At 37.5% G+C, this 288358-nt stretch overlaps 7 protein-coding genes and 1 long non-coding RNA gene across 14 annotated transcripts; 4 read left to right on the top strand and 4 right to left on the bottom strand.

The window, feature by feature from the left end:
* Positions 1–33277: 33277 nt before the first annotated feature.
* On the bottom strand, positions 33278–40141 carry LOC124171221 (BAG domain-containing protein Samui). The gene is made up of 2 exons (XM_046550367.1): positions 39900–40141; positions 33278–35808 (listed from the first exon to the last, which is right to left on the bottom strand). Exons 1-2 carry the CDS (start codon positions 40065–40067, stop codon positions 33679–33681), a joined length of 2298 nt encoding a protein of 765 aa, XP_046406323.1. The 5' UTR covers positions 40068–40141; the 3' UTR covers positions 33278–33678.
* Positions 40142–60064: 19923 nt separating this feature from the next.
* On the top strand, positions 60065–63510 carry LOC124171215 (zinc finger protein 480-like). Its single transcript, XM_046550360.1, has 2 exons — positions 60065–60285; positions 60376–63510. Exon 2 carries the CDS (start codon positions 60388–60390, stop codon positions 62458–62460), a length of 2073 nt encoding a protein of 690 aa, XP_046406316.1. The 5' UTR covers positions 60065–60285; positions 60376–60387; the 3' UTR covers positions 62461–63510.
* A 9253-nt stretch (positions 63511–72763) lies between these two features.
* On the bottom strand, positions 72764–73512 carry LOC124171208. The gene is made up of 2 exons (XR_006867671.1): positions 73448–73512; positions 72764–73302 (listed from the first exon to the last, which is right to left on the bottom strand). It is a non-coding gene; the product is annotated as an uncharacterized LOC124171208 (long non-coding RNA).
* A 140-nt stretch (positions 73513–73652) lies between these two features.
* LOC124171190 (RNA demethylase ALKBH5-like) lies at positions 73653–81775 on the top strand. Of its 3 annotated transcripts, none has more exons than XM_046550337.1 (8): positions 73653–73819; positions 73893–74093; positions 74162–74404; positions 74782–74913; positions 74994–75074; positions 75814–75843; positions 80441–80533; positions 81008–81775. In XM_046550337.1, exons 1-8 carry the CDS (start codon positions 73737–73739, stop codon positions 81315–81317), a joined length of 1173 nt encoding a protein of 390 aa, XP_046406293.1. In that variant the 5' UTR covers positions 73653–73736; the 3' UTR covers positions 81318–81775. The 3 variants fall into 3 exon arrangements, with proteins under 3 accessions (XP_046406293.1, XP_046406287.1, XP_046406299.1); XM_046550331.1 differs by having other exon boundaries at positions 75814–75879; XM_046550343.1 differs by lacking the exon at positions 75814–75843.
* Positions 81776–84524: 2749 nt separating this feature from the next.
* LOC124171171 lies at positions 84525–111446 on the bottom strand. Its single transcript, XM_046550314.1, has 11 exons — positions 111085–111446; positions 110716–111009; positions 109982–110613; positions 99938–100144; positions 98802–99038; positions 98168–98372; positions 97903–98075; positions 97615–97712; positions 89290–89458; positions 87671–87970; positions 84525–87341 (listed from the first exon to the last, which is right to left on the bottom strand). Exons 1-11 carry the CDS (start codon positions 111197–111199, stop codon positions 87102–87104), a joined length of 2670 nt encoding a protein of 889 aa, XP_046406270.1. The 5' UTR covers positions 111200–111446; the 3' UTR covers positions 84525–87101.
* Positions 111447–111560: 114 nt separating this feature from the next.
* Positions 111561–188442, top strand: LOC124171144 (transmembrane protein 94). Of its 5 annotated transcripts, none has more exons than XM_046550290.1 (29): positions 111561–111748; positions 117117–117213; positions 117299–117414; positions 117531–117680; positions 123653–123789; positions 123884–124077; positions 130088–130345; positions 131102–131308; positions 137598–137765; positions 138357–138460; positions 138545–138678; positions 140660–140903; positions 147352–147399; positions 150168–150261; positions 153633–153847; positions 154207–154454; positions 154985–155109; positions 155245–155393; positions 165502–165678; positions 174495–174638; positions 177602–177770; positions 178368–178576; positions 182493–182667; positions 184163–184283; positions 185563–185687; positions 185932–186223; positions 186883–186976; positions 187639–187836; positions 188201–188442. In XM_046550290.1, exons 2-29 carry the CDS (start codon positions 117208–117210, stop codon positions 188271–188273), a joined length of 4374 nt encoding a protein of 1457 aa, XP_046406246.1. In that variant the 5' UTR covers positions 111561–111748; positions 117117–117207; the 3' UTR covers positions 188274–188442. The 5 variants fall into 5 exon arrangements, with proteins under 5 accessions (XP_046406246.1, XP_046406240.1, XP_046406252.1 ...); XM_046550284.1 differs by having other exon boundaries at positions 117052–117213; XM_046550296.1 differs by lacking the exon at positions 117117–117213.
* Positions 188443–188761: 319 nt separating this feature from the next.
* On the bottom strand, positions 188762–199012 carry LOC124171180 (dual specificity mitogen-activated protein kinase kinase 6). The gene is made up of 7 exons (XM_046550322.1): positions 198471–199012; positions 198338–198395; positions 197785–197950; positions 193096–193332; positions 190873–191052; positions 190048–190268; positions 188762–189105 (listed from the first exon to the last, which is right to left on the bottom strand). The coding sequence occupies exons 1-7, from the start codon at positions 198475–198477 to the stop codon at positions 188955–188957; spliced, it is 1020 nt and encodes a 339-aa protein (XP_046406278.1). The 5' UTR covers positions 198478–199012; the 3' UTR covers positions 188762–188954.
* A 391-nt stretch (positions 199013–199403) lies between these two features.
* On the top strand, positions 199404–226028 carry LOC124171135 (diacylglycerol kinase epsilon; the record flags this gene model as incomplete). The annotated part of the gene is made up of 11 exons (XM_046550276.1): positions 199404–199480; positions 199631–199724; positions 199839–200010; positions 202452–202582; positions 206836–206980; positions 210016–210233; positions 210535–210680; positions 212651–212819; positions 213573–213750; positions 215898–216034; positions 221126–226028. Coding segments are annotated over 11 exons (1590 nt in total), but the record flags the coding sequence as incomplete, so codon positions are not given.
* Positions 226029–288358: the final 62330 nt, after the last annotated feature.

Here is a 288358-nt window from a genome sequence, read left to right as displayed (position 1 = left end):
TTTTTAATAGTTGCACATAGGACAATATATATTTACTTAGGAGTCGCCACTGCCACGAAAAAAATGCAATGTTTACAAAATAGAATCGATGGGAATACGGGGTTAGTTCTCCGCCCACGTTCAGGTCCACCAACTGCTTGACCGCACCTCTGCATCAGCGTACCCGGAACTCGAGGCACATAAAAAAATTGCAAGCACGCTCTCGAGAAAGACAGAAGAAGAAATGATCGAGCTGATGGCAAGGAACTTTTTGTTCGGCTTGAAGTTTCCCTCTCAAAACACTTGCTGGTATTCAAGAGCCGATAGAAGCCAATGATACGCAGATTCGAAATGCTATGGTATTTACGTAGTCATTTACGACCCTTTACCAAGCAGATTATCTCTCTCCTGAGGGCAAAGCGCAAGCATTGGCTTTTAAGACTGAAGCACATCGCGACTCTAGTAAGACTGCGATTAAAAAAGGCTAACTTCCAAATTAAATTAACGTTTCATCCCATATGCATTTCATCTCTTATGATAACCCCTTCTTCGGGTCAGTCCGCTCCGACCTTGACCATCGCTTAAGATCGAAGTATTTCGATGCATCTGCCAATGACTACAATCTAAAATTACCGTCAGTTGATATGAAATAAACAAGATTTATCAGCTTAAATTTCTTATTGGTTCACCTGATAATTATTTTAACGAGCAGATAAAAATGGTCATTTCAATATGTACCTTTCGTTTAAAAATATGAATTCTATTAGTTGGATGCGGACTAAAACGCTTTAGGCTCAGTTATTCAGGATATAAGAGTAACTACGATTCAGTTAGAACACACTTTTTGTAATCTTCCAGGCTTTGTGGGAAAGTTTTATGTCCGAAGAGGTATTCGATCAAAGCTCTTGAAGAGATCATTTTCTTCGTAAATTGCGAATAACACGTACATTAGACCCAACTATAGTTAAGCAAGCATCCTTTAAAACGCTGAAATAGAGGGTTCGAAGTCTATCAATGACTCTGGGAGCAGCATGTGTGGCTCTAATCGAACCTTTGATATGCATTCGGAGACGGTGATTTCAGCATCAATATTTTTAGACATCATGAGGCGACGTCGAGACGGCGACGTCTCCGACGACGAAGATAAGATTTCGACGTGACCCCTTGGATTAAGGTCAATATCGAACAAGAAATTATTGTTTCAATATGAAAGACTGCCATATTCCAGGTAGAGAAAATGTAAAATTATTCTTGCATGACTGGTTTTCGGACCATATGCTGGACTATGTTTTCCCATAGGTCATGGATATTTTATTTACAAGGCTTTTAATGAATTCCTAACTTTTATCTTATTCCAAACGTGCTATTGAATGACTGCGCAAAGAAATAAGTTATGTAAAAGAGTATCTGCAGCAATATTTTCAACAGTCACGCTGTGCAACTCCATTTGAGACAGTTGCGAGAAGTATTTCACGAACCGCCAAATACTGATTTTAGTTGACCATTAATAAAACAAATGAATAGGAAATTTCAAGGACTCTTTAATTGCTCTTTTAATTCGAATTAGAGTATTTACTCTATTTCATCATATTAAAGAAGGAAAATGGGCGTTTTGCATGTTATACAATGCCTATTAATTAAATGCATCTTATTTAAGACAAGACAGGGTTGAAATAATATAATTGATGAAGGTTCAAGATTATTTTTTTCAAAAGTTAAGGGATTAAGTTTTCCGAAAATAATACATTTCCTCAGCTTGATTGCTCACATTTTTGCTTTGTAACTAACGAAGTGGACGAACTAAGCGATGGAAATCAACAGAATTACATTTTTGCGCAAAGAATCATTCGATGTTAACGCCATTCATGAAAAAAAACACAAAAAAATCACTGAGGATAGGGTATCAAGTTAGCTGAATAATGTCAGAAGATATTTGAAATACCAATAGGTACGCCGTAGCGATTCCAAGGATTTCCGCTGAAATTAATACAAAATCCACGCTGTTTTGATCCGTGGTCCACACGCAACGCAAGGTAACAGAGTCGAAGGTTTTGAGATCCTGTTCGATAGATTTCCCCCACGTCAAATCCCCTTGAGAAACAACCTTCGGGAGTTGTGCCCTTCTTGAGTCTCGGCCCTCGATGATTGCCTAATTCACGAGATTCCAGACGAGTTTTTTCCTAACTTCCTCGATGCTCAGAAAGACCGACAATGTCTCTTCTATCTCTTTCAGTCTTTTACATGATATTGTTGCATTGAAAGTACAACTATAAATTATAGAGAAAGAAGACAATTCGTTTAAGTATTACTAAGAAAAATATAAATAGAAAATGAGAGAAACTGGGAGAAGAATCTTTCGAAAATAAAATATACATGATTTAGTATTAATAATCTCGTCTAGACATCTGTTGGTGTTGTGAAGCATTTGAACAATGTGATAACTAGGATTGCCCTCCACAGGATTTCTTAAAATCACGAATCTCCAGTGTCAGCCACGAGAGTATGCCGTCATAATTTTATTTCAATTTCATGAACATTTTCAAGTGGTATTTGAGAAACTCTCTGGCGTAACTTTGCGGAAATCCTGAGCCGTACTTTTCATTAAGAAATTGAACCTTATTTTCCTCGCTGTAGCCAAAAACAACATCAAGTTTCAATCCCTAGTCGTCGAGGTTATTACAATTTATACTCATCGGATACAAAATATAAATATCATAATGCCATCGATAGTAAAATGCGGTACCCATATAATATCATAAAGTATTAATGACCGAATTGGTTTATTTTCTTTGGAATTAACTGTGGAATCAAACGGTCGTACACTTTCATTATCAAATAATTACATTTTCTTCCAGCGGAAAATTTCATGTTAGCTTGGAAACAAAAAATACGACATAAAAAAATGATACCAACGAATATTAGCCTTAGGGGCGCAACCTCCCCCCTCTTAAAATAGCCTCACCGGGCAAAATTTAGTCTTTGCGGTTTAACTTTGTGGTAACACGCGATCGAAAAATTTCGCTTTGAATGTGAATCCCACGCAGTGAAATCATTCGTTCGGACCAAGGCTTTGATGTGAAATGTCATTATCAAGGCCTCGGATGTAAAACAAAACATGGTCTGAACGAATATGAAACAGTTCAAAAATTATAATGCTTTCCCGTAGTCTTCCGTGGCGTTCTTGATTCGTTGATCTCCCCATCTTTCGGTTTTCCGCCGCGTTGTTTGTTATAGGTTGACAACAGTTTCGATTGAAGACGCTTGGTGGATTCCCGGCGAAACTGCTGTCAACCTATGGCAAACAACGCTGCGGAAACCCGAAAAATGGAGAGATCAACGAGTGTAAAAAGTGTAATCGAAATATACTTTCCAATTCTAAACGAGGATCAGTCATGTGGCGTCCGCCGACTGCGGGGCTTATCCCGCCAACCTGCCTTGGCAGTACTGCCAGCTCTTTTTTTCCCTCCGTCCTTTCCACGAACACTCGACATTTACGAGCGAAACAACCCGAGTTGTTGACACTATGAATAGGCAAGCAACGGCATTCTTTGATACGCTCATTGTAAAAGATAGCTTCGCTGACGACCATTGCTTCTTGTCACTGATTTCCTATTTCGCGCGATGCCATCATCCCATTGTTGACAGTGGAACCTATGGAAGCCGGGCGGAGAAAAGGCTCGTATATGCGTATGTGATAATCCAATTTGATACGTCGTGACGCGTGGTTCATCCGGTGCGTCGCCATCATATCCTCGACCGTGACGGCTGCCTCAGAAGTTCTGAGAAGAGAATCTCTCGGACCATTTAAGGTACCAGATCCCTTAAGGGCATTCAGATGTCTTTCGTAAAAATTTCTTAAGGGATAAAAGGGATTACTTTTTTATCTCATTACAAAAGGCGTGGTATCGTGACTATCCAGTTCCTCTGCACGAATAGTATTCGGAGCAGCTTTCTTACCTGTCTGGTCCACTGACCGAATTCCGACTCTCACGCGCTTCCGACATCCAAAATGTCTGAAAAACGATCGTGAAAAATCAACGATGTATTATAAGGGTGAAGTAGCTGTATATATCTACATAGAGTTATAAGACTAAATAAATATCTCTGTTTTGCACTGATTTAAAACTTTTAAAGGTTTGGAATATACTCAATGATATGGGGAACTGGGGGCAGAGAAAAGAGAAGGGACAACAGAAAATAAAATATTGAACAAAGATCGAAACAGCAGGTAGAAGAAGAAAAATATTTTTTAAGGTATGTTCTAAATCAAATACTCTTGTAAGAAAGAGCATTGAGGACAAAGTGCTAAGACAAGGGAAGAAAATCGACCTTTCTTTGTCCCAAGAACGAAGGGTCCGAAAAAGAAAAGTTAACTGCAAACTGAAAACTAAATGGAAAACATTTGAACCCATTTCAACCTTGACTTCTAAATTACATGTGTAGTGATGAATTTCATCTCTGTGAACACTTATTTAAATAAACAATAAATAATAATTTATAAACCCCACTGGGTTCTTCTCGAGGGTCTCTCTTTCCATCTCCTCCCAATGCCCAATTAACTAATAATTAGCAAATAAACAAAATAGCATCACTCCGTACCTCATGTCCAGCGACGAAATATACTCATAACCCTTCTATGACTCAGCTGCTGGAAGGGAAGGCTCGACAAGATTTTCATTTGTGTAAGGTCACCTTTTCATAGAGAACAAGGTTTCAGCAACATCATTGGAACTATCAACACCTTTGGTCTCCTTTGACCTGATTCATTAGCTAAGGTCGTCCCCTTCTGCAGAGAAACCTACTTATGAGTGTGTGAAGGATTTTTATTCCAAATCGAACCGAGACTAATGTCTTTTAAAAGGAATTGGAACCGATGCGGAAGTCGAAATTTTCGAATCATTCGCTCGGGTGCAAAAAATTGTCGAAAATTTTCTTCTGAAAATGAATCCTAATAAGCGACAAGAAACAGCTGGCATTCTTCTCCCAATTACCATTGCAAGAGAATAGGCATTTACTTCACATACCTATATGTTTATGCCGGTATTATAAGCCAACTACAGCCAGGTTATAAAAATAGCCAGCCAACTACAGCCAGGCTCCAAGACGCAAGTAGTAACATTTGAAAATCTATCTTCGATGACAAATAAGACGAATTGCATTGAGCATCATCATCTTTCTCGACCGGTATTCGAAGCGACCACTGAGGGAGAATGGGTCTGTCCTTAGTCACTTTACCCATTGATTGATTTGTTATTTGGCAAGGTGACCAGATGCTGATATCATTTTCGCGCTTGGAAATAGGTGGGCAGCTGGTAGGGGAAAGATTACGGAGAATTGAGGTTTGACAAAACGAATACACATAAATTAGTCCTGTGTTAGCATAATGTGCTACAGCTCAAATCAGCAAACTGAAAATAACAGCTGCATGTTTCTGGAAGGATATTTCCCCAAATCGCTTTTGTAGTCACTGACGGATACGGTCTGCTTGCTACCGATGTGCCCATTATGGCGGAGGGGGAGATATTAAATAATTAGCGATAACTTTAAAGAACTACTAAGTTAGGGGGTAGCGTCGCCTTTTTTATGAAGGCCAATAACTATATTTCACCCAAATGTTTGAAGAAAAAAAATTTTCTGTGGAATAAATTCGCATGTTCAAATGCCTTCAAAACAGCAATTTAAGTATGGATCGTGAGAACAGGCAGACAGTGATTTCTTGAAAAGGATCTCGCAACACAATAATTCCTTTTCCAAAGGAATTATTGTGTTGCGTTTGTGGCGTTTTCAGGAATTTCTTTCGGGGGTGGGGGGGGGGGGTCCAAAACCAGGGGGGAAATTTTTGAAAAGCAGGGTACTAAGTATGGGTTTTAGACTAATTTTAACACTCTTCATACTCGAAAAACCTTCATTTGGTGAAGAAATATTTTGTAAATTTGAGATTTTTCAATATTTTTATGTTGGAAAATAATTGTGTTTTTATATTTTTGGGGGATGGGGCATCCGGACCCTCCTCCTGGTTATGCCACTGCTGCAAGCCTGTAGGGTTGCCTCGATCTCCATCCAGTTCCTTTACTCACTCTTCTTCCCACTAAACCATTGCAAGGTCCTCGGTCAATTGCACAAAGTCGGCGGTATAACTGAATATGCAGTTACATTATTTACCCGGTTTGGGTAGCATTAATATTATACTTCCACGACCATCATACAATAGGGTAGTTTCCTTCATCAGAGAAAACGAAAGGCATTGATTGCGATTCGTTACCCACCATTAGTGTATTCATAATTCACAAATTATTTGGTTTTTGAAATACCGGTTTAGACGAATGGCAAGGGTCAAATTTTATCCTCATTTAAAAAAGGCCAGATTGGCGCCCATGCGATTCCACTCCACGTGACGTCACAGGGACCTAGTTTCTACACGAGAGGATAGGAGTTATACATCGTCTGAGGTTACCAATGCATGCATGAGGCACAGAGCTCAGGGAAACATGTCTCAATAATCACCTATTAAAACTGGCTAAGGTCGGAAAGTTTTCTTCGTTTGATAAGGTATTAATAAACTTTTTTTAAGCCAAGCGCTACCAGCCAGCAAGGTACTCAGCTACCCGCTAGCATCCTGCGTCCTATCAGCGCTCAGAGCCTCGATCAAGGTCACCTCACAAGGCGGGAGGGGGAACCAGAAACTCGTCGCATGGACTTTTTCCCATCATTCCTACTTACGCGTCGCGTTTTCGCGCGCTTGAAAATTTTCACTTTTCATTTAATCGCGAAAAATAGATATCGTCATTTAAAAATCTAAAAGCGTGAAATACGTACTCCAGGAGTAATAATCTTTCGATTTTGGCAATAAAAAAATAATAGGAAACCACCCTATTAAAGCGATGAGTTTGCAATATTCAATACATGCGCGCATTTTTTGACAGTTAAGCCGTTATAGGGAAGCTTTGAGCCCGAGATTGGCCTTGTCACTTTTCTGTTTCAGGTGTTTCGTGAAAGAGAAATAGAGATTAAAGGAAAAACAGAATGCTTTCGCCACAGAAGCCGTGTTGTATATCAATCAGTGAGGTCTCTGTCACAGTCGGACGCAAGATTCTCTTTTTTTCCATCAAGAAACTCCAAAGATTGTCTTCATATCCATCCTCATGTGTCACCTCAAGTCTTTCAACCAAACACAAGGCCTTTGGGGTGAATTTTGCCACGGCAACGAAGAAGAGTGTTGCGAAATCTTTATATCATGTTTCAATACCGACTGGGTTTAGGTAAATATAACTTCATATTACAATGACCAATATTCAACATTAGCGTCGTATTTTCGAAATGGATGTGGGAATTTTATTCATGCCGCAAGAAAATAATTTCCTTTACAGGGAAATTTTGAGGCACAGATTTAGCCATGTCGCTTTTCTGTTTTGCACTTTTTGTGGATGGGATAAGAGGGACAAGTCACTAGAGATGTCCAGGAGCGCCGACTTATTAAAAATATTGGGGAGCCCATATCGGGGGCCTTGCCCCGGGAAATTTTCTAAATTTTAGATGAAAAATAGTGAATTTATAGTTTTTTAAAGCATTTTAGAAGAGTCATATGATCAACATTTGAATCCCGAAAACTCGACAAGCCTGACACATTTTTTTGGCTTTAAAAAATAAACAAAACATAAACAAGCACGGCATGAATCCCGAACACTCGACAAGCCTGACACAATTTTTTGGATTTAAAAAATAAACAAAATATAAACAAGCTCGGCATTTTCGTAAAAAGCTAATTTAATGCATGGTAATAATTATGCTTTTGGACCACAGAGCCGTGAATTTGTAGCTATGGAAAGACCGAAATTATATTTAAATAAATCCTAAACTATAATTAAAAGAATAAATTTCTATAGTAGATTTATTACGAATTTTTGCGGGGTTTCGGGCCCCTTCAGGCCCCATGCAGTCGGCGCCACTGGAGATGTCACGGAGAAAAAAAAGGAAACGCTTCTGCAACCAAAACTAAGTTGTAAATCAATCTGTGAGGTCCTTCTCGCAATTGGATGCTCGATTCCTTTTTTTCCCACGAGAAACCTGAAAGATTGTCATCTCATCCCCATCATCTGCCGTCACCCCACGAAAGCAGTGCAAGGCCTCTCGGTTAATTGCGCCGCACCAAACGAAGTTTCTCAGTATTCCATACTGGCTCTGATTTCACTATATATGCACAGTATTTGGTCATTATACGTATGCTAAAAGTTCAGAAACATCAATTAAAAGGAATAATTGAGCCACGGACTAGCCATGTCGCATTTCTGTTGTAAATTTTTCGCCAATGGGATTAGAGGTAGTGGCGTAGCGAGGGGGGGGGGGTCCGGACCCCTCCCCCCCCCCAATGAAATATAAAAACAAAATTTCTTTCCTTCATAAAAGAAAAAAAAATCGAAAAATTATGAATTTACAAAAGATTTCTTTGGCAAATGAAGTTTTTTCGATTATGAAAAGCTTTTAGTTAGTTTAAAACCCTCTATTATTTAATACCTTGTTTTTCAAAATATTTCTCCCCAGGTTTTGGACCCCCTCCCCCGAATGAAATTCCTGGCTACACCACTGGTTACTCTAGCCATTTTAGGATACAAAAACTATTTAACTAATAAAAATTTAAAATGCTTGATAAAATTTGAGGGGGTCATTACCACTGTGATCCCCCTTCCTGCATCCACAACTGTCTATTAGTTCAGAAACATCAGTTACAGGGTATTATTGAGCCCGGGATTGGCCATGTCGCATTTCTGTAGTGGATGTTTCGTGAATGGAATGATAGAGTTGATTTTAAACAAAAAAAACAACTCACTATAATGTTTAACGAAAACACAAAACGCCTTAGAAACTGCAATACGGTTTAAAGCTATCTGTGAGGTCCTTCTCACATCCAGATGCTTGAATCTCTTTTTTATCCCATCGGGAAACCCGTAAGATTGGCTCCATTCTCTTCCGCCACCCCATCAAACCACTGCAAGGCCCTTTCGGTCAATTGCGTGCCGACGCGCCAAACGAAGATGAATTCCCTGCGTGGCGGCGTCGCCACATCAGATGCCAGCGTCCCCTCTCCCCAAAGGCGATCGGTCTGGCAGCAGCGACGGACGCCCAAGCAGCAGCGGCAGTCGTTCGAGAGGATGAGGGGAGGCGGAACCGAGCGGAGGCAGAGGAATGGCGGGGGTCGGGGCGTCGGAATGCGAGAAGGGGGGAGGAAGCGGCATCATCCTGTACGTTATGCGCGCGAGAGGTGGCTTCGAGACGAGTCGATCTCAAGATCCTCAAGTAAAAGTCTCCGGGGACAGGATCTTAATCCCGCGACATATATTGAAGCTGCTGAACGGGAAACGTAACCGGAAAGCCGTAAGGAGAAGAAAGATCCTCATCTTCCCTCGAAGAACAATACAGGGGTGTGAAAAAATTCCTGGGGGGTTCACTTGAAGAAGGGATACTTTTAGTGGGATATACTTGATGTCAGGGGCGCAGCTAAGAATTAAGGCAAGGGGGTTTTAGGCGCAACTAATACTTTGGGATGTGGGGGTATTGCATACCCGCAAGGGTAGGTGGGAGTTGCGGGGGCCCTCCTCCAGAAAAATTTTAAGATTAATGCTTCAAAATAGCGAGTTTCGGTTATAATGGCTTTTTCGGAAATAAAGGCTTTCTGAGGGATATTTGATTAATCCTAACACTATTCTATAAGTAATACTAATCCATTAAGTAAAATGGATTAAACTTAAAAAATTCTCTGCCCTCTGGGGGGGGGGGGGGTGAGGTTTATCCCCCAACCCCCCCACCCCCCTCACTGCGCCACTGCTTGATGGTTCATATTGGAGGAATATACATGGTAGTTCATATGGTAAGGTACCTATCTATCAAACTCTTTATGGTTCCTTTGGAGGAAAATACGTGGTGGTTCATTCGGTGGGATTTGCATCAAACTACACACTAGAATTTCGGGGAGGAAGATAACCCCTTGACTTCCCCCCGCTCTATACGACCTTGCCAAAGGCGGATTCAGTCATAAGTTTGAGGATTAACTGGGAGCTTGGGCAAAATGATGCGTACCATGGGCATACCCAGCGAGGGGAAGGTGGGGGCAGCTGCCCCCCCTAGAAGCAAAAATCAGTATTGAAATGAAACGAAAGTATTCAACAAATTTTATTTGAACCCACGAAAAATGATATATATTAGCATAAGATCATCATCATCACTGGTCAACGACCCTAGGATTGGTTTGACGCAGCTCTCCACTCTATTCTCCTATCAGCTAATCTTCTCACACCTACGTATTTCTTCTCTTTCACATCTCTCTTTACTTGTTCCATTTTTTTTGTTCGAGGTCTTCCTTTTCCATTCTTGCCTTCCACTTGTCCTTCGACGATTGTCTTCATCAGGCCATCATGTCTCAGGATGTGGCCTACAAGGTTGTTCCGTCTTATTAAGGTTTTCATGAGGCTTCTCTTCTCTCCTACTCTTCTTAGGACTTCCTCGTTTCTAACTCGGTCGATCCATTTGATTATCATCATTCTTCTGTAGCACTACATATCGAAGGCCTCTATCGTTGCTTTTTCCGCTGCGGTCATTATCCATGCCTCACTTCCGTATAGGAGCATACTCCAGATGTAGGTTCTTATAAATTGTTTCTTAACTTCCATATTTAAGTTTCCCGCTGTAAGCAAGTCTCTCTTTTGGTGGAATGCTCTCTTCGCCTGGGCTATTCTGCTGATAATTACTTTCTTACTTCTCCCGTCACTAGTTATCTTGCTTCCCAAATAACAGAATTCATCCACCTCTATCAGTTTTTGCTTCCCTATTTTAATGTTAGTCTTGACTTCTTCTCTTCTGCTGCATATTAAGATCTTGGTTTTCTTCGTGCTTATTTTCAGTTGATATCTACCCATTGCCCTACCCATATTAACCAGAATATTTTTCAAATCCGTCTATGTTTCTGCTAAAACGGCTGTCATCGGCAAATCTTAGCATGCTAATTTTTTCTCCATGGATATTCACTCCCAATGCCTTTTCTTTGATTTCATTAATGGCTTTCTCAATGTAAACGTTGAAAATAACGGGTGACAATGTACAGCCTTGTCGCACTCCTTTCCTAATTCTTGCTTCTTCACAGCTGGGCCCTGATTTTATCACCGCTACTTGGTTTTTGTATAAACTGTGGATGATTCTTCTGTCATTATAAAGAACCCCAATTTCCTTTAGGATTCCAAGCATTTTGCTCCAATCCACGTTGTCAAATGCTTTCTCTAAGTCCACAAACACAATGAACGTTGGCTTGTTCTTTTCCATTCTCTTCTCTATGAGCAGTCTTAGGGCCAATATTGCTTCCCTTGTGCTTTTGTTTTTTCTGAATCCAAATTGGTCCTCATTCAAGTATTCTTCTGCTTTTCGTTCTATTCTTCTAAAGATGATCCTTCTCAGTATCTTCGACGCATGTGTAGTAAGGCTTATGGTCCTAAAATCTTCGCAGTTCTCCGCTCTTTTCTTCTTAGGAATAGGGATTATAATCTTCCTCTCGAAGTCCTTTGGGATCTCACCTGTCGAATACATTTCACTAATGATTTTGTATAGCTGGTTCAACGTCTTCTCTCCTGAATTTTTAATTGGTTCTGCAGGAATGTCATCAATGCCAGACGCTTTATTTATCCTGAGGTCTTTTACAGCCGCATCAAATTCCGATCTTAAAATTGGGGCTCCCATGTCATCGGCATCCACTTCCCTCTCGTTTTCGATAGCATTCGTTCTGAGGCTGCTCCTTTGTACAAATCTTCCAGATATTCCTTCCATCGCTTCCCTTTTTCTTCGTTTTCAATCATTAGTTCTCCGTTTTTGTCCTTAAGGGTATTACATCTTACGCCCCTTTCCTGAAAGTGGTTTCTCACTATCCTATAGGCGGCCTCTACTTTTCCATGTTTAAGATTGTTTTGGACGTCTTCACAAATACTTTTCATCCACGTTTCTCTAGCCTTCCGCGCTTTACAACATATTTCGTTCCTTATTCTCTTGTAACGATTCTGTCCTTCCTCTGTTTTCGCAGCCTTGTATTTTCTTCTTTCTTCAATGAGATCTAATACTTCCTGCGTGATCCATGGTTTTTTCATTACGACTCTTCTTTTACCAAGAACTTCCTCAGCTGCTGCCTGCAGACCACTTCTAATGGTTTTCCAACTCTCTTCCATTGGTTTGTTGGTCGTATCCTCCCCTATTTTATTTTCTACAGCCTCATTAAAAGCCAGTTGATGCTGAACCTCCCTCAATTTTTCAACCTGCCGCATGTTTTTCACGGCTTTCTCCAACTTTTTAAATTTAAGGTGGCATTTCATCATAACTAAGTTATGGTCACTATCGATATCTGCCCCTCGATAACTTTTGCAGTCCTTCACCTGGTTCCTGAATCTTTGTTTCACTAGAATGTAGTCGATTTGGAATCTTCTACGGTCTCCTGGCATCTTCTACGTGTATCTTCTTCGCAGGGGATTTTTGAATAAAGTGTTGGCAACCACTAGCCTCTGCTCCGTGCAGAATTCAAGTAGCCTTTCTCCTCTTTCATTTCGGTTACCTAACCCATATTTCCCAGTTATTATTCCGTCTTGATCTTCGCCGACGACGGCGTTCCAGTCACCTAAAATTATAAGATTTTCTTCCCCTCTTACCTGCTTGATAACTTCCGCTATATCTTGGTAGACATCTTCTACTTCTTCATCTTCATAATCTGACGTAGGCATGTAAACCTGTACCACTAGAGTAGCTACGGGTTTAGTATCTATCTTCACCATCCTTTCATTAAACTGCAGGTAGCTTTTAACACGCATCCCAGCGCTCTTTCTAAGCATTATGCCTACTCCAGCATTACCATTTAGCGATCCCGTGTGTATCATTCTGTAGCTTCCACTCCAAAAGTCTCCTTCCTGGGGCCACTTCATTTCGCTGATGCCTAATACATCGAGGTTCATTCTTCGCATCTCCACCTTCAAGTTCTCTAGCTTACCGCAGGTACGAAGTGATCTGACGTTCCATGTTCCTATCCGTAACATTCTATCTCGTTTGACCGATGTACCCTCTCGAGTAGTCCCCGCCCGGAGATCCGAATGGGGGACTAGTTTACCTCCGGAATATTTTACCCGAGAGAATACCATCATGTCATTATATAAATTGAGTGGAGTAGCTGTGACTCCTCGGGATGATAATGTGGTGGTTTCCCCTTGCCTTCCACATCGCAGTACTACAGCCGTTAAAGTAAATGTTACCACGCCCGTAGTGGAATGTGTGTCGCTGTACCGACCAGTATGGTCTCCACCTTCGCACATGTGAAGAAGAGCTGCTGCCCTCTCCCTCGGGTGATGAGAGGCATAATTGTTGGCGGCCCCCAGTCGCCAAGTCACGGTATCTTCACAGGTTTTGATATCTTTTAAATGGTCTACCTTACCCAAGGGTAGCCCAATACCCCCTCAGAACACCGCCGCTTTTTGTCCACGACTGCTTATTCGACGAGAGAACTCGCTTATCTCGCAGCTAACCTCTATATCTAAAGGTCGACCCACCATCCGCAACCCGGTGGACGCACTCGGTGACTTTAAGCTCAGCCGCGAGTAGCATAAGATATGTAACAAAAATAAAACTATTTTTTTCAAGGAAATAATCTCATAAATCCCATGGCTTGCCCACTCCTAGACCATGGCTTGCTCCCCTAGTTACGATCCTGGGTACGCCCTTGATGCGTACCTAGAATAAGGAATTCTAAATGAGGTTATATAATATAATCAGCGTCCAATATTCCGGGTATACGTCGCGTCAGTTGACTTTTCGTGACAACAGTTTCGTCCACTACAATTGATTTCGTCGTATCTACAATTGATCTAGAATAAGATAGTAAAATGTTCCCAATAGAGGTATCTGCCAGGGAGTGAATTTTGCGCGTAATCATTTCATGACGTCTCAGTCTCTAAGTACCTATTAAACAGAGATAATGTAATCGTTGAACTGGATGGAATTCCGAGTGATTATGTAAGTTCTCTTTCTTTTGGTTTTACTTCGCGCGTATCAAGTTTTCTATAGAAAATGAATACACGCAAGTGAGATACAAAATAAATAGTAACTACTTCAAATAGGTATACGATTACATAGTAGGCATACTATCCTGAAGGTGACGCTCACGCTATGAAAGGCGTCGTGATAAAGTTGAAAAAAGTGAAAATTACAACATATGGATATATTATAACATTTATTACAATATATTACAACATTTATTTACCATGCTCCACATATTCCGCCGTTTTCACTACAATTCATCAAGAATAAGGTAAGAGGCACTTAAAGGCAAGTAAATGAGAGGCATTTGTGCCCGGGTAAAAAATTGCTCGTAATAAATGATCTCCTTATGAGTGATTTGGAGCGTAATCTTTACAAGACGCTCGGTTTCAAAGTACCTATTAAATTAATGAATTGCATCAGCAAACAAACACTCCTCCCGAATTTTGGGTGGGGAGAAAATATACTCTTCTCCCTGCAGGGGCGTGAATGAAGGCCCTCGAAGCCTGCCACCCTGGACAGAAGGGAACTTAAATGCGTTTTGGCTGTTTACCACTCGTCGCTTACAATCACAAATATCCCGGTCTTTCCCATCCATTTAATAAATTAACTATCGTAATTCATAATTTTTTTTATTTTAAATATGTACTAAATATATAGCATTACGATATTTATTTAAAATTACTTATCCTAGCCCTACGTTGAACTTGGCCCCCGCCTCCAAGCTATTATTAATACATGCTAATGCCCCCTGTAATCGCTAATGATTCCTCCTCGCACAATTGCGAACCACACTTCGATCTTTTCTGCTGAACAATTAAATTAAATTGGATTGCAGTGACATTTTTAGAATAAGGACATTCCTTACAGTTCGTTACTAGTAAGAAAGTACCTTATACCAATCACTGTAGTTATTTTCCTGAGAACAGTAATTCTCGACTCTCTGTCCCGTATATGATCACAATAGTTGAATAATATACCGATAACGAAGATTTTGTTCTCTATTTAATTAGCTGTAAGGACTCCCAACCCATGAAACTTCCTCAACCCCACTTCTCTATCGATACGAATGAATAATGGTAGGCATTTTCGCGGCTGAAAGAGTGGAAGGTCTTCATCGGGTTACCTGGGGCCAATATGACAACTCTAGATGGCATCCTGATCTGTTTTGACGTTCAAACAGGTAGTTTTACGTCAGAACCTCTAAAAATGTTAACCTGTTAAAAAATTAATGCAATAAATGCGTATTACGCTGAGAATCACAGACAAAAATTCGAAGACCTTACCACGCCGAGTCCTAACTTAATAAAGCCCCCATTCATGTTTTTTCCACCAACGTTAAACCATTGGAAGTTCCACGGTTGTAGCATCGACATGAAGATTGATTAGTAGGCACAAAACGCACGCTAAGATAAACTTATGAGTCTTTCCGTAATAAAGCACAATAAATCTAGTCTTCGTGCAAATATAGTTCAACTGATAGAAAATTGCATCATACTTGAGATTGATATTCATTTCGGGGAATGGTTTGCTATGTAATCACCAAGATAAAAATCGCATTTCAAAATTATTTCTAGATACCGGATTAAATCCACGATTAAATATACATGTCGGGTGCCATGTGTTTTCTTTCCTTTGAGAATTTTATCTTCAATACTAATCCTTACCAAGATTTATCTTATGAATCTCATGATCTAAATCAAACAAGATAAATCTCCAATACGAATATGAAGTTCATTTGAAGCAGTGGCGGATACATATGGAGGCGCAGGGGGCGCCCCTCCCCCTTGCGGGCTTGCCCGCATTGCAGAACCACTATTGTAACTTTTTTTATCATAAGATAGTATTGCCTAGTATATGCGTATAATCAGTTTGAATAAAAATATCTTAAATGTTGCATTAAACTTTATTTTCCATTACGATAAAAATATAGGTAGCTCAACATATCTTTTGCTCCCCCCTTGTGTTTTTTCTGTATACGTTACTGATTTGAAGCAATAAATCAAGAATATGATCTCAATTGAAAGGAGAGATAGTTGGAAATTTTACTCAAACTAATAGATATTAGAAGATGGATCATGACGTGAAAAAAGTTATTTCCATTTCGCAAACCAAAGTAACAAGTTATATTTTGATTCACTGTATGCATAGATCGAAAATATTCCTTTCCAGTATACAAGCCAGTATGAACGGACCGGAAACATAAAAATATGGGCTTAGTGCGTTCACCTATCCAATTACATACCTCCTAATCTGGCGTTTTCCTCGAGACTTACACCAATACCCATTTTCAGCGGTAACATATTCTATTTTCAACGAACCCACCAATAAATGAACCTTAAGGCACTTTATTTCCATCAAATTGTAGTCGGTAATATTTGCATAATCAGGCTGTATTTTTTCAAGAATATTTTAAATAGAGTTATTCTTTCATTTGAAATCAACATATAAAGGTACGTCAGCTACCAAAACTAGAAGTAAGACTGGTAAAGTGAAACTAAAGACTAGGTCACAAAGAGTGAAACCAGGCAGAAAATTAGCAGCGACTCCTGTTGCTATCGCTGAATGTGCCTTCTCCGTGGTTATATTCTAAGACGCTCGACGGCATGCTAAGCCGAGGCTCTTAACCGAGTTATCTTCCCAACTGAATGCCTCATCCTGTTCACACGAATTATAGTGGACGTAGCCGTTCTTCCACATTGACCCGTAGTTAATGGCGTACCGACAGCAACGCTCGATCAACGCCACCTAAAATGAACCATTACAATTATAACACTACAACGCGAACATTGGTAATATCAGACATAATTACAGAATATCAGACGTAATTACAGAATAGACATAGGAAGGCGCATATGATTCTTAGTCAAACAGGAGGCTTTTCAGGGAAATTGAACAATACTTACTCCCGATAAATTGGCGTCCCGCGGAGGACTTGCATTACACGAATTACATTAAATCTACATACTACCCCGCCAGCCGCCTAAAAGTAGTGTGGCAGGGGGTGTTAGGACACCAGCCGTTTAAAAGTGAAAAGTAAATGCGAAATTACGATTACCATTTATCAAAGTTCTTTATGGTTCAGGGTACAAACGAATTCCCATATCTATCCGTTCGGCTAAACATCTCTCTTAATTCATCGCTTCTGTCGTACCTGGAAATATAGTTGGGCTCTAATATTATGTTCTCCGTGTCGCTCTTAAAGATATCTATTCTCAGTTGTTCAAGTAATTTAAGCCTAGCGCGCAGCCTCTGTGTCTCCAGCGGCTCCCACCTAATTTGCTTAGCATCTGGGTAACGCGGTCTGTACGCCCGTAGCAATTTTTGACGAACCGCGCAGCCTTCCCTTGTATTTTATGCAGTTCACGGATAAAGTCTGTCTGCACTGGATCCGAAGCCAGCTACCCAGCCAATTACCCAGTGCGCCAGTGCCCAGCGGTGTTCAAAGTGCTTGACATATTAGGATATCGGTTAAATTAAACAATAATCCGAAAAAAATAATAAAAGAAGGAAATGAAGTCGTAGTATTTATTGAGTCTATCCGCCATGATATTTTTATTATTTCCTGAGGTCCGTTAAGAAAAAAAGTTTAGGAAGCTACACCGATTGAAACAAAAAAGCCAAAATATAATTTCATTTTTCAAACTATTTCAACGCAGTCAATGTCAAAACGGAACATAAAATGGTTCATTTGTTGCTATCAGTAATTCGAATCCATTGAAACTCAAACCCAAGCCTCTTAACTACGTCATATTCCCAATAGAACGCCTCATCCCGTTCACGTGACTTTTAATGGTAGTAGCCGTCCTTGCATATAGTCTCACCATTAACGTGTTGAAGAAGTTAAGGTATTTTAATACTTAGGCATTCAATTAACAAATGGTCAACAAAACAAGCACCTAATAATTAGCCACTCAAGTAATTACGGTGTAATAAATGAAAGTGTGCATAAAAGTTGCATGAATTTTCATGAACGGAACCACAGTTTTCACATCCGGCATATGTCCTATCTCTTACTCGCACGATCTAGAGACTTTCTCGGCGCCGAGAATTGCACTTTGGAGAGATTTCCTGGGGCGGGGGGTGGCGAGGCGGGAACCCTCTGCAAACACCGCGTGGAGAGGGTCCATCGCTGAGATGGAGGATTGATGGAGGCTGCGTTTGGGCGACCATCGGAGAGAAGAACGGAAAGGGGGACGAGTTAAGGCGATGACTAATACGTTGGAAGTTGCGCCAAGGACGGGAATGAGGTTGGGGGCGACTATCGGGAGATGCAAGACGATGGGGGAAGAAAATGTAGCGAATCGATAAAGACTCTTTTTCTCGGAGATGAAAATGCGCGGTAGAACCCGATTCTTTTCCAGGAAAATTCTATCGGGATGAAAACAACTGATATTCCATAAGTATGAGTCACATATGGACAATCGGATTCGTGCGAGGAATGTGTCTTATAAAGAATGAAATGCCTTTCGAAACACCTAAAAAGACATTAAATCAGTAAGTTGATGAAATTTTATATTCTAATAATTAGCAAGGAAAAAATTCTACACGCACCAGAAGATGCGAAAATAAAGCGAAACGTACTGAAAATTAAATATTCTTGCTCGAAAGCGAAGCCTGAAGTTTCGCGCAGTAGATTATAATCTTATATTTTCAATACAAATTTTACGAGACCAACAACCTATAACTAGGGTATGCTAAGTTTCGGAATTTATTTGCAATATCAATGGCAACAATTATAATTCACTTTGGAATTAAAGTTCTTATGCCGTTCCCAAATTTAATAGAAATAGATATGTCTACCACATCATTCCAACACTACAATCTTCAAATAAATCTCGGAATGGATGCATACTTTGTACAAAAGATGATGAATGCCTCTTTTTCATGGCGTTGCAATATTGTTTCCAAAGAGGCACCAGTTTTAGTTTTGTTAGATTGGAATTACTCCCCATTGTCTCAATTGCTTTAAGTTCCCAAAATTATCTAATCCCTTCGATGAGCAAGTTATTTGGCCTATATCATATTAAATGACCACAAAAAAATAGAAGTTGGTGTACACAGCGTAACCTGGTAAAAGATCGGCTAGTTCAACATAAAGAGGATAAGCATGAGTAAAAATTTGAAGAAATGGGAGCGCCAAAGTGAACCGAGCCGAAGGAAGAAGAGCGTCTTCAAACCTTTGTCATCGACCGGCAGGATGACGAACGGATTTTTTTTGGCTTCCCAAGTAACTAAGGTAAGATATCTACAAATCTATGAATAAATCAATGGCTTGGAGACACGATGGAAGGTAAGGCTGTCAAAAAACAGCAAAATATAGTATGCGTACCTCTATCAAGGAGGTGCTTCACATTCAATCACTCGGAATAATCCCCGTTGCACTATGCGGGGATATCCATTCCTCCGGCTCCCATATCGATCCAATAGATGAGTCAGCCACTGCTTTCTTCCTTGCAGACGACGCATTTGAGCGTCAGAGCGAGGGATTCCGCTCCCGTTGGTGGACTGTGACAACCCATAACAGCTTTCGTATTCATGGATAGTCATAGAACGGCGCGCAGCGATATATGACCCGTCAACCCGTAACACTCATTGGCAGCCCAAAAAAAAATACGACGACTAGGCAAAATTACCGTTAGCATTGGAGAAATAAAAACAATGAATTCTCTGCCAAGAACAGAATTCTATAAAATATACCACCATAGATCTTTCTCAGAGGAGGCCAACTGGAACTTAGGAAAGTGTATGTTAGGTTGAAGTAGCCACCACAGAGAAGTGAGCATGGCTTTCCATCCAAAAGACATGGGTTTGAATTCCAAAACAAGGCAGAGATTTCACTGATGAATTCAGATTTCAACCTGAGACCAAATTAGCGAACGCAGAAACTTTGGCAAGGGGATCAAGTTGGCGTTATCACTAACGGCTAGAGAGCATCGCTTCCCATCCACAGTTCCTGGGTTCCAATTCCGAAAGTGGCGGAGTTTTTTTTAATGAGAAATCCAAATTTCAACGTGGGGACTCACAGTAGGCTACTTCGAGTGCAACACTCCATCCGACGATCTCCAAGGCAACGCCAACTTTCCCTCCTCTCATATTTCCTTCTATGGAGTGGATGACCTGACCATTTTTCTTTCCGATAAAAACAATAACTACCTAAAATTTACAGAATAGAAGACAAAACTGCGAGAAGCTTCGAAATGAAAACCTGAATATTTACAATTACGCACTATGTATGCCATCTTACCGATCCATGACGGTGGCAGCACTGGCGAATCCAGAATTTTTTATGGGGAGGGGGGGGGGGGGGGGGGCACAAGGATCTGACAGATCTACTCACATTTGAGATTAAAAACAAAATACAACAGTTACTGCAGTAATTTTCTCTTTATTTTGATGTGGAATTCATTAAATGAAATTAAATGATTGAGGCTCCGTATTGCAAAAGTAAAACGAAAGTAATGATAACCGTGTAAAAAATCTTGTCTAATTTTTAAGCGTGTGGGGGGGCACCCCCTTAATCCGCCTATGGGTGTCAGTGAGAACCTATACAAAGATTTTTAAATAAATTTCAGCAGTAAGATAAGCTATTATTACAGGGAAAAATGGGACACAGTAGCCACAATACCAGTCCAAACCAGCATCTCAGAAATCGATGCATTAACAAATATGGCAGGAGAACGTAGAGTAATTGCAATAATAAAAGATTTTCTGGCAAAGTCTACCTATATTCTTCAATGGTTTCAACTAATTGCAAGCCTCACCATTTTCCACGCATAGGAATAAGCACTCCGGAAAATTTTGCCCCAACGCTAGAGCTATAATAAACTTTTATAAAACTAATTCCCGAAAAATCTATGCTTTTTGCAGTACTTCCAGAAATAAAGGATCTATCCAAGCGGTAAATGAGATTTTTCGACACATCCCGACTTCCACTGCCATTGGAAGTGCACATCAAGTCTAGAGCTCTCATACCATCGAATGGGATTTATACCCTTAAATCAAAATCCTCTTGAAGGACTTCGTCGAGAACAGGCAAGATCCAAGTCCTTCCCTTCTTATATCTTTAACTTTGATGTATGTACTGTCCACATATTTTCCTACTTCGTTAAAGATAGAAAGTCGATAAAGAGAAGTCGAGAGAGTGCGTTGCAGGTTAGTTGACAGTACATAATAACGATTGCACAACGCAATTTTAATCACTGCTTTGTTTCATTTTTATCGCTCCCAAACTTTCAATAACGTCGGATCTTTTAAATGGCGCACTTACCTCGAATTTTCACGCTGATATTTTCAGAATAGATTAATTGAAAAGGTAATTAAAATGATGAACATAAGAACGGAAAGCTAAATTCCGCATTCTCACTGAAAAATAGCTCATTTCACGTAAAGCTATCATTAAATGAGAGACAGTAGATGTGGTTATAAACTTTTCTGGTAACATATTAAATTTTGAAATTTATACAATTTGCAATGATGTTATTGGAAAAAACGACGTCGCATACCCTTTCCCTGCTGGTTGACAGTTAGGTAATGAGGAACTTTAAATGAGAATACAATTATCAACAGTGCACGAAGAAAGACTTTCCAAAAATCCTAGGACTGAAAATGTTAACATCCTTGTGGCCTTATCTCATTCAATACATAATTATATCAGTAAAAAAAATCGTCCATCATTAATATAGAATCCGGCAGGAAATCAGGAAAGACTACGAAAGCCCAAAATCCTCTCTCCATACATAAACTTCCTTCCGGTTCCTCTCTTACTGCATGCTAACTTTCAAAATGGAAGAGATTTGAGACTCTTCGCAATGTAGGTGCTTTGGAATGATAAAACCATAGGCGCATGAAATTGAAATTTAACTAGCCGCAATACAAGAAGGCAAGAATTAAAACCATGTAGTACTGTGAGGTGCGGGAAAAGTTTGGGTCTCAGTTAATCAATCAAGTTGCATAATTTTACCCATAGAAATATTCGCCTTAGAAATACGTTCAATTGACATTATATAGTTTGGTGGCTTAGTAATTGGAATCACATTTTTAAAAACTCACCACGTAAGAAATTGATTTCTTTAATTAAGAGAGGTGCTATAAATGACAAATTCTACGGAAAGAAAGGTCTTAAGAATTTGAATGCGACTAGAATGATTCATAGGTCTCAGATAATGGCAGCCTCTGAATCGCAAATATTATCTGGGAGAAAAAAATGAGGCGAAGGAAATTAAAAGCAAAATATCTCGTGAAATCTTTTCAGGCTCACCATCCAGCAATTATTGCAATTTTCGTCGACATTTTGGGCATGCTAATGCTTTAAAAGAGGAAAAAGTCGCTTTTTGAGCCCAAGAAGACATCAAAAATAATTCTTATATAAACAATCAAACCGTATAAAAACAACTCACTTATACAAATGCAGCGGGTAAAGCAATAAAGTTTTCACCGGTGGATGACGCTTCAAATTAATAAGTTCATTTCCAATAAATGTAATTACATGCCTATCCCAATGGTTTAAAGTTGTCCATCATATAAATCCTTATTCCTGGATGCGTCACCGATTGCAATCAACCAACGAATTCTCGCCTCCAGCACTCCATGTCATACATCCGTGGCACAAATATAACCCTGAACTTGCGAAAGTGAGCAATTTTAGGCCGTCGCAATAACGGCATGCTAATGGAGAGTTGGCAAGCGCACTGAAAGGGACGATGCGGTGAGCATAAATTGCAATAAACCCCACGTTCGAAGTTATTCCCACGTCGAGTAAGATGTCACTTGGTATTTAGGGAAAGGAAAGCATGCAAGGCTAGGACACAGGACGACGTAGAAGAAGAGTCCATCGCCTTTACTGATATGATTTCATAATTATGCTGGAGGAGAAGTAAGTGAACGTGATTCACGCACACGATGAAGCAGCGACCTCTTCCCATAAAAGGTTAAATGCTTAATCCCACCAGAAATATAATCAGGGGCAGATTAGGAGGGAGGGGCAGCCGACCATCCCGAAATTTCGGGAAAAATTGAAAAGACGGCAATAATTAAGAGGGCTCTCCAATGAAAATTTTTGCGCCGCAAGTGTAAAAAAACAATATTTGAAAATAATCGATGAATATCTAAAAGCCTGCACTTTTCCAACGAATATCAGAACTCAGACGCTTTATTGATGTACATAGGTATTGCACAAAACCAAGGCGCTGCAGGAAAGTGACGAACATAACAACGACCTTAATCCGCCTTTGAATGAAATGATACTACAGCTTAGAGCATTTGGGCACCAAATTCTAACGTAGGTAAAGGTCTCAAAATTGGCCCAGTGTACATAAATGTTATGATACACAGGCTGAGTAAAGTATAAGGATGAAAAACGGGGCTAAGGGCTAGAGAAGTTGTAACTTATTCCTTTGTGAAATACGGGTGTGCCTTTAGGAGGGGCGTGGATGTCAGGAGAAGAACAAAGGGCGGAAGTTGGATAAAGGAAAAGAGATGACCGAGGAGGAGCTAGATGTAGCAGAGATAGGATGGAATGGGTGACCCGGAGATCAGGTGGAGAAATCGAATACCTGACGAAGGAAGGCTTAATTCAATGAATAAAAATGAAGGAGAAATTGGGTAGCATGATCTTGGCTGAAACTTAAAATACGAGAGGTATGTCAGGACTTCAAAAAATATAGGTAATTCTAGCATGAATAATTAATGAACATCCCGCTTTGAGCTAATATAAGTTATGGACAGCCAAACAACTCATCAAATAGATTATAGAATACGAAACCCACTAATAATTCATTTATTAATATAAGAAACTAAAAATCTCTAGAGCGACCTTTACCATTCAATGTGAAGTGTGCAAGCGAACCGACCTAAGACACGCACTCCTTTAAATGACCTCTGGAGGCAAATTACATGCAGTAGGGTAGCCAGGAATTTTGTTCCGGAGGGAGGGGGGGTCCAAAACCCAGGGGTACATTTTTGAAAAACAGGGCACTTAGTAAGTAGAGGATTTAAACTAATTTTAACCCTTTTCATAACCGAAAAAAACTACATCTCTCAAAGAAATAATTTGTGAATTCATCATTTTTCAAAATTTTGTTTTCTTTTATGAAGCAAAGTAATTGTGTTTCTATTTTTCGCTGCGCCACTGCCTCCATGGAGCCTTAAAGAAGAAGACTACACCGACGCACTGAAAATAGTGGCTGGCAAATCAGCTCATAGTGAGTTTAAACCTCCAGCTACTTCTTTATGAAGAATTACACAGACTCAAACGCCCTCGGATGCCGCAGACCTTGGAACTCATTTTTTTTTTCAATTATCCAGCAGTATGCAGAGAACGAGGAAAAACGATCTTTGACTACCGTTTACGACGTGTCAACGATGGCTGTAACACTCACTGCCATAAATAATCATTAAAGATGAAGATCAAAGAATGACTGAAACGCAGGTAAGTAAGAAAGGAAATTATCGAGTCAACGACCGCTACCGTAATAATAAGTCCATCGTGTTTTCCCGGTGACGAAAGAGTGTGTATTAATTATGAGTTTGGATATACCACTAAATAGCAACCGATTGTCACATAGAAAAGAAGAAAATCAAATGAGAGCATAATTTGAGATAAAATTAAAAAAATGAAATATGTTGAAACCCGAATGGTTGTAAATCAAACAAAAACAGTTTCTCCTCTAAACTAGATTTGGGAAGAGTTTATTTATGAGTATCACGATGGAAAGTCCAATTTTGCCCCGGTCTCAACTTTTTCACTTCTACCATTCCTAAGAGTAGACTACGAGATGTCGTTGAGGTCTTAAATTCTCTATTGCAGAGATGGGATACCTTTAAGTATCTTTACTTTGCACGTACAAATTGACAGGACTGCCGAGGCATTGTATTGATTTTATATGAATTGTTTCTTGAAATTATAGGTATTGATATGCTGAATATCTGTAATATAATAAGCCAAATAAATATAACTCACTGTCATACGCATGAACATAACAAATATGTAAACAGAACGTACGGAATCAAATTGTTTTGCAGGCAGATCGTGGTCCTAGGTTTGCTCCTCAAAAATACTTAGACAAGATGGAATCTGAGAAATCATGAGGAAAAATTCCGTGGATAGAGTAGCTAGAAAGTTTTTTTTTCCCAAAGCCCATCCACTCATTGCAATAATAATCAAGATAATATTAGTATGTAGATCGTATTAATGACCGTACTAAAGTTCGAGTTAAAAGCTAATGAATCCTATGAACAAAGTCAACTCAGTTTTGTAGTATAAAAATGGCGCTACGATCGGCCCAATGACAAGAAAAATTGTTAACTTAAAAATATAAGAATTGAATTATCCACATCCTTTGCGCCATAGTAGTGCATTTATTCTCATTGGATGTTGTCCGTGATAGCAATACATTTTAATAAGATAAGCGAAAACTATATTTTTTTTACCACGAAGTCGCGAACCTAGATATAATCAAAGGACTTTTCTTAATGATCATATTAGCTTTCCTTGGCGAAGGTATTCTCCGGCGAAGGGCACTAACATAAGTTACGTTCTCGCACGCGAAGTCATCATCAACACGCCTTTCTCTCTGAGTCCCAGCTGTCGTTTACGGGCATAAAAAGACGCCTCAACGTAGAAAGCGAGAAGAAGTCTGACCGCTTATTTGATTTTGCATCGGTTACAGAGTCGCCGTCTGGCCCTCAACAAGACGGCCCATGAGGTATAGGCGCCTGTGGCATTTATTCTCCTTCGTTAATTGGGACGCCGGCGTCGGATATAAGGTCATAGAATGTGGAACGAGGTCGCTCGATTCTTGGGCGTCCGTTTTTTGTGGTTTCCAGCCAAAAATCGTTAGACATAGCATGAATCTATTTAGTATTTACTCCCAGAATACCTACCGAAGAAACTTACCATTAGCAAGGACTTAAACTAGCGGCGGAGTGACCTTGGATGGGGTTAACGGAGAATAGATGATATGTGAAAGGCCTGCAGCCGAGTCGTCTGCACTTTCACCGGTTAATCTCACGGTCGCCATGAAGTAATATCATGCCCTCGCCTATCTCTGCTAAGATGATATAAATTTACATGTAAAGTGATTAGTTGGAACAGCTTTCTACCCGGAGTCTCACATTAAATTTACATGTAGAAATGTTCATAGGCATGGGCGGAGTTTCCGTGAGGCCAGAGGGAGCCTGGTCCCCACAACTTAAAAGGTAATTTATCCGAAAAAAAAAGTATGGGATCTGTACATTCAAGAACAATGATAACAAAAACATCAAAAGTTTGAATAGGTTAAAACATCTTTTTAAGCTAATTTATACAAATTTTCCAGGTAAGGACACACGGGACCACCCCATTTCCGTGGGAGGTATTTCGTAGCCCCTAAACCCCAAGCAACATTGATGACGCCCCATCATAAAACGCGGAATTCCGCCCATGGTCAATTGACCAGAAAAAACGACAAGTAACGATGATAGTAAATGATTTTCAATAGCTAAGAGCACACCCTGGGTATGCTAAAGAGATATCCATCCAAATCCTAAACAAAAAAGTCTCGTAACATAACTTTGAAACCGGAGAAAAACTAACCGCAATCGCTGGAATGGAAAGACTGCACTTTCGGTGAATTTTATCCACAGTCAAATATTTTCCGCACGGGGTCTTCTCGATTTTATGTAATCACGGACATAAAAACCAGATTAAGGGTCTGTAGGCCCCTGTATTGCGAGACCTCCAGCTGTGGGAGTATGAAATACCGTCCGAAGCAACGGGGGTGAGGGGAGGAGACCCGCGGATATTTTTAAGCCATCCTTGAGGATAAAATGAGGATAACAAAACTTTAGCAAATTCTAAACCATCTAAAATCATTTCTATAGGTACGCTCCACAGCAATGTCTCAAGTGATGGACTCATCCACTCGAGCAGTCTTTTTTCGCGACGTAGTAATATTCTAAAACTTATCCTATCATCTTGACATCGCGGGATTGGGTACATTAAATAAATCTATTTTAGAAATTTTCCCGTATATATAAAAGCTGAAATTTTTACCTAATTATTCTCCCATTACACATATTTCATATTGGGGACAAAGGCAAATGTTTACCATAGTTCACTATGCATGCCAGGAAAATTTCAAAATGACAGAAGTTCTAAAGGAGTGAATCTCTGCTCCAATGGGAGTGATGCGTCCTTTTCAAACAGAATTCCCTTTTTCTTTTCTACCCTCTCATTCAGAACTGGTGGTCGCATTCACTGCACCGCTACCGTAAAAATTGCGAGTATTGCGGAAAAATGCTTCCGTATTTCTTTCTTACTTACTTGCGTTATTTATTTAGAGTACTTATTTCCGTTACAGCTGTCGATATAACTTCCACAAAGAAGAAGCTGATCAGGAACCAAGAAGCATCATGGTCGATTGACCTCATGACACCAGACGACAAGAGATGGAATCATGATAAATTTATTTGATAAGCGCGACATTGTGGAAACTATAGCAGGTCTCAATCAAGAGTGTATCTCCTTAGTCTGGGGATATCAGAAATTTGGAATGCTTCGGCCGCAGCAGCTTGAAACACTTCCTATATCGATCAACGCGATGGATTCGTTCAAATTTTAAATATTCACACAAGACCGCAGCCAACTGGGAGATCGAGGAGTTTAAAAACCCACCGAATGACGAGTTTAACCCTCTCTAACCCAGAGTTTTACCTGGGAGAGGTTAAATTTCAAGACTTCTCATTCGAAAAAAATGAAAAATTTCCACTCGTTCATAATTATTGTGACAGCTACACATTTCGCTATTTAAATTTACTAAATTTAGAACACGAAGTTTAAATAGTTCCTGGATAGAGCTTAAAATGTATACATTTTTGATGTTGCTTAGAAGCAACATTAGGTTACCTATATTTAGTTAAAACTTAAATGAGGTACAGCTATAAGTGAACCCATAACAAAACTATCCAGAAGTTCACTTCGACTAAAAAATAAACCCTTCCCACAAAAATTTTTTACTGACCACTGTCATAAATTAACGGGATAACCGGCACGAAATTTCAGTGACGCTACTACTCCAACAAGAGACAAATGAGGGAAGGCTAACCATGCGCAGCCAAGCAACGGCCTCAGCAATAGTTACCTCCATACGCACTTTAATGATGATTCTCCGTTCGCGTCTCTCTCACTGACACCCAACCTTAAGAGAGAACGTGTCTTTCGAGGTGAGGAAAATTAGAATGCCCATATTCTGCGAGGTCGGTGCTACCATTGCTGATTATTCTAGGGCACCGGTCTCCTCCGACAGTTCTCAAAACACTTCCAAAGATGGAAAAATGCATTAAAGCATTCAGACTGGAACAATCTCGTCGAGAGCAAAGATGTTAATTCGTCACGCATGTTTTTACTACCCTCGGCAACATAAGTAACAAGGAAATGGCAAGAAACTAAGAATAACGCAAGCGGTATTCACACGATAACCACGAACAAGATTCAAATTCTCATGGAATGACACCCGTCACCCTACGCGAATGAAATTTCTTCTCAGGAAAGCTGTTATGACGACACTTCATACCAGCAGTTCCAAAGGCGTGGCGAGCCGGATTCAAACCCTCAGAGCGGTTTCGGTGATAGTCAGAAGTACCTCATGCAAATGAAACCACTCCAAAATGCATTCCCCCAAACAAGAAATTCCCTTAAATTATTTTTTTGGCGAAAGCGACGAGCAGATTCGGACACGGCTCACAGTTCAACAGTATACCCCGTCACATCTTTTGCTTCCACCAAAACACAATCTACTAAAGCACGGCATAAATTCGATTTTATCATAGGAATGTAGGAGACACTCACCTTAATTAGACACAAAGCCAAATAATTACACGAATCCTATAACAAAGAATAACCTATTATGCGAGCATGAGATGAATGTATTCCGAGTAATGTTTTGTCACTAAATCGCCGAATAACCGTTCATCAATCCAGAAGCGTATATAGATTATATCTTTGGAGGCCTAAGATCCATGCAAGATACGGTAAATTAATTATGAAAAAGGACAACTCAGTGTTTTGTATGAAAAATAAATAGAAGCGGGAGGTGGACGGCTTGCAACTAGAAATCTCTTTCCTCAAATTGATTGGGGAAGGAGTGAGGGGTAAGTGCTAGTTGTCCTTTACATACGCACCTGGATAAATCATTTCCAAGGAGGCAAGTGAAAAAAAGTCCCGCGACGTGAGCTCGCGAAAATAATTGGATCAAGATAGAAAGCAAAGGAAAGTGCAAAAATGAAACCAAAGCGACGCCAGCAGGAGCGCAAAAATCTTCATCTGGACAGAGCGAAACCAAGAGTTGTAGCCGAGAAGCTTGAAAGTGGGGGACATTCATTATCGCCGCAGACTCAGCCATGAAGATCCACGCCGCTTTAATGAACTGTCGAAACAGATGCTTATTTGTGGAAGTGGGTCACACGGCTGAACCATGTGGGAGTCATCAAGGAGTGATTACAGAAATACCTCGTCTCATTGACTTCAAGAAGCACCCACACATAAGGAGGTGGGGTTAAGAAATAATTCGAAACGTGGATTAAAAATGGATCCCGTGCCAGAGATAATAAATTTGACACTCCAAATAAAGCTTGGCATATTATTACGCACTCACCAATTTTCCTATTGCGATTTGAAAATTATAAATAGCTTTTTAAAAGAAGGTGAATAGAACTAGCATACCTAATTCATCGCACCAGCAATATCTTTCATTCAAAACAAATTATAAAAATAACTCACGCTCAACCAATTATTCAGAACAGGTTATGAAAACGCATTTCGACTAAATTGACGCTGAGTCACCGATGGCACTAGAGATACCTCATTAGGCAAAAAGGCTTTCATGAGCGACGTAGATGTAGTCTCGCAGTCGAATTCCGCGTCACCTCCGTACGAGGAAATCGTCGGCGCCTGAGTCATTCCCGCTCTCAGGTTCGGTGGGCGTTCAAATCTGTCGTTATATCTCGCCCATTCGATCGGTAAGATTGCGCCAAGGAAATGGAACGAGAGAGTGATGCAAATCATATTTTCGTATTACGGCCAATTCTGTGTTACCGAATAAATTAGGAGAGAGAAAATATTCTACTTGAGAATAGTACCAATTACATATATAAGCTCTACAGCGATATTTATCTCGCGCAGCATAACGTGGAAAAATTAGCATTTTAACATTAATCCTTTCATGTAACTCTGAGTAGAACATGAAATAACAACTTCTAACCATCAGAAACAAGACCGTGATGATAACTTTAGTAGAAACACAACATTAATTTTAAAGTCCCTATTATCGGTAGAACGAAGAACAGAGAATCAAATAACTCGCACCATATTTTAAGTACAAAGCAAATGGAGTATGTAAATTGGCAGCGGCAGTGGCGCAGCGAGGGGGGATAACCCCCCCCCCCCCAGAGCGCAGAGAATTTTTTCAGTTTAATACATTTTACTTAATTGGATTGATATCACTAATACAATAATGTAAGGATTAATAAAACATCCCTAATAAAGCCGTAAAACTCACCATTTTGAACCATTTATCTAAAATTCCGCAATTTATTTATCTCTCACCTGCCGCTTATCCTGGTGGGTATTCCATACCCTCACATGTATACGTATAGGTGTATACGCTGCCCAGGGGCGCAGCTAGGAATTAAGGTTGGGGGGTTTAGGTGCAACTAATACTGGGGTGTCTGGGGGTATGGCATAACCGCCAGGGTAATCGGGAGGTGCGGGGGCCCACCCCAGAAAAATTTTAGGATAAATAGTGAGTTTCACGGCTTTCTGAGGGATATTTTACAAATCCTTTCACTATTCTATAGCTAACATTAATGCAATTAGGTAAAATGGATTTAACTTAAAAATTTCTCTGAGCTCTGGGAGGGGGGGGGGGGGTTATCCCCCAAAACCCCCCTCGCTGCGCCACTGCTGCCGCTCACTATGATTTAACTACCATCATTAATAAATTGAAACAAAAGCTCTGAATAGATCATCGAAAATGATAAGCAGCATCGAAGGCCTCGTTTTTCGGTGTGTGCAAAAATTTTGAAGTGCGAACTTGCATGCATTGAAATTCAGGCTGCCAAGTTTTCTTCGAAAGAGGAACTTGCTGCACTTGCATGATGGGAAGGTTTCACCAAATCTCCTTCCAGGCTACCTTGATCATCATCCTCTTCGAAACAGGTAAAATTATGACCCATGGTGAATTTCAGCGCAATGCGAATGCTAGCCTAACTTGGAATGCTCCTTTAAATTTACATCCTCCTGGGCGGCGAGGACGACGTCAGCGACGGATTTGACAATGCTATCTTGAACATTTGCGACGTCAACATTCTTTCGAATATCAGAATGGGGCTGCGTTACTCGTAATAGATACAAGATACTGCACTTCTTCCTCCTATGGCAGGCGGAGGGTGAGGACGTAAGTCAAATCCATGGGCGTAGCTGATAGGGGTAAGTGGAGATACGATCCCTTGAGAAGAACCCCAAGAGCGTGATTGACAGGACAGAATCCTCTCTTGGGTTCGCTGAAGGCAAAACTGATTCTGCATACGCCATTTTATCGAGATTGAAATCGTAATTACATTAAACTTCGTCATAAAATTGCTAAAAAAAGCGTACATAGATTGTCTTGGGAGGGGGGAGGAGGAAGCAAGAACGATAAGGTAACATAATTTTAAATTAGAATACCCCATAACATTTAAAATAAAAAAAATGAAGTCAGTACAAGGAGACGGGTTAGTAATATGATAGCTTTAAGCGGCGGGCTGTAGAGTACTCAAACTTGGGAGGAAAAGACGCTAAAACTTCTCAATGTGCAATCGAGAGACCTGCAAGTGTTTTTGACCCGGCTCTGGTATAGGGGAATTTATAAAATTACTCCACGGTAGAATCAGCGTAATTCTCTACACCTATAATTATACTCTACCAAATTGTGACCAAGGTCATATCGAGGTAAAAGAAATAAATAGACGCTCTCAACATCCCAAGAGATCTTAATTGTACTCCTACCATCGTCACCTTTACCATCGACACAACTTACACATCAGCCGTAGAGCGCCGTCACTCCGAAGTCAAGCCTTCACGTCCAGAACAGGCGAATATTTGCTCGAAACCGGCAGTACTCCCCCATGATGTGGAATCCGCCCAGAGGAAGCGTTTGGTGAACGCATGAGGTTCGAAATAGAATAACGGGTGGGAAGACGGAGCATTAGTGGACGATGCTGCCTGAGCTACGTGAACCACGGATTATTTTTACGTATTCTCGCGTAAACGAAACAGGAGAATATCCGAAAGTTTGAAAGTTTTCTCACGGACATTCTTCGCATCCAGCAACACAAATCCACGAATTCTAACGCATACGACGCCGAAATAATCAAATGATGATCAAAATTACGAGATGTGGCCACGATCGTCTTAAAATTATAGATTCATCAGATTGTTACCTGGTATATTACGCATTTAATTAGTTGCAAACCAAACCGAAATTGCCGTCCGCACCCTTTACCACAACCACTAACTACAAAGTCCTCTTCTGACAATTAGATTTTAACCTAATTCTTGAGAAAGGCTCAATTCCTCCACTCAATCACATGAAGGAAACGGCGAAGGCCAGATAAACGATCCTACCATGTCTTACGACATACTGCATAACTAAGCGCTATAAAGCTTATCGAACCATATCAATTACACCTAAGTGTCCACACCGCGACGAAAAATTGATGGCATTGACTTTTATTTACACGGTCGGCAGCAGAATTGGAAAGAGCAACTTCGGAGAGCGGCCTTTTTAAAATAACTCCACAAGGGTGTTGGGAAAGATGTTTTCGACCCCAACCAGCTGGATTAGTGCCAAGATTCCCTCCGTCATTCTCCGACTACAGCACGTCTTTCATAAGAGCATTCAGGGTTCGTCGCGCACATGACTCTGACCGCGACCATCGCTCAAAGAGCAGAGATTTAAAGACAAAATTAAGTCACTGAGAAAATTGATGGGCACGAATGGAATGCAAAACCGTCGATGAATCCTTTGGAGTCAATACATCAACAAGGAAACCTCAATCAACTGTCATATTAAAGTCCAGTATACAAAGCCAAACCGTACTTCCTAAATAATACTAGCAAGAGGATTACACAATGGGAAAAAAACAGTCTCTCTTCAACCCTTGATAAAAGCAACAAGTATTTTTACGAGGTCTTAGTTGAAAGGATGGAATAATAACAATAATACACTCCAAAATATACAAGCCAGATTATATTTATTTAGCTTGAAAGGAACATTTGCTGTTTGATCACATCATATGTACATTTTGCATTTTTAATATGTACACAAGTCAGTATAAAAAAGTGAATCAAACTTGACCATTTATAAATTAACAAAGATAATAAAAAATGACTTAGATAAACACTTTTGCATCACAAAGCAAATTGAACAATTAAACACACATAAAACGACATAAATATAGTTGACCTGGACAAGTGATAAGGCAATCTTTAAATATACAGTCATCACCTCATAAATAAACATTCTCAACCTCATCTACTTTAGACAAATATGATTTAAATAGGAATCCTCTCTAAGAGGAAAAGTACACAGAATTTGTAATAACATGACTTCGTCAAATTAATACTGAATCAGTCTCCTATGATGAACCCTCTTTGCAAGCAGTATCAACAGGAGGAGCATCAATCACACTAGCCTCTCCTACCACTTTCATTTCCTCACTAGCCACAGTTGTACTATCTTTGGATTCCTCAACACTTTCACTTTTAATGCTAGGTGCCTCTTTGGAATCACCATCTTTAACTGCACTTTCGGCCACTGCCTCCATCTCATTGCTCGCTGCCTTTCCCTGCTCAGTCATTTTGTTAGCTCCCACATCAATGTTTACCCCAGTCTCGGCAGTAGCAGCATCACTGCTCACATTTACATCATTGTTTGCATTGTTAGAACTTGCATCACAGCTATTATTCACACCCTCAGAGCTAACAGTCTCACCAGGTACCGTATCACTGCCTTCTCCACCACTAACCTGCACTTCTGTTTTGGAAAGTTCATGCTCCTGGGAGGTAGCATCTTGTGAGCCATTTACATTTGCACTCTCAGCTACAACTTCCATCAATTCGGCATTTTGTGCCGAGTCTACAGGTTTGCTCGCAGGTTCTGAGGTAGTATGTATAACCTTTTCATTATTGGCATCTGGTATGACTTCCATAGGTGTTTCAGCTTGGGATGACTCATCGATTTTCATCTCTGGGACATTGGCCATTGCATTATTCGATTGCTGATCTCCTAACTTCTGCTGAATTTCCATAGGTTCTAAAGAGGAATCATTAGCCTCACCATTTGGAACAAAACCATTATCAGGAGGCTCCACTGGAGCTTCTGCACCACTCGAGTCTTCCATCATCACATCAGTCACCTGAGTTGTTCCCGTTTCCCCTCCCTTTGTTTCCTGAGGCAAAGGGGCTTTTGACTCCAAAACACTAATACATTTCTCAATCGACCGTATTGCTTCTTTACGAGCCTGTCTTATGCTGTCCTTCCCTTCTGTTTCAATATCATCCAGTTTAAGGAGATTCCTGGTCAGCATTTCATCCAAGTAGATGTACTCTTTGTCACTCCTAGACCCAGAGAAACGCTCTACTTTCTTCTTTAATTCATTTACCTCTTCCTGAATGGCCTTAACTCTGGCAATTGGGTCTTTGGGAAGGGTTGGTTTAGGAGGCTGTGGTGGAGGCTGGGGTGGGAGGTTTTCATTCTTTGGCTTTTGAGGAGCACTCTGCTGAGGGTGAGGGGTTCTTGCCTGAGGGTGAGGTGCACTGGGATGCGAGAATGGTGCATTGGGATGCGAGAACGGTGCACTGGGATGCGAAAATGGGCCAGTTGGTCGTGGGAAGGGCCCACTGGCTTGAGGATGAGGAGCACTGCTTTGACTACGAGTTGATGCTGCAGGGGATTGGCTGGATGCAAAGGCAGAAGCATGGCTGCCAGGTGTTGCTGATGCATAGCTGAAGGAAGAATTTGGCTGCCCAAATCCCGAGGCTGTGTGAGACGATGAAAAAGACTGTCTCTCCTGAGTCTTGGGAAGAATAGGTTCATCTCTGCCCTCAACAAATATTGGAATATGTCTCACATTTCCAGATTTAGAAGTGGACTGAGGGGCTTGAGGGGCTCCAGGTGGTTTTGGAAATGGTGGTGGTTTACCCCCGGGACTGCTGGTATTAGATGCAGGCCCGACAGGTGCATCACTTTCACTTCCACTGGTAGGATTTGCAGGACTGTTGTTCACATCAACTTTAGTCACAAAGCGCTTTGGCTGTGGAGCTTCAGCCTGGGTTCGGTTGTCAGGTGGTGCTGACCATGACCTCTGGCTGCGAGAATCCCCTTCACTGTCATTTGCTGCTGCAGATTTTTGAGATTCTCCAAGATCTACAGTGTTCCTCAAGCCGTATTGAGGGATCTTACGAGTTCTGCTGCGAGAAGAATTTGGTTCACCACCACCACTATCTTCATGGATGACTGGTATGGGAATGGCTTCACCTTCACCATAGGACCCTGAGCCACTACCTCCTGATGAATGCCGCTGCCTGTATGAGCTTGGACCAGAGGCAGTGGAATGAAAGAAATGAGGGTCTGTTTCTGGAGCAGTATTCCATGTTGAAGGGCGCAGGTGTTCAGCAAACTCAGGATGCCTATTGGCCAAGTCTGCAAAGTGTGCTCTCATGTCAGGACCTGACATCATATCTTGGTCCATGAAGGGAAAACCAGCCTGCAGAAACAAGTTAAGGACATATTCAAAATCACACAACTTAGAGCTAATTGCATGACTAAAAAAAATCAACTCAGAAATAAAGAATTATATTCTGTATAATTACATCTTGTGAGACATCTTCACCCATGTCACAAAGAAATGGTCACTACATGTATTACCAACAAAAAAAATATCCTCACATGAAAGTCAACAGCTTATTAAATACCAGCACTACTCATGAATTTACAATTACACTGGGTGAGAAGATGTATTTTGTAAGAGTTTCTCAATCATTAATTTCATCTTAAAATAACTCCTTAGGGACAAAAATGTAGAGCAAATGAATGAGAATGGCAGGGATTTACAGTATTTCAAAGAGTGCTATGTAAATAACTATGCGAAGATTCTCTTTGAGAAAAGATGAACTGATCTTGGATTAAAACTAATTTATCTATTTTCCTTCCACCGAGCAATAATAATACCCAAGCGATGATGAAATTAAAGTATGACGCCACGATGCTAAGGGCCAATGGCCGGGTGTTCAAGCATCCTGGTTATCAATGAGAAAACGAAGCAAATTACGAGTTGAAAAAAAATTAACAAGCAAAAAAATTGCATATTTTCATAGATATCTTTCGAAATCATATTTCACCCACTGCAATAAACTATATGGAAAACCTCTCATATGCAAATAATCTTTTCAAGCAACAACATGTTGAATGATTCCAATCACTATGCAGCAACGATTTTGTGAACTGTCCACTCACGTCAAGAACTACCAATCCAGTTACATCGCAATTAACTAAGGCAGCTGCAACCAAATCTCAAGAAGGGTGCCATAAAAAAACTCCACCTCTACCTGATAAAAAAACAAAGTAATGATAGGATACAATTGCTGCAACCTTAATGCTGTACTGTCCAACTGATTCCGTCCATCAGTACACAGAAATACCTATATGACAAAGGAGAGGTATCACTACTGAGGGTTGTTTTTCTCCAAATATCCTCCTATCTTAAACCAGTTTTTGCATAGAATCAACTTTACAACAACAGAATTCTCTTTTTCTTAAGGTCAGGGTGACCGAGTAATTAGAAAAAGTACCACCAATCTTGATGTAGAGGGGTGACAAAGCATCAAAATGCCAGCTAACTTCCAGTTCTTTAATAAGATCATTTTAAGGGGAGTACTCTGACACTATCTTTGTAGGAAGCAGGACAACCTCAATGCATGTGTCAATTGCCATAATTTTGCACTAAAAAAATATTAGGATAATTTTATTCTCATACATTACAGACAAAAGCGTAGATGATAAGAGGATTTCTTTACTGTACTATTTCTGGCTAGTCAATTTAGAAATTACTCTATATTTCGGGAAAGCATTTTGAATCAAGTACTTTTCTCCTATCTTTGGAATTTTAAGCACATTTCCTGCAGTATAAATAGGATAAAAGATCTTCAAGGAGTCCATCACAGCATGGAAAGCATGCATCACAAGATATCACCTCAGAGAGCATCCTAGAAGGCAATCTTACAGATGAAATGTGCATAACTACCACTATAAGATTTAAATGCCAACATACATCATGGTTGTTAAGTGGATATATACTAATACATATGGTCATTATGGTCACTGATATGTGATTGTATTTCGTCAAATTATCAGGCAAAAGAAAATTAATACAGGAAATAAAAAATAGTTCACCTGTAACACTTGCACATATCAGTGTCACGAATACTACCTACTATAACACACTGAGAAAGAAAATGACATAATTAGCTAAAACTCTAATTTAAACCACAACCCAATAACAACCTGTGTATAGGATTGACAAATGAATTACACACCCATATTGTTTTGTTTAAATACACCAAAACTGCACCATGCCATCAATCCAGTGGGATACAAAATTGTGAAACAGTAGTTTCTGTCATTGAATCTAGGCTGTAGCCATCATCGTCCTTTACTACATATATCTCTTCGAATGTGTACTCCCTTCCACACAATCTGTGCCTCATAGCACTTAATTGCAATGTTAACCTGTTTTTTAAGCTTAGGAATCAGTTAATGTCTTTTGCCAAAAAATTTTCCTCAACAGATAAGACAAAAAAATGACATTTTTTGACTTAGAGAGATCATATTTTAACGTAGATATCTACAAGTCAACCATGGTTATTGCCAGAATTCAACTCTTAGGATAGTACGTTAACCCCTTCTTTCTTCTATTAGACATGTTTTTCGACTTTAGTGTACTGCCCCACCCCCCACGGCGGTGGTTTTTCCAAGTTGCTAGCATCCAAAGACACATAGCACCAGTTCACTGTTTCTGCAGAGAATAATCCAATGAAGGCCTTTTATCCCATTGATACTGTATAAAGCATGACAGAAACTGAATGATGATCTTTAAAAATTCTAAAAGAAAGACTGCAAGAACAATATGAAAAAGGAAAATTATCACTACTGGAAGGAACAGGATTCCCTCACCAAACTTAACAGTTCACCTAGCTCACCATTGGGACATTTAAACAGTTATTGCCAATGTAATGGGAGAACTATATAGTTCACAAAAGTATAAATAGACTATCACAGGTTTTAAATACGAATGACTCAAAAATCTACAGGATGCATACTATTTCCCTGTAGTATATTGACTTAATCTTGACAACCGAAGTTGCATCATGACAGCTGGGAGGCTTGATTGAGAAGAAGTAACACGGTTACCAGGCCAGAAATGATAATACACATCTTCAGATAATTAACAGAACGCTACCACAGAGAAAAGGATCAAGACAACAGTAGGTGAAGCCCGTAGACTCCGACTGGCCGAGAAACATAAACAACCCCCACGGTTCTACAGAAATCTCCCTCCCCTTTTTCTGTCAGAGAGATAACTATGGTCAACTCTACTATAATCATTCCTCTGAACTGGTGCAGTAAGAATTCACACACATTTGTGATACATCAAATATCAATCTATCAAATACGAAACTCAGTGAATTAGACACCATCCGGATTTCTTAAACACATACCGTACGAGCCCTGACATGATGATGTATAATGCTCCCACTTACAGAACTCAATTGAAAATAATAAAAAATAGCGACAGAGTCACTGCCGAAAACACCTAATTTTACGCCTATGATTAAAATTTCTCGTCAATTCCTAGCAACCAAAGGATAATTTCAAGGGGCATTACGTTAACAATTCATGAGGTAGAAAATATAGTATTTCAACAATTAGCAAAATGAACACTACTTATTCGGTGCGTAGTACTGCACTGATGAGCACCTACAATATCGCGGTTACACGACAACCTATGCTTTATGCTGCGGAGAGTATTAAGTTCACTACAAAGTACGAAATTGGGCATGGAGTCCACACGTTATTTTAGAACGAATGACAAACAGGCCCACATGTCGTTTGCCATACGAAAAAAGGTCATAGATCAAGAACCGCCCCTGTTACTCCTACCCCATGATGCATCATTTCCATTCATTCAATCATTTCAACGACCATGAATGCATTTCTCGCGCTCTACACACTGAATAATCCAATTACTTAACTTTGGATTACCTTTCACTTCTGTTGAACGATTGACATTCAGGACAAGCATTGACCCAAAGACGAAAACCTATCAGGCAAGAGATTACGATAATTTCATCGCTAATCATCCGACACTACACTCGCAGTACTTGCATTTATAACTTACAAAACTTTTAAGCAATCTTAAGTTGTACGAAAATGTATTGCACCACTTCAAGTAGCGGTTACCTAGAGCTAGATAGCATTTCCTCACACGAACACAACTTTAACGTTATTCTGCAAAAAAAAGATATAAACCATTCATTCATCAACAACCAGGATGCGCTATTATAGTATACTAAGAATTAATACCAAATACCATAAAGGGTTCGAAGTATTCCTTGCACAAAGAGGAGGACTGGACTTACGATAAATTGCACAATGAGTGCAACGCATTTTGACACAAGGAAGTGTTGAAACACACGATGACATTAGACATACAGAAATACTAACACCAAAGGTATACAATAGACCTTCCGTGAAAACTGAAAACTTATGTTTTGTAAAAAAAATAAACAAGTAACTTACCCGAGCGAATGCCGGGCTTGAGGAAAACCCTCCCCAGGACGGCGATGAATCAAAAGACATTCCTCTATCTTGATGAAGATGATCCCGTAATTCCTTGATTATTTCGTCGCAGGTTTTACCGCGCAATCGATCACTCAACCTTCCTTTATCACGAAACGAGAATGACATGTCTTCAAGGATGATGCACTTGCTTTTATAGATTCTCGTCCGAGCACCTGCACCAGCCAGAACATTCTACAATTTTCCGAGTCGCTCGCCAATCAGCTACGTCGAAACATATTCGTATACTGATGGCCAATCAGAAACCCAGTACTGAAAATCTCTTCCCGAAGTTTCCGGAAAGAAGCAGACAGACCTTTCCCCGAAAGGTAGCGCCAGCAACCCTTACGCGATTTCAAGTAGTTTGTTTCGCGCTCACAGGTAGCAGCACCCGTCAAATGCTTATTTCCACAGCACTACCGCACTACTTCAAACCCACACTAAGCAGGACGAAGTGAAAATAGGGAAAATATAATGTAAAAGGGCAGAAGAACCGATGGAAAATAATTCATCGGAGTTGGTTGCCAAAAGGAACATAATTTCTAGTCTATTACGATAAGAACATATTAATAAACGGCACTTTCGAATGTTATTCTACATCATCGGAACATCCGAGATTTTCCTAAATTATATTCCTCTAAAGGTATTAGCATTGCTCGAAACTTGAATAATTTGGTACCTCTGACAAGTTTCTGTGTGGTTAATTTTCCACAAGAGAGGAATAGTTATCTCCAATATGTCAATAATACGGGTATTGATAGTAGTCAAAGCATACCCTAGTAGAAAAAAGTGTGTTCATTCAGTGTTCTTTTTATGTTCATTTAATGTTCAAATTGTGTTCCTTCTATGTTCACCGAATGTTCACTTTATGTTCTTTTTATGTGTTTTGTGACAGAAAGAACATAAAAAGAACACAAAATGAACACTCGTCTGTGAACATAAAAAGAACATAATTTGAACACAAAATGAACACTTTTTTGAACATCAAAAGAACACAAAATGAACATAAAAAGAACATTTTGTTGAGCAACAAAGAAAAAGCTTTCACGGAAGTCCCATCATTACCATGAACACTTTCACATCTTTGCGAATCAGATGTCAGTGTTTGGATAAGTTTCAAATCATTTTATTTCCAGCTTTTTTTATTAGAAACGAACTTAATAGTAGAAGCCAAATGCTCAGGCCTTATCCCTGTTTAGTATGCAATAAAGTACATATTGAGAGTGTTTTCAGGTGTTCCTTGATTGCATTCTCGGATCGTTCAATGTCCATTTTTTGATGATATGCCTTCATTTTGGGATAATTTTCCCGGAAATTCATTATTTTAAATTTCTAGAAATATTATGGAAAACTGCTAAAAAATACAGTTTTGTGGATTTCAAGATGGCGAAATTCAAACTCATTTTTGGTAGACAAAGTCTCCAAAATCATCTGTATTACTTGTTTTATGTAAAACTACTTGTCATGACACATGAACTGCAGTTATCCACAATCACCTCCAAGGAATGAGAATTTTTATACTGGTTTATTTTAAAGAACAACAAAGAAAAATGTTCATTTTGTGTTCAACATAGTGAACATAAAATGAACATATAAAAAAATGTTCAATTTGTGTTCACCATGGTGAACATAAAATGAACACAAAGTGAACATAAAATGAACACATAAAAAAATGTTCATATTGTGTTCACCATGGTGAACATAAAATGAACACAAAATGAACATAAAGAAAAATTTTCATTTTGTGTTCAACATTGTGAACATAAAATGAACATATAAAAAAATGTTCAATTTGTGTTCACCATGGTGAACATAAAATGAACACAAAGTGAACATAAAATGAACGCATAAAAAAATGTTCATATTGTGTTCACCATGGTGAACATAAAATGAACTCAAAGGGAACACAAAATGAACATAAAGAAAAATGTTCATTTTGTGTTCACTGAGATGAACATAAAAAGAACATAAATTGAACATCAAAAGAACACACCAAGAAATTGGTGAACATAAAAGAACACCAAAAGAACATCAAAAGAACACTTGAACACTGAATGAACATATAAAGAACACCAAAAGAACACAATTTTTTCTACTAGGGTAATAGACGAAGTCAAAAAAATTAACTCACAGGCAGGGAATGATACTGTGATTCACTCCAACTACTTTAATTTATGGTCAAAATTGACTAAAAACGACTTCACGTTTTTATTTAAATAAGGTACGCAAATTAGGCAAACAGGCCTGCCATCTCCCATTTCTTATGTTCCTGTCACCTAATGGCTTGAAGTGAAACTAAATTGATATTTTTGAAGGCGCTAACGCGCTAATTTCGGAATCGTCGAATGCACTTTCATTCTGGGTAGGGTAGTTACGTAATGAGCCCTTACTTTCAAACCAAGCATTCGATAAAGGGTTTCTGTGTAATTTCATGCAAAGGGGACGCTTATCAAGCTTGAAAAATTATCATCGACTCTGTTCAAGAAATTTATCATATAAATTAAAATTGAATCTTTTTCTACACATGACACATCATCAACGAGATCTGAAAGAAATTTTATGATGATGTTCAGCCAAATTCATTTAGTGTACTATAAATTTTTTTTAATCAAACAGGTCAGGGGTTGTTTCCTGCTTAAAGAGATAATACTTTAGGAAGATAATGTAACCTGATAGATATGGCATGGGTATTCTACTTTCTCAAACAGCAAAATTTCAAGACAACATGTATTCAATGAAGTCACTCTTCTGTTATAAGTGACTTCTTAATTTATTACTCCAAAATTTAAATTCACAGAGAGTGGAGAAGGTGATGGAAGCTTTTGAAAGCTTGGACAAAATACAATCAGGACAAGGAGATAGGGAAATGCAAACATGGCAGGATATGTTGATTTAAGGATTATATCATATTTATCTCCCAATTGCTTTGCTTTTCAAAAGCCCATGCAATAAAGCCCGACCCTCGCACACATTTATGATCATCCTCACTGCAGAAATCCGTTGCGAAGTGTTTATACTGTCAATAGTTTTTTCAATGATATATTTTGTTGCATACTACAATTTTTTATACTTTGAAACGAATTCTTTGTTTTGTTCTGCATTTAAGCAATTTGTGAACGAAATTTTAGCGTTAAAAAAAACAGACTTCCGGACTTATAGCCTTATTACCTTTTATTTACTAGCTTTTTTGTAATTAACGCTAGAAATATCTTTAATATTTCACAGTGCTTAAAAAAATATTAGCAATTATTTTAGGAGAGTAGGTATACCTTATTTATAAATTATTGAAAATCAAATACAATTTTTGGTTGAAGAAAGCACATGGTACACAACCAATTGACCTTGGATTCGTGCTAAGAAAGGGTTAGAGGGTGTAGTCCAGTGGCCGGGGTAAGGGACGGGTGCCACAATGAGCTGGGTCTCAAATATGAGGGACGAAAATACCCAGGTAACTCACCCCCAAAAAAGAGCTCCATAAAAGAGCATCAGAGCATTTTAAACCTCTCTGCAGAGAGGTTTAAAATATTCTGATGCTACTCGTAGCACAGAAAATGTTTTCCAATTGAAGGCGCTGTCAGGTAATAATAACCACAAGTGATGAAATATGACGTTTTTTTTTTAACCACCATAGCTCATAGCAAAAACACTACACAAGCGATATGCAGGTACTACGGGCATAGAGCGACTGCGCATCCTCCGCACTGCATGCTCAAGTCATTTCTGACCATAAGTTGTTAGTTTAAGGTTAGTGACAATCTCATCAACGACACTGCCTCAATTAATTATCCCGCCAAGAGTGCACTGTGGAGCAACAGACAGAAAAATTACCAAACATCTTCAGCATTGACATGTCTTGACCTTTATACCGATAAAAGAGAATTTTTTTAATGCACTGTGGGTAGAGTGTGAAACACTATGCCCATTTCCATTCAAAATAAAAGAAGAGACATGCTGACTTCTGGAAGTGTTCTAATCCATGACAATGCCCTTCATCGTAGTGCTGACGCAGCCTAACTGATCTTTGAGCAATTTCAATGAGACATTTTCTATCACCCGCCATGCAATGCCGACCTAGTGCCATGTGACTTCCATCTTTATGCTGAAATAAAAATGTGGCTTGGATAGAAGCGTTTTCAAACGGAAGATGAACTTCAGGGTGAAGGTAAAATTTGTATAAAGTCATTGGCAGCAACATCCAACGAAGAAGGTACAGTAAAGCTTGTTCACAGTTACCACCAAATCCTCAAATGCTGAGGTGATTATGTCGAAAGGACACCACAAGTGTACTCAATATTTACCTATGAAATAACTTTTAATCAATCATTACGTCTTCTGTTCATGGCCCATCGGAGGTTGAAATAAAGTCCCTCATATTACGGAATTCATGTGCAACATCATATATAATTAATTACTTTTATTGAAGTCTTCTGCTGGTCAAGGTAGGAGAATTGAGCGAGTTAGAAGGGCCTGTCTCCGTTCCCAACTTGGACTTCTCTATTAAATTCACCATTGTGCCTACTCCTGTTATCCATGGCGCGTTCCCTGAACAATGGAAGAGCACAACTGTCACACCAATTTTAAAATCTGGCCCCAAAGGAATCGTTGAAAATTATCGTCCAATTTCCATTCTACCGGTACTGTCCATTATTTTTGAGAGAATCATACATAGTCGGCTTCTTCACTTCTCCCTTCCCTACATATCCCCCCATCAGCATGGTTTTTTTCCCGGCGGGTCGTGTCTCTCTAACCTTGCGGTACTGCACCACCATATTACCAACTCTTTCGAGTCTAACTCACAGCTTGATGTTTGCTACGTAGATTCTCCAAAGCCTTCGACACCATTAACCATACATTACTAATTCATAAACTTAAACACCGTTACAATATACATTCAAAGTTTCTATCTCTGATGAACAGCTTCCTCAGTTCATGTTACCAATGGGTATTTATTGACGGCATCTCATCCTCATACTTACGAGTTATATCTGGTGTACCGCAGGGACGCGTCCTCGGTCCCCTTCCATTCATACTCTTCATAGACGATATTACTGATGGTATAAGCCCTTTTGGCTGCAATGTTCTGCGGTACGCAGACGATTCAAAAAGGTGGATCGCCCCACCGACTCACATTCCCTACAATCTGCACTCAATTTTATCTCCGAATGGTGCTCTACTTGGCTAATGCGGTTCAACCCCTCTAAATCGGCGATGATGACATTCAGTTTAAAAAGCAATCCCCTGAAACACTCTTACAGTCTTTTAAATAAGCCTCCCTCTTGTAACCTCCCACTGGGACCTAGGTGTGATCTTAAATGATAAATTAAAATTTCTGGATCATATTTCGATGATCGTGAAGAGAGCAATGGCCATTGCTGGTATGCTACATCGACTAACAGACCTTCAAGACCCTACCGCTTTAAGAACAGTTTTTTTCGGATGTATTCTCCCCATACTAGAATACTGCTCACCAGTTTGGTCTACCACCTGCCCCACTACTCTAAACTTGCTCAACCATCCTGTACACTTCTTTCTTGCTGTGGTTCGCCATCGAATCCCCACACTCAGATATTACGCCCGTAACGCTAATCCTTTCCTCCCTCAGGATACCTAGCATAACAAGCCACCATGTTTTATCTGATCTCATGTTTCTGCATAGAATCTTTAGCGGTTCTCTACGGACAAACGAAATTCTTCCTCTTTTCCGTTTTCATATTCCTTCTCGCCCCTTATGAAATAACTCTCTGCTTCACATTCCACGATTCCGTCTCTCCATCTCTCAACACTCTCTATTCTACCGAATCCCTTCCTTGCTTAACTCCATAGCTTCAAAAATCCTTCCCTGGACCTATTTTCCTCTGTCACTATAGTTACAAAGCCACCTTAAAATGTCATCTGAATAATTCACCATTGTCTAATCAATAGTGCCCTTTATTATGTTTAAAAATTTTGTTCTCTGTTAGTTTTTATTTATTGTGCTATTGTTTGTTATCTTTTAGGTATTATTTATTCAAGGAACAGCCAAGGTAAAAGCCTTTGAGCCGTTTTTGGTGATGAAATAATTATTAAATAAATAATCCCTCCTTTCCATATCGTCTTCCTTCACCTCACTTGCTAGCCTCACAACGAACAGCATTGCTAATGTTGCATAAAAACTTTGTAAATCATATGTGACATTTACAAAGTTTTTTATTTAACATGGAGCAATTTCACCAATTCATGCCTCAAGCTATTAATTTTAAGCATTAATAATGCTAATAAAAAAACTTTTTGGGCTATGTCACCACATCAATTTTTGGGTGGCTCCAACATTTCCTGATCGAAGCTGATTGATTTTTTAAGGGAATCTATGAAAGTTTTCAGTATACCAGGACTAGCCACGGTGATAACTTTTACGGGAGTCACCTGCAATGCACAAGTTGTGCAAAAATTTAACAACTTGTCCAGCTGTGTCCACAAATATCCGCAGGGAGGTAACTTAATGGTGGTATCTTAACTGGCTAAAGCACTCGACTGGAAATCGGGGAATCCAGGTTGGAATCCTGGTCAAGGCGAATGATTTTTTCTCTGTGGATTTTTTGCACGAATCTACGAAAGACAAGAATGAGGATTTGTATATTTTCTTTCAAATAGAAAACACAATTAGCACATTGAGGGTATTCCTCTTCCCTGTAGTTAGCCAATGCTAATCTATTAAGGAGAATTTTGAGAAATAGGCTGAAGACATGGACCATCTTCTGCTAAAATCTTCATGCAATACATGGATGGCATATTCAATATGTGGTATCTTAGAATAGGAACTTGAAATTTTATGACCACATGAACCTCTAACCCAACACTTCAATTTTGAGATTAAAGAGGAGAAAGAAAACCAAATTTTGACATCCTGATTGAAAGGAATGATGAGTGGGTACAAAGGGCACAAAAACCCAGCATTGCATCTCCAGTCATGAACTTGGGGTGGTGAAGATAGCACAGAGGCCTGGAAGTCCATCAGAGTAAGCAATGTTCCAGGAGTGCTATATTATTCAATAGTAGACAATCAATCACAAAATTACCTGGCAAAACTTAAATGGGGCCTTAAAAGATAATCACGAAAAAGAGTCCCACACAAATTTTTGGAGTCAGCTGACATCAGTTAGTCAACAATTAAAGCCAAATATCTAATATCAGTCCCAATCAACAGAGATCAGTCTGTATAGTCAGGGGGGGACAGTTTATGTACATAGCTGTGGTGGATACAGAAAAAACTCAAGGGAGATGCAAAAGATAAAAGATATCTCCAGGAAGCAATAAAAATTATGGGTAAATGCCGCAGCCAGCGTGCAAAACGTATTAACACGTTACGTACGGATGGCAAGAATTCTCGTAATTTTTTTTCCTGAACGTTCCGGACGGATGACGAAGATTCTCGTCATTTAGGCGCGTCAACCTAAACAATTTTAAAGCGTACTATACGCATTCGTTAGTACGTTTTCAGTCGTTGTTCATTATTCATAATGAATTGATGCATCATAATGTTTGATTGGGTAAAGTTATATCCTAAACATTAGTTTTTTAACCATGTTTAAACCAAAGGCATTACGCCCTAATAGGCACATATTTCCAAATCGGCGTTTCTAGGAATTTAAATACCCCGGTATGCAATGTGTTAAAAAAACATCCCTGCACACTAAGGTTTAAGAAAGTTTTAATTAAACTGATTATACAGTTAGTGTTACAATTGTGTTTATGCAATATGTTGGGGAATACGGGCGGCCCCACAAGGCGGGGTGCGCACCCCCAATATGTTTTCGCTACCGATACATAGGCAGCATAGGTAGATCTGAATTCATATCAAATCAAAATCTGATCGACATCAATTGATGAAAATGGTGCCAAATCTTGAACATCAACTACACCTGACCCAACTTGAAAAATTTTCACACATTGGTAGAATGACAGGAATACATAATGCCTTTAACCCATCCATTCCAAAAGTTTCTCCCAAAACCAACTCTAACAGTGGCAAAGCTGTTAGAAAATATCGGATCCTGAGAATACCCAAGATAATTTCAGAAAAACATTTTCTTGACATAGGTATGCATAAGATTAAACTTTCATTTTATATGTATTACCAAAAAGGAGGGAAAAAACATGGAGTCTATAGTCCCATTCACCATATCATGTTATGTGCGGCTGCAGGTAGGCATATAATCAGTGGCGGTTTGCCCATAAGGACTCTCGGACGCCGCCCCTCCCAAATATTTGAAAAAGTAAAAAAAAATAAATATCCATTAATTTATAATTATACATCTGATTAATCAAAGCGTTTTTTCAGTCCCATACATCGAAAGTGTTGGAAAAACACGAAAAGAAATAGCGCGAGAAGTTCGTATTTGTAGCCGTGGGGCGCTGGTCAGAACGTCCCAATCCATCCCCATGCAGTTATATGGAGAGTGGTAGTGGTGGGGGCCGCTGGTGCTATGACGCGTCTAACGTTGTGTCTTATGGAAGTCTTGGGACGTCGTCCGAAAATGCGCAGAGCGACGAGTGAGTTGACATCGCTGCGCAGGCCGGCGGGCGTATAATCTGGCGTCTACTTGGTGCTGCCACAGAAAAGGGACCTACGGAATCAGAATGGTCACTGTACTGGGTGTAGTTATACGATTTTAATTTTTAATTGCTGGTAGGTATTGCTACAGTAAATAAATTATCCCATTATGCTTGCGTTATTTGGTGTTTGAATTCCGGAACACATAAAATCCAACCAGTTAAAGGCTGTATTGACGAAGGAAAACTATTCTCGAGTATTTGACACAGTTCTGTTGTGATTACGAATTTCAAGAACCTTGGGGAAACTAATATAATAATATTTAGGCCTTAACAATGTATTCATGTCTTCCCGATGATTAGAAATGCGGTACCTATTTTTCAGATAAATTTATCAAAAGACCTGCAGTATTAGGAAAAATCAGTTAACATTCCCCACTGATTTATAATTTAAGAAATAGTTGCGTGCGTGATAGGGTGAAGGATTAAATATGATTTAAATCGTTAAGCGCGACTTTAAATAGAGTCATTCAATTAATGTCATGATGTGCCGCGTACAATGCACCTTTTGTGTGTAGGTTCATCATTTTTCTAGCCGTCTTTGTTGTATTAGTTCATGTTCACCTAATTCCTCAGCGGCAGAGCGGTAGCTGTCTGACGGAAAATGCCCACTTGTGTCTGATTTAAGTGGCCTCGAAGAGTTCATATCAGTGCGGAAATCCTTACAGCTCCCATCTGTGGCTCAGTCGAGTCGTCTTCTTCTACGATCTAGAACTTATTTTCTATTATATCATGGCAATGATTTCAAAGAGACGGTTATTCCAAATGCGACCCGTTGGCGTCTCATGTGTTTACCACATATGAATCTTAGACTCAAGGAGATGGTCCGTGACGTCCTTTGTTTACTTGAATGCCTTTGCTGGCCTTAAATTCGTCCCTCAGCTGAATCAGCATTAGTGGACCACGACTTCTATCTCCCTTGAGTCGTCCTTATAGTAACGGCAAGACTCTCGGAAAGAACGGAGTGAAATGAGTTCAGACATCATTTTCGAGGAGTTAATTGTGCGTAATTGCCGATTAAGAAGTTTCTTAGTGCTGTGTGTACATTCAAGAAGACAATTTTGAATTAATCAACAGTGCTCGTTTTTTTTAAGGGAAATATAGGGAAAAATTGTCCCAATTCTGTGTCCAGGCACCTTGTTCTTTTTGGTCGTATTTTTCTTCGGCCTATTTTGTGTCGTCCCTTGTTTATTTATAGACTAGTGCCCTTGCCATGATATGTTGTGAAAGAAATGTTGTCCAGCGCTGATTTCAACGAACGTGTAATTGATCACTTTGCTGGACAAAATGAAAGAAGGATGAACTTTTGCAATATAACTAAAGGCCTATGAGTATTTCATATTTTGTTGAAAATGTGTGAGAAATGTTTAATTGTTGATTTTAAATCATACTGTATTCAAGCAGCAACGCGAACACCGCCATCAAAGTTTACATCTGCAATAGCAAAGCGCGCGCATTCTAGTAGTGTTTGTTGCCTAGCGGAAGTCAGTGACACTCTCCTCCCTCCTCAGGTGTTACAAGTGTCATTGCTACCTAAATCATTGCAAATGTTGTATAGATTTGACAAATAACGCATTATGATTGCAAAACGAACAACAGAAGTGTATTGCGGGCATATCCGCACGAAGAATGTAGACGCTAAAACCTAAAGTTACGTGTTTTCGTTTGTATTTGCAAAATATCGCAGCAAATATATTTTTATTCTTCAAGATCATTGATCAGTATCATCGAGAGTCCGGACTAAGCTGATCCGTACGACCGAGAGTCTACTGCATTTAGTATTTATTAATCAAGCTTTATTAGGAAAACTAGGTATTTTTGTTGAAAAAAACGGAACATATGGCATCACAGAATTTAATTCCTAGATTACCGTAAAAACTTAATAAAATACACGAAACATTAAAAAATTATGACCCCCCGGTGGAGTGCGCCCCCCCTAGCATTTGACTCACGAGCCGCCACTGCATATAATCAGAAATTAAATTGGGGTGGGGTATAAGTGTAATGCACAAGCCATGTAAAATGCTGTAACTGAAATAATTCCTTTGGCACCACTTTATTGAAATATTTACACAAAGTTGTAGAAATATGCAGTGTCCACAAAAATATTTTCCTACAAATGGTCATATACGAGATTAACATTGTCATTATTTGATTGCACACAATATTTTTTTGGGAAAGCTGAAATATTTTTGGGTATGATAGCAACCCTCTAGCACCCTCCCTGGCTACAGATAGACTTCATATGACACATATGATAAGTCACATGAGACATCTGACTGAAAACAATTATTGAGCACAACAATCCCAGTCTAGCGGCTGAGCTTAAAGCCACTGAGTTCGTCCACCGGGTTGCGGATGGTGGGTCGACCTTTAGATCTAGAGGTTAGCTGCGAGATAAGCGAGTTCTCTCGTCGAATAAGCAGTCGTGGACAAAAAGCGGCGGTGTTCTGAGGGGGTATTGGGCTACCCTTGGGTAAGGTACACCATTTAAATGATACCAAAACCTGTGAAGATACCGTGACTTGGCGACTGGGGGCCGCCAACAATTATGCCTCTCATCACCCGGGGGAGAGGGCAGCAGCTCTTCTTCACATGTGCGAAGGTGGAGACCATACTGGTCGGTACAGCGACACACATTCCACTACGGGCGTGGTAACATTTACTTTAACAGCTGTAGTACTGCGATGTGGAAGGCAGCTGCCCCCCCACCTTCCCCTCGCTGGGTATGCCCATGGTACGCATCATTTTGCCCAAGCTCCAAGTTAATCCTCAAACTTATGCCTGAATCCGCCTTTGGCAAGGTCGTATAGAGCGGGGGGAAGTCAAGGGGTTATCTTCCTCCCCGAAATTCTAGTGTGTAGTTTGATGCAAATCCCACCGAATGAACCACCACGTATTTTCCTCCAAAGGAACCATCAAGAGTTTGACAGATACCTTACCATATGAACTACAATGTATACTCCTCCAATATGAACCATCAAGCAGTGGCGCAGTGAGGGGGGGGGGTTTGGGGGATAAACCTCCCCCCCCCAGAGGGCAGAGAATTTTTTAAGCTTAATCCATTTTACTTAATGGATTAGTATTACTTATAGAATAGTGTTAGGATTAATCAAATATCCCTCAGAAAGCCTTTATTTCAAAACAAGCCGTTATAGCCGAAACTCGCTATTTTGAACCATTATCTTTAACCCTTTATAGGTCATTGGGATAATAATTTCCCACCCCCTGCTATAGTATATGATTTCTTTGCTTCCTCATGTAAACCCTGATTTTTATCCTTTGTTTGTCTCCCTGTCTTTGTAAAATTAATTTAAATGTATTTTAAAAGTCATTAATTAGACAGGAGCATTTTTCAAGTGTTGAATATTCCTTATTTTCATCTTTTTTCCTCACAATCCTATTTCTGAGTTTTTTGCGCGATGAAATTGGTGTTTATATTTTCCACTCTTTTAGTAATTGTCACTTATGAATTGAATCCTATTCGATTACGTTTTCTTTTATTCACTTTATATTTTTTATTTATAATAATAATTAATTTATTTTATAAATATTTTCACGAATATTTACAAGTTGTTGTTACTGTCATTATATCACAACTCAAGTTATTTCATCCTTTTCAATTATTCTAATATAATGTGCAATAACTCAAATAACAATTGTTGCAACTATTACGTAACTACTGCGATTAGCAATTAGAGACTCTTGGGTAGTCTCTCCTCCCCGGACTCCGTCAAGTTGTGACGTCATTTTTTTTTCACGCGATAGACTAGACCAGCAGGCGAGACGGACGGCTCTTTTTTCGGCCAGGTGAACCGCTTACTCGTTATCAGCTGTTGACAAATGTAGAGCTGGAGAGGAAATCTTCGCGATATACGAGGGGGTAAAATGAAACTCAAATTATATACATTGTATCGCTTGTACTCAACAGTGGGCGACTTGAAGAATATTCAGGCTCTGCTAATTATCATTCAAACACTAAATGTCTCTAGTTTGTGTTCTTCTGAGATCGTAGCTACGAAAAGGACATTTCCCAGTAGGCTCATTTTGCTGCAGTCTTTCTCAGAAACTCACAAAGAGCAAAACCTCTGCTGCACAGTTGGAATAGAGATATTAGAAAATAGAGGATTATTTTCAAAGAGGTACGTTCATATTTTTACATGTCGATAGCCAAAGTCTTTCCATAATTTTGTTGTTGACACGCAGTTATACATTACTTCGTTTCGTTTTATGAATAAATGATTCCTCAAATTTTAGCAATGGAAAATTTATCGGCAAGAGAAATGGAGCTTGTACTACTGGAAATCAAAGATGATTAGGCATATAATATAGTACATAGTACGATGCACAATCCAGCAAATCCTACTAAAGTTCTGAGGAGACATAGAATTGACAACCGCGAAGAAGTGCCATGTACAGAGGCTATTGTGGATTACAATAAATATATGGGTGGAGTAGATAGGTTTGATCAATACCTACCTATCTACATATAGTATCGAGAAATAATCACGTCAATGGTTGGTAAAAGTTTTTCACTATTTTTTTGACTGCCATAGTGAATAGCTATATTGTATATAACAATTCAGAAATACTGAAGAATAAGGGGCAAAAACACTTGAGTCATCAAAATTATAAGTCAAAATTGGTAAATGAACTAATTGGCAACTATTGTTCTAAGAAAAAATCAGGTTATATGCCAATGAAAGGCTACGCGAAAAAGCAAAGAAGCTCAACCGGTGCTGCAACAGTAAAAAATACAATTCAACTTATGAATGTAGGTGTTCATATGCCTGAAAAATTGAAACATATTGGAGATGTGCAAGTTGTAGTACCAAAAAGAAAGAGAAAAGGAGCAACGTAATATGTAAATAATACAATCTGGCACTGTGTAAGGACTGTTTCAGTCAATTTCACAAGTCGTGATGTGCAAAATTATATAATTTTTAGGAGTGAAAATTTATTTTTTTTATTGTAAAGAATTTTGTAAATGCAGGATATAATAGTTCATTCACTCCCCCAATAAAACATTACATCTAAAATAATTTGTTTATATTTTTATCGGAAAGAATCAGCACAGAAAGGTTTATCGTTGCACCAAAATGTATAAGGTGGAGTAATAATTGCCCCTTGAACGAAACGCAACCCTCAACGCGTGATACTGCAAGAAGTTCAATGTTAAATTTGCAACAAAAAACTAAGGAGGAAAAAATTGTGTAGGCAGTTATTTATTTATAAAATAATAATAAATCATTCAGCAAAAGATGAAGGCTGTAGATAAAAATATAGAGGACATACTACGCTTACAAAATATTGCAATTTGTAAAAGTTTATTGTAAAAAAAAACATTTTGGGATAAAAATATAGAAAAAAAATTTTTGATTCAATCATATAAAATATGTATACATTATGCACCCCGCCAAATTTTGTAACTTTTTCCAAATCGCAAGTCTTTTGACCGTTTAAGGGTTAAAATTGTTCTGGAGGAGGGCCCCCGCAACTCCCGCCTATCCTTGCGGGTAAGCAATACCCCCACATCCCAAAGTATTAGTTGCGCCTAAAACCCCCCCTAGCCTTAATTCTAAGCTGCGCCCCTGACATCAAGTATATCCCACTAAAAGTATCCCTTCTTCAAGTGAACCCCCCAGGAAATTTTTTCACACCCCTGTAATGTCCTTCGAGGGAAGGTGAGGATGTTTCTTCTCCTTACGGCTTTCCGGTTACGTTTCCCGTGCAGCAGCTTCAATACATGTCGCGGGATTAAGATCCTGTACCCGGAGACTTTTACTTGAGTGGAGAGCTGCGTCAAACCAATCCTAGGATTGTTGACCAGTGATGATGATGATGAACAATCCCATGGGATCCCAATCCCATGACCTCTTAAAAACACTAAGGTCCATCTGGCCTGATATAACACCCTGTATGAGGGCTTCTGCCTAAGGCTACATGTGAAAAACAATCAATGGCTGCAGTTGGGTATACAAACAGGAAAGTAGAAGAACCAAAGAAATGAAAGGCTGATCTGAATAGCTGTGGCAAGAAATCAGCCTAAGGGTCAAACATTCCAAAATTGGACTACCCGGTCCTCCAGATTGGAGGTTAGTCACTCTGGTTAGGACTCAAATACACATGAATTGCTATGAGAAAAAATTCCCAAAGTTTTTGGTTTTTCTGAACATTTGATTCGTATGTGTAATATTTCAAATCCTGCCATGTGAACGGCAGTGAAATACACATGAATTGTCATGAGAAAAAATTCCCCTGGTTCGGGAATCAAACCACGGGCTTTGGCATTCTGGGCCACTGCGCAGAGCCATGAACCTCGGTCCAAAACTATGGGAATTAGGGAGTCTGAATAGCTTAGTGGTCTGTGCAATGGCCCGGAAAGCTAAAGGTCCATGGTTTGATTCCTGGTCCAGGGGAATATTGTCCCATGGCAATTCATGTGTATTTCACTGCCATTCATGTGGCAGGATTTTGAAATATTAAACATATTGCTTTATGTGACTTTAGCACAGGTTTGAGTCTTTCAACTAGTTATAGCTTCCTGGAAGTCCTTTGGAAGTCTTAACTATTGGGGGATCTATCCCCCCTCATAGTTATACCACAGCCTGAGTCAACATCATTATCAAATAACCAATGTCCTACCGCCAATGTAAAAGGTAGGTAATATTGAATCTCATAATGGAGAATCCATCATATCATTCCTATCTAACATTTTACGAGGGTTTGAACCTCCTGTATCTACTTTGATCACTATGGCTCAAGCATATATGGTCAACTAATGGTTACTAATGGGTTATTGATGGTCAACAAGCATAGCTGCTTGTTGACCATCAATAACCCTTAAGTGCAGAGGCTCACATCACATTTTTTCTTTCACCAGACAATGGACCATATTATTTATCATTTAAAAAAGGTTCATTTTTGAGCTGTCTTTTTAGCTTTATTCTAAGATAAATAATTAACTGAAGGCCAAATAAGAAAAAAAGGATCTCATTACATGGCTTCTACACTAAACATGGAAAATCATACCCAGGAGTCTTAAGAATTTGCTACGCATGGATGACTCTCTAATCAGTGGCATACCATATCATATGGGAAACAGATACCCCTCAGATACCTTTAAAAAAAAAAAAAATTGCCACGATGCACTCGGGAATATATGGAGCTGAGCAATGGGCTCTAAACAATACTGGTACGCCGCTGAATTAAAACGTAGCCACAATATTAAAAATTTCTATGAATAAATGATGTAGCTATAGCATACATTCATTATAATGTAATATATTAAAGGAAAAAAATCCAATTTGTACAATGGCCAATTATTAAATTTGGACCATGTTTAAATTTAATAATTGCCATTTTAATTCAAATTACGAACGAGTGATTTTAGCAGAAGAGTTAATAAATCTTAATGGCTATAAAAGTTGAGTTCACTGGAATGTAAAGTGGGTGAAAGTAAATTTTTTGCTTAACTTAAAAGAGTAACAACTTGTATTATCTAGTATCGGAAGTTATTGCCTTAAACAATTCATGGTTTTCAATGGCAATTATTAACCAATCCATATCATCTCAAAGACCAAGGAAAACAGTTCAATAATTATATTACTTTATATGTTCGAACGATACTTACATATAGCCAGCCATAAATTCGTCCAATTCTTGGAAATTTGCAGTTTCCCATTTGGTCCCTAACCGCGCAGTCATGATAAGCTTGAATACATTTACGAAGAATGTTCACCACAGCAGAATGCTATCACACTTCTCAATACAAACAGATTTTCATAATTTGAGTGATTACATCTAACATTCTCTATACAGATTCGAAGATTCTAAGACCACCCGCCTCTTTGAAGTGTTTTGCAGCACTAGAGACATCTTCAGTGATTTCTTTGAACTTGTTGTATAATCGCAATTCAGTTGTCGAAAATCCCCGCCTTAGACCATATAAGAACTAGACCCGCCATTCCCCACCCCTACCCATGTCTCGCCGTGTGGCCAACATCTCCCCTCCGCTCCCTTCCTTCCCCACCCACTTTTAAAGCGGCGTGACGTCACGGTTGGGACGCTCATCGTCGTAGCGCATGGCTACGAATGGGGATTCACTGTATCACTGCGGTATTTTGACCATTTTCTTCGCGATTTTTCAATTAAAAGTACTAATATTTATTTCGTTATGTACGAGAAGTATTCTCTCAGCCATGGTTGGATTGGTGAACTTACAATTAACGAACAGTGGCATTTTTCCTCATTGGCAGCGACGAAAAAATATTGTGGCAGTAAAATCAAGACAAAGCCCTTAGTAAACTTCCGCAGATTTTTTTCTTATCTCGTTAGCGATCTAGCATCATTCGGGACATCGTCATAAAAACATGAAATCCTGCGCAAAAGTTGTAAACGGGGGGAATTTTGGAGAGGAAAAGGGTCATGGTGTAAAGACTTCGCCGGTCGTCCACGAAGTAATGCGGCAAGGCCTTCGCATATAGTAATTTTTAAACGGTCCATTATGCGATGCAAATACAACTGCGCGCTAGCGCTACTAAAAAGGGATGTCAACAAATCAGCATTCATATTATTTAGGTAAGTAATTTAGTTATTTCATAAATGCATAATTTTTTACTTAGCAGACAGCTCTCGTGTTATTTATATTTTGCGATGGTGGAAAAAGGTTTAGCGCCGGCTTTGCAAGTGACACCTACGATTTACGTACGCTACGGAAAATTCTGGGAATAAATAATACCTATTAACATATTTATAATTAGAAAGAAAGAGAGGATTGGATTAAAATAATTTTAAAGATAAATTTGCTTTAAAACAATCAATTATATTTAATTCATTGAATAACTTAATAAATATATTCTTGTAATTTTGTAGGTATGTACTTACCGTGTTTGTAATGAAATTTTTTAAAACTATTTATGACATGATTTTATTTTTTAGATTTTTGTCATAATGCCTAACAAAAGAGGATGCAAATTCAAAGATCATATAAGAAGTGAATCTCATTTTATTAAAAAAATTCAGGTGCGATTACTTTGTCTAATGTGTGAAATGTAACGGGTAATTTTCTATTTTTCACGGCAGTAGGAATGATATTTCGAAGCACTTGGAGACGCAAGAGCATAAAAGATATTTAAATACTTCTGCATCTTCCTCCAAAATACAGACATTTATAATAAAAACGAAGAAAAGAAACTAGCATCAGCAGAAGGATGTCTTTCCATGCCATTTTTCATAGTCATTCCTTCAGATCTAAGGCCTGTACATCACAAGTTATCAAATCGGTTTTGCAGCGCACATGATACATAACGCCGTTCAAACAGCTGCTCTTTTGTTGCCCGCAGATGTGGAAAATATTGTTATTAAAATATATTTCTATTTCTACATTACACTGTGCGTCTTCAAATGCTGAAAGAATTTTGTGAAACTGCGGAAGTCGCATGTATAAGAAAATACTTGGTTACTGTAAAACGCGCTAGTTACCTCTTTCGTCAGCTGTATATTGAATTTTTAAATTATACCACACCATGAATTCCTACTTTCTATATCAGGCTTAATGTCCTAGAATTGTAGAAGAGAGTTTTGAAAAAGAATCCTCAAATTTAGCTAGAGTTTAAAAACAATCAATCACCTTTTTTTAAAATGCTATTGAAGTTATTGAGGGTGATAAAATTTTGGTAATCGAAGTAGCGAATAAAGTTTAAAATATCTGAATCAAAAGCGGTCAGAAAGTCAAAGCGGTCGACTAAAATCTCTATGACCTTTGACCCCCATTATGACTTTCGGAGGTCAAAATAAATTGTTGTACGGATGAATGAACTGCGTAACCGACTTTGGCACCCTTCAAAACCTATGGTTTGACACGTTGGTTGTCATGATGTCCAGACATTTAACTCTATGACCTTTGACCCCTATTGAGACCTCGGTGGTCAAAAAATCAACAATACGGATCTATAAACTGAAAAATCGACTTTGGCACCCTTCAAAATATATGATTCGAAACCTGGGTGTCACGATGTCCGGACGTTTACCTCTATGGCCTTCGACCTCCGTATTAACCTTGGAGGTCAATTAGTGAATAATACGGGTATTTGGACAATTCCAATGACTTGGGTGCCCTATAAAATCCATGGATCGACACCTTTGTTGGTATGCTATTCTTTTTGCCACCCTTATGACCTTGACGGTGACCTTACTGGGTCAGCGGTTGAATTTTCGTAAATGAAAGTTTTTTTCGAGTTTCTTGAGTCCGAAAACCCAAGAATTGACATTTTGGACAATGAAATTCAGACATTTTTCAATCTCGATTTTTTACATTAAAACCACATAAGGCAAATTAAAATTTTTGGTTTGGACCCACATTGTGAGGTCAAAAGGTCAAAATTGTAAAATTTTGCTTAAACTCAACAAAACTTAGGACCTTTCCCCATAAGTGTGCCAATTTTCATGAATATTGCTCGATGCAAAGTTACTATAATTACGGGTTAAAAATGACACACGACCGTTGGGACAGTTTTAATATTCATTTTCTAAGAATGTCACCGTTAGGTTAATCTACTTGTAATAAGTAATATTTCTAAAATAATTTTGCCTTTTTATGGACCCCTCCCTTCATCCTTTGTGAGATATCGTGGGATTTTGCTCCACGCCTTCTTTCTAATCTCACGTAGGATTTTTCAAAATGCGTATTTTCAGTGTAAATACGTTAATCTAGGCTTCATTGTGTTGGGTTTATAAATAAAACGATTTGTGTAATTATTTTTATTGAAGATTACCGAGACCGCAATAAACTGGTTTTTGCGGAAAAAATTACGTGATACTTGCCAGAACCCCTTCTTTTTACCTAGAGGGGGTCTAGGGGGAGGAAAGGCATGGTCTAGGGGGGGAAGCCATGATCTAGGGTTGGGGGGGGGCAAGCCAAGTTGTGACATTTTAGCATGGAAAAGATGAATGAAACCAACATTATAAGAAGATAATGACAGCGCTTTATTAGTTTATGAGATTATTTCATTGAAAAAATAGTTTTATTTCAGTTACTTAACTTATACTAATACATATCATTTTTCGTTGGTTTGAAGAAAATTTGTTGAATACTTTCGTTTCAATTCAGTACTGATTTTGCTTTAAGGCTTTTGCGATTTTTGCTTCTAGGGGGACAGCTGCTCCCCCTGTCCTTCGCTGGGTACGCCCATGTTTACATATGACATTCTTAATCAATTTATTTAATACGATCGCTTCTCGCTTTATCTTGATTTATTTAGCTTTTTGCGCACAGTCAAGGCTATAAAATGCCTTAGTTCATCGTAAAAATATATTTATTAAGTGTATAATCATTTTGCGTGCCCAATATCGTCACTTTTCAGCGACTTTGCAGCGGATGAGCGTTAAAATATCTCAAGCCCGCATACGGAATATCGTCTGCAGTCCCAACCGTGACGTCACGCTCCCTCATCCCACTCACTTCCCCGCCGTGCGATGTTGGCCACAGCGTTCCGCCCGAATGGCAGGTCTACTTACTTAAATGGTCTAAGATCCCCGCAAACGATGGTCTTGCAGTAAAATTGGCCCGTTGTTTTCACGTGAACGATTGACTACATAATTGTGAATCGTATAATGGAGTTTGTTTTCTTAAAGTACACCATTTAAATAATTCGTGCTGTACAAACGATAATGCCGAATGGACAACACCATTTTCATCGAAGTTCGAGTTGATGTTCGTCGGAAGCATTCTTCGGGGATTTTTGATTAAAAGAAACCGGTCAGTAGTAACGCATTTTTGCTATGGTTGATAATTATATCCATGCGTTCTGTAAGCTTATTAAAGTCATTATTTATTTTCCCTTGGTAGCTGAAGTCACCCATGGCGCCCGTGTCAGCATTCCCATGCTCTGTTTGCGATGACGAATTTTCGTCCGTAAGCACTCTTCACTATCACCAGATGTGCCTTCATACCACTGAGGAATTGTCTCTCGCGATATTGTCCATTCGTGAGCTTACGGTCACTTCGTCACCGGCTACGGGTGACGGTGTTCCTGGTTACGCTGCATCACCCTCTACGGATGTCGAAGAGAAGCTTCTTCGTAACGGATTGGCTAAGTATCCTAAGTTTTTAAATTCTAGTGGCGGTAGGAAATCGAAAGTGCAAGCTTGCGAAGCCAAAAGCGGCGATGGAGGCAACGGGGCAGATACACCGAAGAACCTCGTGAAAGATAAAGAGAACATTGTGCAAAACAATGCTTTAGGTAAGGATTCCGACAATGGGTCTGAAGTAAAGGAATCAGGTGAGAATAAGGATGAGAAGCTTAGTGAATCTAAGGACAGTGGTGAGCCGGTTAGGTCCAGTTTATGGGGTGCCATTAAAACTCTTGATGGCAAAGCGGTAGATGCTCCGGTTATCAAAATAGACAAAAGGCGTGGTAATAATAGAGTTATTAAGTCATCTATAGAGAATTCGGATAAAAATGATAACGATGAGAATGGCGATCAACTGTCTAGGAAAGTTCCCCTTTCCCCTGCTTGCCAAGATTCTGACAGTCCCGCTGGAAAGGAGGTCTTGGAAAAGCATTTGAAGCTCATGAACATGTCATCATTTGATGATTGCATTGAATTAGAATGTTCTGATGACAGCGATGAAGATGCGGAAACGTTGATAACAGATGGATCGGACGATGATGCCAAAGTAACCGAGGTGAAAGAAGAGGAAATTGATCCTATGGAAGATGTGATCTCTGATAATGCCGAAGATGCGAGGAATGTTGGTTTAAAGAAAGTTCCTGATCTCTTCAAAAACATAAGAAGCAAAAGGATTCGTGAGAAAATTCAAAAACATAGTACCTGGTATAAGGGCGGTAATTTCCAAACTTCTGCTAATTTTAAGGCTCCAAAGGATAGTATAAGTATATCAAAGAGCGAGGAGAAATCCATTAAGGGAAAAGAATATACCTTTGATGGCTCTGAATTCGAAGGAAAAGACAGCAGTCCTCCCAACAAAGATGTGAAAGTATTTTCCGATTCTTGTGTTCAAACTGACAACTTCTTCTTTGAGGAAGTTAGTAATGGAGTGATGAAAATGTTAGAAGCTAGTAACGATAGAGTAATTAATTTTAAACCTAGGAGTACTCCGAGAAAGGGTACTCCAAGAAGGAAAAGCCATAGTCAGAAATCTTCCAAGGTAAAAGCTATTAAACAAGAAATATGCGACATTAAGGAAGAAGACATGCTTGATCGAGTTCCTAGAATAAAATCTGAAGTGGTTATATTGGATGGTGAGAAACGTTTCTATTGTAATGATTGTGCAAAGACGTACAAGAAGCGCTCCCATCTAGAGAGGCACAAAAGGGTTCATACTGGTGAAAGGCCATTTGGATGTCCCTATTGTGACAAGGGGTTTTCAGTACGTTCCATTCTTAATCAACACATTCGCATACACACTGGCGAAAAACCATATGCCTGTACCATTTGTGCTGCACGTTTCCCTCAGAAAAGTGGCCTCATGACACACATGATGCTGCACACTGGCAAACCTTTCAAATGCGATCAGTGTGATAAAGCTTTTGTGTCCAATCATAAGCTGGTCCATCATCTTAAGAGTCATGATGGAGATCGCCCTCATGTTTGTGATCTCTGCTCTTCAGCATTCTTCACTGCAGCTGCATTGAGTGATCACAAGACTTTGCATTCCCGCAATCGGAAGCATGTGTGCAACAAGTGCAATGCCTCCTTTGTCCATGAAGTGTACCTTAAGATACACCTTGCCACTCATCTGCTGGAAGCAGATTGTGAAAATGAAACGGGTGAAATTGATGTAGGGTCAAGGTGTGGATCTGTCTCTCCCCACTCTAATTCAGGGCAGCGGAACGAGCTCACGTTGACTCTTGATGCTATAGATCAGTTTTGTAATGGGGAAACCATAATGATGGATTTGTCTGTTTGAAGTGAATCTTTATTTATTCAATCCTGCTCAAATTACCTCCAAAAGTTAAAAGTTTGATTGGTGTACTAATTAACTTATGAGTGACTTGGAACTGTCAGTAAATTGCAAAGTAAGATGGACAATTTTTTCTCATTATTTAGTGGAAAATTTGTAATTATGAGATGAAGATATATTTTTGTTAAATGAATTTTGTGACTTGACTGGTAGGAGATGATTTAATTTCATTATACTTTTTATTTGATGTTTTCATCAATTATGTACCTATTATTATAATTTCCATTATATAACATTAAACTCTCTGTGAAAAATATTTGCTGTCTATCTTGTTAAGTCCAAGGGAATTGCAGACTTGTGTATATTTAATTTAATTATATTTAAGCAATTGGGATTAAAATTCATAAAATTAGTCCATGACGTATTCATTGCCTGTTTTTTCATGTCATCTAAAGTTATTAGTTTACAGTTATAATGTAAATATTATCAAAAATTTATCATTTGTGTGATTATGTCCACAGTGTATATCCTTTCAGGCCCTTGAATCATATTTTCTTTAGTGGATAAAAGGAGCAAATGAGGGTATCATTCGCTTTCAGGATTTGCTCACATCTTGTGTCCAACCAAGGAAACAAAGAATCTGCTGTCAAGCCATCTCAAAATGTTATTATGATGTACAGTTTATTATCTCTTTAGGGTATGGTTGTGGGTTAGTTTTCACCTTCAGTTTACTCACAAGCATTCATAATTGGATGCATTTAGAGCACTTGTAAGTGATTTTAATGTTAATTTGTTTTGATATTTTAGTTTTATTGTTTAGTTGTTATCGTTTTGGTCCTTAATGCTTTGTTTCATTCATCATCTGCTGTTATTTAGCTAGATATTGCATTCTCCTGTATGTTATTGTTATGTGTCCACATTCCTCATTTTATCATCATGCCTTTAAGTCACCTTTCATCCAATTCATTGCTCTTGTACTTATTTGTTCCTTATAGACCTAAGATCTTGTGTGCCATTATTTTCTAATTAAGAAATATTAAATTGATTGTTATTCTACTTAATGCTGTCATTTTACAGAATTTTAAGGTATCCCAAAAAATACCGTGGTTTATATAATCATGGGTTGTATTGAATAATTACGGAATTGCTTTCACTAATTAAGATGGAAAATTGTCGCTATTTGAAAATAATTTTTTCTGCTTCCTTTATCAGCAATAGTCAATTTCAATGTTTTGATTTCTTCTATTGTATATAATGTCAAGCTTTATTTGAAGTATTCCTATTTTTCGTGGTACTTCTGAGGGTTATGATGCAAACCTTGGTATGCTGGTACATTATTTAATGCGGAATTGCTGTCATAGTATATCAACAATGAATTGCTGGCTGTTCATTGTTGTTGATGCTAGAGCATAAGCAACGCCAATGCTATTAAATAACTGCCCTTTTAATGGAATGAATATTAAACCTTGTTTAGAAAAGGTAACCTTTTTGTAACAGAAGAACCATAAGATTTTTTGTGGTTAGACTAAAAGTCAAAAGGTCAGGATAATTTCTAATGATTACTTGTTATAGAAAGTGATCATGAAGATGACTTATAATGATTGATAAGGTTTTTTTCATTCTTCGCTGAGAAAAAGATTCTTTTTATCATTAACACGTTGCGTACCGGGGTATTTAAATTCCTTTTAATCCTCTGTTCCGGCGGTTTTTTAAACATCACTCACTGAGCAAACCTTCCGTTTGAAAAATGCCATAACTTATTTAAAAATTAAAATTTTTTCATGCAATTTTGAATGTAATACTCACAAATAATTTCAGAATCTCTTTCTGGTGTGATACTCCATGAAACATTTTCCCTTGTGGAGTGGAATGCCGCAAGTTGAGCACACATACCTTGTTTCTTTTCTAATTTTTCTCGTAGCGCACATTTTGCATCTTCTTATGTGATATTTTTTCGTCCCCTTCCCCACAATAGGAACGAGATGGTGTTTGCTAAGGTCTCTCGATAAGTGCTGTGGGTGATCTCTTGAAGGGGCCAGTGCTGTTGGCTTATCATCGCAGTCATCGTCCGAGGATGATTCACTCGACTCCTGCCTACTCGCTGCCCACTCTTTGGCGGTCCAGAGCAAAAAGCCTTTGAATCGAATGCCATTACTTTTTTTTGAGTGTTATAAACTCTGAAAGCATTAAAAAGAGCGCAATTTATTAGCCACAGCACGACTTTCTTCGACCATTTCATTGTTTTTCTCATGATGGAGTAATAGGATAAGTACATATCCGCCCTGTCAACACCTTTCATGCACTCATTGTATTTTAGGATAAAAGTGGGTTTTTTGATTGCTTGTCCTGTAACCCAATCTTTTACCTTTGAGTTAACCATGCTGGCGTTATGAACAGTGCTGATCATTCTTACTTCCCTCTTGTCTTTCCAAACCACTAGTAACACCTCACATTTACGAGAGAACGTGCTCTGTCCCTTTTTCAAAGCTTTTGCCTCGCTCTTCAACGCGGGAGGGAGTCCCCGATTTGGTCTTATGGTTCCACACACTCTTACTTTGTTATCTAAGAGCAGTTCTGCAATTTTCACACTATTATAATAGTTGTCTTGATAGACATGATGCCAAAGATTGAGATGTGGCTTCAAAAGAGACAAGATGGTTTGTTCTAATTTTTTCCCCTCGGCTGAATAAATTTCTAAATTACTAATGTAGCCAGAATCACTTTCACAAACCATTCGAACTAGTAACCCATATTTTACAATTTTTGCAGGATTATAGGTCTTGATTTTCAACCTTCCTCTCCATGGAATCATGGCTTCATCAAGTGACAATTCCTGCTTTGGTTTATACACATTTTGAAAATTTTCAACTAAGTATTCCACGGTGGGTCTTATTTTATATAGTCTTTCCGAAGTATCTAAGAATGCTTCGTTATCACTAAAATGCCACGCTTTCCATATCTGCTCAAATCTGTTTCGCGTCAGTAGCTCTCTAAATATTTTTGTTTCGATGAAAGGATCTGTACTCCAATACTCCTTCAGTGTATCTTTCCTCATTTGACCTATCATAATCAAAATAGAAAAGAATTTTTTCATTTCAGCCATGGTTATGTTTGACCATTTCCCTGTTTTTGGAGTTTCTTTGTATTTATGCTTATTTTGACAGTAATACAAATTGGATTGATGGCACATCATTTCAAAAAAATCATTACCAAGAAATAGTGAGACTACGTCAAGGATATTAGTGGAATTTTCTGGTAATCGCTTCACTCCAGGTTGGCCCAAAAATTGCTCTAAATGTCTCTCAAATTCTATTTTTTCCCATGAAGTATAACTTCCTGCCAAAGCATTGTCTTCATTTTCACTCGCATCGGAGTCACTTTCACTGATAACTAGAGGAATAGGTTTTCTAGTTTTCATATTCAACACAACATCAGAATCGCTTTCACTTTCGTCGTTATCTTCGTCATACCCTAATGGTACATTTGACAAATCATCAGCACACAAGTCTAACAAAATTTCTTCTTCATCTATGGTGTTGTCCTTCCGATGTGATGCCATAATATGGAATAATCTTATGAGTGGTTTTTAGAGCACAAATGCGAGCAAACCTTCAAGCGAGAAAAACTTGACACCAAATGCACTATTCACTGGGACTCGGGGAAACACCAACTGCTCTAGACACATTGGGAGAGGAAACTCACCCAGAGGCAAGAAACAAGTAAGAGAGCATCATCTTCCTCCATAGCATAGACGAAAAGAACTGGGGGGCCTCATTGTGAGTCCCCGAGTTCCTTTTGTCGAGAATGTTTATGTTGACGGAGCAGAGCAGTCCACTTGCTGTGAGTGCATCTCGAAGAAGCAGCGATGGAGATAAGGGTCAAACTCGCTAGATAAAACAAGGCCATGTGGATAAACTCTTTGGAAATAATGAGCCAAGTGTGGGGGGTAACTCAAGGAAAAAGATAAATAAGATTCCAACGCTGGTAAGAAGAGGAGCGCCGATTCTGGGTGGAGGTGTTGAGAATGGACATATTTGCCTATTCGGGCGTAATGCCTTTGGTTTAAACATGGTTGAAAAGCTAATGTTTAGAATATAACTTTACCCAATCAAACGTTATGATGCATCAATTCATTATGAATAACGAACAACAACTGAAAACGTGCTAACGAATACGTATTGTATGCGTTAAAATTGTTTTGGTTGACGCGCCTAAATGACGAGAATCTTCGTCATCCGTCCGGAACGTTCGGGAAAAAAATGAGAATTCTCGCCATCCGTATGCAACGTGTTAATGTGAATGAAAAACCATTTTTGGTTATCTAATGTGCAATGTAGTATCTTGAGACAGTTCCGAATGTTGTTATTTAGATTTTTTTATAGACTCCGAACAGTTAAACAGTCTTAGAAAAACACTCTTGAGACACAACTCCTTTTTGCCCAGTGGGCAACAATGCAATAGCAGTTGCCAGAAAACATGCTGTTGCTATTTATTTCATAGCTTAGCAACTAAGTTACAAGTACAACACCCTCACTTAAACTAGTTGCTTTCCATTAGCTAAAAGATTTAATAGATTAATCCAGTTCCAAATCTTAACAGTGTTTAGTCCCTTTGTAAGCACATCTACTACAATTTATTTGTTGACATACAATCTACAATTATTTTATCTTCAGCAACTGCCCTTTGTACAAAGTGATATCTAACCTCTATGCGCTTTAACCTTTCCTTGATGTCTCCACAATTTGCTTTTCTTGCTGCAGACTGGTTATCATTGTATGTATGCACCATATCACTACTGAGAATTCTAATACAGTTCTTTCCAAGGATATCTTTTATGATTGTAGAGAGTACAATACCCTTTTTTGCCCCAGCTGCCAAACTTACATACTCAGCTTCCGTTTAGAAAAGGCTGCAAATCCCTGCTTTTTGATTTACCAGGCTACTTCTCCATTCGCTAACTTAAAATTATATCCTGTACAGGATTGATGGATCGACTATACAGGATCTGTTTTGTTGCTGGAAAAGTCAAAATCTGCATATCTCTCAAGAAATTTTCCTGAATTAGAATAAGCTATGGGATAATTTATAGTTCCTTTCAAATAATCTTGTGGATATTAATAACACTTCTGCAAAAAAATAGTTCAAAAAATGCTCGGCTACAATTTACGGTGTTTTTGGTTAATTTTGGGTCACTGAATCCAAAAATGACCTGTTTTTTTCTATCACTCTCCATTTGTATAAGCATCCCCTAAATTGGGAAAACCAACTCTGTATCTAAACTTATCGCTTTTCAAGGGAGTTTTACTAATGTTATGTGCTTCTGATTAGAAAAACTGACGTTTTGAGCCTATCAGGGTTCATACCCCTCGACACAAACTTGACTGGGGTTGAAAATAAAAAAACCTTAAAAACCATTGAAAAAGCCATTTTCTTTGCTTTTTACAGCATATGATATGTTAGCTAATAGAAAATTTTTCAAGGGATGAATACACTGTTAACCCCCCCCCCCATTTTGGAAAGGATTAATATTACATAAAATACAAGAGGGGAAGGGGGGTATAGGAGGTGGTATAAAGAGCTGCCTCAAAAATCTGGAGTGTAGGTTTCCTTTAAAAATTGTAGCCATTGCTCAGCAAAACAACCTTTCAACTTGTCTGCGACGAGTCGATGAATAGCCTCCATTGGTCTGGATTATACGTAATCGCTAATTGTCTCATCAGTCCTTCAATATGAGTGCAGTAAATCAGATCATTATTTTCACCATCCGTTGAAAAAAATGCAGTGAGGGTTGACTCTCTGCATCTGTAATAAGAAACATTCACACCATCAGCCAAAAGATTCCACTGATGTAAATGCGAGCCAGAAAGTTGTGCTTTACACTAGTTGGTATTTATCTAAATCTTGTATTAGATCACTTAGCTCTTGTGTTATTGGATGTGGTGCCCTTTTTGACACTAGTCTGGGGTTCTTCCATATCAGGGCTGTAATCTTCATCTCGGTGATTAGGACCTACTTCCACTTCCGGTGTAGCTTCATTAATTGAAACATCTGAATTGTTGAGGGTGTAGGTAGCTGGAGCATTAGGGATAGGAATAGCATCACTATGCTTCACCGGGTGAATTGCTTACATTACATTTGGATAAATCATTTGAGCTTTGTATTTTTTTAAACCATAGTGTCGGTTTGGCAAAAATAGCAATCTGTTAAATGGAAATGGCAAAAGTGGGTTCACGCCAAACCATTTGCACTCCGAAATTTAGGGAATGACTTCCCCATTTAACCATTCACAAAGACTTTTAAGACAACCACTGCAACAGAATTTGGGGGCCCACGGTTTGTCTTGGTCATAAATTTTTCACCTGAAATAAAGTTCATAAGATTTCCTCACAATTGCAGTCATCACTTACCTTTGATCTTTAAATGTTAAATACCCATAGATGAAACAAAATGAATTAGGATGATTTTTGTATGATTGCAAGAAAACACTATTGCAAAATAACATGCTAAATCAATCACACCACTAGAAAAATAAAGAAAGAACTTGGAAGATTATTACCGGACAAGCACGAAAGAGAATGACGTAATGAAAAGACCACTGGTTTATTCCATAGATGAATATCAGCAAGTGCAACTGCCAAGACACATGAAGCGTGTAAAAACATGTGAAGAGTAACTTTTACATTTTATTTCCCAATGTATTTACGATGAATTATTAGTATTTCCCAATGTATTTAATGGAAAGGTCTCAGCTCTTACTTTAAAAGTGAGGCGGACAAGGCAGTCGAATCATGAGCCCCCAAACACTGTTGCAAAAATATTTTGACATCTGAATTGTGTCCAGATTTTTGTGGCAATTCTTTATACCACCTCCTGTACCCCCCTTCCCCTCATATTTTATGTAATCTTAATCCTTTACAAAAAAGGGGGGGGGGTGAAAAGTGTATTCATCCCTTAAAAACTTTTCTATTCGCAATAAAAAGCTAAGAAAAAAATAATTTTTTTTAATTTTCAACCCCAGTCAAGCTTGTGCCTTTCATGACCCTGATAGACTCAGAACGTCAGTTTTTTAAATCATAAGCTGATAACATTAGTAAAAGTCCCTTTAAAAGCAATAAGTTTAGATACAGGGTTGGTTTCCCCAATTTAGGGGTTGCTTGTACAAATGGTGGGTGATGGAAAAAACCGGTGGTCATTTTTGGATTCAGAAAGCCAAAATTAGCCAGAAACATCCATAATTGTAGCCGAGCATTTTTTGCTGAACAGCGCGATGGTTTGGTACAAAAAATTTTGAAATTTAAGAAATTCTGTGGAGAAAAGTGTTTTCTTTTTGCAGAAATATTATCGGTAAATATGTATTTGACTTTTAAAATTTTGATATCACTTAACAAAAACTAGCATTATATGTATTGTGAAAATAAAATACAATAAAAAGACTTCGAAACATTTTTTCGTATTTAGAAAACATGAAAACTTTTATACCCTTCTGTGAAATTCCTGGAAGCATGGGTGAAAGCAAATTCGAGATTTGAAATTCGATTCACCCTCACAGTCAGGGCAGATGTAAATAATTTTTTTTCGCACACCCTTTGAGTAACATGCACTGCATCTTCTTTTGAGGTTTTTACCCTTCGCCCTGGAACCAGCTATCGCTGGAAAGTGGTATAGATCCTTTTTTTGGTTGGTGTATGGGGCAATGCACTTATTTTGGAGAACAGTAAGCTCTCAATTACCACCATTCTGTGTTCATATAAGTTCTTTTAACTACCACTGAACTTGTTGTACAGAATATATCTGTTTACCAACATTTTTTTAAATAAATGAGTAGCAAGTTTTTTATACCACTTGAGGGACTTGTTCTGGCAGGTGTAGTAGGACAGCAACTGGTTGCAGTGATTGACACTGTCCAATAATTTTATATAAAAAGAAAATGCATGAATATTCTGTTTGACTCTACCTATGCATGGGAGGCTAAATCCACCAAAGAAAATTCTTCCTGCCAGCATTGTACAACTCAGCAGGATTGATTTTTGTATTGATGGAAGGATTTGGCTGTACATGCAATGACTGACTGTACATTCAATGCAGGTCCTCAAGAGCTGGAGTGGAAAGGGAATCATAAGAGAAGGTAATGGGAAACATTCTTTGGACCCTTCTTGAGCCTTGGAGTGCTTAGAAACTAATTCCTTCCATCAGAAGGACTATTGGCTATTATAGCTGTTAAATCTTATATTTTTATTATCGTGGAATGCAGAATGTGCTATTATAAAAAGCAACAGTAGCCCTATATCTTTTATGCTTGCTATGCTGAAAGAAAAAATAATTTTAATTCCCATTAAGACTGTATGGTTAATACAATTGAATGGATTATCCCTGATTAAATTGGCATAATTATTTTAATTTCCTCACCACATGCGTATGTTGGTCCCAAAACAGAATACAGCACAAAAAAAACATCATTGTCAGTTATAGCTAGTTGAGTTGAATAATAAGCTCTTATAAAAATTTTTTTTTTTTAAACCAGCCTTTATATTTAGATTACAGGGGATGAGTAACGTTTATATATGACACAAAGCAAAAAAACTCAGTGACCCCGAAAAACCAAAAGTGACGTATTAAAAAAGTCACTATATTTATTAAATTTTCAGTGAATGGTAAGCCCCCTATGTTTCAAAATGCCACCCCTATGCTTTTAAATGCCTACTCTGTGGATATGCCTAAAGTGGATAACTTTTACTGTGGTCGCAAAACACGAAAATCGACCATTTGGAACTTCTTAGATCAAAAACATGTTTTGGGGGGCTATAGGTTGACTGGGGGGTGGTTAAAGGGGGGTTGGAGAGAAAAAGTTATATTTTCATGTCTTGTCATCGGAAATGAAGAAGTGTGCAAAATTTCAGCGTTTTTGCTTCACAGGAAGTGAGTCAAATTTGAGTTACAAGATTTGTACCAGACAAACAAACAGACAGGTTGGTGAGTTGATATAAAGGCTGGAAAAATATAAAAAATTGTGTGAAATGTAAACCAAAGAATCGAAGATGACACACTTCATTTTTTTATAACAAAATATCTATGCCCTCAAGAGGATATAAATCCACTTTCTGAGGATACCTAATCAGGCATGTTATTGACATGACTTGTTTTGACATGTTTTGTAGTCATTGCGTGGTACTTAATGCCAAAAATAATTTTTATTTTGCATTTTTATCATGTTATAAGGTAAGCATTGAAATATATGTTGATATTCATGTTTCACTTCAGCTATATTTAGCTACAAAATAGTCTGGTTGCCTCCCTGACCTTAGCCTCATATCTTTAACTTATCTTTTTCTAGCACTTAAAACTATTTACAGCTCTGTTGGTAGGCAAGCATTTGAAATAAGGTGGACTTCATGTTGAACTAGAAACCCAGAAAAAAGTAAAAAAATTCTATCCAATGGGATCAGTTGCTTCATCATAGAGGACGATGTAATAAATGAATGTTAACATAACTTAATACATAAATATAAACAAGATATATTTTATTAACTGTCCAAAAACTCTTCATTGACAAAATTCCTCACTGTGGGTATGGACTGATTTTTATTCCAAGGAAGATTGTGGAGGCACTGAAGTTTCAATTCAGCTATAAGTTTTATTTTTTTAAAGTTAATCTATTCATAGTGTTTTATCCATGTGGGTCCTGGGCTTATTCTGACCTCATTATAAGGCTAAGTTTATATAGATAGTGAAAAGGCACCTTCAAATTGATAAAAAATATTATTTCGGTAACCCGTGGACGAAGTCTTCGTGCAACTATAAAAGCTTCGGCAGTTAGTCCGGAAAAAATCAGGATCCACTATCTACTTCGAGTTTTTATTCTCAAACATTTTTAAAAGACACACAACAAAGTAAAACAACAAACCCTTGACTACAAAAAAGTACATAGATACTTTTTTCTGTTGATAAAAAAACGGCATTGTCCTCGAATATACGAAATTATACATTTCATAGAAATCTTAACACAAATGGCCCCTGGAGTTACTCTGGTGGGAGTAATCTTCAATTAGCTGCTGTGATTAGGGCCAACCATACCAGAGAGCCAGTGGAGATGAATGAAGTCTGGTATTAAAAGGGTGAGGAGTGCCGCCTCCGGACAGACTCTTATACTTTCATTTGAGCTTTTTGGCTTTGTGCCCCTCCTGCCCCTAATTTCTGATGCTGCTGATACCCTGATTATGCCCTAAGAAACATACTTGCCCTTCCATTTTGTAATCTTCAAACATGAGTGGCTTATTATATAAAGTGAGTGGAAAATTTTTTCAAGGACTTGAAGTAGCAGAATATTTTGCCGTTGGTAGAAGTATTTTTTAAGACCTACCCTGCCAGGAAGTACTGTATTGGCATCTGCATCAATGCCCTAATAAATAATTACGTTGTCAATGATAGAATATTAAAGCATTTTATTTTTCTTTCAACAACTCGAAAGCCTTACTAATTATATGGTTTGAAAAAACTATCACTTGCCTCGTGTAGCATTTCAATTGTCTTCTTTTTAATATGTTCCTATGTACATATTAAAAAGAAGACATAGACCATTTTCTTTTATGGGTTTGGTTTATTATTTGCGGTTATGTATCGAACCAGAATTATAATTCTAGTTCGAACTGCAAGCACCATCAAGACATAAAATTTTCAACCGAATTCCTTTTAGCGTGCAAAATTGTAAAAAATCAAAATTTTGAGATCACATTACGTACCTACCAGTAATTTTATTACTTAATCAAGATATGCTAGCATAAATTGGATTGTAGACATAATCTCATGCGAACTCAGCATTCTTTTGGCCTATTAATGAACGATAGCCTTAAACTGGAGCAACAAAGAGAAAAAATACATTGTTAATACCATATTAAGAGGAAATTCGTAGTATCTAGCGAGGGAGAAGTTCCTTCATTACATCGACAGGGAATCAGTATGTAAACATTATTAGAGTATAATATATGCCATTACATACGAATAATTTCACCATCTCAACCACGATTTCTTCCTTCATCAGGCACTAATCTGTTTCGTAGTACATTCTGAAAAGATTTTAATGGAAATATTGGTTTCAATATCCCTTTGACTGATAAAAAAATTTTGGCCGGTCCAAAAGCAAAATCAAATCGTGAACGTAGTAAATAATGCGCTCTGCTACTTTCAACTGTTTTAAAATGCGAGAGCATCGATTTGAATCACTCCCGCTTTGTCCTTCGGTCAATTTGTCTGCTAGGTACTGATTATTCCTCTCACAAGCTGGGAGGATGGCATCAGGGGATAGCAACCGCGATGAAATTCGAAAGAACACTCCTAAGACGGGCTCAGTCATTTTGAAAAGAAGATCAAAGTGTGTTTCAGTGATAATTGTTTGTTTCGTCATATAGTTTGAAAATCTGTTAAAGAATTGTTTTTTTTTGCAGATCCACCCTTCCTTACTCTCGGAAACTCTTGGAAGACAAATCGTTGATAGTAAAAAGAATCCGCGCAGGTATAGAACAAACTGTTATCTTTAACAATGAGCAATGCTCCTTAATTGAGAGTAAGATTGACGAAGTTATTTCGATGGCAGATGAAGGAGTTTACAAACCATGCTCAGTTGACAGAGCTCCTCTTAGAACGAAGTAAGTAATCTAATTCGAGTTTTATGTGAAATAAACCCTATGCATTTTAACAATTTATTGTATTATAGGTATTTCTTTGGTGAAGGATATACTTATGGTTCTCAGCTTTCGAAAAGAGGACCTGGAATGGAACGTTTGTACCCTAGTGGAGAGGTGGATTCTATTCCATTTTGGATCCACTCATTGGTTATTCAGCCCATAGTGGATGCGAGATTAATCCCACCAGGCTTTGTGAACTCTGCTGCCATCAACGTTTATCAGCCAGGGGGTTGTATAGTGTCACATATCGATCCAGTGCACATTTTTGACAGGTATTGTTTGGGTGTACAGTTCAATCCACTGGAATGAATTTCCGTATTTTTCAAATGATTTTCATTTTCAATTGTGGACTGTGGGTGCATGTAAACCCTGTTGCAGGCATACAGCACATGCTTCACTTGCTGCTGGATATCTAAGGAGAGAGTTTTAACTAATATTTTGAAAAATGTTTATCTATAGAATTATATTTTTTCCTTTTGAGCTATTGTTCTATTAATTCAACCTGGCTCAGGCATTTTATTGTTGCAACTAGTGGTGAAGAGTCATCAAAATCCTTTTGAATGAATTTTCATGGCAATGAGTAACCCTTGGGTAGCAGTGGAATGAATACTTGATTGAATAATTTGATTGATTTCTGTCTTTCTTTCAGGCCAATTGTTTCTGTTTCATTCATGAGTGACAGTATTTTGAGCTTTGGTTGCAAGTTCAACTTCAAACCCATCAGAGTTTCTAAACCAATATTCCGTTTGCCACTGACACGAGGATGTGTCACCATACTCAGGTGAGTGATTTTTAAATTACTCCTAAAACCAGAGCTTAAAAATTTCAAAGTTACTGATGCATTTCAATTTTTCATTGCAGAGATTTTGCTGCTGATGAAATCACCCATTGTGTTCGTCCTCAGGATACTGTGGCCAAAAGAGCAGTAATCATTCTCCGCAGGTTAGATTTCCTATTCTACAATCTTAGCACGCCCCTTATGTATCCGCCACTGGGTGGAGAGTACGTTTAGCCATTATCGGCAAATGACATAGGGCCTTCATCATTAAATGACACTGAGCCAATGTTAGCATAAAATGATTTACTAAAATGTTAATGAAGGAAAATTTTCTGATTTAATCACATTTAGTGATATCTGGTGCAGATATACCATCTTGGGAGAAAATTTTCTAATGCGTTTTGACTTTAAAATATTCAGCTGGTTATATTTGCCATTGAAATTCTGTCTGCTGCTTAAACTAACTGGTAACATTATTTTGGACATTATAGGTGATTTTACTCATTAGTTAAGCTCTTCATGGGGCTTCTTTTTGTTGTCTTAGTGCAGCATTGGAATTATTTTTCAGACCACCACTAACTATTTAATATTCTTTATTTATTTTCCTCTTAAGATTTGACTTGCAAAATTATGAACTACCATGATCTTTTTCTTACATCATCAAGATTAACAACTTTGATTATTGTATCCTCCCATGGCAACTTTCAAACTAAAAGTTATTGTAGGTTTCTATATCATTTACACCATGTCAATCATCTCTTTCTCTTTGTGACATTACATTTCTGGGTAGGCTAAAATGGGTGAAATTGAGCAATCATATTGTTGATACTTTCTCAAAGCTCTCGTTTAACCCTTTCATTGCTGTGCACTCTCTGGAAACCTACTCATCACATGTGGTGGAAGAGGTGAGCGCACATCAGGCAGGAAGAAAAGGTACGTTTGCAGAAGCCTGCCTTGCGGACATACCAGGTACATTCATAGCAGCAAAAGTTATGATTTGGTCAAAGATTAATTATATCAGATAATTAAAATGGCACATTTTCATCAAACCTTAATAATTTAATGTTGTTAAAAATCCAGAGTATTATAAAAATGTCGAAAAGTCTGGATGACCAAGAAAAAGCTTTTTCGTGTTAACTGCAAAGTGCATTCAAAAAATGTTAGCGATGCCATTCATCAATAACTAAGGCATAGCGACCCCATGCTTATGGACAAAAAAATGGTCTTAAGTCCTATTTAGGGCCGGAGAGATATATCGCTCAATAGATTGCTCATGCTATAAATTTCCTGGAGTGTTTTTTCATTGAGGTGCTTCAGTTCATTGGAGATGGCTATTGGTTGGTGAAGCAATGATGATAAACTCACTTTTGTGGTGTGTGATGGTAACTCCCGCCATTCAAATTAAGGTCTGAATGTTGGACTTGGCTTGGAATCGGGTATTAAAACGTGAATGGAGAAAAGGTTGAGGACTGAAGTGGTTGTAGACTGCAGTGGTTATTAGGCCGGCCCTTATTTTTCAGAATTGCGAAAAGTTATGTTTTCCTATTCTCAAAATGATTCAAATGAGGTTTATATTCACATGTTAAAATTTGGACTACTTAAAAAATAACAGCAACCCGTGACCCAAGGGCCCTAAGTGCTGAGGACCCTCAATTGAGTTTTTTGGGGCCGAAAAAGTGCTATCCTTATGTAAAACGTAAAAGTAAAGCCCTTTAGGGCCGATTTTCTGTTTGTTTTGACTTATCTCTAAGCGTTTATGAGATATAGTCAGTTGTAATGCAATCCATCCCCCAGGGCGCCACCTCGCTCTGCGGCACCGCTGAAGTACGGCCCGCACCAGTCACTACAGACTTCCCCTCCACCCTATCCCCTCCCTCGGCAAAGACTTTGCTCCCACTGGCAAGATCTAGCCTCTGAAGAAATGTGCTTACGTTAGAAAGAATTTAATTGCCATGACAATATTTCTAATCTAAGTGATCCATTTATTTTCACTCTGTCCATGAATTTCAGTACATATCAACCAAAATAAAATACATTTTCAGTGTATTTATAATATTTCACTGACGCACCATATTTGGCAATTAAAGTGTCCTTGCGAACGTTAGGGGTTGTGCTACCATGGAAAATCACACTCAGTAATAAATTTTGAAAGCTCTCTTTCTTCTATGTGACTGATTTAAAATCTTGAATTAGTTTCACCCCTCTCTTGGCACAATCATTTACCACTTGAGGACCCCGAATAATTTGCAAATCTCTCTCGGATGTTCATCCCATTCTCGCATGGGCACATCAAAGAATGCAGTGCATATTTACAATGAATTAAATAGTTTTCTTGAATTAGTAGTAACAAAATTTGATATAGATACCTTAGTCATGTCTTTATGTTTACAGAATGCCTTCTTCGGTGAATCATATTTTCCCTCACATGTCCTCATACGGCGTATCACGTTTTCCTTTTCACATCCAGAAAAGGATCTGTCAAAGAATGACAAGCCTACCAATTCCTCACTCAGGAACCACAAGTGGTCTGAAAACCTCTTTTGTACTCCTTTCGCTATGTCCAGGTTAACACTTACGTAATTAACAAGTCTTTTTAGGAACTGCGGGTCACTGTTGAGAGCAGATGCAGCAAATCACATCGGAGAACCACATCTTTTTCTTTCTTCTTGAATATATTGATATCTATTCCACCAATAACTGCATTTCGTGCTCCTCTTTGATTGCGTAAGAACTTTATTTCTTCAGCCCTAGCACATTTATCCGTGAAATTAACTGCACTTTCCTCCTCGCGCCAGTAATTCAATGGTACCTCTCCTTGCTATGTCAAACAAATCATCAAGTTTTGTTACGAAATATTCTCTTCATCTCCACGGTAGTTCCTGCTCTCTCTTTATGTCGTTGCTCGTTCATCCATTCTTTGCGTAATTTTTCTAACTTTTCAATCGCCTTATTTTCCGTAATATCAGGAATTCTCGTTGTGTACCATGGATGAAACGCGTTTCTTACGGTTTTTCTCGCCCTAAGTCTCATACACTTCGAACACATTAGGTGATAGAAAAAAACACACAGTACTACTCTAACTGTAGATAACTTTAAGTATTTCTTCACTTCCTTTTCCAACCAGTTCAATGCCTGGATTTAGTCTTGATTTCATGCCTTTCCTTATTGGCCTACTCTTAAAGTGAACGTCACGTGTATTCATGATAAACTAGTTATTTCACCACTTTTCTCCTTCAATCCTAAAAATACTTGACACTTTCTATCCTTTGCACACTAAACACACGAATTAACTATTTATCCACATTGATCTACATCCGTGAACTGACTGCCTCATATCTTCTTTCTTGAATATTTCCATCTACTATTGGAGCCATGAAAGCCCTGCTCATTTCCTTCATTCCTTTATAATTCACAGACACAATTGTATCACACATTCTTATAATATTTTGTACATAAAGAGCACTTTGGAACAAAGCATGGTGGAATGGCTCGCGGCCGTATGATGGCAACAAATTAAGGTTTAAGGGCTTGGTACCCAGTACCCAGTACATAGGACGGCGTTGAAGGGTTAAAATTGACATTGTAGGCTTTAACAACATTAATCATGACAGAAGAGGAACAACCTGTTCAATTCTGTACCACTAGCATGCAAATCTTGCCATCAGGAGCTAAGTCTTTGCCGAGGGAGGGGATGGGGTGGAGGGGAAGTCTGTAGTAACTGGTGCGGGCCGTATTTCAGCGGCGCCGCGGTGCGAGGTGGTGCCCTGGGGGATGGATTGCATTACGACGGACGATATCTCATAAACGCTTAGAGATAGGTCAAAACAAACAGAAAATCGGTCCTAAAGGAGGGGTTTACTTTTACGTTTTACATAAGGGTAGCACTTTTTCGGCCCCAAAAAACTCAATTGAGGGTCCTCGGTACTTAGGGCCCTTGGGGCACGGGTTGCTGTTATTTTTTAAGTAGTCCAAATTTTAACACGTGAATATAAACCTCATTTGAATCATTTTGAGACTAGGAAAATATAACTTTTCGCAATTCTGAAAAATAAGGGCCGGCCTAGTGGTTATGGAACCTGCCAGCAGACAGTGCAGACGGGTACTGTCCTCAAAGAAATGATTGCTGAAGGTGAATTTCTTGCCAATATTAATATCTCGGGTCCTCGCTGTGTTTTGAGTGATTGGCTGCGGTGTCATTCAGCATTCTTTAATTTTGATGGTCATGAATGTTGGGTGGAGTCATCTCTAAAATTATGAAGCTGGGTTTCCAAATGCCCCTTAGTGTGAGGCCTGGGTCTCTGTTGATGTTATTTTTCTCCTGGCAGATTTCTATGCGCTCTTTCACTCATTGGTCCTGAAAGCCAGAGTTGTGGGCTAGAATTTATATTTCATTGATAATCATTTAGTGGTCAAATTCAAGCAGTGTTTTGCAATGGCTTATATCCCATTATGTTGTAATTGTAGATGCCACTTGTTCTATGAGGGGTGTCTCAATTGTGCATCCAGTTTCACTGATATAGGCTGCTCTAAATTTGCATGTCACACTGTGCACACAATATCTTGAGTCTGATGGGTTCCGTTGCCCTCACGAGGATGTCCCTGATTTTGGGTGGCAGTTTTTGAATTATTTCGATTTTATGACTCCTCAATATTCATAATATTTATCCCGACATTTATGGCAAGCATGCCCTGGCCCTGGGTTTTCCTTAATCTGCGTGTGCTATTGGTGGGAAGGTCCTTCTGAGGGCCACTGTGATCTGGTTTGAGAAGTATCCATTCCACGGAACGTCCTGAGGTGCTTCAGTTCTTTTGGAAGGTTGTTCTCATTGGAGATGGATGATGCTCAATGGAAGCAATGACAGTATTGCCCACATTTTCAAGTAAAGGTCTGTATGTGTTCGTTTTTTGTAGAACTTATTCTCTTGTCTGATGTTACTCATTTGTGAGATGAGGATATGTAGGAAAGGTAACTGGCCGAGCTGTTCTATTTCCATGGTGAATATAGTATGTATTTGAATGTAGGTTGCTCACATGTCCCAGGAACTGGTCCAAGGAATCTCTTACTTTTGGCCAGATGACAAATGGGTCATCGACGTATTGGAAATAATGCTTCAGCTACAAGGGGGTTAAATAGAGAACTTTTTCTTCAAAGCCGTCCATGGATATCTTAGTAAAAGTAGGCGACGGAGGAGATCCCATGGCTAGATCATCTACCATTTTGAAGCATGTACTTTTCTTCAAACTAGAAGTAGTCTTTTGTTGAGTTTCACCAGAGGCACTAAGAGGTCTGTGAGGTGCTTTGCTAGGTTGTATTTAGGAGAAGCTGTAGCACCCAATGGACCTCAGCGGTATGCTATCCGTGTGAATCTCGGTAAGCCTTTATAGCCTGGGAGGTTGTTCAAGTTCAGCTGTTATCTGACTTAGGCCACAGTGGAAATAGAAGAATTTAGTTCAGTATTATATGTTGTCTTATTTAGCATTTCTTCTGTGTAATATAGCATTTTCAAAAAATTTCTCTTGATTGTTTCAGGGTCTTTCCCAATGCTCCTCGCCTGTCCTATGGGAACTTAATTCCTATGACCGGAATCCTCCCTCGACCGACTTTCTTGGATTTACCTTCAAGGTAAAATATGTATATATTCAATGTCCTAACTAAAAATCATCTAATGCCTTAAGTGAAATCATACATCCAAGAGTGCCAACTGCAACTAGTTGTTCTTAAGGTGTATAACATTGCAAAGAATTATGGAAAAGCGTAGCATTCTTCAATTCTGTTTGAATAATTGAACAAATTTTCATCCCAGCATATTACTAATGCTTTTTTTTTTAACAGGACATACATTGTAATTTGCGAAAGACAATGTTACAAGCTAAAAATAATTTGGATAAAAACAACAGTAGAATGTATCTTACTTGTTAAATTTCAAAAACTTTTATTGGCACACAAAAAAATAGTTTTTGAAAGTGCATTTGATTGTAATGCCACCATATATGTATGGACACAACAGGCATTTTGGTGAAAGACAACAGCTACACAGCTATGAATGTTGGTTGAATTTTTGGATTTTTGCTTAACCTAATTTTGATATAATTTCAGGCATGAAGATTACAGTGGGGGGCTGGCAATGAAGAAAAAGCGAAGAGTTAGTGTTCCCAAAATGGCTTCACCGGGAGAGACATATTTAGAAACTGAGCATTTAGGAAATGTAGCAACAAAGAAAATGAACCAATTTTTCGATTTCAAAGCAAACAGCAACTTTGACTGTGATGCAATGCAGAAATATTTTGTTTGTACTCAAGGAAATGACTTAACTTTTAATTATGATCAATGCACTATTGGCAGACATTATTATGATGATGGAAATAATACAGGCCATGGACAAATGAAAAGAAAAAGAGATTCATGATTAGCCACAGAAATTTCAACTGATATAGTCCAAGTACTGCTTTCATGTATTAATGCAGTCAATAAAAACGACATTCAACTTACAATTATCTCTGAATAAGTATAGTTACTATTGAAATGACAATTATTATGAAACAATTTCTAATTTTGCTGTTAAATTTTTTCAGATTGTTACTGTAGTTCAAAAAATTATAACCATTACTCCAATTAAAATACACACCTCTATTGTACATTTTTTGAGACCAATTGTTTGAGGAAGTACCTTTAACATAGTATAGGTAAGAGATGGTGGGCTAAAAGCCAAGACAGTGAAAACTTCTCTCTCGTGTCATGTACATAAATGATGAAAAATATATTTTTACACATATGATGTATATATAACATAGCGTTTAATGCTTTATTTGTTATTGTTACTACTGTTTGGCCTTGATTTGCTTATAATAAAAATTGTTTTGTGTATTTCTAAGTTTCATTCATCAGCTCTCGTTAGCAGGGGCTTCATTATGTTCACCAAGTTTGCCCCACTGGTTGATCACACCATTTATTCATCCTGCGTGATGGAAAATTGACCATTTTTCTTCATTTTGTGGTTTTTGATGCAAAACAAAATGGGAAGTTATATACTTATAGCTTGTTTCTTTCCATAATATGGATAGTAACCAATGTAATGCCACTGCAAGTTAAGTGTGACCCATTAATGGGTTACATAGTATGTGCCATGCAAAAATCTGCAACTCATCCCTCTAATAATGATCAAATTTGTCTGCTTGATATTTTGTACTCAATGCACAAATTCAAGGTGCTGTATAGCCCCTTTTGCTGAGATCATATCAGCATGGAGTATGACAACTTATGTCAAAAAATATACCGAAGGTGCCACATGGGTGACATTCCAGGAGGCTCCGTTTGACACAGACCCTAGTCTGATGCCCACATGGAGGTAAATTTATCGAAAATTAGAAGTGCTGAAACCAGGCATTCGGTGATTAGCTTTAATTCTGGGCCACCATTGTATTCCCCTACTGCAGTGGGACCAATAAGTGGCTGGCCCTTGTTCCTCATCTTCCCCTCTACCCACATTCATTGGTGTGAGGCTATAGAGTGCAGCACCACCTAAAGTTAGTGGCCAATGGCCTACCACGAAGATTAAAGACCACCTATGACCCACTGGTAGGTCAATGCCAGTCTAAAGAGGGAGGCAAGATTCAGCTCCGAAGCAAACATGTCAATTATAAAACCAACCCAGGTAATATGTCACTACATAGTCCACACTGGTAATTAGGGAGTCATTTTCCAAAATGGAATATGTTATTCTTTGGGGCGTAGGAGGAATGCCTTTTTTCTCCCCTTGCATTTTCCTCTGGGTTTTGTATATTTTTGAAATTAAATCAGTGCATAAAACAAAACAATTATATTTTATTATGGGACACACATTTTGATACTTTTTGTGAAATAAGGTAAAATAATACAGAGAGAAGCAGTGAAATTCACGTAGCCAAATGTACATAGCTGCCCTAGTTTGTCGCTGAAAACATGTGAATCATGGGTAGCTACAGGTATTTTAGGCCCAGTGCCGGTACTGTTGGTTTAAGGCATACTTAAAGACATACAAGGAGAATGTGTGAGGTTTGGCAACACTGTTCCATGAGAAGATTCACTATGTTAACACAACAGAAGTCGGAGAGTGACTGAATTGCCGAAGTGCTAGGCCACACCTGCTGTTTTCTGATTGGCAAAGGGAAAGTTACATGTCAAAAAACTTTCCCTCTACTCAAACCCACTTGCTTTAGCCACACCAGCTTACCCAGATACATTAAGTGAATGGAGTATAATGGTAGAACGCCTAGAGTGCCTCTTCAATTTTTCTCTAGGACAGAGATCACAGTAAAATATGACACAATGATCTTTATTTTGAAAGTGAAAAAAAGCCATTATGAAGGAAAAACGTGGATTTTCTCCACAAATAATACTCTTACAGTGAGTCCTCGTTCTACGTCACCCCATTGAACGTCATTTCGCGATAACGTCACGAAAATTTTGAGACCGTCATTCGTTTATCGCACCTTCGCTTCGCGATAACGTCAAGGCTTTTAAATTTCGCGCGAGGAAAAACACGCAAAGCAGCGGGCGTTGCAGGTTGTTCGTTTTGTGGGCGGTAATCCAGTCAGTCTAAGCAAAGTGTAAAACGGTGTGTTTATTCTTAATTGCGATTACGGTTTTAGCAAAAATTTCTGCAAAATGAATTCTTGCGTAGGTGCGCAAGGTTTTACTTGACATAATGGTTTTCAGGAACCTAAAAAATTATTTCAAGGCATTTTTCCCTGTAGAACTCGGAGTTTTTGTCGTGACTTATTTCGCCGAGTTCACAATAATTTTGGTTCCTGTAACTGCGACGATGTTTCAGCGATGATGATGCCCAGGCGACGCTCGCCCGGGCGACCACCATAGCGAAGCCGAAAAGCAATTGCTGGAAGATACAAAAATGGAGAAGGATTTACGTCACTACTGCTATTGTCGATGAAGACAGGAACTCGTATTTATGCGATAGTTTGGCATTCCCACCGTAAAAAATGCCCCAGATATGATACGCTAACATTTTTTTTGCGTAGGAATTGTGAGGTCTAGGAGCCGATATTCACTTTTCACATTGTTTCTTATGGGATATTATGCTTCGATTAACGTCATTTCGTTTATCGTCACATTTTTCAGGAACGGTAAGTGACGTTAAACGAGTACTTACTGTATATGCATTAGCGTGAAGACCTGATACTTTTTGAACAGCTGTCAAGAGCTTTGTATCACTGTAATAATTTGTGTATAAGCAGATGAGGAAAATTTGGAAAAGACTGACAATGCTAAAGCACCAATGAATCAAAATCAGAATAAAGTTATAATATGTATATGTACCTCCATCATCCACCAGCAACCCCCCTTTACGTGAGTCACAGGTTTCCCTCATGTCCGTCTTGCAGTTGTGGTTTCATGATTTGCTACAATTTTTCTATGCAGGAGAGGCTCTAGGCAGTCACTTTACAAAATAGATAAAATTTGTCCTCGTTTGCAATCATGTTTGTAAGTTTGGTTCTCCAATAATACCCCAAATATTAAAAAAAATGTGGAGCCACTAAAATTCTGTACTAAAATATCATGATGGTCAATGTGTTAAAGGCTGACTGTAATTTCATACACAAAAAAGAAAATGCTTAAGTAAAAAAGTGATTCATTCTAAATTTTATTGTAAAAATTAGTAAAATATATTCAGAGTTTCACAAAGAATATTTCCAAACTTGACAAATACAACCTATAAGAATAATTTTGAATACTAACCAAAAAAGGAACTTTCTTAATTTAGCCTTCAAAAACAATTCATAAGTATGCATATGTGTGTAAAATACATACCTATAAAATATGGTTATGGCAAATTGACTTTTACAGAAACCATGCTAAGCATTGTCTTCACATAATAAGTTGACATTTATGAAAGCAATTCAAAGATTGAATCTGCACTAAATGTAAAGAGTGCACCAAAACAATAACTTGGCCATAAGAGGCAGCTGTAATAATGAGAAAGTATTCAATGACTGACATAAGTTACCACAGCAATCAATGGAGGCCAGTAGAAGTTATTTGCAGGATGGAGGTGGGTTCTGTCTTCCTGCAGGTGCCCTCTTTGCTAGGGCTTTAAATGTGCTAAGTTAGGATTATAGCAAAACTTGAACTGCGATGCCACAATTAATGAATTTGCTGAAGCTAAGGTCATTAGTGCAGGAGGGCAGGGTGACCAGAAATCCAGTTTTGACAGTAACCTGGTTTAAATAAAAGGCACTGAGGGAACTAGAGGTTAATATCCCATCCATTGGACAGAGTGGTATGCTTGAAGTGCCAACTATGCAGGACTCAAGCAGGGATTCAGGCAACCACCACTGATTGAGTGGAATCCTCTCATTAGTACATTAAGGACATGCTTGGTCAGTGTTTTGGAGCATTTCAATAGAATCTTTATGAAACATATTATCAAACACAGCATTTTGCATGCAAGTGACCTAAACCACAGCTCCTCAGACTGTTTATTTGTAGTTACAAAATTTTTTATTTGAATTCTTGCACTCAAAGTCAAAGGGCATTTCTTTAGAGAGTGTTGCATGGGTTAATTTCAATTTTTTCTTCAGGTTATAATTAACAAAAAAGTAAAACACAACCTCAAAATTACACCCTAACTTTGTTGGTCGTACTTATATTGGTTTACAAAAATATACCATTCAAATCATAACCAGGAACAATTAATTATCTGTTTCACCTTAAAAATAATTGCACATTTCCAAGACTGAAAAGTCATAGGCTTATATGTACAGCAAAATAAGAGTATGGAGGATGAGACAAAAGAGCAAGAAAGAGGTATTTACAGGTACAATGTCTGCACCCTCCATAACAAATCATGATCTATATCTGCTACAGAAATAATGAGACATCTAGAGGTAATATTTTACCCATGATTTTGAGTTCCAAAACAAGGGCGTACCCAGGATCCGAACTGGGGGGGAGGAGGGGGGCCAAGCAATGGCTGTTCAAGTTATGGGTAAGATTTAAGCATGGAAAAGGTGAATGAAATCAACATTTTAAGAAAACTGTAACAGCTCTTTATTAGTTTTAAAAATTATTTGCTTAAAAAAATATTATTTTCCCTACAGAGATTGGCGATATTTGCTTCAGGTAGGGTGGGGGGGTGGGGGAGGGGCAGCCCCTTGCTGGGTATGCCCATGTTCCAAAACATTGCTAAATATTTAATGATATTTAAAAACAATACATGAACCAAGATGACTTCAGCTGTGCATCATGAAGCAGAGTAATTGGCGGCAGAAAAATGTATCCAGGTATTATTAATCAGCTGAAATACCGTACATGTCAGAATATAGTCCCCCCCTTTTTTCCAAAAATGCCCAAGGTAAAAGTAAAGGGGGAGACAATAATCAAATGCATTTTTTTAACTTTTCCCAAAACTGAAGCCTCAAAATTAGGAGGGGGGGAATATATTCAGAGGGGGACTATATTAGGAGAAATACAGTACCTACATTGAGTTTTAGTAAGATTTCAGGACTGGTGTGTGATTTTCTGAACAGGATTATTACTAACCTCAAATCCCTCTGATACATATGTACCATAGTTTTAAGTCGGTTATTCAAACAACATGATGGAGAAATTTTAACTTATCAACATAAAGTAAATACTCTAGTAATGCAAGATAATTCATAAGTATAGCAATGGTTCATAACACTATCAACAAAATACACCATCAAAACACACTAAATCAGTGGCAACTTCATAACATAACCTCCATCACACTTCATCACTGACAAAAACCTGAGACATCTTTACCCTGTGCCAAAAAGCAGTTAACATAAAATATCAAATAATGAACAAAACGATGGGTTTGTGAGAAACAGCATGGGGAAGGAGAATGAGGAAGATATAATGCACCTTAAAAGCTTTGAATGTACCATGAATGATTCATGGTTAGTATTTAAGGCGAATTACATTCCTGCAGCTCATATATAGGCTTAATATTTAGTCACAGACAAAAGGTTGATTCAACAATTTCTTGTAAGCAAAAAATTAAGCTAATATGTATGAACCTATTATAATAACTTCTTTGCAAGCTAAGTCAACAGAGGTAGACAAAAATACCTACATAACCATGTGAATGTGAACTACTGCTTCAAATTGAATGTTGAAAATATAGGCCCATGAGAAAGGAGGGAGCGATTGGCAAATCATTAGATCATTTCTCTTAGTAACAATCCATATCATTTACACCATGGTTCAAACCACTCTCTGAGCCTCCATGAGATGCCAAAATATCTTCTAAAAGGGAGAGCAAGTCATTGCTCCCACAATGGTTAAGCCAATGACACCTCTGTTCCATGGCTACATTTAAGTCAACAGAATTTAGGAAACGAAGAAATTTTTGGGGGCTTATGTACAACTTTCCTTTCATTGAGGCAGCACCACTTTCAGATTCTACGCCACTCTGAAATATGTAGAAAAATAAAATGGTAAGAAAAGTGAATTAAAATTTAGCAATAAACAGAGGTGAACATGCATTAAAAATATGAAAATCTAGAGCATACACTATGAATAGGTTTTCAATGACTAAAAGTTTGAGGGTAGGCGTCCTCAGCCACATCTATGATGTGCAATGGGGAAATAATTAAATGCAAAATAATGACCACACTGATTAGAATTCCTTGCAGGTAAAGGGGAAACCCATGCAATTTCACTTCTCATTCCCTACTCTCTCACAGCAAATTGCCGAACTCTTTGAATAGATGCATAAACATGATAGCAAAATTTACATACCTCATTTTCGGAAAGTAGACAGTCCAAGAGCAGCAAATAATTCCCCACGCTATCAGCTGTACTTAAGGTTAGGGAGCCTGAGTTACTTTCAATAGAATCCTCCGATATTAGCTTATTCTCAAGGCTAATTTTCCTTAGGAATGATAAGTGAGAAACAGCAGTTCTCGAAACATTCAAATCACAGTCTTTCACAGCCATCAACAGAGCTCTTAAGCAACCAAGCCTACTTAATTCTTCTAAAACATGTTGCACTAACTCCTTTACTTTTGGAGGGTCCAGGGTGACAATTTTACGATCCACCTGAAAATAATTAGTAAGACTTTCAGATAAGTAAGGAAAAAGCCATTTTTCTCCTCTACAAGTAAAATGCGCTAAAACTGCAACGTTTTACTAAATAACAATGCTAAAATTAAGTTCACCATATATAAACAAACATTTATTATTTCCTTCAGGTTTGAGGTTCAAGCCAATATCTAATCAATGGGAAAAACACAGAACTGAATAAAGAACAAGGAATAGTAAAGGTTGCACTATAATGAATGTGATCTGGTCAATACTTGGTTAAAGCATTTAATGACCACTGATGAAGCTAAAAACACAACATATTAAAAGAAAACAAATCTAAAATATGCAGTTAGTGTACTCAACTAAGAAGTGGAATGTAAAGCAAGGAATAAAGCAAGCGATTTAGGCAATTAAAAAAAAAGTTTCCTTTTTTTTTTAATTGCCTAAATCGAAAGATTATTACTCCTGGGTACTTATTTCATGCTTTAAGATTTTTAAATGACGATATCTATTTTTCGTGATTAAATGAAAAGTGAAACTTTTTCAAGCGCACAAAAACACGACGGCTAAGTATGAATGGTGGGAAAGGCCCATGTGATGTCGTTCTGGTTCCAGCTGCCTCAGTGTGAGGCCACCTTGGTGCGGGGCTATGAGCGTTGCTACGATGTAGGCTGCTAGCAGGTAGCAGAGTACCCTGCTAGCAGGTAGTGCCTAGCTTAAATAAGGATTATTAATACCCTATGAAACGAAGGGAACTTTACGACCAAAGGCAATTTTAATAAGTGATTATTATTAGATGCTTCCCTGAGCTCTGTGCCACATGCATGCATGCATGTAATCTCAGACGATGTAAAACTCTCGACTACTCGTATAGCATCTAGGTCCCTGTGATGTCACATGGAGTGGCATAGCATGGGCGTCAATCTGGCCTTTTCCAAATGAGCTTAAAATTGACCATTAGCATTAGTCTAAACTGGGATTTCTAAAACCAAATAATTTGTATATTATGAATACACTAGTGGTGGGTAACGAATCTCAATCAATACCTTTTGTTTTCTTTGATGACGGAACCTACCCTATTGTAATTCATCGATAGAGCCCCAGAGCTAACTCTATGTGAAATTCAGATTGTGTGCAAGGTTAAAATGATATCAACTACAAATTATAAACAATTACAATTTTAATTCGTAGCCTTAGCTCAGTCATTTCCTCCATTTTCGAGAGTCCTGTCCTCCTTTATAAGAATCTGATAAACATGCAGACAAGTAATAATGAGAAGTTATTATTCACAAAATCTATTTTTGCAGTCTGAAGGAAAAAAAATGAAATAATACCTTAGAAAAAGTAATTGCAGGGAATGTCCCATCTATCATTCCTTGGTCAGCAAGCTTTTCCTCAGCCACTGATTTGCAGAAATCCAGAGCTTTAATTTTAACCTCCCAGTGTAGATCTTTGGTTGCTGCTGCATACATTACTTCATACAGCTCAGGTTTCAATGAATTTCTAAAGAAGCAAATTACATGCAGTAGTTTATTTTCATGATTTATTATCTAGATGGTATAACCAAGAAAGCAGGATACAGTGCTTGGATAAGATCACAGGGTCCTGGGTTCCAACCCAGAAGAAGCTTTTGAACCTCTTCAAACTACTTCCTGAAAGTGCAACATGGCTCAAGAGAAAGAAAAGTACCCCTAACCTAAGCTGTTGCATCAATTTTTTAAACTCTACGTAGTTGATGCAACAACTCCAATGAGAATTTTTGATAATGAACTCTACATTACGAAATAACAATTGTGACTCAATCTCGCACACATAGATAAAAGAACAAGCTGATTAGTGGAAAATTTGAGCTGGCCAGTGCCACCCAAGAACTTCACAACTTTTATGGAGAAAGGAGATTTTATAGAACAAACAAGACTTGCATACCTATGGGATGTATGGCAGAATGGACCCTCACACATTATTAGTCAGAAGGTCAAAATGAGCCAAAATACTAATGATTGGTTTCCATGAATGGCTGACTATCCAAGTTAATAATATTATTCAACAATAGATTTTTCAATTCCCATATTTAGCTCTCAATTTTAATTGCAAAATGGCAAAATTTAACTTTCTGATGTTAAACTGCTGAACATTTTATCAGAGTAAATGTATAGAGAACACTTATTTCAATAATATATTTTTACATTTTTAACTGCTAATGATAAACCAAATACAAGCCTTTTCTACAAGATACTTAAAATATTTATTTGAGAGAGGCATACCCATATTTTGGGTAGTACAGAAGACTCTCATTATTACAAAGCAAATCGTTGGTTCCGACGAAACGACCTATCCAATCTATGGTAAAAGAAACATTATTACGAAATTTTCGTTATTACAAAATTACAAACCTCAGTCCTGGTCCCACCGGCTACAAAAAAAACTTTATTTCGAGGTTCCACGAGTAAGCAGTGGCATTATGGCGGATATACACTACCCTGCGTTATAACCATTGCACTACGTTTAAGTTCTACTCGTGCACTGTGCACAAGAGCATCAATTATGGTTCTTTCTTTAGTAGCAGATACCGTATAAGCGTGTGTAAGAGGCGCACACGTGTAAGAGGCGCACCCCTATTTTGAGCATCGGAGCTATGGAGAAAAAATTTTTGCGGCATTTTTTAAAAATACTATCGCGCGGTGTTGCAGACGTACGCCTGGAATTTCGACAGTTATCGAACTTTCCTCTTTCATTATTAATTGAAAGAGGAAATTTTGATAACTGCGGCGGTAATAGCGGCATAAGAGGGAGTAGAAAGAGTTCCGATCCTCTCTTCGCACACGCCGTTGCTCTACGATGCTTGTCCTATTCACGAAGAATTTTGTTTAAATGCTCTCGCAGGAGTATTGTAATAGAATTGCAGCCGTGGAAATTTTTAAGGCAAAACACAACAGGCACATAGCATGAACCTTCCCAAGAGCTTGGACAACAATCTCAGCGCCGGGGCAATCTCAGCGCCGTGGGATAATAACCACGTCGTAGATTTAACGGAACCACACTCGGCCCTCCATCAGCCAATGCCTCTGCCGTTTATTTTTCCTTTCCGAGACCCCACAGGAAAATAGGAAAACATCAAGTTACAGGGGAACAATGGAAACGTGTTTCATCCCTACCCCGTCTCACCAACTGACCTTGATCGATCTCCCAGTTTATGGAGGCCAAATGCTAGGTGAGTCATCTACTGAGCCCGTAGATATCTCGATAGCTTTCAATAATTGTATGACACGCACGAAGCTAAAAAAAAAAGATATCTAACGCGACGCATATTTGACAGAATTTAAGTTTTTTAAGCTCTAATTGTTTGGCACAAAGATTTGTAGTTACAACAAGGCTACTAATATTCAAAATAGTCCAAACAGGACAATTTCGGAAGAAACAAGCGTAGCATAAGCGCATTCAAACCAGACGAGACGGACTGGAAACTTTAGGCAACGCAAACTGCGTATATCACATTGCTGCGCCTTCGCCCCTTCGCTTTGAAGGCAACGACGTCACATGCAAGATCGGACGTGTTCTTCCCGTGCTCCTTCGCTCATAGCCTCGTAGCTTGAAATACGGAGGGGAGGGAGCGCGCTCCTTCCCCTCCGTATTTCGTTGCTTGCTTCGAAGACGGAGATCGCGCTCCTTCCCCTGGACCTCTCCTTCCGCGCTCTTCACTTATAAGCATTTCTGATTTCTTCCATCCACAATTTAGTCCAACAATGAACACACTCGTTCGAATTTTTTAAACCGCAGGTTTTGACACCAATATAATTTTCAGTTGCAATAATCCTCATATTAGCGTCTGAAGATGATTTTTGGAAAATCAGGTCCTCAGCGTAATGGAAATTACTCGGCAAGACAAATATTGACTATTGACCAGGTATGTCATCCAAAAATACGCGTTTCTCTACGTTTGATAACCGATTACTATATGCAGTATAAATGCCGCGGGATGCCCACTCGTGGCAGTAAATTTAGCGCGCCCTCCGGAGCGAAAAACCCCCGCGCGATCTTTTCCATGTTCACCTCCGGGGTACCGACATGACGGCGCGATGCTTACAAGAAAAGCAAACAGGAGCATTTTAAAAATACGTCACTAAGGGAGAAACTCCCCTGCCTGCCGCTTGTTTTTTACCTAGGATTACAGATGACTGACTCACACTGAAAACCAAGGCCACTCAGTTCCCCTTAGACTTGCGACCGGTGAAGGGGAGGGGGGAAGATAAGAAGTTTGTGTAAGAGGCGCACCCTCATTTTCGGCTGTAGTTTGTGGGGAAAAAGGTGCGCCTCTTACACGCGCTTATACGGTACTTCAGTAAGCACGCAACGTCATATGATAAGCTTCATTCTAGTGGAATCATGGTGACCCACTCATTACCGCTCTAAAATTGGACGTAAAGTAAAACCTCTTCTAACGACTATATACGATTTACGAACTTTCAGAGAAATGAAAATTGGAAAAGTTCAAGCATGCCCGAAATTTCAAATTTGCCGCCTTTCGAGTTGGCCGATGCGACGTTTGACGTATAGGTACTCGCACTTTGGGCATAATCTGAACGAAGTATGTATCACTTACTTTGAGATGAAGTCGGGAACTGTTCAGCGTTTCACCCATTCTTCTTTCCCGCGACAGTGATTTTTTTTCGGCTCCGGCTGCGTAGCATGCCCAGCTAGATCAGTTCGTCACAATAGTGAGTTCACACACAATTGTAATGCAGTGTTACATTCTGCAGGATAACCGCACTTCTCAATGCCTTGTATAGCTTTATGAACTAAAGATTCCTAAGACAAACGTTCATACGAACTTCGTTATTACAAACCTCTGGTTTTTTGGTCCCGTTGACTTCGTAATAACGAGAGTCTACTGTAGTGCTAAGGTTACTGAATTCACAGACTAAGCCCTCAGAAGTGATGGCATGCAGGTGAGAACCAATGGTGGTGTCATCCACACCAAGTAAAAATTAATATGTTACATGCATACATTGCAACACTTTCGCTAACAGCCCAAAAGCAACAAATGAGTGATCAGAATCTCTCACCAAAGGAAGAGACCCAGACCAACAAAAAGACAGTACCACTATTATGAAAAATGTTTAATTTCCTACTGCGATGAGAATGTCTTATCCATTATATATAACATCCAAATGCAAGGACACTACAGCAGCAACATTTGAGACTCAGCCCTTAAGCTAAATGACCTACATATTTTAATCATCTTGTGGGAACGCAACGCACAAAGCACTTCAGTGTTATATGTTCAGTGGTTTCTAAAAGTTTCTTCAAACATTGAGCGGTGCCACTTCTGCTCCTCAGAGAAATTGAGCTTCACTTACTGCTGCTATTGTCCTTGCTTATGTGCCAAAAACATTTCGTTAGTTTGTAATGTCTAAAGTACTAGAAGGAGAGTAATTTGAACAGCATTCACATCTCCCGCAATATTGCTATTACTACTTCATTCATGTAATGTATGCAGGATATGTGCAATGTTTAATGCCACATGAATTGTGCAGCTCATGCCAGAAAATAAATACACCTCTAGAACTTCAATTCATTTTCTCTCGTTAATGACCGATCCATCGAAGTATATTTCCATACAATTAATGCAGAAGCCTAATTATGAGATGCTGATGCCAGATTTTTCTCCACCAACCCTTCCATGCCCTTGCCTCATGGTGCAAATGACCTCAGCTGTCGGTCGCATACTCCAAATACTAGACCATATCGTGGCAAACCTCAATATTTATAGAATTTTGGTGTCTATACGGACAGTTTCCATTCAATACCCTGCAAAATCAGGTTAGATGAGTTTTTTGCACACTTTCTGCATATTAGGATTATAGAAAAAGTCAATTTACCAACAAAAAATAAATGAACTGATGTTAAGCGGCACAATAATGAGGTAAAGAAGTGTCAGAAACGAGCAATTTCTGTCACTTACAGTGACAAGCAGCGTGGAATTAAGTCCCAATCGTAGCAGAGGTTTTGGGTAATACAAAAGAATACTTGATGCAGAAGAATACCTGTCTGAAATGTATTCCCTATGCTTTGTGAAATGACGTTTCGAGACAAATAAACAACGATTTCTGCAGAAAACAAAATGAATTTTTGCTATACAAATTTTATAATGACAGGTGTGGAGTTTATGCATTTAAGTGGATAAGAAAATATCTTACAGCCATTTTGTGTCATTGAAAAAATATTCCCCCGTACAGGTTCGAACCACCACATTCATGTAACTTGTTGTGCACCTACGTCATGGCCAAAAGCTCACTCCGTAGAGCTGGGCGAGATTCGAATTTTCCGGCGAGAGAAGAGCCCCCATCCCCCCCAGCACCCGCACAGAAGAACCACGGGCGTAATGACAGCCACACGTGGATACGGCATCTCTTCCCCCACCCCCGCCTCCGACCGTTGGAAAATTACCTCTCACTTTTTCGGACGGTGCGCTCCCATTGGCTGGACGGCCAGGCAGGGGCCGCATAAAGGGGGCCCTCGGACCTGGAAGATACAGAGTGAAGGAGGGAGCCAAAGCTAGCGCATCGCAGTCGTGAGATACCTCGTTGCCCCCTTTGGTCTCCTCAACTTCATGAGCCCACCGCAGCAGTGGGATACCTCGGCGGGTCATCGGGTTTTGCACGTTGCAGCAGTGCGATACCTCGGCGCGCTCTTTCCGATCTTTTTTTGCTGCGCAGTCGCAGCTGTGACTAACCTTGACGTGTCTCACGAAGGTGGGAGGCAGAGTACTTCAGGACCTGGGAGCCGCTGCCATTCTTACGGATGCTGCGCCTCCCTCGAAGCTACCAGTGGCATCGGCGAGGCCGGGAGCCAACCGCCGCTGGGGAATACGCCGCCGCTTTGAAAAAGGGGACTCATCAACCACCACCTGCTGCCCCGGAAGGAACGCCACCGCAATTCCATGCTGTCCGCGCATGGCAGCTGGGACTAAGTGACTTGCCGGCACCGATGCTGAGCCCACTCACCCCTACTCCTCCGGCCTACCGCCTGAGCCTTGTGGACACTCCGCTGTTGCCCTACCTGGACCTGCCGCCGCGACCCTGGAGGCTCGCCAACCCAAGAGTGACGCGAATCCTGTTCGGCTCACCGGCCAAGAAACACCGGGGCCCTGACGCCGAGATGGCGCACGCGGGCTAAGGGGAGCTGCTGAGCCTTGACCGCTGGAGCTACCTTTGAGCTCCAGAAATTTTTCATGAGTCGCTGGTCCTACCGACGACTCAAATAATCAACTCCACTGTCAACCAAACTTGATTAATAAACACAGGGTCAACCTACGCCTGGTCGTTTCTTTTCTTGTCTGCTCCCAACCTAGCTGCATGTAGACCCGGTCGTAGCGCGGCCGCTCTCTCAAGGCTGACGAGGAGGTTACGACAAACTGCAGTAGAAAATCTGCTGCTTTTCCACTAAGCAAACACCCTCAATGTCTTTACAGGGGTCGCATTACGTGTTTTCTTAAGTCATGCACGGGAACAAATCAGTCTTCTGGCGTCACCAAATGAAACTGAATTTTCATTTAGTGACACTAGATTTGTATGGCATTATTTGCAGTGGCATTGTGGCAGATATTTTCTATATTTTATGTTCGTTAACTCTCATAATCAGGCTACTGAGTTAATTGTATGAAAATATACTTTGATGGATCAGTCAATTAACGAGAGAAAATAAATTGAAGTTCTGGAGGTGTATTTATTTTCTTGCATGAGCTGCACAATTCATGTAGCACTAAACATTGCACGTATCCTGCATACATAGCCATTTAATAATGTAGTAATAACAATATTGAGGGATGTGGGAATGTTGTTCAAATTTCCCTCCTACTGGTACTACAGAAAATACCGAAACTCAATTTCCAAACTGCTGCGAAAGTGGCGCCAGCCAGTTAATTTGAGAAGAAACTTTTAAAAACCACTGTACATTTGACAAGGAGTCCCATTTTCCCAGTAAAATAGAATTTGTTACACAGGGATTTAACATTATTTTCATTTCACTTTATATATTATTCTTGTTCCCTTAATAATATTTCAGAGCAAATATTTTAAATTTAAGGCTTGAAAACTTTTCTATTGTTTTCAGGCTAATGGATAGCTTGGAGACGTGAATAGAGCTGTGCGAGAGTCTCGTCTCGACGGTCGAGACGAGAAATTCATTTCTCGGCATTGTCGGGACGAGACTCTCGGCGCGGCGAGAGTCTCGCCTGGGTCGAGAGTCTTGACGAGAGTCGAGAAGTCTCGCCCCTTCGAGATTTCTCGACACCCGTCGAGACTCCCGGGAAGGGCGAGAAATTCTGATGAATACCGCAATCAGTCGTTAATAGAGATTACTGGGGTATCCCTTACTACTTGTATGGATTTATTCACACTATAAAAATATTTTATTTAATTGACAATTTAAGCATATTTTATTACTTAATCAACCAAAATTGACTGGTAACCATGAACCTTAGTTACCATAAATAAACATTTCAAAAAGATATAAAAAATTCTATTGAATTCTATAGAAAAAATAAAGTATGCTTAAATTGTCAATGTCGATCTTATGTTTCAACTATTTTAAGTTTTGGAAATATTTAATATAAAATTTGAATCATAAAGTGTAGGTCTTTAAATTGAAATGTAAATGTGCCGACGTTTCCGTTTATTTACAATCCATTATCAGGGCTTGTAATGAAATTGAGCAAATAATTTTGATACACAGGCATGTTAAAGGGTTACATCAATGTTAAATATTATAGTAATATAATAAAAAAGAAACTTTCACTTGATAATTAAAAAAAGAATAGATCATCGTTTAATTCTATAGAATTATATATATTTTTTGAAATGTTTATTTATGGTAACTAAGGTTCATGGTTACCAGTCAATTTTGCTTGATTAAATAATAAAATATGCTTAAATTGTCTATGTCGATCTTATATTACAACTATTTTTAGTTTTGGAAATGTATATGATGTCTTAAAATAATCTTTTTGCTAAATTATTTTCAATGTCTAAAATAGAAATAGTGTTATTTTTTCGGGGAGCCGGGAGTCTCGACGGGTGTCGAGAAATCTCGAAGGGGCGAGACTTCTCGACTCTCGTCAAGACTCTCGACCCAGGCGAGACTCTCGCCGCGCCGAGAGTCTCGTCCCGACAATGCCGAGCAATGAAATTCTCGTCTCGACCGTCGAGACTCTCGGGTGGTCGAGAGTCTCGCACAGCCCTAGACGTGAAGCCAGACTGCATCCTCCACAAAGCCAAAAATACTATCCATTCTAAGTGGCCCAGCTCCCATTTCTAAGCCATATGCATTAACCACGAGGCTCTCAGAAGCAAAAATATGCAATGAGGCATTTTTAGACAAAGGTATTCAGACTTCATTTGGAATTGCAACCTATGGCCCTCAATTCCATAGTCACCTCGATCCCTTAACTAAATGATACCATGCATTAAGACAAAAGCAGAAACATAGTAAGAGTCATCAGCAAATTTAGCTCTCAGACATTAAATTTTACTTGGGTAATAAATTCACTGTAATTAATTTCGTTTCACAGATCTCTTTTGTTTTCTCCTATCATTTACCAAGAAACCAGTTTCAATGACTTAAAATCAAACAAAAATGGATGAAAGACCTCAGTAACTTACACTATTCTATGATTTCTGTACAGTTCTACCAAGAGGTTAGCTGCTTCCTTTCTAACAAGCCCTTCACTTTCTTCTTGCAAAGAATTTATAGCAATCATCTGGAAAAAATATCTTGCAGTTAAACATGTGATAATATACTTGTATTATTACAGCATAGCATATGTTAAAGATATTCAACTTTTTTGTGAAAATACCTTTTGAGAAAAAGAGCACTTTGTGCCCCACTTCAGTCGATATTAGAATGAAATAAATAGGCAACAGACTTTTGATTTAGAAAAATCAACTTACTGGTAAGTCCAATGTTGATAAACATTCTGCCCAGAGAAGTGAAACTTGAACCATTGATGTTAAGCAAGCCAGGGCAGATGCTCGAACATATGGCTCACTATCAATAACCCCGGCTTTCACAGCTATCTCACACAGTTTATGTTTTAGCAACATTTCTTGAAATACAGGGAATTCTGTAATAAATACAAAAGAGATTACCTGATGAATTTATCACAACTACCAAATAATAAAGTGAAAATAGTTTTAATGGATACGTTTTACTCACTGTAATTTGATATACTGGATATACTCTCCAACACCTCATATACACTGTCTTTCACTTCCCAATTAAGGTCATGAGCTCGTTTTTCTAGCACAGAGCCTAACTGGGAAAGTGATGAATTCTGAAGACTGTTTGTAAGAAGGGCCAAATTGGGAGGAATGAAATCTTCAATGCACCTTTTCATCAGATGAAATGCTTGAACAACCACCTAGTATTCAATCAATTTTTATTATTTAATGATGAGAAACTTAAATCCATAATTGATTTATAAGCTTTTGAGTGTATTATTTTGATAATTTACAGACTAAGGGGTGAATAAACATGATGCATAACATTCACTTCAAGGATTCCAAGAGACACAAAATTATTAAGTGATCCAAGCAAATAGTGTTTTTTTTAACATTGTAAGTTATTAATGATGGTATATCCAAATGTTTTTCAAAACATTTCCATAATTTCGTGACAAATGGACACTTCAGTGCTCATCATCAAATTCAAATGAAAGAAAAAGATAAAATACAGGTAAATCCAACTTAAAGGAATGAATCTAAGAGAGCGGTATGCTCAATCACAAAATATGATGACAAAAATAATTTTTTTGCTACATTACAAATCAAAATATGCAAATCATACAAACCTGAGGAGGAGGGTTACCATTTTCTATGATCTCGATGGTGAATGACACAAGACATAGGGTTTCCAATGAATCTCTCCAGGTTAAATGGAAGAGCTCTATTAAAGAGCGTAGCCCATCCATAACCACACCAAGCAGCTTAGGAGATTTTGAAATTTGGAGTAAACTATCAGTGATATCACGTCGGGCAAATCCCCAGAGCATAAATGCTGATGAACGAAATGCAACCACAGCAGTCTCCTGTTCAAAAGATAGTAATGATTTCATTAGTACATTATACAAAAACATAAATGCAACACCCTTAATGACCAAACATCCCAATTTTCACAAAAGCATCCCAATCTCAATAAAAATTAGGGAATGATGAACTCTTCTACTTTTGCAAGATTTGAATTGTATTTATCTTGTGAAGATGTATGAACACCATGTAAAACTGTCTAGGAATCAACTATTTTTCCTTAACTAATAAAAGTAAGCGATTGGATCTTGATGTATGAAACTTTCAGTTTTTAATGATAAGTAAAATCATTAAATTTCAACTGAGTGATTGAACTCCTTAGCATGATATACCAAATCAGTACAGTTAGAGTTACAATCATGAAGTATGTAAATATTATCATTTCATCAAATTCATGGAAGTTGATCGGTTGTTTTCATATTAACATTATTATTATTCCCATTAGCAATACAATAAACAAATATCAGTGGCATTGGGAACTTTTACATAAGACAATGGCTTGCATTTATAAGCTACACATATATATACATGAGTACTTTTATGACTCCTAAAATGTATTCTTAATAGGGAAGCTGATATTCAGCATGGGAGTAAAAGATGATTTATATACATTTTCTCAAAACACTGACTGACTGCTACTTATTGACTGCCATTATATTTCTTGAATAGTTAGCTGAATACACAGGTCATGAAAAAAATTTGGCCGATTTTAGAGACATGGAGTACTCAATAGACATTATTTGAAAACTTCACGTCATTTAAATATAACTCATACAGTTAACGATGTTATTGAAAAATAGAAATTAATGTCTTTGAAAAAGACATAATTTTAATAGTTTAACAGACAGATGGGAAATTAGGGCATTAAATAGGTATATGCTAAATATGTTGAAATACTTACTCTGTCCAAGATATCCTTTATCTGCAAAATTGAGACCATTGCAAGGTAAGCCAAGTCAATAGCATTGTTGGCCTTTTTTATGGCTTCTTTCAGCTGAATCGCTAAATGCTGAGTAGCAGATGATGTTGTCTCACAAATGTGTGATAGAAAATTTGTATTTAATTCATTTTTAATACTTGAAACTGAAACCAAGAGCAAGGGACTGACCTGGAATATAAATAGAATAGTAATATGTAAATAAATAAAAATATAAAATAAAAGGCAATGTTTATTCAATTAGATGGGAATATGCAAGTCTTAAGGAATTCTCAAAGTACTATAAAGACTTTTGCAAAATCACCCTTGAATTTGGCAACGGACAAGGTCCTTCTGAAGGGTAACAACTGGTAGGGCATGTGGTGGGGGTGGTCCACACGATTTTATTCCAGGCAGTGTGTTCCTCAGACTTTTATGAGTTGGGAACCACTGGTTAAAAGAGATTTAACATTATACCATAAATAGAGTACTGGACAGCTGATTCAATCCTGATTCTCCCCCAATGCAAAACCAGACAAGCATTGCAAATTATAACGGCATATATTAGCATTATCTTTCTCTATCTATATTTTTTAAATTAGAGACATGAAAAAGTTAATTTGAATGCATTAATTTGAAAATGTTTAAAATATAAAAGCAGTCAAAAAGCAGAAATGATTTCAGCTAAATATTTTTGCAACAAAAAATTCAGTTAGTAAATAATGTCAATGAATTTTTCAAAACTGCATTTGTAATGCAACTACTCTTATTACAATGAATTAAATCACATTTAAAACCGAACTCATAAGACAAATTAAATAATGTCACCTGCAAGGAATGTATGACTTGAGTCTATTTGTACCATATTCATTATCCATTTTGCTAATGCAAAATAGGGTCAAATATCTTATTCCTTGTAAATATTAACTCAGGTTGAGAGGACTTAGTCTTCACAAGAGGAAAGCTATGTGAGAGGGTCTGGAAAATGTTTCATACTCCACAGTCTTCAAGCTCCTCATATGTTGATCACAAATCACTCCACATTTAGGATTATATACTTAAATAGAATTGAAATCCTAAGATTGGTATACTGCAGCCCTCCATTCCACCCTATCCCAAGCTAGTTCTTTTCTGAGGCTCTTCCCTGTATCCTTTTTGATCTGTCCTAGGCATTTGACCCTTGGTCTTTCTCAGGCGGCTTTTCCATCAATTTTTCCTTTCATCATGCTTCCCATGTAAATGCTGTATCTCGTGAAATGGCCAATCTGATGTGTTTCTCTTTGGCGTACAGTGAATAATTGAGTCCTATATTCTCCTATTTTTATTCTATAAACCTCATTTCTCACCATATGCATCCATTTTATCGCCGGCCTCGGTGGCGGTGGGGAAAAGTCCTCACCTGCCAATCCATAGGTCGCGGGTTCGAATCCCACCTGGGTAGGTGATCCCTAACCAGGGCATGGATGTTCGTGTTGTGCGTGGTTGATGTTGAAAAACCCATTGTAAAGGCCGCAATGTGCTCTTTACGGGGAAATGGGAAATAAATAAATTTTATCTGCAGCATCCTCCTCCGGCACCATGTCTCGAAGGCCACTATTCTTTTACGAAAGTCTAAACTTCCGAACCATAGATTGCCACAAATGTTTTCAAATACTATTCCTGGTCTCCAATCTTATGCTCTTCGAGTATAGTAGCGGCCTCTTTCCCATGAATGGCACCTTAGCTTGGGCTATTCTACACTTGATGCCCATTGTGCTTCTACTTCATTGGGTGATGGTGCTCCTAAGGTAGGGGAATGACTCCACTTGCCCCAATCACTCTCTTTTAAGACCACCATTTTCCCTCTTCCACATTTTTCTCAATACTTGATCCTCAACTCCACAATGCATCCTTTCTGCTGATGCCAATGCACATTCAGGAAAAAAATGTGTTGCTGTGTTGCCTACACCCAGGCAAATGATATCGGTATTCACAGGAAATATTGTTAGTCTGGTCCCAAGCATTCTGGATTATCAATCTTATACTCTATTTCAACATGGTGGCATAATTAATTAGGTAGTACTCATGCATTGTCAAAAGTCACCTAGGAATTTCAAAATTTGATACAAATTCACATGAGCGTGCCAATAAGTATAGAAATATTGATAGAAAAGTTTTCCCAACAAGCTACTAACGATTATCATGACACACACCTATGACATAGGCTAATGCACTTCAACAAAAGACTGTTTTTACCTTCTTCCACATTCATCTGAATCACTGACATCCTATCTTTATTTTTACTTGATATATCATTTGCTGACTATGACATTTTGATAATAAATCTTTTTTCTTATGCTTAGTCTAAATGACTGACAAGGAAAATTTTTTCAACAAGCAAGTCACGCATTCAATGGCTAGAGTCGAATTTTTTACAGAAAAAAATTCCCATTAGACAATATATGTAGTGACAAATAAGTATTAACTATGCTAGAACTAAATAACTTATTCTTCATATTACAAAGTATAATTACCTTCCACCTACAGGTTAGAAATTCTATACATAGGTGGAATCGTTATGCACCAAATTTTCTCAGCATACAAGGAATGAAAGCATACAGTGCCTAAAAATTTCTATTGATCCACATAATTATAATGAATTGGATAAATGAATTTCAGCCGGAAATTTTGATTAAATCTTTATGAAAGTAAATTGAATATCAGGATACAGAAAATTTTAGGAGACCTGAGAATAAAATATACAAACAAGAAGGGGGGCCAATTTTTCTAAATTTTTAAGATAATTCTCAACCAGTCACTGATATAATAGCTGACTATGAAGATATTAGACCATTACAAGGTACTATGGGGAAAAAAAGTATCCCAACAATGGTTGCACTGCCACTACCGCTCTGAGGGGAAATCACTTTTCTTTCCAGAGGGTTGTTATTCTTTGGTCGGTGAGGAAAATTCAAAGGCAAACCATCTCCTTTCTCTGTCGTCCAAATATGCAACCAATCCCCGAGTCTCCCTCAACCCAGAGCATGACTCGCGATGTCTCCTTTCTTCGTCGTTCAAATATGCAACCGATCACTGAATCTCCCTCAACCCAGAGCATGAATTGCAATGAACTCTGCGGAATAGAGGCGCATTCAACAACATCATGTGCACTTGGAAACATTCCTCTGAACTTTTCTTTGTATGTCTCAACGAAATGACATAAATCACTACAAGCCATAGTAAGCTTTCTCTTGAGGGAAACAAGACAGTCAATAAGCAGATTTGAAGGGCAACATATTAAAATGCAGTTGATTTTGATGAAGTTTTAGCTTTGCTAGAAGTACCGAGGAGCACAATGCCAGAACACGTTTTGCTTTGGATTGAGATGGATATCCTCCTATCTTGATTTGACATGCCGTCGTCACCAGGCAAGAAGGGAAAAGTAGTTGGCTTAATTAAGGCAGGCTTAAAAGCAGCGGAAATATTGAAAGATGAATATAAATAGAGGTCCTGTGTACTAATGGATGAAATGCTACAGGGAAGGTGATGAAGCATTGCAAAATTAGAAAAGAGGAAATTTAAAACTGGCGATGTTGATGCTGATATGCATCGAAGTGCTGTGCTTATAATATAATTCCTAATTTCATTTTTGAGTTTTATAACTCTAGACAACCAACACACACACTATTTTTATTGATTGTTGTTGAGCACTGACAAAAAATTAAAGCATGGTATCTAAAAAAGTATGAAATAAACTAGAAAGCATACAATTATAAACATTACTTCTTGTTTCTGAGAAAAAGTTTTCAACCGATAAAGAAAACTAAACAAAGTTGTTATAAAATACTCAAAAATGTATAGAAAGACTGAAGCAACTAGGAGGGGTAAATGATTTAAAACTACCTCCACCCAGTATGTTTGAGAGATAAGGTCCAAAGTATTTATACAAATCCTTAATTATGGCAGCGGCATCAATTACATGGAATGAATTAGTTCAATAATAATTCCATAGCCACCGTTGATTTAAGTCACTATATCACTAGAAACGCGAGAAAAGTTATATGCTAGGTGGGTTGCATAAATAAAAAAAACACTTTCGTCTTCAGGAGTTGCCTCTCAAGTGGCCATAAATTTTAATTTCAGGAAAACAAAACTAATTACATAACACGCGGAGAAAACCGATCCAGTCGCATACATTTTCTAATTGCAAAGGTCATACATAATTTCCTATCACCGGGAAACGTTAGCTTGGAAAATTATTGCATTGAATTAATTTAACAGTGAAATACGATTTATATTTAAAATGCATGATAAGTAATCGTCCTTTATTTCCTCCTATATGGAATAAAATAGCACTCGCTTCCCACCAAGTACCGCAGAGTCATTGAAAATGAGTTATAAAAATCTAGTCACTCTAGCTGTATTATGTAACGAAATTGAAACATCATCGCCTGTATCTGACAATTTCTAGCCACCGTCCCGATCAACTCGATGGCCACAGAGTTCTGACCCCGTTGTCCTCTCCGAAACTCGTCCAACTAGTCTCACTCTAAAAAAAAGCTGTCTCGTAATACGGCAGCGCTGACCACGAATGCGAGCAGGGGCATTGCCACCGAGGAAAGTGGAAGAACCGCCAAAAATGCGGCTGATGACGCAGGTACACTCTATTAGCCCTCGTGAGAAAATTACCGTCACAAGAGCAGGATGAGGGAGAGAGTAACGGGGTAACGGCGAGAAAGCAGGAGGGAAAGCCATCCGAAGTCATTCCCCTATTTCCGACTCGTCAGCGGCGCCGAAGTTTTCTCTTGCGACCGAATTTTTTCGGCCGTATTACCCATTTTTTCGTTAACTCTCGGTTCCGGAGTCCTCACTACTTCATGAGGACAGCCTCCCGGAGCATCGCGAAGTTAAAATTGAACGATGATGGTGAACGAAATTAAAAGTATGTATGAGTTAAGGCCGTTCTCTTCATTCGGGGTGAAGCGTTGGTAGAATAAAAAAAATCCTCGAAAAGCGAGGTGGACCAGGGAAGGGCTGGCCTTCCCACCCAGAATGTGTGAAATTTATACGTCTGAGGTTTGGTTAAAGGTGAGCTCTACCATCATCTATCCAACCCAACCTTTGCGTTAAATTACACGTTAAGGTAAAAACGTTTAAATAATAATCCGGAACATTATAGAAAGTTCATACGAAATGTTTGCCCACACTAATGTGTCCTACAAATATGAAATCGCTTTCGGTCTGCGATAGAAGAGGAAATACCATAACAGCCCTCCCACTGTTGCCTCGTTCGCCATTTTCATTTTGTAGCCTATTTTTTGAGCTCAACGAAAACAAATCCATTCCAGCATTTTAATCCCCCGTCAACTTTTCGAGTTAAAGGCCACCAAACATCAAAATTGTAAACCGTTACACGGTCTGAGTCGTGGAAAGTTACTGGGAACAATGGTCCAATCAAATGAGCGCTGAGCTTCCCCTTACTTTTAGGCAATATTTTATGGAATTCTGATGAGTCACGGGATTCTCGAGCGAGCGGAAAATTACGCGGAATTTCCAGCTTAAAGAGGTTGTGCTAGAATGGATGATATTTTTGATTGCAGATGATCTATTTTACCAGCTATTTATGAAGTGGGCGAATTTAATTTCGATTGGCTGCGTGAACAACGCTCTTCTATGCATTTTCAATTGGACCCCCTTTATACGCTCTTCAAACGCCGGTACGAAGACCAACGAAACGAAAAACTAACTGAAAAAAATGACGATTCATCAAGCACGCGAAAATCACGATTTGTAGAACTAATGCCGAGAATTACTCACAAACCCATGCGTAAATAACACGAGAGGAGAGGACGATATGCATAACACCAAATCAGTACGATTCATGCGGCTACCATGCGTGAACAAGTAATGCTGATTAAAGCTAATTTAATCCTTCGAGAAGATAAAATTATTTACACACGCCCAATCCTGGGGAAAGCTTCAATCATTACGTAAAATAAGATTGCTTTCGCAATGTTAGCCACCAAGTTATGGTTGCTATGAGTTTTTTTTCTCCTTCGTGCTATTTTTAATTGGGAAAAAAACTGGAGAATGGTCTATGACATAAATAATTTAAATGTGTTTTCCAATGAATGTATACAAATTTCTTTCCAGAAAAATTGGGCATAGTTAAAAGTATTGAGGAATTTCGAGCTCATTTCTGAATACATAGGAGGAAAAAAACTTACGTAACTATCACTGCATCATTCAATTCCCTAAATTCAATACTTCGATTTTAATTTTATTTCCATTTATCGTCAAGCCATGACCTCTAATCATTCGATCTTAAGTTATGTACTTAATAACCCTTTTGACAGGGCACACTCAAGGTGGCACTGTAATGTCTTCGTAATATTTATCTTTCCCTCACTCACACTTGAACCAGAAATCCTAAACTAATCTATATTCACTGTACAACTAACAAACAGGCAACAAAGAACAGACTTATCTCACTAGGAGAGTCCCACTGTAAGGGAGTAAGATTGAGCAAAAATTAAAAGGGGGTGAAATGACAAATTACATGGTACATTTTAATGCAACTGTTGAGCAAACATTCTGTGAGGAAATTGGCACATCATAAAACAGTACATTGCAGGAATGCTACGCTAAACTGTGGAATAAATACATGGGCAAAGAGCCTTTTTGACTTTAGTCAGACAGGTGATATCATTTTGCATTAATTTTTAAGCACAAAACTTTTACCAAGCGGAATGACTTACTTTCAAGTCTTAACAATCAAAGAAAACATAAAAACCATCACAAGTGGCTTGTACAGCAGTAAATATGAAATTTAATGCTCTCCAATACAACCCACCCTGTGGCCTAAAAATCAGCAGATGGACTAACGAGAATTCAAACGAATGATTAATGATGTCGCTTTCTACACATGACATAAAAATTAAATCAAAATAGAGAAGAAACCGCATTATGCTTAAAAAAAGGTTGCAATCTCATTTGAACATTCAAATGATGCCACATGAAAAAAAAGGCGGGTAATGTTCAAATAATACTATGCATAATAGGATGCTTTAAACAAGGAAATGCCAACAGTCTTACCTGGGTAGCCAGAACAAAACTAAGTAAGGCTACTTGTCCCAACATGGAATAGCAAAGATTATGTTTAACCCTTTAGATAAGATGGAATTCCTTCCCTATCACTGATTACATTATAGACACAAAAAAATGTAAAGACAAGTTAATAATGCACATACATAAAGGCAACCAAAAGTGAAATAAATCATTCCCAGTACAAAAGTTAAGGTTATATACTAAAGTTTGAAAGTTAAACACAAGGAAAATCATTCGCCTTGAACAGGATTCAAAACTGTCTCTCCTGAATGTTCAAGTGATCAGATATAGAATGATTTTCCCCTCTGCAGAATTTTCATTCTTTATGTGCACTGACTGGTTACTCTTCATAGGTGCATTATAAGCTTTTCCACAGCAATTTCCTTGTATAAAGGGAATATTATCTTGGTATAAGGCATCACAACATCCCCTTTCAAACTCTAACATATGAGCTGGGGCAGTTGAAGTTATAAGTATACACTTCGTGAAAGATTAATCGGTGCAACCAATTCAAGAAAGTGTTCATTTTAGATTCAATTTAGAGGAAAACAGACTTACAATCACGTTTATGCCTCATTTTCCACATGCCTTATATGCCTTAGATGAAGTTTCTGATTCTAAAAAGAAAGCTATCATTTATTAGCAGCAAAGATTCGTCCTATACATTTCCACAAAAAAGCGTGCAACACTGCATTAGGAATATAAAGCTGCATTGTGTACTGAAAAAACAAATGTTGCAAGCTGCTTGATGTGTTTACATGGCATAAGGGAAAAAAAAACCCACAAGCATTAGTATACTTAAAGGCCATAGTAGGTTGAGAAGGAAAAGGAGTTCAACTCATCCTGAAAAGTTTTAGTACATACTATGAGAAGTGTATCTCCTCCATATGAACCTATTCTGAAATGTAGCCACTATCCTAAAGAACCACTTCCTCCTTGCCCTCATTGAGGATAAGCACCTGATATTAGTTTTCAAGCCATTTGCTTACTACTGTGGTAGTGAGCCCACCAAAGAAGGATTGGCAGCCAATGGATGTTACAACCTCAGTATTTATCGAGCTGTACATAACATGCTATGAGACTAAATGAGAGATAAAATGGGGCATATGCATACCACACACCAGAGTTGGTTGGTATGGCATTCTCCCAGCTCACCTCAACCCAGTGGTGGCTGGTGGTAATTTATCTAGGGTGTGCATTAGAGCAGATATAGGATGATTTAATTATATTATGTTAATCCTAATCCATGAGAATCATATTTCGTCGTAATAGAATACATAGCAAGCAAAACATATCACTGGTACACTCTACCCTTAAAATTGCATGAACAGAAATAATATTAGCATGTGTGAAAATAATTATTCTCAACACACCTTTACAAGTGACGGTAGTTGAAATTCATTCTCTTTTCCTTACACCCTATGAGGAAGTAGTGTAGAAAACGGCTATACAGATGGCTCTGTAGACGGACTAAGATCCTGGGGCAGGTAGTGTAGGTGGCGGCTACACCACTACACTACCTGCTAGTCAGTCACCAAAATTATGCGCGTGCACATTCGCATGGTTTTGAGTCTGCTCCCATCGCCCCTTTGAACAGCTTACCTCGTCCCGCCAGAGCACCCTCAAGCGATCGCACAGACCGAAAATGCGCCCGGCATGATGCCACGGGATCGCACACTTGTAGAGCGGTGAATTCGAAAAGGAGATAGCAGCAGCGTTCGGAGGCTCATGTTTCTTGCACATGCAGACAGTACTTTTATCCTTCGCGTTGCAAAGGAATAGTTTTCTTTTATAATTTATTCATCTTTGGGGGTGCACTTGCTAACATGCGTATACGCATGCGCCGCCACTGCCTCAACCCCATAAAAAAATAATGGTATGGAATAATGGATTGTTTGGTACATTAACCCTAAGAGTCCAGGAATGATTTTATACGTTTTGCACGCTAACCACTGCATTTACCCAAAATTTTTATTGCTGCCCAGATATTTTGCACTTGGACACTTTCCCTCATAATAAGCATCGCTAAGCGGCTTAACTCTACCAGACCAGTCCTCATGGCAGGAGGTACCTCCTGCACACGGGGTCTTTTCTGCAATGGCTGGCAACTACAATCAAGGACTCCCGCAGCCTAAGGGTTAAAGGGTTAATACTTCACTGGTGATGGCCATTTGCTGGCCATCCCATTTAATAGGTTCATGCTCTAGCTATATATCCAAACTACAGCCAAGAAGTTGAAGAAATTTCCTGATAAGATACAATAAAACTAAGAACAGAGAGCTTAAAGTCACTTCCAGATAATTACCAGGTATTGCAGTTATTAAATATACATGAGTAGTGTCATGAATAAATTCGTCTACAAAAATGTTGATAAACGAGGGAGAATGGTCAGACATGCAAATGCACAAGACTTAACAGCCCATTCAAATTTTTCTATCTGTGTCAGTATAACGCTCAAATGGCTGGTACTATATCAGTGTATGAGTACATTACCTTGACAAAATGGACTTAAATAGTTCACAATGGGATCTATAATAACCTATTAAAGGTTTTAATGCATATGCAAATGAACTTAGCAAGTTAGTCATGGCTACCAGCTCGAATGTTCAACAGCAGGTGAAAACCTAAATAGTGGTGGTCCTAAATAACAAGCAATGCAACATGAATGACGACTGACAAAGTGTACACGATACATCGCTTTTAATTCCCATACCACCATCATTTCTAATCCATGAAAGGCTTGGTTGCTTTCAATGCCAAACATTCATAGTTCTTACCATAGTGTAAAAGCAACAAATTGACCAGTATGCAAACGTAATCCACGACTATTGCATGTGCACCGGTCAATTTGCTGCTATAAATACTGAAATTCAATCGCAACAAAGAATTTACAAGCCCTCTTTATGATCTGAACAAATTAGCTATATAAAACAGACTACATACCAGTAAGTATATCAGCTGGTCCTTCAGTAGAAGCCTTTTGCCAGCTTCATCTTCAAAAGAAATTTCCACTGTGTTTTTAATTTTGCAAGTACATGAAAGACTTTGCAATGCCACACCCAAAACTGACGAAATGCTATGTTTCTTCATTAATGATGACAGAATTGATATGATTTTATGAGATAGGGCAGTCAATTCTGGAGGCGATGAGTCCTTACTAACAGCATTGAAATGAAAGAGACAAAGGAGTTTGCCCAACTTAGTCAGGAAGGAATGGTTAGGGTTAGATTCGACAGCATGATCGAAAAGATGATAAACAAAGGCCTCCAAATCAAAGCCAGCTAAAAACGTCCAGAGATGTGGCAAGCGGTCGATTAGCGATGCTTCCAAAATGGAGCAAGCCAAATCAATTGTTAATGAAATGGGGTTTGTTTCTTCATCTTCATGGGTCAAGTGACTGCTACAGACATCCTTAGTAGCAGTTATGGGTGAAAATATATCAATGAGAATTGTGTCACTAAGATGTTCATCATCTTTTACGGCACCAAGTAAACTAATAACAAATTTTTGAGACTCACGACGAATATATATGCTTCTATCACTTTGATGGATGAGCAGGACATCTTTCCATAACTCTGCAAAAACAAGGGCATTCACTTACGGTTAAAATCTATGCTAAAGGCATCAAATAACATGAAGTACAATTAAGGAATTGGTAAATATGGAGATTTCATTACCATTTTCAGCTATGTACAATACTCCACTTCGGTGTTTTAACAATGATAACAACAGGGTAACATAACCAAGTTGCAAAGACGAGCTAGTAGACGCCTTGAAGTCTTCCTTCGAGATTTTAACAATGAGATTTTTTAATTCTGAGGATATGAATCTCTCTTCTTCGGCAATCAAGTACCCCAAAATTTGTAGAGAAAATACTTTGATGGAAACATCAGCAGCGATGTCATTATTCTCCAGAGTTTTTCTGATGAAGGTCTCAGAGTCAGGAAGGGATAACAATTCCTTGCCCTTCTCTACAGAGAAAATAGAAACTCCATTAATAATAATTCTTACGATTAACTACACGCAAAAGTAAACACAAACCCTACCTTCCTTCGTAAGCTTTGACAGCAGTAACTGCAAATACGTTTCATCCGGAATTTTACATCGTGTATCCCCAAGCAATTGCAAAGTACGAGTAAATGTCTCAATTAAGTGGTCCATTCTCAAACGACGATCATATTTGTGTTTACAGTGAAATCAAACAGTCTTATTTACGTCAAAACAGACAATCGAAACGGGAGGAATTGCTTTTCCTTGTTGTCTCATTCATGCCATTTGGAACCAAAATATCGCGTCTAATCACAATTACGAAGACACAACATCACCACCTCCACCAAAATATCGGACATTTATGAAGTTCGTTTTTATATTATCTTTTTTTTATCTGTTTCTATCCATCTGCCCACCGCGATATAAGGGGTATGAGAAATTATGAAAAATTAGTATGATGAGAACGTGATGAGAACAGTGAAATGATGAGAAACTTCGAAATCAAATGAACTTGGTGATGCGCTTCGGGTGAAGCAGACCAAACTAGCTAGATTTCAAATGCTTTCTTCAGATTTTGTGTTGTTGTGAGATCTTTTGCTTACCAAGTGATCTGGCGGAGGTCGGGAAAATATGAAGCCTCTTTTCTTTATGTTATTGGCATGAAGATTTCGCGAGTAGTTACCCTGGAACCCAATATCTGTCTCTCATATATCAATCAAGGTTTGTTTCTATTGTATTTTATATCTGAAGAGCTTTCCTTTCTGTGAATTTCCCGTCATTTGTATTCTATTACGAAAAAATAACCAAAAGTATCGATAAAGATATAAAAATATGAAGAATTATACTATGTTCGTGCACCTATAATTTAGTATCCTATATGTACACAAAAAATTTCGTTGTAAAGAGATCTCTCACTTCTTGTATGTTTGCTTTGAAGTTTTCCTAGACCTCTACCATTTTTAAATTTATTGTAGCCCAGTCTCAATATCTGTGGTGTTTATTGGTTTTTATTTTTCCCAACATACTGTTCATCATTAATTTTTCCTGCTAGGTATTGAACAAGTTTATGTTCGATATTGTCAGTGTTCCAGTTTTGCAATAAATTGAGACATCAGCGCATTGTCTACATTTGTCAAAGGAGTTCAAATTTTATTTTAATTTCGTGGCGTATTCATGTAAAAGCAATATTCACAGATTGGAAAGCGTCAATAGCTCCAATGAGAAGTAGTAAATGTTTCTTGACTTGTTGTTGGCTGCTATGGGAAAGAGTGATGATATTCTTTTGTATTGTTAGAAAATTTTCACATTAAATGTCTACGAATTATTTTATAATGTGACATATCTTGAATTCTCAGCTGTAGGGATACGTATATCAAATTTTGAAGCATCATGGGGTAGATATTCTTAAGCATGTAGTTAGAAAAGATGTCGGATTCGCACTCACTATGACGGATATGTATTTGTACTTAGAATCTCAATGATCTAAATAATTAAGCTAGCATTTATGCTATTATTTCAGGCCGAACTCCGTAGAATTTCATTTGAATGAATGATTTGAGCATAACAATGTTTGGATCCAGTTAATGTTATTGGCGCAGTGCATTTCGATACTTAGCATCATTATCTGGTTCACTGGTTGAAATAAAATTTTATATATTGTCAAATACAATTGGTTTTGGGGACTGCTTGTAAGCAAAGTTGGGGGAATAGATGATGGGTGGAGTGGAGAGGGAGGGGTTTGGTGCACTCAAGTGAGAGCAATGTTAGGATGGTGGGATAGTGGATGGAAAACTCTTTCCTCATGACTAGGGAAGCATTTGCAAGATTGAGTCTCCTAGTGAAAAGAATTTTCCCAACAGAGTTAATGATGAGGAAGTTTGCAGTGGTGGGGAGGGCTTGTTAAAAATCATTTAATTTAAAATCTCTCCTTTCTTTGGCATATCCTTATCTAGCCTTTTTATCTTGTACATTAGGAATCTTTTCTTGGCTATACATGCAATCTCTTGTATGAAGTAATTCTCTTGCCCCTCGACCAGCAGGTGTATTGATAAATAGATTTCATGAATGTCACACTTGTCAAAGAAGTCAGTCCATCCCATGATATTCTTCTATGAGATTATTTTGAATGGATCCCTAAGTATAGACAGTCAATTATTTGGGATGCAGCAACAAAAAGAGATAAGTTTTTTCCAACCTCTCTCCATGTCCATAGGCTCTTTTCTGCTTTATAGTAAACTTTTTCCATAACTGACACTTTCTTCATAAGTTTCTGGCGAAACTTTTTTGAACCGAAAGTTACAAATGTTCGCACTGTTGGGAAGAATAACTCTTTCCACCTGTTGCTGACCCAAAATGAGGGAAAATTCCACAAAGACAAACAAAACCAATTAGAAAAATCAACTAGTCAATATATATCCAAAGCTTAATAACAAGTAGTAAAAACCAACATTCAGGAATGATAAATGAGAAATATGGGTCAGAACATCACTCTGCTGGACTCCCAGAAACCCATGTATTCATCTGCAGGACTGCTATTTAAGAGTCGGGAGAGATAGAAGGCAGGTTCCGGATAGAGTTGCGGCATTAGTCTCTCCAGCTTTTTGAGTCAGCGGTATTTTTCCTGTCCTTTGTGCGAATGCTTTTCACTGAAGTCCAGCGGCTATGTCCGAAGGGTAAAATTTTCAAGGCAGGTAAATTTCTAAGGAAAAATTTCTGAAGGGGGATACTTAAAAAAATGTCAGTGTCTGGTTGATTATTTACAGGAAATCATGGAGTTTCTCTTCCTCATGGGGAAATCTTTCCTTTCTGTAGAAACAATAAATTATGGTTTCGCTAGTAGTGGCCCCCGCCATTCCAATGACGGCGTTGGGATTCCCTATCCTCTCCCCTCCATTCCTATCCTCTCCCTGGAGGCATTATCGAGCTCTCATTGCAGTGGCACCTCCTATCCTTTCCTATTCCTTCCACAGTCCTTTCTCTCCCGAGGTTTCCAGGTAAAAAGTGAAGACTTACAGACCTGGCCCTCGGGAGAGTAACCTCGTGAGCCCATCCTAGGTCGTCGTCACACTTGTCTGGTTGATTGCATTTTACTGCACTCATTTTTCAATTCATGTTGGGTGCTTGATTATTTTTTGTTTCATCATTATCATCAGTCTTCAATACCAGTATTGGTTTCGTGCTGCTCCCTACTGAATTCTTTTATCAGCTAATCTTTTAACAGTTACATAATTCTTCTGCTTTGCGTCCTTCATCGCCTGCTCTATATATCTCATCCAAGGCCATCCTCTGCTCTTCGTCCCTTCCACTTGTCTTTCAATTATGATTCTCATCAGACCGTTCGTGGTGTGGCCGATTAAGTTGTCCCATTCTTCCTAAGGTTATGAAAGGACTCCTCTACTACTCTTCTCAGATCTTCCTCATTACTCACACAATCTATCCATTTTATCTTCATCATTGTGGTTGAATTTCTTGTTGAGGCTAGCTGCTACCTATCTTATTCTATTTAAAATATTGCTAAACATTTATTGTTTAGGAGAGAACTAATTGCTATATTTAAGGAGGATAATCTGGTTTATGGTGTATGTTTCTAGTGGATTGAAATTTTGAAATACTTACACTTTGAAGTAATAGTATATATGAATGAAGTTTTCCTGTACATTTCTTTGCACCTATGGAGACAAACCTGACTGAAAAGGCATTTTATGCCAGCAAACAACGATTCGTAGAGGGACATTGCTTTATGACCCAATACACCCTTGAACTCAGCACCCCTGCCTGTGTTAATGCCATTGAAGAAATGACCTTATGAAAGAATGTGTGGCAAAGATTGACCTAAGATCTAATGTCATTGAGCAGTTTTTGTGTTTGTGGGCATGCGTGTTAATGGGGTGACTAAGTTGGTGCATGTAATAGGTAGAACATTTTGGGTTATTATGGTAGCTTATATGTATTTATGTTCTCCATTTTTTGTTAAGGGCAGGCATTTTTGTTTGGAATTGAAACTAAATATGTTAGGGGATTTTGTGTAATGGCAGTAGCGAATCTATGGGGGGGCTAAGTATTTAGTTATATTTTCTGATATATTTACCTGCATTAACGAATTGAAATACAAATTAGCTCTAAACTTTGGGCCTATTTTACATACTTTTGGTATGTTAAAATCCAGTGGCAGATCCAGAGAGGGACTTGGGTATCCAATTTACACTAGAGAAAATGGTAATTTTGTTCAAACCCCCACTACTTTTGAGAGGTAACTCCCCCACATACCATCTAACGATTTGATCGTTGAATCATTCCTCCCCATAGAATGATCCTCCGAGATCGTTAGAATATTAATGGCTTGCTGGGTTTTGCGTATAGTAGGGCCCTCCTCGCTTCTATAGAGTTGAGGTGTTCCGTTCCTTCCGCTCCTATCCTATCCCAGAGGCGTCGACGGGCTCCTATCGCGGCGGCGCCTCTTTCCTTTTCCCTTCCTCTCCAGCCCCTCCTCGGGTGATCGGGCGTATAAGCCACGGGCTTGGTTCCCGGCCCCAGTGTGTTGTATCCCTGAAGGGTTCCCCTTGAATCCTCATACTCTCCCCCCATGTACCCACTACCTGCCCCTATCCTGGTGCCGGCAATGTGTAATGGTAGGCTACTTTTTATGTTTGGGATTTACTCCAGTGATCTATTATTCAAGAGGCCAACAGAGGGGATTTTATGCAGGCCTCTGTGGAGGTCACTTGGAAGTCCAATGGCAAAGAATAGTATCTACATACGCTGTGAAATCTTTTGCTTTGTTCTGTAATATTTTGTTTATTTGAAAGTTGGTTTGTAGATATTATGGCGAGCTATGAGGTGGATAGTTTGCAGTTAGTTCAACTTGTTAAATTTGCTCAAAGGAATTGATAGTAGGTAGCGGATGATTGAGTAAAATGCTGAAAATTTTTGAGAATATCAATGGGATGAATTTCTCATAATTATGACTTCAGTAGAGGAGGACTTAAGAAAAAATTAAAAGAATGGCATTAGCTCTTAATCTATTGTAAAATCTAAAAGGTTTAAATATTATCCTCCTATCTCAATGGTGGAATATTGTAACTTACTCAAAATTAAATTTGAACATCTCAAGCTACCACTTGTTTCTGATCCCTAAACATGCAACATCATCTTCATTTCTATATAATCACAAATTTAGCCCGTTTTATCATTGCTGTTCTGTGGCGGAGCTTGTAAAATATGTTATTCAAGATAAATTTGGGCAATTCATGTATGGAGTAGTGAATATAAATCAGATATTAGGTGTTGGTCTCTTTTTACAAGACTCATTGTTTGACATTTCATGGTTTAACGTAGCCTCCTCCTCTGTCTATTTTTAGTATGCTTAGTTTGGAATTCATATCATAGCTGACAAGTCCCCAACAGTAGAAAGGCAGGGGTGGTATGAGTGTTGTATACTCTCCTCCATGACCTACCATGCTGGTAGTGGCGGATCCACAATTGGTACAAGGGGGGACTAAGTGGGGGTAATCTCCCAGCAGTAGTGGTGGTCTGAAAAAAATTACCATTCTATCTAGTTCAAATTGGATACCCAAAGGGGGGACCCCTTTGGCCCCCCCCTCCATAGATCCGTCACTGCATGCTGGTCGTGTAGAAAAATATTTTCATGTTTTTCCAATAGTAGCCGCTACATTTGATGTAAGACAAATATTTAATTGCAATAAGTCTTTTTATTATACATACCTTTAGGCTTATGATCATTCTCTTTTAAAGATATTGTGACTGATATTTTCTCATGAGTTTGACTCTAGGTAGATAAATGATTTCTTATACCATTAAATCGATAAATGTAAATTGATAAATGATAAATGTTAGAATAAAGTATCGTATATTCCATACTCAAGTATGTATGAGATTTAAGCCATTTACCTAATGTATGTTATCTTGGTAGTAAGGCTTCTATGGGGGTCTTTTGGTGCTTATTCTACTATTCTATGTGCCCACAGCATGCATACTAATCTTCTTATCTCTTCTTTCACTTAAAGATTCCTCCCGAACTTTCAACATTTCTTTGACACATTTTTTTCTTTCTGTAATGTCCATCAATTAGTGGGCTACCTGCATTTAACACACTTAAACTTTGTAATTGACCTTTGTCAAATGGATCAATTCCTATTGTGGCATGTTGCAAAAGATTTGCAATGAAGGTAGGTAATGTAGTCTTATTCATTAAATATTTTATATGATACCGCTTTTTAATGAACATAATTTTGCAACATTTGTTTATTGTAGGAGATTTTCATGGATAAAACAGTGAAAATTGGACTGACGACAAAGGAAGCTCTCAAAAGACTTCATAAAGATATTTCATCTATTCTACTTGAACATGAAGAATCTCAGCGCAAAAGGTTTTGATCTTTTTTGTTAAGAATTTTACTGATTATAAATGTGCATGAAAAAGCCTAATTTTTGTCAAGATTTTTATTGTCTCATTCAGATTATTCCTATCCCATTGATTTTTTAGGAGGAAGAGTGTATTCCAAGATGGTTCTTGGATCAATGAATCGCTGGATCCTAACAGCCAGTATACGACTCTCTGTTGGACGTCAGCTGTAATACTTTTAATCAATGGATTGGTTTTCATTCTGGCATATTTTTTGTGTGACTCTCCTAGGTAATTATCCCGTTTAGAGGCTGATAGCCCCATGGATGAAATGCCTATGGTACCTCCTCTGTTGTTATCGTAGCTAATCTATATATATAAAAGAAAGTCGAAAATCGTGTTAGTTAGAACACTTATAACTCGAGAACGGCTGCACCGATTTCAATGAGATTTGGTTCTTTGGATTCGTCTCAGGTGGGGTTAACATATAGGCCATTAAAAAAAGGATAATTTCACAAAAAAAATTCATCTCTTTCGTATGGGAATGCTTTTAGGAGTTATAGTAACACAACAATTGATAAGTCGGTCAAAACTACAAATTAAATAATTTGTTTTGTTTTTACCACTTTAATAACTGAATTTAGTAACAATATAACATTTTAATTACTAAATATATTCAAAATATTAATTAAATTGAAATTACATTTTAAAAATTTAATTCGAGCTGATTGTAAGCCCAGCCGTGGCCCAGCTCGAGTTGACACTTCACTACCGTGTTTGTAAACAAATCTCCAAGCAATTGTTGACAAACGGTAATGTCCGTGTTCCTGTCGAGGAATCGAGTAGTTTTAACTCATTTCGCAACGAGGTAAATTCAAATAGTTCCCACTCTGCATGGATTCGAATCTTTTAAATGTGTAACAAACGAAGACGAAATCACCAACTATCTATCTGAATATTTTAAGTCCTTGGACGTACCTGGCTTACCAAGGCACGATTTACAGAAAAATGTAGTTTCTGTGCTCATGATCTTTCGAAGCCTAAACCAACCATAACTATCCAACGGAACGTGTTTGATCATTAAAAAAATTGGTGATGAATGTGATTCACGCAACTTTATTCAAAGGAAAATTCAAAGGTTAGGAAGTCCTCATTCCGTAGATTCCATGATCTCAACTCATATGCCCTTTATGAGCTTAAACGTATTCAATTTACAATTCGTGTTGCATTCGTGATAACGATTAAAAAATTGCATGGTCATTCTTTCAGTTTTTGTGTTGTTTGTGCTCATGTGCTCATGAAAACCCATGATTTTCTCATGGTCAATTTAGCGTGGTATGTTCACGAGTCGATAAACCATCCTCTGTATTTCTTCCTTCGCTTCAAGTGCGTAGCTAGGATAGGGGGTTTTGGGCGCAGCTAATACCACGGGTCTGTAGGGTATAGAAAACTCGCTAAGGTAAGCGGGAAGTGTGGGGGCACTTCCCCCAGACATTTTTTAAGATAAATGGCTCAAAATAGTGGGTTTTGTGGCTGTGTGAATAGTTAAATATGTTTTGTTTGTTAGTCATCCGTCCCCCTAATATTAATAACAAAATCTTTCATAAAAAAATTCTCTAAGCTCTTGGGGGGGGGGGGGGGTCGCTGCATCACTGCTTTGCTTCGCTATATTTATTTAGCTTCATCCGCTTCATCTTGCGCCTGATAACAAAACAAAAACTGTTGTTTCTCAGAAGGTGCTTGACGCAAGACATTAAACCCGAATGTGTAGGGCTCACCGTGGTGCGTTTACGCATGCAGTACGTTTACGCAGTGCATTTTTTCCAAACAGAGATACTAAAACTGGCGCACCTTCAGTCATTTAATGCGAATGCTGCTTCATAGGGGCTTTTCTTGCATGATTTTGAGCATCAGTCAAGCGTCGGTCTGGGGTCGTGTCAACCTGCCCCCTGATTGGGCCAAGTGTATGCAACAGACTTGGACCTAAAAACATTTTTTTACAGCTAATAACGCAAATAGCCAACAACTGAATGCGTATAATTTTTATTTCATGAAATGCTTTAGTAAACCATAATGCCCAAAATTTCTTAAGCTAAAACGTAAGAAAATTTGTTGAAAAAAATCCGCGTAAACGTGCTCCGATTCACCCTCTGTAGATTCAATAAAGAAAATGTCTTTCTGGCAAGCAATTTTGGTACTCATTCACGTATTTTTATATAATTTGTATCCTTATTTTATTATAATAAATTAAACATGATTAAAAACGATACAGCCGCTCTTGATTTATAAATGGTGTAAGTAAACTGTAAGTTCATTGATTGTTAGGCGGTACGAAGTTCGCCGGGTCAGCTAGTCTAGTTATATAATTTGTTTATTATTTTATTCATCATGCTCTTAAAAGAAAATGATTATTCATCATTGTATATGCCCTTCACCAATTTTACTTTAATGATAATTGTCATAGAGTTTGAAAAATTAAAAACAAATACCTGTATTTTTTCGTATTATATTTTTTGCTTACCTCTCAAGCTATTCAAGGCAAAAAATCAGCAACCTTAAAAGTTCTGTAGAAAAGTTGATGATGTCACGTACTTCACCCAGCCACCACTGCTAATTAGCTACTCCTTGGTCTTGTACATTGTTCTCTTGTGGTTCATGTTTGTTTCCATTGTTGTAATCGATTCTTTCCCTCAATGACTAGTTCTCAATGAGCAAGTTAATGGACCAGAACTCAAACTCACCAACTCATGAAGAGTTGGAGGCAACTTTTTTGGTTTCTTATTTAAAAATTTAGTATAAAGGGCTGAATGAGGAAGATTTTTTTTGTCATAACCTATCTTTCCCTTCCATTTTTGTGATTCTTCCAAATGACTATGACTTTGGGTCTCAGTGAATGACCCCATTATATAAGTCTTAATCGAGCTGTCAAAATCTATTTATACCCAGACCGCAATCCATCCACCTTTCTCAACTTCCTCTCTACTTTCCACATTTATGCAACATTAGATTCATTACCCTACATTCTATCCATATCTATATGGTGTATTGTAATTCCTTATACCACCTGTTGAATTGTTTTGTGTCTACATTCCTCCATCTTCTTTATCCCCTCCATTTTCCTTATAATTTCTTTCATGATTCATGCATTCCTATAATAAGCTCCCCATATATCTAATTTACTTTACACTGCTTTTATGATTCCTCTCTTAATGCTACCTGGCCATTCCTATACAGTCTCATATCCATTTCAATTTTTTTTGCTGATAATCCTGTCACAATCTTCATATTAAAATTGGACCTGAAGATGCTGGAGAGATTGTTGGCAAATCTGCCATCTTCTGAAGACATTGCATTGTCAGCACTGCAAGAAAATGAAGGGATTCTGTATGTAAAAGGGGAATCTTTGTCAGTTCAGAACCAAGTGTTCATGGTGGGTAGTATTTTGTTTTTGCAAAACTTTATTGCCTCCTCTCTCTTTGCATTTTTGGCTCTCAATCCATAAACCCAAGCTTCATAACATTCCCTCCCTTTCTGTACTGCTCCCCTCCAGTCCTCCATTATTAATAGATTATACCCGACTAAGATTTCCTTCAAGTTCCCTTTGTCTTCCTTAAGATGTGTAGACAGCTGTAAAACTGGGCCGCAACAATTGTTAGAGGTCTTCCATTTCTCCTATCCAAATTCTATCACTATCACTTACTTATCAATGTTTATGACCTTTGTACTCAGTTTCCCCTCTGAAAACCAAAGTTACCTTTCATTTCCGTTGTATTCAATGGTGTTTGGCGAGATGTTGTGGAACATAATGATACAATGATAAATGAAGAGCAATGCACTAAGTTTGCTCTTCATTTATCATTGTTTCATTTCCGTCCTTTCATGTACATCACTTTGTATTACCCTAAACAGATCACTCCTGCATACTTGTTCTCTTCCATCTGACCTCATACTGCCCTGTTGTGCTTGGTTCAGGTCCTTTTCATGGTTCATACAGGTCAGGGAAGTCTTGGAAATGTCAGGGAGATCAGTTTATGGTCAGGGAAAAACACCAGAGGCATAGCCAATAGATGAAAATTGTGTTTGAATGCTCTGAGCATTGCTCCATTCGAGCAGTGAGGTGGCCATTTTGTTACTATCTGGATGGGTGGCACAGGGAGTGCCTGCTTGGCTATTTGACGTTGTATCTACTACAACTACTGCTTGACCATATTTCAGAGTACAGTAGACTCTCGTTATTATGAAGTACCGATCGAAAAACCGTAGGTTCGTAATAACGAAGTTCGTATGAATGTTTCTTTTAGGAACTGTTAGTTCATAAGGCTATGCAAGGCATCGAGAAGTGTGGTTATCCAGCAGAATGCAACACTGCATTACAATTGTGCGCGAACTCACTATTGTGACGAACTGATCTGGCTGGACACGCGACGCAGCCGGAGTGGAAAAAAATCGCTGTCCCCGGGAAGGAAAAACAGGCGAAATGCTGAACAGTTCCTCACTTTACATCACATTAACAGATTATGCCCAAAGTGGGAATTCCTTTACACCACACCGCGTCACATCGGCCAACTCGAAATGTGCCAAATTTTAAATTTCGGGCACGCTTGAATTTTTCTGCGTATTCATATCTCTGAAAGTTCGTTAATCGAATTTGTGTAGGAAGAGGACTAACTGTACATCCTATTTACAAGTGGTAATGAGTGGGTCACCATGATTCCTCAGAAATGAAGTTTATTATATGATTTAAGTAAATGAAAGATCGTAGCACTTTTCCACAAGAATTTTTAATATGTAGTACGCATTAAAAATTCTTGTGGAAAAGTGCTACGATCTTTCATTTACTTAAATATGTCTAACTTCCACCAATTGAAGCCTGAATCTGTTGAACTTATTATATGATGTTGTATGTATACTGAAGTGTCTCCTACTGAAGAAAGAATCATAATTCATGGTTTTGCACACAGTGCATGAGGAGAACTTAAACATAGCGAAATGGTAATAATGTAGCGTAGTGTATATCCACCTAAATGCCATTGCTTATTCCTGGAACTTCGTAATAAGGTTATTTTGTAGCCGGTGGGACCAGGACTGAGGTTCGTAATTTCATAATAACGTTTCCTTTACCATGAATTGGAAAGGCCATTTCGTCGGGAACAACAATTTGCTTCGTAATAACGAGGACTTTGTAATAAGGTTGTGCGTAATAACGAGAGTATACTAACTTGCTGAATTTTTCCATAAAATCCCTGTTTACTCTTTTTCCGTTGGTGTAAGGTCAGGGAAAATTGAAAATGGTAATTTGGTGTGAATCCTGTTATAGACAGAGGATGAGGTTTTGTGATTGAAAAAGACCACACGTAAGTTGTTCAGGAGTATTGTTGAGTGAGCTACTTATCAATGACCTGTAAACAAAACTTATTTTGTTTTTTTTTTACCTTTTTTCATAGCCTCCATGAGGATAATTTTTAAAATAAATAAATGCTTTCGTACTGGATGGCCGCCTGGAAAATCTAGAAATGTCAGTGTCTTTGCAAAGTTGAGGAATACCAGGGATAACAATAATAAAAAATGAGGGTGAATCTTCTTTGCTCTCAGAGTCAAAGTCTTAGGGTGATTTTTCATTACCATTCTACATCTTGGTGTCTCTTCAAGATTTGAACTTCCCATTCCTAACATGTCAACGTGGCTACTTGATGTAATATATGTAAATACTTTTCATTAAATAAATTTAAAAAGTAATTTTACTTTATATGAAGTAGTTTCACCAATAATGCATTAAATTATTGTTTATATTATTCTTCTACTTCCAGTACTAATGGTGCTTACCTTTATCATACAATATACCTTTCTGGATTTTTCCATAAAAACCCTATTGACAATTGGTTTGTCATTTATAAATAGTCTAGGAATTAAAAAGATGGACTGTAAATTAGGGAAAATTTAGGGAAATCGCAATACTATATTAGAACTTCAACATGATTTCATTAATTTTTCAGGGCATGTGGATTTGTGTTTGATTCCCTTTATTAGTTAGCATTTAATGCTAGTTTTTCATTTTTATTTGCCTCAAAAAAATGGTGATGGTTGCCTTTATTGCTGAGAATATGCATAGTTCATAATTTGATACAGTTACGTGGTTTTATTTATTTCCACACAATGAAATTATCAAGGCCATATTTTTAAAATAAATACATACATACTATGTATGTATGTATGTTCTTCATTTTAAGAACAGAACTGATTTTTTTCAATGTTCTTTATTTTAGGTACAGCTTTTTACCACTCCAGGGGCTGACTATAATTATTCTTCTTGCCATAAACTTTTTTTTGGTGGCATGGGACAACAAGCTTCGTCACATCGAAATTCCTCAGAGAATCCGTTACATTCTCTCTCAGTTGGAAGGTATGCGGCAAAGATAAACTAAAAAGTAAAGTTCATTTTTATTTCTTTTTATTTTGCCCAGAGTTTCATAACTGTTCTTTATTTTATCTACCAGTTGCCTCGGAAAAGGTGCAGTGGTCCTCTAACAACTATCCTCACCTTTGTTCACCATATTCTCCTTGTATCACTTTGCAATGGACCTACAGAGATGGTCATCTTGTCAATTTGCCGTGGGCTCTTCTAGTTGCTGGAGATGTTGTCTTGATGAGGCCTGGCCAACAAGCTCCTGGCACATGTGTCTCTTTAGAGGTTAGATATGTTTATGTGTACATTTTCAGTTCCTGTTATACTGAGCAATTTATAGGTGAGTGGTTATTTTGTTGTTTAAGTTTATTTGTATAGTAGTGTGAATAAAATAGAATTTTGTTGGTGCATACATATATTGAAAGTTTTGGCACATGCATGGAATTCATTAACTTCCACCAATGAGATTCATAAAAACATCATCTTCATGGAGCATGTACGCCATATGTACTTTAAAATTTGAAATATAACCTATGTAGTCATGTTTGGATATAAAAGATTAGTATCCCAAAAAAGAACTTCAAATAAACTATTAGTGAACAAAATATGAAATAAAGTTTTGTTCAGACTATTTTTTCTGAAATTACATATGTATTTATGTGCATAGATCTTAAGAAATTGTGGTGGTTGCATGGAAGACCCTTTTTTGTTAACGGTTTGTTTTGCAAGTATGTTCTTTATTAGCTACTCATACCAGCTACTGTGCTGCATAATTAGGTAATGACATATTTTTTAGGGTTTGAATTGTATCAAACTGTTACTTCCCTATAAATATCTTTCCATTTTGCATAAATTATACCGTAACCATTTCAGAAATTTGAGTACGGCTGTTGCTTTATGAGAATACTTACTTAATTCAAAGTGTTATATTCTGTTGAATTAACACATTCAGAGCTGAGGTTGGTGATAGTTATCTTTCTCATCTGACTAACGGAGTGTCATTGTACCTATTAAAAATATTATTTTCTCTTCGTTCAATACCATTCCATGTATCTGTGGATCCATAGATTACATGCCCCTCTAAGTATGCTGTTTCTTGGAAATTATATTGCTGTAAAACCTCTATGTAGTGAACCTCTTTACATCATAAACCTCCATACTTCATACCACCCCTACGGTCCCATCAGATTTACATGTAAATTTATAGGCCAGCCTCTTTTTAGTGAACCTCTTTATCTCATGAAAACTTCAACTTTTCATACCAAGGAGACACCCCCCAGACTGCCTAACTACCTCCGCAAATTGTACCGAGATGACTAGAGACCATTAATGCAGTCGCGATTATGTACGTGGAATGACATTTTCAGCAATAGATGTTTCACTTTTATTTTTTTATTACACCTTTAATATGCTGTAATTTTCACGTTAACCATTAGTTATGACCATTTTGTTCCATGTGAGAGCATAACTAATAATAAATAAGATAAAAGATATCAAACCATCCTAATCATTTTAAGCGACTGTTGAATTGAGAGAGATCACATCATTTTCTCTTGAATCATGGTAAAAATTAGAGATGGGTCGAATAACAGATTTCTCGAACTTGAATATCGAATTCGAATGCTAAATAATTGCTTGAATATTCGAATACCTCGAATACTAAACGATGAATGCAGGAATGTTTGACTAGGTTGCCTATGCAGCAGGAAACCCAAGATTTTGATGAGTAATTGTGATTTCCTTTAAAGAATTCAAACTGGAATTTAGCTGATTAATGGAATATTTTAATTTTATGGAAACAATTTGGGCTTATAGTTGATTCAACTAACATCTCTCTCAAATATCCCAAGGGGACACACCACCTAGTGAAAAAATGATTTCATGCCATCTCGGCATTTACACTGCTACGATGGATTTCTGTCTGATGTATACATTCTTTTCTACCAAACGCCATTTCAGCGGCTTGCCCATCTGATACTCAGCTTCATCCAACTTCTTATTTTCAACAGGTAGCTCGCTTCACTCCCACTCCTGCTGTCAAGTGCTAGCAGACTATCTTAGGCGTTTTGCAAAATACACACGCTTCTCCACTGGATTTTCTTCATTATTTTCAGTCCATCTTTGGAAGGTCTCACGAGATAGGAGATGAATTCGAATTGGTGGCAGGGAGAAACCAAGTATCCTGAGAAAATATCCCTTCGTCTGTGACTGTGACAATAGAGATTTATAGCATAACTCATAAATTGTAACTTATTCTATTTTTTCAGAAAAAAATACCGCATCAACTTCCGAGAAGCTCAGCTGCGAGGATATCGAGTTTCACTAAAATGCTAGGTCTCTGTCGTACTATTCTTCGTCTTTCCGACATTTATTTTCTTGCGTGAAATGCTTAAATAAAGTCATAAATACGTCGTGTTTGGTCTTATTCCTTTTTAAATTACGCGCACATTACTTATATTTCAATCTAATAAAGGTGTAATATCAATTGCCGAAAGTCATTGTTAGACATCTTTTGGGCTAGTAGATGACTAATGCAACAGTTGACCTCCAGAAATGGGGAACTTCGAAGCAGGTAGGCAGGAAAAGGTCAGTGGGTGAGAAAAGGGGGGAGGGCATGAAACACGTTTTTATTGTTCTCGTGTAACTTGATATTTTTTTCGAAGCTAAGGTCTTCGTAATACGATCCCTGGGCGAGCTGGGAACTTTTGTTTGATTTCGGAGAAGAGGAAATCGTCAGAGAGGGTGAGGCGAATGCTGAATGGAGGGGGATAGCGGATCGTGGGAAATGTTGCTATCCCACGGCACTGGATGGATGCGGGAAAATTGTCAGTGGGGGAGAAAGAGTGAAGGGTGAAACACGATTCCATTATTTTCCTGTAACTTGATATTTTCTTTTGAAGCTTTTGCTTTATGGTCTTCGTAATACGAACCTTGCGCGAGCTGGGGCCTTTTGTTTGATTTGGAAGAGGATGAAAGCGTCTGAGTAGAGGCCAAGGGCTGATGGATGGAGGGGGTAGTGGATTTTGGGAATTGTGCTACGTAGTTACTATCCCACGGCACTGATTGTGAGGTTCTCCTGATGGGGGACATCGGGGAATTTCGTATATTTTCCTATTTCGGTTCCCCATGTCGAACTCTTTTCACCGCTCTAACCCGCGAATTTGATCTAGTTCGTCAACTTGCCTAAAACGGCGCTGCGTGCACTAAACGACTACAGTTCTCTACATTTTCCGAGTCAACTACCAACGACGTGCGTGCAACAGTATATGACGTGAAATTTTAAAGTATTCGAGACGGTACCTTTAGCATAACTATTCGAGACCTCGAATATCGAATACTTACTAGCATTCGAGGTATTCAAGTATTCGCGGACACTATTCGCACATCTCTAGTAAAAATCATTCGAAAGTGCTCGCTTTCTGTAATCATTAAATATTAAATATATTTTCACTGATGCATGCATGTGTATTTAAACACACAAATATAATGGTTTAAAAGACAGTAGTGCCTTTCATTTCCAAAGGATATGAAAAAATGGTGCCTATCAATAAAACCTCTCTATAGTGAACCTCCATACATCAAATCGCCCAAATTTTAATTTTGGTCCCCTTCATTATGATGTACAGAGGTTTTACAGTAATATCACTGCTTTTTTATGTCTCAATTAATTTTCCTCCAATCTTGAGTTATAAATGTATTTTAATTTTGTATAATAGAATTTTCCTCATTGTAAGTAATACATATAACCAGAAAATAAGTTGTGGATAGACCATTACAATAGGTGATAGGTTCTGCTTCATTGACATTAGTAATATTTACTTAAGTGAGGAATCCTTTCAGAGGAAGATTGAGTTATTATTTTTAGTAGAGATGGGTCGAATAGCAGATTTCTCGAACTTGAATATCGAATTCGAATATTAAATCATTGCTCGAATATTCGAATACCTCAAATACTAGAGTTGCGCAAAGCATATCAAACATACGTTTCTTCTTCTATTTCCCTTGATGAATGTATAAATAAAAACGCATCCAGTGGAATGTTTCGTTCTTTACTATCGTTTTTCAAGGGGATGGACGAAAAAAACGATGAAGGCGGGAATGTTTGACTCGGTTGCCTATGCAGCAGGAAACACAAGATTTTGGGGAGTAAGTTTGATTTCCTTTAAAGGATTCGAACAGGAATTTAGCTGATTAATGGAATATTTTAATTTTATGGAAACAATTGGGCATATAGTTGATTCAACTAACATCTCTTTCAAATATTCTAAGGGGACACATCACCTCACGAAAAATGATTGCATGCCGTCTCGGCATTTACACTGCTACGATGGATTTCTGTCTGATGTATACATTCTTATCTACCAAATGCCATTTCAGCGGCATGCCCATCTGATACTCAGCCTCATCCAACTTCTTATTTTCAACAGGTAGCTCGCTTTACCCCCACTCCTACTGTCAAGTGCTAGCGGACAATCCGAGGTGTTTTGCAAAATACACGCGCTTCTCCACCAGATTTTCTTCAATTATTTTCAGTCCATCTTTGGAAGTTCTCATGAGATAAAAAGATGAGTTCGAATTGCTATCAGGGAGAAACCAAATATCCTGAGAAAATATCCCTTCGTCTGTGACTGTAACAATAGAGATTTATAGCACAACTCATAAGTTGCAACTTGATATATGTTTTCGGAAAAAAATACCGCATCAACTTCCGAGAAGCTCTGCTGCTAATATTGAGTTTCGCCAGAATGCTAAGTCTCTGTCGTATTTTGACATGTATTTCCTTGTGTAAAATGCTTAAATAAGGTCAGAAATACGTCGTGTTTGGTCTTATTCTTTTTTAAATTATTCGCACATTACTAATATTTCAATCCAATAATGGCGTGATATTCAAATGCCTTCTCCTCCTCCAGCCAGCTCCTTCCAGACCTCCAGCAATGGGGAACTTTGGAGCAGGTAGGCAGAAAAAGGTCAGTGGGGGAGAAAGAGGGAAGGGTGAAACACGATTCTATTACTCTCCTGTAACTTGATATTTTCTTTTGAAGCTTTTGATTTATGGTTTTTGTAATACGAACCCTGCGTGAGCTGGGGCCTTTTGTTTGATTTCGGAGAGGAAGAAAGTGTCGGAGGAGGGTCCGAGGGCTGATGAATGGAGGGGGTAGCGGATTTTGGGAATTGTGCTACGTAGTTACCATCCCACGGCACTGAGGTTCTCCTGGTGGGGGAATCGGGGATTTCCGAATTTTTTCACCCGATCATTTTCGGTTCCCCATGTCGAACTCTTTTCACCACTCTAATCCGCTAATTTGATGTAGTTTGTCAACTTGTCTAAAACGCCGCTGCATACTCTAAAGGACTAGAGTTCTCTACATTTTTCCGAGTCAGCTACCAACGACGAAAGTGCGACAGTGTATGGTGCAAAATTCAAAGTATTCGAGGTATTCGAGATTGTACCTTTAGCATTATTATTCGAGATCTCGAGTATTGAATACTTTCTAGTATTTGAGGTATTCGAGTATTTGCGGATACTATAGGCTCATCTCTAGTAGTTACTATCCCACGGCACTGAGGTTCTCCTGGGGGGGGGGAAATCAGGGATTTTCGGATTTTTTCACCCGATCATTCTTGGTTCCCCATGTCGAACTCTTTTCACCGGTCTAATCCACGATTTTGATGTAGTTCGTCAACTTGCCTTAAACGTCGCTGCATGCACTAAACGACTAGTTCTCTACATTTTTCCGAGCAACTACCAATGACGTGCGTGCAACAGTGTATGATGCAAAATTCAAAGTATTCGAGGTATTCGAGATGGTTACCTTTAGCATAAATATTCAAGATGTCGAATATCGAATACTTTCTAGTATTCGAAATATTCGAGTAATGGCGGATACTATTCGCACATCTCTAATTTTTAGTTATTTCTTAAATTAATATTTTTTAATTGATAACATAATTTTGCTTGCAATGTGAAATTTGGCTGAATTAATTAAAATTTGATTATGGTCTTGAAAGGAAGGTTACATGCCATGTATACTCTCATACTCACCTGCCAATAAAAATGACTTTTGTCTCTGTTCCTAGTATTTTATTTTTAACTAAAATTATGATTGAATTTTTGATGAATTTCTGAATTATTTTTCTAGGATTTCTATTGGAATAGAAGCTTAGTATTTAATGATAAGAATACATGTTAATTTCATGTACAAGGGGTTTCGTGATAAAATGGAGGAAAGATTCAAATTTTCTTTTTAATCGTGAAAAGTGATGTTTAGTCATAGTTTTCATCTTTGTCTTTCAGGACAAGGAAGGCACTGTGTTGCAGGCTGGGGAAGTATACTCTCCTCCATTACATGAGCAAGTGAGAGAGGTTTTCAGTGTTCCCAAAGCCAGAACACCTCTACCAAATGCTTGCCATGCTCTTCAAGAGACCCCATATTTGAATAACCTTCGAACAGCCCTGAATGGTGCTCTTAGTAGGCCAGCATCTTGCCAAAATAGGGGATTGCATCTACTCATGGTTACCTGTATAGAGCAAGCTGCTGTACCCACAATTCTTGTATGTTTTCCAGTTCTCTTCTGTTTGGAAAAATTTATTGATGTTTTTCTAATTAATTCTAATATTTAACTGTTCTGAGTTATTGAATATTTTTTTATCAAATGGCTTGTGAAATCCTGGCAGACTGTTTTGCTATCTTGTTTCCTAGCTTTATTTTGGGAATCATAACTTGAGTGGAGTATCCTTGGTTAATGTCTTTTGTTTATGTCCTTTCATCCATCATCATTTTCTCAGCTAGTTTTCATGGTTATTGATGTGTAATATATGGCATGTTCTGCCTGTAGCTCATCTATTCCCAATCACTGTAGGAAATTCTCCCTTCCTGAACCTTCTGAACTTATGTTATAAGTGGGAGATTTTTCATGTTATGCAATCATCTTGAGATCACCCTTTCCTCAATTCCTTTCAAAACTCCAACCTCTTCATGAGATGGAGGGTAAAAAAGTATCTTAACTTGTGGACCCCATTTCTGAAGGGTGATCTTGTGAGGTCAATGATAAACTAGAATTTAGTACCCTAGAATTTAAAGATAGTTCTCTGCTATCAGGATTTTATATCATGTGTGCTCTTTACATTTAGATGTTACATTTGTAACTCTTGGAGAATCCAAGGGGCTAAAATTCATACAGGCAATTATTGGCAGGATTTTCTTACGTGAATGATATCTTTAATCAAGTTTTTAATTTGATTAATATTTTTTTTGTCATTTAAAACTCTCCATTTGTATATTTTTGTGTTATCTTATTTCTATTCTAGGTTTCTGTGATATTCATTTGTATTCTACGGCATCTTTACCTGTCGCAGTGGGTTGGTGCTGGTCACTGGACTGAAATGTTTCTCCTGCTGCCTGCCTCTGTATCCCTCCCTTTACTTCCAATTGTATTCCCTACATTTTGGCTTTTTTTCAATTCACTTGGAATGGCTCGCATCCAAGCACTCTTCCAGTCCACAAATCAGAGTCGGGTGAGTACATATGTACTTACTTTTGTGATACACATAAGGATGAGAATGTGTCATTTCTTGAAGAAATTTTGAGTGAATATTTTGTAATAAGAGATCCTCTTGTACGTAGTCCTTCTTTGCATGTGTGACATGTCCAATGGTTATGAGCCCATCATGTTTTTCTTACCATAATTGACTCCTCTATCCTGGTTTTGACCTTTTTCTATAAGACTACTCAGCCACTTCACTTTTTTGCTCTGGGGTACATATTATGTACTTAGACAATTAACTTTCCATAGTTTTGTTAGTCTATTTAAATCTGGTATCCCTCACATTTTTATTTATTCAATGTTGGTGATGCCAATTTTTTATCATCCAATCTACTCAGGGCATTGCAAACATCAGTTTGGATGAAAGATCTCTTTGAGGAAGCCATTGTGCTTGTTTGTGAAGTGGGCTGTGGTCATGGTCACATCATGTTTTTTAAAATGCTCCTTCCCTGGTAGACTTTGCTGAAAAATTTATTTAGTTGATACTATAAAATCCCTATATAAGGGATCTCCATTCAGCAAAATTTGACAAACAACTCCCTATACGAAGTCCTGGCTGTGGTACCAGACCCTTTCCATTCATATTGTATGGAGAACCCTTATTAATACAAAAACTCCCTTTCTGGATTTTTCATGGAGGAAAAGTGTATTTGTGTCCAGAGTAAATCTAATTTTGACTAGAGGATGAGTATGATATTGGGAGGTGTATTGTGAAAATGAGCTGCATAAGTTTGGGTTTAGCTAATGGTAGTTAATTTAAAGATTATTTTATATGATATATTTTTTTGTATAATTTTCTAAGATGAGTATGTTTGATGATAGTTCTAATGTGCAAAAATGACTATGCATTTAAGATGATGTACATGGTTTACTTTGATGATAAAGTTATATTAATTTTAAATTTACTTTGATGATTATGCTATAATTACGTTGAATTTACAATGGCGGCTTTGTGTATGGTGGTGTAGTGTATATGATATTGCAAAACTGTTATTCCCTGGGATATGGGATGTATTTATAATCATTTAGATAAAATAAATAAGTAATGACATATGAACTTAGGCTCTATTTAGGAACAATGTCCTCCATAATGAGACATTTTTCATTTAGTAATAATTCTACTGTGTGTTTACATGCAATTTCTTCTTAATTCCACTCTTTGAAGCCAGGGTGACTAGTGAAAAAATTAGGTTGCCTCCAGGTGCCCCAATGCAAAGGAATGCCCCAGCACAATAGCATTTGTGCTTTTGATGTTATAGACTGTTGACCGGAGGTAGGCACAGAAATACTGGAATGGACTCATTTAGAATATTTTTGAGGGGAAGGAGTGGGAATATCAGGATTTTTATACCTTCAGAGGAATCACATCCAGATGCCTACATTTGAGTAGAATTCCTAACCTGCAGCAGAATAAGGAAGTCATAAAATATATATACATATATACAGGCCAAATATAAATACATGTATATAAGTATTTGATGGCATATAAGATGCACTTTTTTTCCTAAATTTGGTCTCAAAAAAGTTACCTGCGTCTTATACGTGAAGGACACAGGTTAACTTTCAATACTGAATGCTATTTTTAGCCTGGATAAAGGTCTAGACACACACAACTTTTTCTACATCTACCATAATTATTTTATCAGGTTTAACTAAATTTTTGCCAACAAAAATATAGCTCAAAAGAGAGAACTGGGGTGGTTTCCTTCCGACACCGCACCGTTCCCGTCAAAAAGTAAATGAAACTAGTAGCGCTCGCTCCGCCCTCGGTGCGAAGAAGCGGGGAGTAGCACATAGTGCAACATTGTACTACTCGTTCAACGTATGACGCCCGACACACGTGTCGGTATCGGTGCTACTCTGTATAAACGTGTCGGTATCAGTGCTTAAAACTATTTGTTTAAGAAAAATACCCTGGAAAATATGACTACAGGAAACAAGAGATTAAGCTATACAATTCAGTATAAACTAGGAGTGTTAAACTACGCCAAAGTGCATGGAAACAGAGCAGCAGCAAGGCATTTCGGTCCACCACCTACCGAAAAAATGATACGTACTTGGCGACTGCAGGAAGATCAACTGAAGACTGCTAAAAAACAAAAACATAACCTTCGATGCCCAGCTCCATCTTGGCCTGAACTTGAAAATGCCGTAAAAATTTGGGTGATAGATAAGAGGAATTCTGGGATAAGTGTTTCAACCAAAATGATAATCAATGAGGCCAAAGGATTTGCAGAAAAACATGGGAATCAGAACTTCTCTGGGTCTGAGGGCTGGTGCTACAGGTTCATTAAAAGGCAAGGCTTATCAATGCGCACAAAAACAACTATTGCACAGAAAATGTCAGCAGATTATGAAGAAAAAATACTAGCATTTCATAGGTTTGTTATAAATGCACGCAAGAAAACTTCTTTTGAGCTCGGTCAAATAGGAAATATGGATGAAATTCCACTCACATTTGATGTACCATCCAACAAGACTGTGAGTATTAAAGGGTCTAAATCAATAACCATAAAAACCACAGGTCATGAAAAAACCCGATATACGGTAGTTCTAACATGTTGTGCTGATGGCACAAAACTACCGCCGTTTTTCATATTCAAAAGAAAAACTCATCCGAAAGAAAAACTTCCAACGGGTGTAATTGTTCATGTTCATCCGAAAAGCTGGATGGACGAAGCTGGAATGAAACTGTGGTTACAGAACATATGGGCGAGGCGACCTGGTAGACTCTTAAGAAAACCCTCTCTTTTGGTTTTGGATCAGTTTAGCGCCCATAGAACTGGAACCATAAAGAATAAAGCGAGAGAATTAAGAACCCAGGTAGCTGTCATTCCTGGTGGACTGACTAGCCAATTGCAGCCTTTAGATGTATCGGTGAATAAGCCATTTAAGGAAAAAGTGCGAGAACGATGGAACAAGTGGATAGGAGAGGCACATCACGCCCTCACACCCTCTAGTAGAATGAAGCGGCCCTCTATTTCACAAGTGTGCGAGTGGGTCAAAAGATCTTGGGAGGACTTAAAGGCTGAAATAATTGTTAAGTCCTTTAAGAAGTGCGGAATCAGTAATGCTCTTGACGGAACAGAAGACGACGCATTATTCGAAGAAGGTGATACTAGCGATGATGGAAACGGTAGTGATGACGATATTCTCGTTTTCGATGATGATGATAGTGAAAAGGATTTTTATGGTTTTGAAAGTGGTTAAAGTCTAATTTCATGATAGGCAACGTTTTCCTTGAATCTGTGTTTTTTATTGTTTCTGCTTTACTTTTGTATTATGTTTGATTGCTTGCCGTTCACTCATTTATTCATTATTGAAATTTACATATCATGTTCAAAATAGCTTGCCGTTTTTTAATTTTCCTTAATAAAAATATGTTTGGTAATTGCATTCAATGATTGTTTATTTGGCTTTTACGAAACGTGAGAACTAAAAGAAAGCACATTTTAAGTTATTGTGGTACCGTGCTGTCGCGCGGACTATTGAAACTTTTTTTCCTTGTGTGTGGCCTTCTAAATAAGGGTGCGTCTTGTATGCCGTCAAATATGGTATTTTCTAGGAATTTTGTTACTCTGATTGCATAAACCTGTAGGATGTTTGGAATGGTGGTTGAAGTTCAGGTTTGAAGATATTTTCTAACTTCTTCTAACTTCTAGGGACTAATAGATATAAAAAACACACTAAATTAAGCACAAATTCTCTCCCTACCTGAATAATTAATACAGGTTCAGATCCCCTGAATATTCCATACTCTATGTTTCAGAGTCATCGAATGGAGGCATGCACATAAAAAAAAAATTTGCACTATTTTGAATAATTTCTTGGGGAAGGGTGAGACAAGTTGATATATTTGGTATTTGCCTGCAAATCATTTTTTGGCCCTCACCTCCATGCAAAATTTTAGCTGTCCAACTCTTCTGGAAGTGATCAGGAATTTATATCCATCAGTGAGGGATTCAGTCAGTCATGGGATGGCTTATTTATGTTATGAACTTGCTCAGTTTGTCAATAGCATCAGAAATTTTGACCATTCGAAAAAAATGTCCCTTTGAGAACACTTTAGGTGCTATGTTTGTGGCTCATGTCATCATTCTAGGTGAACCCTCTTCTCATCCTGGGAAAATGCAACCCCCTAAGCACATCATTACACCCATGTCTCGTATAGCGCAAGGGATGCGTTCCTTGGGGTCTTTGCGCTATACGAATTTGCGTTATACGAGAGCGTTTAAACATTGGGAAGATAGGGATGCGTTCCTGGTAGCATAGGTCTTGGGTATTGAATTTCCTCTAAAACATATATATTCCCATAAATAGCCTTAGAAAACATTATTTATATAAATTTTTATAGTTTAAAACATCTTTAAAGATAGTATGCACGCATTTTAAGACTTTTATTCACATTAAAAAAAAATTCTTACGTGCTTTTGAAATTCCCTCCTGTCGTGCGGGTGGGCTAACATCTGCTATCTCAGGGGTTCGTAATGCATTGCCGGCAGTTGACGATTTTTCAAACCAGTCTAAAAACAACTATTGCGTCACCCAGGCCCTTTTGTCGCTCATCGAAATGACAGGCAAATGCTACTTTGAATGCCATTTCATAGCTAGCGGAGTTTATGAATGATAAATCATTTTAATTTGAAGTTATCCAAGTCATTAGCAGCTACGTGAAACAGTCTTCAAATGCCTTGAAATCTGACCCAGGTTTTCCTTCCCTGAAAATGAATGAACGAGAATGCATTCTTTTCCAAAAGAATATCGTCTCGTCAACACTAAAAACTAGTTGAGGGGGAAAGGAGCCACTTTCAATCACAGCTTGGAGTTCATCAGAAAATGTTGCGGTGACTGTGCTATCAACACTTGCAGATTCACCTGATATCGCCGCACTGAAAATACCTGCTTGCCGTTTAAATTCTGGAACCAACCGGAGCTTTCACTAAATGTCTCGGAGCGATTACCACTCTCGTCTTTTTGTACTGATTCACTATGAACTTTCCGTATGTGTAGACCGCTTGGTTGAAGTTGGTGCGGCTGAGGTCACTGATGTTTTAACTTCGTCTTTATTCAGAATAAGGCATCGTGCGTTTAAACTTCCCCGCAATATCGCTTTGACGCTCTCCATTTTCAAAGCAATTGACCTATATCAATTTGTCTTCTAGGTTTATGGTTTTTCTTGATAAATTCTTGATTTTTCTACCCGCATTCCTATTTTTTGCCATTTTCTCATGGTTTTTACTCTGCATGGCTCTATCGAAATCACCTTCTACTGCTGAACTGTATTCTTGAGACGCAGAGGGCCTAAGACTGCGGGGAGGGAACGAAGCTATTGTGTTTTAGACTCTATAACGGACCCTCTTATATGTTGATGCTATTCATGCGCAACTCGGCCACCACTCCATATCTCCCCTGTGAATACCGATGACATTGAAGGCTTTAGCGTAGACTCTCTACCTGGAAGTCAATCGCCCGATAACCTATGACGGCAAAAATTACGTCTCAACCAATATTGCTTAAAAAATAACTCATTTCCACTAGCCCCACGCTTAATTAATGATCTAAATTAACTCATTCTGTTAAGGAGACGAGATAAATTACTTTGGTAGGCCGGCTATCTGGACCCAATGACGAGTAATACTTTTGGCCATTGCACAGCAATGGATTTCGATTAATATATAAACAGAAAAGAAAATTTGAGGCAAGCAATAATATTAATATGCGTAAAATGATAGAAATTTCGTGTGTACTTAGCGCCAGTTCACGTTTTATCACGAGAGCGTTTAAAATTTTTGATTAGGCTACACTGCGTTGCAATGTTTCCCCGAGGAACGAATTTGTGCTATACGAGACATGGGTGTATATGTATTCTTGCTATGAAGTCGCCATTTTCCCAGTCCTGTAGAATTCACTGTTATATGGAAAAATATATGGAGGTTTTACTATATCTCTCAAACTTGCTAAATTATTTTCACCTTTCGGGTATAAGTTACGACAAATCTTGTGCGGGTAGTTATACATGTCTATGTTGTCAGTTGTATCATTAAGTACATATTGATAAATTTAATTATTTTCTCTCTTATGGGAAATTTGACTTACCTAAAAGATGACTCAAGTAATATTTGTTGTTTAGTTGTGAATTACAACTTATTGGATGGATCTTTGTTAGTAACATTGCAAATTTCAGCTCATTGTTAATGGTATTGAATACATAGTTGTATTTCATTATCCCTGAAAGTATACCATCATCTTATTCTTGATAGCCTGTTCCCCTGGATCCATTTGATGAGACTGATTTGAGTGAACCAACCCATCCAGCTATTGAAATCTCCTGGAGAGAAGTTAATAACTGCCTATTGGATGTGATTTCTGGCAAGGGAAAAGTCCTTTGTCGAACAGCTAACCTTCTTCATGTTCTTGGTTCAGTTACGGTAAGTTGTATGGTGTATCTATTTTTAATTACTTCACTGAGCCAATTTTCACCAAAAGCAACTGCATGTGTATTTGATTTGGTGCTGTGAAGTAGAAGCAGTTGAAGTGGTTAAATTACTATTTATCAATAAATGTTTTATGCATTATTTTTATCATACCTTTGCTGTTTAATCCAACCTGATGCAAAGAGACCAACCTCATAGCAAAGGTACTTATTTAGGAAATGGAAGAATACAATGAATGCTAATAGAGAATTCTCTAAGCATGGAACTTCTAGCTATGTTATATTCAAGCTATGTCCGCTATGGAGATGTGGGAAAAAAGAACATTTACAATGTAACCCTCTGTTTTTTAGTATGATGAATGAACTGATAGTTTAAAGCTATTCTTTTAAACAAATTTGTATGATGTCACATTTAACTGTTGCAATTCATGTTGCAGTAAATGTCCTTTTGGGGGTCTTTACATCACTAAGGAAGGTTTTGAAAATGATCAATATAACTACTTTTTACAAATTACAATAAATTTAACTGTAAATAATGCTGTTGTTGCCCCATGAGTTGTTTTTTTTATCCATGCTTTGCTTTTAGGCCCTGTGCTGTGTTGATAAGAAGGGAATTCTTTCCTGGCCAAATCCAACTGCAGAAAAAGTATTCTTTCTTCGAAGTTCCAAGCCTACCTCAAGATCTTCCAGGTAAATTTTTTATGGATATGTGTTATTTTTATCACTACACATTCTTATATTTTTTAATAAGAGTAAATATGCATTTATTTTCAGTGTCATCAGCATGAATGCATGCTATAATGCTCCACCAACTGCTGGCGGTGATGTGGGACAGCATTACAAGGGTGCAGGTGAAGAAGCTGATGTTGATATGACCGATGGCCCAAAGCCAACTTTCCGCAGCCATGGTAATTAACTAAATAAAGTATGAAATTGTGTGAAAAATTCAAAGGGAAAAAAATCATTCAATTACATTGAGGGTGACTCCCATAAAAGTTCTCACTGTGGCAACTCCCCAGACTAATCAAGAGCAAACACCTCTATGTGTTCTAAGTCCAGGCCTTGCTCTCCGGCTCTGGTGCTGTGCGTCCGATTTCCATACCACCTTGTTTGGTAGTGTCCACAAATATCATCAGGTAGGAATGATGCCTTGGTAGCTTAACTGGCTAAAGCACTTGGCCAGAAATCGGGGGATCCGGGTTTGAATCCCGGTCAAGGCGAATGATATTTTCTCTGTGGATTTTTTGCTCAATTTGTGCATTGCGGGTGACTCCCATAAAGTGATCACAATGGCTAGTCCTGGTATCCTTAAACTAAATAAAGTCTGATGAAATCGTCAATCTCAAATGATTTCAAAGAAGAATTGAAACTCATAGTGTATTTAAAAAAAATGTATTATAAAAACTGATGCAATATATTTTAAGTCAGGCAAAAATATATTACCATATTTACCCGTAGAAGCCGCGCACCTATTTTCTGGAAATGCCGGTGAAAAAAATGGGGTTTCATGGCCTACAAATTTTAATGTAAGCCGCGTTCCATTTTCCCTCAAATTCTTATTGTTTTTTTCTCCAGAGTTTAGCATTGAAACCAGGAAACCTTCAGGAATAACATTTCTAACATGATTTAATCTTATTAATCATGGAAACGTAAATGTATCGATTTAGCAACGAATCACGAGTTCCTGTATTAGACCGCACCCAAAAAGCGTTAGGAAGTTTTTTTTTCCTCACAAACTGGCCCAAAAATGGGGGTGTACGGGATACACGAGAAAATACAGTAGTATAGCACATGCTATTGTTTTCCCTAAGGAGGGACCCATTAATTACTTGAGGCGTTTAGGGAGGGTAGAAGGGGGTCAAGCTTATTCTCACCAAATATCACGTGGGTGAGAGGGGGATCCTGGCAAGTATCTGATATATTTTTTTCCGCAAGAAACAGTGTAAAATGTGATTCTAGACTACGATCGTAGTAAACTGAAATAATAGTGATAACTAATCTTAAATAAAAATAATTTAACAATTTTTTTAAATGATTAAATAATTCCTGGAGTATAGGTCATGTCATATAATGCAAAAAGTTGTTTGCCAACGTTTTGGTTTATTATAAAACCTACATCAGGGCTTAGTTTTGCACTTATTTGTTTATTGATATAAAATACTATTGATCAATAAATGTTTTATGCATTATTTTTATCATGCCTTTGCTGTTTAATCCAACCTGATGCAAAGAGACCAACCTCATAGCAAAGGTACTTACTTAGGAAATGGAAGAATGCAATGCATGCTAATAGAGAATTCTGTAAGCATGGAACTTAAAGCTATGTTAACCTCTATATTTTCTTTTAATATTTTTTAATAAATTCAACTCAATGAAGTATAGATTAACATATTAACACTGAAAATACCCATTTTGAACACTCTCATGTGAGGTCAGGGGGATGGGGAGGGGGTTGAGTCAATTCTCATAATTTCATGATATCTCTCCCTCGCTGGAGGGTTCAAAAATTGGCAGAAATCACCACATGTAATTAATGGATGCCCCCTAATCCTTTTTATGGATATGAATATGAAATTACTATTATGCATGTATTGTCCTTGATCAAGATTTTCCTCTCAAGTATGGTTAGTGATTAATCTATTTTGTTATAGTGATATTTTTAGATTTTTGAAATGGTCACACTTTACTTGCAAGGATTTTAAAAGTATTTATTTTTAATAGCAAATGGCTGATTTTAGGCTAAACCTGAAAGGCTGAGAATATCAGAGCATTGTTTTGCACAAGGTGTGAAAAATGTATCGAAGGTTGTATTTTATTTGAATGTGGTCAAGAGCATGGTCACTTGTGAAAATGAGTTATTTTATTCCTCTTATTCCCTTTGTACATTAGATTCTGGTGCTTCCCAAACCGTTGCTGAGGTGTTGGACCTCACCCATGACCATGGTAGTCCCTTCCGGTTGCAATTTGATGACCAGACGTGGCGGCGTCATTTGAGTTCCTTGAAGCCTCTTGGCTTGGCCATCCTCCTCAACACGTGCAACATGGACACACAAGAGCATTATGCACGCTTTTGCTCCCATGTGACCTGTGAAGCCATGTACAATGAGGATTTAGTGCCAGTCACTAATCGCAGGTTTGCTCGTCATTCTCCCTATTTCTGCCCTCGCTTGTTTACCCCTATCACACTCAATGTAGATGTTATGTGCATGAGTTAACAAGCTTTTTGTCTTGCTTAAGCAGTCAGTTCCATAATTTTTTCTTACTTGTAAACCAGAGACTTGAAATTTGTTGGCTATTTTGTGCCATGCATACCCTCCTTAACTTCTGCTTCCTTAACTTATTGCTTTATGTTTATGTTAGTTGGATTAATAGAATATGTATGTTATATGCTGTGTGATATTTACCGTATATCTCCGAATATAGTCCCCCTCTGAATATAGTCCCCCCCCCAATTTTGAGACCTCAGTTTTGGGAAAAATTTTAAAATGCAAAGGAAGGCAATTTTTCTGTGGTTAGCAAGTTAAGATTCTAGAGTCGATAAAAACTATTATTTTCTGTGAAGATTAAGAACAAATCTGTTCACATATTTTCCATCACAACAAAATAACTATACCTAAAACATGTTGTGATCCATTGCATGTATCAGTAATTTATAGTTCCTTAACCAGATGTAATGAAGAAATGGGAAAATTTTTTAAGTATCCAAGGCTATTGTATTTTTTAAACATTCACAAATTATTAATATTTTTGATTTCCAAATGACTACAAACAATGTCAATATATAAGCTTTAACTTAAATCCCATAAACAGTATTGCATTATTTGGCCCTGAAACTTCCTTAGATCCAGTGTAACACACCCATCAAGTCATCACAAATCCAAGTGACCTGAAGAATTTAGGAAATCTAAATAAAATTGTGTTAAATAAATTATAAACATTATAAAAATATTGCCATCAAATGCCTGCTAAGCAAAATAATTAAACTACAGGACTTACAAATATCAAAGTAATAAAATTAAGAAATAAACTTTTTCCAACAAACATTTAAACTGAAAAAAATATCATATCAATTTTCAATGCCTCGTCGCAAATCATTGCATAAGTTACACAAAGAGCTTCTGCTCTGCATTCGCGCACAAATTCGACGATATTTTCCTCTAATTCTTTGAATCTGCCGCATCGAGACCCCCGAAATGACTTCCGCGATGTATTAGCGCTTTGCAAGCGCTGTGAATACTATGATTTACGGCGTATTCTGCAACGGCTATTTTTAAATTGGCATCAAAACTCCGTCTTTGATGGCCTCTAATCTGCCGCAGGATTGATCCTCATCTTTCTACTTGATCCATCACCTCACTGTTGAACGTAAAATTATTTTTAATAAAGAAAATATCGCGGAAATAATTGCGAAACGTTATGTGACGTAATTTATCGATCCTACTTACCCTGGCGAATTGAATATATTCCTCAATAAATTGATCACACTTTCGATGCTGAGTCGCTGGATTTCGATCAAATGCAGTAATGCCGGCACTTCTGGTTTAAAGTCGTCGATTATTGCGCCTTTTCAGAAACAAATGCATCACCTATTGCGCATTCTTGTTCTGTTAAGGCGGTAAAGGCAGTGGTTGTAAACACGAACCGCACGGACGTATAGTAGCTACGGACGCAATGAAATGCTAAATCGTCACGAAAGGTTCACTTTATCTGTTTATTTTTCGAAATTATTTAAATCGTGTAACTATTAAATGAGCGACGGGTACATATACTATTGATTCAATTCCAGTGTTCGATTGATGTAATGATAGTGTGTGTTTAGTTTTCATTTTAATTATTTACTGTTTTGCGTCATTAAGTGATCATTGTCGATTGAATTATTCTAACAATACTTTTCCAAGAAAAATTAACGGCTACCCGATGGATTCCGTGAAAACGCATATTCGATATGCTATTTGAATCGGAAGAATCGTATCTTTACCACATTTGTGGTAAAAATTGTCTAAATTTCCGGTAAAACGTGGCAGTATTTACTAATATCTCCGATTATAATCCTCATAAATATACTCAAATAGAAAGACTACGAGAACATTAGCCATTATGCCGTTATTTACAACTTTATGGTCACCTTTAGTATGCTAAACTGGATTACACTCGATTATAGTCCCCCCCCTTACTTTTCTGCGGCCATTTTTGGAAAAAAAGGGGGGACTATATTCGGAGATATACGGTATTTAAATGCCTTTTTATCTTATTTTCCAACATATTTAGCTTTTTAAATATAATTCCATTATATTTTTCTAACTCATATCCAAATTTAACATACATGCTAAGACTGGAGTTTTTTTTGCCATTTTTTTTCTTTTTTCTGTCCCTTAGAGTGTTAATTCAGCACCATTAGGATATTCAGTTTGCATGTATATTTTCATGAAAACAAAGAGGCTTTGATTGTGGTGATAGAATTTATATTTCTTCATGCTTTTTATCTTTTTTCTTTATTAATAATTTTACCTTTCTAAGTAAATTATGTATCTTGCGATTAAATTTAATGTGCTCATTTTTTCCTTTTTAACCCCTATGCACTGATTTTCAACTATGGCTGATGCAGTTTTTTCTTCGTAAACTAGTGAAGATCAAAAATGGAAAAATAGTGGAAATCAACGAAGTCTCCTTTTCATAGTATTAACTTCCACATAGTTGAGCCTATTACAATTGAACGAAGTAGTGAAGATCAGCTATAGCTAGCAAAGTTTTTCATTTGAAAAGAATGAATTTTGGCAATAGGCCATGAAAGGGATAGGAAGTGACAGCTGGTATGCTGCTGCTGTACATGTATGCCGCTACCCTTCAAGACCTAACTTAACAAGGGATTAGGCACTTTCTTCGCGAATTGCAGTTGACCCTCATAATTTATGTAAATCAAACATTTTATTATTATCCATGTAAATACATAGTCAGTTATTTTAGATTGCTTTGGAGACTTATTGAGAGTTTTATTTACCCAATCACAGTTGCTTTTAGCAGCAATAATCCCATTATACTTGTAGTCCCACTATTTCATATACTCCAGCAAACTGACTACGAAGGCAAGTGCCTGGCTGTGGCTCATGCGATCAATAATCCCTTTGTCTCTGCTTCTACTTCATCCTCTGCTGTCACTTCCACTATGTACTCCCTTCCTCTCGTGTTTTACCTTGACTGGTGGCGGTGTAACGAATATCCTTATGAGGCATGTTGGAAGCCTGGCTCAAGTTTGTCTCGATTTGACAGAGTATGTGAACAAAAAGTTATCACGATGTTGTGATAGCTAGGGTGCAAATGAGATCTTGCGACCATTTATCCCTGAGTGCAACAAAAATCTCTGGTTCCCTTGGGCTGTGGCAATAATTGCACATTTGCGATATGAAAACACTTTCAGAGATCATAGATAATGCTGTCTTAATCTATGATTGTTTATCCATTGAAGAAATCTTCTAAAATTAATCAAGAGTTTTTTTCCTGCTGCTCATTGTCTTCTGTAGCACTAGAGCAGAAGTCTGAGTAAACTTGACACATTCCTTGACTGCAAGTGAAGAAAATAGTTACATCCTATGAAGGGAATTTTAATGCAAATAATAGTCTTGTGTATCCTGATGATAATCTTGGAGTTTTTGCATCTGATTAATTTTTTAAATGAAATTTTCTGGAAACATCAGAGGGGGCTGATACTCATTTACAGAACTTCTGCAGCATGAGTAATCTGCGATCAAATACATAATTGGAAGTTTACTGTAGAAGTTGGAATTAAGGAAAAAGTTAGAAATTTATTAAATATAAGTCTCGAAAAATATAATTAGGGGATATTACTCAACCACCTTGGCAGAATATATTTAGTATTGTCCTACATAAATATTTGGCGGAGGTGATTCAACTGTAAGTTAATTTTCTGTGAATAGATTACGTGTGATGGAATAAGTTTATGCTGGAAAGAGTAATGCTTGGCATATTGAATTATGGTGGTCGACATGCATTATAAATTTATGGATATATTGTTCATTATATTTTTATGGGCTATCAGTATTATAAAAGTGTGTGTATTATTTTTCGGTTTCTCAAAATTGTATTGCAAATGTTTGCAACTAACCCGTTAACACACAGCAGTACCATATGGTACTAGCTGGTAGTGCAATGCTAAACGTAAATTTTTTGTTATTTATCTTAATTTATTTGGGTTTTTGAGTTTTAAATTGATAAAGAATCTGTCCTACCGAAATTCCTGTTTATTTTTTCAAAAGTCTGTGATTGGAAATACTTTGTCTTATTTTGATACAAATATAGTATTTGGTTGATAGCAAATTTACCTGTAATTATTCTGGTTTGTAAGCAAAAACTTATATATATTGGATTTATTTTTATTTTTAGAGTGCACTAGAGTTTTGTTTTATAACAGCAATGTTTCATTTTCATTAAATATATCTGGAATATTAAAAAGTTGCTGATTGGGTATTGGAAATAAACTCTTTAATTCCTAAAATGGTAATCCCTTATTTGGTCAGTGAGTTATTATCAATTTTTTAAATCATTGTCATATCTCACGGGGGCATGAATATTTTTGGAAGAAGTGTATGCATATCAGGGTTCCCACTCAACCGTGAAAACCTTAAAACCGTGAATTAGCCGTGAATTTCGTCTACCGTGAAAAAACCTGGAAAAAGCCGTGAATTTCAACCTAAAACCTTAAAAATCTTTCAATCTTGATAATAATACCTTCCCAGAAATTTTCAACTTCGTTCGTAGCGAGCGCACTTCTATTCATTGTGGCGAGCATCGTCTCATGGGTCAGAAAAGCGTGGGAACGAATGTTGCCTGAAGAAAAAAAAACATCTTTCCCCAGGGCAGGCCTTTTCTCTCCCCCCCCCCCCCTCCTGAAATATGACACCACTTCTCATCAGCTTGTTTACTTTCCTCGACTGGCTTGGTTTCCCCTCCCTCGGTCACTGCTTAGTCCCCCTTCCATCCAATTAGCCTTCCCACTGGCTGCAGCGACCACTTTCGAAACTAAATCTAGATGGCCTTTTGTGTAGAAAAATTGGAACGTTTATTCAATACCCTCAATCTTGTGACTGGAAGACCGCTAGCCTTGAAAACCTGCCATGCGCTGTGGACACCACGCTCCCTGCGTTTGAACCGGGTGACAGCGAGCTTTCGGCGCGACGTTACTAATTCTCGCGGCAAAGATCCAGGTGGGTGTGCCGCTGACGATTAACGCAACATTGTTCACGCTTTACACTCTACCTCAATTATATTAAAAATATATTCATTAGACAGGAACAATTCAAGTAATAGACTATTTTTGGCCTTCGTTATCCATCTCACAATCAGTCACTGCACCGGCGAATGCGGTTGTTTTAGGCACAATATGCACATTGCTCTCATGAATACGTGTACTGGAAATGGTGTTTGATGGATAAGAATTTTTACATCAGACTGAAATCCATAATAGCAGTGTAAATGCCGAGTGGAGAGCAAACATTTTTTTAGTGAGGTGGCGTTTTCCTTCAGAATTTTGAAAGAGATATGGGTCGAATCAACAATATGACCTATGTGTCTTGATAAAGTACTACTATTCCTGTTATTATCTAAAATATTGTTTGAAACCTTTAATGAATATCTTAACTACTCGCCAAAATCCTGTGTTTCCTGGGACATAGGCAACGTAGCAAAAATATAAAGCATTGATCGTTTTTCCGCATTCATTTTATAATCGTATCGTTATTAGGAAAAAAAAATTTTCCTCTAGTGGAGTTCCAAAAAAGGAGGGTAGTCTAAGAATCGTGTTCGTCTTAGATTCGTGCTAATACGGTGTATGAAATTGTATTTCGATTTATTATGTTTTACAAACAATTTTCATAAAATATTTTCCGTTAAATAAGAAATATTGGGGTGGGGGAAATTCGGTTACTGTGCAGTATTAACAACGTGCGCAAAAAACAATCTCTCGGCGAGGAATTAAAAAAGGACCTCGAGTGTCCAGACGGAAGAAGGTCCGAAGGGTATTCGGCGTCCAGGCAAGAGCGCGGTTGGGCTGGTCCTTTTGTCGGGCCTGAATTTTGCAAACGATAGATCACGTCATAACAGATATCACTTTTCATTGCGGCGTTAACATTCACGGCCGTTTGTCGCGAATGTTAATTTTCTGTTGATATACGGCTAGTGATTTTCTTATTGTTGGCGTATTAACGGACCGTGAATTTAGCGAAATTGAGACCGTGAAAACCTGAAATAAACCGTGAAAACCTGAAAAATAACCGTGAAAACCTGAAAAAAGCCGTGAATTTCATTATTCAGGTAGAGTGGGAACCCTGGCATATACATGTACTTGTATGAGTACACAAAGTATAGAAAAGCCATCAATGGCCGAAGTTCAGTGTGTGAATGTATTTGTCATGCTTGCTTTTATGTTTTGCCTTTTTTATGTTGCTTGTTAATGTTTTCACCTTTGTAAATGCATTGCTTACATCCTTTGCTTTTGCTATTTTTAGCAAAGAAGAAAATTGTGGAAGCTTTTTCATTTTCCTTTTATCTTTACAAATTTTATGCCATAGGATGCTGGATTTGTGGGGAGAGATGGCCATGTTTCCTGGAGCCAATAAGTAAATATGTTGTTGATTTTATATTTCCAATTAAGTTGGCCCTTGCATTTAAATGAAATGCTTTTGATATATACCAATGAAGTGAAGATCTCATTGATTTAACTTCTAATAGTTATATATAACTCTTTACAATGGAAATGTTTAAAATATACTGATTATAAAAAGGCTAAACAACTTTTTCATTTGATTCTCTCCATTCTACCTGATTTAATCAGCATCTTGTGAGAAGTAGTGATTGCATTAAAAAATAATTAATGTCAAAATGGTAGAATTAAAAAAAATATATCTGAAGTATATTCTCTATGCTTATAATTTTCTGTTTAGGTAATCTTCATTTTATGAAAAACGGGTAATTGATACAATGAAATCATATGTGACTTGGGCTGCAATGAGTTGCTTATGTGATTAATTGTATTATTTGGAGATGAAGCACTCCTATTAAGTTTCTGATATTTTTTGTCATTTCAATTATTTGTGCCCAAGAAGGAATATCCTCCCTTTTTCTCTCAGTGATTCCTCTCTTTTCATCCCTGGTTCTGCCTCTCTTCTGTGTGTTCACAATATACATATGTTTCTATCATGTTGCCATGTTGCATGCAGCTTTTTTGTAGCCAATGCTTTATTTATAAAAATATATTTGATATTTGCTTGGAGAATGGAAGTATATCCTTAAAATTGTGTGTATAACAATCTATCCCTTCAATATTCGCACAAACTTTATGATTACCATATCTTACCTTACTTTGTGTGATATCGTGCTTGGAAATGGAAATACTCTTGCATTTGACTTTTTAACTAATGAGTACCTTTCATAGGAAATTCTTATTTCAACTTCTGTAATTTTTGGGATGAATGCAATTTTATTTTATTTTTAATTTATATGAATGAAATCAAATGCAATTGATGCTAGTTTTTTTCTCAACAAAAAATCAATCAGGATAATAGGAAAATTTTGAAGAAATTCACAGGAACTATGTATGATGAGGGTAAAATTTTTAGGTTTTGGTTCGCTCAAATGGAAATTTTTCTGATCGTGGTAAGTTAGGCTGATATCTTAAATTTGCTACTACTTACATTTATATATCAATTGATGCAAGGTAGACTTATTTCTGGCATTAATGAACATCAGCCTGACTAAAACTGTGGTAGACCTTCTTCTATTGAGTAAGGGTCGACTTGCCGACTAAGGCTGATTCAAACTGTTTGACTTTTGCTGGTAACAAACTAACATCAGTTTGTGTCATTTGGCTAAAAAATTTCCATGTGGGTGTACATATCATGTAATTGATGTTAAGAGGTAGATGTTTATGAAGACCAAATTTCTCTTTTTTGAATATGATTCCCTAGCCATGCAACACATTTTTTCTCGTATGACGTTTCATTGATTTTTTAGCAATCAGTCCTGCAGCCAGTTGTTAATAGCTATTCATTTTAAACAAAATAAATAATAATAAACAATAGCATCACATTCGGGAGAAAGAGAAATTACAGCAACTTATAAGAAAAATCATGGCAAGGTGTTCGTTGAGGGGGTGTAAAAGTGAGTTTCTTCTTTATTTGATTCTACGTGAGTCACATCATTTAATTTCTTATGAAACAGCTTAAAGATTTTCACTCTATTCATATAGGGTTTTTCTCAGGGCATGGTCAAAATGTTGATCGCAAATTGCAATTAAAGACACAAAATATAAAATTTGTGGAAACAAGTACACTTTGTGCCATTTGTACTTTATCAAAGTTCACAAAAATTTTCTTTCTTAATGATGAACTATGGCATGAGGCCTGAAATTGTAAATGAAAAACTTGGAGTTGTCTTGAGACCTGAAGGTGCTCATTGTATAATTGAATGCTGATAGCTGTATGTTGAGTGTAAATTACTTATTAAAAAATTGCTGTTTCCCTCTTTTATAATTTTCCCTCATTTCAATTTTTTGTCTCTGGTTTATATTAGGTATAGGTCAATTCCTCTTATATTAATTCCAAAGGATGTACACCTATGTCCACCATAAAAAAGTACATCATAATGTTTAAGTGGCCATATAAAGGTGGCAGAAACATGCGATATTGGTCTCCAGTATATTAAACTGATTGTAAAGACTAGTATTAAGTGGGGAGTATAGCACAAAATATTTCATGACTTTATTTACTAGTAATTTGTATGAGCTTATGATATATGTTGAAAATATTTATTTCCTGGAATTGATTGTGTAGGAATCAATTTTAGGCAATAGATTCTTGATGCCAATTCCAAGCCTGAGAGTCAGTGAATCGACATTTGGAGTCTACTCATCCTTGGTTTATATAGAGCATCTTCTTTGATTGCTGTTGTAGTTAACCCATATTTGGGATTACCCATGTGAAGTTATTTGGGGTTTTGCTGTAATTCTGTACTTATGGAATAGCTACAGTTTTGAGAATTAAAATAATCTAAAATGGGTTAAAAAATCATAAAAACCTAAGGAAAACTCTTAGCAAATTGTTTATAGTTCCAAAATTGTTAATTTTCACTTTTCTGATGCTATTTACTTTCTCCTGCATCATTTTTGTTTAGGCTAATCTGATGTGTGGCATGGTTAGTAATCAACTGACTTACCTCCATATTCCTAGCAATTCCTTTCCTCAAAGCTCTCTCCTCATTTATAAAGACTACACTCCCTTATCCCTCACCATGGAAAATTGGCCTTCCTGAATCTATCCATATGAACATATGCATATTATTCTTTGAAAAGTGAAAGGAATCTCTTTGATGTAGATAATCTACTTTTTAGGTGCCTATGTGAGCTGGCCAAACAAATCGGGTTTTCTGATCAAGCTCAAGACATATTTATCTTGGAGGAACAGCTTTCAACTTTCAGACATGTGGTAAGTAGAGATCCGTGAAAGTGGTTTTATTTTTTGCTAAAATTCGTTTTAAAACTGTGATTTTCGTGTTATAGAAAATCTTGGTGGTGTTAGTCTAGTGTTAAAATTTTTGCTCATTTCTAGGTGTTTTATTATTTTTTGGTGCACATTTCACGATTGCTCATACTTTTTCATTTGCATTTTACATAACATCAAATACAATTTCAACAGTACAAAATTTCTGATAAAACCAAATGAACGAATTGGTTCAAGGTACATATCAATGGTTCAAGCATTAATATTATAGAGCGAGCAAGAAAAGGTGCACCGCAACACTTCATTTGGTTGTCTTTGTGAGGAAGACTAGAGCAAAAATTGACCAAATAGTACTGAAATTTGTTTTCAGTTTCATTGTATTAATTTTGACCAATAACACAATATTTAAGCTCTTCCTGCTTCTTTTTCCCTATAATCATAATGTAGTCTTGGCGAATACGATCGGCAGATGGCAAATCCGCTCTACCATTCATGTATGTACTTCGAGAGCTTTTCCCGAATTTTTGGATTATCAAGTTTCTTTACAATAATTCCACCATTTTAAAATGCTTCTGTAGTAGGGACAACAAACTCCTCTTTCGCCTCCTTCACTGTCTTTGACTGAGTAACTGTCTGTTCAAATGATAGCTGTCATTTTGCGAGTCCCCTTTCTTTCGCATTTTTATGTGTATCGCAATTGATGTGCTTTAACAAGGTGTCATGTCTTTCAGATTCAAGTCTTTTATCCCAAAATTTACGCAGTAATATTTTGTCTTTCTCATAAAATCCTTCTGAGCCGAATTCACTTGCCCTGGTATGAACGGTAACTCTAGGTTTTCGGCATTTTAAAATTCCTTTCGTTTGTTTAATATATAAAGCTGTAGGCGTGATTAAAAACTGTCCAAGTGCGAATCATGACCAATCATGACAGTGTTTTCAAACCGAGTGTTTGGTAGCTTTGGTATAACCATAAGTAATGCATAACGTACATTTTGACCAAAATTTTTCATGTCGTAGGCTCCCTTTTGATAGCTCTCACCTAGGTGCCGAGGGAAGGTAGGTTCAACAAAATCGCTTAGTATTGATTACAGCTGTTGCCAATAGGTCAAGAAAGGCCATGAAAAAAGCACGCATAACTTAATACAATCGGATACAAATAAATTTGAACTGGGGATGTGTTGAAATGATTTTCTTTTTTATTGAAGCTCAGTGGAGCACTGAATATCCAAAGATCTGTCCGCTTATAATTAGCACCCCCTCTCTTCCTATCCTTCCTGTTTCTTCCTTCCCTTTCCCCAACTGCTAGCACTTTGTGCTTTCAAATGACAATAAGTCTTTGTGGATGTCTTCAAACGAGATGAATCGTGCCGTTGACGGTGAGGCACTGTCGACGGTCCCCGTGGTCACCGGCATGGCGGTGCACCATTTACAGCGTGAAATGCAGGCAGTGCTACATTGAGGCTGCTTTCTGACAGTCCAGCTTTTCGCCAACCGCCGTTCACGGCACGACGGTGTGAAATTCAGGCTGCTTTCAGACGAGACGACTCACTCACCTGTTCCCAGCCAGAAGCTGTGTTTAAGTCGACAAAATTGTTAAGTTAGACCCACACTTACGTTTTACCTGCTACAAGTTATCCAATAACGCTGTTTACTGTGTCACGGTGAGTCACCGGAATTACTGCTTTGCATTGACGCGTGCCGGGCGTATGAGCTTATATGTACACTCTTTTGCGGCCGACGTAATTGATTCAGAATACCTAATTCTTTAGGAGAGAAAGCACGTCTTTTTATACATTTCCTAGAATTTTAGGATTGATAAATGTGAAGCGAAGAAAGAGGCAGTGATTAATTTAACGGCAAATTCCGGCAGAGGCAACACCACAGTGCGCGATATTATGTGAATTCAATATGCGCTAGACAAAACAAGGCAATTGACCTTGGAATCGTGATGAGATACAGCAAATGAATGTCAGTAGCATTAAACAATGAAGTCTTAGGCTTTAATAGATTATGACTCATTAGATATGATTTTTTCGCTAGTTCTCTTGAAATCACAAAAAATGCAAAATTTTGTTTTTATTTACTGATTTCGCTTAATTTTGTGTTATTTCGCATTATTGCGTCTCGTGAATTTCACGGAGCTCTAATGGTAAGTGATATTTACACAAGTATGAACTACCTACTTCTGCTTACTTAACTTAGGTAAATATTCTTGTCTTTGTTATTGTCATTTAGCTTAAGGAATCTGAGTGGTTATTCTACCCATTTGGTTTCTGTAAAAATCTGCATGCTTCATGAATTTCTCTTTTATCACTTCACCGTCAGCTCTACTCTTTGATTAATCTCGAATCATCCTCTCGCAATATCACCACCTCATCTTACCTCCTCCAGGGCATTTGCCAAAACCAAGAAGGCTTCATGGGGTTAGCATCTTGGTGCGCATCAATCTAGTTGTATTGTGCGTCAGATTTAAGTATGAAGTGACAGATGGGTGTTTGAACTTGCACTGGTTGTTTGGGTGTTTACTGGCTCCCAGACTCCCAAGTCAGTGAACAAAACAGTGCAATGCACTACTGCATAGAAATTTAGGTTAAATAGCATTTTGTCCTGCTTTTTCAGAAAAATAAACTGGTTAATTAAGCTGATACAAGTACATAATAAATGTTTTACTGTACTCTATGTGGGTATTCTTAATCTCTCAGATTAATGTTATCAATAAGGAGGACAGGAGTTTTGCATTTCCAGGAAGGGCAGTATGGTTCATTTTGATCTGTAAAGATTTTTAGCCTTCAATGGCTCATGTCTTCTCCCTGCACTAGTTTTTTCCGCCTAAGGTATAGGAAAAATGTCATGTATATGCTGTGAGTGATGAAATATATTTTTAAATGTTTGACATTTTACAATTAAAATTTATTCATTCAGTGGTATTCATCCTCAGGTGTTAAGGTTTTAAATTTATCTTAACTTGGGTATTTTAATATGTATAGCACATTCCCAATAAGCATGAAATTTGGAATTCATGTTAGTAATTGCATTAATGCTAATTTCATTTTACAATTTGAGCTGATATGAGAGGAGGGAGCCCACAGCTGGGATAATCAGATAATTGGAAGCTGGATATGTTAGAGTTGACTGTAAAGAAAATCAGGAAATATGTATTTGCAAAAGTATATGAAAAGTTGTAGAGGTTGTGCAAAATCAACACCCTGTAAAATTCTTAGTATACAGATGGTATAATAAATACAAACTGAATTTTGTGTGATGCCAGGGTGGACTATATATGAGTAACAGCTTCATTATGCCCTTTAGCCAAACCCCTTTCAAAGTAAAAATGATTTATTTTTCTTTTCATTTAGCAACCAGAAATGGTTCGAAGGGACATCAAGTTTGCACGATCCCTATCAATTACCAAGCTCAAGTTTCCTTTCCCTCACATGGTTGGAACTGTTGTTCGGGAGCTCAGCAGTGGGGCTTTACAGTTAATGTCTCAAGGCACTGCTGACATCATTCTTGACTCATGTCTTGAATTCTGGGATGGCCAGGACCTTTGTCCTCTTTCTCCTGCTGATCGGTGAGTATTATTTATGCCCAGATCAGCCCAGGTTCCATTGGAACCTTTTTCATTTCTGTGTTCAAAATGGAAATTGATTAAAATTTTCAAAACTGTCATTTAAATTCTAGATTTGTTAATTGAGCTGCCACAATTGCAAAAAATGGCTGTGACAAAATTTAAGGCGTGAAAAACATGAGATTAAATCTGTTTTATTTATTTTGTCTTATGAATTTGTTGTTATCCCTATTTGTTTCATATTGTGATTGGACCCTTGTTGGAGAATACATTTATTCTATGGAACTGATAAAAAACATCTTGATACACACTTGTTGAATTGACATATTTAATAGTTTCTCCTTCTTTTCTCATTTCTACAGGAAAAAAGTTCAGGACTTCTATCAAAGAACTAGCTTGACAGCTTACTGTTCTGCTTTTGCATACCGTCCTCTTTCAAGGTCGGTTAGCAGTCATCTTTCCAATGTATACTTAGAACTTCCAGCTGATAGTAAGCATCTGTACATGCCATACCGAAGCCCAACCCCTATGCATTGGGATTCTCACCGAAGTGGACATTCCTCAAATGGTCACCCTTTACATGGCCTCTTGGCTCAGTTTCATTCAACAGGTTTGTCATAAGGAGGCAGCCTCCATATGCGGTGTTTCTAATCTTTGAAATCCTGAATAGCTGGAAGAGTTTTTTTTTCACCCAATGATTTGAAAAGGAAAATTAACATTTTTTATCATATTGGGGTGAAATTTGCACCCAGAATACTTTAATAATTAATTCACTTGGTTATCCTAACAAATTTTTATGCATTCTTTTAAATGTGCAATTCTCGGTGGTTATTATTGACCTCATGAAAGTCTTGTTGATGATCTGTAGATGATGATCATTGTTTTTTGGGTTAATGCCACGTTAACTCACTGTGGTGAACGACAGTTTTGGGTGAATTGCGGCTCCTGTCTTCAGGTTTTTGGACCAAGTAATAATAAAAACAGTGCTGCATTAGGCAAGATATTAATCTGGGTTATAATCATTGTTTGTGTTATTAATCAATATACATGACTTAAAGACTGCCTTTCAGAAGAAGTTTCTCATTTTGAAGGTCGCTCCCATGGATTTATGGTTTATTAATTCTTCTCTACTTTTTTTAGACTCCCTCCTTGGGATTGATGGGCAGGAGGAAAAAGTTTGTGACATTGAAGGATGCTTTGACCTCCAGTGCAATCAAATATTTATTGGCATGGTGACTATGCAGTATCAGGCACAAATAGATATGGTTAGTTGATATTTTCACGAATCACTGAACTTTCCAAAAAGGAAATATCCTTTTCGTGTATCCAAATTTTTCTTATTTATAAGTGATATGTCATACTTGTAATGTTAAAGGGGCATCTAAATTTTTAATCAACAGGTACAACTAATAGAACAACTAGAGAGGGCTTGCATTAGGTTTGTGCACTTTAGTAAAGAGAATGAACTTCGATCACGAGTATTCTCTGAGAAGATGGGCCTGGAAAGTGGCTGGAACTGCCATATTTCACTATTGAGTGAGCGAACAAGGTAAAGTTTATGAACTATTCTCCTTTTTTTATAGATCCATTTGTTGTTCTAGGTTAGGAGTAATGGCTAGTTATATAGGTAGGAAAAGGTTTATTTTTAGAGGTGTATTCTTTATTTTAGTGTTAACTTTTTTTTGCTTGTGTTTACCTGATTATGGTATTCGGTTAAGAGTTGACTGCTTAGGGGTTATAGTGCATATGTTGCCCTGAATTAGTTTTTCAATATATTTTTTAAGCAGCCATTTATTCAGCATCATGTGCAAAACATATTTGCTCCAAACATCCATTGCCTATTAATTGTGGTAGAGCAGAGGAAAAATGTTTTATTTTATGGTGATAAAACTCACTCTCTCTGATGTGAATGTAAATTTTATCTTAGTCGAATGTTATGATATGTAGTTCTGAATGTGATAGTATTCTGAATGCCTTTGCTAATGTGCATGGGGTCATGGATAGTAATTGCCCCATGTGTTGATGGAGTTTATATCCGAGTCGGTTGCCTAAAGTGTTACACCAATTGCATGTAATTTTTGCTGTTCTCTTATCATGGAATGTTTATCTAATATTTGAAGTAATGCTAGTCAACCATAGCGGAATGAGCTGTTAAAATTAATTACAGAAATCAAAGAGTTACTTTTGTTGGCATGTGTGACCTGTATTCTCTGTCTTTAGGACTAGGTGGACATCATATATGAGGAAAATTCTTACAAGAATGATGGCTATTTTTATTCATGATATAAGAATAAGCTGGCACATTTATATGATGCAGTTACTCTATGTATTCACTGGAATTTACAGTTTTATCTTATCAGGTATGGATGGGAAAAATTATTTTAACTGTAATGCCATCATCATTATTGGTTAATTGGTTGATCTGATAATTTAGTTCCACCCTAACCTTTAGCGCCAGATTTAAATCCCTAATGGTAACTGGATGTAGTGAGAACAAATAGTCACTGCTTCTCTATGTGATCGATATTACGAGATGTATCTCTTTGAAGTTATTGAAATCTTTTTAACTTGAAGGTATACAGGTGTCACCCATTTTACCAGTGATGATAAATATAATAACTCCAAAAAGAGGTTTACAATGTTTAATTTCCCCACCACTAAACTCCTTAGCATCACGAATACAATAAATTAACCACACTAATTAAATTGGCATGCTCTACTCAACTGAATGCATACCTGGCTTGTGGGCATAGATTCTTTACGAAAGATCCACAACATTAAGCATACCTGTATGCGAGGAGAAGATTCAGCCTGCAAGCTGGGCTGTCAGTTGTTGATGGAGGGCAATGCCAAGAGCTTGCCAAAGGCTGCGTGCCTGGCTGATTGATGCTGGGCTGATTGATGCCTCACCAGGGTAGTAATATTGCCACAAACTAATGTATTTTGTAATAGTTTTTTAATTCATTTGCAAGTCAGAATGCAAGATGTGCAACGTCTATTTTATAAATAGTCCTGGCATTACCTTAGTGTTGACAACTTGTCTAAGTCACACCGCCAACTCCAAGCCTGCTCATTAGCCTGAATACTACCGTGTTATAGTGTTCAACTCCAGGCCGTGATGCTCTCTAATTCATCTCATCGCTTTCATATTAATTTAGTTTTCTACTTCTCATTTTTGGAGGCATAAATTTTGTTTATCAATCACTTATTCATACTTTATAAATCCACAGTATGACCAGAGTGCAATCTGAGGCATTCAAATGCACAAGCGATTCACTTACTGAATGCTAATAGCCTTCTCTGGCTTATTGTCTGTGATATCATTGAATTTGAATTTTCTTGAATCCAAATGCACAGATTGGAGTGCAGAGAAGGCAGAGAAGCATCTAGCTAATTAATCGATAGCTGAGTGTGATTTCGTCAGTAGTGCTTGGAGTTAGATCAGATTTGTGCCAGTTCTGCACAGGGTGGACCATTCGGAAAATGGATGCGTGGAAAAGAATCAAGTTGATATTGGTCTGCTCCTTCCCTTCACCCCTGACCTCTGTTGATAGATTCGTTTTTTTCTTCTTCTATCCTTTCCACTCCCATGTGAATTTAGCTTATGTCATTAATGATACTAATTAAAACTGCATCCTATCTGGGAAATCAAGTCTTCTTACCTGTAAACAAAAATTAAAATAAAACACGGGTACTAAAGTGATGAGTATAGGTACTTATTTCAGAAGGTGTTTCCTTGCCAGATTGTCTAGGTCATTCTCAGTCTTGAAGAGTGAAAAGAAAACTTGAGTAACACTGGCTTATGAAAATATCTGGTGTTCTGCAGGGGCAGCCATGTCTATGAAAATATCTGTATCTTCAAGCAATTGTATCCAAGAACTGTGCATCTGTAACTGCATGATGTGCTATGGCATGATCACACATTACTGATCTTCATGAGAGCTCTATGTTTATGGTTTTTGAATGTGAAAGGTGGCACATTTCTGTGTGCTCATGGAACAGCATCCAGCTATGGCTTTCTCTTGTGCAAGTTTTTGCAAAGCAACTGTGCAGTATCTGGAATATGGTTTTGGATTTTGCAGTCCGATTTTACGTATCTTACGTTTCCTGGATTATCTCAGAGCCATGATCATGTTGCTAGTCAGTTGGTCGTTAATTAATTGCTTTGGCTTTCACTTCTATTTTTCTACTTTAGGTTTACACTTTTGCTGCCAAAACTATCAATGTGGTTAGCCAGTACATAATTGGCTTTCTGTGAATATTTCATAATAAGTTCGAAATAATTTTTAATTCATGTAGCGTGGATCATGTCAGTTGAAATTGTTTGTGGTACAGTGACTTACATCACAAGCCATGTAAAATGAAATGGTGTTCCCCCTGAAATGACTGTCAGCTTTTTGCACTCCATATATCCAATGAACTTGCTCAACCTGTTTTTTTTATGGCTTTAACCTGAAGTTGGCTCCATTCCTGTTGTGAATGCAACCTGTTATGAACCCAATGTCAATCAAAATTTGAAACTGTTTTGGACTTAAAAAAATTGCATCCATGATTTGAATGAATTTAAAAACCATATATGTACCTCATTTAATATGTTGATCAACAAAGTGTGTGGAGCAGTTGAAATGCTAACTTAGGAGTTACGGATGGATCATACACTTTTATCTGAACCCAGTGGGCACAGCTCACACTGCATCCATTTGCAAGGTAGATGGTGGCACTGTGGTATAGGATGTGCTGTGGCGCAATTTTCCCTTTCATCTGCATTGCTGGGTGCACGCCTATATCATTTGAAATATCACTTTTTGCTGTTGCAGTTACACTTCCTTTCTTAGCCAAAACGCTATCATATGTTTATACATATAATATACATTTAATCATCAGGTGTGCACCTATAACATTTATAAATGGATTTTGCTATGATTGCGTTAATGAATTGAAGTGGTAGTTATGAGCAATATACATAGTCTGATAATAAAATAATACATATATACTACCTTGTAGTTGAATTTGGGCTGTCCAGCAAGTGAACAGCCCGAGTTCAACTATAAGACATCATTCGCTCGAAAATGACAAGATCATACCATATATATGGCAATAATATTACACGACAATTTATTTTACACACCATTGTTAAGAAAATGCTTCTCCTCGAACATCCACTTGAAATTTTATGATGTGGTTTTAAGGACCTATTTCATTAGATGTGGAGAATATCTGTGAAGTGGATTAGCAATGTGAGAGAACAGCAAATAATCAAGTCTATCATGTCTGTGCTGGCTGGGGATATATGCAGTGAAACTAGGTTCTTCAAAAATTCATTAAGTTATTAATAACTTCAGGGTTATTAGTAACTAAGGGCAATTGCTACAGCTTGAATAATTGTCGTTTTTGTCGTGAAGTTTACTCTTGCTTGGTGCAAGACATTTTGAGTCATCATAAGGTTTTTATTGGTAGTGAAACAATAGCATCAGATGATTTCCTCACACACGGTTGTAATTGGCTTGCTTAGGCAGTGTTACAAAGACTGAAACAATTGCATGTTTGATTCTACATTCTATCCAGTATCCAATTTATTCATATCCAGCATGAAGTTGGTCATTGTCAAATTTGGATGGCTAGTAAGTCAACATGGCTATATTTCTTTTGATTTTGGAACGTTTGTGCTATTTTGTTTATTGCAGTATCATATATTAGTTACAGTAATTTTCTCTCTAATTTTTGTCAATTTGAGGGAAGTTTAGCATCAGAGGACTAGTTTAGGCTGGCTGTGTGATTTTCTGATTTTTACACAGGAAATGACTTTCAATTTGTTTTTCCCTTCAAGGCATTAAGTTATTGGGTGTATTAATTTGATTTGTATATACTCTGTTATGTCTCAGGTTTGAGTTTTTTTAAATTAAAAATGTTAATTTCCAGTATGTATTGTCTAAATGAGATTTTTTTGGAAAAACTACAACTTTTTACTCTCGATGATTTCATTTTTATATGTAGAAATCTCAGTAACAAGTATGTAAAAAATGATTTCTGTGGCCACCTTTTTAACTTCATTATTACTGAGAAATCTAGTTTTATATAGTAGGGCGGATCGCAAAAATCGATTTTTTTCAAATCCATCTGGCCCAATGAAAAAAAGTTGTGGGACCGATCAAAAATAAGGCCTGAAAAATTTGAGACCTCTAGGTGAACCCCTGACCCTCGCTCAAATGCAATTTAGGGGGGGAGGGTCGAAATTCGAAAAATATAGTATTTTATGGTCATTCCCTATAGATTTTGCCGAGTTACTGCCCTTAAGGGCAAACATTTCGTGCATTTTGACGTATTTGTCACCGTTTAGCCACAAAATGCCTAATTTGAGTACGCGTCCGCGAAGAAAATATTCCAACGCCCACGCAGCGTCGCGGATACAAGAGCCGTAGACCGATCCCTTCCCCTCCCCTCTCGCTTCTCCCCCTCCCGCGCCTCCTATACAGCAAAATTCATCCCGCGTATGCTGCTAGGAGGTCGTTTATCTTTGATAATATAAATCGGAAGATGGTAAAAGGTAATAAAGGAAGCGACTTGTCCCTTATTAGGCGCCTCGTCGGCGTTGAACAAATCGATGTTACCAACTTTTAGAGGATTGATGAAATATCTTTAGATCCGAGAATGCAGAAAAGGAGCCTACGGTCTATGAAAAATTTGAAAAGTCCTCTCGAGGGGTTATAAAGGTGTGCGAACTTTGGATACGCGCTTCAATTTCGGCACTGTCCGAAAGATGTGACTAAATGGATTTTTGGCGAAGGCCGCTCGCATCCCCTCCCCACACGCCTCTCTCACGCCCCAAAAGCACCAAAATTCACACCCAGTGTGTCTTTCTTTGTAAGTCTAACTAATATTTAATGTTTCAGTACCCGGTGTGGAGGAACAATCGCGAAAGAATTACTCAATTATCTGCTTTCCAATCTGTATTTCTTATGTCAATGACATTCCTCGTCTTTCGCTGTTGTCAACAAAGATTTTGTGAATTTCTTCACGAAATCTCTCGTCCGTATGCATAATAAAAAGAAATATTTAACTTCAAACTTGAACGTTCATTAATAGATTTTTGAAAATCCGCAGCACTAAGGTCAGATATAGGTACTGCGGTGTCTCACCAATATGCCATCAGCGCGTAGTCCTTTATATTTTATTTTGTGGAGCATCGAAGTCTTTTTCTTAACCTTTGTACATCACGAAGGAGTTCCACCATGTTACGCAAACCACCATCGCACTTGTCCTTAAAGTCGATATTAAAATCCAGCAGTTAAAAAAAGCAGTCATGGATTGGCCGCCAAACGCATCCTTGCAGCAATGCCAATTCTGTCCCTAGATTGCCCTCCCAATGTTTAAGTCACAAATCTAAGTCAACTTTGTGCAATTAGCAAATAGACCTCAGTAAGGGATGAAATATGATTTGATGCTTTCCCGACGAATGATGTGGGTAAAATCTTCTCGGGATTCAACAAAATTTATCCCTGATGATGAGCCCCGAGTCGGAGCTTGAAACGTTTGCCATTATGGAGAAATTAACCCGGTGGGAATTCCAAGAAGAGTTTACTCACACAGCAAGGGATGTTGGAATTATGCTTGTAGCATAGGGATGATGCCTCCTTTTTGGGCGGTATTCTCTTGGTACCATCGTATTCAAATTCTTTTTAAATTTGTGTATCTAATTTTCACTCGGAAAGGAATCGAAAATCGCAGATTTTATAACTTTTGCTAATCCTCCGACGGGGGAGGCAAACCCCCAAAAGTGAGACCCTGTTTCTTCAACTAACATCACACATTCCCCTCTAAACTTGGATTGATAAATCCTCTTGCCTTTTTCATCAGACAAAAGTATAGTCTTTCATTCCATCAAAATGTAGCCCTGTGATACCTCTCGTTTTGTATTCACAATAATTAGCATGTTAAAAAATAGTTCTTGCAGTGCAGTTCAATGTATGTTATGCAAAAAAGTTTTAGCCAACATTTCTGTTTATTGTAAACTATCATCATGGCTATGAGAGAAAAAATGAGAACAATATAAAGTACAAACGAGGTCAAGAAAAGGGAAAAAAATAATAATTAGTATCTTTTTCTGTCTACGTAAGTAATTCTGGTACACTACCTTGGATGTATCTTACAAAGTTATGATTTTTGCGTCCACTAAAGTTGCGGGGACGATCATTGCTGTTTCTTGGTTCTTGCATATACCTCTATCACATTTTGTCGACGCATTTTCCCTGCAGAATTTCCAGTTTGTGTTTAGTCCTGAATTTTTATTTCATGAGGTACGTAGAGATAAAAATCGGATGATTTCTCTTCAGTTTAATTTTCTTCGGATGAATTGATGAAGAAAATGTTTGATGCTATTTTCCCATACAAGAATTGACGATGTCGACTCAACGCTCTCCGACGATTTCCTTGTTTTCATCAGCTGTTGAGTTTCTTTAGGACCCAATCCAGCAGCCATCATCTTCAGTTTCTTCCGCTGGTCTCTCAATATACTTCTTCATCAGGGGGAACCTTATGCTCCTTCTTGCACTTACACGCAAAAATATCGCATAATTTCAAATGTTCCTTCTAAAGTGCTTGAGTTTTGTACTTCAACAAAAACCCTACTTTTGGCCTATTAGCATTTTCCGTAAGTTTTAGTACTTCCTGTGGTTCCGCTAAATCCATTTAGTCACGCACATAATGGAAGGGAAGAGTCACCATAGTTCGCACACCTTACAGCCATTCGAGAGGCGTCTTCATAGACCGTAGGCTCCTTTTCTGCGTTCTCGGATCTAAAGATATTTCATCAATCCTCTAAAAGTTGGTAACATCGATTTGTTCAACGCCGACGAGGCACCTAATAAGGGACAAGTCGCTTCCTTTATTACCTTTTACCATCTTCCGATTTATATTATGAAAGATAAACGACCTCCTAGCAGCATACGCGGGATGAATTTTGCTGTATAGGAGGCGCGGGAGGGGGAGAAGCAAGAGGGGAGAGGAAGGGATCGGTCTACGGCTCTTGTATCCGCGACGCTGCGTGGGCGTTGGAATATTTTCTTCGCGGACGCGTACTCAAATTAGGCATTTTGTGGCTAAACGGTGACAAATACGTCAAAATGCACGAAATGTTTGCCCTTAAGGGCAGTAACTCGGCAAAATCTATAGGGAATGACCATAAAATACTATATTTTTCGAATTTCGACCCTCCCCCCCTAAATTGCATTTGAGCGAGGGTCAGGGGTTCACCTAGAGGTCTCAAATTTTTCAGGCCTTATTTTTGATCGGTCCCACAACTTTTTTTCATTGGGCCAGATGGATTTGAAAAAAATCGATTTTTGCGATCCGCCCTATTATATAGCCATAATATTTACAAATTCCTAATGCTCGAGCAAAAGTGGATTTTTATTCAGTTAGCAATACAAATTTTATATATAATAGAATTACATTTTTTAATACTCCTCTGGAAAATGTAACTTTTGAAATTACATGTACTGATGAACATTTTCCATTTGCCGAGAATAAGCTAGTGGAATGGAACAATTTTCCAGGGATCATGGATCATGGTCCCAGAATTTTGAGTTTTTCATTAAACATGCAAATAAAAATTTAGAGTGTTTGGTTGCAAGATGGTCCCTGAATCACATGAAATCATTTAAGCAACAAAAGATATGTTCAGACTGTATATTGATCTTAATTTTGTTGATTCCAAATGTCCACAAGGGTGTCTTATTTTGCCTCTTGCCACATTTCACAGAGAGTTGTAGTATTGGGCAAAAGTTGCCAATTCATTATTGTATGGATCAAATATCTATTATTATTATTCCCAATTAGACAAATTCTATGAGAATCTTAGCCACAAAATTTGGAAATTTCCAGTAATTACAAAATCTTATGGGATTCAATCATTGTTGTTTTGTTGTTGAGTGATCATTTTTTCTCCTGCAATCCAGTAGGTATCTTCTGGTTGAAATTCTTACCATAGAGTGACTAAAAAGTAGCATCATACATGACCTTAAGATGCCTGTTGGAATGCTGAATATCTTGTCTCAACCACAAAAGTACAATGAAACCTGGAATATACATCCTTCACCATTTAAATACCACAGAAAACTGTGAGCAGGAAAGATGAACTAAGTGCACTTTTTATGGAATAATTATTGTCAAAAATTAATTCTTCTAGGAACTCTATTTCTTATCTAGTTCAAGTCCTCCTATCTAGGTGACCATCTTTAACAGGAGTACAAATTAATTGATAGTTAATTAGATCAATGCAGTGGCTATTGAAGCTTAAACGTGTATCATGTATGAAGTTGTTGTGAGTTGATTTCATCTTATAGGATAGCATGAAGACCTGATTGAGAAGTTAAATGTGCAGTTCAGTTCAGAAATTTATGTCCAGCTTCCTGATTATATAATTGCTTTCCATGGAAATATATAATTTATTGAGCGATGGTAAGGCTGAACATGATTTTTTAGAGATGTCCCCTGGCATTACTCAAATCATTTATCTGAATTGTGGTTTTGCATGACAACCAGTTATCAAGCCTGATAATGCTATTTACGTAAGCCATTGCCCAGTACTTAGTTTTTTACAGATGCATATTTTTGATTGAAACTTATCTTGCATGCCCTAATAACAAATTACATTTAAAAATAAATTCATCACAACTACATACTGTAGACATTATATTTCCTTGTATATTTGTGAATTGTGGTCTTTCAAAAGTGAAATATGTATAGACAAATTTAAGGCCTTTTTTTCATCTGTATTAGTGGAATTAGTCAGTGCATATTTTTTCAATCAGTTCAGTCAATTTTCCATACTGTATATGTAATTCTTCAGCCTGATCACTTGTTTCTGGAATACTTAAGATTTGCTTTCAATTAAAAGAAAGAGATTCCTAATAGCAACCAATTAAAATGCTCATATGTCTCTTCTACAATTGAAAATGATGATTTCATGATCATAGATTGCAATTCATCTCTAAAATTGATTAGTTCACACTTCAATTAAAATGAGAAAACACACAATTCACTCAATTCATATACTGAATCTCTCTCTTCTCACAAGACTCTTTAAGTCTCACCGGTTATTTTCATGAGTACTGCAATGAGACTTGGAATGAAAGTCAAGTTTGGAGTTATGAGTGTCTTCTGGAATAACAAGATAGTTTTATAACAACACCTTCATAATGGTGGGATTCCAAATTTTTTGCTGCTTTTTATATGTTCAGGAGTGATGATTAGCTTGATGTGTTAGCATTTTGATCGATGTTTTTCAAATGGATTGTTGTGCTTGACTCAAACCTGGCTTTTTAATTTTTTAATTTTAACATGCATATGATTGAGTCACCAGAAGTACTCATTGAAACTTCTCTGTTCACCTATGATGATGCTTGAGTGAAATTATGCACACTCAGAAAGAATTGAAATGATGACAATTATCAATTGTGTAGTGTTGGTGCTTGTCATAATAATCTTTGGAATTTGATTATTTTCACTCCTTGAAGAATGTAAATACTCTTTGCAATTCTTATCACACAAATTTGCATGACGAATTGGTGTTGGGATGTGAGTGGAATGACTGCTTATTGTCCTGGGTGTGTCCCCTCCCTCGTTGTCTGTCGTTTGGCTGCCTTTCCTTGGGTCGTCAGATCAGAGAGTGGTAACTCCAGCTCGTGGCCAAGATCAACCACTCCCCAAACAGCCAATGTTCGCCTCTCACGCCTTAGTCTACCTAAGTACCCCACCCAACAGCAACTGCAGCAGCACCCACGCGAGAGGGGAGGCCGTGCAGAGGATGGGAACTCGATGCATCTGCACGGAGCACGGTATGTCTCTTGCTATCATGGAGGGAGAACAGTTGTGGTGCCCCCTTCTGTGCATATGTTCCTCTGTTACCAATGGACTATAGAGTTTTTAAGTATGGCATTACCGTTTTAGATGTTTGTGTATGATTTGTCTACTCTCAAGCCAAAATAAAAACAAAACTGGGGACCGGTTATTATTTTGTCTCAATTTATTTTCAAGTTTATCAATTTGCATCCAAACAAAACTAGTGGCAAAATTCGGGTTTTACGTTGTCAAGGAATGTACTAATCTGGGTTGCTATTGTACAATGCTAACAAAGTGAAGTGGCAATTGGATAGATGGATCATTAATGGGGTAAAACCAGTGGATATATTGTTTACTGCCTAATTCAAGTTTTGGGAGAGTGTCTTTTTAGAACTTAAATTTTCTTAGTCTAGTGTAACATTTCAATGTGTGGAACTATATTGATTTTGCTCTAAATGATTAGGTTTAGAATTCAGGGATGTAGGAGTTGGTCGCTACAGTTATGATATGCCAGTCATGTCACATGTCAAAATGTTGCTAATGAAGAGGAAGCTTTTCCTGGAATCAATGTGTTGATTTTGAGATTCACTCGGGAAATGAAAAGTCTCCTGAAATTTTTCCTGTACTTCTCATCAGATGAGACCATACCCATATGCAATGCCATTTACCTTTCCCAAATGCGCTATTTTTCTCCAATTTATCATAATTAATTTCAGTCATTCAATCATCACCGGTTGTAAAGTTCATAAGTTCCTCACTTTTTTTTAATGTTCTAGCATGCGACGTTGTAATTTGTTATGATAGTATTAGGTAGAATTAATTTAGGTTTTAGATATTTAATTCATTTGTACTAATGAATTTGTATTTCATATTCAGAAATGTTAAATGATATTTATGAAATTTCACTTGATAAAAACCAAAGATCCGATCTGCTGTGCTTGGGAGACAATTGTTGATTCCTGTCCGGTATCAAATTATAGTGCAATAGCAAGTAGAAATATGAATGAATCATCTGTTTTAGTGTGTTTCAATGTTGCAAAACCCTTAACTACATACAAAGATGTGTGATTAATATGCAGATTTCAAATATCAAGATATATATGTATTTGATATCATGAAAATGCGTTGTTTACTGGTATTCTTCAGCATAAAGCTATCCGTGTGCTTAAAGAAGGAGAAGAGAGCTGATTTCTTGCTCATAGCATGTCCATATCTTGATGCCACCTTTACATCAAGTATGCATGATCATAGAATATGCAGGTTCTAAAAAAATCCAGTGGCTAGGTGGGCCAGCCATTTCAGTTGCGAGCCGATGCAATTAACTTATTACGAGATGTTTTTACACTAGTTGCATGGGTAATTATGGATAATTGGTATCTCAAAGTAAGATTTAAATTACAAAGTTGATTAAGGTTACATGTGACACCCTGAATATGTGTGACCCACGTACCTTTGATGGCAAAATGATCACTTGAAATGGGCACACTTTGCTTCCATGGTGTGGATAGGAGAGAGGCTCTCTGTGCTCCAGGACTGAAGCAAGTGGTCCTAGGAGATCTTGCCCTTCAAAATTTTTGGGAGATAACAGTCTTAAGTGTGGTTGAACATCCCCGAAATGTACTCCCTCACTAAGAATGACACCCCAAAATTTGCTCTGGCTCTTTTCCCTATATGGTTAGAATTCTCCGAGTAGGTAATTGTTCTTTTGTGTTTAATATGGCATCCATATCACGTTATCTTCATCTTTTCAGGGGTTGAAACTTGTTAGCCAAAGGTATTAAAATTGTTGTGTGCAAATCTTATGGTTAATGCAAATAAAATTAATTTTTTGTGCCTTCTAATGGTGTTGCCCAGTTTTAAAATTATAGTGCAAAAAATATTAGTTTACAGATGGTTGTCACTATTTGTATACACTTTAGATTAAGGTCCTTGGCAAGTAAACCCTATAATGAAAAAGCATATAATCAGAAAATAATTGAATTTTTATCCTTTGAAAGATATTCCAATGGAAATTTTGTAAATATCTCCTACTCCAAACTCTGGTTTCAACCGAGCATAATAATTTGAATGGATGACACTGTTTGTACTTCCAAAATGTTTTCTTCTGTGTATTAATTGGGATAAAACTGTGAAGTATTAGTTTTCACACCAGGTAGACATTTTTAAACCTGCTGTGTGATAAGAAAATTTATTTGCCATACAATGCTGTAATTTTTTAGTTGTAAAATTGGACGAAAAGATAATTTTTTTCTGACGGATAGAAATTTATGAAAACAATGGGCATATGAAAAGAACTCTCTGTATAAATTTCAGGATAAAAATTTATTTGCATAGCGGGCTTGTGGTTTTTAGTTCATTAGTATAAAATTATGTCTTGTACTTTATGTCATTTCTAATTACCTGGTCTCCATTTTCTTTCAAGTATGCAATAGGTATACATTTTATTAAAATGCTTATTTTTTTAAATAAATAATTATGATTATGGTAAGTTTGATGTGTTGTCATTCTTAGTATTCATTACCCATCTCTTTGTAATTCTGTGTTCCTTTGCATTCAATTAAAAATTGTTGGTGAAGATACTTTAATTATAGGTAAGTTGGTTCTGATGACCCTTAATTTTGTATTGTCATACCATTAAGCCTTTTTTCTAAATCTCTTATTTTCATTTTGTATGCATGCAACCTAACTGCATATTCCTGGTTTGGAGTGCTTTTATGTTACTGTCCTCCCTTCAGCCATATCCCATCATTCTCCTTTCACTTACTTATTCAGCAGGCATTCTTGGCTCACATGTAATTATTCATTTTCTTCATTTGGATTCCTTACCAACTATTTAACCTTCATATCTTTATTTTTAGTGGTTGTTAGTGATAGTATGCTGTATTACATTAGTGTTTTGGGTTGCAGCTAATGCAAGGCATTTGTCTCAATTTTATGTATGATAATAAAAATTTACCATTCAGTATCGTGTACTAAAAACGAAATAGGAACGTAATAACATGCATCTTCATGAATGGGTAGAGGTATAATGAAATCATCCGCTGGATATAATAATTGTAATTTACTGGGGGCTTCACCTGACTAGAAACATGAAAATAATGTAACACCCTGATTCAAATACTACTCTATTATGTTGCAGTCCTCATTTTAAAATGACGCTATGGATTCATGAGCTCATTGTAAGAGAATAATTTATTTATTATAAGTTTAATTATTTATCTTAGGCAACCCACATTACACACATGCATGTACATATTGCCTAACTTGCTGGCTCTCAGTATATCACTCTGGAAATGGCCAAATCAGTGGCGCAACTATTGGGGGGTGAGGGGGATAGATCCCCCCATCAAAGCCTCAGAGAAATAAAAAAAAAATATTTAAAACTATTGTCTAGTTTTGACATATAATAACGGCGTCTGCATAAAGTTAATTTTTTGTGCAAAAATTATGTGAAATGTATTTTCAGGCATGTTATTCTTCAAAAATTTCCCCCTAAAGCATAGTCCTAGTTACACCATTGGGCCAAATCACAGAATTTGGTGGCTAGTGTATTACAGTGGTGGTGGTGCATGTGTGTATTATGCTAAGTTATCAAACAATTTACTCGTTATGCTTTGAATGTCTGGGGTGATATTACAAAAAAATATATCTCATATTTATGGGCTAACTGCGCTGCTACTATCTTCTATATATAACTCACATATACTTGCTGGCTGGGTGGCAATGAGGTTGGCTTACTAACAGCATGACTTGAATGAAGCCCGACAGTCAATGGTTAAGTTTTGATTGAAATGATTAAAAAATAATGGTTCTTGCACTCGGATAGTAGAATATAAGTTTTCAACAATGTGTGCTGAGTGAATTTTATGCATTTCATAGTACTTCTGGTCAGACTCTGAGAGATATTGAAACAAAAACTGACTGTCCATGTCATAGGATAATGAGCATTGCCAAGTCAAGACTTTAGTGATCCTTTTACTATTTACTGCAGAATGGTGGCACAAGATTGATGTATTATTTTTCAATAAAACCCATACTGTCATTCCTATATGCTGAATTTATCTCATAAAATCATTCATTTTACATAATTAATTGTTGGTTAAAATGAGAAGGTTGGTGATGATCTGATTATACTCTATTCATTGATGTATGTAAATGCTATTAAAATACCTGGGAATACTGACCTGTTTAAATTTACTTGAATAGAAATAGTTAAAAAATACTAAGGTTTAAATTCTCAGGATTTTGCTTTTTTATGTTTCGTGGTACTAAATGTATGCGCTATCACTACCCTTTGTCTCTTTATCCTCCTAATCCCCTCATAGATGTACATAATTACTTTTTTGGCCTTAAAAGTACTCAGGATTTACTTCTCTTATATTTTGTAGAACCTCTCCCAATTGAAAGATGATTAGAGATTTACAAAAGCCAAGAAAAAAATCTATTATTATTTTTTTTTTTTGAGATAGAGGTCTCAGCATCTATTTTTGTGACTTATTGACTTCAATATGAGGAAATGGGTGTAGAGCACAAAATCATTGAAATAAAGCCTCAGTGCAGCAACATCATAATCATCTTATGTTTGGAGAAATTTCTAAGGGTATTTTCTTCTTACAATTCTTTCACTATTCCAATTCAACAATTTCTTCATGATTAAGTAGTCCTCATGCCTTCCAAAAGTCTGTAGTTTTACCACTCTAGATGAAGCCACTGTACTTTCTGTAAGATAATCTGTGGCTGTGTGTGCTGAGCTAATGGTGACTCACTAATAATCAGAGATATTTATGTCAATCGCATGTTTGATTTTCATTGAGTTTGTATATGTTTATTCCATGTATTTGAAAGCAATATATGTCATGTATGTGATATTTTAAGCGAATGAATACTCCTTAGCTAGAGGTGTGTGCATCATTGAAAAGGTATTGATGTATTTTAGATGCATCTGCCAAATTTTCTGATTTTGTGTTCACAATAGTGTTACTTCCTTGTTTGCCCGGGGAATGTTCTAATATTTTTTGTTTTAACCTCCATGGTCAATTATCATATGGAGTCTACTCTTGAGAATCACATGATAACTCATGTTTCTTCTTCGACGTGGGTCATTTAACAATGCCCCTAATATTTTTGATACTTGCACATTTAATTTTTTAAAGTTTTGTTTGACTTGAATTAATATGTTGGTATTATTTATGACTTTAAATGTATATTTTTTTATATTTTCATGTTTGTCTATGTACTACCTATGTTGGTGTTTTATATTTTTATTTCTGACCATTTTCTTACATCTTGCGTATATTTTTATGTAATGGGCATTGTTAATGTTGTACTCATGGCAGTAAAATTCAGTACTATCCACTTGGCCTAATTCCAACATGACCCTCTAAGTTTTTATGTCTAATTGTTCACTTGGTAACCTAGATTACTGGGATTTGAGTTAATTACTGGATTTTAGTGGTGGATTATTTGTCTGTAAAGTTTATTTATAGCCATCAAAATTGCTGCTGTTTTATTATTGCATACTTAAGATGCTACTTTTACTGATCTCTACTAATTTTACATTGATTACATGTTTTGTCCCAACTAACTGTTACAAATACATATGTAATAAGTATTTATTAAACCTGTAGAGTAATAATATATTAGTCTTAAAGTTTGATTTTTGAAAGCATTGATAGATAGGTACTAATTATTGTCTATATTTAGAATTGGTCCCTGGTCAATATGATATTGACTATTGGCTGGAGTCAGGTGTTAAAATAGGCAATACTCAGGTGTACCAATCCTAGTTTTATTATGCCATGATTCTTAGTGTTTAATTCGTTATACCCTTCTAGTAGCCATACAATTCAATAAGCAATGTTCTGGTAATCAATAAAATTCTTAAAATAATATGTTTAGTCAAGGCAATAAGTTTTTTATTTATATTTCAGAAATGATAAAATTGAAATTTAATGTTCTCATCGTATAGTATATTTTTATTACCGAATGATTGGTATTTTAGCAGTCCTTTCTTGTTTAGTTCTCAGTATTATGCTATTAGATGCAGTGATTATTTTAGTATGTGGTTCTTGAATGAAGCATTCTGAAGGATTATGGACACTGGAACATATTCAATTTTTATTAATGCTGGTTTTCTTTGAAGTCCAAGCATTATCATCTGCTTATCCCCTTCAGACTTACTATCAATAGAAGAACCAAGCTTATATACATATTCCTTTAAGATATCAGAAGTTGGAGTATTTTGTTTGCTTATCTACTTATAAATATTATTTTGGTATTTATTGCAATATATTTCATTTTAGCCATTCAGGTGGGTAATTTCCTTGATTAATAGATGTGCATTTAGCTCAGAAAAATGTGTAATCCTCTGTAAAAAGTGATTGGGAAGGCACAGTTAGCCTGGCTTTTGACTAATTAACTTATAGTATTTTTTCGGCTGATGGTACCAAAGAACTGTTTTTAGATTTTTTATTTCCCATATTGTTTGGCTGTCAGATATTCATGTCTAAAATTACTTTAGGCCAATTAGCAACTCAACTTAGTTCATTTTTGACATGTCGGAAATTTGAATTTTGGGAATTAGGATGTTTCCTTGAAATATTCTCTCTTATCTATCATGGCAAATTGGTTAAGTCTGAAATTTTAAAATAGAAATTTTGTTGCTTTTTTATCTCTTCTGTGACTAAGTCAGCAATTCCTGAAATAATTTCACTAACAAGGGCGGCTTTTAAGTAGGTAAATTTCTATGCCCATAAATTTAAGTTGTTGACTGAGTTAGCTCAGTCAACAACAGTTGCTGAAAATTAACCATATACTACAAATGTTGGATACTGATTCTCATTATTTATGAAATTAATTGTTGTAAATATTTGTTGTTCTATACCAGCATTGTAGGTGCTAAAGGGTAATAATTATCCCCGAAAAGTTAGTGCAGCCACCATCAATCTTCAAGAAAATTGGTTTCATTTCTAGTGGCATGTTACTTCGGACCAAATACATACAAGGGAAATGCGCACCTATAGCTTTGTCTTCATCTTTTCCCACCACAAGTTAGGGATAGAATATCAGCAGCTTGTCTGACAAAATTACTACTTATGTTTGACACCTGAGAGGTGGCACATTAGATGATTTTAATTTGATGCCTTTGGAAAGTTCAATTTAACTTATTGCCAAAAATTCCCTGCATATTTTTTCTTCCTCCCTTTTTCTTTCTTACGTAGTACCTTCTCGTGCTCTTGGCCTGGGTAAAAAAATTCACTCGTTTCTGGTGAAAAATGGAAGACTTTGGAGCATATTTGAATTTCCAATGTCCAAATTGGGCCGAAGTAAAAATGCTCCAGAATAGGCTTGTAGCCAGCTGCAGCTGAAATTTTTTCCCAGCGACTGCCTGAATTATATCTTCCCTTAGTAGATAACTATCCTAGGGGCACTTATCCTCTGACTTTCTCTTAACTATTAAAAGTTGTGGACTGAGATCAGGGTCTTAGACCCAAAATTTTCTCAAAATTGAGTTGTAGTTACTGCTACTGTCCCTGCCCTAAGTTAAAAGAAAAATCGAAAAATCATCTAGATTTAGGAACGAAACGCCCATGGATACCAGGCCATGATAAATATGGCTGTTTTGGTAAGAACCAAAGGTAAATATAAATTTTAGCATAATAGAAATGAAATTTATCGCTGCGATGAACATGCCTTCTTGTTTTTCCTGTAGCGTGCCATGAAAACCTTCACTTGTCCGCTGCATGTGATGAGTAGCTTTCCGGGGAAAGGGTCAATGATATTTGTAACTTGGGAATGAAATAGACCAAAAATTACCAGTTTAGGCAACCTGCGTACAACCAAAGTATCCCACTGGCATAAATTTCTGGCTACATGCCTGCGTTACAAAGTAAAGTGATTTTCTTGTGGTTGGCTGATAGTGGCAGCACAAACTTCATCAAAAACACTCTGTGAACATACCTGATAGTCTTGGTGAGGATTATGGCCCTGCCAGTACCTAAAATTTTAACTGCCTTTATAACAGTAAAAACTTTTATAGTTATTTAATTACATAATTTATGGATCCAGCTTGGAAAATCTATAATCTATGAAAGACTTGTAAAACATCACCTATTGGTACATATAAAAACTGATATATCATTTCCCAGAAATTTTTGTAACTTCAACTTTGATAACCTAGAATTGCTCTTGAATTTTATATTTTGACTATGTGGATACCCTTTTAGTTATGTAGAGTAAAGAAAACAGAAAACCCTCTTGTCACTTAATTTTTGGGATCCCCAAAAAACCCTTTAAATCATGGAACATGCAGCTGTAGGGTTGATTTTTTATCATTAAACTTGGAATATTAAAAAATATCTAAATGAATAAAGGTATTAATTCATAAAACTTGAAAAAATAATGAGGATCCATGAATCGGTCGTTACATAGCTGCTTGTGAAGAAATTATTTGCTACAGTGAGCTATACCAATTTTCATGTCCCAGTTTCTGGAAAATTGTTGTCATGTTGCAATGATGATTGGACCCTGTTCAAATTGTTATTACTTTGATGAATATGATTTGTTGCTATTAAAATGAATAATTTGTATATTGACTTGCTAATTTGAAATTCTTTTTTAAATAAGGTGTATTATTTACGTGGTGGTTCATTTTTGGTAGTCAGTTAACACAGGTTTCTGAATAAAATAGTTGTGTGTGGCATTTATTGAAATATGGCATAAATAGTAGTTTTTTAAATATTAATTTATTTATAATTGCTTTTCTATACATATGAGATGATTATAAAGAATATATGTTTTGATAAAACCACAGCAGTCTAGGCTACACCAGGGCCATGAGCTTTTCTGCTCCGAGTGCAATCAACATGGAATTCTCCCAAGTTAAATTTGAGGAGGATGAAGGAACATTTCAAGGAGATGATGATAGCCCTCTTACCAAGGGACTGGGAAACCCCAGGTGAGACTTCATATATTTCTTGTCTCTTACTTAAAATCTGCAATGTCTACCTGCCATTAGCAGTTTGTTTCATTTAACTTCCCAGGAATGGTATAGTTACCATAGTAAATTGCTGAATTAATGCACTCTCCAAACTTTTAGAATCATTGTTTTTTTCCTACTGAAATATGTTTATAATAACCTTATTTTATTGACTCTCATTCATTAAGGTATTTTGATTTTTTCGCATGGATTCCAAGAGTGCTTGTGAGGCCTTCTTTCCTATAAATTTAGTCTCTTAAATGAGTTATTGTGAAGGACATGTCTCAATGAATACGAAACTAAATAAAATAGTTTCGTTACCAAAATAATTTGCTGAATCAATTCTCTGTTCAAAGTTTTAGAATTGTTTTTTCTATAGAAATATCTTCATAATTACCTTATTTTATCAGACCTTTTTCATAATGTGGCCCTCCCCCCAAAATTTTATTAGCAATTTTTAATTTTTATTAGTTTAAGAGCCCCTACCTGTAAGTCCGATATATGAACTAGATGCATCCAAAGACTGTTCCAAAGTTGATCAACCTACAAGAAGTAATGAGGGTTCAGGGAAGCCCTGCGAGGGTACAACACACCGGGGCCGGGACCCAAAGAGGCGCCGCCACGGTAGGAGCCCAACGACGCCTCTGGGGTAGGGAAAGGGTTGGAAGGGATGGGACGGGGAAAAACATCTTAACGCTGTAGAAGCGAAAAGGGCCCAACTAAATAGCGAAACCAGACAAAGCCATTACTGTGCCAGTGATTTTAGAGGATTATCCTATGAGGAAGAATAATCCAATGATAAACCTACAGTCAGGTCGCTGAGAGTTGTCCGATGACGGGCAGAATGGTCTAGGTCGGGGTTGAGGCTAAGGTTACCAGGTAAGAAAGGGAAATGCCTACAAAGGGTTCTGTGAAGAAAGGAGCCGTAAGGGACGATGAGCGTGAAGTACCCAGAGGAGGAATCACTTGTTTTGGTTATTCGAAGAAAGGGCTTGTTTTGGTGGATCAGGCTTATTTTGGTGCTCCACATGCATTTGACAATGTTGTAGGACTAGACGAGTGTGTGAGGTACGTTTGGGGGACAGCGATTGGCTGTAAACCGTGCTGGCCCAGGGTTATCCGCCCCTCCTATTGTGCCGTCATTGGATAACTCTTGCCAGCCGGACTGTAAGCTAGGAAACGAGGAGTATGGTTATCCTTCAGAATGCAACACCGCATTACACTTATGCGCTAACTCACGATTGCAACGAACTTATCTAGCTGGACGTGCGACGCATCCGAAGCCGAAAGAATAGCTCCCCGCGGTGACGAAGAACAGGCGAAACGCTGAAAAGTTCCTAAGTTCTGGCCGGATTCAATCATACTTTGTTCAGATAAGCCACACCTGTAAGCCACACCTTCAAATAGAAAGGCACCAAATTCGAAATTTGAAAATTTTGAATGCTCGAATCTCTGAAAATTCGTAAATCGAAAGTGCATAGGAAGAGGACTAACAGTACGTGCAATTAACGAGCGGTTATAAGTGGGTCACCATGACTCCACAGGAATGAAGCTTATTACATATATGATGTAGCGTGTAAAATGAATAAACCATAATTGACACTCTTGGGCACAGTATTCGAGAAGAACTTAAACGTGGCAAGATTATTAAAACTTAGCATAGCGAATAGCCACCTAAATGCCGTTGCTTATGTGTGGAACTTCGTAATAAAGTTCATTTTGTAACCGTTGGGACCGGGACTGAGGTTCGTAATTTTGTAAAAACGAAAAATTCGTAAGAACATTTCTTTTACTATAGCTTGGATAGGCCTTTTCGTCGGGACCAACGATTTGCTTCGTAACAACGAGAATTTCGTGATAACGTCGTTTATATTAACGAGAGTCTACTGTATTTAATTGCTTGAAAGAAGTTCCAATGAAACATACGGTATTGACTGTTGCCCCGATCATAGGTGACTTTTTAGTTGACGCAACTAAATAATTGCATCCGGACCTATCCCTAGGGTGAGTAAACTGTTGTTGAAAGGAATTGACCATGTGGGATTTTTCCCAACCCCTCGCACTCTTAACTACATATTCAGTTGCTTGATGACTCTTGTTCAGAGGGCATCTTGAGAGGTATTTTGCTGTTGGCATATTGAAAAGGTCTCATAGTTTTTCAATTAATGGTGCTAGACATTGAAAAGTTTATTTTGCTTATTGACATACAGTTAGTGCAGTACAATACGCGTCCTAAGAAACATGTAGATGGAAAAAAAACACTGTGATAGGAGGTTAGCGAGGAGGTTATAGAAAACTGGATTGATGTAGGGGATGAAAAGAAAATTAAAAAGGTTTTTTGTTGTCTCAGAACGAGTGCAACAACAAATGTAGCTGACCATGAGATCTGTTGTAAACTGATTTGAGAGGCAACTATTTTATGGCCAATGCACGGTGGCAGGCAACTCTTGGGCGAGTTTTGCCCAAGTTAATTAGTTGCCAGTGATCTAAATTGCCAGTGCGTGGGTGTCCTAATAGTTTTTGAATCCTTATGAAGGAGTAAAGGGAGTGTATATGCAAATGCATGGCTACAAGTCCCTAATGTGAGAGAAGTTTGAGGTGTTTTTATTGTATAGAGTAGCGCTCACTACAAAAAATTTTACACCAGAGAACACCCCTCTCTCCAGAGGAGTGTTCTATACTCCCTGGACTAAGGTCATGACCACCCCTCCCCCCTCTAATTTTCATGCTGAATCCAACCCTGTTTTTGCCGCTGATATTAAGTCAGGAAAATTGAAAGAAAAAGGGACTGGGAATCAGGAAAAAGTCAGGGAAATTGAAAACGAGAAGTCAGTATGAACCCTGTGCATTCATTTGCTTCTAGGTGTTATTGACTATAAGAAGAATGCTGTGAAATTAACATTGTCTGTTTATGATCAACGAGCCGTATTTTCCCTTGGCAGGAGTCCAGGAATGAGGAGGGGTGGAAATGGCCCTCCTATGACTAGTCAAGACAGTGTTCTGGTCCAGAGCGTGGATTTAACTTCACAGCAAGAAGCTTGGCGTTCCTTGTCCTGCCTCACGGACAGCACAGAGCAGAGTGCTCCTGTTAATTTTGATATGTCGAACAGGGTATGTTCATTACTTAGAGTTTACCCCAAGGGGTGGGTCTACATGAAAATTCTCATGGGATTTTATGGTTATTTATTGATAGGGATTCATGACTCTGGGGTTGAAAATCCGTGGTAATCATGCAAAATAAAAATGAAAAGTTACTTAATGTATGGCTAGAAGAAAGAGTTAACATTTACTTCCAAGATGAGCTTATGAGTTTAAAAATTGGATTTTTTAATCGTTCTGGAAATATTCTAGATGTGGTGTAGGTGAAATTTCACTTGAACTCTTACCACTTCCAGATTATTTCAATCTTAATGCATATTGCTTTTTAAGCTATCTCTGAGTCTTAATGCTCTATTTATCAAATTAAATATCATCTTTAGCATTTCATTTGCTATGGCGGAAAACTAATAACTTTACCCTTGTATGCTTGAGCCCTGTTATGGAAATTCTTTCATGAATATGAGTGTTATAAATGTTTTCTTTACTTCCGCTAGGCATTCAAATTGTAAAAACACAATTCTTGTGGTGGGATTAACATATGATTTTCAGTAACTCTGCTCTTAATGTTTCATCCAAATAACAAATGGTCATTTTTGTGTACTGCTATAGGCCAAGCTCCCTCGTGGAATTGAGAAGATCCGTCCTCACTTGGAGCAGATTGACAATGTGCCCCTCCTAGTTTCCCTGTTTACCGATTGCACTCCATCTGCCACAAGAGAAATGCTTCACATAATGCAGGAGTATGGAGAAGTGGTGTGTGTGATGGGTTCACTGGCAAATGCTCACAATATGCCAATATTTATGCAAGCAGATGCCAGGTAGGCACCTAAATCTATGCACTTTACTTCAAAATGAATTTAGCTATAAATTAATGAATGAAAGATTATCCTAAGGCATGGTAGAGTTAGAAGGTTAATTAGGAACAATAATTTATGGGATGATATGATAAAATTATTGTTAAGAAGAGGGATAGATTTATCATTTAATTTCATACCATTGTGAAAAGTCAGATTTAATCTGTTTTGGATAATGTGATGTGTGCTTTTAATTTTGATTTTTTATGTGTATAATTTTTCCATAGTATCACCAAGTTGTTCTCTATGAACTCATTGATATATTTGCTCATGTAGGTACTTTTAAAGCATACATAATAGAGACGTGCGAGTACTTGAAAATTTGAGTTGAGTTGAGTAATTGATATTTGACTCAAGAGATTCGAGTAGTAGAATATAATTCCTTGAACTGGGAGTTTCAGCTTTTGTATACGTAGCAGTCAACCAGTAGAATAGTCGACATGGGTACCGAAAACCTTTTCGTCAGCCGTGGCATCCGACCGTCTTCCGCCCCGGCACGGTGGCATATTCGTGGTGATTGGAGTGGACCACTGCATCGCTCATACTTTCTTATGTGATACTTTTATACCCTACCATACTTTCTTTACTCAAACGCCGAGGGAATACGTAAAAATTGTTATAATTTTTATGGAAAAAATGAAACTTTTAGGTTTTAGAGGGAAATGCTGGTTTTTCCTGGTGTTTGACGTCACAAGTAGATCATCTCTTAGCCTTTTTGTGCTCTAAGTACGTTCAATGCTAATTTTTGTTTATTCCTTTACTGTGTTTAGTTTCCCTCTTGAAATTACAGAGAATAGTTGCTATAGTTGATGAAATGAATTAAGAAAGAAAGAAAACATATTTTTTGATCTACAAAGCTAAAGCTAAGTTCTATAGTTCGTTCGCTTCGTCCAGTAAAAAATATTCAAGATCCATATAAATCGTTGATATAACTTTTTATAAAACTTCTCAAGGTTCCCAAACTTTGGAAAGAAAGTACTTTTCCTGCTACAAAAGTGTGTTGCAAAAGACATTTCTCTGCAGGCGGTAATACTGTAATGTGGAGAAGTCAAAACCTGCTACCTGAGTGTGGAGAACCATTGGTTTTTCTGCATGAGAATTTGAAAGGATCGAATATTACATGATACATTTATGTATACAATCTTAATTAAAATTGTATAGATATCTTTGTTGAGGGTTCTTCTGAGCAGTTTGGATACATTCTTTGATGACATATTACTAGAGGTTAATTCATTTCAATTGTGCTTAAGGAACTGTTTAAGACACGTTAATGTTCATTCATCTTTTAATTATGACTCAATTACCCTCAACGTTCCTCATTATCTTTTCCTTTTTACATTGGGCTAAGCATTCAAAATAGAAAATTCACAATGGGATTGAAAAAAATGAGAATATGTAGGAGCATGCTTTGCTGTATTGCGTAGTTTAAGAATTACAATACTCGACTCGATACTTGCAAGTCGTTTTCATCTCGACTCGATACTCAACTCGAGGTCAAAAAGTGCTACTCGCACATCCATAATTCATAACAATGCATAATCATATTTATCTGTGTACATAACGATTTTTATTTTTTTTGTATAAATTTCTCTATATCAATATCATTTAGCATTAATTAATGGCACATGCTAATACATATATGACTTGTAGTCATTGATAAAGAATTCATTGTATAATTTTCATTGGAACATTGGCATCCATTCACAGTCTGATTTTGGTTCTTTATTCATTCTTTATTATTTTTATCTGTATTTGCAATTTTCTGCGATTCACAATCATATATTCATAAGTTTAGTACTGAAGTTTGAAAGGAAAGTAAATAGTGTACTGAAAGATCCCTTTAAGGGGAAACTCATTAAAAAAGTAGTCCTCATATGCATTACTCCTTCCTTGTTTTAAGGTCTGTTGGAATACCTCATAATCAGTGAATAGAGGAATTAGATACGCCTTGCCTGTTTCTTCATTTTGAAAAATTTATATTGAACAAACTAAAAATTTTAATTTAGCATTGTGTGTAAGAAAATTTGTTTAATGTCTTTGAAATAGCATGTTTTAAGCAATCTTAGCTTATACTTTTTCCCAACTGGACATCGAGAGTAAAGAGAGCTTGTCTTGTCATTGGAAATTAACTCATGACTTGCATTTAGATTGCATAATCATGATATTAGTGTAGTAAAAATGTTCGAAATCAACTTGATATGCGAGTATGCATATAATACTTTTTCTACTTCTTGGCGTACTTACAAAAATATTGATAGGCTAAATTCTTAAGTATTTAGTTACATATGTAATTATTTTTAGTATTGATTGCTTTCCAAGTTTTTTTCTTAGGGGTTCCTAATATGAATCATGTGATACTAATTTTCATCTTAGATTGGTGCTAATAGAATCTCAATGATGTACTGAATTACCTGATGTACTCAATATTCAGTGCTAGGAAGAGTCAACAATTGATGCCAATTAAAAAAAAATGATTATCAAACTTTCCTCTATCTTTCGGTGACAGCATTACATAGTAACACTGAACATGGGAATGGAATAAAACAGGGAAAATACTGGTTGAGGAAAAAAGTCATGCAATTACTTAAGCCAAGTATAAAAGTTAGTCATAAGGAGGCTGAACTGAGAAGGAAAGTTTGACGGGAGAAAGTTTTGATGGAAATCTCAAAATAAGCTCTTGAAGTTGTATTTAATCATCAGGAGGCTGAAAAAAATCCTTTCCATGATAAATTTTCTGGAAATTGCTGTAGAAAAGCAGGATTTTACACAAGTTTTAAAGTTAGTGCTAGTCTAAGCATAGGAAATACATATTTTGTGTGACTAATATGTTTGTCATTATAACAAAAAATATTATTAGTTGCATCATAACATAGCGATGATTGTATAATTAAAACTTGGGCTCATTGTTGGATTAATGTTTTGCTAATACCAAATTAATTCTTTAAAAAAGTAAAAAAATCAAAAGGCTGAGAAAAGTTGGTATTAAATTTTATGATTTAAATTTCAATTAAGATGTGAGGATCAAATTATCCATATTCTGTATAGCCTAACTTTTTTGTAACTTCAATAGATCTTGTCTATGATGGCAAAACTGTAAAAAAGTGCATGCAAAACATGGTTATTTTTAATTTTCAGTCACACTCATGCCTCCATAAATGATGTGCTAATTGACAAATAGTAGTTTTATGGGATCTGTAAAATTTCATAGTAACATTGAACCCTTCTCACACTTTCTCCATTATGATTCAGGCAGAAAATTGGTAATGTGTTGAAAATACCTGGGTTAAAAGTGAAATCTTGTAATTCATGTAGAAATCCCAGGATTATAAAAAAAATGATGCCTGCAATTGATTTTATTTAAGTGGAATGGCATTATACTGGCTCTTGATGCTACATCATTTCTCCCTAATTTAGTCACGATATAAAGTTGTAGACCTGAGAGGGATTCATCTGTCCACCTCTCTGATAGCCCACTTCAGAACCTTAGCATGTTTCACAATTTCTCATAATTATTAAACTATTAAATGCTTGTTATGGTATACTTTGGGGTCAGAACACCTTCCCTCTTTTTTAATTCCTGCATTTTTATTATTTTATGCTTTCAATGCAAGTATGAAGAAATTTAGTATTTCTATAGCTAGTGAATTAGAAAAATAAAATTGGATCATATTAATAGTTATTATTAGTGGCCGGATTTGGTGGTGAGACAATGGCATTCTTATGGAGGTTATGAATGGTTTGTTTTAGTCTTGGTGGTTATCTCAGAAGAATGCTTGTGGTAACTGTTGTGATGTACAGAGAGACAATAGTATATTTAAGGTTGCCATTCTTGGGTACCTGAGAATCAGCTAGTCTGACGAACTTTAAATGTCTCTTTCAGTTTGGGGGTTGAACCTCTCTATCCACAAGTTTGCCAGAAAGTTCCAGTCTATGTGCCAACTAGTCCTGATTGTGGCCCATCTCCAGTAGAACTGAGCCAAACATTGAGTTCCATAGTGTGCTCATTATCATTTGTGCGTGATGCTCCCATCTCCATCTTTCATTTGATCATGGAGGTCTGTTCACATTTTATTCCATTTAGTGTTATTTTTTGTGTATAATTATACTCAAATTTGACACGAAAGTTCTTTGGCATTTATTTTCAGATTACCTCCATAGAATTTCACCCTAATTTAATTTTTTTACATTTCAAATATAATTTCAAAAAATTTAATATCTATGCCTTCTTCTCCTTTATGATATGATACTTTTTGGTAAATGGGCTCCACTTTTATGTGCATATGTATAAAGCTATATGTGCAGATGCAATTCATTAACATGTGTGCTGTGGAGCTTGCCGGAATCACCCTTGCCGAGTTCAGACTATGATGGGTCCCAACGATGGGTCACTGGTGTACATCATTCAGGGTGGTGTGACCCACCAATGGGTTTTACCTAGATTTATTTTATAGCCTCTGCACAGAGGTTGCACTTCACTCAGCAGCCTCCCGTCAATGGGTGTGCGTGGATCGGAAGTGAAGGAATATTAAGGAACCACCTTTCAGGCAGCTAAGGACTATGCCAGGGACCTTTATTTTGAGGTCCTCCCAGTACAGTGCCTCAAGAATGTGGCATTAGCCCAATTCTAGGTCTTGACTAGACTAATTTCTGGGCCTTAGTATTGTTGTAATTAGACTGAGGCTAGTGTCAGACAGAGCTACCCTGGTGATACTATGTAATACAATTAATTTTTGTCAAAGTTGGCCATTTTGCATGGTATCTCAAAGTCTGCCCCAGTGGCGCACCAATTGCACTACTTATATGACATGTATACTATAGACACACCAAGTTTTATGTCTTATTTTGCAAAATGGCGACAGACACAAAATGAAGTAAAATTTTAAATTTGTCAACGCGGAGGGAGAAAGTCAAGTGTGACCCACCACAGCGAATGTGTTAGTAATAGTTCTATGGTTGTATTATGAAAATAAAAAAGGTATTCTTGTGATGTTGCTTCAAGTTCAGTTGGACTTGATATAGATTTCATGGCGGAACAGATACTTTCCTGGCCTTTTTCAGCATGACAACCAGTAGGAATCCAGAGAAGTCCATTTGCACTTGATAGTACCTTTTGTTTTGCCGGTTTGTAGCTTTATGTATACCTGTCACTCATGGGAACAGTATCCCAGGAAAATGTTTCTTTCCTTAGTGAACATAATAAATATCTATACTTCAAAATCTGTATCATAGCGTAGCATGTGCTATGGATTGAACCAAAGCTTATGTTTTGCAATGTTCTGCTATGTCATCATATGTTGTCACAAATATAAAATATTCCAGTTACAACTAGGATCATAAAATTGCTTTTATCTTTCCATAGTGAACCATTAAAAAAATATTTTATCTTAATCATCACGTTTTAACGCCACCGAATAAAGTGATTTTATGTGTACGTTATTCTCTAAATGTTGGAATTTTTGTGCCTTTATAATGAAACAACCCAAAAAATCCTCTGCATTTATTGTGTTTGAACATCAAAGGATTTATTTCCTTTTCTTCTTTTTTTTGTAGTCAAGGCATTACATGCAGTGTGTTTGGAATGTTGTGCAGTTCTGGATGAGTTGTGTGGTTTCCCTAAGTCTTGTACAGTTTTTAGGAGTTTTGCTAATGCTCCCACCTGTTTTCTCAACAGGTAAGGTAGTACCTGTATACATTACCTAGTAAGAATTTGTATTGTTTTTAATGATTTTAATTTATTGATATAAATGATTGGAAAAGTTTACTGTTTAGTAATTTGTTCGCATTTTTCCCTGTTGGTCCATGAATTTTATTTTATGAGGTCCCTACATATTTGTAACTTGTAGCTCTCTGATGTCTGGTCTTCAATTCTGTATGTAGTCAAGAACAATTAAAAGTCTGTATCAACCTGGTGATTTTACTCTTGACCGCATAAGGGCACATAAAAATTAATTGAGGTTACATGAAAACTGGGAAATTAGAAGTTAGCATCATGACAGTTTGAGCATATTAACTTTTGGGTGGGTTTATTTCACCAGTTGGGTGGCATTGTTGGTTTTCATGAATGTCTAGCTCTACCCTGAGAGGGACAAGAAGTCCAAGAGTTTTACTCAATGAGTTCTTAGGTTAAGGTTGGGCCTTGGGAACTTTGGTTGTGAAGTGAAAGAAAATGAGCAGTTAAAAAAGTAAAAATTTCATTTTATTATTTCCTAATCATGTTTCCTCTCCCTTTTGACCCACTATCATCTTATCACAAAAATGTTTGGCTTTTAAGTTAGTTAAATACCAGAAAAGACTTCTTTTTCTGTGGAGCTTCTTGTAGATGCTGCTGCATTTTCCACATTTTTCTTGATTGGAATTCTACCTAATATCTGGGAAATGATGCCATTCAGTCTTAAAACTACATATGATATTTTATTTTTGAATCAGTTTCCATGTTCTGACTTAATTTTACTTAAGAGTTGCAAAATGTCAGCAATAAAAAACAATTGTCGTACATTTTATTGGTCTGAGTCACTGTAGTTTTTGGGTAAATAGACATCAGCCATGATGGATTAAAACTTCTGCCAGTAATAGCTAATTTTTTAGCATTAAAATTACTACTTAGTATAGTCCCCCTGAGGTCATTTTATAAATTCATAGTAGGTACTCAATACACATAAATCTATTTTTTATGCGAATAAAACGCATATATTTTTTCATATCAATGCCTCAAAAATGGTCAGAAATTGTAGGGGAAGCCGTTAGTATGGAAGTATTTATTGATAATGCCAATTCTTGCATGCCAATTTTTCGTTGATTTTCATTTTTCTTAAGATTTCAGGACCAGTTCTCGTATAATTTAGTAACTTTCTGATCTCATTGACATACCTCAACATTTTTTGTCATTCCTTCTGCCATTTATTTTTTCATTCCATCGTACCCTTCATGCTTTTTTTTCTAATATTTTACAGGACAAGTGTTATGGCTGATTTGTGTGATAATACCCATCTTGGCAATGTCCTTAATTGGCACTCCCACTGATCCGAAGGTAATGCATCGGGCTACAGGAAAGGGACAGAGCCATGTAACTATGGAGGCAAGTATTTGTTTTATTTTGCAAAATAATCCCTACAGCTTCATTATTTTTTTTCAATGATATACCTTGTAGTAATTTCAATGCCAAAATGCTTTACAACTCAATTTCATTTGCTTTTTCTTTTAAAGAAAATGAAATGAATATGAAAATGTTGATTTGTGTGCTACATAAGCACATATCATAATAAGTTTATTAAGTAAAAATATCTTTCTTTTCACCCAAAAAATTTCATGCTTTATTTCAGGTAGCCTTGCTTGTGTTATGGTGTTATGGAGCTAAGTTCCTTCCATCAGTTTTTATCGTGATCCTGTTATCTGGGATCACGCTCAGTCATTTATGTGCCAAAGTTGCTTCCGCCATGGCAAGGGTGGGTGTGAATACCACCTGTTCAATGGTGTATCCTCTCTTGTCCCCTAGTGAGGACAGAGGCAGTTTAAGGCCTAATTGGGATGAATGGGGTGGATGGGGCTATGATCATGGTAATGGAATATGCCTTGCACAACTACTTGCAACTTTCTTTCTCGTTATTTATTTTGGTAAGTCTTATCTTTTTTTTTTTTTAAATATTTTGGGATTTTTCTCTTGCATTAAAGAGCTTTTTTCAAATGCTATTCACATATTGACCGTCATGATTCATATTTAATGAATACATATTTCCTCTGATCCTATTTTATATCAGTTGCGTATTAGTGGTCCATGAAACTTCAAAATATCATTGATATGAGTCTAAAATGAAAGTCACTGTTTTTGATGTAGTGATGTCATAATGATGGTCTTGGCATCTGGTGAAAGTTTTGGTAAAAAGCTGGTCATTTTGACTGATCCAATGGCACTGTTGTGGGAGTAAGATAAATACATTTGTATACGAGTAGTCAGGCAAGGCGACTGCCTAAGGTGTCTCAACGACATAAGAATAGAGAAACAAGCATGAAAACTTTTTATTTATCTTCACCCTTCCGAAAACAGCAAATTTAAGGCCTTCACATCAGGATATTGTTACAGTCAATAACAATGGACTATCTTAAACACCCATGTCCTGGATCAGAGAAACCTACCTCTCCCCCCTCAAAACTATGATCTTAATCCACCACTGTAGAAAATCCTATTGCCATTCACTATGACTGGAATGGTGGTCAATGTGTTCAAGAAGTAATCTCCCATCCTATTCATAATTTACTTTGCTTATTTTTTTCAGTCACCATATCCATTGGTTTTGTACATCGCCATTATCCCATATGGAAAAAAAATCCACTCACAAATAAGCTATGGGCTTCTGTTTCCTTGATCATGTAAGTCTTATTGAATATTGATCATGTTTACTACATCTGTCAAAAATGTATTTGATATTAAATACAATGGTTGCACAGTTGATGGTTATTATTGGCTGGGATGTTATTTAAATGTTTAGAATTAGTCAATCAGACATGTATTAAAAAAATAGACTATAATGTTTTAACTAGATGTTGATGTGAAGAATTTATTTTTTGGGATAAAATATATGTACCTATTAAAAATAAGTTAAGCAAATAAAGCTTATCTATTCTTAAATATTTGTCCAAAGAGCTCCTATTAATGTTCCTATTTTAACCCTTTTCTAACCATCCACTTTTGTCTATAAGTCCTTTCTCTCTGGTATAATATTTTCCATTTGTTATTTTTTTCCACGCTCTTTGTCATGTTCTGGGCTCCTTCCATTTCCATGCATTCTTCCTTTTCAAGCATTTTGGACTTCACATTATACATCAATTTACTGAAGATAATTTTCATTTATTAGTAATTTGGCATAGGGACCACAAATGAAATCAAAAAATTATGATTTTTTTTGTAATAGCTTTTCAACTCACTAATTCCAAAATTGAAGGTTTTATTTGCAGGAGGTTATACTTTTTAGTGCACCTTGAGAGCATAAGTAACAAGATTTGGGGTGATTATCTGATGTCTTCCTTTGCAGAATTTGTCTTCAAATACTCTTTACTGGAGTCTCCATTTCTATAATGGAAACTGAATTAGATGAGGAAAATACAAATACTGCCAATGAATCACTCAATTTACTGCTTGGAGATATTCCGTGGCATATCCATTTTATTGGATTTCTGGCACCAGTATTAATTTTTCCTGTAACTGAGTTGATTAAGTGGATTGAAAATAAGTAAGTTTTACATATTTTTAAAATCAAATTTTAGTTTAGGGTAGAACTTATTTGAATATAAGTTCCACAATTAATTTGTTGTTTATGTGCAAAAAAAAAATTTCTTCCTTCATTGTCGAAGAAAAATTGCTTCAATTAATGGCCAGAATGTCATGAGCAGAAATTAATTTCTTAGTTTTATTCCGGCTATTGAGCGGAAGGATCTGACTTCAAATTAAGCTGCCTATTTTAAATAACTACCAGCATTATAAATAGTAAAGTGACTTTTCATTCACTGTTATCATACTTTTTTCCACCATTGAGAGTAGTTGAATTTTTATGTAATTTAATTACAATTAATGCATATTTTCTCTTAATTTTCCAGGGCAAATGTAAGATACCAAAAGAAGGCTAGGCTGGAATTTGGAACTAAGCTTGGAATGAATTCCCCCTTCTAAATGTTTTCAATTATGTGAAAAAAAACCGAATTATACAACATTTTTATAAAATGTTTTTGAGAAAATCAGGGCTTCGCATTCATGGACTCATGTTGATTGAACTTTCAATCTGTTTGCATGATGATATGTAGGTACAAATTAAATGTAATGAATAAATATATTTTAATAATTCTTAAAATATTTTTCAACATTCCTACAATTTTTACTACGCTTGAGTGAAGAAATGGAAGCTGAGACCCATGATTACCGCCGTAAAGGTGAGGGAAATAAAATTTTTTCTTTTGAAGAAACTTTTATGTTCATGCAAGGCCTTATAAGGACAACAAAGATTGGGGTGGGGGTTCACTTGAAGAGGGGTACAATTTAAGGTTTTTCATTTGGAGGGGATAAACTCTAGAACACATCTCCAAAACAGTTTTGGGGGATTGCACCTCCTTAATTGCCCTGATTGTTATGGCATTGGATAATTGGAAAATAAAAAGACGAGGTCACGGTGAAATATTATTATTTTTATTGTTACAGCAATTAGTACTTTATTATCATAAAAAATAGCACCCTATTATGTCCAGGACTATCAATTCATTATTCTGAATTAATCAACTCAGTTCAAAATTAATTAAAAGTCTATGCAACAGTGATGATTAGTTTGTAAACCTTCCGTCACACAAACATTGGAAAGTGCTACCTCCCATCCCTAGGAATTTCTTCAGGCAAATCAAGGATCTCACCAACAAACTTGGCCACATCTGTGTCTCTGTTTTCTTGGGCCAATATGAATGAATGGGTTAATAATGAGCTGTAATAAGGTCTTGATCTATAATCTTTCTGAAGGCTGCAAAAGAAGAAAAAATGAGCAAATTACAATTGTAAAAAAGGAAAACCAACAAAAACAAGATACGCATTGATTAATTAAATAGGAATTAAAAATGAGAGAGCATATACACTCCTCATACAGAGGATGTAAATTGGCATAATTTTGTTCCTTAATATTCAACTATGGTTAGAAGGTTGGCCACACCATTTTTCAAGCACAGAGAATGCACAATGAACATATTTCAATACAGAAAATGGGTCAGACAAGTATAGAAAGAAAGGGAGGCTTAAATGTACTGAAGCTTAAAAATATTTCCACTCTTATTCCATTGCACTTGCAAAAACTGAGCTTTTACTTCCAATGCTCAGATGCCACAGTTAGCCCTAAAATATATGCACCAAAATTGCAAAAATCAAATGAAGGAACTGATTTCACATTTGAAATTGTACAAGCATTTATGCAAAAAAATTTCTGAGTCGACTAATTGTAAGTTCTTCTGAGTTGCAATACTTAGTGTAACAACAAAAAACCAGAGAAATCATCGAGAGTAGAGATAACCAGCCTCAGAAATAATCACTTAGTTTACTGTGTCCACTGCACTGAGGAGAAAAGCATTTTTCAATAAGAGATGCAGCATTAGATATTTCCAGGAGTAATTCATGCAGTCATAATTTTAAATTTAGTTTTACTGAATTAGAAGGAGGCCTGATGGTACCCAAAAAATTTCTGGCTACAATGAATTCTAGCTCTATTGAGTAAAAGCAAAAGCATTTAGCAAAGATTTAAAAAACACAAACATACAATATAATCATTAAAACAAGCTATACAGATTGCCATTACAGAGGGAACAAGTTTTCTTTTAAAAATTTAAGAAAAAAATTAAGGATTTTTAAATGCATATTCAAACAATTAATCATTCAATACGAAATGGAATTTGATGTAATAAACATATGTACTTACCACTGGGCAATAATATCTTGAAAATCAGGAGAGAAGTTTGATGAGGCTGGCAAACGTGGAGGGTCATCTGTGACTACTTGCTTAAGTTGTTCGAATGGGGTTCCCCATGAATTGTAGGGAAACCGTCCAGTTGCCAACTCCATTAGTGATATCCCCAAAGACCAAACATCAGACCGAATGTCATACTGTGATGGGTTTCCTTGTGGATCTATCCTTTCAGGCTGTAAAGATAATTTATCAAAAACTGCCTTAGTTACATACAATAAAGGTAAGACTAACCAAACAATTTCTGTGCTTGTGCACAGTACTTAACACACTGAGATCTTTAAAGAGAACTTTTAATTACACTGATTAAAATGACATTTTGGTTATACTGGTTAGAAAAAGATCAGACATGTTAGGCCTAATGAAAATTTCTGGCTGTCACTGTGGATAAGCATTTCATACAACTAATAGTTAAGGTGAAACATTTTACTCCTGATTTATAAGGAAAATTTTTGGAACGAGATTCAGCCATAAAAATCACTCTACACCACAGAGCAAAAAAGCCAAACTCTTCATTGAATATGCTTTTGAGATAAACACTATTTAAAATGCCAAATTGACATTTGCTCTTATGGAAGGTATATCATACAGAAAATTACTTGCATACAAAAAATTAACATGCAGATAAAAAGCAAAACTATACCAAAGATTCCTTATCTCAAGATAAGCTTATTTTGGTTAAGTTTGGTATTGCTCATTCAGTTGGTTTTCGAGATATTATAAAATTATTCATTACAATACAACATGCTGTCCAATCTGAGATAAAAATGAATAACTTACTGCCATGTATGGTTTGCAACCAGCATCGATCGTTTTGGCAACTGAATCCACCAGATATCCAGAGATTCCAAAATCACACATCTTCACTTCCCCCTTTCTATTGATTAAAATGTTTGACGGTTTCACATCTCGGTGAATCACTCTTAAGGCAGAATACAAGTAATGCAGAGCATTGACAACCTGTAAAGAAAAAAAAACACTGGGTCAACAAAATGAAAAATAAAAATTTCAACAATAAATATGCAATATTTTACTGGTTAGGATAAGAATATATTTTTACTATCCATCTATACTGAACCTACACTTACTGAATACCCAAAAATTTGTTCAAATTGCCAACTTGGTCTCCAGTATGCAATTATTTTGGTATAGGGTTTCACCCAACCACCCAATTTCATGATTTTAGTGGCAGACACAAATTTATTATTTTGATCAGTTTTTTAATTTACTTTGATAGATAACTCAAAATAAAAAAAATGCGTGTTTCCAAGGGTTTATAGCTAAGTTAGGTCATGATATTAAGTTCAAAATCTGACGACTACATTGTAAAAATAAAAAAATAGAAAAGTGCCACACCTCTAGAAAAAATACACATTATAAAAAATGACTTATAAAATGACTTTATAAGCATAGTTAGTGCGAAAAATCCACAGAGGAAAAATCATTCGCCTTGACCGGGATACGAACCCGGATCCCTCGATTTCCGGCCGAGTGCTTTAGCCAGTTAAGCTACCGAGGCGTCATTCTCCTCTGTGGAAATTTGTGGACTATACCGGACAAGGTGGTATGGACTGCTGAGCATATGATGCGACTAGCAGTCCAGGTCGTGCGCATGGTGCCACAGCCGGAGAGCAAAGCCCGAACTTTGAACACTAGAGGTGTTCGCTCTGGACTTATGAAAGTATACCGGGACTAGCCACGGTGATAACTTTTTACGGAGTCACCCGCAATGCACAAATAGTGCGAAAAATCCACAGAGGAAAAATCATTCGCCTTGACCGGGCGAATGATTTTTCCTCTGTGGATTTTTCGCACTATTTGTGCATTGCGGGTGACTCCGTAAAAAGTTATCACCGTGGCTAGTCCCGGTATACTTTCATAAGCATAGTTAGTGACAAACAAGCAGCCTATGAAACAGAGTATGTACACCAACATCACAGATTGTTCATCAAGAGGGTTACACTTTTTTTTATATGAATTTACCTAATTAAATGAGGCAATGGAATTAGCTGTTTCAGGCGTGACTTAATGGATTCTACTTAACATAATGAAAAGTTGTTGTGAGCCCATAAATGACATTCTACATTTCATCAATGAAATTCACAATACTTCAGGCAATCTCTTTACATTAGTTAGAGGTAGTTTAGATACTTCTTACATTGACTGGTACATATACCATTTGAACATATTAAAAAAAAATTTAGTGTGAGTTTAAATGTCTTCTCACATCAGTGGAAGCTATTTTTTCACATTAACTTATTTTTAAAAGGCTATTATTTTGCATTTAAACTTCTACCTTCTTTGAATAATAATTTTATTTTTATGGATTCAATTTTGTGCCCGAGTCTAGTTTTGAATAAATGCTGACAAGAGAAATGACAGGTATATCTTCAATGATTTGCCAGCTGACAGTGTGGATCTTCATTGCTGAATAAGTATATTGAAAATTTGGTAATTCCACACAGCTTTATTTGGTACAGCAGTTAAAACCTGGCTCAGAAGTATTTTAAACCTGCGAAACGTCAAAATACTGTATATAATGATTTTCATTTCATCAACAAGGAGTTTTACTTAATTATGCCAGCCACCATAAAATATATGCAAAGACTTCTGGAAAAATCACATTCTGTGGAAGTTTAGCTCACTACATAGCCATGTATTAACCTTTGCTACAGTGGCAAAGCCAGGAATTTTGTTCTGGGGGGTCCAAAACCAGCGGTGAAAATGTTTTTAGAAACAGGGTACCAAGTAGAGGGATTAAACTAATTTTAACACTTTTCATAATCGAAATAACTTCATTTTTTTAAAGAAATACATTGTAAATTCATGATTTTTCAATATTTTGTTTTCTTTTATGAAGAAGAATAATTGCGCTTTCATAATTTGGTGTGGGGGGGGGGGGGGGGGGGAGGGTTCCAGAGCCCCCTGACCCTCCAGGATACACCACTGCTTTGCCAGTTTTTTATTCACCGAAAATAGTAAAATTAAGCTAACAACACATACTGCATGTGTGATTTTTCCCAGGATATCTTCAGGTATCTGTCGGCCATTTCGGTACACCTTAGCATAAAACTTGTCCAGTGATGTGTCCATTACTTCCATACATATCCACACGTCGCCTTCACGGAAAAGGGCACCATGGAATTGCACTGTGTAGGGACAGTCGGAAGTCCTCATTGAGATGTCAAGATCCATCAACAGTCGCTTCTGCTCTTGTGTATTCACTGTTGCAGTTATCCTCTGCAAAGATAATGCCAGAAAGTTGAATTTATACTCATTTGTGGAGCATGCATTGATAAAAGAAACTAATAACTTCATTTGCAAACACTTTAGCACACAAGAGTTCAAAGTTTAAGGCACTCACATGCCTGAGAGACAAAGTTAAGTAAATGCAAGCAAGGATTGGGTAGTCCTAAGGGGATCCCAAGCACCTTCATGAAAAAAAGCTTCAATTACTTCCATGCTGGAATGAGATTTTTACATCAGGGAATGTGAACATTAACATCAAATTTAGGGATGGACCGATACAGGATTTTTTTGGACCTGGATTCGGGTCGGATCCTTGATTTTCGGATTCGAATATTTGGATATTTTCGAATCCAAAAGCATTTTCAAATTCCTGCCATAAAACAAAGTAATTATTCAAGTTTTTTATGGGTACACACAATCAAAGGAATGCTTTTTAGATTTACATATGCATTTTAATATTTTTACTGATTAAAAATAATTTTTTTTAGCTTTCAAATTATTTATTAAAAACGATAAAATCTTTACACGCTCAGCATCTAGACTGTTATACGGTTGCTTCTGGAAATGAAATTAGGTTTCCATCTTCGGATAAACCATTGACTGAATTTTAATTTTCCTCACACACGTTTACCCTGAATTTTATCACTTTCTCATCGCATACTTGTGTTTAATCCACAAATGCTTCAGTTGTGGTGAGGTGGATTTTCACTTTCGGGAGTCAAGGATGAACGTGTCATACCTTGCTATTTTGTGACGTTGTTGCCTACGAGTAAGGGAGTCAAGGACGAAGATGTCAGATCTTGCTATTTTGTGACGCCGTTGCCTTCAAAGCGAAGCCAGGCGACCTATGTGATATATACAGTTGGTGTTTCCAGACCGTATCTTCTTGTTTGACGGTACTGATGCCACGCCTGTTTCTTTGAAAATTGTGCTGTTTGGACAATGCTGAATATTGGTAGTCTTGTTGCAATTAAAAAAACTTTAGAAATCCAATGCATTTGGTCTCATTCTTTTTTGAATCTTGTGCACGTCATCCAATAGCTGAAAACAATCGAGATATCTTTGGGTCCAGTAAGTCACTCGCCCAACATTTTTTTCCAGAAACGAAGAATTGAAGCAGGTACGATGAAAATGGTCAGTGGGTGAGATGGGGCAGGGATGAAACACGCTTCCATTGTTCTTGTGTAACTTGACATTTTCGTCAGGAGATAATAATTTATGGACTGTTTGGTCTCAGAAAGGAAAAAAAATATCAGAGGCATGAGGTGATGCAGGGCCGAGGGTGTTTATTTTTTTTAAATCTGCAACATAGTCACTTTTCACGTGGTTGTATTTCCTATGGCATTGAGATTCTCCCGATGGTTGTTCAATCTCTTTGTAAGAGTCACACTATGTGCCTGTCGTATTTTGCCGTAAAAATTGCCACGGCTACAATTCTGTTGCACAACCCCTATGGGAGCTTTTAAAAAAATGGTTCATGAGTAGGACAAGCATCGTAGTGCAATGGCACATGCAAAGGTAGGATCATAACTCTTTCCACTCCCTAGTATGGGATGCTGCGTTCACTAAAGCATAAATTTGAAATTTCGGATCCAGATCCGATGTCTTCAGTGAATTTTGATCTGAGTATCCAATGAAGGGCAATATCTGCAGATATTTGGATCCGATGTATCCAATCCAACCATCCCTAATCAAATTACACAGCCCAAAAAATACTCTTTATCCTCGAGTAGTTGTAGAATTATTATGCTATATCTCTCACATATTGGAATGGAAAATGTAAATACCCTAGAGAATACAGAGGTCTAGCTGTTGTTCGAGAATATGATATGGCTTTTTTCTTTCTGCTAATCTCTGTTAGATGTCAATGATGTTCCTAAAAGATTCTAACTGGTTTTCACAAGAACAAGCATACTTGCCTCGCCTAACCCGTGCACTGCAAATGTGTATGAGAGGTGAAATGGGCGATGTAGGGAAGGCCTCTTGAGTATCACTTCCTTGGAATTCTTTTGGTGATTTTGGGGCAAGTTCATCTACACCTCTCAACCAATATTCTAACTTAATTGTCAATGCTAGTATCTAATGATTTGATCGTCGGATCATTCTTCCTCATAGAATGATCCTCCAAAGTCGTTAGAACACTAATAGCTTTGCTTGATTTTGCTTTTTAGTGGGCCTTCTTCCTTATATAGCGTTGAAGTGTTTTTCCCCATCCCATTCCTTCCTTCCCTATCCTACCCCAGGGGCGTCGACGGGCTCCTATCGTGGCAGCGCCTCTTTTCCTTTTTCCTTCCTCTCCAGCCCCTCCCCGGGTGATCGGGCGTATAAGCCACAAGCTTGGTTCCCAGCCCCGGTGTGTTGTTCAGGTTGGCAAGGGCTCCCCTGAGCCCTCATGGGCTGTCAATGTAAGTAAAATTGGACATTTCTAGGTGGAAATATTGCAATGTCAAATTTTAATAATATTAAGAACTTCAACCAAATTGTGCCTCACATCATAAAAGATATTAACTGTCTATATAGACAATAGGGTGGTTTCCTATTATTTTTTTATTGCCTATCTCGGAAGATTATTACTCCTGGAGTACGTATTTCACGCTTTTAGATTTTTAAATGACGATATCTATTTTTTGCGATTAAATGAAAAGTGAAAAATTTCAAGCGTGCGAAAACGCGACGGGTAAGGAAATCTCTCCGAGTGACGTATTTCTGGTTCCCCCTCCCGTCTTGTGAGGTGACCTTGATCGAGGCTCTGAGCGCTGATAGGACGCAGGATGCTAGCAGGTAGCTGAGTACCCATCTGGCTGGTAGCGCTTGGCTTAAAAAAGGTTTATTAATACCTTATCAAACGAAGAAAACTTTCCGACCTTAGCCAGTTTTAATAGGTGATTATTAAGACATGTTTCCCTGAGCTCTGCGCCTCATGCATGCATTGGTAATCTCAGACGATGTATAACTCCTATCTTCTCCTATAGAAACTAGGTCCCTGTGACGTCACGTGGAGTGGCATCGCATGGGCGCCAATCTGGCCCTTTTCAAATGAGGATAAAAATGGACCATTGCCATTCGTCTAAACCGGTATTTCTAAAACGAAATAATTTGTATATTATGAATACAGTAATGGTGGGTAACAAAACGCAATCAATGCCTTTCTTTGATGAAGGAAACTACCCTATTATAACAAGACTATATAGATGATTTCCCTACCACCTCTAAATCACCATGAACCTTCTTGAAGATTTTGCACGATCTTGTCTTGGCTTTTAGAGAGGCAGACTAATTATTAACTTTTAGCATACAAGCTGTTAATATTTGTGAAGTGCGACTAACATTAATTTGAAATTAATTCAAATGAAGCGTGGTACTCAAAATATGATGATTGTCGTTATATTTACATAACCCAACTGCTCTACCTTCGCACATTGATTTTGAACTAGTAATGTTACATTAAGAATGTTTATTCCCTTTCCCACCTTAACATCAAAGACAGTGGCCTCAGCTGCCTTCAAGAGGCGCAAATCCTTCTCCCAGGACTCATCCATTAACATATCTATGAAATTGGAGCCTCTAAGCAAGTTATTTTATTTCGTTAGTTGTTGCAGCAGCCCTTGACTTATCTGCTGGAATCATTTGGCCCCACAAGAAGCAAGGAACATGTAGCTCTCCCTCCCCTGCCTCATCCATTCCTAAAATTTACTTTCTCACTTGAAAGCCTAAGTGCACACCAGACTTCTTACATGTCGAGTTGGAGCAAGATGCTGCTTGGAACGAATTCAAATTGGTCGCTTTACCATGAAACTGGTTGACCAGAGAGACCCAATCGATCAGTTCCAAAACTTCTTCAAAAACGCATAGGCTGTTTAGCATGGGAATGAGACCTTAAATAAATTGCTCTATGACAATACCTATAAACCATAACAGTCCCTCAAAAGTTAAATTACTCCTCATGTGTGACTAACTACATATTCAACTCCAGAAGCAAACAGTAGTAAAGCTTATGTAACTTGCCATTGCATTTTTGTAATATTTTTCCGGCATCTATATTTTATGTATTTTAAAAGATTTGAAGGGAAATTACTGACAATGATGCCAGGATGCATTTAAAAGCAGCAAACCTACCCCTTCCAAATGTTAAGCAAGTAACCCAAAAATCAGCATGAGGTACAGGTGGAAATGGAGAGGATCTGGATGGGTGACATTTGCAAGTTTACTAGTGGCCAGCATCACCATTGGCTCCAATCAACTCTCTGTCCTCGACTTCTAAACAGGCCCCCATGTAATAACATTCAGGGTTGCAAGCATGGAGGAACCCTTTTCCAAGAAAGGACCCAATCACCTAATTCCGTGACTTGGACTGACCCAACCAAAAAGTGTCCACTGTGCCATGAGTACCTCAACTTTGGATAAGCCTATTGATTAAAAAGCTGCCACACGTCAGTTAAGTACCTTAACAGCCATCACAGTCCCACTTGGGACATGTCGCATTTTCTCAACCACACCATATGCTCCTCTTCCCAAGTCTCCAATTTTTTCCAAATCATCTGCTTCAACTTCCACTGTCGTATCACCTATTGTTATGGTAGTCCTCTTGTCAAGATTACGAGGTGGGGTGCTGTGAAAGACAAAGAGAATAACCATTTAGATTTGTGAAAAACGTACAGGTAAAGATCGCACGCAAAACTAATTTGATGTAAGGACTATATTGCAGTTTTCGAGTATCCTGATACAACTATCTCTGTTTAGCAGCACTGCTAGTCATAGAAAAATTATCCACTTAATAAAAAAACAGCCAGAGAAAAAGATTCAATCCAGGAAGGTTAAGATATCGATAAATATAAAGTTCAAGCGTCCCACCTTCTCAACTTCGGTGATTTCCTTAATCCATACTGTATTTAGGAAATAATGGGGCTACCGTAAGCCAAAATGTACCTCTAGAATGACATGCGAACAGTGCATTTATTCTAGCAACAAAATCAAAGCATTTAAAATTATTCCTTACACTGGAGGTGCTTCCACAGGCACGATCACCTTCAGGCCAGGCCTTTTTCCACGACGACCTGCTTGTCAAGAGAATAGGTTGTACAAAATGAAAGGTTTAACTACAAGAAAGAAATTTCACAAATGGTTATTACCGGCCATTCCAAATGGTGAGGATTTCTGACGACAATCAGACCTGAGACTTCACACAATACCCCGAGCACTCACAGATAGCATTCAAACGCGAGTATATAGGTACGGGCGTCTAATTTTACTTTGCATCGCATTAATATACGAAAAGATTGCTAGAAATCACCCAGACGCCAAGGCACAATTCAGACTTTCAAAACAATTATCAATGGCATTACATCCAAAGGACTACTTATTTTACACTTACAACTTTGGACCGTCTATTGGTTGACAAAAGCAAAAGTTAACAAGTAAAATGAAAGAGTTGCAAGAAAACAAACCTAATAACAAACAAGATACGAGGCCTAATTGGACGGCATATTATTCAAAATTAAATAAATATACAATACTTGTGATGCCTATGCAATTTAAATGCGAAGGAAATACATCCTGAAACTACCATAATACTCGATATCTTCTAAAATAACCAGCATTTATCTAAATTATAACAACTTCGCCCACTGAAATCTATCAACAACTGACTGCGCCGAATCGCGCTGAATACCTTCACTTGAAAAGCGGTGGAAAACTAAATCTAAATTACGAAATTACACCCACTCACAACAAATGTAAACATCTGAAGGGTAGACCCGAAATGCGTGGTACGCGGTATATATTTTTCTATATTGAATCGTTTTGTGATTAAAATAACCCTTTTGAAGTATGTTTATCAGGAAGAGCAAAAGTTATTTTATTGATGAACTTCGTAGCACAGATATTAAATGCCTGGATATGAAGTTATGGAATTGTGTCTCTTGGAAGGTACTTCGCTGCTCTGACTGTTCGTCAATATTTTAAATTTCTTTTGGAGCAACATTATGTCATCGATCAGGAAGTGAAATTTTATGTCTTCGTCCAAGGTTTCCAGGAAATCAAATCTGTGATTATTGTTTCCCGTATCGCAGTTATGGTTCCATTCAATACTTCTCGCCGAGTTAGCTAATAACCGGTATTTATGCATTATAGTTTCCATTGGGTAATGAAAGAAATCGATCTTTCAGATTCATTTGAATTTTTACGCAATAATTGTAGTCAAAATGTGGCCGCTTTTGCTATTTTGGGATGACCGTACCGTTTCCGTGCTTTTATCCATTTTCTTTACCATCTTCATTTTCCTTGGAGCCAGCGCGGTAGTGAAACATTTTATCAAAGACTCTTATGTTCCAATACGGGATCTTTCAAAGAAACATAGTTGGTGTTTCTCCAGCTTGTTTTCCAAGGTATGTGATGGATGCTTCATTGTGAAAAAGTGGTATTATTATTATATGAAGTGCTGTACCGTAATCATTGTTTCTAAGTGTAATAATAGTAAAATACCTACATTTCCTTGGCAGCCTTCATATTGCAGCATTTGCGAATCCTTGATTACAACGGGTGAAGGAGCGTACTGTGATTGCTGTGGCGTTTACGCTGATACTACCTGCATCAAAAATGCCAATAAGCTTCTTAAATGCAAGTCTGTTAGTTGCAGCGATAAGACTCTAATGAAACATCATTGGATCAAAGGTGATATATTTTTTCATTGTTCCTCACTTCCTTTTGCCTTTTCGCTTGCTCGTATTAGTTGTTTGCTCTGCTTTCATTTTACAATATAATCGGTTAATTGTTGGCAATAAAATAGATGCATGTGAATATTTCGTCGACAACCCTAATGTTACAACCCTAAGTTTTATGAATTTGGTGTGTTGGGGGCACAATTTAAATTATATTTTATTTTAAAAATTCTTCATTATTGTAAGTAAATACTTAGCAAAAGTTTTGCATAGTATGTGCACTTTTCAGAAATAGATGCACCTTCAATAGATATCTTAAAAAGAAGGTCTTTGCGAATATATGAGAAAGAAGACACAAGTGGAAGAAGCAATAAGAACTTTATGGAGATTGGGATGGGGAAGAATGTTTATGGTATCAGCTGTAGCATTTCTGGTAATAAAAAGGGGATAGGAGACAGTGTATAACTTCTATATGTAAAGGCAATTTTACATAGGATGGAAAAAGTGACACTTCCTGTCAAGTCTAAACACTTAACGATTTATAGAGTGATTCCAAGTACATAATGGTTTGTTCATCAACATTTTTGTATTTGTTCTTTGTGTAGACTTCCACGGGATGATGATCTAAGCGAAGCAGTGTTTCTTCCAGGTTATACTCATCACATATGTGCTCCTTTTTTTTTAGGATTTCCACTGTTTTAGCATACCCTCTCTACTTAGTAAGTGTTGCATCCATGCTTTCTGTGTCTTTCCCATCTTCTTAACCAGGTTTTCATTGTTATTCACCATATGTCCTCTTTCCTTTTCCTATTCATGCAACTCACCTTCAAAATTCTCCTCCCTTCTCACATCTCAGACAGGCTACTCTTATTCTCCTTCCTCTGCATCCATGTTTCAGCACTGCAAAGCACCAATCTGCATAAGCATCGGTTTAGCTTGGGGATGCCGGTGGTGCCTTAAACCCCCCAAAATAATTTGAGTGTATAAAAAATTTCAGTATTACCTACTCATGTAAAATGTCATCAGAAATTATGCTCAATTTACACTCTGAGGGGGTTATCTTTAGAATACTTCTGGGGAAGAAACACCCCCTTTCGAAATGGGGTTACCTCCCAGACTGCCTTGAGCGTGGGTAGCCCTGGGTACCATGGTCCCCTCTCAGCCAAATTCTCTGGCTTCACCCATGTAAGCTTTACATCCTTGCCCTACCAATGTATAAATACACTGATTGTTTATTTTTATATGGGCATTGATATCATGACAATGTTTCATATTATCATATTCATTTTGACTAAGTTTTTCACTGTCTTCCAGAATTTAAATTTGTTTGTGTTGTATCAAATGATTTTTGTGTTTGTTTTAGAAATTGCATTGTGGCCAGGTCAAGGTTTCTCAAATCCGGAAATGTTTTCTATGAAGTTCGATATTGTTTATTGCAGAAGTGTGGTTCAATTTCATCTTGTGATTGCGTAAGGAATAACTGTATGGTTTCATAGAACTTTTTAAATGTTTTACCATAGAGTAAGTCTGCACTTACTCTATGCCTTTACTTTAACTGGAATGTCTTTTTGCACTTATATTTTTAAAATTAATTCTATCTCTCATATTTGAGTACCTTTTTTATCTTTCTCTTGGCCTATTTATTTTATTAGGGAGGAATGAGTAAGCTGTATCCCTATATTCAGAGCATCTATGTCTGCATATTATCATTGTGATTGTCAAAATGAATATATTTGTTGATGAGAAGTTGCATATGTGTAAAATGACCATGTATGATTTCCCAATTTCAGCTGCTCCATCATAAATTTTTAAGACTGAGAAATCCTTTATTGTGCTAACTAGGAGAGTTTTTATAAATGCTAACTTTGAAATTTTAGTTGCAAGAGTGTTCAAATTTATCATTTAGGGATGGTTGTACCCATTGCCAGGCATTCAAGGTATAAAAAATAAATAAAAAAATTTCCATGAAGACTGAGCTGAAATTTTATTACTTTAAATTCATACTGCTGTTATTAATGTTTGATACTGTTTCTCTTTTTCCATTTAAATTTCTTCTTAATGGAAAATTTTCGAGTCTAGCCTTGTTAAAAAATTTATTGATAGATTAACAATAGAAAATTTTTAATGAAATGTGAAATATAAATATGTACATAAAAATTAACCAACTACATATGTATGCTACTTCAAACTTTTATCAAAATAACTTTTTCTATAATGTGAAATATACCAATGTCACTGCTATTGATTCAGTTTTTCTATTCATGAAAAATATAGGTAACTTAAATTGCATTTCAGCTTTTTTTACATTATCTAAGTTTGCATATTGTTGAATTAGTAACTATTAATGGATCACTGAATGAGTGCCTCTGCTGTATAAGGGTGTCCCTGGATCAATCTTGAAATTTTTGTTTCATCTGTCCCTTAATGCGGTTTTGGAATTGGTTTTCTATTTAGGAAACTTACCCCTGGCATCTGTATGTGTGGTTTGTGATGAAGAATGTGGGGTTGAGCCAGGACTAGTGGACTACCAGTGTTGTTGGTGCCAGAGAACAGTCCATGCTTCTTGTCGCAAAAAGTTTACTGAGGTTTGCCGAATCTGTTGAATCACATTTATTATCACTTGTGTTTTAGTGCTTGCTGCATTGTAATTTAGTAATAAAGTTCTTACTGCATAGTCATTGATCTGTAATATCATTATCTTTCAAACAGAAAAACTATCTCTAATTTTGTTTCTTTTATATTAAGTAAATAACCCTTTAATCTACTTATGGATGCTGGCCTGATATTCTCTTAGGTTACTATCTGTGCTTGATCCATTATTTTTTTTTATTTAATTTTATTGTGCATGTTGGCTCTACTGAATTATTTAGAAGTTCTGTGGACATAGTTATTTAACCCTAATGACCTTGCTGTTACAGTGTCACTCAGAACCATCCAGAAATCATTTTTATTGTATATAATGGCTGTTTTTTGGGTTTATGTTCTGGTAATTTGTTGTATTTTAATGCCTGTTTCAATTTCAGCTGTTTGAAGAGACATTGAAGTGGTTTATCCTGTAAGCTATGCTTATCTACATAGAATGTATAATAGATATCATGTATTATGTAGTTATGGTTTTAATAGGGATGGCTTGGGAAATTATTTTTGGAGTTTTCAAAAATACATAGGTTAATGTTTGGAGGTGACTGACTACCGAGGTCATCAGTACCTTAAGGGAAGGCAAGGAAGGGTGGAGAGAAACCCGCCATCACATTAGCCTGCTTGTAATGGAAGGCATAAAGGGGACGATGGCTGAGCATCCGATCCGACGAGTGCTATACCTTTATGTGCCCTCCACAAAGTACCCATGAAGTGGGAAGACAGCACTTTAGCCACAACACTAACCCAATTCCCATGTACGTTCATTACAGGAGGTTTTCTGCTCTGCGTTAAATACGGGAGGGGCTTGGGAGGCAATGCTTTGTAATGAGATTTTTCTCTATGTAGGTTCATTATAAATAGGTTTTACTGTAATTTTTGATATCTTCAGAAGACTGACTGGTCCTCTCAAATCATCATAAATTTGCCAGTGGAAGCTGACTTTAACTGATTTGTACTCCACACTCTCCCCTTCTTATCTCTTTGAGTTGTATCTGGCTCGTGAATGCATCCCACTGCATTCCTAAGGGGACTCCTTTTGCTTATGCATTTCTTATGTTTTATGTTAACTTGATCCCTAACGTTAGCCTCCAACAACTAGTATTGAAAATATCTCAGTCTCTTATTTGTAGATTTGCCCAATGGCATTTGTCTCTGGTGTCATTCCATGTGCACATATGGTTTGTTTTGCTAATTTTATCATCTCAGATATTTATTTATTTCGCTCAAATGTATATGGATGAAATTGATGTGCCTCTAGTATGTTTGCGGGCAAAGTGTTTATAGTAGGCCTTAGCAGTTTTTTAAGCAATATTTTTAATAAATGATCTTGCTGGATATAAACATTTGAACTTCACAGGTAAGGCTGGAAATTTTAGAGTGCTCTTCAAAACTGAGAAAATGCACAGTGGTGCATTTCTTGCATAGGTTGTTGAGTCTTGAAGAAGCTGAGATTAATTGGGAAGATAAACATTGAAAGAATGTGCATGCTCAGATATTCTCATAATATTACTGTCGTAATGTGAACTGAACTTCAATTCTTTCTCAAGTTAATTAAACTACAGCATACTCCCGATTATCCGGGCTGATGATAGGGAGAGGCAGCACAAATAATCGGAAATCACGAATAATCCAAACTCTCACATGAATATCATTTGATTTTCATAATTCATATAAACCAAACGATTAAATATCTATGCAAATCGTCTTTTATTTTAGATTGCTTTCCAGAATCATTAAGAGCTTTCTTTTCCCGACCGCGATCTTTTTAGCAGCGAAAACGTGATTGTACTCGCATTCCTACTGCTCCGTGTCATACCTGGTCTCTGAAAACCACGCATCCGTGGCTGTAAGATCATGGATCCAAAAAGTGGTTGCCGCGAATGCTTCAAAACCACTTTGCGATGTTTGAAACTACAGTGTCAGGCACCATGCCACATAGTCGCGTCTCGCGCAGATTGTCCAGGATGTAACTGCTGCGGGATGCGGATCTGTGATCACTGAGCATGATCGCACACCACGATGCTTGGAAAACAGGGATACGGAACTCTTGTGAAGGCAATGGGCACGCAATCACTCCATCGTGCATAGCCATCATGAAAATTGTCTTCACAGGCGAGTGCCCACCTATGACTCATGCTATCGCTACTTCCACTTCCCTTGCTGCCTTCACTTCTACTATTCCCTTGGTCTCCAGTTTGACCTTGACTCGTTGCTGCATAAACATCCCCGAGTGCAATGAACTCTCCGGTTCCAGTGGGCCGTATTCAACCGCATGTGAGGCCACGGCAATAATTGCGAATTTACGATATGAAATATGAAATTAAAGATCTTTCATAACATTTTTCCTAATTTACGATAGGTTAAACATTGAAGAATCTGTAAAAATTAATCTAGAGTTATTTTCCTGCCGCTGATCGTCGTCAGCACTGCTAGAGCAGACGTCCTAGTAGACTTGAAACTTTCCTTGTCAGCAAGTAAGTAAAATAATTCCATTAAAGAAGGGAATTCAAATAGAAGTAATAAGCCCGGTGTAGCCTAGCATTAAATTGCCAATATCCCATTGTTTTTGTATCATTTTAATTTTTTTGAAAGATCATGGAGAACATCGAAAAAGTGCACACATAAGTTAGATAAACATGCACGGATAAACCGCAGCCGGATAATCGGGAGTCTGCTTTATGTGAATACTCAAATTTGGTTAATGAAAAATATTACATAGTACCGAGAATTAGGGCAGGAGCAAACTTAACGTTGCCATATGTATATTGCCGCCCTAGTTTGTCACTGAAAATCTACGAATTATGGGTGGCTGCAGGTATTTTTGGCCTGTTGCTGAGACAATGTACCCACTTATTTGGAAGATATTAAGGATAATCTCTTCACAGAAGCCGTTGGCATTCTAAGCTACCAGGCTGAATGAGACACGGTTGGTGGAGGGCACACCTAAAGATATACTCGGAAAATGCGTGAGGTTTGGCAACACTGTTCCACAAGCCAATTCACGATGTTAACAATACAGAGGTCGGAGAGCAACTGAAGTTCTGAAGCGCTAGGCCATGTCTGCTGTCTGATGATTGGCAAAGGGAAAGTTACATGTCGAGAAACCTTTCCTCCCCTCACCCCTACTCAGTGGCACAGCGAGGGTCTTGGGGGATAAAACCAGAGCTCAGAGAAATTTTTAAGTTTAATCCATTTCACTAAATTGGCTTGATATTACTTATAGAAAAGTGTATATATTGATCAAATATCTCTCAGAAGGGCGTAAAACTCACCATTTTGAACCATTTATTTAAAAAAAAATTCTATGGGAGGGTCCCACTACCCGCTTACCCTGGCAGGTATTCCATACCCTATGACAGACCAGTGTATTGCGCCTAAAGCCTCCCCTAGCCTTAGTTCCAAGCTGCACCCCTGCCCCGACTTGCGTTAGCCACACCAGCTCACCCACAAAGATGAAATGAACAGAGTTTAGAATGAGGCTAAGGAGATGCTCTGAGGTGGTGCATGGGATGAAATGTATTGAAGCTGTAATCATGTGGGATTAGTTATGAATTTGTGCATGCTTGATTCTTGGCATGAGGTTTCTATTTAGAATAATGGACACTCATGTATTTGATCTTTTTCTTTTAGTAGAGAACTTTCCTCCTTTTCTGTCAGCATTATATGTAATATCATCTTGTTTTTGTTCGCACTTATCGTTAATTTTTTCTCTGCATACATGTTTTTTGAAAGAAATTCTTAAGTTATATGTATTTAATTAGAAAATGGTTTTATTTTACAGCTTGCTCATAATTCCAGTATCCTCAATTTAGTGTACTGCAAACATTTTTTTGTTGTATTTTTTCTATGGGTGGGTTGATTTTCTTGTGATATTTAAAGCTTATAACTGATAGATCATGTTTTAACTGTTGGGCTATGTTATCTGTTGGAAATTTGGGCAACGTTTTCCATTCCTTTAGTTTTTGGAATATTATAAAACTTTCACTTCCGGTATAAATTTACTGTTCTGTTTTGATTTGAACATGTACCTTTTGTCAAGTTGAAAATAATTCACTGAAAGATGAAACATGCATTTGTGTGTAATAAGGTTTTATTTTGGAAAAATTGTTGTAGAAACAGTTGCCACTTACCCATGATGACTGTTGATGTCATGATCTCAAACGATTTCATTGCATTCTCTAAATTTTTGCTATTTCAGGTGTGTGATTATGGCAATTTTCGAAGCTTTATTGTCCCACCTACATCTGTATCTACTAGAAGAGGTCGACGAATTAGTAGGAGGCTCACTCTGCAAGAATTAAAGCCCCCTGCATGGCCAGACTGGTCCCCTTTGATAGTTTTAGGTAAAAATATTTTAATGCTGTTAAGATCTATTTTCAGGGGTTTTATTTAGGATAATTTTGCAGGATTAAATTTGAAATGTGTAATGTTGTTGAAAAATACAAGTGCATTTTCTCATATTGACTGAACATTATCTCAAGGTTTGATAATCCATGTTATATTAGTGGTTGGGGTAAAACCTCTGTATAAAAATTCTACGGGACTGGGAAAATGGCAACTTGGTTTTAAGGAAGTCCACTATACAGAGGTCCATTGTGGGTTGCACTGTTGCTTGATGTTCAAGTAGATTGAAGATGCTTTCATAAATTTAGCAGATATACTCATGGCTAAACTTAAAGCCACTTAGTGAGTCCATTGGGTTATGGTTGGTGGGTGGAGCTCTAGGTATAGAGGTTAGCTACAAGATAAATGAGTTTATAGGTTGAATTATCAGTTGTGGACAAAAAGCGATGGGGATCTAAGGGGTATTGATCTCTCCTTGGGTTAGGTAGTCCATTGAAATGATATCAAAAACTGTGAAGATGGCGAGTTGAGGCTACCAACTATAATGCCTCTCATCACCTGGCATAGAGGGCAATTACTCTTTTTCATGTGTCTAAAGGTGGAGATGATATTGGTCACTACAGTGACACATATTTCGTTATGGACATTGTAACAGTTCCTTAAATAGCTATAATTTGGCGATGTGAAAGGCAAGGTGTAAGCACTGCATTATTATCCTGGGGAGTTGCAACAATTCCAGTCATTGATGCGTAGTTTTCCGCGGCGTTGTCTAGATGATGTCTCCATGTTCCTGGGCTTCACCGCGTGGATTTTTCTTTATGACGACAGTTTCTCCGGTATTCCAACCGGCGTCTTCAGGTCGATGACATCGACCTGAAGACGCCGGTTGGAATACCGGAGAAACTGTCGTCATAAAGAAAAATCCACGCGGTGAAGCCCAGGAACATGGAGACATCAATTCCAGTCATTTTTATATCATGATTTGATGGAATTCTCTCGTAAAGTATTCTGTTGGTAAACAAGTTTTCCATTTGATTCTCCAGGTGGGGACTACTCGAGAGGGTAGATTGGTCAAAGGTTATAGAATGTTAAGGATAGGGACATGGAATGTTAGAGTACTTTGTACTTGTGGTAAATTGAAAAACTTGAAGGTAGAGATGTGAAGAATGAACCTCAATCTATTTGGAATTAGCAAAATGGAGTGGCCTGAAGAAGAAGATTATTGGAATGAAATCTACGGAATGATACACATGGGAATGCTATATGGTAATGCTAAGGTGGGTATAATGCTTAGAAAGAGCACCAGATTGCTGCAGTGTAATGAGAGGCCAGTAATGGCTAAGAAAGAAACTGAACCCATAGTGCTGGAGTACCTGTAGCTACTGCAATGGTGGAGGTTTACATACCTACATCAGATTATGATGATGAAAAAGTAGAAGACATCTACCAAGATTTCACTGAAGTAATCAAGTAGGTAAGAGAATAGGAAAATCTTATTGTTTTGGGTATTTGAAATGCTGTTGTCTGTGATGGTCAAGATGGAAGAATAACTGGAAAATATGACTTAGGAAATGAAAGAAGAGAAAGGTTAATATTGAATTCTGCACAGAACACAGGCAAATAGTTGCCTACACATTACTGTATGGACTCATGTAAGAGGCTCACTTTTTTCCTGGAAAAAGCAGCTGAAAATAAGGGTGTGCCTCTTAGACTGTATAAGGGAAGAGAAGTCTAATGAAAACCTTAATCGGAAGACAAAACAACATAATCAGCCATATATTGAGACATGATAGCCTGATGAAGACTATTGTAGAAGGACAAGTAGATGGCAAGAATGGGATAGTAAGACCTTGAATAAAATATAAGAGCAAGTGAAGAAGTGGAGTAGAATTATATGGGACTGAAAATATTACCTGATAGGAGATTTTAGTGCAGAGCTGTTTCAAAGCAATCTCAGGATTGCTGACCAATAATGATGATGATGATTATAAATTGACTCATGCTCGGAGTTTTTTAGAAGGAACAAAATTTTTTTACTAGGGTGACAAATATAACATTTCTCATGAAAATCGATCAGGCTTTTGGGCAATCAGGTTAAACTGAATAATAATAATTTCTGAATAAGTGGGGATGCCTTTCAGTGAGAAATTCTGACCATTCCTTCTCCTCCTATAAGTGACTATCATTCATTTGTGCTAATGTGAGTATCACTGGGCTGTGCCACCACCATTGGCCCTTAAAGGCACATCATCACTTCTTAGCTCTTGCTCAGTGTTTTTTTTTCACCTTAGGAGTACCAGCCAAAGTATGCTGATGCCTTTTTAGAATATTAAAAGTGCCCAAATTATTGCGAAAACTGCTTTGATGTAACCTTTAGAGCACCTTTTCACAAATTCACCCACATGAAATTTTCTACTGTTAAACATCAGAAGTTGAAATTAATATTGAATTCACTAAAGGGTGTAGCAGATTAATATACAGAATTTGAGCCTAGAATGAAAATCCAAAATAAGTACAGACTTATTAGGTACACCAAATGAAGTTCAGAAAAACAAATTTTGACTGAGTCACCTTTAAAAAACCTTGTGTTTTACAAATTTGTGCTCTATTTTACATTTTACACTTTATCTTCATCAGTTCAAAAGTTTTTTCTGTAAATCTTTGAGCGTACAAACAATATTGGCATTCTGAACCTACTTCATTTGATTCCTCATGGAGAAATACATTGAATTGGATTTTTCTCATTTACTTGGGGCCAGAGGAGACTTTTTATGCATTGGGATGAACTTTAGTTGCAATCAGAGATTGGTAGAGCACAGTATCACTTCAGTTTCCGTGTTGAGTGTTTGTGAAGCTGTTTATATTCTTTGGTGCATTAAATACAATTAGATGGGGGTTATATCTTTCAGTTCATCCCTTTTGGATACTTCTATGTCAATGACATTGCTACTTATGCGAATTTAGTATTTGAAATAGTTAGCGATATCGAATCCAAATACCTATCAATAAATCTGATGTTGGCTCTTCATTTCAGCAAACAGGAAATCTGGGAATAATGATGGTGAAAGGATAATGTCTCTTTTCCGAAGATTTCTCAATCCTGCCCAAGTGGTAGATCTCTGTGGTTGCACACCAGTGGCTGCACTCCAGTGGTGTTCTTTGCTAGGTTCTGTGAAAGCACAAGTCTTGGTTGCTGGAGGAGATGGGACAGTTGGATGGGTTTTGAATGCAATTGATTCCCTCCAGTTGAAGGTAAGCTAGTTAGGTTGCTTTCCTTTCTATCAAGTGGTCCTATAGGGAAGTTGTTTTTTGATCATGGAAATTCTGGAATACTGTCAATTTTTTTCTATTATGTGCAATTTTTGAATTATTTACTGCCTCATTCAAGTAACTATTTCTTGACATTTTCCTGTAAGTAAGAACAGATATTAGAGCTAAGTGTAAGTGCTCATCAGAAAATGTTCTGAATAATTGTGATATTATTGTGAAATGTGTAGACCTTAGTGATCCAGCACCTATCAAGGTAGCAAAATTTATTGTTATTGTATTTTAGGTACCACCATCTGTAGGCATTATTCCATTGGGGACTGGAAATGATCTCTCGCAAGTACTTGGTTGGGGAAGGACTCATACTTCAGATTTAGATCCTACTGTAGTGATGGAGCAACTGGAGAATGCGACTGAGGTTTCGTTAGACAGGTAAGTTGTACTCAAAGATGTGTTATTCATTTGGGAAAATACTGTGGAATGTTGGTAATTCATTATGTGGAACAAAACTAAACAAGTGATAATTACATACTTGGTAACGGAATACGAAGAAAATTTGACATATTAATTGTTAGGCATTGCAATTTTGAATGTCATTTCACCAATACTTTCAGAAGCGTGGGTGTAATATTTCCTTTACCTTGCTATTTGCTTTGGAGGTGAAGTATACAGTTGCCATTTTAGATCGAGCGTTAGAATTCATCACTCACAGCTGTAGCACCAGGAATGAGAGAAAAAATGACATTGGTGGTACATATTTCTTTTCTTAGAAACTTTTATTATTTTTGTTCATGTGTATATACTTTTTAAGTTTCCCAAAAATACTGATATTTACAAAAATATTTGAAGACACAAATGTGCAAAGAATATGTTCAGGAAAAATAGTTCTAATAAAAATGGGAAAAATCCCATGCTATTACATGTATTTCCTTGTATTATTAGAACCAAAAGCTCTGAATTATATATTAATCTTATGTGGTGAACAAAGTTTACTATGTTTTTTTATCTTTCATTTTATTCCAGCAGTCTGCTTAAAATATACTGAAAACTGCTTGCTGACTAATTTCCCCAAATTAGGAAAAACATTGGAAAAAATTCCGAATGGCCAATGATTATTCTTTCTAAATCTTCATTAAATTTGTCTCTAAACATTTTTGGCTTTTGCAAAACATCTAATTTTTTATGTAAAGAAAGGGGGAAGGTGCATTGGAATGAAAAAACATGTTGTTTTCTTCACTATCCATAAATATCTCATAACTTCCTCTGGTAAAAAAAGTAGATAATGTTTATCTTGAAAGTAATTCTCATGGGAACGTTCATCCGAAAAAAATGTTATCTTAAAATAATCCTGTCTCACTTCTCTCACAAAATAACTGCTTTACCTGTTTTTTTTCTGGTAAAAATAAAAATTCTTCCTCTATGGCAGTATATCTTTTTTATGTTTCTAGGATGGAAGTTTGTGGTTATTTTTAGTGTTTACACTACTTGCATTTTGAAAAAAACTCAAACTTAGGAAGTAACTGATACTTCACTTGTTATCATTCTCAATGCAGAGTTGAAAAATATTGTAGCATTATCTTTGCAATGGGATGAAAATTATATTAGTGTGCTGTTTTCCGTTTCCTGACGACCCTGGGATATATCGTGGTTTTTTATCTCCTTCGTGTATTGCACAACCCACAGGAAAACCATGTGTTCTTCAAGACTTTCTTTGAAGTGGAATGTTTTGGCTGTGGGAGGGGGTTCACAAGAGTTCTACTGTGGCACCGACTTCATGGGGCCTGAGGGGGCCCGAACCCCCTCAAAAATTTGTTATTTGTGTCAGCCTTGTCAATTTTCCCCAGTCTCTCCAGATATCAAGATTTGAGTTGTCAGGGTTCTAATGTTAATCAAATGACTCTTCTTAAATGGTTAAAAAACTTAAAATTCTCTACGTAAAAAATTTCACGGGGCAAGATCCCCGGTTTGGGCGTCCCCAATATTTTTTGTAAGTCGGCATCCCTGGAGTTCTACGTATTTATATCTCTGAAATCATGCTTGTGCCTCTTGGTGTGGGTAAATTGGTCCATTTGCACAATTAACACAAGCCAATCATGTCATATGGACTTACAGTTGACTTGGAATGCACGAGCAATACATGAAGGTTGACTTAGAAAAATGATTGATATAGCTTCGCCGGTTTTGTGGGCTGGCTTTCGAAAGTGACTCTACTTAAATGGATAATATGCATTATATCCACATTGATGGAAACTATGTTTATGTTAGTTTTGTAGTAATATATATGCACATATACATAACTGAAAAATTTTCAACTGATGTAAGTTGAATAGGAATAGTGTTAATGTTACCTAAAAAAAGTGTACGTATTACTTATGTGGCTTTTTTTTAATGTAATTTTTCAGGTGGAAAGTTACTATTCACCCAATGCGCCATCTACCCATGCACCACCCTTTGAAAGAAATGTTCATGTACAATTATATGAGTATTGGTGTTGATGCCCAAGTCACTCTCAACTTCCACCGAGCCAGAGAATCTCCATTTTACATATTTAGTAGCAGATTTTTCAACAGAGTAAGTTGAATGAAGCATAGCAGAATCAAAGTGAATGCTAATGGAAATAAATGATGAACTGTATTCTTGTATGTTAATGGTTTGAAATAGTGCAACTGAAATTTGGTGGTATGTACTCTCAAAAATTGTCATCGTAAATTTAAGAATTTTTTTAGCACTTTATGAAGAAACACAATATGGAGTAACTTTTTGGGTATCAATGTAATGCTTTATTTTATTTCATTATCAAGGAATCATTAGTTGGTAATAATATTCTAATACATTGGATAAAAAATAAAACAAAATGTACTAACTTATTATGATTTTAAATCCAGTCCACGCTCAAGCTGATATATCGGATAGTGGCAGTTTTCACCTGTAAAGCAAGAGCTGATGTATCAGCCCGTGGCACTAAGAGGATTAAGTAGAAAATGGGAAAAACCGCGAAAGAAATTATCTTAGTATGTATTTGAAAATCTCCTGAAATAAATTTTATATGAAATAAACTTAAAATTTGTTATATAGGGTGGGTATTGCTATTCAATGTGTATATTTGAAAATAATAGTGAATTCCTCAGGAAAAATTTCCCAAAAAAAGATTCCTTCTTTCAAATGAGTGCTCTGCATTTTCCAGAAAGAAAGTATATTATTCATTAGTATGATACATACTACATATGATGTTCAATCAAAATTGATGAAATAATTTTAACTCATTCAGGTTTATTTTGTTGCTTTACCAACATAATCAATGGTTTCTTCTTATTTTTGTCACAGTTTTTGTACCTCACTTATGGCACTCGGGAAGTGATGGAGCATGGGTGTAGAGACTTGGATAAACAGTTGGAAGTGTACATTGATGGAAAGCTTGCTGTTCTCCCTCCTGTGGAGGCACTTGTAATACTCAACATTCAGTCATGGGGAGGTGGAGTCCGTCCATGGGCAATGGGTTCAGGCAAGTATAAAAAAGATCTCATTTCAATTCAGTGTAAAGATTTTTTTATCAAAAAAATATGATTGCATGCCGTGAATAAGATTTCCATTAATTATCACTCTATTCATGTTAACGGCATCACATTTACTCCAGTCAACATCATTTCTGTGCTGTGAAGACTGCAACATTGTCTAAAAAAATGGACCTTATAGGCCTGATTGTTCATAATGCTTTCTTCTGTAGTCTTCTTAGTAAGAATTGCAGAAGAAAAGAATTTATGAATGCACAATATCTAACTGATAAGGCTATTTACTGTACTATGTAAAGGTTTAGCATGACATGTCTTTTAAGTCTTCAAATTCTTGCTCACTCTGTTAGTAATGGGAAGGAGTTATCTTGGCTTTTTCATACAAATGGCTAATAGTTGCAATTTCACCTTTGAAAAAAACAATTATGTATGTATCAGATCCTGCCTTACAACATAAAAGGTTTCTCAGAAACGAGTTTTCTTTGTCTTCTTCATTTCGGGAGGTATGATAGTCAGGGTTTTAAAAGTGCCAGAATTTGGGTCTGTAGATAGATATTGAAATATTGTTCAGTATTTAATGATGGGTGGCAAGAAATTTGGCAATAACATCGGACTGCTTATTACTTAATATGGCATTGGATCATATTTAGTATTCCATCCAATATAAAATCCTAGATTTTCCTCTTTGATGATTTCATAAATTATATTTCAAAACTATTTAGATAGCTAATATTGGTAAAATGATGACACCTAATGTAATTAAGAGAGATTTGAGAAGTGCAGAAAGTCCATTTTAATCTTTATAATTCAGCGATTGACTCAGATACATCCATTGCTTTGTTGGCAGGGAAAATTACCTTCCCATTAAAAATAAACTATTTTGGTGACTTATTTTCTGCATTACTTTCAAAACAGCTTTATTGTATTGTATTGATATCATATAATTCCTTTGCTTTTTATTTGCTTTTGATCATGGCTTACAGCAAGTATGAAATTCCTCACTACAAAAAAAATAGTACTTGTTGTAATGACTGAATATTACTAATTTTTTGTAATTAAAAAAGCTTGATCCACCTTCATTGTTGGGAATTCAAAATTGTACCCCTTTCCTTGCCTGAGTATGTATTTGAGTCATCTCTAATTTAAACTGTAGTGTGAAGCAAATCTGTAATAACAGTGGTGTGTTTCAAAGATAATGTTTTTATCGGACGGCTTCTCCTGTTAGAAATTGTTGGATGGATTTGAATGCTCCAATGTATGTGTTCCCTTCATCACAGTCTTTTTTTGTAAAGAAATTCTGGAATCTTTCAGTTTCTCCGCATTTCATGAAAATCCTATTCATCTTTTATATTCAGACACAGAAAATCGTTGAAGATGAAAACTGATTATATATTCAGAAGTAAGTAAAAAAATTGGCAGAAAATGGCTTTCAAAATCAAGAAATCAAATTCTTTTGTAGTTAAGAAGGAAGTATGATTGTTCTTTGAAAAGCAGGGAGTAGAGAACCCAAAATATCTAGTACAGGCATCCCCCGAGTTACGTAAGAGATGCGTTCCGGCAGACTATGCGTAAGTCGAAATTTACGTAAGTCGAACCTTTGCGTTGGCGCTTCAGAGATTGCTGTATAACAAGTTGTATCGTAAAGAAATGAGCGCAACCACATACGCCACCACATCCATCGCTAGAACTGCAAATTTTCACGTTGATTGCTGACTTGGGATTTATAAGCGATTTTTCTACAGAAATTAATGAAATTTCCTTCGAGGAATGACAAAAATGGGTCACTTTGTTATTTTTAGCACGTAAAAAACTCTATAACTATTCGATATTTTTTCTACCATAGGTTGTACGAGCGAATATCTACTTCTTCGCGCTCGCATTCGAAAATTAACGTAATCATTTGAAATACGGTTATCGCTTACGTAAGTACGGATTTACGTAAGTCGAGACATACGTAACTCGGGGGATGCCTGTAGTATGTTCATGACAGATGCTATTTGAATTATAAATGAATTTGCTATCCATCCATAGTGTGCTACTTCATTGGTGAAGCCATTGAATTTCGGCTATGAAAGATTTTAATTTTTGAAAGTAAATGCCACATTTTTTTAATGCTCAGATTCACTTATATTCCAATCAGGTTGTGACACGGCTCCAGTCCAGGACTTTAGTGATGGAAAGCTGGAAATTATGGCTGTCCATTCCTCTTTCCATATAGCACAGTTACAGGTTGGCTTGTCTGAGCCAATCCGTATAGGCCAAGCATCTTCTGTTAAGGTTAGTATTTATTTGTCTATTTCAACTAAGCATTGAAGTTCAGTTTTCATTGATTCATATTGATTGTAATCTTGCATCACATTAGTTTTTTGTGATGTGTGAATTTTATGTTGCGTAAATCCACTGTATTACATAATAATTTCTTTATATCTAAAGATTGTAGAAATCCATAGGCATAAGAAACAACCCTGATAGAAAACTACCTAGTTTTCACCAAAGATTAACAATATGGATGGTCAGATCGGATACCACGGGTCCAAATATCTGCGGATATTGCCCTTCATCAGCTACTTTGGATCAAAAATTTGCTGAAGGCATCTGATCTGGATCCGAAATTTTAAATTTATGCTTCAGTGAATGCTGGGTCCCATACAAGGGATTGGAAAGAGTTCCGATCCTACCTTCGCGTGTGCCGTTGCACTATGATGCTTGTCTTTCTCATGAAACATTTTGAGTAAAAGCTCTAGTAGGGGTTTTGCCACAGAATTCCGGCCATGGAAATTTTTACGACAAAATACATCAGGCATGTAGTGTGATTCTTACTAAGAGATTGAACAACCATCGGGAGAATCTCAATGCCATAGGATAACAATCATGCCAAAGTGACTACGTCACAGATTATAAATAAAACACCCTTGGCCCTCCATCACCCCATGCCTCTGATATTTTTTTTCCTTTCCGAGACCACACAGTCCATAAATCATTATCTTCAAAGGAAAATAACAAGTTACACAAGAGCAATGGAAGCATGTTTCATCGTAACCCCATCTCACCCGCTGACCTTTTTCATCTTACCTACTTCAATTTTACATTTCTGGATAAAAAATGGTAGGTGAGTGACTTACTGGACCCAAAGATGTGTCGATTGTTTTCAGCAATTGGATGACGTGCACGAGATTCCAAAAAGAATGAGACCAAATGCATTTCATTCCTAACATGCATACATATTTAGGTTTTTTTAAGCTCAAATTGATTGAAACAAAGTTTTTTTTAGTGATAACAAGGCTGTACCAATATTCAACATTGTCCAAATGGCACAATTTTCCAAGAAACAGGCATGGCATCAGTACCGTCAAACAGGAAAATACGGCCTGGAAACGCCAACTGTATATATCACATAGGTCGCCCAGCTTTGCTTTGAAGGCAACGACGTCACAAATAGCAAGATCTGACATGTTTGTCTTTGACTTTCTCATTTGTAGCCTTATTTGTTGAAAGACAGGGGGAGCACTCTCCTTCCCCTCCACCTATCTTTTAATTTCTTCTGCTGCCAACCACTTCATCTCGCTGAGTGGTTGTCTCGTTCTGTTCCCGCAACTTATCGCACGTGATTCTAATGTTGTTCTAAACATTGTTGTGTTGCATATAGGGCAGTTTCAATTTAATTTAATGATACACCAATTACGAATGTCTTTCATTCTGTAGAAACATTTTTATTGACTTAATGAGAACCATGTGCGTGCACTGTGACATGAAGCTATCGTGAGGAAGTGCAAAATCCACCTCACCACAACTGAAGCATTTGCGGGTGAAAGACAAGTCATTATGTGATGAGAAAGTGACAAAATTTGGGTGAAACTTATGTGAGGAATATTTAAATTCAGTCAATGGTTAATCCGAAGATTGAAACCTATTTTCATTTCCAAAAGCAAGTGTCGCAGTATAGATCCTGATCGTGTAAAGATTTTATCATTAAAAAAAATTATTTGAAAGCTTATAAAAATGATTTTTAATCTGTAAAAATATTAAAATGTGTATGTAAATCTAACAAGCATTCCTTTGATGGTATGTACTCATAAGAAACTTGAATAATTACTTCATTTTATGGCAGGAATTCGAAAATGCATTTGAATCCAAAAATATCCGAAGAAAAAAGTCTAGGATCTGATCCAGATCCAGGGGGGGGTGTGCTTGAATCGCTCGAGATAAATTCCGATACGTAACCAAGGACTCGCCCGGAAAATTTCGATATGGAATGTGATTTGGTGTGCTTGAAACGCTCGAGATGAATATTGCTCGGGATCTGCTGATTCCGTGCCGGAATGAAAGTCGAGTGGTCGTAGTTAGGTGAGATTATAATTCCGTGTCGAAATCTTGAACAATATGGCGGATGTTATGGTTTATTTGCGGTTGATGAGAGAATTAGAATAGGAAGAAGGTGAAGTTTTTGGACGAAGGAGATACTTCAGGGAAACAGAGGATTCCTTCAATGTGAGCGACGGCGAATTTAAGAGCCCTCTTTGTCTCTCGAAGGTATTGACAAGAGATTTGACTGAATCTCTCACAGATGTCATTCCGAAGGAATATCCTCATCGCTTTCGGTAGAAACTAAGGCGAGTAACATTTTTGCTGAAATCCTATCAGGGTAATGTGCCTATGATTAAATTTTATTAACCTAATTAAGTCCCTTCATCTTGAATTCTTTGAGTTTCCTAAATTTTAAAAGCATATTCATTGCCATAACTTCAGGTTATGATGCAATTTCAGATTTTTGCACTACATACGCGGCTGCGCGTGTGATGTAGTACATCCAGAAACATTATGTTAATTTTCGAAGACCATATAAATTAACATGCTTGAAAGCACCACTGTACGCGTTGAAGAACCTGGCACGAATATCGAATGTCTGTGTGCTGTGGTTAACTATGTTTCCTGTTGCTGCTGAACGAAATCAAAGGATGTACTTGAAGGTGCATTTAGTAATTTTTGGACGCCGAAAGTTACTTGGAAGAGTTCTCGTTATTTATGCTTACCTTCAAAGTTAACAAATGTGGATTGAAACAAAATAACGTATCTATAATGGACAGAAGCCTAATATTCACTGAAAGTTGTGACAAAAATGCCTTTTTTGGGTTCAAGGAGTCTAGATTAATTAATAAAATGCTATTGCATACTGTATTTCAAGTGGTTGAAATAAAAAAAATCTTATTCAATCTAGAGATTTCATTTAATTTCACCTTCCCTAGTAGTAATCCTAATTTATTTTTACTCTTTTTAACCCTGCTAGTATGAATATACTAATTTTTAAAGAATATTAATAGGGGAATAGTTATTAAGGTTAATATTTATGATTATCATGAGAATGCAATTTGGATGGAGGTAAACAAATTAGTTATTAAACGATTTTAATTTCTCCGGGTGAATACTATTGATGAATTCTTTGATATTGATGATTCTTTGATGAATTCATCTCGGGTTCTCAGCCAGGTGAAATTTTGTGAAATTGGACTTTCAAATAGTAACACGACCTTGAAAATGGGAGAAAAGTCGTCTCTCGAAGCGTTGGCTTATACGACAGAATTAACCTGGCTGAGAATCCGAGAAGAATTCATCAATTTAGTTATTGGTTATAGGAGAGGTATTCATATGAAATATTTCAATGGTAGAATTAAATTATTATATTAAACACAAATAATCAAATACAAAGTTTGACAACTAAAAATTAATTTTGTCGATCTTGGCCTCCATGTTTACTAGTTTTAGTTCCTCCCTTTCCAATCTAAGCAATTTCGCATTAATTTTTTTTTGTTTCCTCTAGTTGCTTCACTTCGGGTAGAATACTTTTTTCCTGTAGTAACAGTGGCTTCTCTGGAAGTCTTTCAATTACTCTACACTGGTGTTGGTATCTGAAATAAAATATTTTGTAAATAATATAATATTTTTAAAAAGGGCAATGAGGGTTTTTAAGTTCGTAATGTTAATATTTAGAGTATTAAATTATTAAATTACATAGTAGGTATCATATGATTTTACACTATTAATACCAATTTTTGGAATAGTATTAAGGTAATAACATTGTGTATAGAAAATTATTATTCAAAGGATAACTTTAAAAAAACCTCACCTCATAAAAAATCACTGACTCGTTAACATTGAAATAGCCAAGTATTGCATTTGCGCTTATTATATCAGCCACCCGCCTCTGGAAATATTGAGCTACTGGAGCTCCACTCGCGGTGGAGATTACATCTTTTGATAGGGCGGCTGCTTTGCCCTTGGAAGCATATTTATGCATATCTTGCGAAGACTGCAAAAAGATATATCACTCATGATACTGATACATTGTTCCATTCAAAACTATTAAAATTATCGCCAAACAAAAATATGCGTAACACTTCATTAACCGAATCTATTTTATTATTTATAAGGCGAAAAAGTTATACAGCACTTACAAAATTGTGAGAAGCTGTGTCGATGATTTGTGGTTGAAAATGATAAGTTTTTACTTCGCGATACATACATTCATTCAATTTTCATTCTTTCCTTACTCCACTACTCCCATAACCTCATATATTCTTTAAGTTTCAGCTGGTTTCAGCGTCACCTCCTGCCAATGCATTGCTCCACCTTTGGCAGTAAAATTATTTTTTAGTTTTCCGTTGTTTATGCTTTCATTTTCTGAAAAGTAAACACTGATATAAAACATTATATATTACAAGCAATAGAATCAAAATTGGTTCCAGTTACTAACCTTCACAAATTGAAGAAGTATTTCCTTATGTTGTTTAGTTGTATTAATTTATATCAGCGGTATCTGAATTTCTGCTGTCGATTGTTTTGTAAATATTTGTAGGTTCCGCGTTAACAACGGCCGTATTTACGTCCTCAACCCGACATTGCCACGTCTATCGCTCGGGTTGAATCTAGATAGCAACACTCGAAACCGACAATCGGCTAGAAAATTTCAAGCCCACCAAATCCCAAGCAAAAAGATTCCGACACGGAATGAGAGATCGGGATTATTCCGTGCCGGAATTAATCCCGAGCGATTCAAGCACACCCCCCCAGGTCTGAAAAGAATCCTGAATCCATCCATCCCAAATTAACAATGGACTCCTGTCAATTAATAGTTACATTGTTGATTTATACAAATGGGAGATATAAAATTATGTTAATTAAAACAAGTGTATTGTTACCTTTTTAATCTTTTAAATGGGTAAGCCTGATCATTTTGAATTATGGCGGGCCAACATAAGTTCAAGAGCCTATTATATATACATATGTACGCATGTATATTTTGAGGTCAAAATTATGTGATCATTATTGTTGAAGCATATACCCTCAATTAAAACATTATTTCTTTTTTGGCAGATAAAATTGAAGGCACAGGCTCCTATGCAGGTAGATGGTGAGCCATGGGAGCAACCACCTGCTGAATTTGACATTGCACTGCACAACCAGGCTCTGGTTTTGCAAGTCAATGAACCTCTTTGAGGACTCTTGTTATATTCAGATGTCATTCCTCTTTCCAACATTATGTACTAGTAGAAGAGAAGAAGGGTTATGTAATAATGTTCAGGATTCTCTTATTAGTCATGATCTTTTAATTATTTCACTCTGTGATTTTAACTTTTAACTCATATGCAGTATTAATTTTCAGTAAAATCTCGTTATTTTGAATTTGACAGTTGGGTGTCATGATGATGTTTAAATTAGGATTTTGAAATAAGAGTTCGCTATCATACCAAAAATATTTACTATAATTGGATTTAATAATTCTCTACTGTGTTTTGATTTCTTCTGTGTGTAAATGCTTTAAGAAACTGGTGCGAGGCCTGGGTTTGGAGATGACAAATCACAGCAATGAGATGAGAATGGTGGATTATCTAGTCTATTTACCTCCGCATTCCAGTACTCATCTCTTTTAGATGCTGTTGTTTTTGGTGGATAAGAGGTGTAGAGAAGGGCATTGGTTAAAGCTGATGTTTTACATCATTTCATATCAATAATGGTGGGTGACTTTACGGGACTTTTTTGTTGTTGATCCTGTTCTCTCTTTATGAAATAATGTAGAATGGTGTTTTCAGAGAATTGAGTGATTGAGTTGTTTGAACTTCTTTTAAACACATTTTTAGAATCAGGGAAAATGGGACCAAAGGTCGTGTCATGGAAGAGTTCTTTCCTCTGTGGAGTACATTTTTGGTACTTTTGTAGCACTTATGTACTATCTTTCTTTCTAAAGCTGCATCATAAGATGGCCAAAATTGTATTTATTCATACCCAAATTTTTATGATAGAAAATTAATTTTTAGAAGAAATGAGTGCAGTAGATTGCTAAGAAAGCATTCTCTTGAGTACAATAAGTCCTTATATTCCTTTAAAGGCTAGATTTCCGTATGATACAGTTGAAATTATTGAAAATATATTTTAAACTAATGGGAGAGTGGCTGAAAAGGGAGGATTTATGTATCTTTGCAATTTCTCTTTCCCTAATATCTGCCGAATGTTTTTATGAATTGCGATATTGGGACTGAATGAACTTGTCTGCGAAATAGGACAACAAAAGTCCCACAGCATAGACTTTTGGTATTAATTGTCTCTCTCATTCCATCTTCATCCTTCGACTTTCTAGTTTATGAATGAAAATGACTATCAATTTTCTTATAACGGTACATTTAAGCCAACGTTGTACAGCCTGAGGGGGGAAAATTCAGTCCAATAGTCAAAGATTATAGATAATTCATCCACAGTCATTTTTGTTGTGGTATTGACTTCTGTTTCTATAATATGCTTTCTTCATGAAGAGCCTATTTCATTGAAATACATAATGGTTGTATTTTTTCTCTATCATTAAAATTGGTTGACCATAATGTGTAACTTAAGTAAAATTCTAATTCATGGTTATCCATGGTATAAAGTGTCACAAATGAAATATGTTCATGTTCAGCAAATTATTTAGTTTATTGGGAAAAGGGGTTTTACTTTTGTGAAAATATTTTTCAAAAATTTTCAAAATTTTCTGTGCTAATTATGTAATTACTAATGTAGTTGCTACATTGCTTTCAAGAATGGCTGGTTTTGTGAATAGATTTTGGTGGAATTCTTTGATTACAAAGGAATAACCCATTAGACGATATAAAATGGAATACCGATTTTACTATACATAGCTGTAATTCAATGCAATAATTTGATTATACTGACATGAGATAATTTTTATGTGCTTACTGGCTTTCAGGCAATATATTTTACAGCCAGTAGTTTAAGAAACAAAACAGAACGATGAATGTAGAAGTTCAATTTATATTCTCAGTATAAATTTTGCAAGTGAATAAATGTTTCTTTAAGCATCTCATTTTTACAAATTTCAAAGTATATAACGGGATTTTACTGATAATGAAAATTACACGGTGTCTTAGTCCAATATTTCTGGAATATGCACTGTTTCTCTCATCTGTTGATATTCATTTTGTTAACTGTGCCAAAGAATTTCTAGGTTTCTGCCTTTTCCTCAGAGCTACTTGGATTTGTAGTTCCTCATCATCATCTTGATGTATATTTATTGTGTGAGAAATGGAATGATGGGACTGTGATAAATGAAATTCTAACTATATTATGTTTGTTGCCAAAGAGGCTTTATGCTAATATTTGAACAACTGGTGATGCTGGACTTAAAAATTCTGCTGCCATTTCCCTTAATGGGCTTTCAGTTGTGAATGGTAGAGTTGATTTGATTTTTTCATATTCAGGGAATACAAAGATAGATAAACATACACTCATTCATTCCGGAGTATATCTCGTTCACATGGTCATTGAGCAATTTCTAATTTTGAATAATGTTTAAATAAGTCTAATTCCTTCATTGCATTAGTGTGGATGCAAGAAATGTTGAGTGCAATACATAGCAACTTTGGTAGTATGTATATATTTTGAAGAGTAACATTTTGTGAAAGAATTTTCATGATCTGTGCTTGCATGAATCTGAGACCTCCTTTTGGACTTGTGCTTGGAAAATAATTTTTGAAATAATAATTTGTAATGATTAATATTGAATCCTTAAGGCTGCAGTTTTTGAAAAAAATCATCCTAGCATCGAATAGAATGGACAAATATGTAGCACATGCAAGCACAGTATTGTATTCAGAATTACATTGTACTTAGATGGTACCCGAATGCAGGACTTAGCTTCTGATTTTAAGATAAGCCATCTTTTCCTAAGTCCGGAGAGAAATAAAAGTCTCTTACATTAGATCTTTGCAAGAATGGTATTTTAAAGAAGAAAGAAATGAAAAAATAGGTGGTATGAGGAATGGTTTATGATTTTGGCTCTTTGGTGGTTATACTTGTATTAACACTTATGCATTATAATTTTCGTTTCATTTGCATTTTAGATCTTATAAAAGGGTTTAATTACAGCAAAACAAGGTTTTGTGGGTGCATATGCAAATTGCGCTATTTTTTTCCTATTCCTATAGTCTATTTTCTGAATGTATGCTGGATTATTCATTGTCCCAAAAATCCTATTGTAAAATATAAATTCTAATTATTGTGACATCTCAGTTACGTTTTTACTGAGAATGAAATGAACAGATTTGCTGAGTTCCAACCAGTTCCTTCTGACAGTTATTCAAATTCCTTTTAAAAAATAAAGGTGATTGTCTTTCACTTCCGTTTTTTAACATAAGCCCCTCTGAGAAATACCTGTCCATATTATAATTATCATATTTTTACTGAAGATGAAGGGAAGTGATGTATGAGAAACATGTTCTGGTGTGTATTTATTTCATGGTGTGTATTTATTTCATGGTGTGTTTTTTTGGAGTTCATAGTGTATTTTGAAAAGCATTCCTAGACTGTGAAAATAAGGGTATTTAAATATTGTTTGCTATGAGATCTTTTCATGTCTCATATTTTTTTGCCTGTGCAAATGTTCTTGATTATTAAGATGAGTGCTATTTTGCTAAATACATGCCCACTCATAACTGTCTGAGGAATCTGGTGAACCAAGGATTAAGATAATTTTCTGATGAACACTAAATCATCAAGGTTTCTCTGTTAGTTCTCATTTTTTTGAATACGAGGCGAAGGTATCTAAATAGAGGACGTATTTCTACTGCATAGTGGATGGAAAATGGAGTAAATGCCAAAGTTTGCACGTAACAACATATAGTTGTTGTTGGTTGTCTTTATATGCATGTAATGTTAAGAATGCTTATTATAATGAATGGCAGTCATGTACTTTATTGGCAGAGTTGCGTAATTGGCTATTTTAAGTATTTAATGGAGTAATCATCTCCTTGATCCTCATGTTACCCAAAGAAATGTATTTTATTGTCTCACAATTGAATTGAAATAACACATGTAATGTGGAATTTATGTGTTAAACTGTCACTTAATATAAGTGTAAGTAACCTAATGGTTTTTACTAAAAGATTATTGCGTTATCTGTACTATAAATGACAATGTTTTGTGAACTTACAGCTAGGGGCATGGGTGTAGCCAGGGGATTTGGAGGGGGTGGGCCATAGGACCTACCCTGGATCACCCATCTTTCAAGGTGACTGGGAAGTACCTCCACTTCACAGGGGAGTATCAAGGCTTGTTTGTGGAAAAAGTGAGATGATTGATGTCAGATGATGAAAGATGCTTGCAGTCACAAGATGTGGCAAAGTATCCATTAAACGGAAGGTTTGTTTGTGGCTTATTTTATAAGGAGGACATTTATCAGTGTACTTGTTGAATGATTTTCATTCAATTTTGAAATGGTTGGGTGTTACACCTTTGCCTTGTTATCAAATGAATAACATATGTTTGACATATTGTCATATATGGTTAGGTACTACAATGAAAGCACTTTGATAGTAATTTAAAAAGAGATAGAGCAGGTTTATGATTTTTTTGGTTTTGATTTTTTTGGAGGCTTTGGAAAATCCCAATTTCCTTTTAAAAACATGTGGTTTATGCATATGAAATCTCTTTTGGATGAAAACTTGTAAAATTATTTAAAATATTAAGTGACAATAACGGTTGTGTATGAATCAGCTTTAACTTAAATGAATAAACATCCTTGGGCTACATGCCAAGTTGGAATTAGGCATTATTATCATTTAGAGCCACATTTTTGGCTTTATTGTACCGGCATTATTGCTTCATGTATGAGTAAAGAGTAAAAATGTTGTTTTATCTACAGTGAGGCACTTGAAACAGAAAATGTATATTTCTGTGTAAATTAGAGTAATCAACTCCTGCCAAATAAATTGTGCCTACTCTTTGTCAACATGAAAAATTTTCCTATGTAGTTTTAGAAGTCAGGGTATGCCGTTATCCTTATAGTTTCTTAAATATTATTCATTCATCATGTTGCATTGTAAGTCATGCAATCCAATATAGCAACAAAAATATTATATATAATATTACAAAAATATAGCCCATGGTATGAGATGAAAATTTCAAATGCAATTGTTTTGCGGAGTGAATTCAAATATTTAAAAATTAACCTTTTGCCATAAATATATTCATCTTATTCATTGGCGCCGACGCCATGGTGCTTGAGGGGGCCGGACCCCCACAAAAATTCATTGTGGGCATGATGAAAAAATGTGTCAGGCTTGTCGATTTTCCTCGGAGTGTCCAGATATCTAGATTCGAGTTATCAGGGTTCTAATGTTGATCAAATGACTCTTCTAAAATGCTTTCAAAACTTAAAACTCACTACTTACAAAATTTCCCGGGGCAAGATCCCCGGTTTGGGCCCCCCCAATATTTTTTGTAAGTCGGCGTTCCTGATCTTATTTTGAGTGCTTTTCATTTATTTTCATTGTGCCATTTGAGTATAAATCCCCATCCATTGTTGTAAATTATAGGAAAGGATATTTATTTATGCCTTAAGTGCCTAAATTAAACGTATTAAGTATTTTTTCTTGCCATGGCATTAAATAATGATTAAAATGCTGGTATGCCTCCTGGTTCCCCTTTTTTGAGAAAATATTGACTGCAAATGCATCATTCACATGAGCAAAATAATTAGTGATTGTAATTGCAATCGTACTTATTAATTTTCCAGAGTAATTTTAGATTGTAATTAAATACAAATTTGACATTGTTATTGTAATTTGTAATTGAGCCCGATCAAATTTTTTCAGTTATCTCCCAGTACTTGTTAGGTGGGTGCGTCTGCCTCCCTTCAAATTTCATAATTTACCCACCAACACCATTTAAGCTTTCCGAGTTTCATCCCTTTCCTCATATTCAGAAGCTCGATCACTCCTGTGGGCGGCGTGTAAATACTAATTCTCATGTCATAGTCGGATTTAGGGGGGACACGTGCCCCCCCACACATTAAATAAATAGGCAAAATTTTTCATACTTTTATCATTACATTCGTTTTGTTTTGCGTATTACATTGCCTCAATCATTTAATTTCATATTGTTAACTATCATGTTGAAATCAAGAGAGCATTTCGTAAAGTAATTGTTCCATCTTGTTTGTAATATCAAGTATGAAAAGATCGTTTGCGTTTCAGACCCTTGTGCCTCCCCCCCCCCCCCCAGAAAAAATCCTGGATCCGTCCCTGCCGCATAAATGTCATGGTTGGGCTAGACCCCGTACTCGGGCTAGTCGGGCATATTCAGGCTGGCAGTGCTTAAAAATAAGTTTATATAGATATTAGCAGAGGTGGCTATGATCAAATTTATGTTGGGTTAGCTCATTTTGAACGAGGACGTATCATTATGTTTCAGCATACAAATATTAAGAAAAATGTGACGGAGTATCCATGTTGCGGCCATGTCCTCGCGCCTGGTTTATGTGGTTAATTCAGACTACGGTACTTAGTATTTTCTTAATTTTCATCATGAGGTGGGTGGTGCCCCCATGGTGTATGCCCTTGCGGGAGTATTCTCCTGCGATACACCCGGAGGTCTGCTCTTCCTCTACACCCTCCATCTTTTCCCAAATATTAAGCACGTCGCCGGCGGTGCCTCCGGGAGGAAATCGGCTGAAAGCCTTCATCCCATTTTCTAACATTTCTTCGACTACTCTATCGCTTGGATCGGGATTCTAAAACCTTAAAAAATTGCATTTTGTTCGACCCTGATCGATCCTCCGTTTTTGTCTTTTCCGGAAGATTTGGTTTCGCTCTGCGCTCCCCTTGCCCTATTGGCGGTTTAAGGACTCAATGCGACCTCTTCAACCTGGTTATCCCTCGGGAATGACCCTCTATGCCGACGGAAGCCCTTCGACCTTGCTGTGTATTGGAGAATAGACCCGTTTTGCGGTTATGCCGTAGAATGGATGACCTCTATCGAAAGAAGTTTGTCAAAAGAAGGATTAACTCGCAAAACTTCTGCAGAGTAAACTCGTTTACGTTACTGGAAGGTGGTGGCCTTTCGAGCAATTACATTATGCTCCTAGATAACCAAGCACCGTAAAAATTTTATTGCTTTTTTATTTCACGCATATTTCATTTCGAAATAAAAGTATTGCGCTAAATTAATTCACCAAGATTTGACGAATTTATGTTGACCCAGGATATATTTTTTGTGATTTTTCATGCTTTTATTTAGCTTTTTCATGAAAATATCGGCGATTGATTATTATGGCTATTTGAAATAGATTTTGCGTTAGTGGTTTGAATAAATTCATCAATGAATTTTGTCGCTTTTATTATTACTTTAAATGTTTAATGATATGAATTTATTCTGGTATGAATGGGAGAGAGGCGTTCACATTCGGAGATTTGATGTGAAGTGTACCTCCTCCAAATGAACCCCCCTAATTATTTCCTGGCTACTTTCCTATATAATTGGATATAATAATATGTGCACTGTCTTCCCTTTAAATGCAAGTTCATATGCCGTTATTACTAATCGAGGGCTAGAAAATTTCCGGACTAAGGCTCCTTGCACACACCGATTTTGGGCGGTTGGCAAAAAGTCGGCCGACTGTGTCGTGTGTAGCAGCGCTTCTACGGCGCGTCGAATTCAGCGACAGATACTCGTGTGAACTACTCCATTTTATCGGTGGAGCGCTGCTTTCATATACTCCGGATTATAACCGGTCAAACAATCATTTGCTTGGTTGTCATTATCAACCGACTTTTTTTTATCGATAACGGTGCGTGGTCGCTCAGTATGCAAGCTCCCATGCCCTCCAATTGTTCACTATTGGAATTGGACGACCGATTTTTATCAAGAATCCAAAATTGATTGGTTTGAAAGGAGCCTTAAGTGAACTGCGAGATAGAATATTGTCGAAAAAATGTCCCGCCGCGCCAGTCCATCGCCAAAGCCAGTTAGGAGTGCCTCCAAATGGAGATTCGGCAACGCCGCATAACGCGACTGTATCGCGTGTAGCAGTGCTTCTACGGCGCGTTAAATTTAGCGACGAATACTCATGTGAACAATGGGCGTACCCAGCAGGTGCCCCCTAGAATCAAAAGTAAGTAAGTAAGTTAATTCAGAACAAAATTTTTGAACAAATTTTCTTTAAATTCAAGAAAAGTGATGTTAGTATAAAACATGTAATTAAAATAAAATTATTTTTTCCGAGCAAATAATTTTAAAAACCAATAAAGCGATTTTATAGTTTCATTGAAGCTTTTGGTTTCATAACCATTTCTGTGTTACAACTTGAAGGAACATGGCTTGCCCCCTCTAGTTTATATCCTGGGCACGCCCTTGGTGTGAAATCCTCCTTTTGAAACTGCGTTCACTGCGAAGTTCTGCGAAGGTGACAGTAATTAACATTAAGTAATCCCAGTCAACGGCAATGGAAATAAAAGCAGAAATATTCTTTAAATAAATTCTTCCCAGCTTTTGTTTTATACGGTAAATGCTTTTCTTTTTTTCCCTAATCTATTTAATTTTTGACGAGCTCTGTATTGGTTTAAGTGGAATCAGAAAAGAGGTGGACACTAATGCGCCGAATAGTATTTAGAGTTAAAGTATTTGAAATGTGGTGTTACCGACGAATGATGAAGATGAAATGGATCGACCGAGTAAGTAATGAGGAAGTGCTAATAAGAGTGGGAGAAAAGGGAACTCTTCTAAAAACCTTAAGGAGAAAACGGGACAACTTTGTCGGCCACCAACAAGGCATGATGGCCTGATGAAAACAATCATAGAAGGACAGTTGGAAAGGAAGGATCCTGAATGAGTTACATAGGATAGGTTGGAAAGATTGTGAATGAAATATGTCACCATAAAAATGATCGCATGAAGGAGAGTTTCGTCATACCAGTCTTGTTGACTTATTATAACGACGATGAAAGGGAACAGCAAATTAAATGGTTAATATACTTTGAAAATTTCATATCAGGGAAGTTTTCTCGCCACACATGCAGGCGAAACACCTTGTAAAAAGCGTCAATGACAGAAATCCGATGCAAGTTGAAGGACTCGACCTAATTCCTTGACCAATCTGCAGGAAAATTGCAATGTTGAAAAAGGTGGTTCCGTGATAACTCAGCTATAAGAACACGGGAGAGTAATTATACTGGGGAAAATATACATTGGACCGCTCGTCGAATGTCTTCACCGAAAATGGCTTCTTGAAATTTGGATGTTGTTCTTTTGGTGAGCTTTTATGAAACTTCTTGCGAACGAAACGGTTCAGGCAGGCACTGGAATATACGTTTTCCCAGTGCTTATGCTCCATTTTCCGCAGTATCAATTTATATTTAGTCAGCAACTGATAAATCGCGTAAGTTGATTATGGAAATTAAGTTTCATCGAAACGGAATGTTTTCATTCAAGAATTCTGAACGTCAAAGAGGCCTGTGAATGGGCGTGGGTATGCCTCTGGTCAACTTTGCCTCTTCTTAATTCCATGGGAAAAGAGATTTCATAACTGTTGGCTTAACGAGGGTGCTGTTATTGTTATGTTGGATGGGACGCTTGATGTAATTTCATATGAAAAGGAAATCTAATTTGGCAGAGATGAATGCGTATTTTTAGCTCAAGGGTATCCCATTCCTGAACCCTCGTCGCCCTTATTAAGTTTTGGTTGAAGCTTCTATCGATTTTTCAACATTCCTCTGTCTTAATTTAAAGATAGGGTAAACTACCCAGTTATTGGCACTTTAAGGACCTTAACGAAGAAAATTAACTCTTGTGACCGTTGTGTCACAACTTCAGTTTATTTATAACTTGCCTTAGATCTGAGAGACATGTTGCTTTAGTATTCCCATGTTAGCGATTTATATTATACATACTACTATTTACTAAAAATAATTGTTTAAAAAGTACCATAATCCCAGTTATTGGCACACTTTATCCAGTTATTGGCACACTGTATTCCAGTTATTGGCACACCAGATTTTCATGCACTGCTTTGCACATTTTCTTTTAAGTTATAATATAATAATGAAATATAGCCTTTTTCAGCTACTGAATCGATAATTATCTTACCTGTAAGTATATTAAAACAATGAGAGGTGGTTAAATATCTTAAAATGAAAATCCAATGATTTAACTCTAAAATTTTGCGTTTTAATGATTTTACGCTCAAAACAAATTATTTTTGGACCGTAAAAGTAAAACTTTACATGTTTAGTATTTATTTAGATTAATATTTGTTTTGTCTTTTCAAAATATCTATAGATCACTTTGGGAAGTACTGTCCTCAGGAAACTCATAGCATTCATGACAAATATATAGATTAAAGACAGTATCATCTGAAAGATGCATTTGGTGTGTTTTTGGGACTCAATTTAGGTGATACAACTTCTTGCAACTACTGCATTCAATTCCTACCTTCTTTTGCCCCACAGTGGAGTTACACATACCATTGGTAAATTCCTTCCACTGACAGGTGTGAGTACGACTTTTCTTCCAATGCCAGTGAACGATGAGATTCAATGGCGAAAGACTTTAGACATTGTTTTTGTGATAGATAATAGTTGGTGAACGGGGGAAATGATCTCTACGGCCTCTATAATAGAGGATTCAAAAGGGGGTTCTCAATTGTGTGTGGCGCAGCAGGAATTTCAGATAATGCTGCCTCAGTCTCCACAGAAATCTATCGGTAGTCGTATATTCTGTGTTATGCTGGTTATGTACAAGTACAATTACTTTCTCACCCGTTCCTTCTTCCTCATTCTCCATCAATTTGCATTGTAATTTGATAGCGCTCCCACAATCTATATAGAACTCTGAATTCCTCTCCTTTTCCCAAATTTTGTTGAATACTTTAAAAATTTTCACTTTGCTCTTCCCCAACCATCAAAGAAAAATCATCTTATGGAAGTGGATTCATCTTACAAACTGAGATATTCACACTGACTTTGGATGAACGCTTTCCTAGGCACTTAGAATAATCTATTGCGTCGGCATTCCATGTATATAGACCTAATGCCCTGAAACCATTCTTAACTATTCTAGACAAGTCAATGTTGTTCAATATAGCTTAAAGAATGGGAACAAAATCCTCTTTTTTATCGGCGTTAGGGTTTTTGGTCTATTCGAGTACGGCATCCTTCCGCTTAGTCTTTATTGGCCTAAAGGCAGCCACATCAGCGGGTTGCAATATTTTTGTAGAATTTTGGTACAGAGCAATTAGAATAATTTGAGATTCTTTGCATAGCGAACTTCGGTGGCATAGCAGATGGGTTTTGTGGCCATCTACAAACAACACTACTGGTAATGGGATTTTATTTTCCAAAAGATAAAGATGAAAAAAATTCCCAATAAATTTAAAAAACACTTCTGACCTCATCCACCCATTGTCACTGCGCCCTATTCCCAATTTTTTAGGAACCTTTTGGACTATTTTGTTAGGGATCCTCTGAAGAAGGTAGATGACCATCGGAGGACACGTATTTCCTGAGGATGAAAAGGTACTTATGACGGTCAGCGTTGCCTTCACGTGACGGTGGGGGTAACTTCATATACATTTTTGGATTCAGAGGGGCAAGCACTAAGTTCTTTTCAGGGCATGACATGAAATAAGTTTAGTCGCCAATTAACACGCTATTCAGATCAGAGAGGATATCAAACTTGCTTTGTTCTTTAAGAATGTTCTCCACAGTTTTAAACCAGCCTCTGATATATATAGGATATCGCTCACGCATGCACTTGCATCAGTTCTTCTCCTTCAAATGAACGGTAAGAAATTTCAGAGTATCTGCGTAAAAAGCCATGGTACCACTTATTATCGGGAGTATTGCCCTTAAAAAGATTTCCGTGATTATTTTGCTCGAATTCTTTGACATTATCCCTTATCAATTGTTTTGCTTGGAATTCTTTGAAATTATTAATTTGACTATATCCAATTATTGGCACCCATTTTTCTAGTTATTGGCACCCATGCCAAGTACTGGTTGCACTCATTTCTATGAGCCAAAATATAAAATACACATTTATACTAGCAATACAATGCATTTGGCGAACAAAATAACTATATAACTGTAGTTGATGAAATTTCCAATACTTGGCACCCAGTGCCAATCACTGGAATATAACAATATTTACATACCAGTGATTGGCACCCCATAAAAATCAATTTTAATTACGATAACAGGCTCTAAGTAAAAAACATCCTCATTGAGCTATTACTATCACTACAAATATCTAAGTTTCATACTATTTAATGGTTTGATATTGATAAAAAACGCATCCAAATGAAGTAACATTCTTAATTTTCCGCTAAGAAAACCTCCAATTTCTCCAAAGAATATGCAGCACTTGGTTATATGGTCCACAGTCACTTCTCAAATGGTGTAAGGTGGACGGAACCGCTGACACATATTAAGTAAACTTCTTTGCTTCTAAATACAGAAGCATCCAAAATGCAATGCATCTCTGTCTCTTAATATCACACAGTTAATTAAAGAGTGCCAACAACTGGGGGGGTGCCAACAATAGGGCGTTCTACCCTATATTGTACCGTATATTCCTGAAAGGGCAATAGTGGCTGTGGAGAATGTAAGAAAAATTCGGAAGGGCTACTTTCATCTTATTTTAGAGGTATTATTATTCTTGAATTATTAGCCTATGCGAGAGTCTATCAATGTTTGATATCGATTGCTTTAATAATGAGCCAACGCTACGATAATGAAGGTTTTTATTTATAAATGTACTCGTTAATCCTCGAAACCCCTAAGGTATCCTGTCTATTTTTCTTCGAGGGGAGCATTTTCTTCTCCAAGCAGATTTTAAAATTTCATGCGTGATGTGTATCTTACTCATCATAATTTTTACCGTATATACGCTTGCATAAATAAAATCGGCTAATACGTAAATGGGTTATTGAAAGAACGGGTTCGAAGTTAAGCGATAAGCTGTTCTTGGTTGGAGGATAGGTTGAAGTTGTATTATGAATAATAATGGTAATGCAATAATGGGGAATAAATCCCAGGAGGAATAAATAGATGAAGATAATTGATAAGATATTCGGTCGATAATATGTCAATGCCAATACATTAGGTAAAATGAACACGTGGGAGAATGCTCTCCATACTTTGAGCTTTGTGAGCATAAAAAATATTAAAATAACATCCGCGACTGATACAGCTATATTCAACATAGAGTAAGCTGTCAGCTCCAGATCTGTTTTGAGGTACGCCACCTTACTCGAAACGATTGAAAAACAAGCATGCTGATCTAAGTTTCGAAGTAAAGGAGGCAACACATAAACAGGGAGAAAACCAACTTCTCCTTTAGAAAATATTGATTATACATTGCTCATAGGCTGATGAGAAATCTAATCAGCGTTCCGGTGATTAACAAAATAGCGTAACGCTTATTTTTCCGAGCAATATGGCTGACATATATAACTAATGGGTAAGTCTGTGCGAGGAGATATAGCATAATGTACGAGTGTTACTGTCACATCATGCTCTGGCGATTTCAAAGATTTTGAAAGATGAGTTCTTTTAATATTCGTATGCATTTTTCTGACACTAGATTGAATTTATTTATAAGGAACTTTAAAGGAGTTTTTTTTTTACAACCGAATGATGGGGATTGGTATTTTAAATACCAAAATTCCGTCAAATTTAACCTATGTGCATCAGTAGTAAGAGAAATTGATGAACGCCTCTTCTGTTGTCATAAAAAATAGTGGAAGCATCTGTTGCGGCCTGTAGTTGCATACTCGACGACCGTTAATGACGGCTATGATATGCGCCCAGCATTAATTATCAGTGGCGCAGCGAGGGGGGTTTTGGGGGATAAATACAATAAAATAAATAGTTTGTGCATTTTTAAGCTTGATCTATTTTACTTCATTGGATTAATATTACTAATAGAAAAGTGTAAGTATAAATAAAATATCCCCCAGGAAGCCGCAAAACTCACCATTTTGAACCATTTCTCTTAAAAATGTTCTGGGGAAGGGCCCCCGCACCTCTCTCTTACCCTGGCGGGTATTCCATCCCCCCAGTATTAGTTGAGCCTAAATCCCCCAATCTTAATTCCTGGCTGCGCCCCTATTAATTTCCCTCGTGGTCGAAGGGCAGTATCCAATTAAGCAAAACTCATCTCCTTTATCTAAATGTAGGAATGTTAGATACTGTTGATTCACGATTCTTGGTCAGGACTGGTATTCATAGAAACATTAAAAACTATTGCCATGATTGGTTGATTTATAATTAATCCGACCGAGTTCATTCCGAATGACAAGCTCCTCTATTACGACCAAGAACTCGTGCAACTCGCTAACCGATGTCAGTCAACCATGATTTGACATATTGCTGTGGTCGGCAGTTACTTTAGTTACGACAAAATTCAACTATGAGATGACTATCAAATTTTGAGCGTAGTGAAAATTAACAATAGCAGAGTCAACGGTGTCAGACGAGATATTGTGGAGCATGTTACGAGAATTAATAAAGAAAAGTTTTTCCAGTTTTCACTTGGACTTATGATTGAGTACAACGCGTTTCAACGCTACTGCGTCGTCATCAGGTACACTGGTTTTTAAAAGGTAGAATTTTTCTTTATATAGTCTGCGAGAATGGTTGAGACCTTCCACTTCCTCCACCTTACCTGACACCCATTCTCGCAGACTCGCTAGACGTAAAGAAAAATTCTACCTTTTAAAAACCAGTGTACGTGATCATGACGCAGTAGAATTGAAACGCGTTGTACTGAAAGAAAGTCTAAGTGGACATTGAAAAATCATTTATTTACTAATCCTAGTAATAACAGCATGAAGGCAAAAATTATTCCTCAACTCCCACCGAAACTAAGAAATAAATTTGTTTTACAACCGAATGATGGGGATTGGGATTTTAAATACCAAAATTCCGTCAAATTTAACCTATGTGCAATGCACATTACTGATACACATTGTGCATCAGTAGTAAGAGAAATTGATGAACGCCTCTTTTGTTGCCATAAAAAATAGCGGAAGCATCTGTTGCGGCCTGTAGTTGCATACTCGATGACCGTTAATGACGGCTATGATATGCGCCCAGCATTAATTACCAGTGGCGCAGCGAGGGGGGTTTAGAAATATTTTTCTCACGTGAAGAAGTGAGGATGCGAAGATGGATCGCGTAATGTCCTCTTTGCGGTTTATGAGCTTTTGGGGTGTGGCCACGGGGGGGGGGGGGCGGGGTGAAGGAACGAGGGTAGTATTGCGGAGGAGAGGAGATAGTGCGCGGGAATTAGAAGAAGAAGGAAGGGTCGTATGTCACGTCTAAGGAGGCGGGCGATAACGAAATAAACGGCGCGAGCGACCAACCACTCCATCCCTCACTCACTCCGAGAGGAGAGGACGGCCCTCAAATCTCGGCTTATGGGACAAAGCGCGGACCAAAGGATGAGGAAGAAGGACTAAAGCACGTGGGAAGAATGGCGGGGAAAGGATGGATGAGCCAAGGAGGGATGCGGGTAGGATGGGAGAAGGAAGAAGAAGCTCATGGATGTGAAGCGAGGGAAGAAGGGTGTGTTATATGGCGACCCTGACGACCTTAAGGAACCCAGGGATTTTCTCCTTCTCTCTACTCTGCGCCCTCTATGTCCCTGGGGCATTCTCTTTCCCTCTTAGTATCTCTTAGAACCCGAGTTTGATGGTGCATTACTTTCATCGGCGGCTTCTTTTGGAGCGGAGTGCCGCCGTAAGAGTGCTCTCAGGGTCGTGATGAAGGTTATGGGACCGTGGGGAGAGACTTTTGCGAGGAATTTTCGGCTGTCGCATCCAGTCAACGAGCGGCGAAGGCGTGTCGTCGTAGACCGAAAGTATTGTAGAAAATAATTTCAGAAAAAAGTATTTTCTAGAAGGATTTCTGATACGAGAATGGACCGACAGCGTCAAGGTTCACGTAATCTCAGATGTAAAGAGAGACAGTATCGAGTTCCAAGTCTAGGAATTTTGAAATAAAAGTTATTCACGGAGAGTACGGTGGTCTTGAGGGTAGAGCACTCGGTTGCTGATCGAACGGTCCCGGGTTTAAATCCCGCTTATCTTCGGACCCTCGCATACTGAAAGAAATTGGTCTTACTGCGGATGGGTGAATTTCAAACGCTTACGGGTTAGAGTCAAGTGAGCTCCACCCTAATATATCCTTACTAATCTTCGAGTTGAAGCACTTGGTTAGTGGTCTATACAAAGACCTTGTGTCACCGACCTCTCGTGTAAACTGGAAGGCCGTTGAAATCGACTGCTTTCTTTTTCATATCCTTTGTTAATATTATATGAGTAAAAATACGTTTCTAAAATTCAAGTGTCGTAGCCCCTCACAGAATAATACACTGAAGAAGCGAAATATTGAAGGCAAGATAAATTCATTATACTGCACTTCTGTACGCTGCCATCCAAAAAACATATACACCCACAAGTAATATTCATAAATATTATAGTAAGGCCATAGAAAGATAACTAGATAAATAACTATAATACAATGCAATTATATATATGTATATAAAATAGTAATTTTCCACTCTATTGTATCACTTACATAATCGATATACACCATTCTTACATCACGTATTACGAGGGGACGCCATTTTGTCTGCGAAGTGTTGGTAGAGCTAACTGCATCTTCTTTCGTCACCGGAATGGAAATTCTTTCTGATTAGACGAACTTTCCTAATTCGTAGTGGGAGTGCTATTTGAAATTGTACCCATTCGAATCGCCCATAAAAACGCTATCATGCCACCGACCGTGGCGTCGGAAGAGACGGCTTGTTCTGACGACCATTTTGTGACGTTTTAGAGATACCACTACCTCTATGAAAGGAATGGCCTCTGATAAGAGCGAACAATGAAGCATCACCATACCAGTGTCATGACCTCGGGTTTCTGCTTGCTGAGCAATGACGTTGGTGATGAATTTTCGTCTTGACTTTCTGCCTATAGTAAATCAGTGTTTTTCAATTCATTTAGTGCGTTTCACGAATTTTCGTCACGTCCGTGACTTCTTCGTCGACTCTTTCGTTACGAGTATGAGTGAAACTCGATGAAAATTGAAAGATGCGTAGTAAAATTAACCTTTTTCTCTATTGCCGGTACCTACCCTGGATTTTTGGGGTACGTTGGGCGTGAGAAGTGCCCGCATACAAGTTCCCTTTCTCGGCTCGGAAATTCATCGTAAGGAAAGAATAGCAAACCCCCCAAAGAGGTAGCACGCGACCACGGAAATAATCATGCAACTACGATCAGTCTGCAATACGAAGCTATAGGAAGCGAGATTCATGCAGAGGACATTGGAGCCTAAGTGAAGCCCATTTCAAGACTGGTTACGGTGAGTGAAGTGCTCTGCTAATTTCATTTCCCTTCGACTCAGTAGCTGTGGTGAACTGTGGGAGAGGACATTTTTCTGAGAAAACAGAAAAATGGTCATAAAAGGTCATGGCAGAGTTGTCATTAACGAGTTTTTTTTGCCGCAAGTATTAATCTCCCTTACCCGGTATAAAATGCTTATTGAGCACTGTCTTGAACATTTCAATTTTTCGAATAAGATCCTCAACGACTTGCGTATTCCACTCAAAAGTGTGTACGATCTGCCGGTGCTCTAATAATAATAACGATAGAATCTCTCCCCACCGTTATGTACTGCATATTTCCCAGATGCCCCTGAAGTGGTGAACTGCCCATTAAAACTAAGTTTCTCCGCCCCTACTCAAGAGAAATAATGATTTTTTTTCTCTTCCCAGTGAAGAAATAATGATATTACGAAATGGTTATTGTCATACAAGTTATCTTTCTATGGCCTTATTATGATGTTTTTGAATGTTACTTGTGGGTGCAGATGTTTTTGAATGGCAGCGTTAAGTATAGTAGAGCAGAATAATGAATTCTTCTTGCCTTCGATATTTCGCTTCTTTAGTGTATTATTCTGTGAGTAGCTTCGCCTTCCAACCCCTCACGCCTCCTATAAGGCGTCAGATGTCTCCAATATTTCTAAGCGAACTCAATTCCCCTCTTCACCATCAACGCCATCTGCTGCTCGCTTGTTTTGATTCTGAAAAGTTTTTCGGGGATTACAGTGCGTTCAAAATGGATGTTGTAAGGAGCAAAGGAAGCGTAAATAAAGAGCGAAGGGCTGTGTTTGGTGCTCACGTTCCTCATAATTTTTGTTCATTTGAGCGGAATGTTAAATTTTTAACGGACTTTTGCGGTACGAAAAATTCCTTTCACGTCGGCTGGCATAGTTTTTCAGAACACGCTTTCAAGGGCTTAATGTGTGATCTTGTGTTTTCCGGGCGAAGGGTGAGGATGAGGATTATTCTCAGGTCGCAAAACTGGGTCAGGTCCTCGGGCGTCGGCGACGTTCCGATTCTCAACTTCCTCATCGTCTTTATCGGGAGCTCCAAAGACGACGAGCGAGTAACGCACTGGAGAATTATGGGGAAGATGGGCTTGACTCGAGTCTGCTGTTGGAGGCATGTTACCCTTTATTTTCGAGCATCCTTAGCTTATACTCACCCACGCTTGAGCTTCAATTTTGTCCCAGGGATTGAATTTATTTTCATTAAATTTTAATCTCGGTGGCGGTGGGGTAAAGTCCTCGCCTGCCAAACCGTAGGTCGCGGGTTCGGATTCCACCTGGTTAGGTGGTCCCTATCCAGGAAATGGGTGTTTGTGTCGTGCTTTGTTAATTCCTCCATTGTAAAGGCCTCTACGTGCTGTTTACGGGGAAGTTCAAAAATAAATAAAATAAAATAAGTAGATAAAATATGTCACCCACAGAAATCATAAAATTTTTTCATAAACTGACATGGCTGCTTGTTTATCTTTTTAATACACTAAATTCCCAACATACGCAATGCCGCAACTCTTAACTTCTGTGAAATTGACAAAGGAAATGGTAAATAAAAGTTTGCAGCTCAAAAACGGATCTGAGAATTTGCATACGAAAGAAAGTGAAAAGTGTATAAAAATCCTTTAGCTCTCCTTTATAAGTATCCACAGATTCACTGAGGTTTCTTATGGAGAATGCATTCAAAGGATTTACATGAAGCATATCCAATTATATTTTTTCTTATGCATGCTAATTTAAACATTTTGGCAAGTAAATGAATACCTTCATTATTTATTCATCATTTATTCAACTATAAAATGAGTCACTGTTAGGGATGATGAATTGTTCGATGGAAGTTGGAAAGAGTAGGAAGGGAGAATGGGGCAACAATGAGTCGAGCTGCTATTTGATAAATATTGTACGCGTAAGTACTGGTGCTATAAAAACGGAACTCGCCCTTCCGTCATTATATAATGCGTCAAAACATCCATTTAGCGACCAAACTGGGCAGCTGAATACCTTCAGCACCAAACATTTTTGTGTATATACATGTGATAAAAAGCGGATTGTGATATCTTGCCAGCAGCCCGGTACCATCACCTTTTTATCTTATGAAACGATTAGATATTGCAAGAAACAATACGGAGTTGTAATAATTTTATTAAGTCCATGGATTTTTATGTAGATGAAGGAAAAATCCTTGATGAAGAGAGGAGTAATTCCATGTGGAACTACTTGTTTCTCTTCAAAGAATTGACCCCACTCACTCACTCGCAACCCGTAGGTTGGTTTAGATAGGTTAGGGTAGAACTCACCCTGAACTTAGCCACAGGCGTGTGAAAACTACGAAGTCGGAAAAATATTTAGTTTGTTTTTTTTTGGTGAATATTTGAATGCAGTTGGAAGGAGTTTCAGGTGACTGTTAGTTCATCATTCACAGAATTTCCTTCATTTTAGTTTTTAGTTCCTTTCCATAAGAAAAAGGAAATTTACGAAAATGGAGTAAAAGAAGTAATACTTTTTATAATGCTTTTTTATACCGATTTGCCTTCAATTTACTATCTGTTCCTTATATGGAAGTAAAATAAAGCAAAAATAGAAATAAACCGAGCACGATACTTTTTAAACTGTACTTTAACAAAATGATTAATTAAGGGCGATTGGCGCTCTAATTGCATTCGCAATACTTGACTTGCATGAAGATGGCGATGGGATGATGAGATTATGAGATCCCCTGAAATAAAATGATAATAATATTTATTCAGTACATTTTACTCTCGATTCCTCCTCAAAAAGTCGTTTCACGGTTTCGACCGGCGTAAATCCAAGAAGATCAAGATCCCGTTTGGTTTAGCTCCCCGCGATTATCCGGATTTGGCTCGCTCGGGTTTTTCCGATCGCAAAGAGAAGAAAAACGGCGTTTTCGCGCCAGGAGGGAGTCGGTAAGCTTTAGGGTGGCGGATCTTAAAGGCCCCCTCGTAAAAGGATCCACACGAGCTTCCTCCTCTTGCCTGAGAAGCTCTTTCTCTCGACGAAATTCCATTCTGCCACCCTCCACTCTCATCCACAGAACTAAAATCTCTACTCTCCCATCCTTGCCCCCTTGGATTCCCCCGGGCTCTCTCTAGTATGCCGGATAACCATATAATAACCACATCGCACTCACAGTAAAAAAAACTTCGGATTAAAGTTGAAATGTATATAGATTTTGTAATCTTCGACCATCAAATGGGATGTTTTTGTTATATAACCTAATTTACTAATGACGTCATCAGGAGGTCATACCCCCAAAGGGGTCATTGAACCCCGTTAGTTCAGAAAATTTTTAATCATTCGCATTTTTATAAGAATAAATAATTATATCTAAATGCAAAATGAACTTCTTAAAATATCCAATTCATTTAACCTGATTTGATAATGTCATAAGAAAGTAGAAATAATGGAAGTAGCATAAAAACTGGAAAAATGATTTAATATATACTGATACCAGTTCGAGAAATACGTGACTTGTTGTAATCAGCCTCTCCAAATTCTACTAGTGTTAATTTAACAGTGTTTTTTCTGCTAATGTATGCCCTGGAATAGTTTTTTTTACCCTTAAACTCTTCCTGTTCCTACTCTTTCATCCTTTTTAAAATGAATTGCATATTTTTACAAATTGGTAGCCGAATTTGCTAAGATAAGAAGTTAAATTGCTATTTTGTGCATCCCATTAGGGAAGCAGGATCTGAGAAGGATTAGGTTTACATTTATCATCATTCCGTCATCCAGAAAAAAACTAGAAAATTGGCTGTAAATTTCTATATCTATCATTTGATTTCTATATTCTAAAAATACTCTAATATTTTTAAGAAGGGAGTCTATTTAGAAATTTAACGAAGTCTATATGTGAAGTTCTCTATGATGAGTGATGATTAAAATTGGAAGGTTTGATGTAAACATGATTCGAAGCATTTAACTTAAGGCATTCATGAAAATTATCGATCAATTAAGGGTTAATTGAGGATACGTCCCTTACAGTGCTATTACAAGCTAATCGTGCCAGGCTTTGGGAATTGAGAACATAATAAGGAAATGACGAACGATATTACTTGGTAAAATTAGGAGATAATACTCATTTGCATCAGGTAGATAAATTGATGTAATAAGAGTTAGGCCATGTTTTTTTCTATATTAATTACTAAGGAATATGGAATTTTTTCCATTTTATTGTCATGGGTAGATAAGGTTTGACTTCTCGCGTTGTCGAGTCGTCGGAACATTTCCATGACCACTCAACCCTAATGAATATTTTGAAGATGTAAATGATGCAAATATCCATTTTACAAATACCATAATGTTTGACATGAAAAGTAATTTTTCATGATTTACTGAGATCATGATTGTGAAAGGCAAATATTGAAAGCTATTTTTTGATCTTTAAAAGTACCAACTTCAGTGCTTCTTAGAAAAGATCATGTGGCGGCGATATATTTTAACTATAGCCAAATTAAGGTAAAACTTCGACACTCTCGTATTGCAACATACTTCTCATAAGAAGAACATTGAACAGTTAAATGGAATTATTAGAGTGGGTAGAGCTACTTGATGAACCAAACTAGAAGTGGGATATATTTTTTTAAATGTGGTTATTAGACGATATTTATAGACAATGGGTAATGAAATTATTAAAGCTAACATAAACGCAAATTCCTAAGTTAATACCCATTTTCATTGCCTAATAGAATGGTTTCATTATTCTCTATATAATCATTCTCTATAGAAGTGTAGATTAGGATGTGAAGACGGGACGGATGGTGGAACGTGACGGAAGATAGAAGAGAAGCTATTGCAACTTCGTAGCAAATGTTTTGAATCTTTAAATTGTGCCAGTACGTGATATTAACCCGGTCCCTTTTCCCAAGTTGACTTGCCTCCTGCCTTCATTATAGTGTTTTTTATTCTCTAGCATGCTCCCTAGTGCTTCAAATTAAGCCCGATGTCTCAATGGGAAGAATTTTGGCGGTAATGATGCTTATATTGAGTTGGTTGGTCATTAGGAAGAAGGGAATCTAGTGTTAAAGGAAGTATTGAAATTAAAGAGTAATATTAAGGCGATCATACCCAAGATATACAAGTTTAAGTACATTTTAATGTAAGACTGAGTTGCGGTGAAAATCGCATCATGTAAAGTGGTGGGCGTCAGCAACGAATGTTAGAATGCATAAATGCGATTCGTTTCTCTCACACACGCCGGAGTGCATCAATGACTCCGTGCATCAGAGCGTGAATTTATAAGTCCTTGGGAAAATACGCCTTTAAATGGATTAAAAGAGAAGCTGAGAGAGAGAAAAGAAGTGGAAATCAGATGCATTCTTAGATAAATAATTCTTTTATCATCCACAGAAAAAAAAATCCGGGCCATCTTTTCTATAGGGTGGCCTTCCCTCCCTCTAGGAAATAGTGAATGAAGATGGTTTCGCAAGTGCTTGCTCGGTCGCTTTCATGATGGTTTTGTGATTCTACCATCCCTATTCCTAGATCCCTTTCCTATCCTAGCCCTCGGGGCATAGCCGCAACGATGCGTTGGGCTCATCTTCACGGGGAGACCTCTTTTCTTTGATAAATCCTGCCTCCCACTCCTCTTTGATGGCGTTGGGTAAAAAGCCATGGACTCGTAGATCCGTTTTTTTGTAGTCGGAAGACTTAGTTTGCCTGATTTATTTATATGATAGTTTTCATTTTCTTTGAATCTTTTATAAAATTTTATTCTTAATTAAATGCGATGATTCTAAAAAGTAAAATGGGATTACTCCTGTACGAATCCTTAATAGATTTGGTTTTAATTTTTTATTATTTATTTCGCTTACTTTCAATCCTTAAACTCCCCAACGATGAAATTTTTTTACGTTAAAGTCGGCAAAGCGCCTTGCTTTTTTATCAGCATAAGAAATCTAAAACTATTATAGAAATATCGGATTACTACTACTCTTAACGTTGAACAGGTTTAGTTTAAATAAAAAAATACATCCTACTTGACTAAGATATTTAACATGTTATGTATTCATGATGTTGTACTTCAAAATGCTTTTATGCGGGTCCTGCGTTTGGATTTCGTGACTCGGAAACGTAGCAGCAAAAACTGAAGCAACGAACGTGGCGAGAGGGCACGAGTGTAAAGGGCTGGAGTTCGTTAGTCAAGCCGGGCGAGAAGATGCGGTTGAGGACCGTGTTAGGAGTTCGGCTGAAGATTGGAGGCACGAGGAGTAGAAGAGGCGAGAGAGAAAGTTGTGGATTGAAGGCGGAAGTTTTGAGAGCACGGGAAGAAACAGAAGCGACCGAGGAACCGGATATTTGGGCAGTAGGTGCGCAATTCCTCGGGGATGACAAATATTGTAGGATTTCGGTTGTTTTTTTTCAGATTAATCATTGTTTTAATCCTGGCTCAGTTTTTTTTAAAGAGTTAAGCATCTCTCAGAGCGTATTCAATCCTAATTTTCCTAATATCTTTCTTTTAATGGGCTTCTTTCTTTTCGGTTTAAAGGCTATTAATAATTTGATCTCAGTAAAATTTTTTATTGCGAGGGAAAGATTTTGATTTTAATTTTATGATGTGATTCTTTAAAAGTCGACTCACTTGTACACCTGTCACCTCACCTGTACGAACTTTTTTACCTCGTCTTATTCCGCGAAAGTTTTCCTATTAGACAAAAGGAAACAGTAACTTTAAAACTTCGGCCACGCTCATGAATTAGCATGGCGATCCCTGCATTTCAAAGAATATACCGTCTATAAAAAAGGATATGAACATTAAATGGAAGCGAGGGAGAGAATAGGGCTGAGTGTTTATTGAATTACAACTGAGTCGAACGACAGGTAGAAATATTTTAGGGAAGCTGAAAGCGAAACTTTCCTATAGGGGAAGCGGAACTTTCAAGGATTAAAAATGTGTATGTTTGCTCTCTTTAATTACTGAAAGTGATATAATTACCGAAGAGGTAAAGGCGAAACAGCCGTTATGAAAAAATGTTGTTTCCAGAGCAGAGCACTGCAGACAAGGAATATCAGTGGAACCACCAAGGGAATCAAAAAGTTGGGCTACTGTTAGAATATTTCTGTGAATTTAAGGAAAGACTTAGGGAATATCTAGTGTAATTGATTTATAATTTGCGGATGATGTGGGCAACTAAAATACAGCTAGCTAAGAAATCTGAGTGGAACTACCTGGCCGATAAAATTCGGAACGACTCTTGGAACGAGTATAGTCATAAGAAGAAAAAGGGGACAAGACAAGGAGAGTAAGCGGAGAGGTTAAGTCTATTTGATAAGCCTGAAAATTGAACTCGCAGCATTATGAAATACAGAACTAAGATTAAATATTGAGTATGCATCCAAGGACTGAGTATGTTCCATGAAATTCGAAATCTTATTTTCAGCAGACTTTGGCGTCGGCGTCATGGCGCGGACTAATTTTCAGAGTTGGATGCGTGGCGGCAACCGCTGTTCTTCGGCAGAGTTCTCTAGATTGCAACACTAGAACTTGGTGAAGGAGAAGCTTTGAGAATAGCTATCCCGAGGACTCTGTTTTAGTGATCCTGTTGGAATATTTCCGTGGATTTAAGCAGCGGCGTATTCAGATATTCCGTTTGGGGGGGGTTCCAAAAGCAAGGGGGAAATTTTAGAAAACAGGGTACCTACTACTTTTTTAGTAGAAGGGTTTTTGAACTAATTTCAACACTTTTCATAATCGAAAAAACTTCATCTAGTAAAGAAATATTTGGTTTATTCATGAATTTTCAACATTTTGATTTCTTTTATGAAGGAAAATAATTGTGCTTTTATATTTCGGGGGGGGGGGGGGGTCCGGAACCCCTGGACCCCCCCAACCCCCCTGGCTACGCCACTGGATTTAAGGAAATGCTCTGCTACAATCTCCTTTCATTGATATGAAATATGCGGATGATGTGAGCAACTAAATACTGTACAACTAGGTGCGAAACTTTGTGAATCGTCGTGGCAGATACAAATGGGAATGACTTGACGCACGTTCAGATATGAGAGGAGAATCGGTATTTACCAGGGATCGGGAATAGAGAAGAAGCGCAGGGGATACGGAGCGGAGGGCGAGGAATTGCAAGGAGAGGAGGGAGTGGACTGCGAGAGAGCCGCATGTGAGAAGGCAGCAGAGGATTTTGAGCGAGTTCCAAGGGAAGGATCCAGTTCACTCGAGTGAACCTGAGATTGCATACTGCAGACAAGCTTTATACCATGTTATTGCATTGTTTCGAGAGAAGAATCACTGCATCAACTCATTTAAAAGTAAAACTTGACGACTTTATTAATTTATTCATTGGAGACACCTTGTGTGTTTTAGAAATAACGTTTACCAATGACGAGGTAATTGCGGATGATGTGAGCAACTAAAATACAGCTAGCTAAGAAATCTGAGTGGAACTGCCGGGCCGAAAAAATTTGAAACGACTGGAGGAACAAGTATAGTTATAAGAAGATAAAGGGGACAAGATAGGGGTTCGGGAGGAGAGTAAGCGGAGATGGTAAGTCTATTTGATCGAACTGCTGAATAAATTTTTATTTATTCTATAAATAGATGCTTCCACCATTCATTTCACACCCTATAAATACTGATTTAGAGAATAGAATGGCATGAAATCAAACAATAAAAATGGGGATTTTACTTGGATGGGTATTGCTTGAAGTGAAGAAGGATAGGAAACCTGAACTTAAAAATTTGTAATATTTTTCAGCTAGGTTACTTAATAAACCAATTTAACGCATGTATGGAATAAACAAAGGACTCCTACGTATTAGTTTTAAACGGTATTCCATATACAATGGTCGTGGAATAATACGAAGTATGCCACTCATATGTAGCTCGTAGAATCACACCACGTACCGGTGGAATAATTATTGTTGAAAGGAAATTTCACTTTGGGGAATTTCCTTTCAACAATTTGGGGAAATTCCACGTTGCTGTGCTTCTGGATGCTTACGCGAATCTGGTATGGGCTGTGGTGGATTCTACCCCATTCTACGTATAATTTATATATCTGAGCAATTAAATACTGAAGTCGCGGCAGATACGAATGGAAATGAATTGATGAAAAAGGAAAGGGGAAAGAGGACTGAGCGAAAGAGAGGAGATTAAGCGGAGAAGATACGTTTAGAGTGGAAATTGAGCGGAGGGTGAGGAATCGGAACGACACGAGGTAGTGGACATTAGAGTGAGTCTCAGGTGAGGCGATGGAAGCGGCCTTTGGGCGAGTCCCCAGAGGAAGGTCCAGTCCATTCGATTCAGCCAACCTACCGAGAAATACTCGGTAAAAGGCCCAGAATGATTCACTGCGTTCCAGTCCTTATCAGAAACGAGATTTCGGGCGAGGGGAATTTTATTTTCTCCAACTTCTTTGGGAAATAAAAGACTTGTAAGTTGAATTTAAAAGGCGAAGCTGAAGACGGAGAAATAGATGGGGGAAGTAAATGATATTTTTGAAGGCCGCTCCTCCGAACATCGCCAGATCAGAGGCGGAAGAACAGGGGCGCACGGATAGGTGGTGCCTTTCATCTCCGATTTCGTGTGCGCGACTTGTGAGGGCGCCGAGACAAAGGAAGTTTTTATTTTCGAAATGTGCAGAGGCCGAGTTAGAGGATCCTGTAAAGAGAGGAGGTTCCATCCGAGAACGCTGTAATGATTTCTGGAAGGCAATTTGGCCCCCCGGACTCTTGGTCTAGTTTAATTTGATTTCCGTCCTATGTAACCGCTTTATGACGCAAAGTGAACCATTGTTAGATATCCAGTATACTTCGCTGGTGTTTTATAACTTTGATGGAATTTCCGTTCTTGCGCACACATGAACACGCAGTAAATAAAAACAATCTCTGTTCAATCGATTTTTTAAAAAGAGATGAAGCTCTTTCCTCGTACTCAAATTAGTTATGAGTTTAAAGTGATACATATTATATTTGATATTCCAGTCTAGCGACACAAGTTTACTTAAATGTTTCTATCGTTTATGATATGTATAATTAAATCAATCGTTAGACCATGAGGAGATTTTATTTTCCTGTGTTGCTCAGCTTTATATTGGCCTAATTTATGGGAGAACATACCGACGGTTGTTGCTGAAGAATGGGCTATATTAAATTAATTAAAAAGAACTTTGGTGGTTACTGTGAAAACCATTCTTCCCAAAACTCAGTTTTTGAGAAAGTTGAGGGGGACATACTTATTTTATCACAGGAGTACCACCTTGTAGCCCACAGCACTGAATAGGTTTTTGAAAGTAATCACCCTCAAGTCCGGCAGTGTTTTTTTCAGGTAGTTAGTTTATATCAAATCAATAACAGCTGGACATCAGTTTTATGAAAAATGTATATTCCGGGAGTAATAACTAAGGAGCTGAAAATAGGGCAGTCGACTCATGTAATGTGAGCTGCCTTACGTTTGGTGTGACCAGTCTTGGAAACCCTGAGAACTGTAATTACTTCGTTTTTCGCAAAGCCCCACTTGCTCCCTAAATTACTAAGAAGGCAATGATATGGAGGCATTATTGCTAAAAATCGTTTATTGATACAATCATACGTGCGGCATGCGTTTATGTATGTCTATATGTAAATGCAACTATATTTAAAATCCTAAATTTTATGCTCAGCATAACTTCCATTCAATATTGATACCGAACAAGATGCTGTTGTATTTCGGTCGCAGTGTGACCAGAAAATGTGTATTTATTTTTAAAAGAAGAGGGATCAAATAAAGATATGTACAAACAGGCTCAATTGACATCGTATTGACAGTCAAACTAAGAAGAAATCAATTTCTGTAATTGTTCCCCAATTAGGATAGAATTTCGCTATTTTATCCCCATACCATCTCTTATTTTTAAATCTTAGAAGTTAAATGAGAAAATTTAAAGTTATTTTACTTTTATCCAATTTAATTGATGTATTAATAACTTAATTTGACCATTAAATCCATCAATAAGATGGCTGTTTGAGGATAAATAACCATTAAAGAGCCACAGACTGCATCTGCGATGCTGCTTAGCAGCCCCTGAGAGTATCAAACGAGTAGTAACTTGTAAATTGTTCCTGATTCGATTATTAATCAGCCGAAAAGATCCTTAGAAAAATGGATAAGGAAAACGCCCACTTTAAAGGGTGGAAGAGGGATCGATCGCTGCAAAATGGAATTGAGAATGGGAGGAGGGAAGATTGGCCTTGCGAGAGGGGAGGAATAGTGGGTGAGTGGGGGAGTGGAAGGACAGGAGGGATATTTTGAGGAGGGGAGAGGGAAGCTGTGGGGGCGATGGGTGGACCTGAGGAAAGGGGAAGGGTACAGGCAAGAACGGGGGAAAAGGTTTTTGGGTATATTGGAATTGTGCTGTTTGGAAGGCACGACAACGGAGCTAAGGTTATTAGGTTCTTTTCTGGTTAGAGAAAGGGAGAGAAAGAAAAAAAGGAGGATGATTGTGTGGGGAGAAATAATGGAAAAGGGAGGTAAAAAGGGGACATTTTGTCGTTGGGGCGAGCAGTGTGGCTCTGCAATTGCCTCCCGCTCTTAAGTGAGAGCGCCCGAAGGACGCCCGTCTGCCGTGGACCTTTGAACGGGACGCAATCCGGACGACGAAACGTTTGGTTCTCCCAACAAACCGTCGTCGCTATAAGCAAAAGGGGGAAAGGAAGATAACAGATTCCCATTGTGAGAAGATTCGATCCGAAACACCAGATGCTATTCATTTTTCTACGTGCTCCCACGGTGCTGCCTCAGATCTCTTGTTTGATTACAGCTTACGATTCTTTGCTCGAGACATGGCCGGGAACCAAACGCATAGCAATCTGGATATCCATTCTATAGGCTTTATCCTAAATTCTTATCTCACGTTATTATAGGTTCTGGCTTTGGTCTTGTATTACTTCAAAAGTCGTCTTATGTTGTGTTCCGAAGGGATAGAAGTCGGTTACGGAATCGCAAATAAATATGTATCCGTAAGCATAGAAAAATTCGCATTTGAGGATGAATAGGTTGCCTTACATATTTCTATTATTTTCTATACGCCTGTGGGGTCTCCTACAAGTTCTTACGGTTACTCAAGTGAATGAATGTGATTGTGGATGGTAAACTGCATATAAGGTAACTCTTTGAAAGGAATGCGGCCTGGTTGAGGAAATAATTTGATAGGTACAACTATGAGAATCAAGGTTGCCTTTGCTTCCATGTATTTTATGTTAGAAAACTTTGTTATATACGACTTCAGTTACAGATTGCGGGTGTCTACTTTTCGGTTCAACCACATCGAAAATAGTCAACGCAAATCAGGATTAAATAAATCGCCTAAGGCCTTGTAAGCAATCCGTAACACATATTAACTATGATAATGATCTTTGGCTTTGTCCCCAACTCAATAAGCAGCTGGCAGATGACTCCTCATCAGTCATACCGTTCTTACTACTTTTCTGCTAATTATAGGGTCTTTCTGTCAGTGAGATGACAAGTTATTCAAATTTTAATGGAAAAGCAATTCACACCTAACAATTTTCTTGTGACACTTCGGAAAAATAAGAGGAATTGTATTTTTTGCAATGCATATACTTATTTCTTATACCTAAGATTTTAGTTATACATCTTTAATATTATTGATGCATTGAATGAAAGTAGGGCTATTCTGAATTGTTTATAATTATCGTAACCATTGATGTATTCTATTCGAAAAATTGTCGCCACTTCATTATTTTGATCGCATAGCTCGAAGCTGATAGGTGACGTGCTCAAAACCTACAGGCTGCCAGGTGACAGTCCTGGCAAAATGCCTTTATTTTTTAGCCACTGAAGGTACGAAGGGTCGGCTGAACATGACGTCAAAAACATGAATTCAGTAACTGACCATTTTCATCTTCTGAGGGGATAACAGGCCTCTTGAATGAAGAAGCAGTCTTCATATCTACTTGCCGAGAGGGAATTTTTAGAGCAATAAATACGGAAGATGCGTCTGATGCGATTATGCTAACAAAACAGGTTGCTGTTTTTCCAACTGCTACTGTTTCATTACTGCTTCCAAGAGCTCTTTTGTGGTATATTATTCATTAATATTGAGGGCTTATCAGATGAACAAAGCAAAATATCTTAACTGTGTCTCTTTACTTCAATTTGCTATTTTATGATCGTTTTTGCCAAAGAACATGCAGAGACTGATGTCCGAATCATGTCTATATTGCCATCACTGCACCAGTGAAGCTCCTGTGAACATCTCACTGGAAATGTTCTTGTATTAAGATCGCGAAAAAATCTATGTTAGACGGATTAGGAAACGACTGCATTTCTAATGTCAATAGGTATTATTGGGCGAAAGTAAATATTACTCGGAAAAACTGTATTTCTGGTCTATCCCTAGTAAGAGGAAAAAAGGAAGTAAATAGGTGAAGGAAACAAGGATTGAATTGGAGCGTTAGGGGCATGGGAATAGAAAAGTGCCCTTGGGACTAAGTTAGGGAGAGGGTAAGAGGACGCTTCTGTTCTGAAAATCCTCTCGCCGTGCTTCCAACCCTCGACTACGCCGCCCATCCTCCATGACTCGCCGAAAACCCCGTTTTATCCACCTCCCACTCTTAAGGAACATAGTCCTCCTGCCTACCTCTTCTTACCCATCTTCATCGTCCTTTCCTAAACCACTCCATTCCCCCCTCTCCCTTCATCTCTTCGGCGTCCTCTAGAAACCTTCCCTAAAACAGTTTCCCTTGGAGATGCATTCTCCTCGGCGTTTATGAAATCGAGAGAGGAAAAAGTTTTTGGAAAATCGCAACTCCATTACAGGAATTGGGTTTCCAGGGAAAGGATAAGGTGAGTCTCTTCCCTCCAGGCCCTCTTCTCGGGGAATTTTAAATTCTTTAGTCCCGTTTTCGTCGTCAGTGGTGTCTTAAACTTTTACTCGAGCACCCACCCACAAGCTGTATGCTCAAACTAAATGCCATGTAGACTTAAGAGGCTGAGCAGGAAACCAAGAGGTGTGCTCAAAATTGGAAGGACGTACTTTAATGAAGTGAAGATGCTTCGTTGGAATTTAACAGGAAAACATTAGTAATGGAAAGCTGTTAATTGAAACAATTTTTTTGTCAAAGTCTCATATCTCCTCTCGAACTTTAATCCAAAATTTGGTAGAAATATAGTTTTCTCTTGAAATAATGCAAATATAACTCACGGCTGCAAGTCGAGCAGTGAGGTGGGTATAATCGGCGTGTTTGCTGTCGGTCCTTAGCGATACACGGAACTAGCAATAGACTAATATCAAGGAAATTTAGAATAAACTAAAACAACAATATAAATAAGCAATGGAGCGGCGTCAGAAATTCATATTTTTTCAGAATTAGTTTTTTAAGAGGTAAGAATAAAATTTTAACTTAGTAACTTCCTATTGTCACTTCGTTTTAGGTCTACGAGGAGGGAATTCGGTGTATTTGACCTGGAAGGGGTGATTTTATTTAGTAGTTTTGTAGGATTGGAATAATATAGACCAGATGACTCACGCCTTGTATTAATAATTAGGGACTATGGCTGGTGAATAAACACGTGGGAGTGGGTGATGTGAGTTCAACCTTGGTCAATATTGGTAGGACGCCCAAAAGCGGAAAATCACTTAACACATCCTCACTCAAGGTTTGCATCTACCCTTCCTTCTATAAAAGAGGGAGTCAGAGAGAGGGAGAGAAGAGGAGAGATTGAGGGAAAGATAAAGACTAGAGCGCTCTCAGGGAGAGTTGAAAGAAGCTGATGGATAAAAAGGCATTGGGCGGGAGAAGGCGGCGGTGAGTATTAGAACTCTCCACTGACCCTTCCAATCTCCTTTGTATCGCCCTCCATCGACGTGGATTTGGGGATAATCAACTCATACCTATTTTGAGGGGCCATAACTTTTCTCCCTGTAATGAGAAGGAACAAATTCCACTTATTTCCGTTAAAGTGAAATGCTCGGCCATTTCTCTATAATGTCAGGGTCAAGGGTGAAAACTATCCTTTCAATCCGCAGAAGCATTTCGGAAAAAAAGTGGTGAGCGATTAGAATTATTTCACTTTGCAGTGAGTGATGTAAGAAATTATCTCTATGCAGTTAACGTTAAGTTTAACTGTTTAGAAGAGCTGGGAAGTAATGATTTTAAAAGTAATGATTTTAAATCAGTATTTGAATTTAGGTGGCATTAGGACAGTACCTTGTATGACAAAGTGATGAAGAAGTGGGATCGAGTGCGATTTTGTAGAGACATATTTTAGAAATAAAATGCAGATTATTACTCCGTCGGCAAGCCTTGATAACTGAATGATGACAATTTTCCAGAGAACAGAGCTGTGATGAGCACGGGGTTGGTGATGTAGGTCACATACCTGATCGGCCATTTGGAGGTCCTTGTTTGAATCCCGGCTTGGCCAACTGATTTTTAAATGATAAATTTAACCCTTACTGTAGACAAATTCCTATTGATTTGCGGAGAGATGAGTCGAAACACCCTCAATTCCTCTCTTCACTCGCCGCAGTGAGCTTTAGGACTTAGTGGCTGTAAAAGAGCCCGATGAAAGAATGACCGCCACAATTCTTCGAAAAAAATTAAACATTGGTGGCGGGCTTGTGAGAGATATCCAGTCGACGCTTTCTGTTTGCGGGAGCTTTTAAATGTATTAACTGTGCAAAAACGATATCGGGAGTCATTCAGTTGGGGAGAAGTGAAAGGGGAAAAGTAAACATTCATTATGAGTGGGAAGAGTGGTGAGGAGGATGGGAGGGAAAAGATAGGAGCGCATGGCAGAGGGTGGTGGGCTGGAGTTTTATGCGGTGAGGGGCTTCTCTTGGGCTATAATATTCCTTGGGAACTACCCTCGCAGGGGTTGGGGGCATGGTGACTGCCAGGGGGGGGGATATTTTTGCGTCGTAAAAATCTGTATTAATACAGTTTTTAGAGGTCCCAAAATTTTTTTTATCGATCTTGCTTTAATGCATTCAAAAATATGAAATAGACTGGTGGTTAACGGACCAGAATATTCTTTTGTTTTCTCAACTTAATTTCGCGCGTAAATGTAAGCGATTTTTAGTGCCGAGAGGTATTTTTTCTTCCCTCTAACTTTTACGAGGTAATGCGGAAAAATGATAATTTTAATGCACTCTCTCTCCGAGTGGGTTCTACGGCATTAATTTCCTTCTAAATGTTGCCATAAGGCCTTTGCACGAATTTACGCTTGGATAGGTTTTTGCGAGGCAATATGTCACCGATCATTGGTGTATTTTATGAGCATGCTAATGGCAAAAAATATCATGCGACGAGTAACTAATTTCCCGTAAAGCATGGCGAACGAAATAATATTAAACATATCGTTTAAAGAGGATGAGATTAGGCAAGAGCAAACAAACCGGAAAAGCTGTATAGAAAAATTTGTCTTGCTTTATCACGAGCTGACGAAAAATTTGGTTATTTTTTAGCTCTCCCTTCATATTCCCCTTAAATTTGATTCCAAATTGGCGTTTATATTTTTCTGTGTAAAAAAGCTGTTCAAAAAAATTTGTCTTGCTTTATCATGAGCTGACGAAAAATTTGGATATTTTTTTAAGCTATTTCTTTATATTGTTCATAAATTTGATTCACATTGACGTTTCTGTTCTTTTTTTCTGCGTAGAAATAATTTGGGAATATGAAGACGAAAATATGAGGCGATTCTAGAAATAGATAAGACGAGCAGAAGGATTGGAAACATTTTTTTTTAACCCTATGGCGTCATCCGAGCGTAGAGGAGCGTGGGTTGGGAACTTACTAACTCGCTTCTGTTGCAGGGATGACATGACTCTGCGGCCACATCAGCGGGCCTTTTTTTTCTGTGGAGCCAGATGAAAAAAATGACGGACGAGCAAAAACTTTTTCTTTTATTCTTCGTTCATATTTTTTTCATATCTCCCGAGGAAAATTTGTTGATGGTTTTTATTCCTTGTGCATTTTTCCCCGCCCGAAAAAGGGAGGAAGAATGATTTAGAGGTTGCGTGATTGGGCCATTCTCGAGAATAAAAATTCACCGCGCGCACGGGAATAAAGGAAAGACGATTTCTCCCCCAACCGAAGAGGAGAGGAATCTCGGAAAGAAGATGAGGAAAGAGTGAAAGGGGTTATGTTTTTTCAGGCTAAGGTTTCGCGTCCGTCTCTCAAACCTCACGATCTGGTTTTTCTATGTTGCTTGGGGACTTGAGAAATTTCTACCTTGTGGATCAGAAAACATCATATTAGAATCAAATTATGTTTCTTTGTTCAACCAAAAGGATTATATATACATATTTATTTTAGGTACGCCCAGATTCAAGGATCGAGAATAATTTTTAGGACCCTCAGTGATAAGGATTCCTATTTTAATGTACGTTAAACGACGATAGAAATTGATTTTCGCTCGAAGTACCTCGAAGATGTACTTAGGATTCGATCTGTGAAACGTAATTTGATGTTCATGGAGAGAGAGACCCTTTTTGATAAGAGTATGGATTTTTAGTTACCATATAAACTCTCCGTCAATGTGTCTGATAATCAGAAAATAAGTGACCTGATAATTACGGGCTGAGTTATCTAATGGCTACCTTGAACCAAGCATCATGCAATCGCCTCATTATTTTACAACCTTTTTCTCAATGACAAGGTCGGTATCTTATCACCGTCTATATTTGCTGAGTCGCACAAAACCTTGTTGTACACTCGAGCCTTGTTTAGCCTAAATGACTTGAGAAGTAAAATTAAATCTAAAAATGAAAGCAATATTGAGCTAAAAAAACGTGTTTGTATTCAGAATTGTAAAGTTGATTATAAATGTGAAGATGCCGCCATACGGTGACACCAATTATACGACTAAATGTTTATGTGGACAAAATATCAACAAAATTAAATACCATCGACAAAGTTTCAACAATTATCAAACACAATATTTGATTCTATCCAAATTTAGGATTTAATAACCTTTGATGGACTGAAACTCGTGTTAATGAAGTACAACTCACTAGAGTTTGAATGTAGTTGAAACGATATATTTTGTGAGAAATATATGGACATATTAAAAAACAGAATCTTTTATATTTTCCAAATTTAGGATAGAATAACACTATTACATTACGTTCGATGGACTAAAATTCTCGTTTACAACACTCTAGATGTATTTGAAATGATTTTTTTCACAGTTATCTGTGGAAATATGAAGGATGAGTAGTCGGAGAGGAATGGTAGCGCCCTGCAAATATCAAGACGTGCGAAAATGACGAGAGGAAGGTAGGGGGAGTTAAGGACAAGGACAAAGTGGGCGAGGAAGACGAATAGGGAAAGGAGGAAATGGAAAGATGTACTCGAGAGAATCAAGGGTCGCTGTGGAAGGAAGAAGAAGAGAAAGGGAGAAGCGAGGTAAGGAAAGGGTTCCGCGAAACGGAGATTTGTATGTATATATATATGCATGTATATCGTGAGATACCACGCCTCCTCCTCCTTCCCCATCCAAGGGTGCGCATTTCCTCATCTCCTCTCTATCGCTCCTCTCCGCTCTTTTGTTAGCTCTGGACCCGTTTCCCTTTTTTTCTCTCTCTCTTTCCATCCGACTCTCGGAGTGCGCGATCCTCGCCTCGTTTTTTGTGTTTGCTCGCGGAGGCAATTTCGGCGTTGCGCCGGCATTCCTTCATAAGGGAAGAAATTCATAGCGCGAGACTTGTGAGAGGAGACACGGAGTGAGAGATAGAGATATGTATATGTAGATATGTGCAGAGGGGAAGGATGGCGGTCGTCTGGAGAGGAGAGGCATGGGGGGGGGGGTTGGTTGCGGGGTTAGAGATGGAGAGAAAGGATTTGTGCGTCCAAGGATATGTAGACAGATCTCCGTTTGCACTTAGCTCTAAAGTTAGGTCGGGCGGAAGGGCATGGTCGGTCATACCTCGAGTGAAAAGTGTGTGAAGGCTTATCTAAAATCAATGCAGTACTGTTTATAATTATAATCCAAATTATTCGAGGAAATAACCGCGGAATAGCCAGTGGCGTAACTCAAAGAAGTCATACCAAAATGCACGCTGAGTGAGTTAATTCCACATCGGCAAAGTTTTTTCTTCAGTGGTATTTTCGTATCATACTCTGAATGCTCCACGACGAAGACCAGGCGAAAGTACTACTTGTGGCTTTTTTCTAACCTCATGATGCTGAAAAATGTTTCCTGTTTAAAGTGGCAATGACTCCCATTAAATTATAGTTTTTAGTCATTATTTTGGAAATGTGTTTATGAAACTACGATACATCAATGCTTATGATATTAAGTTGTTTTAGCATTTGCCTTTCATCTCCTGTAAATTTATTGATCACAAGTACCGAAAAATGAGAGACCTCTTCACTTCCCACTTTAAAGTCCTGCATAAAAAATAGAATAAAACAAATTAATTACATTTCCTCGGTGCAGATAGTTATAATATAAATTTTTGATTCATATCCAAATTTAAAATTTCACTCATTTCACACAGTTATAACACCCCTTAGTTTTACGAACTTTCATTTCGGGGCTCAGGTAAATAGGTACGTCTCTTCAAACTATGTAGTTTGTAATTATGAAGCGGAGAGTAGAGGTTTGCGTGTCATAGGATTATCAACAGGGAGTGAGGATTGGTGGGTGGGGTGGTTGCATTCACGCTGTTGTGATGTGGGCAGAGGGCGGGCGGTGGCTTGTATTCGGAGGAAGCGGGCATTAAGGGAACGAGCGATTGTACGTGGAGAGGCGGTGTGCGCTGTCGGAGGAAGGAAGAAAGGGAAGGAAATACACGTGAGAGTACACAACGCGGACGAGACGGCTTTATTCCGCGGGTGAGATTGAAAAAAAGTGCATGTTTCTCGTTCCCATATCAACGTGTGCCGGAGGAAGCTGGAGAGGAGAGGAAGGCGGGGCGTGGGAGGGATGTTACATGGAAGGGATGCGGCGAAGAATTCCGGGAAAAATTTGTCTCAACGACACGTTTTTTTTATTCATACAAGCGACTCTCTGACCAATGGCACCGTACGCTGTTGTCGTGATGATTGTAATTTTTCGGAATAAAGGCCTCGTGGGTCAAATTTCGGTCAAATTTCGCTGGTACATATCATAAAATATCCCGTAGTAGAGGAAAAACAGGACCGTGTGTGTGGTCCGATGGAGGAGGAAAGAGAAGGCAACCCCATTCAAGTATAGGGTAAAAAGGGATGAGATACGAGATAGAGATTACAAACAAAGTCGCAGAGTGGAAGGAAGGTTATATTATAAAACAAAAAGCCAACCGGACCAGGGGCCGTATTCTGTATTTCGTCGGTGCCGCACCGGTCGGTTTCCCTTTCAAGCCCACCGACTGGACATCAAACCGTACCGACAACGGATTCCGCACCGACGACGACACTTTCAGCGATTCTGTAAGGTCGTCGGTTTCAAACCAGTCGGTACGGTTCCCCTTCCTTCCCAAACAGGGAAAATCCGAATATATCCGAAGTTTCACGTGTCTCCACCAATGAAAGAAGGGTAAAAACAAGTGAAGACTCATTGGCACAGTTTGTTGTCGTCATTCTCAATCTTTTTATTTGCGGAAATTACGACTTATTGCTAGATTAAGATAAACGATATTGGATAAGTTGTTAACAATGCTTATATAATGTGTGGTAGTAATGCTGTACCTACAGAATCGAAGGAAAAAATATTACAACATCACAATAAAGTTTGTATGTGATGGAGATTGTTGTTGCTGGAATGAATTATTGAAACTATCCTTGAGATCGTAGTTTCTTTTTTTAAATATTGGTTCCGTATAATGCTATTTATTCATGATTTGGTAATATAGTTGTCATTAAGTAAGTTCCGTATAAATGTTATCAACGGAAGGTTATGCCCATGGTTATGCCATTGGCACCGTAGCAGACGAAAATAGCATACCATGGAACGTGAACGTAGGATTCAAATGCAAATGTAATATTAGAGGAACAAGTTAGGAAATTGTTATAAAAATATGGAGCTGGGTGCAATTAAAAGAAGTGTAATGACAAGGAAGTAAATAAATTGTGATTGGGTGAAATACATATGTATAAGTTGCGCATTCCAAGTGAGAGAAAATGATAATATTGCGGTAAACCTCATACTTATTAACAAATATCTTCTTTTATCGTCAAGGGAATCAATGGCTGACGATGAAATGAAATATAGTTGCCCGTTACAAATGAAAGAAACTGATACCGTTGTGGCAAACTTCATACTTAAATAAAAAGATCTTATTTCTATGCCGAGAGAAACGCCAAATTGATGATTGAGTGAAATAACAGTCGCCTATTCAGAGTGATATAAAGTGATAACATTGCGGCAAAACTCATATTTAATCAAAAATATCTTTTTTATGTCAAAGGAGCAAATAAATGATGATAGAGAGAAATAAAGCCTATTACAAGCGAGTGAAAGTGCGGTAACATAAATGAGAGAAAGTCATTATATGTTAGCAAACCTCATTTTTATTAACCATTATCTTATATTTCTGTCAAGGTAATTAATATAGATGATGACACAGTGAATTATAGAGGCGTATTCGAAGGGGCAGAAAAAGATAACATTGGAGAAAACCTCATTATTTACTCGGTGATGAGGTAAAAACAAAATAAAACGTACAATGCGCACCGGGGAATTCATGAAACCCACTAGTCGGTGGCCGTACCGACACCTCTTTGCTGTCGGTACGGCTACCGACGATCTCCCGTCCTCTCGTCGGTGCCGCACCGACCGGGTTCGTACAGAATCGCACGACTTCTTACCGGGAGTCGGTGTGACGTTGCACCCGACGAATCGGAGCCGCACCGATCGGTTTGGAGTTACAGAATACGGCCCCAGGACGAAAACCACTTGCTTGTAATTTCCTCTATTCGACTCGCAATGGAGCCGTCCCTCACTCAGAGGGTGTCGGTGGAGCGCCTAGGCTGGTTATGTAATCCTCCGCCACAGTACCGGGAAAAACAGCGGCCAATACGGGCCTATGACTCTTAGGGGTAAATGGGCCCATAAGATATGGAGCAGTATTGTCCCGCGTGGCATTCTTTGATGAGGAACTCGTAGGTTGTTCGACGCTAATAGAGTTGCGGCGTCCAAACATATTTATTATGTAGTTTATATTTACATATTAATTATTTTATAGTTTATCGAGTTTATAATTTTAAATACAGTCATTTTTACATTCTTACTACTCAAATGATTTTTATGTAAAAAAGAAACATTCATTTTGTTTTTGCCGACAATAAAGTAGAAATCGCTGTCAGATTTGTATTTCAAGCTGAGTTTTTTTGTTCTTATTTCGGGCTTATATGTTCTACTAAATCTAGCATAAGAAACCTTAGAAATGCTCCCTAGATATGGACACACGGTGTCTCTTGAAGGCCAGTGCCACCTCCGCAGGCAAGGTAACAACGTCTACCACTCCCTATCGTCACCTTTGTCTTGAGTCCCCCAGTGCTTTCCATGAGGCGGACATAATTAGGGGGATATTCATAAGGACAGTTCATTTTTTATGTTAATAATTATATTTGATTTCAATCGGTTTACCTTTCAATGTCCCAACCGCCAACCCACTCCCAAGGCCGGTGCGCCCATTTTTCAGTTTAGATTTTTACATGCAGCCGTCCCAGGAAAATAACTTTTCTTCTGATCGATACGATGGCTAGCGTTCATAAGAATTAACAATCCCCGTCATTATTCCACCAATTCCAATTCACTCGCATTTCTAACGACGATGTGTATCGATTCACCTGTACCATTTTTAATAATCTGTTCGTTGACCTATTGACCTTAACCTGAAATTTAAACTTCCATATCCTCTACCAAGAGTCCAATGCCATTTGTAATTTGAACTAATTGCTTAATTGTGCACATGATTACTTTCTCTTGATATTCAATGAAATGTATTTACCAAACTATAAGTCTGCTCCAAACTTCGAACTGCAATTCTCATGTATTTTTAATTAATTACAATGTGTGTTTCGTTGAAAAGCTCATCTTTATCAGGAGGAAATAGTTCCAATTAATCTGAGGTTTCAGGCGAGATGGAGTGGAAACGTGACATAATGAAAAATGAAAAAGTAGGAGCAATTTCCACAATTTTAAATTTATTAATTCTTCGCTTTACAGCCAATACCGGTTTCGCTTTACAGCATCATCAGGTACCTGATGATGCTGTAAAGCGAAACCGGTAGTATTAATAAATTTAAAATTGTGGAAATTGCTCCTGCTTTTTCATTTTTCATTGTTCCAATTAATAATACTTTAGGAGATGATGTGGATATGTGAAACAAGGCAAAAAAGTGGAAATTTATAGTTTATCGTATATAATGAAAGGATTCCCGAAAATCGCGGCAGGCCATCCTATGCTTCCGATCGCTCAGTTTAAAAGAACTTTTTGTCTAAACGACAGACGCTAAAAGCTTTCACTGAACATCGTACGTGCCCGAATTCCCCTTTCCTTTCTTTCCCTATTTACCCTCCACCTCTATTATTTTCCTCAATCTCTCCAGCGGTTGAAGGGAGGAATTTACCACATTTTGTCATGAAAAAAAGAGTATATATTATCCTTACATATAGTGCTATGCGCTCTGGACAGAGACAGTCACTAACTCGATGCTTCAAGTCGAAGATTAGTTTGTAAAATCCAGGGATAGCAGTTGGAGTGTAGTAGGCCTTTATTGAGTGTGGTTATTAGTCCACTGAAAATAACATGTATTGTTTTTAACTGGTATTATATACTACCTGCATGTATAATCGATACAATTGAATGGATGAAAAGCTAAAGATACGAAAGCTACTCATGGTGGGTAAGAAGAAGATACTGATAGAGGAGATATTAAGGCATGGAGCAAATACAATGCGGACCACGAATTCTAAAAAGCGCGTTTGACTCATAAGTGTTAGCTAAGTAGATATAGGTCGGAGGACCACGGGATTTTTAAAAGATGGAATGAAAGGAACGTATTGTGAATTGAAGATGATGCTCGATTTGAGTGTACTTCGCAAAATACTCCATGTAAAGCTCCTCTGGTGAAGTATCAGTAATATAACACTTATCGCAACTGTACCCGCGGTAAATACCCCTAGTAGTTCACATACTTTCTAAATAACACTGAAACATTGAGATTGTCCTTCAAAGAGTCTATGCGTGCGTTAGAGGCATGCAAAACGCAATATTCCGCAATTGGTCTTCTGATTACGATTTATTGCAAATACTGTCTTCATATTGGAAAAGCCAATGCCTTATATAAGGGTATAGAGTCCTTGGAAGAAACTGGTGGAACGCCCTAACTCTGGCGGAGTGATCGGAAACGTGGGACTGAGCACCGTAATATTCGACGGCTATCGTCGAGTTTATTTATGTTCGGCCAGCGGACTTAAAAATCGTACCTCGCGACTCGAAGATCCCTCTGGGAATTTTAGCTCGCTCATTTGACATTCGTAATTCTGGGCACGACAAGATGTGTGCAATATACGAATAAAGAAATATTTATCGGAAGTATCTTTATATCGGATTTAACACTACAAAAACTCCAAAAAGGAGAAGTAAAAACTACTTCAAAAAGATGCAACCAGAGAGAGTTTAAGGCATATCAATTCTGGACCATATCAGGTAGATTGCAGTCAGTTAAAGATTGAATCAAGAGAGCAGAATGAGCATCTAAATTTTATAACTCAAGGTACTATGGCCAATGTAACAAAAGTGTTCCAACATGCACACTTGAGTAAATTGAAATATTATCCTTTTTTTAAGTTAACAGTGCATGATATAAGTTTTAGCTCTGAGAATCATACAGTCATATGCTGTGCACAAAGAATAATGCCTTTCCCAAGATACTCGAAATATTACAGTTACATTTTTGGGCTAATAACTTACAGAGATTAGTTACTTAACTAATACTGGAGTACTAGAAATTACAGAAAGGTCTCAATTTTCTAGTGACGAGTCCTTAAAAAAATGCACGAAAATATTACAAGGCTATGCCATTTTTTTCATTTTATATTGCAATTATAACTATAATTATTTTATATTGCAAATTGCTAACACATATTTTTGACGGATAATTATGTGTCTAAAATATGTGTTAGCAAACCTCTGGTTTAATGAAAAATATTAAATCTAGTGAATATTGTGATCATAACGTAAATAGAGGCATCAGATCGCATTGTTGTATTTATTATTTTTATTTCTCGTGCGAATCTCCTATTTGGATACAGCGTAGAGTTTAGATTCCATAGGTCTAATACCAATGGGTGGAGATATTCAAGGAACTCCAGTTATGCCGCATCGACAATAAGTATGTCTATAGTTTTCCAATAGACGGGAAAATAGTCACTTAAGAATTAAAACCAGCCTTCACTTGCTGAAATGTGGCATTGAATGACTATAGTGGGACTAAAAATATTTCTTAACGACTTTATTTATAAGCTATGAAAGTTAATTGACCAAATATTTCTCGTATGAGTATAAAACCGTGTGGAACAGTATTGCAAGCACTCCTCAGCTAACATGAGAATTAGCTCACAAATGAATCTTATAATTTTCCGGTTAGTGGAGTAAGGGTTTAAAAATAGTTTCATGTTAATTAATTCATGCTGAATAAATTTTATTTTGTGTGGAGTTCAGTTAACTTTCTCTAAATTTCGATTCCCTCAAAATCCAATTAATAGGCTAATGATTATTAATCATTAATTGATTACAACTGTTAATTATAATGGTCGCTTTCCCCAGTAAGTGATAGCCGTATATACTTAAACATATTTCATGCTGCCGCAAAAGCTCTATTGCTAATCACACTATGTTAATTTTTCCGGAAAAAGTAAAGCAGGCGATAGTGATTATATACCAAGGTGAGTACATTCCACTTGAAGCATATTCTATAATAAGGCGAAAGGGTCAGGCTGTTCCCATATACCTGCTGGCTATTATGCTGAGGTATTAAGGGGTTGTAGGAAGAATAGTTGAGAAGGGATATTCTCTGCCTGCGGTGGATTCATCAAAGAAATCCTAAGCGATGGGGTCTAAACCTTTCGTTAGAATCTAGTTTGAAGTAGTTACGGAGGCTCCAACTAGATTCATCGATCCTGCCATTAGATCTTTGTGAAAATTAATATCGGGCGTTACGGGTGTATTGTTATCGATTTTTAAACTAGGGACTTCGAGGCGTGTTTTACCGAGTCATGATGAAACCAGTATGCGAAAAATTTCTTATTTCCCCTTTCATTTCACCCACTTTTTCCACAACAACGGTCTTCCCTTGATTTGTGATGACAATTACTCAATTAGATGAAAGTCTTACGAGATGGTAGTCTCCTTAATTAGTGATGTATCAGTCTATATTAACTTAGCGTCGGTACTACTTACTACCTGCCATGTAAGCCTGTAACGATGCAGTTATCAGGTGAAAACGCTCAAGGGATGTCTCTCATAACTTTGAGGTTAAATAATGTAAATGAGAGAAATCTATCCTTTTCGCAAAATGTAGCAATATCATTAGTAATTTTAGGCTCTTGTACCATGTACAATATACGTACCGTTCTTGGACAAAGTAGATGTATTTGATACCAAAAATTATTTTACCATAGGCCAACAACTGAACGATCAGAGCCAAAAGTATATGCAGTTAAAAGGTTCCGTTAAATCTCAATAGATATTTTAAAAGAATTCCTCAACCGTATATTTATGATTGCTTGTGGATGATCAAGTGAAGAATTCTTTGGGCTTTTCCAAGAATTGAACTAGCCTGCGCAAAGAGTGGACATTATTCTCTGACTTTCTCTCGCCCAACTTTCCGCAGTGGGAAGTTCAAAGACAGTCCTGGCTCTAAACTAGCCTTTAATGCAGTTAATGCATATCTTATGTTGGGTCACCGAAAACCTCATTCCCTTGGAACTTGAGTGCACGTTACTAGTTAGAGACGCAAACGGCATATTTCATGAAAACTTTGAATGCCTTGGGGTGGTAACTTTCATGCGCACTAGAACTAGAGGATGAACTTCAGGTAAGGGATGGGAAGGGCAGAAGATTGGTAAAGTGCTATTCTTCTGGGGAAATGGCTCATTTGTTTACCGTTTTATCAAAATCTCCTACAATAAGGTAACGTGATTTAATGCCTTTCTCAAGACCCCCGATGAAATGAAATCTTTAGTTAATTTTCTCTCTCCCACACCGTGTTACCGGAATACGTGTCATACTCGTCCTCATAAATAAATGACAAATTTCATTTTCCAGCTTGGGGCATACACATTTAGTGTTTATTTATTTATTGCTTTCTAAAGGCAAACACCACTTTGCATTTCAGTGTATTGGAATAAGATGGCTCACGAGAAAAATTGACAGATTGTGGCTTATAAATAAATAAGTCCAAAAATAAAAAAATAACGAGGACTAATAGACAGCTAATAATATTAACTCATGAAAACCATAACAACAAGAGTACAAAGTAGCAAAAAATATGTTTAATACTGATAAAAAACAACAGCATTGATGACTTTTAATAAACATAAGTAACTCGAGAATAACAAAAATTAAACAATGAATGGTTATAGACAACAATCAAAAATCACGTACTTTTGATTAATGCTTTTTAATGCTATCAAAATTCTGGAGTTTTTGCTCCCTGTGCGGTGAATTGAAGGTGCCAATCTCGTAATATATATTTATTGCCAAGAGATTTTCACGGTAATCGCGGTTCGAACCAGGGTCCTTGTCATTCAGAAGCTATTTATAGCCAATCATCATTCCACTTTATCAATCATTTACCAATTTATCCCTTCAAGGGAGTAAATGACAATGATACTTTGTGGACGTAACTTCTGGAGTTAAACATTCCTCACGATTGTCATGGAGAGTATGGCCTCCGTTTCTGGTATAGGTAAAATTTGAACTAGGATAGGCATTTTGTAAACGTTAATGAGATTATTGGAAGATCTCATTTCAGGCTTCTACCGGCAATATTCGGTAGATAATACACTCAGGCAACTTAATGAAAACCTATTTATGACATTGGGATTGTCAAGTTGTAGCTAAAAAGGATTGAGACCAATTTTATTTTTATTTTCTTTCAGAACTTAAACAATGGTAATTATCTTCACCGATACTATCCATCAATAATTATCAGTAAACGTAAGATGTGTTGCATAAATCGAAGAGTCATCTCATGATCAAACAGTGAAAATTTTATAAATTATTTTGGCTTACTTTGAAATACTGTTGTGATTTTTGGCCGCTAATATACCCATGAATAAATTGGCTAAATAAATAATGGACAAGAGCATCAATAACTTTGATTACTCAGGCCAACAAAAAAAAATTTTTTTTTTGTGCCGGGAGTTTTTGAGTTGATACAAACAATAAGTGTGGTGCTGAATCCAAATATGATATCCGTTTTTATATAACAGCTCTACTTTTTTAGATACGGCGCATTTTATGATTAGATTCTTTTAAATATTTGATATATTTCAGAAAATATTTTTCAAATTTAAGTCAATCTATAAATATACTAATTCATAACCACTCTGCAGTGTTTACTTTGAAAATCACCTTTATACCTTTGAGAAATGGGTTGGGGAGGATTTGGCGTGTTTGAAGAAGGGGGAGACAGTCGTACAGAGTGGAGACAGTGGAAAAGATACAACTAAGGGATGTGGGAAACCGATGGTGGAAAAGGACCCTAGTCATAACTGTAGAATAGTGACACGTGGGAAGAATCACAGGGGGGTGGAGAAGAGTAAAAAAGGGTCGATAGGGTAAAAGGAGTACGTGTCTTTGAAAATGGAGAGGCGGAAGTAAGTAAGGAATAAGGGGATTCCCGAAAACAAATGGTCAAATTCTCAAAGCACCCTCTAAATATGAGCTCAATTCGAAGAAGCTGTGTAAATCATTGTGATAAGTTTTGTTACAATTGTGGGGAATATACGTTAAAAGAAAATAGGAGAAACATTGCAGACTTGTGAAAGGTGCATACCTGGGATATTGTGGTGTTCAGCTTGGTGACCAAGGTAAAACGTGGGAACCGCATGCTGTGTGTGAAACATGTACAGAACATCAGCGGCAGTGGACTACAGGAAAAAGGAAAAGTTTAAAGTTTGGTGTGCCAATGGTTTGTAGAGAACCTACAAACCATATTGACGACTGTTATTTTTGCATGGTAAATGTTCCGGGAATAAATCGTAACAATCGCCACAAGTGGACATATCCAGATTTGCCTTCAGCTAGACGCCCGGAACCCCATTCAGAAGAAATCCCGATCCCAATATTTCAGACATTACCAGATATATGTGAGGATGAATACAAGCTATGTGAACACATTCCTGATTCTATTCACGATAGTGGCAGTGACTACGAGGCAGTATCAACAAATCCTCAACTATTTAATCAAGATGAACTAAGCGACCTTGTTAGAGAATTGAACTTATCGAATGAAGCATCTGAACTACTAGCTTCAAGGATACATGAAAAGAATTTAATGGAACAAGTTACAAAATTGCTTTTTATCGCAAAAGGGAAAATGATCTGCTACCCTTCTTAACTCAAGAAGACAATCTTGCAATTTGTTTAGACGTTAGAGGTCTTCTGAAAGGAATGGGGCTACCGCAACATGAAGCTAGAGATTGGCGTTTGTTCATTGATAGCTCCAAGCATAGTTTAAAATGTGTTCTTCACAATGTTAACAAGTTTGGAACAATACCAATCGCTCATTCAACTGAAATGAAAGAAGAATATGATACAATATTATTGGTCTTACAGAAGATAAAATACCAGGAACATCACTGGGTGATTTGTGTAGATTTAAAAATGGTGAACTTTCTTCTTGGGCAGCAATTTGGCAACACAAAATATCCTTGTTTGTTGTGCCTCTGGGATAGCAGGGACAGACAAAACCACTGGATTAAGAATGAGTGTTCAAAGAGAGAAAACTTAATTGTTGGGTAAAAAAACATTAATGCTGAATCTTTAGTTGATTTGGAGACAGTCACCTTACCACCCCTTCAAGTTAAACTAGGCCTAATGAAGCAAATTGTAAAGGCTCTTGACAATGATGGACCATGCTTCGGCTGCATAAGAATAAAAATTCCGCAGATAAGAATAGAAAAGCTTAAAGCTGGTATTTTTGATAGGCCACAAATCAGACTACTTACAAAGGATCCTGCTTTTGTCAAGTCAATGAATGATATTGAAAAAAACAGTTGGCTTTCTTTTGTTGAGGAAATAAAATTTTTTCTGGGAAATGACAAAGGAGATAATTATCTCGAGCTGGTAAACAATATGCTCACTGACTTTAAATCACTCGGATGTAATGTGAGCATAAAAGTTCACTACCTACACAGTCACGTTGACTGATTTCCCTGAAAATTTAGGCGACACGAGTGAAGAACAAGGTGAAAGATTTCACCAGGAAATCAAAACAATAGAAGATCGCTACCGAGGAAGATGATATGATGGCAGATTACTGCTGGTGCTTAAAACGAGACTGTTTTGACCAAGTGCACTCGAGAAAATCGCGCAAAAGTAGCTCCGAAGTGTTGAGTGACGTTTTTATGCCTTTTTTTCTTGTCAAAGTGTTTTATTTCAGTAAAAATGTTACTATTTGTATTCAATTGTATTGCAAAACTATTGTAATTGTAGGTGATTTTACAGTCTTTATATTTTGTGGGTTTATCATTTATGTAATCATCCTATATCATCATATTGAACATTTTTTATGCAAGTAACAACATGTCTGTATCTTAAAAACTAGAGCTGATACGAAAAAAATAATATCATATTTGGATTCAGCACCCCATTTATACTTGAAATCAGCTTTAAAAGCTCCGGCACCAAAACCACTGTTGACCTGTGTTATATATGCACACTTTGAAAAAAAATGTCGTAGCCCCGGAAAATAAATCCTGTAGGAAAGAATAGGGATACGTCTCCTTCTAATTTCAGATAATTCTTCGTAGGTGGGATGAATGGGAAAGATGTAACCGGAAAGGTTTATAGAATGAGAGAGATCGGGAGTGACTTAGGATCGCTTCAAATTTTTGGGATTTATTGATTGAATATTTTTTTCTGAGATGAAGGAGGTCATGGCATTAGTATTTATGAGAAATGGAAGTTTTGAAGCCGTATTGGTTTTATTTCGAGGAGGAAGAATTCCAGGCAATTTTAATGCGATAGCTGGCGGGTATGAATGCTGTGCCGACGGAAGGAGAGAGAGAATGAGACCACGCCTGAGTTTGAGGAGAAATTGAATGGAACAATCGAAGGGAAGAAGATGTAATGGAGATAAGGCTTATGCTTGGTGAGGAGTCAGAAGTCCAATCTAAATATTTTTGCTTTGACTCTTTATCGCTTGCTTCCAAAGATGAAAGCTTTGCTGTACTGTAATGAGGGAAGAGGAATTGTCAAAACTCTTCTTCAGCGCCGGATCGCTGGAACATAATAATGGCAGTACGGCTTGCTGAGGAGCATTCCTTTGACATTAGTCCATAGCTGATACTGTGACTCAGCTTCATCTCCAGCTCAGCTCAGACTCAGTTTTCTTAGAGTTGTCTATAATTGCGTTAAATTTACAGCTAAATCCACTGAGAGATGGATACAAATCCTCTGAATTTTGGGTAAGTATTGCTATAATGCCATCGTTATTGATATCTGTTCACTCTGTCGGTTATTATAAGAAGAAAGACGTTGTTCTGAGTAGCCGTGAACATAAATCAAGGCTTTCGAGCTAATAACAATACCACTATAATCCACGAAGGTATGGCCAGTGTTGGGCATATTGATAGTCGGCATCATATTGCCAAGGGCCGACTTCTGGTCTGGAGCTGGAGTTTGAAACGGTGGTGGAAATAGTTTATTTCTAGGCTAGTTTTGATTTTTAGCTCTCAATATCTTACAACGGTAATGAAATGTGGAGTTAAGTCCTAGATACGTTGCACTTGCATGGATACGTAAAATATGCGCTCATTATTTTAGTAGGTAGACATTATTGTTTCATGAACGTAAATATTTTTATTTGCATTGTTATGTAATTACTCTCACCTTAGGTTGTTATTTGTCTATCTTAAAGAACGTGCAGTATTTTCATGAGGGCCGGGTTCTGTCTCTCAAAAATGAAAAAAAACGGGGCAGTCGTGGGACTGGCCGACAGAAGTGAAAACTGAAATCATTATTATTCATTTATTTTTTATATAGATTTAATATTATTAAAGAACTATTTTTTCCAGTAATACTCATTTTTCATAAAAAATTTAAATTATTTTTTTTCAGCAAATTGTTTATTATTAAATAAATATTAAAAATACGATGTGTATGAATATAAAGTAACATCATTTATATATTAAATTATAATATGCTTTTATTTCTTTACCGTACAAAATTTTTACATCTATAATTTATGTTACAACGTAATATGCTTTTATTGCACTATTTTACAATATTTTTAAAACTAGTTTACATTAATCATTTTATACTTCTGAGAAGTCAACTTTCATGTACAGTTTGAACAACACTTTCACCATCTTGACGACCAGCACCATCATCATCAATTTGTACAACTGATTCAAAGCTATTTAAATGTCTTGTAAAGACAGCATCTATTATAGTTTTATATTCGTAGTACTGAGATTGCGTTCATTTGACAATTTTAAACCAAATTCATTATTTAAAAATTCAATAAATGATATATTTTTATCGTCTGCAAAGTTTATGTTGAAATCTCCACTCAAAATCATTGGCAAATCATCAAATCTTTTTCCAATTTTTTTTAAGCAATGCAGATGCGTCATGAGAATATATAAATAAATTTTCATACAAAAAGTCTCGTATAGCACGTAATGAATTATCCGGAGAAATGTAAAATGCAACCATAATGATGAACTGACTGTCACCAGAGTGGCAACGACACATATCGCCGATATCAGAAGTAGTAGTGTTGTACATGCTGGCGTATTTCGCATGCGCATCCATGTAATTTGTGCAATAATAAAGTGTGTCCACATTTTGATAAATAGCTACTCCTCCTGCTGGTCGATTATTTCTTTTGAAACTTGCAACAAAGTTAAAATTTGGGATATCAATTATTTCATCGCTACCCATATGAGTTTCTGATAAAATTAACACCTAAAAGAAACTTCCTTAAATTGTACCATATATTAAAAATATATTAACAAAGTACAGTTCCGAGACTGACTGTTCCCATTTAAAGTATAGCAGTGACGAAACCTATACCATTGTATACACTGTACACACTATACATATGTATATCTCGCTGTAGCGATCGCGGTGTCGGGTCGGTGACGCTCACGCGAATTCTATGCTTTTTCCCCATCCCTATAAAAGTGCTTAACGCCACCAAAGAAGTTTTCACTTCAAAAATAATACGTTTAGAGCAGATAATATTGATACTCCTGATAAAATACTTGCACATTGCCGATTCTCCAAACGATAGAACTGCAACTACGGTGGAAAAAAATGGCAGACTACAAGAAAACTCATGAAATGCCGATAATTATCTATAAAAATGAATATAAAGGAATTAAAAATTTCTTTCTCAGGAAAAAGCATCCATATAAATATAAAAGAAGATGTCCGTTTGTATGTCCGCTATTTGTTTCCATACGGCTGCGAGGATTGCAACCGAAGTTAGTACGTAGGTGCATCTCATGCTCTTGAACCCCGAAATGCTACTTTAGGTTGCATCCCACGCATCTTTTGCGTCGTTATCTCACAACCGTTTGTTATGTCACGTCATGCAGCTTCTGCGGTTCGACATCCAGCTGGTCAGGACCTCTTGGCACGCTCAAAGAGGATAACTTGAAATCCTTTATGATCATGAAATCCAAGATCCAAGTTGTCCACAGCCCTTTTGTACAATCCTTCCCAGCAATGCCGGGTGGCCTGCTAGTAATTTATATTACGTTTACATCTAAAGAGCATCCGTGGCAAGTCCTAAGCTAGGCAAAAATTTCAGGTGATTTTTATAACTGGTAGAGAATAATAGGGGTGAATTTGGAGGGCGATACTTTGAGACTGTAGCTCTCGAAGATTTGATGGCCTTTGAACCCTTCGACTTCTTCCCGCTCGCTACGGCCTTTGCGTCGAGAGTGAGGGGCATTTAATGACGGTAACGTTTGCTTATATAATGTATTTGTTCCTGCGGGTGGTGTGTAACCGCAGTAGCCCTTATAATGGAAATTTCAAAAATAAATTATACCTGGCAATTTTGAAGACTCATTTTCATTTCTTGAGGTGCAAGTGTTCAAAGAAACTCGGGTAGGATTTAATATGAATTAATGAATGAGAAACAAAAGCACGAGACTGAGGCCATAAAAAAGCGTTTGTATTCATTCTGTCCTTCCTTAAAGTATACCTACATATAGGATTGGGATGCCACGAATGGAGAGAATTGCATCTAAACTAAATTTTGTAAGGTGGCTTAGTTTTGCTAGTTGTTTTGGTGTATAATGAAAACTAAATTTTTAAATCTTGTAGCATTGAATTCTTTTGATTGTTTAAATTAAATTGCCATCGCACAATAATCGTTTCGAGGTTCACTTGCTTTCAGCTTTTAATAATGTTTGAATTCCACAGGTTGCATCTAAAAAGTCCGCCTGTTCGGAAATGCTATTTGTTACTGAGAACTAGAGCATGACTGAAAAATGGATACCTAAGTTTTTCTTTGACACTTGCTATTTTCTGGACTTTTTTTTAGGATGTAGAGGATTTTATTGTTGCTTTCATCCATTTTTCTTATTCATAATTTCAGCCGTCGAAAAAAAATTATGGCTTGACTTATAGTGTATTTCAAGGTAAAATTCCATTTGGTACGTTTATATTTCCCTTACAACGCAATATCTAATGAAATAAACGAAAAACGCTGCACAAAAATCTTTTATTTGTAATGACTCATTTAAATACCCCTTGCATAATTTGCTAAACTTTAAATTCAAATTAAAAATCGCAGGATCATTCCAACGTACGAGTCACAGATGCACATCAATTTTCTTTTCATTTCACAAGATCAAAAATTTTACGGGAAAAATTGATATTTAATGGGGTGTTTGCATAAAAATTTTTTGCGCTTAAATATTTCTTCATCGTGTAGAGGAAAGGAAGTAGATGAAGAAAATATAGGTTTTAATGCAGTAAAATGGAGAAATATATTATTAAATGAATAATAAAATCGCTAAAATGCCAAGTAAATCAGCGGGAGAAGATACGGTTGGTGACGTCACTTGCCCGTAGTTACCCGTATGAGGCCTCATTGCGACTGGGAAAATTGTCGAAAACATGGCATTAGAGGTAAATTTTGATAAAGGAAATACAAATAATCTACCAGAAGTAGATGTATTTATGGTGGCGGAGTATTTGAAGGAAAATGAGTGCTTCAGCATTCCGGAAGTTAGAGGAACGAAGGCACTTTGGTAAGTTACCTGATGATTTCATCTCCATAGTACAATGAAAGGTATGGGAAGCTGCCTTTTTATAGTCGCCCTATCAGGCCAATAGATCAGTTCCTTCAATGTGTGTGCCAGGATTGGCACAGCTCTGTTAAAAATTTTACATGCATGGCCACATGATATGCAAAATTGATCCGCGATCCTTTCAAAAGAATCATTTACCTTGATTTTCATGAGAGTAAATACATTGTCTCTCTGGCCAAGTTTAGTGTATTTCATTATCAAAGACATTGCATGAGGAAACCACTCATCTGGCACGCCAATATACATTTTGGATTTCCTATTTACACAAGAGAGAATTGCATCAGGGTCCTGAAATTCATGAGCAGACTCATCACTCTCAGATGAGCATGGCTCATATTCACTCCCACTGCCATTTTCCACACCCTCAGTTGTTGTGACAGACTCCAATTCCTCTTCATCCACAGCCCCACCTATTCTCTTCAGTGGAGATGTCGACACATCTCTCTGTAACTTGATGGGTGATGTGGCAATTTTAAGTACTTCCTTTTTTGTCATATTGCAATTAATACCCTTACTCCTGTGAGAAAGAGAAGTTTGGACACTAGCATCACTAAATGTCTTAGTAAGAGTCAATGGCTCATAGTTGGATGCAGCATTTCCACCCTCATGAGCTTCAGAGCAGTCTAGTTCTATGTCCACTGACTCCTCATCCAAGTCATGACTGGTTATATGGGGAGGGATATGTTTATCAACCTAAAAGAAAAGCATATATTTTATGAGTTGCATAATTCAGGCAATAATTTGCAAGTAACTGACATACGTTTAACGAGACCCTTATCTCCATAGTACCAAGTTGATTTTTTTTTAATTTGAGTACCTGAGCAGCACCAAACTCTTCACTTCAAATTTTCAATAATCACTTGAGCTTATATGAAAATATTCAAACTCCTACTGGGCATATAAGTATAGAATTAAATATATGACTAACAACATTTTATTTCACTTTCAAGCTTATTATTTTGCCCATTTTATTTCAGATATGATGGGGTTAGAATCCAAGTATAGTCAATAGTTAGAAGCCAAGAGTATGGATGCCACATTTTAATATGAAGTATTTTTCAGAAATATTAACTGCTCTGTTGTTATTAGGCTTCAATGTTGCACAGGGGCGGATCCAGGATTTTGTTCAGGGGGGGCACAAGGATACCTCGTCATACAAAACGAACGAAATGATAATGGGACCGTATTAAAAATCTAGCACATTTTTAAGGGTCTGGGGGGGGCACGTGCCCCTGTGCCCCCCCCCCTGGATCCGCCTATGATGTGGCAGCATATCATATATTAGTCAGTCTATACCTGTAGAACACATTTATGTCTCTGTAACTGTTTCTATTTAGTGATTATCATTTATTTTATTCATTAATTAAAATATTAATTTATTTAAAGGGCAAATATAAACAATACAGTCTACACTTAAAGTAGGTACCTATAAGGAGTTCCCATAATAAGACTGTAATATTCATCAATTCACATTGAGGCTACAAATATCTTTAGAACCAGCCTAGGGAGGGCAGCATATGTATAACTTACACTCAGTGCGTCTTCTATTAATCTCTGCTGAGTCCTCTTCATGGGTAATTTTCAGGTGGTTGACGTAAATGCTCTCTGCCGATCTTCCAGGCAGCCAAATACGTGGGGAAAAGCACATTTTTTCAATAGCTTATGACCTCCTACCATTTTTCACCTCATGAAATTTTCCATGTCGTCCTCCATCTATGAAAAAAAGCATTAGGTATATATTTTTAACTGTACATACCAAAATCATAGCTCAAACAGTTTACTTATGATCTACTAGATGCTTCTTCCAAGGTTTTCTTCGTCAACAATTAACATCCTTTGAATTGCAGTTTTTTGGAAGCATCTATTTTCCATTTCATTACGTTGGCTATTTTGTACGATTAATGGATTCATTCAGCAGATGTTAAAGGCTCTTCATCATGAATAATTTACGTGTCATATACATAAATTAGCATCTATTCAATAAGCGTCAGTAATAAATATTAAAATACCTTAAAATGGTCCTCGCAGCAATAAAGGGTTGATTTCAGAGAGACATTGAAGTCCCTTCTTGCAGCTCTAAACCATTTCTTCCTCCGTTTTTCTTCCTTCGGAACCGCGAAAAGCACTTTGCTAGGGTTCCTGCTGCTTGTATTTGTACACTCTGGTACAAAACACCATTTATATGCCGACATTGCGCACAGTTTATCTCTGACTTCCGTTCAAGAGAGCGCGTAACCATTAACTCCAGCATAACCGTACGGCAAGTACTCGAAGTTACGGGCACGTGACGTCACAGGCGGCCATGTTCATTTTTCTTGTTTTCGCGGACGTTCAAACCGGGTAATTTTTTACGCAGCCAGAAATGGCCAAAATTGCCCTAAATTTAAGTTTAAATAGCATTTCCGTATCTAGGATGAAGTGAAGTTTCCGCATATATCGCTAAAAAAATCCATGCAAACACCCCATTGAAGCCATTGTTGACACCAAGTAGGCAGAATGTATTAAAACTCCTGCTTTTCATCTTCGCGAATTAGGTGTCAAAAACGTCACTTTGACAATAAATATCAGAAGAACAATTTTTTTTCATCCACCGCCATTTTATTTTCATCTGGCAATTCGGAATAAAAGCGCGGAGCGAACGTGATATAAATTTAAAAAAATGCTCAATTATTTTCGCGATGCGCGTCACAGAGAGAGAGATATAGAGAGAGGGAGAGAAGTGCTTCAACGACATCGGCCCTACTACAATGCCACCGCCCTCCGAATCCTTTTGAGGTCTAAGTGAATTTCCCCGCTCCTTCCCCCATGTAGACGGCTAATTGCACTTATCGCAATTAATTCCAAGCGTCGTCGTCGTCGTCGCCGCTGTTCTCCTTTGCCGCGCCGTCGGAATGTTCCGTCTCTCTTGTGCCTGAATTCGTTACATGGTAGCTCCTCCTCCTTTCAGCTTCGGTAAAAGTGGGGGGGGGGGAAGGGAGGAGTAAATTTACGCACGACATCGTTCTGTGCCGGAGACCCATTAAAAGGGGAGTGATAAAATGAGTTCTTTTGATAGCTCCTCTTTTTTTCCATTCTCTCTCTCTCGAGGACCCTTTTTTATTTTCCTGCCGAGAACACGCGGTCTCGCGCGCTGAAAGTCTTGTTCCAAGACTCCCGATATCCATGCTCCCATTTTAAAGTCGCTGGAATTTTTTTATTGAAGCCACAGAGTCATGCCACAAGTCTTTTCCTCGAGGAGAATCCTCTTCTTTGAGGCTCATCTCGTTCTACCTAACTAGGTGATCTGACATTGCGCGTGAGTTCTCGTGATGACAATCCTAGTACGTCTTGCCACTTATCACTCTTAGGCATCCTCAAAGGCTTGCTTTCCGGTCTTGAAAATGCACTATTATGATCAAATTGTTTACACCTAACGCAAATGAGTGCATTGTAAGTTTTGCGTGGTGTTGGATTCTTTTTATAGGGCCAAAGTAATTATCCTTGATATAGCATCCTCAGAGCAGAGGAAGACGACATACTGATGTTATGATGAGGGGCAAATTTATCGGAAGAACAGCGAAGAAAGGCGTCGAATTGGTTACATGGAACAAATGATGAACGATCTATAGCAGGAAAAATTATCCCAGTGAAAGGAATGGCTGATAGGAGAATTAAATGCAGAGCTGCATCATATCAATCCTGGCATTTTTGACAGATGATCATAATTCTTGATGAGTAGTATAAATGATTCGCAGCCTGTTTGAGTATTTATTTTATTTTTATTTATTTTCATTCCACCGAAAACAGCTCATAAATTCCTTTACATATGGGCTTTTCAACAATTTTAACAAATACTCGTTCACTAACAACCATGCCCTGGATAGGGGCAACCTACCCCGGCGGGACTCGAACCCTCGACCTCTTGTTTGGCAGACGAGGACTTTACCCCTCCTCCACCGAGGCCAGCTAGTAATTGAATTATATAATTGATATAGATTATCAATTAAGTTTGGCATCTTGTAGAGGGTGTTACTTTGCGTGTTACTTGACCATTTCCGGTAACTTAATCACGTCGTACGTTTTCAGCCTCATATTGGAAATCAATCATTTTAGTCCGTATTTTGTTTCTTAATCTTACTCTCATGCCCTGTTATTCTAATCTCGACAAAATTTACCGACTTAATTCATTCAACGCAAGACTCCGAAACAATAGATTGACGAGTAGGAGTACTTAAGAATAACATATTTCATAAATTTATGTTTTTCCATAGTTATCACCAGAGAAAACAAAATTTTCTATGTTCAATTCATACCAAAAGAAAGTTGTAGAAATAAGCGTTTGATATAAAATAAATAGTTAATAAATTAAGAAGAGTGCTCCTCATTTGGTTGCTGAATGCTTTTAATTTTTGCCGTTATTATATTCATTGGATACCGATGTTGTAAGGTTAAACTTTTTATCTAATAGATGCATCACGTAACTTAGTGAATATATCAGGTTGTCATAAACTTTTATTAGTTATTCGAAGGTGGCCAAAGAAGCTGCATTAATATTTTCTTACATTGTCATAATTTTAGATGAGAGGATTTCATTTACGCCTTGAAAAAAAATAATTCGAAGGGGAAATGATAACTATTCGCAGTTTTATTTTTGTCCCAGTTCTTACCCAGGGGCTAAGGTGGGTAGTTAATAGATTGCTTGTAGGTTCCTGAGTTCATGTCGTAGGTGAAGCCGTAACCCGGAAAATAAAAGCACAAATATATTTGTCACTACGTAATAATGTCATCGTTATTGAAACTGGTGATATGGTGCCTAAATTTTGCGAAAAGATCGGGAAATTAAAGTCAATCCAGCTCCATTCCGGGATGTCCACTTTGGAGACAGGAATATGTAATATGAGGCCTTTTCCGGGAGGGAAATGCCGTGGCTCGAAATTTAAGAAGGGTTTCAACTGAAGGATTCTACTGAAGCATTTGGGTTAGATACTCATTCGGAGTGTATTAACTGAACCCGCTCAAAAATGTCTGGGTAAAGAGCAAGGAGCGCATAGACGCTTTATCCCTTCTGGCTTCGGCATTGAAGAGCCAATTAGCTGTGAAGACCCCATGGCCAAAATTGGTTATCGATCGTGATCGTATGAAATTGGGAATTTAATGAGGAAAATCGAGATTTTCATTTTAAAATATTTAAAATGATATCAAAATGATATATGTATTTTTTTAAATTTGAATATGCTTTGAAGTTTATACAAATATGCTTCGTGACTGATCGCGTCATTATAGATGCTCTTCCCAGCCAGGATTTTTCACTATAAAATGAAAACGTTTCCCTTACTCATGATTCTACCTGAAACCTGGTTTAGGTAGGTTGGGAGGTATAGTTCATCCCAGACTAAGCCACAGGCGTGTGATACCACACATTTAAGAGGCGTGGGTAGTCTCGAGGATTTTGGTTCGGGAGTGTCCGAAGGCCTTACCCAAGATTTGAAGCCGTGATGTAGACCAAAACTCTATCTACTGTGCCACCACTCTCATAGAGCACATCGGTTAAGGCCGGGACACACATAACCGCACCGAGCCCGCGCCGACACACGGCCGCGGCACGGACGACTGTTGGTGACGGTGGTAGGAGAACACACTGGCCCATCACTGCCCCGTGCGACGGCCGTCAGCATTGTCTCATTTCTGTTCCTAGCGTGGTGTGTTTTTCTGATCTCGATCATGTTTTCAAACTTTCGGGACAGTGATCTAGCGGTGATTGCCTTGGCTCTAGATGAAGAGGATAAAGAGGAAACTTTGAGGAGGCGAAGAAAGAGAACTTGGGTTGACAGTGCATGGACATCAAGAACCATTGAAGGAGAATTTAATACCCTGTTTCATCGTCTCATGTATGATGAAATCAAGTTCTACGGATATTTTCGAATGACAAAAAATACCTTCTTCTCCATCCTCTCCTCGACAAGCTCCAAGAACATCTGAAGAAGAACGATACTTTTTGGAGGAGATGTATTCCACCAAGAGAACGTCTGGCTGTGTGCTTAAGGTATGTGCCCATATTTGTGCGTTTTTAGGAGGTGTACTTATATGTGTGTGTGTGTATATTTATATATATATATCACACACACACACATGACCAAATATTCTTCTTTTCTAATTTCTGTAGTTTTGCATAATTGTATAAGAGAGTCACCAGTGGTAATAGAAACACAATTTCAAAAAATCAATACTTTAATTGCCAAAGTTTTAATACTGAACATGTGAATATTATTATTTTTACAATTTAAAAAATGAGGCGTGGTTCGCCGTATGCACGGAAAGTGGATTCGTTATTTGTTGGTTGATTTCGTTAAGGGAACTGTAATGAGGTGATTCATTGGTGAATGATGAACGTGAGGAGGAATCATTGCTGCCTGCGACGCTTTCATTTTTAGATAACTGCTTCAACTCAAAGTCTTGCACAGTGGTGAAAATTGAAGTTTTTGCCAGCTTTAATAATACGGGGTCCAAATATTTCAGAACTGGAGCCAGGCTAGCAAGAAAAGTATCGATAGGGTACTGTTCAAGATTGGTTGGATTAACTATGTTTTTTTCTGCCTCTTTTTCGGCTAATATGTACGCCATAAGTTGGCTCGAAGGAGACTCTTGCGCCGGTTTTTCATAATTTGATCCCCTTCGTGTAGCATTCAATGGCCTAATAAAGTGGTTTCTTTTCCCAGAAATGGCTTGCGTGGACTCAGCTGGAGGAATTAGAGAGGTAGGCTGAACTGTAATCTGTGAACTTGTACCAGGATATTGAGAAACATCGTTTTGGCTTTCAAGCTCACTTTCGGGATCATGTTCAGGCTCTTCCACTCTTGGGTCAAATTCGGAATCATCCCTTTGGTATTCTATTGATGGCACATTTGAGAGGGTTTCTCTCTCCACAATATGATGGATCAAAAATTCCAAAATGTCTTCGTACTTGTACTTTTGTTTTTTGGCTGCAGCTTGTCCTGATTTTGTCTTCCTCTTCTGTAGAGTTCAACGGAACTGATATCGAAACGAGGCCCACCTTTTCCTGCACTCTTCCGGCCCTCCTAAAAAATTCCTCCTATTCTTTTAGAATAATAATTTTATGTTAAAATCTATCAAAATATCTTTTTTCAGGTTTCTTGCAACCTGGGATACTTTCAAGACAATTTCATTCAGCTATAGGCTGGGCAGATCGACTGTAGCTGCTATCATTCACAGTACATGTAAAGCAATAGTGGACGTTATTCAAAACGAGGTCATGCCTGTGCAAGATGAAGCAAAATGGAACACTGTGGCATCTGAGTTTTGGGAAAAGTGGCAGTTCCCCAACTGTATTGGAGCCTTGGATGGGAAGCATGTTACAATTCAAGCTCCGAAGTTATCAGGCAGTCTATACTGGAATTACAAACACTCATACTCCATTGTACTTCTAGCCTTAGTTGACCCATGCTACAACTTCATTGTGGTAGACGTCGGAGCTTACGGGAAAAACTCGGATGGAGGTATTTTTTTAAAACTCGAATTTTGGAAGAGCTCTGGAGCATGGCCAGCTCAATGTTCCCAGGGGTGGAGCACTACCTGGAACAAATTTCGAACTGCCAATGGTCATTGTAAGTGATGAAGCCTTTCCTCTTAAAAGGTATATGATGAGACCTTATCCTGGAAAAGGTTTGACAGATGACAAAAGGATATTTAACTACCGTCTAAGCCGAGCTAGGAGGATTTCTGAAAATGCGTTTGGAATTTTGGTACAGAAGTTTCGCATTTTCTCCCGACGGTTGCAAGGAAATCATGAAAACATTACGACTTTAGTACTAGCTGCTTGCGTCCTCCACAATTTCATAAGACAAAATGAAGGAATTAACATATCAGCATTAAATGAAAGCAAAGATGGGACTGAGAGCACCAGACTCCCTAGCAGGGCCTGCAATCTTCAAGACCTACCCAGTCTACGAGGAGGGTCAACAGGAGAAGCGTTTGCTGTTCGAGAAAAACTCAAGGATTTCTTTAACTCTCCAGTTGGAAGTGTAGAGTGGCAAGCGAGGGCTGCACTGGGAATATAATACGCCCAAGATTTAACGCTAAATGACATTAGACTTTAACGTACAAGTAGAGATAATATTTTGAACTTCAACTTTCAACTGTGGAAAATTCAACTGTGTTAGTGCGTTAATCATACATATTAAATTTTTATTCTTTCTTTACCTCTTCTTAAACTTGTTTATTTATATTTTTGTGAGTTCTTGGGGTTTAAGTCCAAATAAATAAAAAACAAATTTAGCCAACGCTTCGATATAATTGTATATCTTCTAAAGGGCTTGGTTATGAAAAAGAAAATGAGATAAACATATGGATGAATTAAATATAATATGATAGTAGAATTTGGAAGCATAAATATATAAATTTACAATACTGTTTTTAGTTTATAATAAAATAAAACGACAAATTCAGTATTAAGTAATTGAGAAAAGGGAAACACAGGAGTTCAACGTAACTTAATTTGTGGTGTTTGTTTATGGTAACTATGATCATTTCGTAGTCCATGGTTACATTCAGAGAAAATCAATCAAGAACTGGGAATTTACGCACTCCTTCAATAAGTTTCTCGCTCTCCATATTGCACGAGCCCGCACCGTCACCGTCAAAAAGTAAACTGAACTAGTCGGTGACGGTGCGGACTCGGCGCGGTCTCCAAGCACGATGACGGTGCGGGCACGGTGCGGTGGTGTGTGTCCCTACGCGTTTGAATGCATTGTTTTCCTTTCTCGCCGTAGCACGTCCAACACTCGGCCGTGTGTCGGCGCGGGCTCGGTGCGGTCATGTGTGTCCCGGCCTTTATGCGTAGTTGGTGACTTCATCACACCTCACTACTATACTTTATCAGTAAACTCGTCCCAATTTTCATAGACGTAATTGAATTAATATCGATTAAAATTACCCTTATATACACCTAGTGCGGCGAAAATTGGAGGTAGATGACGAAATTAGCTCTACCTAGCGGTAGCTGACTGCTTCGGGCGGCTTCCGTACCTTTTACACCCACTTAATCCTTTCCTGAGAGGCAACAGAGGGGGAGAGGGCTTGTACTCCCACCTCCCAGGGAGATGGAGCGTGGTTTGGGTGGGATATGTGGCCGAAGGAGAAAGTTAGGGAGACTCAGACCGAGTCGAGGGGATTCTCCAGAGCATAGAATATCACGAGGGATGCAGAAGCAGTGGCGAGGGGTAACTCCGATGCTATCTCCATTGTCCTCCTTCCATCCTTGCGTCGCCGATTTTAAACGGCGAACAATAGCCTCTCTTGGGTCTATCTCTCCTTCTCTCTCTCTCTCTCTCTCGAGTCCTTCAATTACGTAAACTAGCTAGGTAGGTCATCGAGGGCGCTTATGCATGAATGCCGAGTGCCTCTCTCTCGGTTAAAGGGTTAAGCTGTTCCATAACCGCTTAGCGAATTAAAATCTGCGGTTTATTTTGGGAGCGCATCGCCTCCGAAAATTCACCCGGGAGCGCGAGCGGATATATATATATATAGGCTCACTTTAGTTCACCCGTTAAATCTATTCCCGCCGAAATTTCCGCCCTAGCTTGGTGGAACGAAAAATTTCATCGATATTAATTCAATTACGTCTATGAAATTTGGGTGAGTTTACTGATTAAGCATACTTGTGAGGTGTGTTTAGGTCATCATCTACGCTTAACCGATGTGCACTAGGAAATTTTCGCATCTGAGCAAGGTAGTTGAATGGTTAAACATACTCACGTGGTTGATTCTGTGCCGGATAATATACGGCTACAATACTTCATTGGATATATCCATTTAAAGGAGGTGGGAACCAACAGCTTAATTAGTTTAATTCATCTAAAAACGTTACCAATGCATCACCGTAAACGCCAATAACATCGATGGCAAGTTAATTCAAAGCATAATTTTTGAATTAAAAATGTTTTCTATATTTTGAAAAATAAACCTCTAAGAAAATGCGATAATAAATGATATGCAAAATATTCTTTGCATTAATTTCGGAGAAGTGTGAATTATTTTGGAGATAGTTTTATTTCATTTGTATTCCAATTATTATTTATGATGTTCCCAAAATTGTTGATTCTAAGGAACTAAAAGTGAAGTTTAAAATGCAAAATAATATATTCTGTAATTTTATATTCCTGTTCCTGTAAATTTATATATTTCTGTAACAAGAAGTTGAAATAAATTATTGCAGAACGTTAAAAAACTTAGTGTTCCTGAATATTTGTCTGATTTCACTTGATGATATTTTGGTGAATTTGAAGGACTGACATGCGTCAATATTGTGATTGTAAAACTTCTAGAGTGATTTGACCGAATCAATGCCTTTTTTCAAGAGCTAATGTGAGGAAACAGTATTAATGTTTCAGAATATGACTCAAGAAATTATCTTGACGGTTTTTTGCATGAATCGAAAGGTATTCTTCATGACATATTTCATACCAATTTCTTGACATTTCCATGCCAATACTAATGCAAGTTATTTATTGATTCAGGATTACATCAACTGCTAAGAAAGTTCATAGGAACTCTAAGGCACTAATTACCATGGCATTCGCGTATCTCTATTTTACTGCTTACGTTGCCTTTGCTAATTTAACTGGTGTTTGGCCTACTTATTCAGAATAATTTATTTCTTTATTTATTGGCATTTCAGCCTCGTTAAAAATTACTATTTTCTGGTTGTTTTATCCCCATTAAATTCTCATTAAGGCACTCAGCTGTTATCAACGAAGAGAAATTGATTATCTGGCGTTTATTGGTGGAGCCTGAGTGGTAATTTCAACTTAATGGGAGTTGATGCGGTACATTAAGGCCCAAGATCGATAAATTGGCTAGTTTAAGACAAGGGAACCGGATAATTTCATTAATATTCATGATATTATCTTCCCTTGGAATTGCCTAAGATGACTGCGCCGTGTAATCTTTCTACGCGAAGATGGAGGAGCATTGTGTCCTTTTCTTTTTATTGGGTGAGGGGCTGGACTCCAAAATGTTTGGCTTTCCAAGACGAGGTGCGTTTATGGTTAGATGATTTATCAAGTCGATTTTGTGTTTATCGTTGATTTTATGCTTCAGCCTTCCGAAATTATCCCCTAGAAACAAGCTTTTCATTTTGAAACTCCTGTGTGAAGAGTACTAACATCTATGTTTTGCAGTGAATAATCAATCAAGAGGACAGTGGTAATCAGAATATTCTATAACCTATGCCAATTGATAAATTTTTCAATTATTCCGTGAATATTACTCATTTTCCGGGATGTAGAAGGCTCTAGAATATGGAGGATAGAAAAACATGAACAATTCACTGAGGGCAATATACCTGTATGCAAAAATATTTTGGGTACTTATATTGATTTGTTGAATTTTTTTGCTGACTTTGATTTCGGAATGTTCAAAAATTCGTGTTCAAATTTTAAGCAAATATTTAGCATGCAAAAAATTGGCCAGTTTATGTAAATATTTACTTATCAAATGACATCACCTATAGGCAATTGGCTTGGATAAGTTTCCACGCAAACATTTGCAATATTTTCGATTTCATGCTTCAATTAAAATTCGGCCTTATTATCTATTGATCCACCTTTGTTTCCTGACCGAATGTTTTCGCTCGCATCCAGTCATTCCTGATTCACTTCCAGTTAGATGATTTATTGTTTTATCCTGGTTCTAATACCATTGTGAATGAAAAATTATGTCTCATGGGAAAAGTAAATATGGAAACACTGTAAAACCTTTTTTTAACAGAAAAAAGAGAAATGTATGTTTTATTTCGGATGAATCAGATCAATCAGAGTTTCCATCCCATCGATTTTTGTCAATATCTTACGTCCTGTGAGATATAATTCCCCTTACTTTGCATTTATTCCCTTTATTACCTCCCTATAGTGTATGCTGTCATCAGTTGAGTGTAATTTCTCTTCCTCATGACTCATCTTTGCCAGTGGCGTGATCCAAGTACTTTGATTCGAGTTTAGTTTTCGAATAGATTAAATTTGAATTTACCAAAACTATCATTGGTTGCACAATTCTTTAAACATCAAGTAAATTTGTGGCTAGATATCACATAATCGAGTATTGAAATGTAGAGGAATGAGATGACTGATACGTAATGGAAATAAATTTTTAAACTATTCGTAAAAATTAATTAATAAAATTATTAAAAAAATGATTCTTCTCTACGATTGACACAGTGTTTTAAACGATCGCTAATTATTAAAAAATAATTGTGGTTTCTCCTCGTGGTTTTCAATACATTTAATCCTTGTGACCCTATTCGTTCTCCTGTGTATTTTTTCATAAATATCCGTGGACTTAAATCCACCATTGGTAGAATATTTCTCTGTAATAATTCAGGCATAGATGAAAAAATTTGAGTTACCACACTGTCAGGGAATCTCCTCTTAACCCATTCCACATGTGTGAATCAAATGAAGGGAGGCGGAGCATAGTGTTAAGGAAAAAGTGTGTTCATCCGTTTTATTTTGCCAAGTCGTCTGGTTTCCAACTTGGCTCCCGCGGTAACCATGCCAAATTTTTGTAAACACGAAATCTTGAGGTTCAGATCCTTTAAAATAAAAAAACATATGTACCGACGTTTTGCAAATACTGTACATTTTCAAAACTTTTATGTGGTTGTTTATTTTGTTTAACTAACAAAGTAAACGGTGATTTTTTATATGAAAGGAGCTAAACCTCACGATTTCATGTGTAATAATATTTCAAACATGCCGCATGAGCGGCAGTGAAATTCACGTAAATTACCATGAGATTAAATTCATTCATGATTTAATATTACAAAAATTAAAACAAGAGGTCAAGAACAGAAGAAATACGTTGTCAAGTTTGCGAGGGAATTTTATTGTCATTAAAAGGCAAAAAAATATTTTTTAAGAAAATATCGTATTTCTTATGCCGTTTATTATCCTTATGATTAAAAACTTTTGGGCTATGTCGCCGCGTCAATGCTTTGGGTGGCCCCAACGTTTCCCGACCGATGCTGATCGCTTTTTCAAGGGATTATGGAGAGATGGGAATTTAAGATCTTTTATATAGGTAGGTATCTGTGTCAGGTGGTGGGGGGAGGGTAGCCGGAGGTTGGGGGGGGGGGGGGGGTGGGTTGCTGCTTGTTTCTTCTTATTGCGGGTTGCCAAGTACGGCAAATCCTCGCCAAAGTTAAAGGTTTTAAACAGAGACTCGTCAGAGAAGCCATTGAAATATCCAAAGAAGATAAGAATAATTTAAACAGAGACACCGGCATTAAAATTAGCCGTACTTGGCAACCCGTAATATGAAGAAACAAGCAGCAACCCACTCCCCCAACCTCCGGCTCCCCTCCCCCCACCATCTGACGCAGATACCTATATAAAAGATCTTAAATTCCCATCTCTCCATAATCCCTTGAAAAAGCGACCAGCATCGGTCGGGAAACGTTGGGGCCACCCAAAGCATTGACGCGGCGACATAGCCCAAAAGTTTTTAATCATAATGACGAGCACCCGCGAAAGTTTTAACGAAGAAACGTTTATTATCCTGTTCAAGGGATGTGTAGTTTGGGCACCCTGGTCATACAAAATAAAGCGCTTGACTTCATGTGCTCGTGAAGGACAGCTCACAGCTGGGAAAATTGAGAATGCCTGCGGTGAAACGAGTGGCAGAGTCATGTTAGAAACAGATCGTAAGACTATTTTCCGCTTATGGAATCATTTCAAGCCTGGCGTTGCGCAATTGCGATACATTCACGATAGAACATAAAAAACAAATGGTAATTTCCACACTTAAATATAAAACTCCAAGACCGATCATAGATTCGAAGGATTGAAAATGAAATAGCGTGTCGAAACCATGGTTGGTAGTGGAGTTGTATAATATAGCGTGAAAATTACCTTTTGTTGTTTATATTTTCCGCGTGTTCATTTCGTCCTCCCCTTTTCGGCCTAAAATCGTAAAATTTACTACACCTCTGCCTGAATCGATTTGAATCTATTCTGGCTTAACTCTGCTCCTGAATTGTTCAGCGTTCCATTTTAAAACCCTTAAAGTACTTTATCTAAGGGTTACTGCAGATTTCAACATATTTTCTCCAGGTCGCGCTTAATTATTTTGAGCTATTGTTCGTCCATTGGTAATCTTCTGCTCTATCTGAATTCATTTGAATTTATTTTGGCTTTACTCTGATACTAAGCTGTTCTACGTTATACTTAATCTACGAGTCTCTTGAGTTTCCTACATACTTACTCCGAGCAGCGCTTACTTATCTTTAATTACCTACTATTTATCTACTAGCCATGCTGTATTCAATGAAAGCAAGTACCTCCAGAACATGCCGAGGTGTTATTAGGGCTTTCTGCTCCTCTTCTCGGCTTTGCTATACCCTTGCATTCCTCAGCGCAGAGGTCTTCTTTTTGTCCTTCA

Source organism: Ischnura elegans, chromosome 1, assembly GCF_921293095.1.
Source record: "Ischnura elegans chromosome 1, ioIscEleg1.1, whole genome shotgun sequence".
NCBI classification, from domain to species: domain Eukaryota; kingdom Metazoa; phylum Arthropoda; class Insecta; order Odonata; family Coenagrionidae; genus Ischnura; species Ischnura elegans.
Note: the sequence above shows the minus strand (reverse complement) of the source record. Positions and strands in the feature narration are given on the sequence as shown.

Excerpts from the sequence above, each read along its gene's own strand:
- LOC124171221 (XM_046550367.1), bottom strand. The coding sequence starts at position 40,067 with ATGTCATTCTCGTTTCGTGATAAAGGAAGGTTGAGTGATCGATTGCGC. Across the intron at positions 35,809-39,899 it reads CAAGCCCGGCATTCGCTCGG|GCTGGTTTTCCCTTCATGGA; the intron begins GTAAGTTACTTG and ends TTGTTTCTGCAG.
- LOC124171215 (XM_046550360.1), top strand. The coding sequence starts at position 60,388 with ATGGCGCCCGTGTCAGCATTCCCATGCTCTGTTTGCGATGACGAATTT.
- LOC124171190 (XM_046550331.1), top strand. The coding sequence starts at position 73,737 with ATGGCATCAGGGGATAGCAACCGCGATGAAATTCGAAAGAACACTCCT. Across the intron at positions 74,914-74,993 it reads GGATGTGTCACCATACTCAG|AGATTTTGCTGCTGATGAAA; the intron begins GTGAGTGATTTT and ends TTTTCATTGCAG. Across the intron at positions 75,075-75,813 it reads GCAGTAATCATTCTCCGCAG|AGGTGAGCGCACATCAGGCA; the intron begins GTTAGATTTCCT and ends ATGTGGTGGAAG.
- LOC124171171 (XM_046550314.1), bottom strand. The coding sequence starts at position 111,199 with ATGGACCACTTAATTGAGACATTTACTCGTACTTTGCAATTGCTTGGG. Across the intron at positions 111,010-111,084 it reads GTCAAAGCTTACGAAGGAAG|AGAAGGGCAAGGAATTGTTA; the intron begins GTAGGGTTTGTG and ends TTTTCTCTGTAG. Across the intron at positions 98,373-98,801 it reads ATGGTAACCCTCCTCCTCAG|GTGGTTGTTCAAGCATTTCA; the intron begins GTTTGTATGATT and ends ATTGAATACTAG.
- LOC124171144 (XM_046550290.1), top strand. Across the intron at positions 117,681-123,652 it reads TTTTTGTGTGACTCTCCTAG|GTACAGCTTTTTACCACTCC; the intron begins GTAATTATCCCG and ends TCTTTATTTTAG. Across the intron at positions 138,679-140,659 it reads GCCAACTTTCCGCAGCCATG|ATTCTGGTGCTTCCCAAACC; the intron begins GTAATTAACTAA and ends TTTGTACATTAG.
- LOC124171180 (XM_046550322.1), bottom strand. Across the intron at positions 197,951-198,337 it reads CCTGTGGAAGCACCTCCAGT|CACCCCACCTCGTAATCTTG; the intron begins GTAAGGAATAAT and ends TGTCTTTCACAG. Across the intron at positions 191,053-193,095 it reads TGGGAAAAATCACACATGCA|GTTGTCAATGCTCTGCATTA; the intron begins GTATGTGTTGTT and ends TTTTCTTTACAG.